This window comes from Mustela nivalis (genome assembly GCF_964662115.1).
Source record: "Mustela nivalis genome assembly, chromosome: 11".
Taxonomy (NCBI): Eukaryota; Metazoa; Chordata; class Mammalia; order Carnivora; family Mustelidae; genus Mustela; species Mustela nivalis.
The window spans coordinates 44,650,244-44,915,188 of NC_139030.1; the positions used below are offsets into that span (position 1 = coordinate 44,650,244).

Consider the following 264,945-nt stretch of genomic DNA (forward strand, 5'->3'; position numbering starts at 1 on the left):
CTCCGGAGCCCATTCTCGTTTGACTGCTTGTATTTCTGGGGTGAGCAACGTCTGGGCCTTGTGGGGGCCCTTTCCTTCTTCCTCTTCTTCTCTCTACTGCTGAGCCGGCTGCCTCGCACCGGTCACCATCACCCAGAGGGATTTCAGGGCAGGCTAGCCCTCTCCCAGCATTTAAATAATTTAACCCCCCTCCAATTATATGGTGTTTCTTTCATTTGGTCTGTCCAAAAGGCAGAAGCTTTAACCCACTGAGACATCCAGGCACCCCTGCCAGACAAATTCTTGCTTAGAATGTAACTGTAGACCATTTGGGGTCCTGGAGTAGATTCGTCTTATGATTCGCTCTATCGGTTTTAGCCAATTATTAACATCAATGAATACTTACCCACTCCTCAATGTTGTTTCTACAAATATAAAGCCTACAGGTTCATCCCATATGACCAGACTTGGAATCCCAGTTGAGGCTCAGGTGGAAACCCTAAAACATACAGAAAACAATTTTCCGGATGTTGAATCAATTGTATATTTTGAAAGAGATTTAAATTATTTTAAGGCAGGGAAATGGATGACAAAACAGGTGGCTGTTTAAATGAAAAAAAAAAAAAATCCAACAGTTTAGTTGGCACTGTGTAATAGACAAGCACATTTTGCAAAATAATTGATTACAATGTTTCCCCCCCACAGGTTATATCAGTGATGCCACCCAGATAGTGTGGAGAGCAAGTATATATGAGGTTCAAAAGTTGGGCATTGCTTTTAAATGTGGGAGAAGATGGCTTAAGGAGGAGAGGTCTTGTTGGCACAAGACTCGGGTGCTTTTAGAGAAAATAGGGTTTTTGCTGAATATTGAGGAAGATAATCCTCATAGAGAGAGGAAGAAAAACCATTATTTATTACATGTCCCCTTAGTGCTTTATTTAATTCTCAGAATGACCCTAAAAGGCAGAATGACCCTAACAGGCAGACATGTATGAACCTCCTGCCCAGCCCCTTCTCTCTCCTCCAAGCTCTGTACTGGGTTTTCTTTAAGGGATTCACCTCAGCCATGATGTTTGGAAGGGTTGATGCACTCAGATTTGGGGTAACCTGTGATTGGCCTGCACTCACCCCTTCTCCCTGGCCACAGCAGTGATTCATGCAAGGGCACCTATGCCAACTCAAGCCAACGAGAGTGAGAGATTCTGGGACTCTTCCCTTGGATGGAGAGGTAGGACTCTGTAATGCCTAGAATCTCTGGAGCCATTTTGCTACCACAGGGGAGATTCTGGGAGATGCCATGAACAGGGGACTCTGCGTTATATAAAGACTAGGAATAGAGAGATTAGGTCTTTGAGGACATTTTTTGCACTGCTGGATCAGTGTTCCCTGAAACTCATCCTGACTCTGAGTTTCTCCATGTCAGGGACAATAAATTTCCTTCGTTTGTTTCAGCCGATTTGAATGAAGTTTTCTGTCAATTACAATCAAAATGTTGCAAACCAAGTGATAGAGCAAGTACCTCTCTTTTGCAGAGGAGAAACTGAAGTCCTAAAAGATTAAATCTACCTCCGGTCACATAGATACTGAGAGGTGAAGCCAACATTGGAAGCCAGATCTCCCCGCCGCCCCGCCTTTTTTTTTTTTTTTTTTTTAAGATTTTAAAAATTTATTTATTTTGGAGAGAGAGAGAAAGAGAGAGAGAGCATGCAAGCAGGGGGAGGTGGATGGGGAGAGAGGGGGGGGGGGAGAGAGAATCCCAAGCAGACTCTGCACTGAGCACAGAGCCTGATGGGGGCTCAATATCATGGCCCTGATATCACGACTTGAGCCGAAATCAAGAGTTGGATGTTTAACCAACTGAGCCACCCAGGTGCCCCTGAAGTCAGATCTTTTGACCAGTGTTTCTCAAGATGCACTGTGGCATTGGAGAAGTCTAGGGAGGTAGCAGATAACAACTTCCCACTCTCACCCCCAGGTTCAGTCAAATGCAGTGCTTTATAAGCTATGTGTTTTATGGGCTGTCTCCACTCAGTATTAAGAGGAAACAAAATGTTCAGAAAACTTTCATCATGCCTGGTTTCTGAGTTGTAGAACATTCTACTGTAGTGCTCGGCCTTTCTTCTCTTTATGGCTAATCTTCTTTATTCCTAACTCTCTAAAAGTTGCCTCATTTTCCCCAGGATATCAGAAGTGTTGGGTGACATTTCCTGTAACTGTTTAAAGGCTAGGCTCTCTCAAAATTCAGATCAGAACTCTTAGTCCTTGGGAACAATTGCAATAATAGGTGGGTAGGGCTTGAAGTAAGAGCCACTGTAATTGTTTTCCTCCCTTCAACCTCTCTACACACAGGTAATCAGATTCACCTTTCAGAAGGTCAGCCCTGACCATGCTACTTCACAAGTATTTTCCCTGGTTTCCTGTCCATACCCGCAACCTCCAAAGTAGAGTGTACCTACCCCCAAGACTTTCATTGTCTTATGGAAATAAAAAGTAGGACTTCTAGGTAGAGTTATTAGTTATTTTTATAAGTGAGGAGAAAATTAAGCTTTATTAGTATTTTATGTACAGATTGACAGAGATTTGCTCACTCACTTTGTATGTTAGAAAATCCTGCATCACATAGATCATGTATGAGTTATCCTGGGGGAACAAAGGGAGTTTTACTCTGGGGTGGGGTTGACAGTACGTTGACTCATCTCTTCCCATTTGGCTCATTGCAACTTACTATAATTTACATGGCCAAGTCAGTTGGATTTATGGGCTATAGTATACGCTTTTTAACTAAATTGAATCTTACCAAATGAAGAAATGCCTTTAAAAGATCCTTTCAGGGCGCCTGGGTGGCTCAGTGGGTTAAGGCTCTGCCTTCGGCTCAGGTCATGATCTCAGGGTCCTTGGGACGGAGCTCTGCATCAGGCTCCCTGCTCAGCGGAAAACTGCTTCTCCCTCTCTCTCTGCCTGCTGCTCTGCCTACTTGTGATCTCTCTTAAAAAAAAAAAAAAATTAAAAAAGTTTCTTTCAAAAGAAATCCTGCATTGAAAATCATACTAATAATACAAGCACAAGTAACTGGAGAAGAAATGGCAGAACCGACATGACTCCTATACTTGGGGCAAGCTCTTTGTCAGTCAGGTTGTGAAGTAAAGTAATTATCTTATAATGAGTTCTGACTAAAAGTTGACTAAAAATTCAGAAATTATCAGGGAGATTTTAAAATGTAGATTTATATTATTAATGATACTTCACCTTAAGTGTATACTGTGCCTTGAGTTATTAGCTTACAATAGACCTTTGTGTATGTGTGTATGTATATTCATATATTTTTACATATTGGTGGGTAGTAAAAAATTTGTTACTGGAAAATAGGGCTTAAAAATTTTGAGACCAGACTTTTGCATAATGAATCCAAATTCCCAGTTACCTCAAGTACTTGTAGAAAACCTGCAGGGTTCAGATAACATAGTAAGTTTTGAGGCAACAGGTTGGCCTTCTACATATGTCCCTGACATGTCTAACCTCTCCTCCCAGAAGTCCTTGCTACAGCCAAATTGTCCTACCCGCAATTCTTCTGTCATAATTTCCCACCTCTCTCCCCTAGATTTTTGTCATGTTCTTTTCTCTTAGCTAAGCCCTACTTCTCCCTTTTTCTATTCTGTTTGCCTCATTTCTGTCTGTACCAGAAAGCATAGCTTCATCCTTCATGAAACCGTCATCTATTTTATCAGCAGTAAATAATTTTCCTCTGCTCTGAACTTCCACAATATTTAATCTGTATCCCTCTTATGGTCTATCCATTGTCCCATCTATAAGGATTATCTCAAAGGACTGCAAATTTTTAAAGATCTGAATACACGTTTGGGTCATCTTTGACTCCTTTGCTAGATTCTAGCATCATGCCTGATATATCATAGGTCCTTAGTAAATATTTGTTGAGTGAATGAAGGAAGGATGGATGAATTCCAACTGGTGCTTTGTCTTAAATGTCTGATATAAGTTCTATATCACAAAAGTATACAAAAGAGCTTTATGAAAAATCCATCACAAGGGTAGACAAGATTTGAGCCAGGATTGTGATTTTAATCATGGAAATACACTTCTCTCTTTTTTAGCTCTGTTATTTAATTAGAGATTGTGTAATTCTCACTCAGAGTTCATAGCTATTTAGCTGATTTATAACTCACAATGTAATCAACTTGAATAAGTCATCTTATTGTGGACACCCACATTAACCAGAAGAACCATGGGAGATTTGATTTGCAGCCAAATCTCCTTATACCCTCTTGAAAACAAAATCTGGCAGAAATCCAACTGCTCAAGTCAAATAGACATTTAGCTTACACTGTGCATTAGATATGCCTGGTGACCTCAGAAAAACACACACAAATGGAAATGCTGGCTTAAAGTACTATAATATGATTATAGTTCAGACAAAAACTTTTACTTGAGGGCTGCCATAATTGCTGTACGTTTAGCTAATGTGCACTTGAAAATGTATTTGCTTTTAAGCCTGTAAATATTTCCAAAGATATACTATACTATACTATTTACCAGGAAATAAGTATTCTCTTAAACATGTATTGAAAACAGACCTTTTATACCCTTTCTTTTTCCTTGGTCACTTCTGACCAGCGGTCATTTTGACATTTCAAGGAAATCCTATCACTAAGTTAAAAAAAACTAGGACCTGTGGCATTTAGAAGATTCAAACCTAGGGCTCATAGTAATACCTATGGTCCCATCACCTATTGGACTAAAATTTCCTCTTCAAGCTGAGCATGAACAAGAAATCCATTACCTTAGGTCAGGAATAGAAGACCTCTATGGACTGCTTTTGAATTCCAGCTTTTCCTCTTTTCATACCAACACACACACACACACATACACACACCAGTCCTTCTACAAACACTTTCATTTTACTTTGGAAGTAATATAATGAGGACTGAACAAACACCGCTCAGTGATTTATAATTCCCCCGAATCTGTGTCTAAAGAGCCAAAAGCCACCTCCCCTTTTAGCATGGTTTTGGTGGGATTATTTTCTGCTACTTCATAAGAAACACTGCAGGGGAACTGAGAAAATTTTCAATTCTTAAGGATTCTTGTGTATTTTTCAAATTTTACTTCCTTTCTAAGATCCACAGTTGTTCCCATGAATTTAATTTAGGCACCCTCTGGTGGTCAGTGGAACACAGCTAACTCTCCTAAACATTACTTTGAATTATTTAAGCTGAAAGGCCAGATTTATCGTTTATGACATAAATTTTTCTTTCTTGAATAGTTTTGTCATCTAAATCTTCACATTCAAAGCCAATACTGCTTCCATCACTTGTATGTATATACCTTTGCCCTATGAAAGTGCTATTTATAAGTCATGAAATGCCATGCAAATATTAGGTAAGATATTAATTCAGAAGGATAAAGATTACTTTATCTTCAGAAAGATAAAAGTGGAGGACTCATCTGGATTTGGGGAAACACTACTAAAACATTATTAAAAACATTAAGGAAAACATTATTAGGAACATTATTAAACATTATTATTATTATTATTATTAACATTATTATTCAACATTATTAAAAACAGACCAAATCCACTCTACATACATTCACACTATGGCAATAAATACTCTGACCGGTAACATAAATATAGGATAGAGAGAATGTCATAGATTGTGATTATTTTAAATAAATAATTTAAACCTTAATCAGTATAACTGAGTAATAAAAAACGTTTCTATCACATTAGCAAAAATATGCTCTGTGAGTTTTTCTTCAACAGCAAACTTCGGCACTATTTTGGGAACAGTGCTAATAGCACTGGTATTCCTAGTGTTTAAAGCTGTGTTGACATGATAAAGTGCTATAATTTCAACTTGTTATGGTGAAGCAGAAACCGCCTCATTAATTTCTGCTTCATTCAAAACTGAGGAACAAATCAATGTTTACCAGTGGGAACAAAGCTAAATGAGTAACAAAAAGAAAACCCCAAACACTTGCAATATGTCATTAGTTTAAAATGTAGAAAAGAATTTTAAAGGGCTGCCTAAATTCTGTTTAGTCCACAACACTTACATTAAAATGAGAAACTGTTACAGTAGATTTGACATGGATTGTTCAGTGCATACTTTTAATTTTAATCCTGTTAAACCTGAGAAAGAGAACATGATAATAATATTAGTAACATACTGCAGATGAAATCACAGTATTGATATATTTTTAAAAAGATATTATTTATTCTTTGAGAGAGAGCATGAGCACAGGCACAAGCAGGGTGGGGGGGGGGGGCAGAGGAAGAGGAAGAAACAGACTCCCCGCTGAGCAGGGAGCCCAAAGTGGGGCTCCATTCCAGGACCTGGATATCATGACCTGAACTGAAGGCAAATGCTTAACCATCTGAGCCACCCAGGCACTCAGCACAGTATCAATATTTTAATAAAATATGACTTCTTTACTTTATGAAAATGTAACCTATGACTCTTATACTTACCAGATATACCAGCACCTTAAATATACTGAACACATAGATAAATGATATATTGAATATTCAAATAAAAATATCTTGTTTTATCCATAATCCAGTTAATTTAAATACTTTAAAATATCACAGAATGACAGCTAAGCCTAAAAAGGACATTAGATATAAATTAGCTCCATCCCGTCCCTTCATTTTATAAATGAGGAAGAACCAGAAAGAGTTAAACATTCATCTAAAAATCTAATGTAAGTAACAGAGCAAACAAATCCTGCCATTCTAGGTTCTTTTTTGTTAAGCACAAAATTAAATGTTTGAATGAAAACATAAGTGTTTTAAAAACCTACTCATTCTTTGCCCTTTTAAATAAACAACTAAGATACTACCGTAATAATCGTCCCCAAGTGGTTAAATGCCCTTCCTTACATTGAATCTGTGGCTGAAAGTCTATTGCTTTATTTCCAGCGGGTGAGAAAAGCAACACTCTCTATTCCTCATTAGATAATACAATATTAGAAAAATGAGCATTATTTTCAAGACATAGCACTTCAATCAAGTAAATAAAGAAAGCGTTTTGTTATTATGAAGTTAGTTCATTTACTTGTGGAAAGCTATATGTTTAAAAAGGGAAACATAGTAACACTGAGTCCTATTGTTTCAAATAGTACGCTAAAAACCTCTCTTAGAAGGGGTGTGTGTGTGTGTGTATGTGTGTGTATGTGGGAGTGCCCAGACTTGTACAGAAAAGAGGAAGGGAAGGAAAGAAATGTCCCCACCTGAGCCTAAACCGGGTCTATCACTAAGATTCAGCTAGGTGCAGCCACAACTAGCAGTACAAAGCTGGTCTGTTAACCAAAGCTTGGTTGTATAATGGGAATGTGAGTCTGCCCACAGGATTGTTAATTTCCCTCACAGGCGCAAGATAAGCCCCCAGGGGGACAGAATTACCAGGAAACTGAGGTATTCTAGCAAAACACTGATGCTCTGGTACCTTAGAGAGTTTCACAAAGAGAAGAGAAAAGCACTTTTTCTCTCAACCCGACTGGATACAGAGTTCTGAATTGAAGAGCATGTGAATAAAGACGCTTTGAGACAAATTCAACGTCCCAAACTGCGAGAAGACCCAAACATGCAAAATGACTGAGGACAAAATACTCCCCATGCCACTCTGCTTCTAATACTAAACAGATTTTTCTTTTTAAATTTAAACCATGTATCCTCTAAATTGGTGGGGGATGGAGAGTTGAGGTGGTGGTCAGGGAGAACACCAGACGCCATAGATTTTCCTGTTAGTTCTGCTGCTAAAAGGTGTACGCATTTGGGAAAATCTTTCGACCGCTGTCTTGAATTTCTTTATCTTTAAGTTAGCGGAGCTTGGTACTCTCCTGTTCAAAATTTCATGCTTCCAGGTGAAAGGTGAAAATTTAAAATTTTAAATGTAAAACTTTCCAAGATTACAAATGATCTCTGGGTCCCTGAATAGGCCATAATCCCCCTGGAATTCTGGGAAGCAATTTTGGTGACTGTATATATGCACTTACGCATTTCCTAGGAAGGGGGACAGTATTTTCATCAGAGACCTAAAGGGAAATTAAGTTCCAAAAAAGGTTGAAAATCACTGGTTGATCACTGGTTGAGGCAGCAAATGTTGTCTTTAGTTTCTGATTTATCTGATTGCTGAACAGATCAGCAGCAATCTACATGGTTATAAAATCTGTACCACAAAGCCTTCTGGAGTATCTCATTTATCTTCATGAGGTGTGTGTTTGTAATTTTTCACGAGCAGAAAGGCCGCTCAAAATCAAGAGTACTTTTCATTAAAGATTGAAAATTGTGGGCATTTCAAGATTTATTTTGATATTAGTAGCTAAAGGAGAATAATTTTAGTACAGTGAAAAATTTCAAGCATACAGCATCTTACACATTTGCTTGTTCATGTTGAATTATTCTACTATTTCTTTTTTCTTGAGTTAACTGACATGAAACAAAAGGCTTGGCTCCTCCTTCCAACTGGCTTTTCTTTTTCTTCTGATGTTAGAGTCTGATGTGAAATGATGATGAATTAACCGTGGCTCTATTTGTAGTAGTAATTTTCGTTTTTGTAACGATTTGATCCTCAAGATATAGTGAGTAGAAGATATTTATATAATATTCTAAAAAGAATTAGTTGAAAATTAGAAGCAGAAAATGACATTAAGGACTCTGAGGAACTGTAAGAGGAAAGATGCACGTAGGAAGACATGAGAACCAAAGAGAAAATCTACATGATTAGATGCTGCAACAGTATCCAATGCCTAAGGGAAAGAAGAAAAAACGGGATTCTTTTTTTTTTTTTTTTTTTTTACAGAGGGAACATGGCAACTAGAGAATATTGAATTTTTGAATACATTAAATGAAAACGACATAAACATCATAACCGAGCTTTTCAAGAACATCTTTTGGCTGATAATCTCGAGGCGTTCTATGGCTTTTCGTTAATTAAGGCAAAGACAGAGGCGAGCAGGGAACATCACAGAAAGAAGGATGTTGCCAGTGATTATCAGATAAATGCAAAAAGCTCAGGGGAGCAATCTTTTGTGGTATAGGAGAAGTGCCAAACAGTGTGAAACGCTGATTTTTCCCGAGACAATATCAAAGAGGTGTAAAGCAAGGGGAAGAAAATTAGATTTAAGCATTGGCCTTGTATCAAATTATTTTAGGTAATCCTAACGACTCCTGATTTCCTCAGATATGACAGTCTGATCCGTACTCCCAGCGGCTCCCAAGTCCAAGTGGAAAGGAAGCCAAGAGTCAGTGTCTCTGCTCGACTCCAGGCTCCCTTTCCGAGTCCCGTAGCTTCAGGTCACCGGCTCCCGACTCTACGTTAACCCCGAGGACCCCGGGCGAGATATTTATCCTCAAACGAACCCGATCCCCAGGTGACCCTGCTTGGGGACTTGGATTCATGGAGCATCCTCCTGTGACTCTTCCTCTTTCGAGTAACAGCTCAGTTTTTCTCCTCTCCGCGCCTCCTCAAATCCCATTCAAGAAAAATCCCAGGGATTTCAGCTAAAACGCACACCAACCCCGCCCCCGCCGGGCTCCCGGAGGCTGTCTCCCGGGCGGCTGGGGCGGCTCCTCCGGGCCCGGGGCAGGAGGGGCGCGCGCCCCCGACCCCCGCGCGCGCCCGTTGCTATGGGAACGCACGGGGCTCCGGCGCCCGAGGCGGGAGGCACGAGGAGGCGCAGGGGCAGTTCCAGTGGGAGACGCTATCGCAAGATGGCGTCTGCGAGGCCGCGGGATGCGGAGTGAGCGCGCCCCGCCGGGGGCCCCGCGAGGCTGCTCCTCTCCCCGCCGCCGCCGCCGCCGCCGCCACTGCGGCGCCGCCTCTCCGCCTGCCATTGCGCCGCGGCCAAGCCTCCCGCCTCGCAGGTACCGCCGCCCGCGCGCGCTCCGCGTAGTGCGCAGATGGCAGCGACAAGTGCCGGCTCGCCTAGGGCTAGCGGGTCTCCCCCGGTGCGGGTGCGCCTGACAATAACGCATAAATAACTTTTTCTTGCAGCGGCCCCCTGCAGCCCCGGCCTGCAGCCTCCCCGCGCGCCCGCGCCGCACCACGCCCCTCCGACTGCCCGCTCCCTCCGAGGTGAGAGCGCTTCGGGCCGATGCGGTGATCTCCGGCCGGCCTGGGAGGAGCGCGTGGACCGGCGGGCGGCGGCGAGCAGCTGGCGAACGCCTTTACAATGGCCCTGACCCTGTTTGGTAAGTACAGCCTTTTGCCCGCGCCCTTGCAGGTGGGCCGCGCCCCGGGGACGGAAGCCCCGGGCGCCAGGGGAAGGGTCGTAGCGCGCGGTATCGGGCGCGGGCCGGAGCGGGGGAGCTGGGGCGTCTGGGACGCCGGGCTCGGTCCCTCGCGCCTCTCCCATTGTTTCCTCTCCAGGCAGGGCCGATGGGCGTGTGCTCCCTGGCCAATTCTGGGCTGGGAGTCTGTGAGGTCCGGGGTGTTTTGTAAACGGAGGATTCTTCAAGATGCCAACTTGTGAGCGAAGTTAGCTGGTTGTTTCCAAATCTATGCTTCTCCAGTCAGTAAATAAAGATCCTGGAAAGTTTATTTATTTTGTACAAGATGTCTGTGCATCCCCACCTCCCCGGAATTGCCAAATGCATGTGTTGAGTCTTGTTGGATTTTGGGGCGGATTTTTTGGAGACGGTATATTTCGTTGGAAACAAGAATAATTGGTGAACTGAATATTTGTTAAAATGGAAAATGTTTGCTCTAACAAATACTAGAGCAGACAGAAGAAAGTTGGTTCCTGGAAGATAAGTGATCTCCGGAGAATAACTTTGAGTATTTTAGGAAAGAAATGTTATTTCTGTGATGTAATTATTGCAACACTATTGTTTCAGTCTTTAAGACTCAAGGTCCCCCCCCCCCCCCCAGTCTGTAATGACAATAGGTTGGGAAGAAGGGCCGAAAAGATACCGTGTTTCCTATTGCCAAAGCGGACTATATAGTACACATGTCCCTCCCTTTAAGAAAACTCAGTTTGTGAAAATTTAGATGTTCAAAGTAGTATGGTATGTACTGGTAGGAAACTGATAGCCAAGAGGACGGTCTTAGTAAGTTACTCACAATGTCAAGTTTCCAGTTATGTTTTAATTGCTTCATTTGATCAAACAAGTTACAGGCATCACATACCACAAATGCTTTTTCATATAAGTTAGAATGAATTAATCTGGAATCAAAGAGTTACATTTATTTAATCATTTTATAAATTAAATTCAGATGCAGGAAGGTTATTTTCCAAGGTCACATGACCCTTTTGTGGCAAAACTGAGCCCAGAACACAATTTGCCAGTCTGCAGTCTGGGGTACGTTTATTTTGCTGGAATACCCATAGTATTAGAAATGACATTTGGTGTTGGTTCTTCATAGGTGCTTTAAAAATGTTTCATCTTTCTCTGAAAGAAATAAAAATCTCACCATTGCTTTGCAGTACCTTATGTTTAATCTGCATCATTTACTAGAGCATTTTTTCTTAAGTGTGGACTTTTTTTTTTTTTGGTACAAAAGTTAAAAATGGTGGAAGACTTAGTTGGTGTTTTCTTTGGAAGAAGCATTTCTTATACTGTAGTACCTAATACATAGCACTAATATTTCCCCAGGAAAATTACCCCTTAAACTGGTTTTTTTTTTTTTTAAAGATTTTATTTATTTATTTGACAGACAGAGATCACAAGTAGGCAGAGAGGCAGGCAGAGAGAGAGAGAGGGAAGCAGGCTCCCTGTGGAGCAGAGAGCCCGATGTGGGGCTCGATCCCAGGACCCTGAGATCATGACCTGAGCCGAAGGCAGCGGCTTAACCCACTGAGCCACCCAGGCGCCCCTTAAACTGGTTTTTTGTAGTGAGTTCATTTTCTGTTCTAAGGAGGCAATCTGCATTTCCAGGTTTGTTTTCAAAGGTAAGGTTCATGAATCAGCCACTTCTCGAATGTTGACATTCTCAGTGAATCAACAGATAAATTGGAGAGAAGCAGAGTAAGGAATAAGGTACTTTTAAAAGGATTCCTAAATTTCTACATCTTCACTGAAGTAGAGATGAGGAAAGGAAGGGCACAGGTTTGACCTCTAGATGAAGATAAAAGCAACCACTCGCACCCCTCAGAATGAACAAAGTGTCTTCAAAATTTTAGGTCAACTTGTGGGAAAATAGAATGTAATTAACAAAATCCAATTTGGTTACAATTTTTAAGAATATTTCCCTGTTATAAAGGAAAGTACATCTGTGTGCAGAGTCTATTTTTCGGTCACGATAGAGCAGTAGCTGTCGTTGAACACCGCCCATCAGTCCTCTTTGTTCAAAATTAATATTCCTTTGCCCCTAGATCCACAGATTCTGCAGTTCTATGCGAAGGGGATTTTAGAGGAATTCCCCTGTGATTCTGTCATCCTCAAGTTTGAGAACCGTTGTATTAAAGATCAATACGAAATTGCTCAAATTTGCCCAGTTCAAAATGGCCTTTGTATGCATTAAGAGCAGTCCCCAACGGTTAGAAGAAATGGATTTTATTTTAGATGTAACAGTTGACCCACCAAACACATGAGGATTAAGGATGCTGATCTCCTATGTAGTCCAAAATCTGTGTTAACTTTTCACTCCCCAAAAACCAAATAACCTGCTGTTGAAGAGAAGACTTACCAATGGTATAAACAGTTGATTACCACGTATTTTTTATGTTATATGTATCACACACTGTATTCTTACAATAAACTAGTGAAAAATGTTAAGTCATAAGGAAGAGAAAATACATTTATAAGTACTGTACTGGTTTTATTGAGAAAGATCCACGTGTAAGTATACCCATGCAGTTCAAATCTGTTTTTTCAAGAGTCAACTAGACTACCTTTAAAAAAAAAAAAAAGATTTATTTATTTATTATTTGAGAGAGAGCACATGTGCACAGCAGGGGAGGGAGCGAGCAAAGGGCAAGAGGGAATCTCAAACAGATTCTCTGCTGAGCATGGAGCCCCACATGCGGCTCCATCTCACAACCCTGACATCATGACCTGAGCGGAAATCAAGAGTCATGCTTAACTGACTAAGCCACCCAGGCGCCCCAACTGTACTACTTTTTAACTAGTTTAATCAGAAGTACCTCATAACCCTTTATAGTTCCTCTTAGTAACCAACTTAGAGCAGAGGAGCAGTGAAGTAATAAAGTTCTGTGAGATGGTAGTGAAGAGAAGATAGGAATATAAGAAACTGGATGAACCTAACTAAACAGTCATCAAAGTCAGAGCTCAATAGAGTTTCTCCCAAAGCCTTCCCAAGGCAACCAGTGCTAGGACCCTACCTTGTGTATCATGGGTGTGTTAGTTGGTAAGGTTAGTGTCTTAAATTTACTTGAACTCCTGTAGTGGAAATACCATAAACTGAGCGAGTGGCTTACACAACAGACATCTATTTCCTGAAATTTTGGAGGCTGGGAATTCTAAGACCAGCAAGCCAGCAGATTCATTTCCTGCTGAAATGACCTCTTTCTGGTTTGCGGACATCCATCTTTTTGCTGTATCCTTTGGTGGTGGAGAGATGGGAAACCTAGGTCTTTGGTCTCCTGTACTACCACTGATCTCATCATACGAACCCCACCCTCACAATGTCATCTAATCTAATTGCCCTACAAAGGCCTCATTTGCAGAGATACCGTCACATTGCGTGTTAGGGCTTCAACAAAGGAATTTATTGGAGAACACAGTTGTGTACATAGCAGCCTGCAATAGAGTCTAGGTTTTTAAAAATTTAATTTAATTTAATTTAGAGAGAGAGTGCAAGTGTGGGTAGTGGAAGGTAAGGGCAGAGAGAGAATCCTAAGCAGGCTTCACGCGCATTGTGGAAGGCAACTCGGGGCTCCATCTCACAACCCTTGCTATCATGATCAGAGCTGCAGTCAAGAAGTGGGTGCTCAACCAAACAAACTACCCAGACACCCCTATGTTCTTTTTTCTTCCATCCAGGCTTTGTTTTTTATCATTGTAAAGAATGTTCTTTTTATGGGACATTGGTGAAAGTGAGCTTCATTTAAAAAAATGAGAGCCTCTGAAATTACTCAGTACAATTTTACATTGATATACTTTTTAACTTTTTGTCACCAAAGTACAGTGTAGCAACTCAAAATATTTGTCAACTTAAGCTGAAGAGTGAAACTCTTATCTCTTACCTTCACCATTATTCACCTTTGCTACTTAAAAAGATACTTTTATTTTTTTTTATTTATTTATTTTTTAAAGATTTTATTTATTTATTTGACAGAGGGAGATCACAAGTAGGCAGAGAGGCAGGCAGAGAGAGAGAGAGGAGGAAGCAGGTTCCCTGCTGAGCAGAGATCCCGACGTGGGACTCGATCCCAGGACCCTGAGATCATGACCCGAGCCAAAGGCAGCGGCTTAACCCACTGAGCCACCCAGGCGCCCCTAAAAAGATACTTTTAATGCAAATTTCTGTTTCTCTGTGACAGAAGAACTAGACCCCAATCCTTCCTGATTTTATAGTCCCATTTGGGAGTTGAAAATGCACAGTTTTGAAGGGTCAGGACTTTGCCAGCATTTTTCTCAACCTTGTAGATGAATATACCTTTCAGTCATCTGCATCAATACGAATAATTTTTAAATCCTCAAATCCTAAAAATTATCCAAATGTAGTTCATACTCTGCTCACTCACCTGTTGTATGTTGATGTATGTTGATCTGTTCAACATACATCTGTAGCTGTGTGCAAGAGACATGGTCCCTGTCTCCTTAGAGCTTACATTCCAGAACTATAGTGTATGTACCTAACTACTTATTTCCAATAAGACTTGTTAGAACTTCCCTGAAAAAGAAGCACATGTTCTCAAATAGCTGCTGGGCTAGAAGGAAAGTCTCGAGTCATCTAATTTAGGACTTTTTAGCTCGTGTACCTAACAGAATGCCTTGAGTGGCCATACCAATAAAACCCTATTTGACAGAGCTGGATGAAAAAGCATCCTGCCAGGTTATCTTTTGGCAGGAATGTCTGTCATTTATAGCTAAATGGGGCTGTGGTTTACAGCTCAGACAAATGCTGAGACTGGGAGCTCAGTTACTATCCAGCTGGACTGGCTGAACCATGAGTAACTCTCTTCTCTTTCGGGGTAGAACTAGCTCTGGCATGGCCCCTCTCCCTTTTCTGCTTTTTTCTTTAATTTACCAGTCACTACCGTCACTGCCATTGATGTGATTTCATAGCTAGGATTCCATGGAAACCTTTTCATTACACCACCACCTGATGCACCTGCCCTTGGGCATCCTTATAGAGATCCTTTGGAGCATTTAAATGGTAATGGTATATTCTTTGTAATACAGTTAGGAAAATTTCTGATTTCCTATTACTGTCTTGACATTAAATTTTTTTTTCTTTCTTTCTTAAAGTTATCTCTGTACCCATGGTGGGGCTCGAACTCACAGACCCGAGATAACAAGTTGCATGCTCTACTGACTGAGCCAGCCAAGTGCCTCTAAAATTTGTTTTTATAAAGACAAATCAGCTGCATTTTCAGTATGACTTCTTTGACCAAAAGCCAATTTTATAGGAAACTCCACTTGAATACGGTCTCTGCTCACATTTTTATTTTTCAGATTTTTCTCATCAAAGAATATGAGAGGGATTTACCTAATAAGCGGCAGGGTGGTCCAGTGGTGAGAACTCAGCTACTTTTCTTAGAATGTTTCATCTTTTCATCTGTCATTAAAATCACCATCCTTATTTAAAAAATACTTGTGCATATTCTCTCACCTGTATCAAAAACTTATTATTTCAACTTTAAAGTTTTTCTTTTAGTGCTATGTAAGACAGATAAAAGAATTATAGTTGCTATGCCTCTAATAGTTACCATCTGTGTACAGTGGAAAAGATATTGGTGATGCAGTCTTTCCAGTGACATCTGTCCCTGCAAGTAACAATCCTACTAGCAATCCTAATCTTTGAAGATAGAGTGATATGCATAATTATAAAAATTTGACACATTTGTCAATAAGAGTTTCAGTTTCTTTATATCTGGATTTGTCTACCTTTAAAAAAAAATCACTCTTCATAAGATTTTTAGGCATTTTTTTCCTTTTTTTAAAAGATTTTAAAAATTGATTCATTTGAGAGAGCAAGAGACACACACACTTACACATAGAGAATGAGTGGGGGTGGGGCAGCGGGAGAGGTAGAGAGGAAGCAGACCTCTGGCTGAGCTGGGGGAGGCCCCCCCCCCCCCCCCCCCCCCCCCCGTCTTGATCCCAGGACGCTCAGGTCAAGACCTGAGCCAAAGTCAGATGCTTAGCTTAAAGGACTGCATGATCCAGGTGGCCCTAGGCATTTTTTCTTTCCTTCTTTCTTTTTTTTTTTTTTTTTAAGATTTTATTTATTTATTCGACAGAGACAGAGATCACAAGTAAGCAGAGAGGCAGGCAGAGAGAGAGGAGGAAGAAGGTTCTCCGCTGAGCAGAGAACCCAAAGCGGGCTCGATCCTAGAACCCTGGGATCATGACCTGAGCCGAAAGCAGAGGCTTTAACCCACTGAACCACCCAGGCGCTCCTAGGCATTTTTTCTTGTTTTCCCCATGAAACTTTAATAACAGATACACTGTCTTTTTATACAGTGTGTATATCTGCTTTATGCACAAAAAGAGTAAGGTTTTTGACCACCATAAGCTAATTTTTGCTCACTTGAAGGCAATATTACCTTCAATGAGAATACATTTTTAGACTAATCTAAAACAATCATAAGAGAAATAGGCAGAAAAATACTGTTTGATCATGCTTTGTGTGCCATCTAATAATAGTTTTGAAGGAATGACAGTAGAAGTTACACATTTTTCATCAGATTGGATTAACCTAAGAGTTAAGTTTACTGTCATTTTGAGCAGCCATAACAGGGTTTTCCTTGCCAGGCTGGGGTTTGCGTAGCTTTTCTCAAAGTCCCTCTAGTAGTAAAAATATCCTTTGATATGGATAATTGATGTTTATATAAAGTATCAGTAATAGCACCTTTAAAAACACTTTATTATTTGTCTGGCATATATAAACTAAATGAAGTCACTGAACTTTCTGTGCAAATCCAACTCAGGACAAGGTGTTGAGCCCAGTCTTACCAGTCATAAGTCATTCTTATAGAGAAAATGATTCCCATAAGCTTTGATTTTTATTTATTAATGTAATCCTACTATCCTTAAAACACAGAATAGGGAGGGGTGTCTGGGTGGCTTAGTTGTTAAGTGACTGACTCTTGATTTCAGCTCAGATCACGATCTCAGGGTCATGGGATCAGCCCTGCATCAGACTCCATGCTGGGTGTGGATTTTGCTTAAGATTCTCTCTTTAAAAAAAAAAAAAGAAAGAAAGAAAGAAAGAAAAATAGGGAGAAACTAAGAACCGGAATGGTGTGACTGTATTCTGCACTGAAAAGTGGTATTGGGGAAAAAAAGTTTCATGAAATAGTTATAAATATACTTTCTTAATTTGTCTCTATATTTCTAAAAAACATAATGAATACTTTGTGAATATATTAAAAACCACCTCCGTGTACATGTTAAAGGCCGAATTTTATGGTTTGTGAATTCTATCTCAATCAAGCTGTTATTAATTTAAAAATTACCTCGAGTGGGGATGACCAAATTGAATAGAAGAAAGATTTACTTAAACTGTAAAAAACAGAAATCACTATTTTTAAAGTAATGGTTTTATATCCAGGAATCTTTTAGAACTTTTTACATTTTTAGAAAGTTTTTGTTTCTTTTTGTTCTCCAAGAAACAAAAACAAAATAAAAAATCAATAACTAGAAAGGTCCTTGCCTGTTTTGAATAGTTTTAAATTTAGAAAAGTAAGCACTTCTTGGAAAGAATGCAGACAGTTGAATTTGTGGGGGAGAAGGGAAGATGAGTCAGGTGCCCCCTCCCCCTCCACCCCCCAGTGTGGCCAGCTGCTTAGTAGCCTGGCAGGGGGCCACCTCATTGTGTTTCCTCTAGCTGTACTGAAGGTTGTCCTTTCCCTTTCCACTCTGACTTTTTAACCTTCGGATTTCATTGGACCATGTCTATTTCCTGGTGTAAAACAAGTTAGAAGAAAAGATGTAGTCCAAGAAAAGTATCTCTGCATGAATAGATTTTCAGACCCAGAGACCTGACTTTTTGGAAACTGTGCTGTTCCTTTTCTTTAAACTGCTAATCTCTCTCTCTCTCTTTTTTTTTAAAGTCCTGTTTATTTATTAGAGAGTATATGCTCCCGCATGTGCACGCTGGTGGGGTGGGGAGGGTTGGAGGGAGAGGGAGAGAGAAACCCAAGCTGACTTGTCACTGAGCACAGAGCCCACTGTTGGGCTTGAACTCATGTCCCTAAGATCAGGGCCTGAGCCCAGTAGGTAAGTGGTATAAATGTGTAAATATCTGCCTGACTGAGGTATTTCCTCTGCAGACCTTCCATAGTAAATGAGTTTAATACTATTATACTATAATTAAAGCATGGATACTTAGCATGTTACCTATGAGGAATAACATGGTAGATATAGATATCTTCACATAGCAAGAGAATGATTTCAATTTACGGACTCAAGATCTTCGAGTAGACAGAGCAAACATTTTGACTGAGGGAACTGCACTGTAAGAGAAGAGAAAGTAGCATGTTTTTGTTTTAGTTTTTGTTTTTTTAAAGATTTATTTATTTGGCAGACAGAGATCACAGGTAGGCAGAGAGACAGGCAGAGAGAGAAGGGAAAGCAGGCTCCCTGCTGAGCAGAGAGCCCGACTCGGGGCTCGATCCTAGGAACCTGAGATCATGACCTGAGCCGAAGGCAGAGGCTTAACCCGCTGAGCCACCCAGGTGCCCTGAGAGTGGCGGTTTTTATGTAGAACTTGAGACATTACTGAGAAAGACCTGAAGGGGGTGGGGGTAGTAAGAAGAACAGTGCGAAAGCCCTGGGTTTTGGGGATTTGGGCGGGAATGGATAGAACCATAGGGTGAGAGAAGGAAGCAGCAACAGGAGGTGTTTCCTACTTTTTCTGAGGATAGCTCTGAGGTTTGGGATGGGTGGTCTTTTGTGATTTGTTTAGTCATCTGTTCAAGAAATTGAGGACCTAAAATGTGCCAGGTATGTCTTAGTTCCTGTCCTCAAGGAACTTATGTTTGCAATGGAGGGAAATAGACAATAAAAAATGTACGGTGTGGGGCGCCTGGGTGGTGCAGTTGGCTAAGCACCCGACTCTTGGTTTCAGCTCAGGTCGTGATCTCAGGGTCATGACCTGGAGCCCCGCATCGACTCATGCTCAGCATGGAGTCTGCTTGAGAGTCTCCCTTTCCCTCTCCCTCTGCCCCTCTTGCACGCCCATGCATGCACACTCTCTTTTCCTCTCTCTCTAAAATAAATAAATCTTTAAAAAAATGTATAGTGTGCCTAGTGGCTAGTGCTATGAAGAAGTATAAAGCAGGGTGAGGAGATGGGGCCCGCGACGTGGCAGCATGGTCAGGGAAGGCTTCAGAGTTGAGGTGGATTTTAAGTAGAGACGTGAAGGACATGAGGGAATGAGTCCTGTGAAGTGGGGGCGTCGCCTCATGGAACAGGCTCTGAGGTGGGGATGTGCTTGACAGTTTTGAGGAACAGAAAGAAGGGCAATGAGCTGGAGCAGAGTAAGCCAGGGGAGAGTGGTGGGAGAGGAGACAGAGGGGTCTGGGGAATGGAGGAGTGTTGGGGTCACAGATTATACCTTATAAACCATGGGAAGGATCAGATTTTACTCTGCAAGATGGGAAGCTTATGGAGTATGTAGTATAGAGGAAAGGGCTTAGATTTTGGTGTGCAAGGGCTATGTTTAATCCTTTCTCTGCCAAGTGTCTGCTATATGTTCCAGTCTCATTTTTCTTATATATAAACATGGGCTATTAATTCCCTTCTTCCATCTGTGCAGAAATAGATGAGATCATGTGTATAAGGTTCCTAATATAGTGGTGAAGATACATAGTAGCTAATATTGTCACTGATATTGTTATTATTGATATTAATAAAGATCCAAGATAGCAATTGTTTTCTTTCTTTTTTTTTTTTTTTAAGATTTTATTGTTGGAGAGAGAGAGCGCACGCTCAAGAGAGAGCATGAGTGGGGTGAAGGGCAGAGGGAGAAGCAGGCTGAGTAGGGAACCTGTTGTGGGGGTCCGTCCTGATCCCCGGGATCGTGACCAGAGCTGAAGGCAGACGGTTAATCAACTGAGCCTCCCAGGTGCCACAGCAGTTGTTTTCACAAGTCTGTTGACCCACATGAGAAAGTGGTTCTGCAATATTACTGCTTATGTATGTAGTTAAATATATGGCACGTGCCATTTTAGTATTTGTCTGAGGATGCTCTGGTAGAGACCTAGTTCAGGGTTATACACTGAATACCAGATAGACTTTGGTATTGGATAGACTTTGGTATTGGTCTATTTGGATAGACCAGAGATAGACTTTGGTCCCTGGGTGGCTCAGTCGGTTAAGTGTCTGCCTTTGGCTCAAGTCATGATCTCAGGGTTGTGGGATCAAGCCCCATGTTGGGCTCCCTGCTCAGTGGGGAGTCTGCTTCTCCCTCTCCTTCTGCCCTTTCCCCTACTTGTGTGCAAGCCCACTTGCATATGTGCTCTTTCTGCTTTCTCTCTCTCTCTCCCTCCCTCTTAAAGAAATAAATAAAATCTTTTTAAAAATACCAGATAGACTTCCAAAAGTGCTGGACAATTTATACCTCCTACTGTACTTTGAAATGTGAAATATACTGACCAGTAAACAATGCTTCTTCTTTGGGTGGTAATCCAGACCACAATCAGATCTAGCGCCTGCCCTCTTAGTGCTTGAAATATATTAAGGGATGGAGCGCCTGGGTGGCTCAGTGGGTGAAGTGGCTGCCTTCAGCTCAGGTCATGATCTCAGGGTCATGGGATAGAGTCCTGCATCGGGCTCCCTGTTCAGCGGGGAGCTTTCTTCTCCCTCACCCTCTGCCTTGTGCTAGCTCTCTTTCTCTCTTGTGCTCTCTCTCTCTCTCAAATAAACAAATAAAATCTTTAAAAAATATATATTAAGGCCTGTAAGCTCAGTGTTTGGTATGTCATAGGTACTCCGTCCCGGTTTACTGAGCAAATAAGTGAATGAAAGAGGAATAAGTATAATTTAATAATGACCTTCATCTGTATACTTATCCTTTGAACAACATTGAATCAGTTTGTTTATTTTTTAAAAAGATTTATTTATTTTTTGGAGGAAGAGGGATAGAGCATCTTGAGCAGAATCCCTGCTGAAGGCTGAGCCTGATGTGGGGCTTGATCCCATGACCCTGAGATCAGGACCTGAGCCCAAGTGAAGAGCTAGACACTTAACCAACTGAGCCACCCAGGTGTCCCACCTTGAATCAGTTGGAATATTTGCTTTCATTTATTTATCTTTTTTTCTTTCTTTATTGTTTTGGATTATTCTTAATATGTTAGAGTCCGTACTTGGGAATTTAAACTTGCCTCTTAGAATTTGGTTAGTCTAACAGTTAGACTAGGAGTTTCTTACTCCTCCAGCCCATCACCATTAAGATTAAGTCCAAATTCCCCAGTTTGCATATAAGGCTTTTAGGATAGGACTCCTGCTTATATGTTTGGCCTCATCTTTTACTGTCTCCTCCTCAGAGGCTGTGCTTCAGCCATACTGAACTACTTGATGTTTCCAGAAGAGACTGCAGTCAGTGTGCCTTTAGCACAGTCACTTCCCAAGCCCTTCCTTGTGCTCACTCACCTCTGCACATCTTGCAAAACTCACTAGAATAGTCTCTTCTAAGTAGTCTTCCTTTGTTTTACACCTTTTCTCATCCACCGTACCCAAAACACCTCTGTTTTAGTGGTGATACTGTGGTTAGTGGATGTCTAATCTTGTCTTCCCTTTTGGATGAAGTTCCCTAACACGAAAGCTATGGATTTCTTGTTTGTATCCTTAACCGCCACGGTGTCTGATGCAGCCCAGCTACTCAATACATGCTCAAATGAATGTTGCATATTACAGTAGTCTGCTTTGTGTCTTAAATTTGGAAGTTAATTTTAATGTCTAAATCCATATGATATGCACCCTCTGCTGTTCGTTTCTTTGGGAGTTAATTTTAAGGTCTAAATCCATGTGATACACACCCTCTTCTGTTTCTTTTTGTTCATTTGCTAATTTTTTTTTTAACAGTGTAAAAGTGCCATTATGTCATCCCTTGGTTCCATACTCTGGTATGGTTTTCCCAAGTGGAAGCTCACAAGGGCTTGAGTAAAATGGAAATCTCTCTGGGAGCAGATTCTTTGAGGTTTAACTATATTATTACTAACCATCGGCAGATGTTTCTGAATTATTTGGCATAATTAGATAACAAATTCCAGTTCATTAAACTATTGTTCCTTTTCATTTCAATAGTACAAAGGAATTGTACATAAATTAGCTTGGTTTGTTCATGTTTTACCCTCATGGTAGGGAACATAATCAAATTGAATAGGAATTCAGTATGAAAATGGCTAACTTAACTTTTTAGAAAGGTCTGAAAATGAAAATGTATAGTCTTTCTCCCATAATAATAAATCTGCATTCTACATAAGCATTCCTATTAATTGTCATAGGTTTATTAGAAGAGTAGATACAAATAATAGTCCAAACATTCATATTTTTAAATGGATAAAAGGAAAATTTTATTTGTCATTTATGAACACCTCTCATTGTTCCAGAAAGAAATGAGGTGGTTTACAAAAAAGCATAATGCAAGAGGATTGAAAACAATAAACATAGGAATTTGTTTTTCTCTGTCTTGTCTCATTAGTTTCCTCCTCTCCCCTGTATCGGCTCCCTTACATTACAGCCGTGCTCTCCTAGTCAGTGTGAGGAAGCCTTTCCTCGACTGTGGGACCCAGCACGAGTGTTAGTGCTCCACCCTTTAGCAGAGTGATATAGAAAGAACATTATGCCCCACAGCCTCTTCCCACACAGCTGCTTCCTCCTTAAGCCCTGTCTGCACCGTCGCTTCTCAGCCGGTGTTTGGTTGTAATAGTTTGGTGTTTGGGAATGGCATTCGACCCTGGTGAAAAGAAAGGTGGGCAACTCTGAAGGCACAGCAATTTCTGACGCTTGTTTAAAGAACAAGGAAGACTCAGGACTGTCGCAATAGGTGTCGAGAGATGGGCCTTACTTCTGAATCTGAGAACAGGGGAGGATTTGTAGCTGAGGAGCGGGTGCCAAGGGTGTCAGGGGATGGAAAACAACTAAGAGGAGACAAGGTAGGGGGAATTCTTGATATACTGACCCAACAGGATTCTCAGGGAGGGCAGGCGGGGGTGATGAGATATCAGGGGTCGGGAGCGAGGAATTTGATCAGATATCAAAGGGACGAGGATTCTCTCTCAACTGAGTTAGCAGATATCTTGCTCAAATGGCTGTGCAGGCCTGGCGCGGCCTGGACACAAGGCTGAGGCTAGTCAAGAAGAGGGCTTGGAGGAGCCTGACTCGGGTTTGGTCAAGGAGAGCCTCCTATCACAGCTGCCACCTCATGTTCAGCTTCTGTCTGGCCCGAAGTGGTTTTGTCAGTGAGCAGCCAGTAATCCGTGGCTTCCCCTCAGTCCTCATCTTTGATCTTTCTGAACTCTTCATGATTTTGACTAACTCTTTCTTCTTGAGAACTTTTTCTGTTGTCCTTCAAGACACTGTGTTCTCCTGCTACTCCTTTTCTTCCCTTTCACTCTTCCTCAGTTTCCTCTGTTTGCTGCCTGAAATGTCTGCTTTGCAAGAACTGGCCTCCCTTTCTCACTAGGGAGTCTTCAGGCTTCAACCGTGCGCTCTGGGTGGGTGATTCCCAAGTCTCCTGGCACCCCGCCTCCAAATCTCTTATGCGCTCCAGACGGCACATTGCTGGTGCCAGCGCCTTAGCTTTCCTTCTTCTGTCCTTCCTCCCTCACCTCCGTACCCAGTCAGCTGCCAGCTTGTGCCCATTCTGCTTTGCTTTGTCTTCCCCGTCTCTTCCCTTGTCTCTGTTTCCAGTGCTTGCTCTGTCCTTCCTTCAGTACTGCAGTTGGGACCAGGAGTGCCTGGTCTTCTGAATTCCTTATCATTTTTTAAAAGATTATTTATTTTTAAAAAAAGATTTTATTTATTTATTTGACAGATCACAAAAGAAGCAGGCAGAGAGAGAGAGGAGGAAGCAGGCTCCCTGCTGAGAGCCCGATTCGGGGCTTGATCCCAGGACCCTGAGATCATGACCTGAGCCGAAGGCAGAGGCTTTAACCCACTGAGCCACCCAGGCGCCCCTGGAATTCCTTATCATTTTATCTTTAGATCTCCTGTGACATCTGCCAGTGTGTTCCTTTCATAGTAGTTATGTATCTTTCTATCTTTCTAGGCTGCTGGTGTCTGTAAGGTAACATCCATTCTTTCTTACTTTGTACTCACAGTGCTTAGCATAGTGCTTCACACGTAGTAGGTGCTCAAGAAATAATTAAGTGAGGGGCACCTGGGTGTCTCAGTGGGTTAAAGCCTCTGTCTTCGGCTCAGGTCATGATTCCAGGGTCCTGGGATCTAGCCCGCATCCAGCTCTCTGCTCAGCAGGGAGCCTGCTTCCTCCTCTCTCTCTGCCTGCCTCTCTGCCTACTTGTGATCTCTGTTTATCATATAAATAAATAAAAACAAAATCTTAAAAAAAAAGAAATAATTAAGTGAATAAAATAGTTCTTAAACCATAGTACTTCTGTAGTTTACTTTTAATTTTTTTAGAAGAGTTTATTTTTAAGTTCTCTCTACACCCACTGTGGGGCTTAAAGCTACTGTCCAGGCAGAGATCAAGAGTCGCCTGTTCTACGGACTGAGCCAGCCAGGCGCCCCGGTCCCTCTGGAGTTTAACAATTCCAGGATAGAAACATAGAGCACTCAATAATTTTTCCTATAACTTTACAACATGCCAATCAAGTTAGCCGTAGTAAACATATCTCAAAATCTCTTATTGTTTTTGTTGTCTAATTATCTTCAGTCTTTAAAGGAAGACATATGTGTATATATCTGCAGTATTGTTGCATGTCAAGGGTAGGACATATCATTTGCTTAGGGATTGGTTGCTTTTGTCAGCCTAACTTTTTTGAAAAGTTTTTGGTGAAATTCTGGTTGGATTTATACTGCTTTACATTCTGTACCAAAAAAAAAAAAATGTCTCTTCATTCTTCTTCCAACTTTCAAAGCAGAGGAGAAGGAACACTAAGCAGGATCTGCAAACACAGGGCTTCTTAATCCAGGTTCGTTGTTCGTCCTTTTAGTGTTGCTGGGTGTCCAGTATCCCTTGGAAACAGACCAGACTAAATGTGAGGGGAATGTTGGGTACCTCTGGTTTGATATCTCTTCTCTGTTCATTTAGATATTTTCAGGCTCTTAGCAAGGAGGTGCTGAAGGGATGCCCTTCTTTGTTCCAGCCTCCCTTAGACCTTGGTGGGTTAGCCAGGTTCATAGGACATCTGCATCTTAGTCCTCTGTTTACAGAATGGCTCATGAAGTGTCTTTAAGTTGCTGGACAGAAGGCACAAAGCAGTGGATTTAAAAAGCTCATGCAAGTGACTGTTTTTTAGAATGTGCTGAAACTCAAAAAGAAAGATGAAGTCAGTGATTTATGGTACATTTCACATATTGCGAATAATATTTTTATTTAATTGTGGAAAAAGAAAAGTGGGCAAAATTGACTTTGCCACTCCCAGAAGTTGTTTTTGGTGATATCGCCTATTTAAGGCTTTGGATGGCATTTGTTAATATACTTAGGTTTGGATGTTGTTAAGGATGCTCATTATATATATTTGCAAAATATACAGTTCAACATAAGAGCCACAAAAACAAGTCACTTCTTTTTTTAGTCCATCACAATATTTAGAAGTTGACCAGACACTGAGTTAATTTCCTTGAATGACAAATTATTCTCAGCTTGTCCATTCACTCTTTTAGTCAAAATTAAAAGGATAAATTATTTCAAAAGACCCAAGAAAAAGGAACAAGAAGGATTAATAATACAGTAATAGAAAGAAGGAATCAGAGATCCCTATACAATAGAGAGACTTGAAGAATACTTTGAAGCCTGTCATCCTGCATTTTTCAGACAGATGGCTCTGCAGTTCTCTGGAAGGGCCCAAGCCTCCTTCCTGTGCCACCCCGGCCCCTGCTGTTCTCGGTCTCTCCAGACAGGGGAGCTCTTGCTCTCTCTCTTTTACGGTCCCTCAATTCCTCCCTCCTTGCCTTCTCTCTCTCCCAGTCTATCTGTCTCTGTCTCTCTCTCTGGACGGAAAGGAGGGAGCAGAGACGGCATACAGTTCTCAGGACTTATTCTTGGGGCGAAACCTCCTTCAGCTCAATTCCACTCTTCTAATCAAAACTTTATTCCTTTCATCTTGTTTTTCAAGTATAATAATTGACGTTAAGAAAACAGGCATTTCAAAATTAGAAAAGTTTTTAGAAATAATTTTGACTTAATTAAAATTTAATGAAAGTCTCAATAGAAAATATCCAATATTTTCAGCTTATAATAGGCTATTTTCTGTTACCAAGGGAAGAAGGAAAATTAAAGTATGTTAAGTATATTAATATGAAAATGTTCCAAGATAGTTTTTTCACTAGTAAAATTACATTTAAAATAAGCATACAGTTTTAATATGTTGCTTACTGTATATTTTCGGCTGCTATTATTAGATGGCAAGGTATAATTTTTTATAAGTTGACATTTATTTTAAAATTTAAACAGAAGGCTTATAGAAATATAATTAAACTGCATTTACGTAACAATTCCTAGATTAAGAGACTAAGAATTTATAATAGGTGAGTTTCATCTAAATTTTTTTAATTGAGAAAATGCAGCCACTTTTAATAATAAATACCATCAAGTAGCACTTTTTAAAAACTTTGATTTTAAGGAAGACTTAGGAATGGTAATATAAATTGATGTGAATGAAGTCTGTTACTTTAAACTCTCATGTTTTATATTTCAAATTTATTTTCTTAGGTTACATCTATCGCAGACTTCCTAATTAAAAAAATCTCAAATTTTTTCCTGATTACCAAAACCTCCCACAAAACTTGTATGAACTGGTATGTTTAACAGTGTATTATCACTTTACATACTTTCTCTTTTCTAAAGAATTCAAACCAGAGAGGAAGTTTAATAAGCTTCAAATTTTATTTTCCAGTGCCTTATTATAAAAAGATTCACAGCTCCTGAGAAAGCCTCTATGGAAATATTATCTAGCTTATTGCCGCAAGGCAACTAAATATATTATGGTGGTTACGTTATAAAAAAAAAATCACTTATAAAACTCGAATAAGAAAAAAAATCATTAGCAACACTAGCAAAATGGTATGCTGTGGTCTAATTTTATTAAAGCAGATGTGGGAGGCTATAAAAATTAAAAATGCTATCAAATCTTAAATCAACCCAGACTTTACCAAAGTAATGTTCTATACTATCTTCCCCAAGTATATAGTCTTTTTCCCCTCCCATAAAGAAAATGTCGAGCCATAACACAGATCTCCCTAGTTCTTCCTACCACTAGTAGGCTTGGGTTTCCCTTTGCAAAGCAGAAAACTCTCTCAAAGCTTTGCATCTCAGAGCTTTGTTTAAAAAAAAAAAAAAAAAGATGAATAGGGGCACCTGGGTGGCTCAGTGGGTTAAGCCTCTGCCTTCAGCTCAGGTCATGATCTCCGGGTTTTGGGATCAAGCCCCACATTGGGCTCTCTGCTTAGTGGGGAGCCTGCTTCCCCCTATCTCTCTGCCTGCCTCTCTGCCTACTTGTGATCTCTTTCTCTGTCAAATAAATAAATAAATAAATAAAGCTATCTAAAAAAAAAAAAGATGAGTAATCTGCAGATCTCCAGGCATTGCTGCCTCATCAACCAACAGCAGAACTGGAATTAAGCACCTTTCACCTAGAAAACTGGGGGAGAGTCCTTAAGCAGATAGCATTGCTCCATAGCATGAGCTTGGATGTCATTATATAACCCCCCCCCCCAAAAAAAAAGAGTACCAGGAAAAATCCTGAAGGAAAAATGAAGGAAGCCAGAAAGAAAAAATGTAAATGTAAGAAAAAATGTAAACCAAGGCCTACAACTCAGATACCTGCAGTGGGCCTAGGTAGCAGACAAGAGGAGATATTGAGGAATTTCCTAATTTTAAATGTTGGTATTTCATTTTGGCCTTAAAAAAAAAACCACTGGGAGACAAAGATAACACATCTTGTGGGCTTGTGGTGAGGCAACTCTACACTCTTTGAAAATGTAGAATATTAATATTTCTTCATCAATAATATATAAAATAATAAAATCATACTATTTCTAAAGTCTAAAGAGAATCATGTAAACATGACTTTGGGGACATTTCCTTTCCTGTTTGTCTTTTTTTTTTTTTTTTTCCATATACTATGAACCTCAACTCCTAACTTGATTTGTAAACTTTTACTTAAAAGGCACATACATGTACATGTGTGCACACACACACACACAGTAGATTTATTAGTTCCACTGAATTTTCCAATTCCTGCTAACTTTTTTGATTTAGCCCTTATTAACAACAAAAGGCCTCTGTTCTATGACTTGGCTACATTACAAAATGAGAAAACTCATTCTAATGTCTCTATTGCCTAGATGCTTTTATAATTCCTTTGGTATATAGATTCCCAAGCTTCATTATTGTATAATATATCTCTGCAGCCTTAACTTCTAAGGATGTTGTAAAGATAAAATGTGATGGTTTGGCTTTTAATACATCAAGTGCTTTAGAAGAAAGCTCTTACCCAAGTCTACAAATATACTTTATTACAGTTAATTGGTATTTGGAGCCCAGTTAATTGGTATTAATACTTTGATTTAAATTAAAGTAACATTTTGAATATAGAGAATATTGTATTGAATAAGTCTAAAAATTTGCTTCTGGAACTGTACTGTTGAATACAGTAAAAATATTTCCTAGGAAGCCCACGAGATGGCGCTTGCCAGCCTGTTTCCTCTGTTTTTCTTTAGCTTAAGGAAATTCGGCAGTAATAATAGGAAGGAACATCTCACTATTTAACTGTTAGAGTTTAGGTTTACAGAAAGCTTGTCCAAAATTGATGAGCTTCAGCTTAACATTTTGAAAGGTGTTCATTTATATTACAGCAGTTAAAAGTCTTTGTTGAAGATTTTAAGGCTATTTCAAAAACACTGGGATCTGTGTAATATGTAGGACTGTCTTCATTCATTCCATTTGGCTCAGCTGGTTACATGTCTACCTTAGGCTTGGATCCTAATCCCAGGGTCCTGGGATCAAGCCCTGCCTCGGGTTCCCAGCTCAGCAGAAGAGCCCGCTTCTCCCTCTTCCCCCCCTCTCTTGTGCTCTCTTTCTCTCAAATAAATAAATAAAGTCTTCAAAAAAAAAAAAAAAAAGGATACATATGGTTAATGAGATGTAGCTTTTATGTGTAGCCCCAAAACATTTAAAATACTGACATTTATAAAGACCTGGCCATTAGTAATTGTTCTAAAATAATTGTTCTGTTGTTTGTTTCAAATCACGAAGGTATACTTGGAATATAGTTTAGAATATCTAATCAAGAATGAGATTTAATCAGTAGAACAGTAATGAAGGGCAACAGGAATCCACCCAATAATAATATGGATTACATAAGTCTTCCTTTTTACCCATGCATATTTAACATTTAATTAACACTATTTTACATGACTACTGTTCACTTTAACATCGTTGTTAGAGAAGGGAATGATAGTGAAATTATGTTGAGGTTGCTAAGGGAAGTCTTATATGTTTTTATTGTTTTCTGAAATCCTGATCATAATTTCAATGAAAAGAGCTATATTCATAAAAGAAAAAGACAGGAAAGTATATCTAGTAAAATTAAGAGCTAATTAGGTTTAGGACGATAGCATTCCATAGGCCTGATTTTTCTCAGTCTCATGGTAAAAGTGAGCAAGCAATGGAGTCCAAGGGGTATTAGGGAGTAAGAACAATAAAAGGAACTTTCTGTTGAAAATGAAGTCATACTTTTTGAAAATTAAATTGAAGCTTAAAACCAAATATTTTAGATGGTTGTGAAAGTAGTCATTTCTTTCACCATTCTTAGGAAGGTTTGGGAAGAAGGAATCTATTATATATGAAGAAAGAATCACTAAAGTTTTCTTTTTTTAAGCAATTACTGTATGTGCTGGCTGCTCAGCTTGCATAATAAATATGTTCCGTGGGTAGGCTGCACACTGAACCCGCTCCTTTGTTAGCTTGCCCTTTTCTGTATCAAGGGTGTAGTGTTCAGTTTCTTATTGCCATCATTTCCATCATGCTGTTTGGCATGGGGTCTGCTTTAAATGGGCTTATAATACACCATCATTGAATTTATGTGAGCATTGAATTTAAGCTCACTTAGTCTCTGAGCAAAGGAACTTCTTGAAACATGGGTCAGAGCAATGTAATAGAGAAGCAGATGAACCCCCCAGCGCACAGTGCTGATTCATTCATCCGCTGGCATCTCTGAATCCTGAGATCTCAAGATTTTATTTTTAAAGTGCTTTGATTTTCCATGGATAAAATGAAAATTGCATTTTCAAATGTGCCCCTTTCCGGTGTTAAGAAAACAAAATTCAGCTGAATAAGTTTGAAGACCTACTTGGTTTTATTCTAAGATTCATGAATCAGTATCCCATCTAGCAAATACAAAGGAGCACCAAAGGGCTGCAGGAGAGGGAAGATTATTAAAGGCAGAAAGGGATAGGAACAGGAAGTCATAAATGGAGGAAAAAAAGAGGATTGTTTTGGGCAAGGTTACCTCTCTGGGAGACATAGGGGCTCTCAGATGGATTACCTCACTTGTGCTGATCAGGAAATTCCGGACTGATAACCCATCAAGATATTCTGTGGGAAGGTTGAAACTGCAGTTATGTTAGGCATTAAGCCTCAGTTTGGTGATGTGGACTTAGCACAAGCAACTCCCTTTTGGGCCTGTTGGGATTTTAAAAAAGTATCAGGTTGTTTTTTTTTTTTCCCCCTAGAATTCTACAAAATTTCTGAAAACGAAAAAAAAAATCCAGTGGAATTCTTTTCTTCTGTCTTTAGAGTCCTAGTACATGTTTGAGAACAGAAGAAATTTAAATAGCTTAAGCTGAAATATGTTCTTTGTGGGTCTTTTCCATCGTTTTCAGAAATTGTAGACATGTATGTAATTGTCAAGGAAAGGATTCGCCTTTTTAGCTGGTCACCTGATTGCCTAGCTTCTTCTGAATGCATGAGTTCTAAAGTTGGATTTAGACTTAGATACATTTTAGTTATTTCTTCTTCCTTCCTTAAACTGTGGAATGCTCAATTTACCTTCCTTAGATTTTTTGGCATATAACAAGCACTATTTGAGATAATTATTGTACCTTCCTCAGACTTGATAATTAGAACTACTGATGTTAAAGGAAGAACAGTGGCATTGTGAGGAGCCGTATTTATTTATTCCTCAAGGAATTTTTTTTTTTCATTTTTAAAGTGTAACATATAGACAGAAAAATGCAAAATACATAGGCATGTTTAAATAAAATACATAAATAAACAAATACGTGAAATACAGAAGTCCTAAGCTTGAACACTTACCACAAAATGAACACACCAATGTCACTAGTGCTCTTGTCAAGAAATGAACATTACTAAGCATCTAGGTAGACACCCCTCCCCACCCTCCAGCTCCTTCCAGTCTGACTTGACTCATCCTGCCTCCCCAGTTTATCACTTCCCTGACATCTAACAGTAGAGACTGGCTTTGCCCACATTTTTTTAAGGGTTCTCCCCCCCCCCATCTCTTTCTGGTGGTGGTGATGAAATGCTTTTTTATATTGAAGTCCTTAGTTGAATATACTTCAACCAAGGAAAATGCTTCTGAATCTTACGGGAGGGGATGTGTATATGTAAGAGAACATTGTATTCTTAAAATACTTGTTTAGTGATAATTTAAGACAGAATTTCCTGGTATAAAACTATTTTAAACTCCTGAGAGATTGCAGTAACAGGTGAAGGTATGAGATGTTGCCTATAGGAAAAGTGACGCACAGCAAGGAACATAATCTTACACTTGTTTTCACGCTTGCCATTAAGGGCAGAGGAGAATACATATGTGAGACTAAAAATGCTGGTGGACATTTCTGTGTCATAAATTGATATAACTATAAGCATGATATTTCTTCTAGCTAAATGTTATCTTAAAAATTAGGGACTTTTGGGGGGTCCCTGGATGGCTCAGTGGGTTAAGCCTCTTCCTTCACTCGGGTCATAATCTCAGGGTCCTGGGATCGAGCCCCACGTCGGGCTTTCTGCTCGGCGGGGAGCCTGCTTTCCCCTTCTCTCTATGCCTGTCTCTCTGCCTATCTATGATCTCTGTCTGTCAAATAAATAAATAAAATATTTAAAAAAAAATTAGGGACTTTTGGAGGGTGCCTGGGTGGCTCAGTGGGTTAAGCCTCTGCCTTCAGTCATGATTTCAGGGTGCTGGGATTGAGCCCTGCATCGGGCTCTCTGCTCAGCAGGGAGCCTGCTTCCCCCTCTCTCTCTGCCTGCCTCTCTGCCTACTTGTGATCTCTCTCTCTGTCAAATAAAAATTAGGGACTTTTTATGTTCTCCTTAATTTATCCATTTTGAATGTTCTTCCATATTAGAAAAGAAATACTTATTATTGCTTTCCTTAGTTAATAGACAAAATGCTGATGCACTGTCCCTTTTGGATAACTGCATTGAATGAAAGAGTGTTCAGATTCATATACATGTGTTCAAATGGGATGAATTTTTTATTTTTATATTGCTTTGTGTATGGGGTGTTCAGGCAGTCCTCGGGAGGGATGCTGACTAGCTTGGGCATTGTTTTTGTCCTTCACTTAGAGTTTCAATGATGCATCATCTGAGAAGCTGAACTGCTTTGTTGTATGGAAAACTGAAAGTCACTTATTCATAGGTTAACATCTTTTGTTCTCTCAAAAATAATTGTTAAGGGAATACTTTTGGTGACAAAGATTATGGCTGTGTGAAAGGTACCACGGCTTCGGGGTGGTGGGTGGCCTTGCTGCTGACAACCGTCCACAGTGGTGTCTGTCCTTTTCAGCCCAATATCTGGATAGATGCCCACAAATTTTTCAATTGATCTCAAAACTCTGGCTATGTCATCAAGCACTTTGCAAAATGACATGTCTACGTAGATGTTATTATTATAAGTAAATGGACAAAGACCAAATTATTAAAATTCTTTTCCAACTTGAAGTTAGAGAGCCAGGTGAGCTTCCTCAGTCAGCTGCTTAAGTAGATAGTGGAGCACATTAAGGATATCATTTGATGAGGGCACCTTTCTCTAATTTGGTTTTCTCCTTTTGCCCCATGTGGATTCAGCTTTAGCCAAAACAAAATTGGCCAGATTCTACATTCAAAGTGATTCTTAAACTGACCTTTATGGAAACTTTGAGTAGTTTTAAAATTGGCAAATTAGTTTGAGGTCGAGCTTCTTACTTTATTGTTCCTTGCTAAAATGCATTTATTTAGTGGTTAGTTGCAAAATATCTTTGTGGTTTTTCCTTCCGAATTGACATGATTGCAAACCACCTGTGATAGTTGCATTGCTGTATTTCTTATCCAGATCTTCCTTGATTTACGATGAGATTATGTTCCCGGTAAACCCATTACAAGTTGAAAATAGCCAAGGTTGACAATTTATTTAGTACACCTCACCTACTTAATCTTAAATGTGTTCAGAACACTTAGATTCCTTTCCAGTGAGGTAGAATCCTCTAACACAAAGCCTATGATAAAGCATTGGGTATCTCCCGAACTTTACTGAATCCTATACGGAAAGTGAGAAACAGAATGGCTGTAAGCACATCGATTCTTTGCCCTTCATGATCGCTGGCTGGCCAGGAAAAGATCCAAATTCAAAACTGAAAGTATGGTTCTGCTGGATGCATATTGCTTTCCCATTATCATAAAGTTGAAAAGTTGTAAGTGGAACTATCTTATGTCAAGGAGTGTCAGTATATAAAAAATATGAAGGTTCAGGTTCATTTGTTCACAATAATGTGTCTATTTAAAAAATCATTTTCTTAGTACATCTTATGCCTTTTAGATGACTGCAAACTCTGGCTGGTTTATTAGATGGGGTTGAGGAAAAGCATAGCTTCCTCATCACCATAAAAACCAGGTGTGTACCTCATCTGAATTTCCTTTGTACTTCCAAATGCACTGGAAGCGTAATTATGCACAGTTTTTTTTTTTTTTTTAATTATGCTCCTATTTGAAAACAGTCCTCAAATCATAATAAGTACTGTACAGTTTCACCAACAGAAACAGAGCTTCAGGTATTTTTCTGTTCCAGGAAGTCAAACTGCCGGAGAAGTGGGACTACACGCCGAGTGTGTAAACCTGACTGTGTGCAGTAGCAGCAGGACATTGCACTGATGTTCCTGAGGGTTTTCGTTCGTTTGTTTCAAGTAAATAAGCAAACAAAACAAACATGGATTTCTAGGGTGAAAGCTTTTTTTTTTTTTTTTTTTTCTAAATCTTGCTGTTGGGTCCTCCTGCTCCCTTGGTGCACTGAATATAGCAGAGGTGGTGTTGGTCAGTGTTACCAGCCTATCTTTTCCTCAGAGCACTAGCTTTCTTGGTTCACTTACACTTGACAGCAAGAATAATATAATAACATAAAAGTGCTGGCGATCCTAGTTATGTTTTTGTACAAGAAACATTTCCATTCTTAGGGCTTGTGTAACCTCCCTTTTCCCCAGAGAAGAGGAAGAATCCTCTGGGAATATAAAAATTCCAAAATTAGGGACACCTGGGTGGCTCAGTGGGTTAAAGCCTCTGCCTTCGGCTCAGGTCATGATCCCAGCGTCCTGGGACCGAGCCCCGAATCGGGCTCTCTGCTCTGAAGGGAGCCTGCTTCCTCCTCTCTCTCTGCCTGCCTCTCTGCCTACTTGTGATCTCTGTCTGTCAAACAAATAAAATCTTTAAAAAAAAATCCAAAATTATAAACCTTGGCATAAAATTACTTTTTAAAAAAGGTACCTTTTTAACCCTGTGTACAGCCTAAATATTGCTTTGTACCCCATGAGGTACAGGTGACCAGAGCCTGCCAGTAGGCACGTTTCCTGGGCTAACTGTAAAGAAAGAAGAATGGAGAGGACTGTGATTTTAGCCTGAGTGACATTAGGTTGGTCTTGCCTTCTTTAAAATAAATACTTAGCCTGTTGACTAGAACACTTCCCATTGCTCATGAGTATTTCATCAAATGAAGTAATTACTCTGTGTATCAAGAACAAGTTCTTGGGACACCTGAGTGCCTCAGTCAGTTAAGCATCTGCCTTTGGCTCAGATGATGGTCCTCAGGGTCCTGAGATCAGGTCCTGTGTTGGTCTCTCTGCTCCGTGGGGAGTCTGCTTCTCCCTCTGCCCCCCCCTTCACTCATTCTCTCTCTCTCTCCAATAAATAAATAAAATCTTAAAAAAAACCCAAGTTTTTATGGTTGATAATGATAATACCTCTCATATTTTTGTTCCCAAAGCTCTTCCTCTTTCATCATAAGCCCACTGAATTCTCTGAAAAATATACTGAGTGTTCATAACATTTAGTAAATGGCAGAGTCTGGGCATGAAACTGGCTCTCCTGGTATCCGTTAGCAACTCTATGGTAACATTTCTCACACTGCATTGTGATTATTTAATATCTTTTTTTCAGCCCTTAACTATAGAATTCTCAAGTATAGAACTGTGTTCTAGTCACCTTCCTTTCTAATTTAGCCCTAGGTCTCATCCTTGCTACGTGTTTGATGGGTAGAGGAATGAGATTTTACCTGATTGAAAGTGATGCAGATTTTCTCCTTTTGAGTCACTAAAGGTTTGGCTATCATTTTGATTTCCAGGGCATTTTGAAACCATTTTATTATATTTTATGAATTTATTTTTATTCCAGTCAGTAGGGAAGGGTAAGAGATAGTATCCTGGGAAAAATTTAAAATTATTGTGCATCATTGACTACATTTCACACAAGCTAGAATTTTATCAGCTGTTGCTGAAATCTGGAATCAATCGTTACTGCATTTTGACAAATGCCCTTGTGAGAAAAAGAATCAGAAGTAATGTTAACTAGAACTGATTAGACATGTAGTTGAAGCCTGGAATTAATATTTACAAAATGGCAGTGTCTCCTGATGTGTTGCTGTGGGTTCTCAATGAAAGTGGGTTCTCAAGTAGATGAAAAAATGTTTTTATTTTCAACTATTGGAGCGAATCACTATCTCTGCAGTAATAGTCTTGCAGAAATGCTTACCCTGGATCCTGGCTGCCCTCGTGGGTGTGGAGGACCTGTGCCGTCGCACGTGGCCCTGCGCTCAGAAGAACTTTGCTTTCAGTTTAATGCCCTGCCGTTGCCATCTTGAAATTCTGAACAAGGGATATTTGAAATTTTGGACAAGGGATTTGGAAATTAGGTAGTTTTGGAAATTAGGTAATTTAGGAAATTAGGAAATTTTGAACAAGGAATTTGGAAATTAGGTAACATGTCCTGCTCTGAGTCTTAGGGAAATAATCATGGAAATACAGACTGTGGACAGTTTACAAGACAAATGGTATAGCTTTTTTACAAATGTTGTGAAAGGTTCTTTAAAACGGTAGAGAGCAAGAAACGTTCTTGCCTAAAGAGCACTGAGAACACATGGCAGCCAAGTGCAATGGGTGAACCTTGATTGGATCTTGTATCAAAAAAACAAAAAAAGGGCTTTTTTTCCCCTGTAAATTTAATGGTATATTTAAATCTTGATGTACCACCAGGGTCCTTTTTATTCAATATTAATTTTTGAGTTTCTTTTTTGAGAAGATCTAATTCTTTGCTAGGGGCTTTCTAAAGAACAAAGGAAATTTTTCCTTAAAAAAAATAGAATAATATCTTACAATTACCATGTAGGGTTTCTTTTTTTTTTTTTAATTTTTTTTTAAGATTTTATTTATTTATTTGACAGACAGATCACAAGTAGGCAGAGAGGCGGGCAGAGAGAGAGAGGAGGAAGCAGGCTCCCCGCTGAGCAGAGAGCCCGATGCGGGACTTGATCCCAGGACCCTGAGATCATGACCTGAGCCTAAGGCAGCGGCCTAACCCACTGAGCCACCCAGGCGCCCCCATGTAGGGTTTCTTTATAAATCTCAGATACATTAAGGGATTTTTATGATCTTATTTTTCCTGCATCTTGAAACATGTTGCCACTTTATCATTTTAGGAATTATTTAATCTTTACTTATCAGTTATTCTCAATAATGCTTAAAAAAAAAAAGACCTAAAATAATAAGAAAACAGAAGAGCACTGTAGTTGTGGAATAAATGCTATTTTGTCATTGTTTTCTTACTTTGCTGTCCAAAGTATTGCATCATCTTCTAGGAAGGTACAAAAGAAGCTTGGAGACATTATCTTTGTAGTTGTGTTTTATTAAAATTTCATTGAATACACCCCAGTGACTTTCTCATTATGTGCCCCCCTACAATAAAGAATGTATAAATCCCCCTAAAAAAACAATTTCATTGAATACACTTCACTGAACACAATTCGAATTTAGAACTTTTTATTTCCTGCCCATAATGGCAAAGGAAAATATTTTGACAGAGGAAGACATTTCACAGTAGATAAATTGAAAGGAAGATGGACAGGTAACAGTACTCTAAACTGTAATGATAATGGTTAAATTTATCATACAGTAGAAATCTGGGTCCAGGGTCAGCAAGGTGGCTTACCATCTGCTTTCATAAGTAAATTTTTATTGGGAAAGCCATGCCCATTTGTTTACATATTGTCTAGGGGTAATTTCCCACTCTACAGGCAGAGTTACATAGTTGAAACAGAGGTGGTTTGGCTTGCAAAGCTGGAAATATTTGGCTCCTTTCCTGGCTCCTTAAAGAAAAAAATTGCCAACAATTAGGTGAATATTTTCAAATTCAAGAATGACGATGAAAAGTATGTGTCTGAGGAAAAAGGAAATAAGATATTCATATCCAGTTAGTCATTCAACAGGAAGAATTTCATTACATCATATTTTGTAGCAAGAATCTGGCCCATCCCATTTTGCTAATAGGACAGTGGACATTATTTTTTCATCTTTCTTGAGGCTTGTTTACCAATATATACCTGATAGAGTTTTTTTTTTTTTTTAAGATTTTATTTATTTATTTGGCAGACAGAGATCACAAGAAAGCAGAAAGGCAGACAGAGAGAGAGAGAGAGATGGGGAAGCAGGCTCCCCACTGAGCAGAAAGTCCGATGTGGAGCTCAATTCCAGGACCCTGGGATCATGACCCAAGGCGAAGGCAGAGGCTTTTAACCCACTGAGCCACACAGGCACCCCCCTGATAGAGTTCGTTAGTGGACAAATGCCTAAGATAGGTGTGTGTGCAGAAGCGATGGGAAGGAAATAGATGATGTAGAGATGACAAATTTATTGGAGTGGTCATTTTAATTAGTTTTTATAAATCTAAAAAGTTTTGCAATTATGGACCAAAGTAGATGACTCTCCTCTTTTTGACAAAATTATAAGCCATCTGAGTTTTTTTTTTTTTTTTTAAAGATTTTATTTATTTATTTGACAGAGAGAGATCACAAGTAGGCAGAGAGGCAGGCAGAGAGAGAGAGGAGGAAGCAGGCTCCCTGCTGAGCAGAGAGCCCGATGCGGGACTCGATCCCAGGACCCTGAGATCACGACCCGAGCCGAAGGCAGCGGCTCAACCCACTGAGCCACCCAGGCGCCCGCCATCTGAGTTTTCAAATGTGTTATGTGTTGAAGATATAAGTGCAAGAAGAAAAACCATAAATAGTTATAAGCTAGAACATTAAGAAGATGTTCTTAGAATATGAAATACTGCATTTTGACAATGCAAGTGTGAGAAAAATAAAGCAATACAATGATAAGCCAAATTCTGTTAGAGATGTACTTGAGACCAGGGCTCTGTATTTATAACATGGATATGTAGGTTCATGAATGACTATTGGTGAGCAGTTAGTTGCATTCAGCAGTGATGTCTGATTAAGATGTGTTCAAAACAGAAAAATATGGAATAAAATTTGGGCTTGCATAATTAAATTTTCATTAAATTTCTAATATGTTGTTTCTCACTATCCTTTTAGTCTTGAGTTGGTAAATTGTTCATAAAATGACTTATGTATACAAAAGTTAAAAAGTGTCATGGACCAGATAAATAGTGATGGTTGTTTTTCCTGGCTTACAGAGGGTCAGTTTCTTGGGTATGATAACACTATTGTGTGTGTATGTGTGTGTGTGTGTGTGTAGGAGAATGTTTTTATTTTCATAATATACATGCTGGACTCTTTATGAGTGAAGTTTTACTACTCTGAAATTGTTTTGGGGATATTTAGAGAGAAGGGGGAAGAAGTAACAAATGGGCAAATAGTTAGCAATTAATGAATTTAGATGAAAGATGCACCAAAGAATGTACTATTCATTCAATTTTTTGTAGGTTTGGATATTTTCTTTTTTTTTTTTTTTTAATTACTGTGGAGATGTATGTCCATTTTTTTTTTAAGATTTTATTTATTTATTTGACAGAGAGAAATCACAAGTAGATGGAGAGGCAGGCAGAGACAGAGAGAGAGAGAGAGAGGGAAGCAGGCCCTCTGCTGAGCAGAGAGCCCGATGCGGGACTCGATCCCAGGACTCTGAGATCATGACCTGAGCCGAAGGCAGAGGCTTAACCCACTGAGCCACCCAGGCGCCCCGGTTTGGATATTTTCAAACTAAAAAAAAATTGAGAAAAAATTCACAGAAATGAAAGTGGGTTCTCAAGTAGATGAAAAAAGAACCATTTCCGCTGCCTCCCCACCCTTTTCTTTTAGAGGAAAGACATATTTATACTAGAAACATATATATTTTCAATTATTAGTTTAGCTTGCTTCTGATTCTATCAACATTTTACTGTTGAGCGGTAAAGGAATAAAACGGTGAGGTTAATAATATGCTTTTGTTTGCCAAGAGGAGTTTTCTGAGAACTTCTTGTGCTTTCAGAAACACTACATTTACCATTAAAATGCAGAAATTATCTTCCTTATCTATGATGCAGGTTTGTTAGAATAGTTAAGGCCTAGTGAGCAGGTTAGCCTGTGTCAATATGTACCTGTTATTTTTACCAATTTTTATGGCCTGTTTACATAGAAAATCAAGAGAATTTTCCTTAAAATTACAGGCACATTTTTTTATACTGAGAGCTCAAATTTTCTGAAATTGTTTCATATATGTGTGTGTATATATATATATATATATATATGTAAAATATGCATGAAAAAATCTAGTTGTACATGTGTATTAATGATATAAATGAAATTATATTACTTTACCTTTATTTTTAAAATTGTGGTTGTTGAGAAAACATTTACTAATAGCATATTTGCATTGACTTTCAAAGGTACACCAAATATTTTAAAATTATGAGAAAAGAGAATTTGATTTGTCATTTGTGAACTGTAAAAATTCACTTATTTTTGTTATGATATAAGAACTTTAAGTGTTATTAGAGATAAATAATTGTCCCTTACAGACTGATAAAGGCACATGAAAATGTTTTTCCCCTGCTGTCATTTCTCTGTGCTTGATGTTGGTTTGAATCAGATAAGTCTTTTCTCATTTTCAGTGACAATGACCTTTTCTTTTCCAATTCGTGGTATTCGGCATCCTTAAGGGCATTCTAACAGTGTGAGTGCAATAAAGCCTGCAGAAAGTATTTCAAACGAAATCCTTGTTCACAACTGCATGACATAAATCATTCAGTCTGCTTTTTGAGTAACAAATAATATTGTTTATTAGAAAGCTGCATCAGGGGTGCCTGGGTGGCTCAGTGGTTAAGCCGCTGCCTTCGGCTCAGGTCATGATCTCAGGGTCCTGGGATCGAGTCCCGCATCGGGCTCTCTGCTCAGCAGGGAGCCTGCTTCCTCCTCTCTCTCTCTGTCTGCCTCTCTGCCTACTTGTGATTTCTCTCTGTCAAATAAATAAATAAAATCTTTAAAAAAAAAAAAAAAAAAAAGAAAGCTGCATCAGGTCTGAGGTTAAACAGAGTAAGACTCTATTTAAATTTATTTATTATTGATTTATTTATTTTTTAAGCAGGGGGAATGGGAGAGGGAGAAGCAGGTTTCCCCACTGAACATGGAGCCTGATGCTCGATCCAGGACCCTGGGATCATGACCTGAACTGAAGGCAGATGCCTAACAACTGAACCATCCAGGCATCCCTAGATATTTTTAAAATGAACTAATTATCTGGCTTTTCATTTTAGTAAAACTATTGGGCTGTAACATTTCATGTGTGAAGTGTGTTGGGCATTGGCACAATATTCTTTCTGAGTCCCGAGGGAGAAGTGAGGAGAAAAAAACAAATGATTTTTTTTTTTTAAGATTTTATTTATTTATTTGACAGGTAGGTAGGTAGAGAGGCTGGCAGAGAGAGAGAGAGAGAGAGAGAGAAGCAGGCTCCCTGCCAAGCTCCCTGCCAATGTGGGACTCGATCCCAGGACCCTGAGATCATGACCTGAGCCGAAGGCAGCGGCTTAACCCACTGAGCCACCCAGGTGCCCCAAACAAATGATTTTTAAAATTAATTATTTTTGTTAATATATAATGTATTGTTTGCCCCAGGGGTACAGGACTGTGAATCGTCAGGCTTACACACTTCACAGCACTCACCATAGCACATACTCTCCCCAATGTCCATAACCCAACCACCCTCTCCATACCCCCTACCCCCAGCAACCCTAGTTTGTTTTGTGAGATTGAGTCTCATGGTTTGTTTCCCTCCCAATCCCAACTTGTTTCATTTTTTCCTTCCTATCCCCCACAGCCCCCCACTCTACCTCTCAAATTCCTCATATCAGGGAGATGATATGATAATTGTCTTTCTCTGATTGACTTATTTCGCTTATTAGCATAATACCCTCTAGTTCCATCCATGTCGTTGCAAATGGCAAGATTTCACTTCTTTTGATGGCTGCATAGTATTCCTGTGTGTGTGTGTGTGTGTTTGTGTGTGTACACCACATCTTTTATCCATTCATCTGTTGATGGACATCTAGGTTCTTTCCATAGTTTGGCTGTTGTGGACACTGCTGCTATAAACATTCGGGTGCAGGTGCCCCTTCGGATCACTACATTTGTATCGTTAGGGTAAATACCCAGTAGTGTGATCGCTGGGTTGTAGGGTAGCTCTATTTTCAACTTTCTGAGAAACTTTTATGTAAGGACAGTTAAAGTATGGTACCTTGAGAGACTTCCAGGTATTCAGTTTATGTTATTGCAGTCCTCACTTCCCATCAGGGCTGGTAGGAATTCCCTGAGTTCTAGCTGTGTTTGTATAAGGGATCCCCTCGACTGCTTTAACTCATATGTTTCTCTGTACAGCTTTAACCTGGTTTTCCACTGTGCCCCATGCTTGATTTTATATACTTGCATATTATCGTCATTATGTACATGTATTTTGGCATATATGTCATATGTCGTCATGTATATAGTTGTCATGTGCACAGGGGGTGAAATCTTATCAGATAAATGTCGGTTGGAACTGAATTAGACAACTTGGACTCCAAGTCAGAGAGTCACTTTGTGTTAAACTCTTTGCTACTTATGTTGCAGAGGATGCTCAGTGGCTTTGGAAATGCTGGTGGCAGAGGGGCAGAAAGGAGCTCTTGTTTGGTGGCTTCCATTACAGCATCTTAAACATTTTGAAGACCAGCTATGAAAATCTTACTCATGAAATCCACATTTCTTTCCCCAGAAATTTCTTTAATGTCAGTTACCTCAGGAATCAGTTACCTCAGGAATCAGGTTTCAAATTTATTGCTAATAATAACAGCTAGTATTCATCTGCCCAGGGTGAGACCTACAATTCGAAAGTACTAGTAGAAGAGGCAGGTTTCCAAGCACCTAGAGCCCACACTTGTAACCAGTACTGCCAAAGCTAGTAGCACAGTGAGGCAGGTTCTCATTTTTCCTTCTGAAACTTAACACCTGCCTGGCAGATAGCATACCAACTCCTCTTCTTCCTGATTACCCAAGGGTGAAAAGCGCAGCCATCCTGGTTCTTTAGAATGTTCCAGATATTTTAGAGGAATATCTTGCAACTTTGTTTCAATTATCAGTTTTCTAGACACTGGTGAATATATTGTCAGCTTCTACTCCTGGTTTCTGCCCTTCCTAAGAAAACTCTGTTTTGGGACCCAGCTTTGAGCAGCCTAAGCTGGCCATTAGAGTCATGGAGCAAGACCACATTGCTCTGTGGAATCTAAAATACTAATAACTGTGTTTCATATACATAATTTCTGTTTTTTATGATCCAGCAAAATGTTGAATCACTACAGTTCTGCATACCATATGTTGAAGCACAGGCTGTGGTAGAAGGAGGCATGATCATTGGACAGCATCCCACTCAACTATGGAAAATACCAGTGAGCATAATCACTGTTTTCCAGTATTCTCTTTCTGACCTTAGACTTTTAGTCTGATGGTCCCATGTACAGGAATTAGTGACTGAGGAACTGAAGGGTTCTAGTGTTAGGATAATCCTAGATGACCCGTGAAGCTGTGGAAGCCCTTTTAATGTTCTTTTTATAGTCACTGAAATAAAATGAAGATAGAAGACTAGAGAGAGAGATTATCAGTTATTATTATACTCTCATATCCTGGGAATGTTTGAGGACCTCCCAAAATGTTGAGAATTTGCTTGCAAGTTCATTTTTTCCCATTGTTGTACATTTTGTGCATGCTAAGAGGTTCTCCTTTTTTATGTCAGGTCTTGCATGTGCAGAGCTGATTCAAAAATTTTCACACCTTCTCTCTGATAGGACTCTATAGCTTAATTCCTCACAGTCTCAACACTGAACATGTTAACGCATAGATGAACATTCTGACCTGACTTTATAACCTTCCTTTCAATGGAGCGAGGAGAACAGGTCCAAGCTTTCACTCTGTTTTCTTTGTTCTAACTCCCACTGTTGGTCTGAATGTTGCATTGCTCAACTGTGACTACTGCTGTACCACCACCCACTTCATCTTCTGTTTTCCTGCCCAATCCTAGATCACTCATTTTTTAATCATCCCTAGCAAAAGTGATTCATGGTTTAAATATTACAAGAAGTATAAATTTCAAGTTTGTAGAAAGTATATCTGCATATCCTAGTAGAAGTTTTACCTTAGGAAAATTCGAAGCTGGAGAAGAATTACTCTTCTTGACCTTATCGGACACCTCCATAAAACAGATATCAGGTGCCCTTTTTGTCCCTAATCCAGTCACGATAATGGCACTTAGAATATCACCCGACTGTAGGCCTAAGAGGAGGCACTTCTTGGAGTTGACAGATTTAACTTTTTTTTTTAAGATTTTATTTTTAATTAATCTCCACACCAAACATTGGTCTTGAACCTACAATTTGGAGATCAAGAGTCCCACGCTCTACCTACCGAGCCAGCTAAGAGCCCCGATTTAACTCTGTTTGATAGATGGAAACCAAAGTTGATAGATGGAAACTCTCTTTGGATGTGGCAACCAAAGAACAACTTTAACATTTCACAGAAGGTTATACTCAAGCTAGAGCTTCAGGGAAACCCGCAGCGTAAAAGGACTTTAATGCTTCGGAAATGAATCTGACCATAAGCGATTTATTACCCTTGGAAGCTGGTCTCAAAGCTAAATAGACATCTCAGCATTTTTATTGTTCATTCCTCAGCTTGTGATAGCTGTTGTGCCCTTGTAGGCTACAATTGAAACATTCCCCTGTGAATGCCTCTGAGAAATTGTCCTGGCTTTTCTTCTGCCCACAGGAATCTCCTTGGATTGTCTCCCTTCAATCCCCAGTGCATTTGGCTTTTTTTTTTTTTTTTTTGGCTCCTGGTCTTGATATTTTTAAGTGCAGTCACCTGGCTTTGCACTGTTGGTTTTGTTTTTAACATAGCAGGAGTTTATTATAGTGACAGTAGTGGCTAGGAGCATACGGTCCAGAGTTAGATAATTCCAGCTCAAGTGCTGGCTCTACCACTTTCGACTTTAAGCAAATGCCCTCATCTCTCTCAGGTACTGGTTTTCTTCCTATAAAACGGTGTTAGTAACAATACTTTATGAAGTTGTTTTTGAGGCATAAGCAAAATAATTGTCAAAACATTTTAACAGGTGCCGAGCACATTGTAAGTGTTCAGTGCAACAAAATTTACATTATCTAGTAGTTACTGTGTAGGCCAGTGGTTCTCAAGCTTTTTTTTTTTTTTTTTTTTAAAGATTCTATTTATTTATTTGACAGAGAGAGATCACAAGTAGGCAGAGAGAAAGAGGAGGAAGCAGGCTCACCACTGAGCAGAGACCCCGATGTGGGACTCGATCCCAGGACCCTGAGATCATGACCCGAGCCAAAGGCAGTGGCTTAACCCACTGAGTCACCCAGGTGCCAGGTTCTCAAGCTGTTTAATATCAGGAACCATTTACCCTCTTATTATTATTGAGAAACCTAAAAAGCATTTGTTTATGTGTGTTATATGTATTGCTCTTTACTGTATTTGAAAATAAAATTGAGAAACAAAAAAAATTATTAGTTGATTTAAAACTGACAATAAACATAAATAACGTATTTTATGAAAATAACATTTTAAAGTACAAGAGTGGCATTCTTTCACATTTTACAAACTCTTTAATGTCTAACTTAAAGGAGGAAAGCTCATATCTGCACTCATTTCTTGTGATGTAGTATTATGATTGGAATATATGGAAAAAATCTAGGCTTATATAAGTGTATAGGGGGAAAAGATGGAGGTATCTTAGTAATCTTTTAAAATAGTTGTGATTATTCTTTGATACTACATTAAAACTTGACAAGTGTTATTTTTCAAGATCAGTTGCAGTGTAGACTCTGAAACCATATCAGTGAACATTTCATGCTATTACATTAAAATCCATTGGTCTGTTTTGTACTTTGATCCACTTTGGCCCATGTACAATTTTGTACTATAAAGCCTTTGTCATTTAAAAAATATTAGCTCATTGAGTTATACAGATCCTACAGATGATAGCACATTTCACTATACAGAGTATTAATAAATTACTGTCTGTAGTATCAATCTTATCAGAAAAGTCTTTAAATATTAACAAACTGTCAAGCTCATGATAGTGGCTACAGTTTTCTCCAAATTCTAATGTTCACTCAAAAGCTTGGATTTATGGCTGGCAATAAATATTGTCAGTTATTGTCCTTGAATTGACAAGGTAACTTTGTTCATTTTCAGGAAAATATCTACCAGCTATCCAAGTCTGAATAGCCACAGTTTGTCAGTCATTCTTCCCAGGGAGACAATGTTTATGAAGATTGCACCTAGTTCAGCTCACAGCTTGAGTGATCGCACCTATTTTTTCCCAAGATAGCATCATACTGTAGATATGCCTTACACACACTTCCTGTTTTATCACTCAGACTATTAAAAAGACACATACTCAAGGGTCAAGATTTAATAAAATTAATGCTTTTTAAACTGCTTCATCAAGGGCATTTTTAAATGAAAGTGCTTTTGATTTTAAGCCATGAGCATGTGTGGTGGTGAAGAATACAGTGACAACTAGTACAGTTTGGTGGCCCTGGGTGCTGAAGCCCAGCAGTTTTACCCACCACAGATTTTGCACTGGTAGTGAGAAAAGCAACTAACTTCTCAGTATAATTACAAAAATAGTTTTGGTCTTGGGCTTCCCCTGAAAGAGTCTGAGTGATCCACAGGGGTCCACAGACCAACCTGAGAATTGCTATTCCAAGCAGTGTGAGAAAGAGAGAAGAATTTTGGCCCTCATGAAGCTTACATTTAACGGGAAGAGACGAACAAAACTGAAAAATAATTTGGTAAAATGTTCGTATTTTAGATAGTGATAGGTATAACAGGAAAAACTATGACAACTCATGAAAACAGAAGAATATGAATTGCCAGGGGATTTTGAACATCTGAGATGCGGTGACAGAGAAGGCCTCATTTAGAAGATGACTTCTGAGTAAAGAACTGACACAGGTGAGGAGCAAGTCAGGAGAGATGCCTGCAGGGAGAACATGTCAGTCCGGGGGAGCAGCCAGCTGGAAGTGTTTCTTGTATGTTTGATACGTGGCAAGGGAACCAGAGACTGGAGAGGAGTGGGTGAGGGGAGAGAAGGAGGGGGGTAAACCTTGCAAGATAAGGACAGGTCCTCTAGGATCTTGGATCTAGGTTCCCTTAGGATTCTTGCTTCTGCATCACAGCGCGCGCATCAGCCGGGGCTTGTGACAGTGCGGTTTCTGATTCACAGAAGGGAATCGGGTCCTGCAGTTCTGCATTTCTAGCAGACGACCAGCTGTTGCCAATATTGTGGTTCTCTTTGAGCAGCAGTCTTGTAGGCTGTTGCAAAGAGTTTGGCTTTTAGTCTGAGTGACACAGGAAGCTGTTGGAGAAAATCTAGCAGATCAGTGTCATGTTCTGACGTGTGCATTCACATGGTTAGCTGTAAATACTAATGACCCCGGTGGATCTGTAATGCTTTACCCTAACCCTCTGGTTACAGACATGCATTAGAATGTACAATCTTTCAGATTTTAGAAAGACAATACATTTCATATATATGTAGTCTATTTTATAACACCCCAGCATTGTCCGAGAGCACACTCTGTAGTCACACATGGATATTTCTGCAATGAAACGAATGAGCAGTCACACTCAATGGAGTAAGTAAGGACTATAAATATTTTTATATCCATTCAGGTGAGGCTTTCTTTGCCATCAAGTGAGTTATAAGGAATTATGAAAATACTTTTAGGTTCAGGTCAGGCCAGTGTGTGTTGCCAAATGAGTTATAAAAACACTCACTTTTCAGAGCATTTGGATTTGAGAATTGAGAAAAGGTGAGTATTTGTTGCTGTTACACTTTCAGTAGTTCTTCATCTGCCCACACTGCAGGAGCTTTTAAGACGAATAAGGCCAGCACATGTTCCTTTTAGGCCTCATTGGATGCAGCTGCCGACCAGAGAAAGCTTTCATAGCTTAGGCCCTGCTCTCATAGGAAGAAAAATAGGTACCTACCAATTTGGAACCCAGGTTCTCATTTCCAAAGAGTTTTTTGCTCTACCATCATGTGTGCAGTGGGAACACATCTAATTAAAACATGCTGAGCATTTTATTATACTGTGGGATGGTTAGCATGTGCTCAGAGTGATCACCCTGCTCATTTGTGGCTAACACAGTCTTACTCCCGTATCTCACTCAGCTTTCTTTCCCACAGCTTTGAGCTGCCTTATTCCCACATTTGGCTCCACATCTTGTAATCTAAAGCAAACTTTTCTCTGTTCTTTGCAATCCACTTTTTTTTTTTTTTAAGTGACTGATTGCTTTCTCCAGAGAAGCCCAGTTTAAAAGAAGTGCGGTTAGGAAGTTACAGTGATAAGATGAGATATGTTTTGATCCTTTCCCATCTCAATTATCTGTGATGTTCAAGTATTAATAATGGAAGCATTCTCTCTCTTTTCCCCATAGGACTTCATTGAAGGGTTAGTGTATCCTCTGTTCTGAGTACCTGTCCTCTTGATGAACTTGAAAACACTGATGTACGGCGAGACTTTGAGAGCTGGCTCTTTTAGTGCTTGCTGGCAGACTAACGTGTTGACGCTCACCATTGGGGAATGCTAACTACTGTATGAATCTGTGTCCAAAAAAAAAATGCACATTTTATTTTCATTTATTTTTTTAAGATTCTATTTATTTGACAGAGCTTGCATAGCACGGGAGCGGCAGGCAGAGGGAGAGGGAGGTAGAAACAGGGAGAGGGAGAAGCAGGTTCTCCCCACTGAGCAGACAGCTCATGTGTGGGTTAGGAGTAATTGTCTCAAAGGATGAATAACGACAAAGGGAAAAATACTGTTTGCAACTTTTCCTGTAAGAAAAGAACAAGGAGGAGGGGCACCTGGGTAGTTCAGTGGGGACTGAACCAGGGTCCTGGGATCAAGCCCCAAATTGGGCTCTCTGCTCAGCAGGGAGCCTGCTTCCTCTTCTCTCTCTCTCTGCCTGCTTCTCTGCCCACTTGTGATCTCTGTCAAATAAATAAATAAAATCTTAAAAAAAAAAAAAAAAAGAACAAGGAGGATATACAGTGGCTTCCTAGACGTTACAGGGGAAGGGGTGCCCACCTCCCCTCACAGTTGATAATCTGAGTGTGACTTTTTAAAAGATTTTATTTATTTATTTGACAGAGAGAGGGAGAGCACAAGCAGGGGGAGGAGCAGAGGGAGAGGGAGAAGAAGACTTCCTGCTGAGCAGGGAGCCGGATGCAGAGCTCGACCCCAGGATCCTGGGATCATGACCTGAACTGAAGGCAGACTCTTAATCGACTGAGCCACCCAGGCATCCCTGAGTGTAACTTTTGATTCCTCCAAAACTTAACTACAAAGCCCTACTAATAATATAGTCGACTAACAAATATTTTGTATATTATATGTATTATATATTCTTACAAGACAGTAAACTAGAGAAAATAAAATGTCATTGAGAAAATCATAAGGAAGAAAAAATACACTTACAATACTCTACTGCATTTATAAAAAAAAAAAAAATCCACATATGCATGGACCTGCGCAGCTCAAGGGTCAACTGTACACAGTTTCTACTGAAGGAAATGAGTGCATCTGAGACAAGAGAGTTATGATTCTTAGATTACTATTTAGGAGGCTCCCCACTAAAAGTAGAGTTTTAGTTGGTTATTTTCCAGAACTTATAAAAAGCAAAAATTATCCCAAGAGTGTTCATGTGATTACCTTTTTAATATCTGTAACTTCAAGTGCCCTGGGTGGTTAAAAGTTATCCCAAGAGTGTTCATGTGATTACCTTTTTAATATCTGTAACTTCAAGTGCCCTGGGTGGTTAAAAGTCTAAGTTGTTGGATTTGGAAAAGTGTTAGTCAGGTATATTCTTTTTGTGTTTGTAGTGAAATGTCTATACCATATGGTAAGATGAATTACAAGGACTTCATGAAGAGTTAACTCATTGCAGTCTGATTTTACAAGTGTGAGCTTTAGAAAAATCAAGTAGAAGGATATCCTTTTTTTGTTGTTTTGTTTTGTTTTGTTTTGTTGTTGTTGAGTTTAGAGTATTCTGTTTTTTGTGGTAAAGGGCTAGGAAATGTGTCATGATATTAGAGGTAGATTTATTTACTTACCTAATAAAATTCAAATGAAAGCCATTTGAGAATGTTTAGATATTATTGGGAGGCTTGGCAGGAGTTAAATCTCCTCTTGAACTTTTCTTGTTAAAAACCTTGTGGTTAAGTAAGCCTATTTGAGGACTTTTCTGTGAATGTGCCAACATACTAGGATAAACAGTATCAGAAATGATCAGAGTCTTTAAAGAAAAAGCCTTAGAGAGCTAGGACTTGCCGTCTAGAAGAAGGAATAGTAGGTTGGAAAATGACAACCCTTATCTTTGAATTGAGTTGAATGACCCAGTTTCTGTGTATAGCTTTTTGTTTCTTAGCGTATAGTGAAAAGTTTGAGTCAGCAGAAAGACTTTGTTTGTGTAGTCTGTTTGCAAGGTCTGCCAAGCTGGTTAGAGGAAACATTGCTTAGGTCTTTAATAAAAGGCCAAACTTGAGTTTTAAAAAGGAGAAGGTTTCCAAGTTTGGTTCACATTTCATTCAGGAGGCTTTGTTGGCCCAAGCTCTGGATCCATGGTGAAGAGATGAACACTGCATTGATGAACTGTTTGTTTTTGGAGATCTTTGGTGAAGCCACATATGAGCACTGTAGTTGTAGTCAGAAATTTTCTTCCATGTATTAGTGGTTCTGGGTTATTATTCTCTGAAGAATTAAAAACAATTATCTTTGGTCTTAAAAATAGTTTATTTCTGTCAGAATTATATCATGACACATCAGTTTTCAACTTGGAACAGTTTTAAATGACTTTTCTTCTAAGAGTGAATTTAACTGACCTGATTTGGCCATGACTTTGCAGAGTGAATTTTAATTATCTTAGCTGAAGTGCTTACTTCCCATGTTTGTAACATTTTCAAGGAAAAAGTTTTAGTCAGGATATGAGATACCTAGAAACCTAGTGAGGCACTTTTTTATTTGTTTCCTCTTTTGTTTAAAATTGCTCGTGTTATTATGAGCCTTTTAATTTTTACTCTGAATTTTTGTACTCCAAGAAATATTTTTCTTTTATTTATTTTTATTTTCCCCCCAAATATATTTCTTTTAGACTAGGAAGTTTCATTGTTTTCTTTTGTTAGTCTCTCAAATATTAACAATAGAATTATTTGTTATTTATTGTGAATTTTATGCCCTTGTTCTTTTAAAAAGATCACTTTATAGTAAAATAGAGTTTTGTGATCACAAGTGTCTCATTATTTATTATGCCAAAACTGGTACAGAAACAGAATAGCAACATGTCATTAATGCCTTTCATTTTCTGATTAAAGCAGGACAGGGAATCTCCTGCCAGTTGGCTGAAACGTGAGTCTTCATTTGAAGGGAAGAAAAGCTCTTTTTCTTGTCAATAAATGTCATTCTTTTTGCAGAAATAAAAATTTTTAATTTTCAAACCAAAGGCAGTCTGAAACAAATGCGCTTTAAAACATTAATCACAGTTTTTAAGGGTTCATGCCTCATTAGTCTAAACCTCATTTCAAATGCAGCATAGTCTTGTTTGAGAAAAAGCTATCATATCATTAAAAAATTGCAAAAACATTTTTGGTTTGAGCCTTGAAACAATAAACATCTTAAATTTTAACATTCTAGTCTGTTTTACAGTGAACTGTTTATTTTTTAAACTAAAAAGCTAAGCAGATTTAAACTTAACCAGAAGAATGTTGTTCTAAACCAAAGAATTCATATAACTGTATAATGATACACAAACTATGTGATAAAAAGAATGAAATTTTTTGTTTTGTTTTGTTTTCTAAAGTCAGTCATTTTCAACAACATCTGTAGGTATGCTGGATGTAAATAGAATCCAAGTGGAGACAGCACAGAGATTTACTCAATTACATGATGATTTGGGTTTAATATAAAAATGAAGAATACTAGGGTGTTCATAAATAAATTTAATCTTGTCAGTCAATAAATGAATACTTTGAGTACCTCCCAAATAGCCCTAATATTGTGAGTTATAATATAGCCTATCAAAGATGCTATCCTAGGTATATTTCACCAAGATATTGAAATCATTGCATAAAGATACAGATGAGCATTTTGAAATTTTTAATAATAAAGAAAAAAAGAGAATGTCCCGAAAATACTAACATTTAGAGGAAAAAAGGCAGCACAGGTGAAAATTACAGGCAAAAGAAAGTTAACACTAGAATTTGCTTTAAATCTGAACCTTTGTGTTTTAAAAAGCGAGAAAAAAGTTGGAATAATTTTTCATAGACATGATAAAATATGTTAAAAGTAAGATCTCCTTGACTCACAATTTTAGCAGCTAACCAAAAGTAAAAGAAAATTTCATTATGAAACTGTTCTCTTTTCCTTAATGAATGTCTGACGTTCCGCAGATTCAATTAGAACAGGGAGAGGAGATAAGTGAAGACCTGCATAGAGATTCTGAGGGGAATTCAAAGACTCATTAGGAGGATGGTGCCCTATGATGTGTAAAGTTGCCACAAAACTTGTCTCTGATTTCCAGGCCTCTCAGACCGGGAATCTGATTTCTCAGGTAGTGTGTTCATTTCAAGAGCCCACTCAAAAAATTAGCCTGTGGAGTTTGTCAAATGGGACTTTTCTCTGAATCAGTTTCCCCGTTTTCTGTTCTTACAGATAGTTAACTTTTGCTTTTTGTTTTTAGTAGATTTCTTTCTTCCTTAGTACAAACGTAACATATTCATTGCATAATTTTTTCAAAACCATATAGACATATAAGACAAGTAAAGTTACCATCCTGGTTCTGGGAAAAAAATAATGTCCAATGGCCTAGGTCATCCACTGTGTATAGTAAGTTAACTTCTCTTCTGTGCTTCTAGAGAGACACCCATCCATGGGAGAAGTGAGAAAATAGTCACTCACAGCATTTTCTGTGCTCTGTGGGTTGGATGAGGAACCTGGATGAGAAAGGCTGATCTAGAGATGACAACTGTTATTTAAATGAGTGTATGCTATTCTAGATCTTTCATATTCTCTCTCTTTGGCCCTCTGCCCCCATATATACACACACACAAACAGCTTTTCTTTCATTTCTAAAAGTGCAATCAAACTGTACATACTAATCAACTTGGTCTTCATTTTCCATACAGTTTACAGGTCTCTTTTTTCCCTTGTTTTCCTGCATTTATTTGTTTCGATTTTGCTTACAGTCACTGAGGAGAACGTCTCCAACAGTCCCTGTCTTTTTACTATCCCACTTGCTTAGACAGTGCACCGTCATCTGCCTTCTCAGACCTTGCCCGCCACCTGTGATTTCTGGGCTCGTTACTCCTCACATCCTCCCAGTCTTTGCCCCATCTGTTTTCTTGGCTGTTTCTTCTACCTTTGGCCTTCCTGCTGCTTGGCTTGTTTTCTCCAACTCATGAGAATTGTTCTGGGCCTGGCTACAGTACCCCACTCTCTGTAGACATCAGAGTATTTAGTGGGAAGTAAGGACCCAGCAGAAGAAAACACATGTCATTACTTATAGATGCTTCCTGGACAACTCAGCCCAGGATCCCTCCAGTGCCCGAGTCTCAAGCTTTCCTCAGTGTGTTTTTTATTTCAACCAGTCTGCATTATTTGTGGTTCCTCAAACACTTCCTGAGCTCTCTTGTTTCTGTGCCTTTACTCGCTGTGTTCCTTTGTTCAGAATGCTGTTCTCCCTCTTACTTCCAGTCTCCTTCCTTCAGCCCCTTGACTTTAAAAATCATCTGTCTTTCAAAGCCCTCATCAGAGGATACCACCTCTGTTTTTTCTTTTTTGGCACTCTGGCTAAAAATGACTCCTTCTTGGGGCACTTGGGTGGCTCAGTCAATTAAACCTCTGCCTTCAGCTCAGGTCATGATCACGGGATCCTGGAATCCAGCCCCACGCAGGGCTCCCTGCTCTGTGGGGAGCCTGTATCTCCCTCTGCCTGCTCCTCTGCCTGCTTGTGCTCGTCCTCTCTCTGTCAAATGAATAGATAAAATCTTAAAAAAAAAAAAAGTAAAAATGGTCCCTTCTTTTCCTTCTATTCCTTCATTAGTTCAGCAAATACTGGGGACCTGTTCTTGCCAATCATTTTGACCAAATGATAGTTTGTAAAACTCCTATTATGTTAAAGAGTATTCTGTACTATTCTTATTATTCTCTTGTCTATTACTTATATTATATTACCTTGTTTGTATAATAATACCCATTTATTTTCCTTACTTCCCTTGAAGGCATAAATTACATCTGGACCCACCTCATAACTGACATTTTTACCCATAGAAATGTTTAGTACATATTTATTGAATGAATGAAACTTTCTGATTATTTTAACGTGAGTATGCCAACATAACTTTCTTTTTTTTTTTTTTTAAGATTTTATTTATTTATTTGACAGAGATCACAAGCAGGCAGAGAGGCAGGCAGAGAGAGAGGAGGAAGCAGGCTCCCTGCTGAGCAGAGAGCCCGATGCGGGACTCGATCCCAGGACCCTGGGATCATGACCTGAGCCGAAGGCAGAGGCTTAACCCACTGAGCCACCCAGGCACCCCCCAACATAACTTTCTTTAAATAAAATTATCTTTTGAGTAGATACACAAGTATTACTGACACAGGCAAGGAAGAAAATCTTTTAATGGATTTTGTAGGTAGGTACCTGATTTAAACACTCATCCATATCATGCTAAGTTTATTTTAAGCAGCTGTCCCTGGGTTTTTAAAGATGGTTTTAAGGTGAGCTGACCTGGGTTCATAGGTTGTCTGGCTGTCATTCTTGGTCGTGCTCTAGTGATGGAAGTCTCTCATGTTTATATACTTGGCATAGATGGTTTTTCTGACAGAATCAAAACAAGGTGAGCGGAGCCCTTAAAACTTTTAGCTGTAGGCAGATCACAGACATCTGGTACTTTTTTGGCCCTTAACTTCCTTTGAACAAGCTGAAAGAACTGTAGACTGCTAAAAGACCACATAATTTCATCCCTTTTCTCTTGTTAACTTTTGTATTTCTCTATTAGATGAAATGTATCTTAGCTCACTATACCCTGTATCCCAGATATGCCAAAGAAATCATGGTTTAAAACAGTTATTCTCAAAGTGTGTTTGGGGAAACTCTGGGGGTCCCCAAGTTTTTTCTGAGTTTCTAAAAGTCAAAACAGAGTAAGAAGACAACACTATTTGCCTTATTTACTCTCATTCTCTCACAAGTATCTAGTTGAATCTTCCAGAAGATACATGGCAAGTGATATCACAATATATTAAATACACAGGCAGGTATGAGAATCTGTCTTCAATGAAAGCAGACATTAAAGATATTTGCAAAATGTAAAACAAGTTTCTTGTTTTGAAAAATAAAGTTATCTTTTATAAAAGTATTAAAATATAATTTTTATATTATTTAACAAATGAACAAATAACATTTTAACAAAGTAACATATAAAAATTTGTTAAAACAAATGAAAATAGGGGCACCTGGGTGGCTCAGTGGGTTAAAGTAGAGATGCTCTTTGGGGAGCCTGCTTCCTCCTCTCTCTCTGCCTGACTCTCTGCCTACTTCTGATCTCCTCTGTCAAATAAATAAATAAAATATTAAAAAAAAAACAAATGAAAATAAATTAAAATGTGTCAATTTTAATTTGTAATATGGTTAATATCAGTAGATATTAAAAGCTCTTTAGAATTTAGATTTTTGAAACCAAAAGTTTGAGAACCGCTAGTTTAAAAGTTGTAAAATATTTAAAAGAGAACAGACCTTTAATGGATTACAAAATGAAGTCCTTTTGATGTAGTCAAGGCATCTTCAAACTGGAATATGTAATAATTGATCATATTGGTTTTTAGTTGTTGGGTGTTTAGGTTGAATACATACAGTTTTTTAGTCTTTTTTTTTTTTTTAAGATTTATTTATTTTTAGAAAGAGAGAGAGAGAGTGAGCATGAGCAGGAGGGGCAAAGGGAGAGAAGAGAGACTCTCTAGCAGACTCTATGCCCAGTGAGAGGCCCAATGCGAGGCTCAATCTTATGACCTTGAGATTACAACTTAAGCCAAAACCAACAGTTTGAGGCTTAATGGACTGTGCCTCCCAGTTTTTTAGTCTTCAAAGTAGTATCACTACTTTTGGGTAGTGCAGTTCATCAAAGGATGACTTTTGCTTTTGGCTCAAGTCATGATCTCAAGATCAAGAGTTCGAGCCCCACATCAGGATCTGCCCTCAGTGCAGAGTCCGCTTGGGATTCTCTGCCTTTCCCTCTGCCCCTCCCTCCACTTGTACCCTATCTCTCTGTAAAAGAAAAAACAAAATCTTTTAAAAAAGAAGTAATATTATAGTGATATTCTTTTATATTGTGATTTTTCTAAATATCCTTAATTGTTTTATAATAAATTCCTAGAAAGAGAACAGAACTGCTGGGTCAGAAGGTACACAGAAGGAACAAGCATGTCTTTTTATATAAAGTTAGGGGCCAAATATACTCCTGTGGAGGTGGTGGTGATGGTGGTGATGGTAGTCCTGGTGGTGGTGGTTGGTGGTGGTGGTGGTTAATCAGTGCCCCAGGTAGTAGGAAGTTCAGTGTCTTCCTCTTTAAGCAGCCTCCTCCTCCTCCAAATTTGAGCCCCAGCAGTCTTACTCAGTCCCGCAGTGGTCCCATCCTTTTCCAAAGGCCAGAAGGAGATGTGCACTATGATAGTACACCATCTGTATTCCTTATCACTTTCTGTCAGTGTTAAAGACCAGCCCCATATTGTTTATTGGTAGTGGCTTGCCTAACTGCTGCTAGGATGCTCTTTCTGGCCAGACGTGGCCCATGTCACAGTAGTGACCCCACTTGGAGGTCCAGGTGGCGGTTCGTTAGTTCATGTTCTTACCCTCAGTGATTCAATGCTGGGAAGGTTGAGGACACTTGTCTCATCATTCCCATGCTGGGTCAGAATAAGCCCATACGCCATTTGGGTGGCTCTTCATCATTAGTTTCAGTTAATCCATTTCCAAGGTCATTTTATTTCAGGAGTGTCCTTGTCTTTTCTTGCCAGTGGATTTGGTGTGAGCTATGAGCTTCTTCTATAACAGAACTCCTTAACTTTGAGTCTGAGGAATCAAAGAGTGGGGTATTGTTTCTTCCCTTCCAGAAGAATGTAGGATCCTGACAAATCAGTTTCCCCAACTCTAGTACCTGATGCTGCTCGCTAAGAGGCTGGGGCATGTTTTTCTAAACCATCCAGCCATGTCCCCTCCATGGGCTCCTTTCCCCTGGGTTCTGAGGATGGTGGTGCTTACCCATTACCTAACTTTGTCAACAAAAAGACCAACATGACCTAAGATTGCCAGCCTTAAAATAAGGAAGATTGTCATAATTTTTAAGTGTTTTCTTTTAGAGAGCATCTTATTTGAGCGCTGCGGCAACAGATAGCTATTAAACACTTCTAAAGGCTTTGGACTTGTGTTGCTAATTGCACTCCAGAGAGGTCGGGCCAGTCTGCACTCCCATCAGCAAAAAATAGATTGCTAGGAAAAGACTTCTAAAACCCAAACTTGACTCTTAAAAGTCACTAATCATTAGAATTGTTTAAATATTACGGGAAACAACAAACTTTCCTCCCACTAGTTCTTGGTTAATTGTTAAATGCTCATTTTATTTGGTCACAAAGTTGTGATCTGTAGCATCTTGAATCGTGTCTTCTGTAATACAGTAGGTATACAGGGAAGAACAAATAAGAAGAAAATGCACAGCTTGAAATAATTGACAATGGCCTGCAGCTAATATGGTAACAACTCTGTGTTTTTAAATTCACTTTTGGTGAGGGCAGGTGAGGGAGCTCATTTACTAAGTCTCCTAAGTGCAGGGAGCTCTATGTATGACTCCTGGTTTGCACCTCACAACAAACCTGTGTTGTTACTGTTCCCATTTTAGACGATGATGTTACTCCATAGATAGTAAGATTCAGAGAGGTAGTAAATTTCCTAAAGTCACACAGCTTGAAGTAAAAGTTGATGCTCCCTAAGAAAGTCCCATTTAGGACTAGATACACAATTCCCCAGGGGCAGAATTTCGAGAATTAGCCTCTTTCTCACCTTCTCCAAAGTCAAAGGAGTCTGCAGAAGGCTCTTACTGCTTCTGTACAGTCTTTGCACAGGGCTTGTAAGGAATTAGAGCCAACTACACAGTTAGAGGCACTGTCCCAAAGGCTTCCCTGAATTCTGACACCAACTGCAAGTTGGAGGGGGTTCCCTCAAACTTCTCTCAGGCTTGATAATTCACTGAAAGGACTCCTAGAACTCAGTGATCACTGATACAGTCAGTCACTGATACATGACTAATACAGTCATGATTTATTACAGAGAAAGTGCAAATTGAAATCAAGGGAAGAAGCACATAAGGTAGGGTCCAGAAGAAGTATAAAACGTGGAGCTTCCCTTGTCCTCTCTGTTTAAAATGGCCCCCACACATAGTGATGTCTGGGGTTGCTAAGCTCGGGAAGGCTGTGATGTATCTTACAGAGAAAGATACAAGTGTTAGATGAGCTTCCCCGAGTCAGGAGTTAAAGTGCTGTTGGCCATGAGTTCAGTATTAATGAATCACAATGTTTATTAAATAAGGTGTCTTTAAACAGAAGCACAAATAAAACAAGGTTATGTATTGATGGGCTGAAGAGAATGTTGTGACTAGAGGCATACAGGAACCTAATCATGTGTATTCCGCTAGGAGCAATCGTTCACTTATGCGATGTTCAAGGTGGCCTCTGTAGAATATAACTAGGACAAATAATGAGAACCAACTGTATTTTGCTGTTACTTCGTTACTCATTTATTCATATAATCTTTTATTTGTTCATTAAAAAACATATTTGAGCACTCCTTCTGAGTGCCAAGCAATTTCTAGAATTGGCTTAGAATTTCCTTTTTTGTGTTCTTATGCCTGTCATTAATAGTCTTGCTGTAGCCCTCTGGCTTGAAATATTTGTGTGGTTTATTAGTGAAGTGTTTAAAGGCTGAGGGGAATGATGAGTTTATTATCATTTTTACTTAACCTACATATGCTAGATCCAACCTTTACGATAAACTTTCCAGGAATTTTCTTGCCTCCTTGGAGACCAGGATCTTTTTGACCTGACTCCTTAATGGGTTTATATCGGGTGCCAGCAGAACTAGGTGACGTAGCTGGCCACAGATTTCCATGTTGCTGTGTCTGCCAATTTAGCTATGTGATCTTGGAGGCAGAGCTTCAGACCAACAGAATTAATACTGAGTTGTGCTTTACTGATGAGACCATACTGGTGCCTCTCTTTTTTCTAATCCCACCCCCCCATCATGTGTTTGTATTCCCATCTCTTTCCACCTCTTTACACTCCTAAGTCCTCATTCAGGCAGAGTGAGGGGAGATGGACTGAAGAGCAGATATTAACCTCATGTCCTTTGTGGGTCCCTGGATGCATTGTCTTCCAATGGAATGTTTCTCATTTCTTGGTTGTGGTTATCCATGATGAATGAAGAAGTACCTTGCTGCTCTTCTCTCCTGATGTTAATAAAACCATTTATACTGGAATTCCCCAAATGTGATGGGGAAGGTACATCCCCAAGGATTAAGTGTTACCTGGTCAGTATTACTGAAAAAGAAAAATTCCAGTGATTTAAGGGATCTTTCAGTGAAATTGTTACGGGGTTATGCCCGAAGATGCAAAGACTTTATTGACTATTAGTGACTGTGAGAAATGAGTTGCAAAAATTAACCTTGGTGTTGTTATGTGATAACCAGTTGGATAAATACAGTAACTTTCTTTGAACATCTTTGTGAAACTGTACTCCAAGAAAGTAAGGACCAAGACTAAAAAACCTGTGAATGCCCTTTAGAGTCTAACACAATGCCTAGGACACATAGACCTCAACAAATATATATTAAATATATGTGTAAATATATACTGATATAGTTTAATTATATTAAATATATGCAATTAAGTATCAATATTCAATAATGTTAATTTTGTGTTTATTCTTCCAGATACAGATGAATATAGACCTCCTGTTTGGAAATCTTACTGTAAGTATACAAATAATTTTAAATTGGGTGGGTTATCGTGCTTTATAAGTGATAGAGAAATAATAAGATCATTAGATAGGAAGATTCATTTCATTTTATACCTGTTATTGAAAAATTAATTTACAGCAGGATTTGAGAATAGCCCAGAAATAATTGTGGGAAAAAAGGAGTGTATCCATAAGGTGTGTCTATGGTTTGCATGTCTGGAATGCATCTCATCCCTCTGAGTTTGCGTGGAATTCCATATTGAACTTGAGGCCACTTGTTTTCAGTGGCTGATAAAAACTAGTGCCAAGAGAAGCTAACTAAGAATTGAAGCAGTATAGTTATTCTCAAATCCTAATTCTTTGTATGAGAAAGTACTGTGTAAGTGATAAGTCAGAGGGCTATCTTGATAGAATGAGTGGCTGAAAAGAGGCAAAAGAAAAGAGGGTTTTTGTGTGTGTTTGTTTTTTATAGGAATTGCTTTCCCAAATACAAAAGGGAGGCATTTGAATTTTGAACTCTATATTGCTCTTTAAAATTTGCATTAGAGTAAAAATCGTTTCCAAAGAGTTTAGGTTCTTAGTCCTTTATTTTCCCTTCCTTTCTCCCTAGAGAATATTATTTCTTCAAGTAAAAGATATTTCAGATTTTTAAAAAGTGGAAAGAGGATTCATATAATCAGAGAAGCTTTAAAAAGAAATCCATGAATGCACTATTGCAGACAGCAGTACTGGAAGGTTTTGTTTATCTATAAAGTTGGATAAGCAACCTAAGAAACCTGTACTTTAAATACCCATTTTTAACATCTTTGTAAATGTTGAGTTATCCTCAATTTGGTATCGGTACATTGCTGGAATTTGCTGACGAAGGAGCAGCGATTCAGATTCTTGGTTTTATGTTCCCAGAACAACAGATAGCTTTATTTTAATAGGTTGCTACTTTGGGCTAATTATAGTAAGTAAAATATGAACAGTCTCTAAAAATATTGCCATAGAGGCTTTTTCCCTCATTCCTGCTGGTGCCTTTTTATTTCTGGGGAGTATAGTTCAAAGAATGTATAAAAATGACTAATGTTCTTTACTTCTTAGAGATTTTATCTCATTCTCTCATTGGCTAGAAGCCTGTTTAAGATTCTTGTCTACATTTTCGGGTTTTCAATTTACCTTTGTTCCCTTTTCTCTGACTTGTACCTTGCACATTTTTGTTTGTGTAAGATCATCTATGAAGCCTCACACAGTTATTAAATCATGGTCGTGATTTTTTTCCCCCCTTGAAGAATATTGAGCAGTAAATGTATGGGTGATTTGTATTTTTTGTATCTCTAAATGTCTTACAGTAGCTACTATGTTTTTTAAAATGGCATTTTTTGTTTTGGTGACAATTCTGCTACTGAATTTTATAGTTTCTTTTAGTAATCTCAGTGCCTGAGCTCCACCCAACGTAATTCTATAAACTTAAAAATATGAACCAGTAGGAAAATAAAACCAGCAAGATGCCTAAGTTGAGGACTCTTTATTTTTTTTTAATAAGATTTTATTTATTTATTTGTCATCAAGAGAGGGAACACAAGCAGGAGGAGTGGGAGAGGGAGGAGCAGGCTTCCACTGATCAGGGAGCCCCATGTGGGGCTCAATCCCAAGACCCCGGGATCATGACCTGAGCCGAAGACAGACGCTTAAGGACTGAGCCACCCAGGTGCCCCAGGACTCTTTTTAAATAAATATAGTTTTATTGCCTTTTTTAAAAAGGATTTTATTTATTTATTTAGAAAGCACAAGCAGCGGGAGAAGCAGAGGGGAAGAATCCTCCAGCAGAGTCCCCATGAGTGCAGAGCCCCATGCAGGGTTGGGTCTCATAGCCCTGAGACTATGAACTGAGTGGAAATCAAATATCAGACCCTTAACTGACTGAACCACCCAGGCGCCCCCATTCTGTTGCTTTTTGATACAAATTGCTTGACTTAAACCAGGGCCTTAGCCTGTAATAAACAAGGTGAGTGTGCCACGTGGCCCAGAGGGGAAGTGGAGCCTGGATGCCTTGTTTGCAGGGAGTGGGTCATAATGAGCTCCCCTTTATCGAGCCCTTGCTCGGATGTTGTCACATTTTCTGATATTTTGGAAGTGGAATTCTCTTTTACCTTTGTTGTTACTGTTAAATCTCTTAATTTTTAAATGTTAAAAACAAATTTAGGGCACCTGGATGGCTCGGTTAAGTGTCTACCTTCGGCTCAGGTCAAGGCCCCAGGGTCCTGGGATTGAGTTCCACATTCAACTCCCTGTTCAGCAGGAAGCTTGCTTCTCCCTCCCTCTTTCTGCCGCTCCCCTTCCTTGTGCTGTCTCTTTCTCTCTCTGACAAATAAATAAAATCTTTAAAAACAAACAAAAAAACCAGGTTTAAGTTTAGAAAACAGCAAACCAAACATGTGAGCCTATTTGACCTCAAGATACCTATTTGTGATTGCCAAACTTAATTAACAATTTTGTTACTGTCTCAGGGTACTGAGAAATTCACCAATGACGATATAAGCATTGACATTTCTAAGGCGATTGAAAAATGTTAAGTACTCTAAATCATATGTCTTCTCATCTTGAATTCAGCAATTAATTTTTGGTGAATCATTTAATGATTGTGCAATTTAAATTTCACCTGAGTTCCAGTTTAAATTACCAAGAATTCTAAATTGAGAAGAGCCTAAATTAGTCAGTCTTTATTATGGTGACCTTTTCAATGGTCTTTCCGATAGGTATTCCTTGAATTCATATGTTACATTCAGTTCTACAATAGCTGAGGTCCCCCTTCTATGTTAGTTGTTAAAAATGGGCCTTAAAGGTAAACCAACCATTGGTCACAAATGAGGAAACATTTGTATAAAAATTACTCCTTTCCATGAAGCTCAGCTATATCCTTTGAAATACTGGTTAAAACAAAGGCTACAATTCTCATGTGAGGATATTATCACTCCTTTTTTTTTAAATTGGCTTATCTTAATGTGTGCTTAGTGAATGGGTAAATCTATAACTGGCGATAACCATATACTTCAGTATTTGTGCTTTGAATCAAAATCGATGTTTTATATTCTCCAGTAACTTTTAAGGTCCTTCTTGACTACCATTCAGTTCTCATAATTTAGTTTCCATAGGTGACGGTACTTTCCCAAGCATTTTCTTGATAAAGAAGAACTGATCTTTTGAGGATTACTAAGAGTGGAAATGTGCATTGACTTTTCACATGGACTAGTTAGCCATATGGAGGAGTGGACCTGAAGAATCCTTCCTTTGTGCAAATCATGTGTTGGCTTCTGTTAGGAGGATAGAGATTTATCTGGGGGTGTCTGGGTGCTGTGTGTGTTTTGTCAGTCTCAGGACTGGACAGACTTGGTCTCTCCTCTTTCTAACATTCTCCGAGAGCTGAAAACTATTCCTTCCATATCATCTCTATCTTTAACAACATATTCACAGGAATATTTTTGAAAAATAGACTTTCACAATAAAATATGGATATCTAAAACTATTTTTAATATATAAAATGTCAGACATTTTTGCAAAGAGGAGTAAAAGACAAAGGAATTCATTTCTATCAGTAGAATTTCATACATTATGAGGGAGTGGGTTTTGTTTGATTGTTTTTTGGTTTTTAAGTAGGAAAGCTATGTTGTCTTGGTACCTTTTAAATTACAGCATTTCCCTGGTTTTGGTGGTGAATTCAAGAAACATCCTAGCAACCAAATATCAATGTAAATAATTCTATGTATTAGTATTGGTCACCTATGTATATTAATAATCTTTATTGAGTGTTTTCTAGGTGTTAGCAACTATTTTACATCTCCCACATATAATAACTTATTTAATTCTTTCAGTAATCTGTGAAGTAGAAACTATTATTATCTCCATTTTACAAATGAGGGAAACCAAGGTAAAATATGTAGGTTTGATGGCAAAGCTCCAGTGTTCAAGCCCCAAGTGATCTGTTTCAAGAGTTAAGATTCTTAACTGCCAGAGTATATATTCCCTTTACAAAGCAATACAGAACAATGAAGTATGTCTGTATATGTGCTTGGTGTATATTTTAGGTATATACATACATATATATGTATACATAGTCTAATTATATATGTGTGTATATATGTATAGTGTAATTAAGTGTATTTCCATATGTCCCTATGATAAATATAAAAATATCAGAAGTGGAGTCTATATAATGATATCCAGTTGAAATTTTTTTTTTAAAGAATTTATTTATTTATTTGACAGAGAGAGAGAGAGAGTAGAGTACAAGTTCAAACAAAAAAACAAACAAAAAAAAACAGGTTTATATTTAGAAAACTGCAAACCAAACATGTGGAGAGAGAGGGAGAAGCAGGTTTCCCATTGATCAGGGAGCCCCATGTGGGGCTTGATCCCAGGACCCTGGGACCATGACCTGAGCGGAAGGCAGATGGTTAACTGACTGAGCCACCCAGGAGTCCCTGTCCAGCTGAAATTTTTTAAAAAAATGATTTTATTTATTTATTTGATAGACACACAGCGAGAGAACAATCAGGGGGAGTGGGAGAGAGAGAAGCAGGCTTCCTGCTGAGCAGGGAGCCAGATGAGGGCAGGATCCCAAGACCCTGGGACCACAACCTGAGCTAAAGGTTGATGCTTAACGACTGAGCCACCCAGGGGTCCCTGTCCAATTGAAATTTAAGTCATTCATTATCTGACAATTGCAGAAGGCTGATTAGTTTGATGTTATGGTGACAAAATGTCTTAAGTATTTAAATACATTATTAACTTACATTCAATTATATATGATTATGTATGTAGAAATAGAAGAAAAAAATACCTCCAAGAGATAAAGTTAGATAAACATAAGCATGCTTTCTCTGATGACTACCATTTTTTGTTCTTTATTTCTTCATTACAAATCAGAAAGCCTGAAGGGAGGGTAGAATATCATAGTATTGGTATCACTCTAAAAATTACCCTCCTCAGTAGTTAACAAAGTTCCTTCAGTACCTGAATTCTATCTTGTGCTGCACTTGCTCAGTGGAAGAAACGGTGGTAACTTTGGCTCAGAAATTTTGTTTTTAGGGGAGATTATCTTTGAAGATAGACGTTTGCAGTATAAATAGGGGAGAAAAGCAGCACATCTGTTACTTCTAACATAAATCCTAATTTTAGCTTCAAGTTTGACATGTAATAATGTGCTTTAAGAATATATAACCATTATTGGCTTATATGAGAGACATGATTTATGCAGTACATCCACCAAGAATTGGAGAAAATAAAAGACCAGATTATGGAGAACACAGCCAAATACCCAGTACTGATTTGTTAAGAGGTAAAAAGACATTTGTATGGATTTTGATTTTGCTATTTATGCTTGCTTTTGGGCTTTCATTAAGTTTAGATTGTTCTGCTTTCTTTGCATTGCTCTTAACAAATTTTAATTTAATAGCAAATAGGACTGTACCACAGTTTTCTTGGGAATGTAAAAAAGCAGCCAATTTGTGATTCCTAATATAGTCAAACTTTCTACAAAAGGGATATTTAGGATTATTTGTATAGCAGAATATTAGAAAAAGCCTGAATGTTTGTCCATAAGAGACTAATTGAATAAATTCAAACACTTAAAAGAATAAGGACGTTTTCTATGAGCTCATATGGAATGATTTACTCTCTCTCTTTACAGTGTATCAGTTGCAACAGGAAGCCCCTCATCCTCGAAGAATTACCTGTACTAACGAGGTGGGTGTGATGAAACTGTTACAACAAAATGTCTCTCCGTGCCTGTTTCCTGAACTCTGACCTTCTTCAGCGGCAGGGTTATTTGTGGGGTTAGCCAATTATGTTTGTTAGTGCGAAGAAATTGTACTTGAATGCATTTTTCATAACATTCAACTGTCACTTTTTAATGGACTATTCAGAACACAGTGTGGAATGGGACATTATAGTTTCAAATGATATTTAGTGTTCTTCTTAGTCAAGTCATATATTCTTCCAGTTTTCATTTTTTATTCTTTTTGAAACCAAGTCTGAAAGCATTATTTTTTTTTAAGGCATTATTGAAGTAACTTTTCCGTTAAGAAAAGATTTAAATTGTGGTTTTAAAAATGCACAGAAGACACAGTTCACCAAAAAAGTTATGACTTAATAAAATATGTGAAATGATATTCAGCTTCATGAACAATAAGAGAAGTGCAAATTAAAATACACGGAGTGACCACTGTCACCTTTTCAAATTGGCAGAAGTTCAAAAGATTTGAATATGCTTAGCTAGTACGTCTGTGAAGAAACAAACACTCTCATATATGGCCAGTACAAATGTGAAGGCCTAGAATATTAGCAGGGTTTTATGACAGCTCACAAGACTGGGCCTGCATTTATCTCCCAGTCCAAGTTCTGGTGGTTTACCCTCATGAATTTCCTGTACAAATAGGAAATTACATATGCCCAGAGTTGTTTATTATAGGATTACTTGTAACAGCACAATATTAGAAAACACCTAAACTCTGTCCATAGGACACTGATCAAATAAACTGGGATATTAGGAAGAATAAGGAAGATTTCTATGAGTTAATCTGGAATGATATCCAGATAGAAAATATACATAGAAAAAAAAAGAAAATTATAGAGAGATATATATAGACATTGGAGATATGATAATTTCCGTTAGACCCACTGCAATAAAGAAAGTCAAAGGAGTTTCTTTGTTTTCTAGTGCATATAAAATTATGTTCACACTACACTGTAGTCTATTAAGCATGTGATAGCATTATGTCTGAAAACACAACGTACGTGCCTTAATTTAAAAATAACTTCATTGCTGCAAATGCTGTCATGGGAGCTTTCAGTGAGGGGTGAATCTCTTTGCTGGTGGATGTCCATGCCTCAGTGCTGATGGCTGTGCCTGATCGGGGAGCTGGTTGTTGAAGGTGCAGGTGGCTGTGGCAATGTCTTAACATAAGACAACGGTGAAATTTGCCACATTGGTGGACTCTTCCTTTCATGAACAGTTTCTTGGCAGCATGCGATGCTGTTCAATAGTGTTTTACCCACAGCAGAACTTCTTTTGAAATCGGGGGTCAGTCCTCTCAAACCGTGCTGCCTCTCTGTCAGCTAGGTTTATGTAACACTCTAAATCCTTTGTCGTCATTTCCACAGTCTTCACAGCCTCTTTATCAGGAGTAGATTCCATTTCAAGAAACCACTTTACTTTGTTCATTTGTAAGAGTCAACTCCTTGTCTGCTCAGGCGGCAGCATGAGATCGCTGCATTGCCATCATATCTTCGGGTTCCACTTCGAGTTCTCTTGCTGTTTCCACCACAGCGGGAGTGCTTCCTCCATTGGAGGCTTGAACCCCCTCAGAATCATCCGTGAGGGTCGGAATCCACTTCTTCCAAACTCCTGTATTTAATGTTGTTATTTTGACCTCTTATGAATCATGACTATTTTTAGTGACATCTAGAATGGTGAAGCCTTTCCTGAAGGTTTTCAGTTGTCCATCAGAGGAATCCCTATCTGTGGCAGCTATAACCTATGAAATGTATTTCTTAAATAATAAGACTTGAAAGTCAGAATTGCTCCTTGATCCATGGGCTGCAGAAGAGATGCTGTGTTAGCTGGCATGAGAACATCATTAGTCTCATGGCACCTCTCCATCAGGCCTCTTGGGTGGCCCAGTGCATTGTCACTGAGCAGTCATTTTTTTTTTTTTTTAAAGATTTTATTTATTTATTTGACAGAGATTACAAGTAAGCAGAGAGGCAGGCAGAGAGAGAGAGAGGAGGAAGCAGGCTCCCTGCAGAGCACAGAGCCCGATGCGGGGCTCGATCCCAAGACCCTGGGATCATGACCTGAACCAAAGGCAGAGGCTTTAACCCACTGAGCCACCCAGGTGCCCCACTGAGCAGTCATATTTTGAAAGGAATCTTTTTTTTTCTGGGCAGTTGGTCTCAACAGTGCACTTAAAATATTCAGTAATTCAAGTTGTAAACCAATGTCCTGTCATCCAGATTTTTTGGTTCCATTTATAGAGCGCAGGCAAGATAGATTGAGCATAATTCTTTTTTTTTTTTTTAAAGATTTTATTTATTTATTTGACAGAGAGAGATCACAGTAGGAAGAGAGGCAGGCAGAGAGAGGGGAAGGGAAGGAAGCAGGCCCCTGCTGAGCAGAGAGCCTGATGCGGGACTCGATCCCAGGACCCTGAGATCATGACCTGAGCTGAAGGCGGTGGCTTAACCCACTAAGCCACCCAGGCGCCCGAGCATAATTCTTTTTAAAAATATTTTATTTATTTATTTGACAGAGAGATCACAAGTAGGCAGAGAGGCAGGCACAGAGAGAGAGAGAGAGAGAGAGAGAGGGAAGCAGGCTCCCCGCCAAGCAGAGAGCCCAATGTGGGGCTCAATCCGAGGAGCCTTGGATCATGACCTGAGCTGAAGGCAGAGGCTTTAACCCACTGAGCCACCCAGGCCCTAGGATTTTTGGAGTGGCCAATGAGTATTGGCTTTAACTTAAATTTACCAGCTGCATTAAAGCTACCAGCTGCATTAGCTCTTAACAAGAATCAGCTTGTATTTTGAAGCTTTGAAACCAAGCATTGACTTCTATCTCCAAAATTCCTAGATGGCATATTCTTTTAATATAAGTCTATTTGATCTACGTTGAAAATCTTTTACTTAGTGTAGCCACCTTCATTAATAATCCTGGCTAGATCCTTCTGGAGAACTGGCTGCAGCTTCCATATCGGCACCTGCGGCTTCCCCTTGCACCTTGATGCTGTGGAGATGGCTTCTTTCTTTAAACCTCACGAACCAGCCTCTGCTTGCTCCCAGCTTGTCTTCTGCAGCCTCCTCACCAATCTCAGCCTCCAGAGACTTGAGAGCTGGGGCCTTGCTCTGGATTAGGTTTTGGCTTAAGGGAATGTTTTAGCTGGTTCGCTCTTTTATCCAGACCACTAAAACTTTCTCCATTATCAGCAATAAGGTTGTTTTGCTTTCTTATCATTCATTTGTTCACTGGAGTAGCACTTTTTTAAAAAACATGATTCTAATTCTTTTTATTGTGGCAAAATAAACATGGCACAAACTTTACTATTATAATCATTTTTAATTTAAATTCAGTTCGTTTTTGATATAATGTTCAGGCATTCGTTAGTTGAGTGTCTCACCCAGCGCCCATGCTAGCATGTGCCCACTTTAATGCCCATCACCCAGTTACCCCATCCCCCAACCCACCTCCCTTTCTACAACCCTCAGTTTGTTTCTTGGAGTCAAGAGTCTCATATGGTTTGTCTCCGTCTCTGATTTCTTCCAATTCAGTCGCCCCACCCACCCCTGTTGTCCTTTTAATTTCTTTCAAGAATTTTTCCTTTGCTTTTACAGCTTGGCTAACTGGTACAAGAGGCCTAGCTTTTGGCCTGTCTCTACGTTTTTTATTTTTTAAAGATTTTATTTATTTATTTATTTATTTGACAGATGGAGATCATAAGTAAGTAGAGAGGCAGGCAGAGGAGAGAGGGGGAAGCAGGCTCCCTGCCGAACAGAGAGCCCGATGCAGGGCTCCATCCCAGGAACCTGAGATCATGACCCGAGCCAAAGGCAGTGGCTTAATCCACTGAGTCACCCAGGTGCCCTGGCCTGTCTCTACTTTTGACATGCCTTCCTCACTAAGCTTAATCATTTCTATGTTTTGATCTAAATAGAGAGATATGTGACTCTTTCCCTTGAACACTTAGAGGCCTCTGTTGGGTTATTAGTTGACCTAATTTCAATATTGTCGTGTCTCAGGGAATAGATCTGGGGAGAATAGGAGGGAGATGGAGGAATGTCTTGTGGATGGAGAAGTCTGAATACAGTATATGTCACTATTAAGTTTGCTGTCTTATAGAGGTGCAGTTCGTGGTGCTCCAAAACAGTTACAGTAGTGACATTGAAGATTACTGATCACAGATCATCACAGTGAAAAGTTTGAATATTGTGAGAATTACCAAGTTGTAACACAGAGACAGAAAGTGAACAAATGCTGTTGGAAAAAATGGCACAAATAGCCTTGTTTGATGCAGGGTTGCCAGAAACCTACAACTTGTTAAAAAAAGCCAAAAACAACACAATATCCGTGAAGCACAGTAAGTGAAGCACAGTAAAATGAGGTATGCCTCTATGTTAATTATGGTTCATTTTCGGTAATAAAGAAGGGAAAAAAATAAGGCTTATTTTTGCAAAAGAGAAACATAGGAAGAATTAAGCCAGAAACCAATGAAATAATTATCTGTAAGGAGTGCTTTGGGGGGCAGTTTGGGGAGGATAAGCTGGAGGATACGTTTTTATTTAGTTGTGACTTTTGAATTATGCCAACTGTTTCACATATGCAAAGAACAAAATTAAGTAAAAAATGATAAAAAAGCAAACCCTAAACTTGAATACAAATAGAAATAAATGACCCTAACAAATTCATAACATACCCCAAAATTAATTTAAGTAGCTTATAAATATTTTGACTGTACAGACTTGGAGGGAAAGTATTCTAAGAATCATAACCTACGAAGAGATCTTTATACTTAGCCATTTGTTGTTATTAGTGGTACTTGTGTAGTAATTCTGAAATTATTTTGTGTGTAATATAGGACAGAATAAATGAGTAACTGTATTGGATTTTGGGGAACCAGTGTTTTGAGGGGATATAAATATGAACTAGAAGGAAATTGAGAAGTGCAGCATGGTTTTGAATTTGAATTGGGGGTATAAATATGACTTCACAGATTTATAAAAATTCATTTTCTGTCTTAGTCCATGGAAAGGCTTTAGAAGCAGTGATGCCCTAGTAAGAATGGAAATACTCAGTGCCCAAAGTTTGATTTCCAAATACTACTTCCTACTGAAAGGAGCCAATTCTCCTTAGAGAAATTCCTGATTCTGGAACATGGGGCAGGCAGTGAGATTCTAGAACATTTTTTTTTTTTTTAAGATTTTATTTGTTTATTTGACAGAGACAGAGAGGTCACAAGTAGGCAGAGAGGCAGGCAGAGAGAGAGGGAGAAGCAGGCTCCCCGCCAAGGAGAGAGCCCGATGTGGGGCTCGATCCCAGGACCCTGGGATCATGACCTGGGCCGAAGGCAGAGGCTTAACCCACTGAGCCACCCAGGCGCCCCTTGAACATTTTAAATCAGAAAGAAACAAGAGCTCAGAAATGGATAGGAGCATGTCAAAAGATCTAGCAGCCCACTTCAATGAAGGGTTCTCACAGGCTAGATTTGGGATAATTTGATATCAAAAAGAAAAATGATAGTAATGAATTATAACACATTGAATGATAAGATAATGTTAATCCATAATGATACTTAACCAAAAAACCCTACCTCAGTGCAAAATAAAAATGGGGGAGAGGGGCAGAATGTAAAGTTGTCCTTTACAGCAGAAAGGTGGCTAAACATGTAGAGTGATAATGCTTTGTGCTGGTAATTGAGTCAGGCAAGGATCATCACTGGGCATTAAAACCACTGAGTTGAAAGATCTTAGATGAGGAGGATATTTACATGGTCTCAAGGTGTCGCCCTACCAATATTTTTATGAATTGGAAAGAGAAAGATATGTTTTCATAGTGAAGACATCTGGCAGTCACACCTTTATCCATGTGATCAAATTTAACCTTACCTCTAATGGGTCAAACTGATGTGTCTCCGGAAGTGATGTAATGAGGCACGCACAGCACCATCTATGCGGTATTTCTGCCAAAATGCTTAACTTCTTTTTATGAAGTATGAATCAGACACATCCAAAATGTGTACATTCTGTAAGACATCAGTCCTGCAAATGTCATTTTCATAAAAGAAATAACAGTGGTGGGACCATTCTCAAATGAAGGAGACTAAATCCTCCCCAAATGCAGCACAGGTACCTTGATAGGGTCCTAGAGATCGACATCTCTCTCTCTCTTTGTCTGTCTCTCTTTCAAGATATGTATTTTGGGTGTAATTAGATAAATTTGAATAAGAACTATATATTAGGTAATATGGAATCATAATAACTTTCTTGGATGATATACTATTTAAAAGAATTGCTTCTTCATTTTTCAAGATATGTTGAAATGGGTGTTGTTATTGGGAAAACTGGCTAAAAAACACTGAATAGCTCTGAGAATACAGAGTCATAAAAAGTATAAATTTATCAAACTAGTCAGGGATTTCATCTGATTGTCTTTTTTAAAGATTTTTTTTTTTTGATAGAGAGAGATTATAAGTAGGCACAGAGGCAGGCAGAGAGAGTGGGAGAAGCAGGCTCCCCGCTGAGCAGAGAGCCTGATGCGGGGCTCGATCTCAGGACCCTGAGATCATGACCTGAGCCGAAGGCAGAGGCTCAAACCACTGAGCCACCCAGGCGCCCCTCATGAGATTGTCTTTTAAATGTCCTATGGCAGTTTAAGAATTTGTAGATGTCCAGTCTGCACATGTGTATGTATGGAATAAGTATATAGTGTGTAATGGTTCCATTTTATTGCTACTGTGCCAGGATCAAGGATGATGAAATAATTTTATATGTAGTGAGAATTTTTTTTAAAATGCTGTTTAAAAAAACGTTTCATTTTGTTTCATACTCTGACCAGACACAACTTTTTAAACTTTTAACAGAAAGTGAGATTTGGACTATAGTTCTGTGAAAAGTCTGGAAGTACTAGTAACACAGTTATCTTTATTGAGAAATATCTATACTTGCCTTTCTCAAAAGAATCTGAGGCCACACAAATGAAGACGTAATAAAAGGAGTAAAAAAAGGAAAGTTAAGGCAGGTAAAAAAGAAACAACAATGACATCATTCGATTGCAGTGCTGATTGAGGATCAGTAACGTTGTGTGAGGAAAAGGAAACCACAGGAATAAAGTACATAACTCTTGAGGACCAGAAAGGCTAATAAGATCCTATTTTTTACAAAAATATTTTATTTATTTATTTGACAGACAGAGATCCTAAGTAAGCAGAGAGGCAGGCAGATAGAGAGGAGGAAGCAGGCTCCCTGCCGAGCAGAGAGCCTGATGCGGGGCTTGATCCCAGGACTCTGGGATCATGACCTGAGCCGAAGGCAGAGGCTTTAACCCACTGAGCCACCCAGGTGCCCCTACGATCCTGTTTTTACCTGAGCTAAATTCTTTTCAAAAAATCATGTGGCTACTTATATGAAGTGCATTTATTGATGTTACATTAACCAACTGTAGTTTCACAGCCCATGCAAAAGTAGACTTAGGGTCCTTTCTCACTGCAGCTGGCATAACATTAAGGAGGAACACATCACTGAAGCTAATTCTTAAAAGGGCTAAACTGTTGGGGCCCAATTCTGTGGGCTTCTGGTGAATCACTGTGATTCAAACATGGGATCCTAGAGATTGGCTGGCCCTTGGAGTCTCTGAAAATAATTTTCTTGGTTTAGTTTTGTGATGTGGTTGATTGAATGGTGCCATCCACTAAAAAATAAGAGTGTCATATGCAATACTATTGGTTAAAGGAAGGCATAGAAGCACTGGGAAACAAAGGGTATACAACTGAGATTTTCTTATTTACATTGTTTTCACTCTGCTTAGTTTTCTTTCATAAGAAATTAGTAATCCTGTTGTAAGGGTAAGTTGGTGGGCACGGAATGCTGCTCTGTAGACAGAAAGGTTTATTGTGACTGGCTTTCCTATCACATTGTAACCACACTCTCGTGTTGTTTAAAATTAATCTATTAGCTACTCAACTCTGACAGCTTAGTAAAGATTAATTATGCATGCAGAGGGATATATATTTATTTATTTTTTATTTTATTTTATTTTTTAATTTTTAATTTTTTATAAACATATGTTTTTATCCCCAGGGGTACAGGTCTGTGAATCACCTTGTTTACACACTTCACAGCACTCACCAAAGCACATACCCTCCCCAATGTCCATAATCCCACCCCCTTCTCCCAAACCCCCTCCCCCCAGCAACCCTCAGTTTGTTTTGTGAGATTAAGAGTCACTTATGGTTTGTCTCCCTCCCAATCCCATCTTGTTTCATTGATTCTTCTCCTACCCACTTAAGCCCCCATGTTGCATCACCACTTCCTCATATCAGGGAGATCATATGATAGTTGTCTTTCTCTGCTTGACTTATTTCGCTAAGCATGATACGCTCTAGTTCCATCCATGTTGTCGCAAATGGCAAGATTTCATTTCTTTTGATGGCTGCATAGTATTCCATTGTGTATATATACCACATCTTCTTGATCCATTCATCTGTTGATGGACATCTAGGTTCTTTCCATAGTTTGGCTATTGTAGACATTGCTGCTATAAACATTCGGGTGCACGTGCCCCTTTGGATCACTACGTTTGTATCTTTAGGGTAAATACCCAATAGTGCAATTGCTGGGTCATAGGGCAGTTCTATTTTCAACATTTTGAGGAACCTCCATGCTGTTTTCCAGAGTGGCTGCACCAGCTTGCATTCCCACCAACAGTGTAGGAGAGTTCCCCTTTCTCCGCATCCTCGCCAGCATCTGTCATTTCCTGACTTGTTGATTTTAGCCATTCTGACTGGTGTGAGGTGATATCTCATTGTGGTTTTGATTTGTATTTCCCTGATGCCGAGTGATATGGAGCACTTTTTCATGTGTCTGTTGGCCATCTGGATGTCTTCTTTGCAGAAATGTCTGTTCATGTCCTCTGCCCATTTCTTGATTGGATTATTTGTTCTTTGGGTGTTGAGTTTGCTAAGTTCTTTATAGATTCTGGACACTAGTCCCTTATCTGATATGTCATTTGCAAATATCTTCTCCCATTCTGTCAGTTGTCTTTTGATTTTGTTAACTGTTTCCTTTGCTGTGCAAAAGCTTTTGATCTTGATGAAATCCCAATAGTTCATTTTTGCCCTTGCTTCCCTTGCCTTTGTCGTTGTTCCTAGGAAGATATTGCTGCGGCTGAGGTCGAAGAGGTTGCTGCCTGTGTTCTCCTCAAGGATTTTGATAGATTCCTTTCTCACATTGAGGTCCTTTATCCATTTTGAGTCTATTTTTGTGTGTGGTGTAAGGAAATGGTCCAATTTCATTTTTCTGCATGTGGCTGTCCAATTTTCCCAGCACCATTTATTGAAGAGGCTGTCTTTTTTCCATTGGACATTCTTTCCTGCTTTGTTGAAGATTAGTTGACTGTAGAGTTGAGGGTCTATTTCTGGGCTCTCTATTCTGTTCCATTGATCTATGTGTCTGTTTTTGTGCCAGTACCATGCTGTCTTGATGATGACAGCTTTGTAATAGAGCTTAAAGTCCGGAATTGTGATGCCACCAACGTTGGCTTTCTTTTTCAACATCCCTTTGGCTATTCGAGGTCTTTTCTGGTTCCATATAAATTTTAGAATTATTTGTTCCATTTCTTTGAAAAAGATGGATGGTACTTTGATAGGAATTGCATTAAATGTGTAGATTGCTTTAGGTAGGATAGACATTTTCACAATATTTATTCTTCCAATCCAGGAGCATGGAACATTTTTCCATTTCTTTGTGTCTTCCTCAATTTCTTTCATGAGTACTTTATAGTTTTCTGAGTATAGATTCTGTGCCTCTTTGGTTAGGTTTATTCCTAGGTATCTTATGGTTTTGGGTGCAATTGTAAATGGGATTGACTCCTTAATTTCTCTTTCTTCTGTCTTGCTGTTGGTGTAGAGAAATGCAACTGATTTCTGTGCATTGATTTTATATCCTGACACTTTACTGAATTCCTGTACAAGTTCTAGCAGTTTTGGAGTGGAGTCTTTTGGGTTTTCCACATATAGTATCATATCATCTGCGAAGAGTGATAATTTGACTTCTTCTTTGCCGATTTGGATGCCTTTAATTTCCTTTTGTTGTCTGATTGCTGAGGCTAGGACCTCTAGTACTATGTTGAATAGCAGTGGTGATAATGGACATCCCTGCTGTGTTCCTGACCTTAGCAGAAAAGTTTTCAGTTTTTCTCCATTGAGAATGATATTTGCGGTGGGTTTTTCATAGATGGCTTTGATGATATTGAGGTATGTGCCCTCTATCCCTACACTTTGAAGAGTTTTGATCAGGAAGGGATCTGTACTTTGTCAAATGCTTTTTCAGCATCTATTGAGAGTATCATATGGTTCTTGTTCTTTCTTTTATTGATGTGTTGTATCAGATTGACTGATTTGCGGATGTTGAACCTACCTTGCAGCCCTGGAATAAATCCCACTTGGTCATGGTGAATAATCCTTTTAATGTACTGTTGAATCCTATTGGCTAGTATTTTGTTGAGTATTTTCGCATCTGTGTTCATCAAGGATATTGGTCTATAGCTCTCTTTTTTGATGGGATCCTTGTCTGGTTTTGGGATCAAGGTGATGCTGGCCTCATAAAATGAGTTTGCAAGTTTTCCTTCCATTTCTATTTTTTGGAACAGTTTCAGGAGAATAGGAATTAGTTCTTCTTTAAATGTTTGGTAGAATTCCCCCGGGAAGCCGTCTGGCCCTGGGCTTTTGTTTGTTTGGAGATTTTTAATGACAGTTTCAATCTCCTTACTGGTTATAGGTCTGTTCAGGCTTTCTATTTCTTCCTGGTTCAGTTGTGGTAGTTTATATGTTTCTAGGAATGCATCCATTTCTTCCAGATTGTCAAATTTATTAGCGTAGAGTTGCTCATAGTATGTTCTTATAATAGTTTGTATTTCTTTGGTGTTAGTTGTGATCTCTCCTCTTTCGTTCATGATTTTATTTATTTGGGTCCTTTCTCTTTTCTTTTTGATAAGTCGGGCCAGGGGTTTATCAATTTTATTAATTCTTTCAAAGAACCAGCTCCTAGTTTCGTTGATTTGTTCTATTGTTTTTTGGTTTCTATTTCATTGATTTCTGCTCTGATCTTTATGATTTCTCTTCTCCTGCTGGGCTTAGGGTTTCTTTCTTGTTCTTTCTCCAGCTCCTTTAGGTGTAGGGTTAGGTTGTGTACCTGAGACCTTTCTTGTTTCTTGAGAAAGGCTTGAACCGCTATATATTTTCCTCTCAGGACTGCCTTTGTTGTGTCCCACCTATTTTGAACCTTTGTATTTTCATTATCATTTGTTTCCATGATTTTTTTCAATTCTTCTTTAATATCCCGGTTGACCCATTCATTCTTTAGAAGGATGCTGTTTAGTCTCCATGTCTTTGGGTTGTTTTCAAACTTCCTTTTGTGGTTGAGTTCTAGCTTTAGAGCATTGTGGTCTGACAATATGCAGGGAATGATTCCAATCTTTTGATACCGGTTGAGTCCTAATTTAGGACCGAGGATGTGATCTATTTTGGAGAATGTTCCATGTGCACTAGAGAAGAATGTGTATTCTGTTGCTTTGGGATGAAATGTTCTGAATATATCTGTGATGTCCATCTGGTCCAGTGTGTCGTTTAAGGCCTTTGTTTCCTTGCTGATCTTTTGCTTGGATGACCTGTCCGTTTCAGTGAGGGGAGTGTTAAAGTCCCCTACTATTATTGTATTATTGTTGATGTGTTTCTTTGATTTTGTTATTAATTGGTTTATGTAGTTGGCTGCTCCCACGTTGGGGGCATAGATATTTAAAATTTTTAGATCTTCTTGTTGGACAGACCCTTTGAGTATGATATAGTGTCCTTCCTCATCTCTTATTATAGTCTTTGGCTTAAAATCTAATTGATCTGATATAAGGATTGCCACTCCTGCTTTCTTCTGATGTCCGTTAGCATGGTAAATTCTTTTCCACCCCCTCACTTTAAATCTGGAGGTGTCTTCAGGCTTAAAATGAGTTTCTTGGAGGCAACATATTGATGGCTTTTGTTTTTTATCCATTCTGATACCCTGTGTCTTTTGACAGGGGCATTTAGCCCATTAACATTCAGGGTAACTATTGAGAGATATGAATTTAGTGTCATTGTATTGCCTGTAAGGTGACTGTTACTGTATATGGTCTCTGTTCCTTTCTGATCTACCACTTGTAGGCTCTCTCTTTGCTTAGAGGACCCCTTTCAATATTTCCTGTAGAGCTGGTTTGGTGTTTGCAAATTCTTTCAGTTTTTGTTTGTCCTGGCAACTTTTAATCTCTCCTTCTATTTTCAATGATAGCCTGGCTGGATATAGTATTCTTGGCTGCATGTTTTTCTCGTTTAGTGCTCTGAAAATATCATGGCAGCTCTTTCTGGCCTGCCAGGTCTCTGTGGATAAGTCAGCTGCCAATCTAATATTTTTACCATTGTATGTTACAGACTTCTTTTCCCGGGCTGCTTTCAGGATTTTCTCTTTGTCACTGAGACTTGTAAATTTTACTATTAGGTGATGGGGTGTGTGCCTATTCTTACTGATTTTGAGGGGCATTCTCTGAACCTCCTGAATTTTGATGCTCGTTCCCTTTTTCATATTGGGGAAATTCTCCCCAATAATTCTCTCCAGTATACCTCTGCTCCCCTCTCTCTTTCTTCTTCTTCTGGAATCCCAATTATTCTAATGTTGTTTCGTCTTATGGTGTCACTTATCTCTCGAATTCTCCCCTCGTGGTCCAGTAGCTGTTTGTCCCTCTTTTGCTCAGCTTCTTTATTCTCTGCCATTTGGTCTTCTATATCACTAATTCTTTCTTCTGCCTCACTTATTCTAGCAGTGGGAGCCTCCATTTTTGATTGCACCTCATTAATAGCTTTTTTGATTTCAACTTGGTTAGATTTTAGTTCTTTTATTTCTCCAGAAAGGGCTTTTATATCTCTTGAGAGGGTTTCTCTAATATCTTCAATGCCTTTTTCGAGCCCGGCTAGAACCTTGAGAATTGTCATTCTGAACTCTAGATCTGATATATTACCAATGTTTGTATTGATTAGGTCCCTAGCCTTCGGTACTGCCTCTTGTTCTTTTTTTTTGTGTTGAATTTTTCCTTCTTGTCATTTTGTCCAGATAAGAGGATATGAAGGAGCAAGTAAAATACTAAAAGGGTGGCAACAACCCCAGGAAAATATGCTTTAACCAAATTAGAAGATATCCCAAATCGTGAGGGGGGAGAAAGGGGATAAAAAGAGGATCAAAAAGGAAGAAAGAAAAAAAAAAGAAAAAAAGAGAAAAAGAAAGAAAAGAATTTAAAAAAGAAAACAAATAAGAAAAATATAAAAAAGAAAAAATATATATATTAGATAAACTGGTTAAAAACGTTAAAAAAGAAAAAGGTAAAAGTTAAAAAAAAATTTTACCAGAAGGTGAAAAAAAAAAACAAAAAATGGAAAAGAAAAAAATTAAATTAACTGCAAGACTAAAAAAAATCACAAGGAGAAAGCCATGAGTTCCGTGCTTTGCTTTCTTCTCCTCTGGAATTCTGCTGCTCTTTTTGGTATTGAAACCGCACTCCTTGGTAGGTGAACTTGGTCTGGGCTGGATTACTTGTTGATCTTCTGGGGGAGGGGCCTGTTGTAGTGATTCTCAAGTGTCTTTGCCCCAGGCGGAATTGCACCGCCCTTACCAGGGGCCAGGGTGAGTAATCCACTCGGGTTTGCTTTCAGGAGCTTTTGTTCCCTGAGCGCTTTCCGTAGAGTTCCGGAGGACGTGAATACAAATGGCGGCCTCCTGGTCTCCAGCCTGGAGGAGCCGAGAGCCCAGGGCCCCACTCCTCAGTGCGCCCTCAGAGAACAGCGCCAGTTACTCCCGTCTGCCTGACCTCTGGCCGCGCTCCGAGCTCACCGAGCCTGCGACCGGTTCAAGGTAACACCGAGCTGTGAGCTTACTTTTGGCTCTGTGTCTGTAGCCTCCCGTTCCAATACCCGGAAGCTCTGCGACACTCAGACACCCCCGATCCTTCTGTGACCCTGCGGGACCTGAGGCCACGCTGACCCCGTGTGGGCTTCGCTCCAGTATAGCCTCTGGAGCGATGTCCCTCAGCGGAACAGACTTTTAAAAGTCCTGATTTTGTGCGCCGTTGCTCAGCCGCTTGCCGGGAGCTGGCCCCTCCCCCTGGGGTCTATCTTCCCCTCGCTTTGGATTCACTTCTCCGCCGGTCCTACCTTTCAGAAAGTGGTTGTTTTTCTGTTTCCAGAATTGCTGTTCTTCTTCTCTTCGATCTGCCGATGGATTTTCAGGTGTTTGCAATCTTTAGATAAGATATCTAGCTGATCTCCAGCTAGCTGAAGTAGTCTCAGCCTGCTACTTCTCCGCCATCTTGACTCCTCCCCGGGATATATATTTAATTAGCAAATTAGTAGTGATAACACCTTGTTTCTGTATTTGACCAATCTCTGTAATACTCAATAATACCTTTCTGTTTTTATCTGATCATAACTGAAGGGCGATTAATGAAGAGAGGGAAATGGCCTCATTTTGAAGAAGTGACATCCCTATTCAATATTGGTCTAATGATCAAGTTTATAAATATAGATATTGAGAGTGTTTATGTCACTAATGCAGCTAATCTGCTTATTTTGAGCAATATTCAGTCTCATGGAATTCCTGTAAAACAAATAACTTAGATATCTATTTTAAGTGAAAGTAAATTTAAATTTTAAAATGAAAGTAAAGCATTAATCAGAATAATTATTGAATAAAGAAAGTTTCAGTCTTCGTCTTGATTAAATGATAAATAGCTGGCTTGGGAGAATTAAAGGTTCTTGGGAGTGATGAGCACTAAAAATAAAACCGTATTGAGTAACCAGTTGCTGTTTAACCTCAAATATTTAACTGAGGAATTGGATTTGGTACATTAAACACTAAGTGGCCACTGTGTTTAAGGGGGAAATGGCAACAGGATTTAATTACCACTGAAACATGGAGAGAAAAAGAAAAGTTAATGCAGTAGATAAACTGATGGCTCTTTTAAACAAAGGTTAGTAGGTTCTGGGGATGCTAATTGTAATTATAAAAATGGTCCAATGACATTGTCTTGAAGGACATTTCTCTACTACAGTTGTAAGAAATGGAGAGCTAACCCTGTTCATGGGGATGTGCACATTTCCACGCCTTTTTCTTCTAACCCCATAACAGTGTATCGCAGATTAGAAATGCAGAGGCTGGGAAATTATGCACACCCAGAGGGAATATATATTTATTTTCCAGCCATGTCTGATGACCTTCTTTCGTGATCTAAGCCCTTAGTTCCAGTGATGAATTCCATGTCCCGCTCTTTCTCAGCTGAATTTCTGTTAGCATTCATGAGAGCAAGATGTGTAGCACCTTATTTTAAAACCTGAATTATTCAACCGTTAAATTGTAAATTATTGAAGACAAAACGCTAAAACAATATATCTAATAGTAAGAAGTAACATAATTTGACAGAAAATACAACAGTAACTAATACCCTTTTTTTTGATTTCAGGAGATCTTACCAATTGCCATTGTGAATGTTAAAATACAGAACATTTTTAAAAAAGATTTTATTTATTTATTTGACAGAGAGAGATACAGAGAGAGAGGGAACACAGGTATGAGGAGTGGGAGAGGGAGAAGCAGACTTCCCACTGAGCAGGGAGCCCAATGCGGGGGTGGGGGGGTGTGCTCCATCCCAGAACCCTGGGCTCATGACCTGACCTGAAGGCAGCCGCTTAACAGCTCAGCTACCCAGTCTCCCCCAAAACATTTTTTTTTTTAATTAAACGCTATTTTAGGAGAAAATTTTGAAATTTAAATATGAAAATAAATCTTTTTAGAAGGAAAGATGTCCAGGTCCACAACTAAGTACTTTACGCATGCCTTAGAGACTAAGCAAATGCATAAAAGCTTGAAAATGATTCTTAGTAATATTGTCACAGTGCAGTTTTATCTTATGGTGGAGTTATTCTGAATTTAGCACATGAAGTAGAAGTCTTACATAATCAGAATTACCTTGGAAATCCCTTTATCACGTATAAAGTAATGGTACATATATTGTGTATACAACTCTGAGTCAATAAGGGAATGCATAAATATATAATTCAATGAAATGTAGTTTATAATAAATATAAAATGTATACTTATGTGATTTTCAATTATGTAAAAAGTGATTTTGTTATTTTATGTCAACCTCCTGATTGAATTCAAATAAATGTGTATATGTGTGTGTGTGTGTGTGTGTGTGTATGCATGTGCATATGTGTGTAGACATATATGGGAGGCAGACACAGGCTTAAATTACATAGATATACAATATATGTATTTAAGTAGAAATATCAAAGAGCTTTCATATCTTTAGTTGATTCATACTAATATGGTATAAATCAAACTAGTTTCATATTTGAGCACCCTTAAACATAGAGCCTTAAAATGGATACACCTTTTTTTTTTTTCTGGCAGCCAGATAGTGGGAATGTAGTTATGATTTTTAAATGCATAAAACCAAATCTCTGCTCTCTGTGAATTGTTTTTGGAGCTAATGTTGCAGGGAGCTGGATAACATTTTTGAGGAAGCTTCTTATTGTTATAACAAACAGTTGTGTTTTTCTACAGTAAATGGGGAAAGTAGACTGAGGCTGGAGAGAATGCACCAAACTCAAGTCCGGTGCTGTTAATGAAATGAGAAATATAGGTGCCCCTGTGATCATTTCTTTACTTACTGTCTCATCCCTGTAGATTCTATTCAGCACCTGGATATGATGACTTGTATATAATAAATACTCTTAAATGTTTATTGAATGAATGGGGGTGCCTGGGTGGCTCAGTGGGTTAAAGCCTCTGCCTTCGGCTCAGGTCATGATCCCAGCGTCCTGGATCAAGCCCCACATCGGGCTCTCTGCTCAGTGGGGAACCTGCTTCTCCCCCACCCCCTCCCACCCCCGCCTGCCTTTCTGCCTACTTGTGATCTCTGTCTTTCGAATAAATAAACTCTTTAAAAAAATATTTATTGAATGAATGAATGAATGAATGAATATTGTTGTGCAACTTAATTGGCAAAATAACACTCTTATAATATGGTTTACCAAAACGTGTATTAGTGTCCGTAGCCCTTAGGCTCCAGTCCTTTCTGTGGCCTGCGTGTATTCGTTGAGGCAGTATACTCTGAGGCTCTTCTACCTGCCAAGTCCTCAGGATTCAAAGCAAATAAAGCAAGTCCCTTCTGCTCGAGGATCTTCCTTTCTAGGTGGAGGAGGGAGCCGCGAATCCAGCATTATAGCAGATGTGGCAGCAGTTAGTTCTCTTGTTACACGTGACAGTTCCCGTGGGCAAGCGCAGGGTACCTGTGGGGGCACTTGTGGGCGCATGGCAGATGCAGCCCCAGGGCTAAGCAGACATCACTAATAAAAACTTCTGTGCCCTAAGTGTGACATGTGGACTTTATCCCGATAGCTATGGTTGGGGGGAGTGTTAATGGGATCAGATTTAGGCATAGAAAGCACATTCTGTCTGCAGCATGGAAGAAGGACTGGAAAGGGAGATGGCAGATGGAGATTTTAGAGACAAGAAGACTGGTTTAGGGGGAATTGCGGTAATACTAGTGAAGAGTGGTGAAGGCATATAAACTGTTCCTGAGACTAACCAGTGGAGGCAGGAAATGGGAAAACGCAAAGCGGAAGAATTCACAGAACTCAAGTGAGTTAGATAGTCATGGGCATGACTGAGAGAGGGAAGTCTAGCAGCTGTGGATGAACCAGTCCGCTTCCCTCTCATGATCTTCTTTAATGTCATACTGGCTTGGCAAAACCACAGCCCTGTTTAAATCTGCTCTTGTGTACTTTGCACGTACTCCCAAGAAACTGAGTATGGCTGGAGAAAATGAAGTGCTGAACAGGGTTCACGTTAAATTTATGAACCTCAAGTTGGTACTTACTGTTCCCCCGTGGGCATACTGTGCTTTCCCTTAAATTTTTACTACCTTACTCCTCACCTCCTTCTCAGCTCATAATTTATATCCTACTTTAATCCTGATTGATGCAATTAGAAGAGACCTTCCCAAAAACTTTCAGTGCCGCATCGCCTCAGCGTTTAGCATTTGGGGCCCCATATTCTGTGTTCTTGCCTGTTACCATTGTTCTTGGCCAGCTCTCCACTACCCCTGTTTTCCTCTTGTCTACTTAAGGACCTAATCCTAGCAGTTCCTCAGGCTCCTTCATCATCAACAGTTTTCTCTTTTTACATCAGGCCACAGACATCCTATTATTTCTCCCATCTTAAAAAATTGTCTTGACCCTACTTTATCCTGCCTTGCCCAATTTCTTCGTTCCCCTTTGTAGAAAACACTTGAAAGTACTGTCAGTGTTTGCTCTTTCCAGCCTTGCTCCTCCTATTTTCTCTTAAACCTGCTTCAACCAGGCTGTTACCCACTACCACTCCATGAGAACTGGGTAGGCAAGGTCACCAGTGACTTCCATCTTGCTCAATCTCATGGTCGGTTTTTCTGCTTAGCTTCTGAGCAGCATGGGGCGCAGAGGATGACTTGCACCATGATACACTTTCCTCACTTCATTTCTAGGACATTGTAGTCTTTTGGTCTTTCTCCTGCCTCCATAGCCCCCTTTGCTGGTTCCTCTTCTCTCTGACCTCCATGTTCAGATGCTCCAGGGCTCAGTCCTTGATCTTCATGTCTTCTCTGCTTATATTTATTCCCTGACAAGGTTGCCAGTTTCAGGTTTTAATACAACTTGTATTTCCAGTCCAGTCCTCTTTGCCCAGATTCCAGACCATGTAATCAATTGCTTACTCTGTGTCCTCCCTTGATGCCATCTCAAATATAACACATTCACAGAAACTGACATTTGTCTTCCTCCCAAAACCTGCTCTTACCAAAAAAAGTTTTCCACATGTCAGTTAATGGCAGTTCCTTCCAGTTGCTAGATCAAAAACCATGCATCATACTTGGGTCTTTTTTTTTTTTTTCTTTTCTTCCTCGCACCATCCCATGATTAATTCATCAGGAAATCATACAGGGTCTATTTTCAGAATATGTGCACAATATGTTAACAATCCTACCACTTCTTACTATTTCCATGGCTACCGTTTGGGTATGAACTGTGGGAACTGCTAGATATCCACCCAAATCCATTCTTCCTTTTTTGAGAAACCTGGTTAGTATAATTTCCCCATTTCATTTATATACTTATGTCCATATGATGGTTTTCTCTTGTGGAATAGAAGTGAACTTGAATGCTGGACCTATTAAAACTTTACATCTAAGTTCCTCCATATTATGCTCCTTCCTGCTTGGATTCAGATAAAAACAGGGGGGACCTCGAAAAGACGGGACAGAGCTAAAAGATGGAAGCGGTCTAGATGTGGGACAATTGTCTTCCGGGATCTGAATACTTATCAGGGATGTTATACAAGCAAGACATAAACTCCTGTTATGTCCAGTTAGTATATATTTAAATCGATTTGTCATAGTAAATTATTCTACCCCAACGTTCAGTAATCTCTCAGCTGTGTAACTGAAATAGTTCTTAACTGATATTTCCCTTGTAGCCTGTTGTCTTCACAGAATGTTCTTTTTAAAATTTAATCAGATCTGGTCACTCTTCTACTCAGAACTGTGCATTGGCTCCCTGTTACCCAGAGTAAAAGCCCAGTCCTTACAAGGACTTCCAAGGCCCTACATAATCTACCCATGACTTTAGTTTTCTGTGCTTATCTCCTCTCCTTCTTTCCCCATATCCTGCTTTGACCATACCATCCTTCTTGTTTTTCATACATTCTAGCTATGCTCCTTTCTCCAAGCCATTGCACCAACTCCTTTTTCCGGAATGTTCTCTCTAATATCCAAATGGCTACTTCTTCATATCCTTCAAGTCTTCTCAAGTCTTCCCTTCTCAATGAGGCCCATCCTGACCACTGTATTTAAAATTATATTTTATCACCCACCCCATCATTTACAATTCTTAATTAATTCTACTTTGTTTTTATAACACTTTTAATTTTGTAACATTCTACAACATATAGTTTACTTATTTTTTATGTTTATTGTGATCTTCCCTTCCTTGAATACAAGCTCCATGAGGGTAGGATCTTGATCTGTTTTGTTCATCAGTATGTCCCAGGTGCCTTGAACAGTGCTTGACACATTAAGTAAGGTGCTTAAATAAAGACTTGTTAATTGAGTGAAAGGGAGGTTTAAAGCATTTGTTTTATGTTTATTTTAGAGGACATATTTTGCTAGGTGGAAGTACAAGAGTTTATTTCAGAAGTGAGAGGAAAGTACCTTAATTGAAATCATAGCTTCACTGCTGATTGCAGCTTTATGCTGACAGACTATAGCTCAGTTTGATTCTATAAAAATAAAGATTATCCTGCTCAGAGATCTCTTAGGTGTTGTGATGATCTGTCACTTAACACTTACTATATACATTCCAGCTAGGAAGTGTTTTTTATGAATGCTGAGTAATAACATTGAATTATTAAAACCAACTATTTATTTTAAGGTCAGCCTATCATTCAAAAGTCTGTTTTCATCTTATTTTACTTTTGAAATGTGCCCCCCCCGCCTTTATGGGTCATCTCTTGCTCTTGTTTAATATTTAGTGTTCAGTAAGCAGTTGTAGGTAGTAAGGTATGCTTTGATGTCAAAATCTATACTTTAATGTAGAAGTATATTTATAAAATTGGAGATCACAACTACAATTCTAAAAAGGACCCCTTCACCAGTTACATAAAGAGATTGGTGATTTCTACATCTTTATTCATACAACTTAAAAGTACTTGAATCTAAAGTGGGAAAATAGTGAATACAAAGAATAGAGAATACAAAGAAAAAATAACTGATATCAAGAAACTGAACTGGTTTTTAGCAAGTCACTAGGTAGTAATAACAGAGCTTTTAAAAAACTCCATAAATATTCTTTTTTTTTTTTTAAGATTATTTATTTATTAGAGAAAGAGAGAGAGCAAAACGCGTGAGAAAAATGAGTTGGGGGAGAAGCAGAGGGAGAGGGAGAGGCAGGCTTCCCGCTGAGCAGGGAGAACCCGATAGGGGACTTGATTCTAGGACCCCAGGATCATGACCTGAGCCGAAGGCAGATGTGTAATGACTGAGCCACCCAGGCATCCCTGTAAATGCATATTCTTCATTGAATTTGTGAAATCTGACAGTAATAGAGAGCTAGCCTATTTGGCATGCTGAAGATTAATGGTTTTCTTGGGTAAGCCTAAAATATAGTGGAAAACAAGTTGCATTCTTAGCACTTGTAACTTTGGTCTAAATATCATCAAGAAGGCTATAGAATTGAGGAGGAAAGCAGAAACCTAGAAGTTTACCTTACTATTAAGGGGGATAAAAAATTAAACAATCTTTTTAAGTTCCATAACATTTCTGATCTCTTTTTTGTCACCTCCTCCCTACAAGTCATTTCCGGCTGTGTAGCTCTTTGATGAGTCCTTACTCTTCCACGATGTCGGCTTTGCTCTGTTTTTGGTTTTTCTGTTGTTGTTTTTTAAGTTTTTTTAAGTTTAAATTTTTTTGATTTGTTGAAGCTTAACTGTTATCCATGTTGATATTTTCTATGGTGTAAAGTTCAGTGAGAAAAAACCCCAGAAATTTAGAAAATGTGGTGTAAAATTTTGTGCTTCCATGGAAAGCTGCATTGTCTTTGTGTAGGAGAGTAGCACCTCCTTCCTGGTTATCCAGTTCCAGTCTTCCATTGTCTTTGAGTGGTTGTAAAACTCCCCCTCCTCTTCTTTCTACCCTCTCACTCTCCTCCTCCCTAACTCTAATACAGGAAACTAAAATAGATCCAAAGCTAGAGGTTAGTACTGAGTAACTTGCTAGTGTTTAATTCAGTATCTACTGCTGTAGGAAGCAAATACCAATGTGCATTTCCCCCCCTTTCCTCGTTCCATGCCTCCAAACTGAGCCACTTTGAAAAACAATGCAAAACAAAATCTTGATACTTGAAAATATTTTTCTTTTGTTTGCTTTTATGTACATGTTCTAGGCTGCTGCCTGGAAAAAAGACTGTCCGGCGTTCTGTTATTTCTTACAATTTCATGTGTATATACCCTAATTTTTATAAGACTCATGTAGACCTCCAGACTAGGTTTTAAAGTACCTGGCTCCGAGTACTGTTTTTAATGGGAACAAGAAAGAGATAATTCGTGTGACTTCTGACCAAGTGAATACCACTGTTGGAAAGAGCAACATTAAACATTTTGGAAATTTCCTGAATGTTCTGCTTCATTGTTCTAGTGGCATTGCCTCTAGAAATATATATTCCTTAAATTTGAATTTAAATTAGAAAAATTTGGTGGTGGGGGGAAACAACTGTTCTTAACTATAGCCATGAGACAGAATAAAAAAAATAAGAATCTGAGAGCTGAATCTATAACATTGTGTGTGAAGAGGGAAAGGAATTAACATTTATAATCCTTTTATTGTTTATCCCTGCTGTTTTCAGATTTCCTTTGCAGAGCAAGAAGCTTATATATTAAACAAGCTGTTTTTGTTTTTGTAGAAAATAAGATACGAAATAAGACTTCTTTAATTGAAAGAGTGTGGTTGGTGAATTTGATTAAGTTGTTTTATGTATGAAGAAAATTATTTAAACGCTATGTTAAAAATAACAATAAAAGAAAAATTTTTCATTAGTTATAAAACTATAGTAAATGTTAACAAATTCCATTGATATTTAAAGTATTATAAAGTGGTATCTACTACTTATTGAATTCCTGTGTTTACTGTGCACTTAATGTAATACTCAGTAATGATTGACTTAGTTCTTTCTCTGCTGGCATGACCTACATTGTAGCAACCAAACTACAGCACCTTTTATTCCTAGTTGGAATATGTATTATTCCCCTCATTTTCCATTTTTCCTACCCATGACATGGTATCATGGAAAAAATGTTAACTATTAAACACAGAAAATTAGAGAAAACTAAAGCATGTAATTCAACATAAGTACTAATTTAAAATCCCTTTTTGCTTAGTCAAATTGACTTTAGCCAGTTTTAGTCTGTTTTGTTTTGAACTTTATTTTTATTTTTTGAAACTTAGAAACAAGCACATAAATGTTTATATAAGCACAAATATATTTTTATTATTCCATGTAACATTTAAATTCCCAGGTGGATGTATTTGTAAGTAAATTAATTGGAATCATTAATAATCATTGTTTATATTACTAACCCTTTTTTATTTGATTATATGTCATAAAGTAATGCTGTCCTAGGAGTTTGAAAATCTATTGCAGATCACTACTTAAGTAATGATATCTGACACATCAGCAAAAATCTAAATGCTATTGTGGGGAAGGGAAACCTTCTTTATCTTCTTAGGTTCAGTGTCTTGGGCCTGCAAATTGAACTGACCAAAGAGAGATTAACAGTAGAAAAGGTCTATTTCATATGCACACAGGGGAGGAGGGGCCCCCAGCAGATAAATGAAAACCTCAAGGAGGCAGTTTCATTCAGTGGCTTACATACCACTTTAACAAAGACTAATAAAGTGTGCTGAAGAGCCCAGACAGAGCAAAAGGGGTTTGGGCCTAAGAAGGGTTAGGGTGAGTTGTGGAAAGGTGATTAGGAACTGTTCAGTAAGTAAGGGGTTTGGTAAAGTGTATTATGCAGGCTCCAGCCATCTCAGTTGATAAGAATTGTCCCTGGAGTCATTGTGTTTTTCTCTCTCTGTTATGGGAGGGGACACCTTTACAAAGGGAAATATATGCCCTCTTTGAGGTGAAAGAGGGAGGCCTCATTGTTCCTTCTGTGTTTGGGATTTCTTAATCTCATTCTGCTCAAAATAATCCTTATGCAGAAGTGGCATATTCTGATCTCCTTCACTATCTAGGTAAAAGAGAAAAAAAAGAGTTAGTTTAAACTTGTTTTATTTCAGGGTGCGTGCCTGGGGGGCTTGGTTGGTTAAGCGTCTGGCTTCGGCTCAAGTCATGATCCCAAAGTCCTCGGATGGAGCCCCAAGTCAGGCTCCCTGCTGCTTCTCTCTCTCTCCCTCCTCCTGCTTGTTTGTGTTCCCTCTCTCACTGTGTCTCTCTCTGTCAAATAAATAAAAGCCTTAAAAAATTTTTTTAAATTGTTTTATTTTATATTCCCATAATAGTAAAGCGGAAAAGAGGCAATTGATTTGTCACTTTGTCAGTTTATCTTGGACTTAATTGATTATTAAAACAGTACTGTATTAAGCATCCAATGTTTACCTAATTTCCTTTAATTCAAAGTTCTTTTGGGTAAAACAAAATAATTATTCAGCAGTGTAAAACCTAATCAGTTGTGTTATGAAGATGACTACTTACGCAATCGGTGGAAGTGTGTTACACATCTAATGCGGGACTTTTGCCTAATCAGTATTGTCCTGGGTTTTAACACTGTTGGACTGCTGCACTATTTAAGGCCACCAGGATTTCAGGCACACCACTTCTTTGTACTGGTTGAGAATTGTCATCATTGAGTAGAGTGTATTTAAGAACTTTCATTTTGCTTCATTCCCATAGGCTTGATAAAGTGCTTTTTACCTTCAGCCACCTGTAAAGATCTTATGATTTGAGGGACCCCATTGAGGGGAATATATCCTAATGTGTTTGAGACTCTAATATTAAATTACACAAAAGTTAATCTCAATTTCTGTTTTTTTTTAAGGTAATATCAGCTATATCACCAGTGCATTAATGCATTCTTTATTTAAAATATTCTATTATAGATAATACTGAAGTCTTTCTTTTGCCTTCCCAGTGGGCCCATTAGTTCAGTTCTCCCCAACCTTCCTGGAAGGAAACCATTTGAATTTGGTGTATATTTTTCCAGATATCGCTCTAGTCTATAAATGTATATTAAAGTATTAGTGTACATGGGCTTTTCCTGATTGGTGTCATACTGTATAATTATTCCATAACTTACGTTTGTATTCAGTGGTTTGTTTTGGTGATTTCTTCATGTTAGTCCCTGTAGCTCTACATCATTCCTCCAAACTGCATTTACTATAATTCAGCTTACTTAGTCCCCTATTGGTATATATTGGTGTAAATATATTTATTTTCATCTAAAAATTTTTATTAATTTAAAATATTTTAAAATCTGTTGTAATTTAATTTTTAATTTTTTAAATTATTGATGTATAATTGATATACATTGTTATATTAGTTCAGATATACAACATATTGATTCAACAAGTCTATAGGTTACTCAGTGTTTACCACCATAGGTGTAGTCACCATCTGTCACTGTACAATGTTATTGCTGCCTTATTGACTATATTCTCTATACTGTATTTTTTATCTCTGTGACTTATTTTAAAACTAGAATTTTGTACCTCTTAATCCCCTTCATCTACTTCACACATCCCCTCCCTCTTCCTCCCTGGCAATTTGTTCTCTGTATCATAATAGTCTGTTCCTTTTGTTTTTTAGATCCCACTTATAAGTGAAATACGGTATTTGTCTTTCTCTATCCAACTTATTTCATGTTGCCTAATATCTCCATGTAGTTGCAAATGTCAAGGTCTCATTCATTTTTATGGCTGAGTAGTAGTCCAGTGTGTGTGTGTGTGTGTGTGTGTGTGTGTGTATGTGCGCGTGCGTGCACCTGCGCACACACACATCTTCTTTATCCTCATTTTATCCTTTATCCTTATCTTCTTTATCCATTCATCAATCAGTGGACATGTGGACTCCCTCCATAATTTGGCTATTATAAATATAACACTATACAATACTATGTTTATAACAATAAACATAGGGTTGCAAATATCTTTTCAAATTAGTGTTTTTCATTTTCTTTGGGTAAATACCTGGTAGGGAATTACTGGATCTTATGGTATTTCTATTTTTATTTTATTTTTTTTTAAAGTAAGCTCTACACCCAACATGGGGCTTGAACTCACAACCCCAACCAAGATCAAGAGTCTTGTGTTTTACTGACTGGGCCAGCCAGGTACCCCTCTGTTTTTAATTTGTTGAGGATCCTCCATACTGTTTCCCACAGTGGCTGCACCACTTTGCATTCCCACCAACAGTGCACAAGGGCTCCTTTTTCTCCACATCTTCGCCAAAACTTGTTGTTTCTTGTGTTTCTTAGTCTAGCCATTCTGACTTGTATACGGTGATAAATCTTATTGTGGTTCTGATTTGCATTTCCCTGAAAATTAGTGATGTCAAGCATCTTTTTGTGTGTCTGTTTGCCATCTGCATGTCTTCTTGAAAAATGTCTATTCAGGTCATTCAGAACACTATTAAAATGTCACCTTCTCGGGCCTTTCCTGACCATCCAGCTTAAATACCTCATTAGCCCATCCTTTAACATTACCCATTGTTATTTTTATTATAGCACTTATTACTACTTTATATTTTCCCATTTTTTTTCCTTGAAACTTCTTGTCTGTTTCTAAGTTTCAAAAGAGTAATGATAGTTTTTGTTTTATTACAGCGATATGTCCCCTTCTACAAAGGATAGTGCATATCACACCGTTGGCATTCAGTAAATGTTTCTTAAATGGATGGTCTAAATACTCTCTTTCAGTCTACCTCAGTACAGATTCCTTAGACTCTTCCCTGCAGGACATTTCTTTAGCCACAGCCAGTACACCTGCAGTGGTATGCATGGAATGCAGGGAGGAGGAGAGGGATGAACTCTGATGAGGGAAGAGCTGATGGGAGAGGAAAAGGGCAAGATTAAAGGGAGGTATGAATGGGATGGGAAATGTGGAGTAACAGGAAGGAAGATGAAGGGTGAGAAAATCATAGTCTGTTCTGACACAGTTGTGGCACTAGGAGATTGATGTTTTACTTTACTTTTTGGATTAAGTGATGTAAATATTTTATCAGATTCATAAAGTCCTAGAAATGAAAGATCAAATTTAATCCAATTCTTTTACATACACAGCCCTTTTTAGATAAGGAATAGATGTGAGAGATGAAGTGACAAGTTCGAATAGCACAATTAACCTGCTGATAGAATTGAGACTCTCCAGACTCTGATTTTATTCTAATTCTTTATCTCAAAATATACCTTAATTTGCCACATATACAAAATGTTGAGTTAGGTTCTGAACATTTGCATTTTCATAAATATCTTTTTTTTCTTCCCAAATAGGTAGAAAACAGACCAAAGTATTATGGAAGAGAGTAAGTATGGATTATGACAAAACATTTTATAGATTGGAATATGTAAGAGAGACAGGTAAATGGATGCATTGCTAAAAATACAAACAAGATAAAAGAGGTATTCAAGTTTGAGTGAATTAAATTATTTTTCTGATTACAAATACAGTTATTCTGGGGCACCTGGGTGGCTCAGTGGGTTAAAGCCTCTGCCTTCAGCTCAGGTCATGATTCCAGGGTCCTGGGATGGAGCCCCGCATCAGGCTTTTGCTCAGCAGGGACCCTGCTTCCCTCCCTCTCTCTCTGCCTGTGTCTCTGCCTGCTTGTGATCTCTGTCTGTGAAATAAATAAATTAAATCTTAAAAAAAAATAGTTATTCTATTGGTGAAAATATGGAAAATAAAGACAAGTATAGAAAAGAAAATAGCATGGAAAAATGTATATGTGGAATGAAGGTGAAAGAAAGATGCAAGTCATATGAATAAATAATCCTAGACATGTATGAGAAAAATGTATTTGTGTGTATATGTATATACTAAGCATATCATACATAAGCATATCTGTATGTACGTAGGTACATACGGCAGGGTAGGGGTGGTTCATTGTATTTTTATACTTTTCTTTATTTTCCAGGTTTTCTGTAAGTAAATTTATGCTATGCAGCAATAGCTAGTATTAACAATCTGAAATATTACCTTTTGAAAATCTATTTTCCTAATAGTTTTATAAAATTGAGATATTATAGTTTTATAGACTGAATTTTTCAACTTAATAATGAACATTTTTTATTTTATGAAGAATGTTGTAAAAATTTTTTAAATGCTTAATTTTTCTGATTATTAAAAGAAAGAAAACCTTTTGGAAAGAAGAATAAAAATCACCTATAATCCCATCATTCCTTGAATAAAATCATTTTTTTCAAGACTTAGGATTATATCAGGTACACAATAACATATATAGCAAGTATTTTAAATTTTTTAAAATTCTCTTCAAGTTTCCAAGACTTTTGTGGCTAGAACATGGACACTTAAGAGTTGGCAGGGAGCCACTGATGTTTCTTATGATTGTACCATAATTTGGTCACTTTGCTGCTTTTGACATTTTTTGCCAAATGTTTTTGCTTCTAAACTGTATTATTAAAATAGGTGCATAAAGCTTTTTAACTGGGATAGAAATTTTGGTTCAAATAGTATGAACAGATTTACAGTGCTTTAAATATCCTTGTCAAGTTCTGTTCCAAAGGTTGTATCCTTGAATGTGATTTTCTTCTAAATTAGTAGAGTTTTTAAAAATAAATAAATATTAAAATTTACCAACTTTACTAACTGATGTCATGTAAACTTAAAACAGTATGCCAGTATGCTAATCTAATGGTACGCGTTACTGCCAGTGGTAGGTTACTGTCTTCTTGCCTCTGGCAGAGTCTGATGGATCTGGTTCCGGACTCATTATTGAGAAATATATGGAGATAAGAAATTCCCAGAGTCCATTTTGAACCTAGATGCTCTGATTGTCATGATTTGGACATACGTACCATGAACTGTTTTAAGACTTACATTGAGAAAGACTGAGCCATCCTCATGAGGAAACACTCCCAAAAACTTGCCACTTGCTCCCTAGTAAAGTCCTTAAATTATTATGTTGCCATTTTGGGGCCTTTTATTTATTTTTTTATTTTATTTTATTTTTTTAAAGATTTTATTTATTTATTCAACAGCGAGAGATCACAAGTAGGCAGAGAGGAAGGCAGAGAGAGAGGAGGAAGCAGGCTCCCCGCTGAGCAGAGAGCCTGACGTGGGGCTCGATCTCATGACCCTGAGATCATGACCTGAGCTGAAGGCAGCGGCTTAACCCACTGAGCCACCCAGGCGCCCCCACTTTGGGGCCTTTTAAATCTATCATTCCGAAATCAAGTGACTGCTGTTTTTTACACCAGTAAAAACCACAGAGTTTTCCTCGAGCTGTCTCTCAGTTCAGTTATCCTTGAATTACTGAAAGAACATAATGTATGTTTAAGTTCTTTGTAAATCACCATACAGATATAAGGTGGTTTTCTCTTTTTAATAGTAATCATCAGTCACCACTGACATTTTTTTTCTTTTTCAGTGTTTCATGTCAAAATGCTGTAGATGAATCTGCTGTCTGTGTAAAGAATGTGTTATGTTTTTTTCTTCTTCATCCCTTTTTCCTGTTAATGAAAAATAGGGTTCTAGCAGGGAGTGAAAGCAAGTTATTACTGTTGTTTGCTTTTGGCTTGAGTATCCAGTGATGCAGATTATGCACATTATTGGGCAATCATGCCAATTAAGGGCAACCCAGGGTCCTGGAAAATCGCCAGCTTAGACTGTGAGCCAGAATTCTGGAGCAGCGCCACTAGTGTGAAGGAAGGAAAGGGAACACATTGCTGTATATTTTTTAGTACGTCCATATGGTCAGACAGCTACATAAGAAGGGAATTGCCCTCTGGAGAGAGGTGGTTGATCTTCCCTTAGATGGATGTGAGTTTTGATTTCACAATTGTTAAATGGATTGGGAAGCTACTTCGATGCGGTTCTTGTTACCACAGAGAAGCTGGCCAGGGGCCAGGCCCAGAGAAACACAGGCAGAGTTAAACCCAACTGCTCCCCTTCGATTATATGGCAGTACTTTGTCTAGAAAACAACAGGAGAGGGTAGAGGGTTTTGTTTTATCTTGCTTTACTGAAAAAGGTGGAAAGCATTCCGTTTCTGAATTGACTTTTTTCTTAGGTTTCACGGCATGATCTCCCGAGAAGAAGCAGACCAGCTCTTGAGTGTGGCTGAGGGGAGTTACCTGATTCGTGAGAGCCAGCGTCAGCCAGGAACCTACACTTTGGCTTTAAGGTTGGTCATGGACCTGTAATTAGAACTGTGCTTCATTTAAAACCCTCTTAATGGAGGGCTTTAAATTTTAAAAGCATCCAGCATGTAATTGAATTGGTTCTTGTTTTCTTGGGACCTAATTACCATTTTAATAGCTTTGAGACCCTTAAAAATTCCTCATGAATGGTAGCACTCAGTAATTAAGAATTGAAAAACTTTTAAAGCATTTTTATTGTAGCTGCTTTCTTCTATTTCATCTTACCGTTCTCTCCCATCTGTCCTGCTGTGTTAGTTCCCATCTATTTCTTGAATAAGGAAAGAAACTAAGAGTAAAGATATTTGTAACTCATAAGATTAAAGCCAATATCATTTCTCTTAGGTTGGCTTTTGATGGAAGCAGCTTTTCCTGGGAGCTCTTGGCTCTTACCTGTCAACTGAACTTTGCCTAGGATTTTGGCTATTCTTAGCTTCTAGTACAGTGCCCAGAAAACAAATATTTCCATTAGCCCTGCAATAATAACAGAGCAGTAGTACAACAGCATGCTTATCCATTGGGCTTCCTTCATGCCAAGCCCTGACCTTATTTAATCTTCTCGGCAACTCGAGGATGGATGTACTCTTACTATCTCTGCTTAATAGAGAGGGAAACTGAGGACCTAGAGGTTGAATAACTTGGCCAAGGTCATACATTTAATAATTCCTGTAGCTGATATTTGAATGCAGATAATCTGGCTTCAGAGCCTATGTTCTTAGTCATTCTCCATTGCTCCCTCTCCAAAGGCTTGAGATAATTATCCATTGTGTTTGTGTATTTATTCATCTTTGGAAAAGACTTAAGTGTGGAAACTTCCTAAGATGGAGGCCAAATGCGTGGCAATTTCTTTTGGTAGCCACAGTGAGAGAACAGAAAGATGATGTTGTTGCTCTAATATGACCAGGTCAAAACCCTTCTCCAGTCGCCTATGCCTAGTTGGGTGAGCAGGGACTGCTCTTAGTCCTATCCACAAGACTTAATCTTCTTGACAAAAAGAATGATATAATCCAGTACTGTTTTTTACTGAATTCTGGAATCAGTTGTGTACTTGGAGAATAAAGCTTGTTGCAGGCATGGAAATTTGCTTTTTATGGCAAATTAAAAAGTGTAAATCCCCCTGTAGTTATTTGATTATATTGTTTTTCAGGTTTAAATTATGGTATATAGGGAAAAAAATCTGGGCTCGGAATTCAGATACTCATTTTACCACCAAATAAACTAAAGACACATTTGGTGTAAATCACAGAATTCCCTCAAGTCAGTTTTTTCCTCTTTTTATGCCAAACATTTTGTAATTTTAGGATTCTACCACACCCCATTTCCGAATAGTCTGGTCTTCTCTGTGTCTGTGGTAAACGAGTGTACATGTGAAGACTTATGGGCCAGAATAATGAAGAAGGAAGTGGGGTGAGGGAGAGACAGATATCTGCACAACACTTTCTTCCTTTCCCCTTTATTACCTTCTGCCCCAAATCCCTCCAAGATCACACAGTAAGTTACAAAACTGACTTTGAGCTCAGTGTCACCTCGTTGAAGGTTCAGGTACTCCATCATACCATAATGCCACTCATCTTCTAGTGTGGCTGTCACTCACTTTTCACTTAGTGACATCAGGGAACACCCTAGGGCCAAGGATTTAGTGTGGAGAGAAGTAGGACCCAGAGCTCCCAAGCTCTTTCTCCTTCCCACCTGCAGGGACTGTTGGGATACATTGACCATATTCCTACACTGTAATTTTATAATTACTTCCCATCCACTTCAGTGCAGGAAATCTGACAATAGAAATTGAAGAATAGATGAACATGGGATTGATTGGAATGTTTTTAATTTATATGTCTGGAGAAAACATGCAGCCTTCCTTTTGTTATTGAAAATGACCATAAAATTGTACAGGGAAAAGAAATAGTAACGAGTAATGGGCTGTAGTGGGAGTAGGGGATTTGGGAATATACACTGTGAGGAATTTATATGCTGAAATATGATCTTCCTTGTTTCGAACTAGGTGTGTGGCAGGGAAGTGTTGAAATAAAAAGAAGTTGTATTGATATATCTGATATTCCCCCATTTCAACTGAAAATTCTCCCAATTCACATCAGTTTGTTTTGTTTTCAACATAATGCCTGACCCATTTAGGGGAGCCAGTTTCACAAATTTTGGCTGTCAATGTTCATTATGCGCTTACTCTGATAACCATAGCCCCTATAGTTAAAAACAAGTCCCTGGAGTCAGCTTGCTCCACTGGCACCTCAGCCTCATGATGTCCAAGACTGAACTCATCAGTTTTCCTCCCAAATATGCTGTAACATCTGTATTCCCTTTATTAGCTGATGACACTATCATTTAGTCGGTCCACACAACTGAAACCAAGACCTCACTCTTCTTTTTCTTCTTAGTTCTATTTTAAGGTGTTTGTAGGCCCCGGTACTGCCACATTTAGAGGCCTTCACCTCGCATTGTATCAGACACTGCATCCCATAGCAAATATTTTTTTCGTGTTAATTTAAAAAAAAGACCACAAGTTGCTTTTGAGCATGGGAGGTCGTCTGTAGTTAACATCTTAGTTTTCTCTTGAGCACCATCTTCTCCCATACCCGACCTCAGCCTGAATTTCAGGCCAGGTTTTTCTGGCTTTGCCTTTGCTCATATTGACTCCTCAGTTCAAGAAAAATGATTGTTGCTTAAAGAAAGATTTTTCTACGATGAAAGTCTATGGAGAGGCATCCGTATGGTTGGAATGTGTAGTTGAAGATAAAATGCTAGCCCAAGCACTAGACTATACCTCAGGAAGCATGAAGTAGTTGAGTGACTTTGGGATTTTCTGTGTATTGATATTGACAACATTTGGATTAGTTGTAGTTTAATGATATATTGTAATTATCAGTTATTAAAAAAAACTAAGAAAATCTAAGGAGTTTGCTTTTGAAAACATTTTTTATGATTTTCATAGTTTAGAATTAATTCTTTAAAAATATCTTATCATTCTCACTAGAAAAAATTAGGTTCAGTGTCATATAGAATGACATATGAAAGGGTAGGACTAGTGCATGTTATATATTGTCATATAAAACATACTTTTTATTAAATGTTAAGAACATACAAAGGAATACTTACAAGAAATATAAAAATTATATTTATATTATAGTTATTTAAAAATTATTAATTAACATGTTACTATAACTCTTATGTGCCCAACCTGCATTTTAAGAAATAGCTATTGCCTTTGGAGTCTCATTTGTACTGTATATACCTACCTCAATCCTTCCTTCTTCCTCCTGTCCCTCACACTGGCTAATCTATCTTGATTATCATTCTCTCACTTTTCTTTACTAGCTTATAACATATGTTTGTATCCCTACATAATGCATTGTTTTGATTTGTTCATTTTTGAGCTTTAAATAAATAGGACATGTAGAATGTATTCTTCAGTTTTTTTTCATTCCACATTATATTCCTGAGATTTTTTCTTTATTTTAGAACATGGCTATAATTGATTTATTTACACTGTGATATTATCCACTAAATAAATATACTATGATTTATTTATCCATCCTATTATTGATGGACATGTGGGTGGTTTTTAGTTTGGTGCTGTTAAAGAGTCCTCCATGTATAATAATCTTGTAAATATCTCCTGGTATATATTATGATTTTTTCTAGAATATTTACTTAGATGTAAAGTTGCTGCTTTTGCTTTATTAGATAATGAGTAATTTTTTCCAAAGTAGTTAGTTGCACAGTTTATTCCACAACACTGTATAAGAATTTCTATTGTTTTCACTTAATACTGTCAGATATTATGGCAGGCTGATGGTGTCTGCTGATTAATTTGAATGTCTCTGATTTCAAGTGAGGTTGAGCATCTTTTTGTGTTTATTTACTATTCACATTTTTTCTTCTGTGAAATTTGCATTCAGATCCCTTACCCTGTCATTTTCTTGTTGATTTATAAAAGTCATTTATTCTGGCTACTCATCATTTGGTTATATATATATTGAATTGTCTCCTTCAAGTTTGTGACTTATTTCTGTTTTCGGTTTCCAAGTTTTTAATTTCAGCTAAAAATATAGAATCCATTTACATTTAATGTAATTGCTGATATATTTGATTTAAATACTATCTTATTTTCTATGTAACTCTTCTGTTTTATGCTTCTCTTTCTTTGTTTACAAGTCAATTTTTTTTTAAAGATTTTATTTATTTATTTGACTGAGAGAGAGACAGTGAGAGCAGGAACATGAACAGGAAAAGTGGGAGAGGGTAAGCAGTCTTCCTGCCAAACCTGGAGCCCGATAGGGGGCTTGATCCTACGACCCTGGGATCGTGACCCAAGCTGAAGACAGATGATTACCGACTGAGCCACTGAGGCACCCCTACAAGTCAATTTTTTATTGCATTTTTTCCTCCCACTTGAGTAATACATTCTTCTACTCTTCTTTTAATGGTTAAACTAGAGGTTAAAACATATGGCCTTGGCTCATTTATATTTAATATAAATGATTGTTTCTATCATTTTCCTAATAATGCTAGAATCTTAGAATACTCTAATTTCCATTTCCCTCCCTCCTACCTTTTATCTTGTTATTTTGAGATGTTTTATTTCCATATACCATAAACCACAATACCTAATTGTTATTGTATAAACAGAAAAGTCAGTATTTGTCTCTATTTACTCCTATATTAACCCCTTCATTGTTCTTCATTTTTTCCTATAATTTTGCATTTTCTTGGAATTATCTTTCCATAGCTTGAAAAAACTCCATTGGTATTTCTCTAACTACAGGTTTATTCAGAATAAATTATTTTCTTACTATTCTAAATTTTTTTGCCTCTTGACTAACTTTCCGACTTTTATCTCTCTGAACTTTAGTTTGGACATTTTCTATTGACCCATCTTTCTGTTCACTAGTCCTGTATTCTACTATTTTTGACCTGCTGTTAAACCAATCCACTGAGTTCCTAGTTTCATATTTTGTGTTACTTAGGTACAGAATTTTCTTCCTCTCTTTCTTTTTTTTCGATTCTAATTCTCTGATGAATTTCTCCATCTTTTCCTGTATTTTCTTGAATAATGACCCATTAAAACAATTGTTCACTATAAATATCTGATAGAGTTACATAAGTACTGCACCATGAATTCTTGGAAGTAGTGAAATAAGGTGAAAAGACCAGTGAAGAGTTAATATTAGTGTTCATATGAAATGATCTTTTAGATATTTGCTATCTATATTCTCATTGCCACTGCTATACCTGATAAGAGTCTAACCAGTTTCTGCATATAGGTCTAATCACAACACATTCAAAACTAGTTTTTTCACTATGTTTATCTGAAATTTTCATAAAATTGATATGAATGCAAAAAAACCTTTACTCTCTGAACAAATGTGTAAATAACATTCTGATCTTCAAGAACTGTATACTTTTTCTGTCTTTAGTGTGCTAATAGGTGGAATTGGAATCATAGCTCAACTCTAGGATTTCACTATTATTTTCCTAAGCCATTCATTTAATGTGGGGCATACTTGCTTGGATTCCATCCAAGAATTTCCTTGGAAATATTAAAACACCTCTTTATATTGATGTTGCACATTTAATATGGTGTCAGTACTAAAGTTATACATTACTTTGATGTATTGTGCTCTTTGATAACACTGGTTCCCTTTGATATAAAGATATCCCTTTTTCTCAGTGGCCTGATTTGCTAAATTTGTTCATTTTTACTGACAAGAAAAATGTAAGTATGCATTTTACCAAAACTAGAAAAGAAAGCTGAAAGAAGAAACTTTTTTTTAAAGATTTATTTATTTATCTGAGAGAGAGAGAGAGAGAGAGCGTGCAAGCACAAGAGCAAGCAGAGGGAGGTGCAGAGGGAGAATCCCAAGGAGACTCCTTGCTAAGTATGGAGCCCAATGCGGGGCTCGATCTCAAAACTCTGAGATCAGGACCTGAGCTGAAACCAAGAGTCAGATGCTTAACTGACTGTACCACCCAGGTATCCCTGAAAGAAGAAACATTTACTGACCTAAACAGGAGAACTTTCAGTAAACATATAAGTTGAAAGAGAAAAAGGTCAGAGAGAATCAAGAATTGAGATTTTAAAACATCTGTCACAAAATAGAATTTCAGTTACCTGCTCTCACTGTACAACTTTGGAAATAGCTGTAGTAGTTTAGAGCCTGACAAACATGAGTTCGAGTTGCCTAATCTTATTATATATATTTAACCTCTTTGAGCTTTAGATTCTTATGTGTAAAGTAGGGATTATAATCCCATTAGTTGCAAAAGAGACCTTTTAAAAGTCTGTAATTAGCGGCAGCCTTTTAAAATTATTTATTTATTTATTTTTAAAAGATTTTATTTATTTGTGAGAGAGAGAGAGCGAGCACAGGCATAGTGGCAGGCAGAGGGAGAAGCAGGCTTCCCGCTGAGCAAGGAACCCAATGTGGGGCTTGATCCCAGGAGTGTGGGATCATGACCCTAGCGGAAGGTAGCCGCCTAACCGACTGAGCCACCCAGGCGTCCCAGCAGCAGCCTTTCTAAAAGAATCAAATTCTCTATCAATTGAGATTCATTCAACTGCAAGTGTTATCTGATATCTAAAACAGGCAAACTCTGTTGGCTCAAACAATAAATTACTTAAGGAAATACCTAATGAGAAATTTGGAAATGCAGTAACATGGATGATCAGTGCCCTAGTGATGTTATCAAGAACTTGTTACCTCATTTCTATTCAGGGCTGCTCACAGCATCAGCTCTGGTCTAAGAGTGGCTTTTCTTGTAGTCAGAAAGTGGCTGCCAAGGGTCATCAGAGGTGTACGCGTCCTTCTTTATGCCTGGCCATAGAGTACAAGGGAACCTCTCCTTTCTCATGCCTCCTTCCCTTCAAGTGGACCAGGCCTCTGCAGCTCTCCGTTTCCCACCCCTGAGCCAGTATCAGTCTGCAAGGAAATGCATGTACTGATTGATTGCTTGTCTAACCAGCCCATGGTTCTGGAGCTTGGGAGATGGGATCAGTTTCTTCTGGAAGATAAGGCTTGAGAGGGAATCTGGATGAACAAACAAAATCTAGTTTTCTTTTCCTATTTTAAAGAAGGAAGCTGGTTGAGTGAGGAGAGAAAATGGATACAAGGCACATAGTATATAAAATAGTGGGTATTCATTAAAGTAGTTTCCTTGTTTGACAGTGAGGATCCATCTGTGGTATAATTATTCAAACCTTTTAGTCCTGATCAATCTCTGATTAAAGTAGTATATCCAATTTTAGCTTTGGTAAATAAGTGAGAGTATTTGGTATTAGCTCCAAAGAAAGTTGTATATGAGGCTAGAGCTTTGTAAATTCTGTTTTGATGTTCTTTTGCCTATAATTTTTTTCAAAACTTGACTTAAAATATTTTCCAAACTGACTTTAAAGTAATTCAATATTTTAAAGATGATTGGAAAACCTAATTATATACCTTAAAATATTTATGCCTTGTGTGTTGTAAATGTGTCCATGGCTTTTGTCAAAGTCAGGAGCTTGGTCTTCACTGTTAAATTGGGAAATTAAAATAATCTCTCAGATAATTGCCTCACCAAAAATTGTAGTGTTTTTTGAGCTTCGGTGTTTTGGCAGTACTATCAACTTGGGTCAAGAAAGAAGACATTTAAGTTGGCTCTTAATGGTAGACTAGAGGTATGCCAGGTAGAAGAATAGAGTGTGTTGAAAAACAAGCATTTGGGGAAGAAACAGCCAAGGAAGGAAGATATAGAACAGAGTGGAACATTCAGTGCATGGCAGGCTGCTGGGGCTTGGGGGTACAGGAAGTGTTGGCAGTCAGAGTGCCAGGAAAACCTGGTATTTCATCCTTAAGAATTTGGACTTTATCTTTAGGAAATGGGAGTCACTGAAAACTTTTAATAGAAGGGGGTGATGATTACATTTGTAATTTGGAAGGATCATTGTGAAAGCAGAAAGAATGAGTGGAAAACTTAGTGGAACCTAAGTTTTTCCAGAATTATTTAGGTAATTAATTTATAGGTGGTTTTCCTTTGGCTAAAAAAAATAACTTTTACAAGGGTTTCAGGTATCTTAATAGATTTTGAAGGGCTCATGATGAGGAGAAATGTTAATTACAGATTTGGCAATTCCAAAGACATTTCTTTTGAGTCTGACTCATTTTAGCTTCTCTAAATTGGGAGAAGAGCAAGATGACATATGTGCAAGAGTCTTGATAATCCCTAAATTCTGTGTCTGGATATTCCAGAGAATGCTTTATACCCACAGTGCTTAGCACTTTCCTGTTAGTTTTGTGCTGACCACTAAGATAGGAATTATTTAGGAAAATTTTATTTTATTTATTTATTTTTTAAAATAAATCACAAGTAGGCAGAGAGAGGGAGAAGCAGGCTCCCTGCTGAGCAGAGAACCCTATGCGGGGCTCAGTCCCAGGACCCTGAGATCATGACCTGAGCTGAAGGCAGAGGCTTAACCCTCTGAGCCACCCAGGTGCCCCTAGGAAAATTTTAGATAATGGAGAACAAATGAGAATTTAAAGATTGAGAAAGCATATTGTTAATATGTTTAGATATATCTATTATATCTATTTTTAAAAATAGACCTTATTGGGGCACCTGGCTGGCTCCATTCAAAGAGCATGCAACTCTTGATCTTGGGGTCATAAGTTCAAGCCCCACATTTGGGGGTAGAGATTATGTAAATAATTTTTTTTTTAATTAAGAAAATATATCTTCTTTTTTTAAAAAATATTTTATTTATTTATTTGACAGACAAAGATTACAAGTAGGCAGAGAGGCAGGCAGAGCGAGAGGAAAGAAAGCAGGCTTCCTGCTGAGCAGAGAGCCCAATGTGGGGTTTGATCCCAGGACCCTGAGATCATGACCTGAGCCAAAGGCAAAGGCTTAACCCACTGAGCCACTCAGGCGCCCCAGAAAATATATCTTTTTATTCAATAAATTTGGAAATATGTATTGGTTCGTGTTAATTTGAAAAATAAAATTCATTATATAGGACAGTATGTATGGTATTATACTACTAAAGTAAGATTATGTATCTATTGGGTATCTATTGGGTATAAGCAAAGAAGTATCTAAAGGAATCTTTATGAGTTGCCTGATTTTTTTGTTTTACAGTGCATGTGTATCATTTTTATAATCACACACAAAAAATTCAGTAGTGTGATTTTCATTTTGGGAAGAATCAAACTAATTTGCAACCTTGCATCAAAGTGGAAGATAATAACTTCTAAAACTCTGAAGATTTAACTCTAAATGGAATGTATCAACTTATTTAAATAATTGGTTAGGAGAAGGATTGGTCAGTGTTGGGGGCGATAGAAAGGGAAGTCAGAGAGGACAGTGTTCTCGAGTTCAGGGTCTGTGGAACAGGATTCTAGGCCAACATCGGCAGCATTATCTGTAGTAGAGAGGTGAATTTGAGGAACCCCATGAGTGACCTCCCATTAAATATAAGTGGTTGGACTTCTTTCCTACAGGAGTTCTCAGAGCCCGTGAGTATTGTTTAAAAACCATACTGCCTTTCCCAAACTCATTTGATTATGAGACCCTCTTCATTCCTCTCTGTGGAGCACTCTTTGAGAGATATTCCATTAAACATTTGATTTGCTCACTTTCTGTATTTTTGGACTCCCATCTCACCAAGCATTCTGCTTAATGGCTTTTCAAGTGAACTGTCTACAGGGAGAGAAAACTTTATCTATAGGTTGAGTATAAGAGCCTTTGATATATTTCTCATTTCCAGTCAACAAATTAGAATTAAATGCTGGAAGCAGAGAAGGGGAAAGAAGGGGGAAAAAAATCTACCAGATTTCTTCGGTTTCCTAAGTTTAGATACCTTCCCCACTTTTTTTCTCCTTTTCACAACCCCCTGTTTTTAAAGACTTTATTTAGTTATTTGTCTGAAAGAGTGAATGTGCATAAGCAGGTGGCGTGCCAGGCAGAGGGAGAAGCAGGTGCCCCACTGAGCAAGGAGCCCGATGCAGGAATTGGTCCCAGGAGCCCAGATCATGACCCAAGACAAAGATGCTTAAGTGACTGAGCCACACAGGCATCCCTTTCACACCCCTTTTTTGTTAAGCCTAAAAGACTTCTTGCTGAAGTATTAGATAGAGAAAAAAAGTTAAGGGCTCATTGACTAACTGATTTGTTTTCTTCCTGTTTCCTGGGGTTTTAATCTTTTTTTCCCCTTGGACTGAAAAAGATTTCCCTCTTGTCCAGAGTGTTCTGTAACTTCAACTGATAGCAACCACTTAATTTCAATATATTACAAAATTCCAACTTTTCCTTCTAACTTTTTTCACAAGCTTGCCTTTTGCATGTTATTTTACCTTACTCTTTAAAAATTTTTTTTAAAGAATTATAATTAACATATGAATTCACCCATTTGAATTGTACAATTCAGTAGGTTTTGATGCAATCACAAAGTTATGCAACATAATCAATTTTAAAACATTTAACCACCCTAAAAAAGAAACTCCAAACTCATCTGTAGTCACTTCTCTCTTATTCCCAACCCTTCCAGCCTCAGGGAACCATTGGCATGTTTTTATCTCTACAAATTCATACCTCAAAGACATTTCATAAAAATGTAATAATATATAATACGTGGGTTTTTTTTTACATCTTTCCTTTAGCATGTTTTCAAGGTTCATCTGTGTTGTCACATGTATTACTATTTAATTCCTTTTTATTAATGTATAGTATTTGAATAATACTTTGATGTATAGATATATACTTCCTTTTGTTTCCCACTCATCAGTTCATGAACATTTGAGTTGTTTCCACTTTGGGGCTATTATGAATAACATTGTTATAAATATGCTAGTATGGTTAATGCTCTGTACAAGTCTTTGTGTAGGCATGTGTTTTCATTTCTCTTGGGTACATATCTAGGAGTGAAATTGCTGGATCATATTGTGGCTCTAGGTTTAACATTTTGAAGAACTGCCAAATTTTTTCCCAAAGTTTTACTATTTTACAGTCCCACCAGTGATGTATGAGGGTTCCAATTTCTCCAGTCCTTGCAACACTTGTTATTATGTCTTTGATTTAAACAGTAGGTGTGGGCGCCTGGGTGGCTACGTGGGTTAAAGCCTCTTTCTTTGGCTCAGGTCATGATCCCAGGGTCCTGGGATTGAGCCCCGCACGGCCCCACACGGGGCTCTCTGCTCGGTGGGGAGCCTGCTTCCTCCTCCTCCTCTCTCTCTCTCTTTCTCTCTGCCTGCCTTTCTGCCTACTTGTGACCTCTGTCTGTCAAATAAATAAATAAAATCTTTTAAAAAAAATAAACAATAGGTGTGATGCCCTAGTAGGGGTAAAGTGGTACCGCACTGTGGTTTTGATGTGCACTCTTGAATGGTACTACATTTGTCGTGTTTTTATGGTCTTATATTCACTCATATACTGTCTGTGTAAGCTTCAGTTCTATCTCAAAAGTATGCATACTTTGCAATGGATTTAAACCAAAATAGAGAAATTACAAAAGCTGATTTCAAGATATTTTTGGTTTTTGTATTCTTAAGGCACAACATCAGGCACATTCCAGAGAGCATTGAGGATGGAGTTGAATTTCAAGTACATTTTAGAGTGTATTGACAGGAACTTTGATGCGAGAGAGGTAACTTACTCTGGTTATCTGCTTTGTAAAGGGAAACTGGAATCTGACTTACGTATCTACTGTAAGGTGCAGTGGAAAGCCTACCAGGTTCTCTTAATTTAAGATCTGTTTCTTGGTAACAGATACTGCCCCAGAATGTGTTGATAACGTGCCTCCTTTCCTGTGAATGATTTAGCATACATAAATATCTTACTAATGGACTTAACAGTTTTATAAATATAGTTTTATAAATAAGAGATAGCATTTACTGAATATTTCCTGAGTCAGGCAGACACTATGGTAAATACTTTATGTGCATTATCTTTGAGTATTTTCCAATACTTTTTCATATTGTGGCACCCATTGAAAATTATGATATTCTATGGTACACTAAAGTAAATGTACTGTATTTACCTTAATGTGGCCCAAAGTGACCAGCCCAAGGACTTCAGCTGCATCATACCTTCCTGGTCTTTAAAATGGCTGGACACTTTTTGTATTTTTTAACCTGCAACCTCTTTTCAGGACATACAGGTTGGAAAATTGAGTGTGATCTATGAAATAAGCCTATGTGGTATATTTTCTGCATTTTATAGTAAGGAATCCAAGGGTTAACTTGCTAAAGAGTAAAAAGCTAAGAAATAGAGAATAAAGGGGCACCCAGGTGGCTCAGTGGGTTAAGCCTCTGCCTTCGGCTCATGTCATGATCTCAGAGTCCTGGGATCGAGCCCCGCGTTGGGCTCTCTGCTTGGCAGGGAGCCTGTTTCCTTCCCCCTCTCTCTCTGCCTGCCTCTGCCTACTTGTGATCTCTCTCCCTCTGTCAAATAAATAAATAAAATCTTAAAAAATAATAGAGGATATAACTAGTTAAAAACAATATCCAAAACAACACTAAATCATGTAGCACTTCTCTAAGTTGACAAGGAATGTGGCAGAAAAGTAAACTCTTAGCTTTTGAATTTTTTAGTAAAGACTTTTAATTTAACACATTATCATTTTTATAAAGCCTACCAATCCTCTCTAAAGACTTTTAGGATAAGACTTACTCTATCTAATCCTTAAGAGTTAACTTTTCACCCCCGCCCCCCCAAAAAGAGAAAAGCAAAATCAAATATGTATAAGTTTAATTATTTAAACTAAAATTTCATGATAAAATCATTTGGTGATCATTTGTACTTACAAAAATAATTTTTGTAGTCAGCTTGAATAAAGAAAAATAATATAAAAATAATCACATTCTGCATTTTTGTAATTTACTACATCTATTACGATTATGAAATCAACATGTGGATGTGGTTGAATTTTTTTTCCAAATAATGTCAAATAACCTTTCTTTTCTACCACATGCTTCTTCTAGTTCCACTTCTTAGAAAAAATGTCATTCGCAATTAGGTGTCTATCTGTTCAGAAATTCGTTGTGCATAAAATGTATGTATTTTTTATGGCATGTTTGCATTTTATTTTGTGGCACATTACATATGCATATATTTTTATATAAAAGAAAAAATATTATTAAGTGATCACTTTAGAGAGCGGCTAACCACAGCATTTAGTCTTTTTTTTTTTTTAAGATTTTATTTATTTATTTATTTGACAGACAGAGATCACAAACAGGCAAAGAGAGAGAAAGGGAAGAAGGCTCCCTGCTGCGCAGAGAGCCCGAACCGGGGCTCAATCCCAGAACCCTGGGATCATGACCTGAGCCTTCAGCAGAGGCTTTAACCCAGTGAGCCACCCAGGTGCCCCGATAATCCTTAGTCTTTATGGAGGCTTGCCCTATTGTTTCTCTGGCTAAATAGTTACATAATAAACAATTAATGCCTGACAAAAGCCATCAATACATTGTTTATTTCATTTTAACTGATGGTTGGTAGTTTAAGAACATTTTGAGCTAGATTCTGTGGATTTAGCTTCAGTTCCTAGGATGGGGGTTGATGATTGGTGACAGAATGGGCAAGAGGACAAAGGGGCTTTTCTGTATTATGTGCAGTTATGATTTAATTTATTGTGTCTTTGAGTTTGGAATGCTGGTAAGATTCTATTAAGGAAGAAATTCCTGTGAGAATATGTTTTTATCTTTACAGTGCTGAAGATTTAGTATGAAGAAACTATTGCTCCTGTATTTAAAAAAATCATAAAATTCATTGAAGTAAAAAATGTAATTTGCTAATAATTGGGGGGAAAAAACCCTACAGGATTTCTTAATTGAATCTCAGAGCATGAGGTTTACTCTTAAAGGTAAACTCAGCCAGAGTTCCTGGATAAAGTTAGAGAATTACAGATAGATACTGGTAGATACTGGTAAAGGGGCTTTCACATTTTTAAAAGATAAAAACCGGTTGAAGGCTTTTTTCATGTATAGGAAGAAGGATCAAAAAGAACCGGGGAAAGATTGTGCTGGTGGTAGGCGTTGACGTGTAATGTACTATGTGTTCTTTTGATCTGATAGCTCATGATAGGTTTAGTTGGTTACCATGGTTTCATTTCATTTCCTGCAAACCTTGTGCTGTTTGGAATAAGTGGAAAATAGTGTTCTGCAGAATAATTTTTCAAAAATGTTTTTCGGCTTCTCTTAGTTAAGATTATGGTGACTTTTTGGGAAGTTTTATGGATATAAGCGTAGGTGATGACTCACATTACAACAATAGAATCTAGAAGGCTTGCAGTATTGGAAAATTGATATTGATAATTTGCAATACCATATTATCAGTGCCATGAACTTGTTAAAAAGACTGGTATAATAATCAAGTTTATGTGAAGTACCTTTGGGTCAAGTATGCTTTAATAAAACAAACTGTAGAAAATAATCGGTATGATACTGTAAGAAGTAGGTAGGGTAGTTTAAGGCATTTCTTACTTGAAAAAAAATAGATGTATTCCTAAAAATGGGCTGCAAATTGAACCAAAATGTAAATGCGAAAAAAGAGATTAGATTTTTCCTAACATGTATACAAACCGAAAGCATTAAAAATGTAGAAAAGCAAATGACCTTGTAGGAAAAAAAGACCTTTTAGTTAGTACCCAGAGATTATCACATTTAAAGGTTGTAGTATATGAAATTCTAGTACTTGCCAAGGTTCCATAAATCAAAATAATCATATAATGGTTATATGGCTTATATAACCATAAAATGGTTTCATATCAGGTACACTATTTTATGGTATATTTTTTCAGTTAACTCTACATCAAGAACATATTCCTTTTCAATAAATGTGTGCTAAGTTTTCTATTTGAATTAATTGTGCACAAGATCAAGTTTCACCACCTCAATTTTTTAAAAAGTCTGATTTTCACTTATTATATTTACTTATTTAGATATGGGTCCATCATAAACTTCTGTATTTTATTAACATGCGTCATAGAAAATAAATGTAAAATGCAGAAAAGTAGGAAAAGAAAAGTATGACCTATAGTCTCCCTGTCCTAAAAATACATAGCATCTTTATCCTTTTTCAGAAGTATTTTTTGTTGTTGCTTTGTTTTTTAAAAATTGTTGTGATATTCTTCTGAGTGCTGGGGGTACTAAGATGAACAACACAGTCATGGTCCCTGGCCTTGTGGAGTTTATCAGGTAGTCAGACGATTCAACTTTAATGCAGTTGTCTCACACTCATTTCATTAAAACCGGAGGTGAGCTCTGTGAAGGGAAAGGGCAGGGTGCCAAGACTATTAAAAGGAGAATCTGATACAAGTCCATGGAATCACAGTAGAAGAAGGCTCTTCTGAGAAAATAGAGTCTGAACTGAAAGTTAGAACTGAAGGCTATGTGCAAGTGAACTGAGATAAATGAGTGGGATGATAGGGAGAGAATATCCTGGGAGAAAGAGTGTCCTACACTGTGGTTCTGTGGCTGGGGGTTGGGGGTAGTGGGAGGCAGAGAGGAAGCTGGAGAGTAAAGGCATAAGTCTGCCAAGTTCACTTCCTGTCGGCCATGTTAAGGAGTTTGCTTTTTATCCTAAGAGCCAGGGGCAAGTGGGCCAAGTTTTAAGTTAGGCCGTCATATCACCCTAGTTTGAATTTTTGTTTTGTTTTGTTTCAGTAGGAAAAATAGTCAAAAGGGGTCACTAGTGCAGGCACATAGGCAAGTTACTTGTTATATTTTCTCTTAGTTAACTGTGCATGTCCATTGTCCTATAAATTCTTTAATGCATTATATATGCAACTGTTTATTTTATTTATTGTGCATACTTTCTCTTTTTTTGTTGGTTTTGACTTAAAAATATTATTTTTTTCATGGTCACATTTTCAGTGAATCTTTTTCTTAATGACTTACTCCATTTTTCTTTAGTCAAGAGAGTACTAACTCTGCAAGAGATTTGTTAAATTTCTTTTAATTGGTTCCCTTCTAAATTTTATGATGTATCTTGTATATTTAACTTTCTTAATCTCCAGCTAATTTATTTTGATATCATATGAAGTAAATATTTCCCAAACTATATTGTATCTATACTTTCTTTGAGATATTAATAGGTATCAGAGAAGTAAAGTAAAATATATTTAGGAACTGGTGTATACCATATCCCAGTCTAGGAGATTTTTTTAAGGCTCTGAGAAGTCAGAGTAAAGCAAAATGAACACACATAAACACATACAAAACAATACTTTGTTCAACTTTCTGTAAGTATTTTCCTAATTTTTCACCACAAATAACACTTACTAACATCTCTCCGAGTATCATAAGATATTATTCTAAGTAAATTTATTTGCCAGTTGTTAACCAGTGGTTCAAATTCTAAGTAGGCCTTTCTATTCCAATTGTGGAGACTTTTTTTGTTGTTGTTGTTAAAGATTGATTGATTGATTGATTTACCTGAGAGAGAAAGACCATGCAAATGGAGGGAGAGGGTGAGAGAGAATCTCTAGCAGACTCCCCACTGTGGGTGGAGCCCACCACAGGGCTCCATCCCACCACCCATGATATCACAATCTGAGCTGAAATCTTGAGTTGGATGCTTAACTGACTAAGCCACCCAGGCACCCCGTGGGGATTATTCTTAATATCATACTGACTATAGTCAGTATATATACCACAGTACTATAGTACTGTGGAGTTTCACAAGTTTCTCAAATTTGAATTTGTCTTGTCCTTAAGTATTAGTCAGAAAGACTTGATTAATCATGTAGATCAAGCACTGGCAGTTTAGGATCGAGTAGTAAATATTAAAGTTTTGGCAGGCCAGTTGAGAGTATTTTGTTATGTAGGTACTTATATAGTTATGTAAAACATAACCATTTAAAAATGTAAAATCCAGTTTTAGCTTATTAGCCATACAAAAACAGGTAGTGGCCTGGATTTGGCCTGTGAGCTATATTGCTGGAACCTGTGTAGACTACTCTCTATGTAACTGCTATTACATTTGGCCAATTTTTGACCTCGTTATGCATTCTAGAGTTGCCACATATGCTGGGTCATGGCCACAAGGAAAAGACATTTGTAGGACGTTAATGTTTTTACTTTCACTTTGCTTTTGTTGTTCAAATATAATTTCTATTATTTTTATTAGTGATTTTAAAACCATTATCACGGATTTGAAAATTCATCCGTACCATGACTCTAATTTGCCTTTCTAATTTGTGTACCATGTCTTTTCTGTCCTGCGGGCCTACCTTTTCAGTTACCAAAATTCTGCTGCTAGGCTTCCTTTAACAGTTTTTTTTTTTTTTAAACATAATTTTTTATTTTTTATAAACATATATTTTTATCCCCAGGGGTACAGGTCTGTGAATCACCAGGTTTACACGCACATTGGATCTTTCTGAATGAAAAACTGTTGAAAGCAAAGCCTTTAACAGTTTTTCATTCAGAAAGATCCAATGTGCGTGGGTGGCTCGACTCTTGATCTCAGGTCAGGTCTTGCCTCAGGGTCATGAATTCAAGTACCATCCCCTCCTCAATAAATAAATAAATAAATAAATAAATAAATAAATAAATAAAACACATTTTGTTATTTTTTTAGAATTCTTAGATAAGACTCACTAGTGGCAGCTGTTGGAATAACGTTGTTCATAGTATTACTTTTAACAAAAAATTGTATTATGCTCAGGAAAACATGATCTCAAATGAGAGAATCCCTAAGTAACAGAAACAAACGTAGACTGTTCTGTGCGGTGGGGAATGAGTGAGACTTGGGATCAGGTTTGAGTGTTAAGAAACTGAGTAAGAGGTGACAGTTCCTTACGCAAAATAGATGGTTCTTTTTCTCCCACATTCAAGAAATCTGGAGGCATTTCAAGGCTGGTGTGGCCCTTTTGAACAAGGTGAGAGAGTCAGACAAGTTCCATCCTGTTGCTTTCCTGTGTGAGGCTTCCCGGTTTATCTCATGGTGGCACCAGACTTCGCATCCACGTTCCAGCTGGTAAGGCAGAAGGGGTGAAGATTCGTGCCATTTTCCCTTAATTCTCATTGGTTGCTCCTGAAAGCAAGGCCATGACCTTCACACCTGAAGGTCAAAGGGCCTGTGGAGGAAGATACTGGAAGAATGGATACTGGAAGACTATCAGTCTCTGATGCAGAAGTATAAGATGAGTTTTTGGTCAGATTTTGACTTAGAGGCAGGTTGTCCCTTTTGAAAAATAGTAAAAGCTGGGTTTTCTTTCCCTCCACACCCACACCGCCCCCCCCAACCCCGCCTGCTTCATTACACCTCTCCTTTTGTTGATAGTCCCGGAAGAGAATATTTTGTGATGGGTTCAGAGGATCCTGTTCTCTCTAGGTTGCCAGAGCTATCTCATCTAGTAAGGATTCAGTTCCACTGCAGTTATGTTTGTGTGTTTGTTTTTCTAATCAAGTTTTGTGGGTTTTTTTCTTTCCAAAATAGAAGTACATAACACTTTTACATAGTCACTGGTTAGGTCAATGAAACATTTCATTGATTTTATGAACTACTGTGGGAGAGGAGAAATATTTTTTATTTTATGGAGCTGAACTTTGGAGTGTTCTAAATTTTTTTTATTCTCCTGCTAGTAGAACTAACATATCTTAGAAATGTCTGTGAGAAATTCATTCATATATATATCATACACATATACACACACACACACTAACAACTCCACAACCCCTCCCAGGCACACACACACAGATTTCTTTCTTTAAAGATAATTTTGTCGGGGCGCCTGGGTGGCTCAGTGGGTTAAAGCCTCTGCCTTCGGCTCAGGTCATGATCTCAGGGTCCTGGGAGCGAGCCCCACATCGGGCTCTCTGCTTGGCAGGGAGCCTGCTTCCTCCTCTCTCTCTCTCTGCCTACTCCTGATCTCTCTGTCAAATAAATAAATAAAATCTTAAAAAAAAAAAAAGATCTTATTTTAAAAAAAGATAATTTTGTTATGATCCTAAGACAAATATCAGTATTCCGTCATTTATCCTACCAAGTTGTTTAAATAGTACACTTCTGCCCTGCCCAAATACAAAAGAACGAATGCGTGTTCTCTCAGATTATAACGTAAAAATTAATAAAAATTCAGTAAGTATACAAAGTGATTATTCCAAGAAAAACTATGTTTCCATTCTCCAAATTTGAGTGGATTTCAAAAATTGGAATATCCATTTTGAGTAAGAAAGATTCTTTGAATAAGCACAAAGTTCCAAATAATTATCCAACTTTGTGTAGTGAGACTTTGCCAGATCACAGATTTCAGAATTTCATAACACACCAATTTTAGAATTCGCCAGAATATATTGATAGAAAATGGGAAAAGAAAATGTCTTTCTTTCCTTCCTTTTTCCCTCTCCTATATTTTCAGATTTACTTATAAACCATTTTATTAAAGTGTATATGATTTGAATATTGATATGATATTTATTGTGTAGATAAAGTATGATTTATACCATTATGTGATATTATTTATGTGGTTGGTGGTCTACATTAAAATTTAACTAATTGAGCCTGACAGCTGACCAACAAATACGAGTTTTGAAAATTTATTAATAAGCAGAATTAGATACAGTGATGTTAAAAGTAGATAAATGTTAAATTCCTGCACCTCCCTAATTAAACTGCCCTCCCTGCCCCAACCAAATGTCACCTTCCAACAGTGTTTAGAAAGAAATGATAAGTTGGTGACAATATATCTTGAAAATAGAAGGAAATCAAGTATGTACTTATGATTGGGAAGAGAGAAAAGAACACAGATGAAAATGTGAAGAAAGTTTGTGGTTTTTTTCTTTTATAAACTTAATCTTTGTTATTTTCAATACAGAGGGAAGTCAGTGAGTTCTGTTGCAGTATCCAATTCTGTCTCAGGAATATAAACCAGGTTCTTTATACTCTCCTGGGGCAGGCAGACATTAATTAATTAATCAGTAATTAACCAATTTAAAAATCATATATAAAGGAGTATGGTTGGGTTTTTTTTTTTTTCATTTTAGATTTGGCTTTAGTGACTTTTTAATTTTTATCTTAATTTTTAATTTTCCAACTTATATGTGTAAAAAATAGTGAAGCCCCAAAATAGTTAAGGACTCTGTAAATGTTATGTAAACTTCACCGATGTGTCTTTAGAGTCTAGTGTAGGTGTTGTTTTTAATTAATTGGTAAAGCCTTTCATTTTCCCCTTGCACCAGAAATGTTTCAATATCGAGATTTCAGTCACATTCATTTCTAGCCTCTGTTGACTGAAAACATAACACGTTCAGCTTTCCACTGTCAATAAAAATAAATAATTTCCATGAGTTGCTCAGAGGGGAAAATGGAAACTTTTCATATATACTTACTAATTATAGTAGAAACTTTCAGATTTCAGAAACCTCCTCTGTCATGGATAGGGATGAGTGTTTTCAAATAGCCACATGTACAATATATAGATTAAGAATAATAACTTCCATTGTCTTGTATGAAGAACTATATTTGGATTTACTCGGGAAAGAACAGTTATTAATTTGTCTCAATGGATTGTCTTTTTGGTACTCCTAATCTATACCCTCATTTTCCTGAATTACATTATTATACACATACAGGTATTTTTTTAACCCTCTTAATTTTCAAGTATAGATTTATTTATTGCTTACTTTGTGCACATTGTTGTACATCAGATCTCTAAACTCTCATATTGCATGACAGAACTTTGTACCTGTTTAACGGTGACTCTCCCTTTCTCCCCATCCCCCCCTTCTGCTGGCAACCACCAATCTCCTTTCTGTCTCTATGAGTTTGATTACTTTAAATACTTCCTGTAAGTAAAATTATGCAGTATTTGCCCTTTTGTATTTGGCTCAGATTATTATTATTTTTTTATCCATTCATCCTTAGATGGACCTTGAGGTTGCTTTCACATTTTGCCTATTGTGAATAATGCTGTAGTGTTCATAGATATGCAAATATCTCTTGGAAGTCTGTTTTCAGTTCTTTTGAATATATACTCCAAAGTGGGATTGCTGGTCAAGTGGCAGTTGTATTTTTAATTTCTCGAGGAACCTCCAGACTGTTTTCCATAGTGGTTGTACCATATACAGTTGCACCAACATCGCACAAGGGTTCCAATTTCTCCATATCGTCATCAACACTTGTCATTTTATTTTACTGATAGTGGCCGTCCTAACAGGTATAAGGTGATACTTCATTGTGGTTTTGATTTGTATCTCACTGATTACTGAAATCGAGCATCTTTTCATATGCTTGTTGGCCATTTGCATATATTCTTTGGAGAACTATTTATTGAAGTCCTTTGTTTAATCAGGTTATTATTTTTGGAATTGCGCTTTATGGGTTCTTTTTATATTCTGGATATTAACCCCTTATTTGATAAGCAGTTTGCAGATATTTTCTCCCCTTCCATTGGTTGCCTTTTCACTCTTTTGTTTCCTTTGCTGTGCAGAAGTTTTTAAGTTTAATGGGGCACCTGGGTGGCTTAGTCATTAAGTGGCTGTCTTTGGGTCAGGTTGTGATCCTAGGGTCCTGAGATCCAGCCCCATATTGGGCTTCTGGCTTATTAGCAGGAAGCCTGCTTCTCCCTCTCCAGCTCCCCCTGCTTATGTTTCCTCTCTCACTATCTCTCTCTTCAGGAGTTTTATAGTTTCAGGTCTTACATTAAGTCTTTAATCCATTTTGTGTATATGGTGGTATAAGATAAATGTCCATCTTCATTCTTTTGCTTGCGGATATCCAGTTTTTCCAGCACCATTTGTTGAAAAGACTATTCTTGCTCCATTGTGATACCCTTGTTGAAGATCATTCAGTATACATGAGGGTTTATTTCTGGGCTCTTCATTCTGTTCCATTTGCCTATATGTCTGTCTTTAGTGTGGTTACTGCTTATTTATTTTGTTGATATTTTCAAAAAACCAACCCTTAGTTTCACTGATTGTTTTTCAGTTGTTTTTGATTATTTTGTTTATCTTTGTTTTAGTCTTCATTTCCTTCCTTTTATTAACTTTGATTTTAGTTTTTTTTTCCCCCCTAGTTCTTGGAGGTATAAAATCAGGTTGTTGATTTGAGATCTTCTTTTTCAGTGTAGGTGTTTATTACTATAAACTTCCCTCTTAATACTTTGTGTTTTTTTTAAATTTATTTCAAAATACTTTTTAATTTTCCTTGTGATTTCTTCTTTGGCCCATTGGTTATTCAAGAGTAAGTCGTTTCATTTCTAAATACCTGTGAATTTTCCAATTTTCCTACTGCTGTTGACTTCTGGTTTCATTCCGTTGTGACTGGAAAAAATACTTGGTATGAGTCCATCTTCTTCAATTTGTCAAGATTTCTTTTGTGCACTAATATGTAATATAACCTGGAGAACAGTCTCTATGTGTTTGAGAAGAACATGTATTCTGCTTCTGTTGAGTGGGTGTTCTGTATATGTCTGTTAGGTCCTTTTGGTATGTAGTGTTGCTCAGGTCCTCCCTTTCCTTATTGCTGTCTGGTTGTTTTATCTACTGAAATCTTTTACTAACATGGTGTTACCATCTGTTTCTTCCTTCAATTCTGTGAATGTTGGCTTCATACATTTGGGTGCAGTGGTATTAGGAACATATATACTTATAATTGTTATATCTTACTGGTGAATTGACTCTTTTATCATTACGTAATGACTTTGTCTCTCTGTCTCTGCTCGGTAGGGTGCCTGCTTCCTCACTGGATCCCAGGACCCTGAGATCATGACCTGAGCCAAAGGCAGAGGCTTAATCCACTGAGCCACCCAGGCACCCCTTGGCCATTTTTGACTTAAAGTCTGTCTGATAGAAGTATGGTCAACTTGTTTTTCAGATTACTATTTGGATAGAAAATCTTTTTCTATCCTTTCATTTTCACCTTATGTAAAGTGTCTTTTAGCACTCATTGTCTTTGATTGGGGAGTTCAATCCATTTATATCTCAAGCAATTAGTAATAGGGAAGGACTTAACTGTTGTGATGTTGTTTTCTCTGTCTTACAACTGTTTTTTCTCTCTTGCTGCCTTTGTTTCATTGATGTTTTTGTGTAGACATGCTTTGATTCCTTTTTCTTTTTTTTTTTTTAAGAATTTATTTACTTATTTGACAGGGGGAGAGAAAGCACAAGTTGGGGAAACAGCAGACAGAGGGAGAGGGAGAAGCAGGCTTCCTGCTGAGCAGGGAGCACGATGATGGGGCTCGATTTCAGGACCCTGTGATCCTGACCTGAGCTGAAGGCAGACGCTTAACCACTGAGCCACGCGGGCACCCTTCCTTTTCCATTGTCTTTTATGTGTTTGGGTTCTTGTGGTGACCATGAGGCTTCCATGAAACATCTTATAGTTATAACATAAAGCTATTTAAACTTAACTTCAGTTGTATACAAAAGCTCTGTTATATCTCATCACCTCCACTGTTAATGATTTCACAAATTACATCTTTACATGTTGCGTATCCATTAACATAGTGTCATAATTATTTTTATGCTTTTGTCTTTTAAGTTCCATATCAGAATTAATAGGTGCTGTACACATAGCTGTTGCGGGGTTACAGCATTCTGTAGCTGTCTCTATAGTCACATCTACCAGGAAGCTCCACGTGTGTACTGCTGTCAGGTGTCCTCCTGCTTCAACTTGAGATCTTCAGCATTTATTATTTATTTATTTATTTATTTATTTTTAAAGATTTTATTTATTTATTTGACAGAGAGAGATCACAAGTAGGCAGAGAGGCAGGCAGAGAGAGAGAGAGGAGGAAGCAGGCTCCCTGCTGAGCAGAGAGCCCGATGCGGGACTCGATCCCAGGACCCTGAGATCATGACCTGAGCCGAAGGCAGCGGCTTAACCCACTGAGCCACCCAGGCGCCCCAGCATTTATTATTTAGAACAGGTCCAGTGACAGTGAACACCCCCAGCTTTTGTGTAGCTGGGAAAGATAAAGCTTTTGTTTATTTCCTTCATTTTTGAGGGACATTTTTACCAGATATAATATTCTTAGTGGCAGTATTTTCTTTTTTTCTTCCAGCGATTTGAATATATCATGCAATTCCCACTGGCCTGTAAGGTTTCTGCTGAGAAAGCCATGGAGAGGATCATGGAAGCTCTCATGTACATGACGAGCTTTTTTTCTTGTGCTGCTTTTAATAGTCTGTCTTTGACTTTTGACACTTGGATTATAATGCGTCTTGGCATGAACCTCTTTTAGGTTCATGTTAGTTAGAGTTAGTTGAATTTCTTCCATTTGAATATCCATTTCCTTTTTCTGATTTGCAGCATTTTCAGTCATTGTTTATTCAGATAAGCTCTTTGTCCTTTTCTCTTTCTCTTCTCCTTCTGACCCATGTAATACATATTGTGGTCCATTTGATGATCTACTGTAAGTCTTTTAGGAGTTTCACTTTTCTTCATTCTTTTTGTCTTTGTTCCTCTGGCTCAATAATTTCAAATGACTTATCTTCAATTTTGCTGACTCTTCTGCTTGATCAAGACTGACGCTGGACCTTTTTTGGAATTGAATAAACTTGACATGTAACATTGTGTAAATTTAAGTTGTATAGTGTATTACTTTGTTAAATTTATATATTACAATAGAATTGCCATGATAGTGATATTTATCACATTACATCAGGACAGTACAGTGCAGTAGATCTCTATGGCTTATTTACTACTCATTACAAATTGTATCATTAAACATGGTCAGGCTTACCCCTTGCTCTTTATCTCCTGGTAACCAGTATTTTACTCTGTTTATTACAGGTTTGAATTTTTTAGATTCTGCGTGTAAGTGATATCATACAGCATTTGTCTTTCTCTGATTTATCTCACTTAGTGCAATGTGCTCAGGGTTTGTCCGTGTTGTCACAAATGGCAGGATATCCTCCTTTCTCATGGCTGAATAATATTCTGTTCTGTATGTGTGCCACATCTTTTTTATCCATGTATCCATTGATGGGCATTGGGTCGTTTCCATATTTGGGCTACTGTGAATAATGCTGTGATCAACATGAAAGAGCATGTATCCCATTAACATCCTGTTTTCATTTCCTTTGGGTATATATCCAGAAGCCAAATTGTTGGTTTGTATAGTAGATCTATTTTTAATCTTTGAGGAACCTCTCTATTGTTTTCTGTAGTGGTTGGACCATTTACATTCTCACAACCAATGTATAAGAGTTCCCTTTTCACCACATTCTCACCAGTACCTGTTGTCTCTTGTCTCCTTGATGGTAGCCAAGTGATACTTCATCGTAGCTTTTTGCATTTCTCTGATGGTTAGTGATATTGAACATCTTTTTCATCTGTCTGTTGGCCATTTTGATGTCTTCTTTGGAAATACGTCTTTTTAGTTCTCTGCTCATTTTTAAGTTGGATTGTTGGGGTGGTTTTTTGTTGTTGTTAAGTTTTATGAGTTCTTTATATATTTTAGATATTAATCCTTCATTCAATAGGTGGTTTGGAAGAATTTTCTCCTGTAGGTTGTCTTTTTATTCTGTTAATTGTTTCTTTTGCTGTACAGAAGCTTTTGAATTTGATGTAGTCCCATTTGTCATTTTTGCTTTTGTGGTTTATGCATTTGGTGTCATGTCTGAAAAGTCATTGCCAAGACTAGTATCAGTGAGCTTCTTCCCTGTGTTTTTTTCCTAGGAGTTTAGGGTATTAGTTCTTATGTTCAAGTGTCTGATCCATTTTGGGTTAAGTTTTATTAGTTGTGTGAGATGGGGTTCCAGTTTCATTGTTCTGCATGTATTTCTCTAGTTTTCCCAGTAACATTTGTTAAAAAGACTGCCCTTTGCTCTACTGGGTATTCTTAGATTCCTTGTTGAATATTAGTTGACCAAACTTTTCTAATTATTCTTTAGCTCCAAAATTTGTTTGGTTGTTTTTAATGGTTGTTTCTGTCTCTCTGTTGATATTCTCATTTTGTTCATGCATCATTTTACTGATTTTATTACATTTAATTGTCTAACTGTGTTCTCTTTTAGATCATTGAGCTCTTTAAGGAAATTATTTATATTCTTTGTCATGTAATTAATAGAACTCTGTTCCTTGGGGTTGGTTTCTGGGAATTTATTTTGTTCCATTGATTGAAACATATTTCACTTGTTCTTTATGTGGTTTGTTTTTGGTTTTTTCTCCTGAGTTTTTTGCATTTGTTAATGCACCCACTTCTTCCAGGCTTTATGGACTGCTTCATACACAGGACGACTTCACCAGTCAGCACAAGTATAGATTTTGAAGGCCTCTGACACCTTTGGAGGGGGAGGGTGTGTGACTCTCAAGGCTGTATACATGATTTTTCAGTTAAAGAGGTTTTCAGTTTTGTTTTCAGGACCTTGTAGTCTTTTGTACCATCTGGATTCTGTCTGTGGCACTGCAGGTTCTTGGGAGCCATAGGAGCAGGCTGCCCTGTTCTCCTTGTTCCCACTAGCCTCCAGGCTTCTGAAGCATCCTGGCTCCCCAGAAGCTTCCCAGATCAGGCAAGATAGATACCATTCCCTTGGAAAACTTGCTGAAAAGCCAGAACATTGGACATATGCCCCTTCTCCCTTCTGAGAGAGAAGCAACAAGTTGGGCACCTTCTCCCAATTGCTGCAGGCTGTGCCAGCCCATCTGTGGCCCTGCGGGCTCTCCGATGCTGTGGCAAGCTGCTCCTGTTCTCCCTTGCTTTCGGAACCTTCCGGGCATCCAGACCGTGCCAGTCACCTTAGCACTTGAATCACATGAGATAATAACCAGTCCCTTGAGCAGCCCTCCAAACCACCAGAATGTTCCACTCTTTTCCCTCCACACTCACCCTTAGGGGAACAGCCACAAGCCAGGCTGAAACTGTTGTCTTGGGGAAGGGGCAGTCATAGATAATATGAAATGGCCCTTCTCACCCGTTCCAGTGAGGCTTTCCCGGACTTTGCACTTGCTGGTGGTACTGCAGGTTCTTAAATGGGTTCTGGAGTTTTTATAACAGAATTTTTGTCTGTATGTTATTAATTCAGTGGTTTTGTGGAAGAAGGGGGGGCTGGGACTTCCTTTTCATCCATCTTGCTCTTATCTGTCTTTTCTATACATTACCCTGATTAAGTATCTACTGAATGTTCCTTCTGCTTTCTCATTCCATCCCTACCCCCTTGAATCGTCCTATCCTCCCTGAGGCTAGTAACAGATCGCCTGTGAATATCTCATGATGTTCTTAGGCTAAAATAGCTGCCCTATGGCTCTTGTCATTGTTCTGAGTGAGTGTTTCTCCATCCTTCTGCTCCTCATCTGCTCATTTCAGGCAGTTGTGTTAGCTTTTGGCCCTGCTCCTATTCTCAATTGTGGTCATTTTCCAGGCTACAGATTGACTCATCCTGCTAGGTCTTTCAAAATTTTTCTTTACTTCTCTTTCTTTTATTTTTTAAAAGATTTTATTTATATATTTATTTGACACACACACACACACACACACACAGAGAGAGAGAGAGAGAGAGAGAGAGAGAGTCAGAGAGCACAGGCAGGGGGAATAGCAGAGAGAGGGGAAGCAGGATCCCCACTGAGCAGGGAACTCAATGCGGGTCTGGATCTCAGGACCCTGGGATCATGACCTGAACTGAAGGCAGACACTTAATGGACTGAGCCACCCAGGTGTCCCTCAGAATTTTTCTTAAGGGTTCCATTAGATGTTTGCTGCCAGGTTTTTAGGATCACTTGGAAATCTATTCATGACTCAGGTCTTTTTATTTTTAGGGATGGTACCTAATGTGCAAGACGATATTTGAGTTTCTACTGAATACATTTATGCCTGGTACTGTTGATCACATGGTTATTCATTTATTTTGGGAAAAGCTCTTCACATGTTCCCAGAGTATAGCTAAAAACAAGTTACCACCTACAGTTATAATCTATTTACATGTCTGTCTTCTTTACAAATGAATTGACATCCTCCAGGGCAGGAACTAAGTCTTCTTGGTTTCCTTGAACCTCCTGCACTGCTTGGTGTATACTGGCTTATTTTTCTACTATTATTATTTTAAATTTTTATTAAGATTATATTTGACAGATCATAAGCAGGGGGAGCGGCAGGCAGAGGCAGAGGGAAAGGGAAAAAAGCAGGCCTCTTGCCAAGCAGAGAGCCCAATGTGGGGCTCCATCCCAGGACCCTGGGACCATGACCTGAGCCAAAGGCAGACAGTCAACCAACTGAGCCACTCAGGTACCCCAATATACTGGCTTATTTAATAAAATTGCATTGCAGAATTATCAGATTGCCTGCCTGTGATACAGTTCTTTATATAAGTAGGAACTAAAGAACCATTTTTCATTCTCTTTACTGCTCTTATCTAAGGACCTCTTAACTGGATACATATTTGTGATTCTTTTGCCATGTCCCTCTAAAAGAAAAATAACCCAATTATTGGGCTTCTGATGATCTTTTTGACCCTATGATTTTAAATCAGCATATATGATCTGTGGTTCAGAACGTGCCTTTACAGTCAGACTGTTCTAGATATATTCAGACTCTGGTTCCAGCATTTTCTGTAAAACTTCGGGCAAATTACTTACCTTCCTTAAGTCTCAGTTTCCTTATCAATAAAATGAGGGTGTAATAATACCTCATACTATTGGAAGGATTATTTGGGAGAAGGCATGCATAATGCCTAGCACAGAACATTCAAAAATGTTAAACAGTATTGTAAAAATAAACATACATAGGGGTGCTTGGGTGGTACAGTCGGTTAAACGTGCAACTCTTGGTTTCTGCTCAGGTTGTGATCTCAGGGTCATGATACTGAGTCCCGAGTAGGGCTCCACATGGAGGCTGCTTAAGACTCTTTCTCCCTCTGCCCCTGCCCCTATTTGTGTGTGTACGTGTGCACACTTTCTCTTTCAAATAAATAAAAAAACTTTTTAAAAAATGTACATATAGTGCATTACATTTTAAGCCTTTTGCTTATTAGTCAGTAAAAGTCAATGATTTGCAACCAGGGCCATGTTGCTAATTCTTTGTTTCCAACTGCCAGGTTGATTATATTTGATGTTTATATCTTAGTTAGATGTAATTGGCTATTTAAGAACAACCCTAGAAACAAGAAAGCAATTATAGATTTCTTTATTGCTCTTCTGCAGCCTGAAGTCCTGGTCTAGTTGCAGTTAAAATCCAATGAGAACAGTATCCATTAGTTTAAAAGTGATGGTTTAGAAAAGCTGAGACATCCAAACACAAAAAGAATATATGCTGTATGATTCCATTTACATAAAACAGTAGAAAACTATAGTTCAAGAAAGGAGGTAAGTGGTTGAATAGGACAAGGAAAAAAAGGATAGGCCACAAAAGGACATCAGGATACATTGGAGATGTTGGAAATGTTCTGAATCTGTGTAGAATCTGCACATTGAAATGTGCGCTTCAAATGGATGTGGTTTCTTGTATATAAACTATATATGAATAAATTGATTTTTTAGAGTGAGGTGTTTTTATGATCCATTTTATTTAGTAATTTCTGATTCTTAATCACCACTAGATAATAAACTTTAAGGTTTATATTTAGTCAAATTTAGGCTTACCTCTGCTGCGGTAACATCCTACTTGTCTGGAAGTCAAATTGTTGGCCACCTCATGTCTCTAACACACAGCAGAAGGCTGGAAATCAGGGGAAATGTTCTTGAGTGGCTACATAGCTGCCACGGAGCCCATGTGTTGAGTGCAAAGGAATGGTCAGTAATTCCCATTAGAGTCTGTTTAATGTAATTTTATATAAAATATTCATAAATCCTATCTTTCCCCCACGCTTACAGCCAATACAAAGTAATAAATTAGAAGGTGAACACAGGTGGTAATGTGCAAAGAAGATTTAAAAATATAAAACTGGATTTAAGAACTTCAAGTTCAGGGACACCTGGGTGGCTCAGTTGGTTAAGCAGCTGCCTTCGGCTCAGGTCATGATCCCAGCGTCCTGGGATCGAATCCCACATCGGGCTCCTTGCTCCGCAGGGAGCCTGCTTCTCCGTCTGACTCTGCCTTCCACTCTGTCTGCCTGTGCTCGCTCTCGCTTGCTCTCTCTGACAAATAAATAAAATCTTTAAAAAAAAAAAAAAAGAACTTCAAGTTCAATTACTGGGGGCAATGTAGATTCAGGGAAAGGCTGACTCAATACACTACAATAGGCTGTGGGATATTTCTGTATTCAGACCCTAGAATTTTAGTCGTGTATTCGTGACAATGAACTTTAATAGTTAAGAAAATATTAAAGTATTATTAATTATTAATAACTTTAATACTTTAAATATTACGTTACAGTCCCTCTGTGATACTTAGAATTGTATAGTTTATACAGAAACAAATAAAACATTTTGTTGTTTAAGAGAAATAGTAGGAATCTGTAAAACCTATATATGAGGGGTGCCTGGGTGGCTCAGTGGGTTAAGCCTCTGCCTTTAGCTCAGGTTATGATCTCAGGGTCCTGGGATCGCGCCCCACATCGGGTTCTCTGCTCAGCTGTGAGCCTGCTTCCCCCTCTCTGCCTGCTTCTCTGCCTACTTGTGATCTCTGTCTGTCAAATAAATAAATAAATAAATAAAATCTTAAAAAAAAAAAACAAACCTATATATGAACATGTGGGTGTGTGTGTTTATGTGCTTATGTGTACATATACAAGCACGCCCACACATATAGAGCTCCATGCTCTTGTAAACTTCTATCATAGTGTGACTTTTTATCCTGAACTAGTAGACTCTTGGAAACAAGATTTTAGTAAGCTGTTAGTGGGACTAATTACCAGCTCTTGAAGAAGCCAAATCTGTTGTTAATTATACTAATATACTGATCATTTCTGGACCTATTCTTGTTTTAAAAAGATTAAAATGTGTCTATAATACTTTTCTGTAAGTAAGCACATCCACTTATTTATTGGCTAGAGATACTTTGGTTTCTCTGATAGTAAAATGAAAACAAGGTAGGAGAAATCATTATAATTGGTTCACTGCATGAGAAGTTATTTTTTTATTTATTTACTCTCAGTTATCAATATAAAAAACATTAGAGCTCTACCTTACAAGCACTTTATTGCAATAATTATCACAAAATTAGTAATCTGCTTATATTTGGGCATCTATGTTACATGTATTTTTTAAGCAGTTATTTTTTATTTTGGGGATTTTTGTTGTTGTTGTTGTTACATTCAGCTGGCCAACTTAAGGGGAAGTATTAATGGAACCTTTACTAATTCTGTTCAGCAGCCACTTAGGGTCTACTATGTGGCCAGCACTACGCCAATCTCCTTTGCTATCAAAGTAAAACTAGTAACTGATTCTCAAGGACCTAGGACTTGCTAAAGCATGGACTTTTTCTTATAGGCAGTAATGAACCATTACAATTTTCAAAAGGAAAAATAGTGTGATAAGATCTTTCTCGGAATGAACGCTCATGGCTGTAGGCAGAATGGGCAGAGTCTGCATGGATTCAGAAAGATCAATCAATACAAGTTTAAGTGTAGAGGGAGATTGAAGAATCCCAGATAATTATGAAAGTTTCGTCAAGGTTGACTGTGTGGGTGGCTGTTCCTTTAAGGGATGTTTGAGAAGGAATGGTTTTCTGAGGAGATGACAGGATGGATTAGTTTGGTTGGGGACTTGCTGATCTGGCAGTGCTCAGAAATACTGGGGAGCACAGTACACTTGGACTCATGTTGGGCTAGGAGGCTTTCCAGAAAGAGACTAAAAAGCAACTGGTACTAATGCAGAAAAAGAACCATTTTATTTTAAACAGCGGGTTGAATTTTATTTATTTATTTTTTAGTTTTGTATTGTTTGGAGCTTTGGGGTTGTTTTTGTTGCAGCCTCTCTATTTTACTGTTTAGGGATTTGAATGTCTTCATTGCTGCACTAAAAATGTGAGGAGATTGAATTAGACTAGTGTTTCCCAGACTTCCGGCCTCATAGGAATTACCCCAGGATCTTGTTACCAATACAGATTCTGAATCTGATGATCGGGTGGAGGCTGGGGGCCTGGATTTCCAACAAGCAGTAACAAAGATTATCACAAAGGAGGAAAGGTCTCTTTCTTCTTCAGAGTCTCATCTTTCAGACTTAACACTTTTGTAAAATAAGAGAAGACAGAATTATTGTACTTCACTCATTCCACATACAGTTTTACTTCAAAATTGGTAGATGAGCCAGTAGCTATTAGGTAAAGTTCACCAAAACACATTATTAATAGCTCTGACAGGCATTATAGTTCAGAAAATTGAGCCATCCTGTCTTCTTCCATATAGGTTTGATTGGGCCATATGCATTTTATTATCTTAACATATTCTCATTTTTAAAATCTTTTATTATAATTTAGTTAGCTGTTAAATTGAACAGTACACTGAAATATTAGGTGTGTTTTTGTGGTGACACAAAATACCTTTTTTGGAATGACATTGACATATACTTGCTCAAATAAATGAGCTTTCCTAACCTTACTGAATCACTGGTCAGATTAAACAGTTTTAATGACTGTGTTACAAGTACAGTATAGTGGTGAGTTTTTTTTTGTTCATGTTTTTCACTATGATATCCATTAACTTATCCTTGACATTCCGTATAACCATTGTTGTTTAAGAGATCGTGATAGAAATGAGGAAGGCTCTGAGTTAGGGGTTGGCAAGAAGGAGTAAGTATGGGAAGAAGGCATGAATAGGAGAGATTTTATAAATTCCAAGATACAAGGTACTCTTATTAAAATTGTTAACAAAAGAGATTTTACCAGTGAATAAGCTGTTCCCTGAGTTTAAGACACCTTTAAGGCTTGATCATTTTGGGCTCTATGAAGATTCTTTAGTGAAATGGAACAGGTCATCAAGACTGGTTCCACTCACCAGGCTTTCACTCGAATTGGGTTTAATCACAACAGTTCTGTGAATTGTATCCTAAAGATACACTCACCAGCACATGATCAAGAAAGAGTCATGGCATTTTGTGGAAGTGAAGTTCTAATAACTATAGTTCTTTTGTAAAGAATGGTCACTTATTAGCTTAAGTAAGATTCTAGGCATTTCCTAAAGGCATCAGTATTCTAAAATGTTAAATTGCTGCTGCTAAGTGCATTATTGCTTTTATTAAAAAAAAAATGGGGCACAAAAAAACCCTGAAATCATCATTCATTGGCTTCTAAAGACTTGGGGAGCTATAACTTTATAACAAGAATGTGTCTCTGTTGTCTTTAATTTAAACAACAGCTTGTTTGGGTAGAATATCCTCAGTGTATTTTTTTTCTTACCCTCAACACTTGATGGTAATCCGCTGTCTCTTGGCATTTATTGTGAGTGTCGATAAGTCTGAGAACAATCTTGCGTTCCACCCCTTATATGAAAGTGACAGTTTCCTGCCTGGTTATCTGAAAAATTCTTTGTTTATTCTTCAAATTTAGTAATTTAAACCAGGATTTGTTTTAATGTTGATAGTTTTTTTATAAGCTCATCCATGAAACAGTGTGTTCTCTCAGTCTTGAGACTCAGTTCCTTTTTCCCTTGCTGGAGCATTGCCCAAATTCTATTTCTGAATAATTTTTCTGTTCCATGTGTTGGCATCTCAAGTTGAGGCACAGTTTTTATGTTGGATTGTCTTAATCTTCTATGTTTACCATGTACATTGCAATTGATTTCCCCTTTTATTTTTCCTTAGCCATTCATTTGATTATTTGAGCCCTTATCTCCACACCCTTGATTTGCCTTTCAGTTCTGTTGATCCTATTTCCTGTCATTTCTAGTTATTTATTAGATTTGTAGTAATTATATTGGTACTCAATTTTTTTTTCTTAGCTCTGTAATCTCACCTCATTCTTTTAAAAACTCATCATTAAATTTGGTTATTAAATTTATATTCTTTTTTTTAAACCGACTTTTTAAAGATTTTATTTATTTATTTATGTGACAGAGATCATAAGTAGGCAGAGAGGCAGGCAGAGAGAGAGAGGAAGGGAAGCAGGCTCCCCGCTGAGCAGAGAGCCCCATGCAGGGCTCGATCCCAGGACCCTGAGATCATAACCTGAGCCGAAGGCAGAGGCTTTAACCCACTGAGCCACCCAGGTCCTCTTAAATTTATATTCTTAAGGGACTCCTGGGTGGCTCAGTTGATTGAGTGTCCAACTCTTGGTTTCGGCTTAGGTCGTGATCTCCGGGTCGTGAGATGAGGGCCCAATCTGGGCACCACACTCAGCACAATGAATTTGAGAGTCTCTCCCTCTGTCCTTTCCCGCACTCATGCACACACTTTCTATCTCTCTAAGATAAAATTTTAAAAATCTTTAAATTTATATCCTTAAGTTCTGTAGTGTAAAGCACTTAGAGGGAATCTGTTTCTGATGGCTTTTTCTTCTAGATTAAATCTTTGTCATTTAGATGCTAGATTTTCTGAAACAAATTTATTATACAATAAAACATATGGGAAAGTGTGTAAAATTCAAATACAATTTAAAAATTGATGACACATAAATATGTGTTAATCCATAATCCCTGCCACATCAAGATACATTCATGGTGGTCCAGAAAGTCCCTGTGTTTGTCTTGCTTGTCATTATCCCCCACTTCTACACAAGAGTTAATGACTGCAGTAACTTTATAGTTATGTCTTTCGTGCTTTCCTTTATGGTCTTACCACCCGTGTATACATATTTTTGTATAATACATTTGAGTTTTGCCTGACGGTGGACTTTATATAATCAGACCATATTGTGTGTGTTCTGTGACTTGTTCTTTTTTCCCCACCATTATATTTGTAAAATTCATCCATGTTCTTGCATGTATCTGTTTGTTTTCCTTCCTATATAGTATTTCATTATTAATCAAGGTTCCCCAAAGAGACAGAGTGAACAGGATGTGTGTGTCTATACACATACAGAGAGAAGGATATTTATCAGAAGCCATTGTGTTACGTGGTTATGGGGACTGGCAAGTCTGAATCTGCACTGTGGGCTGGTAGGCCTGAGACATGGGAGGATCGGTGTTGCAGGTAAATGCAAAGGCAGTCTGCTGGAGAATCCCCTCTTGCTCAGCGAGGCCAACGTGTTGTTCTATTCAGGCCTTGAACTGACTGGATGAGCCCACCTAATTATGGAGATCATTCTCTTTCTGCAAAGTACATTGACTTAAAAGTTAATCTCATCTGGGGCACCTGGGTGGCTCAGTGGGTTAAAGCCTCTGCCTTCGGCTCAGGTCATGATCCTAGGGTCCTGGGATCGAGCCCCGCGTCGGGCTCTCTGCTCAGCAAGGAGCCTGCTTCCTTCTCTCTCTCTGCCTGCCTCTCTGCCTACTTGTGATCTCTGTCTTGTCAAATAAATAAAGAAAATCTTAAAAAAAAAAAAGTTAATCTCATCTGAAAATACCGATCAAGCTGGCATATAAAGTTAACCATCACAGTATGTGTACTACATTTCTTTCTGTTTTACTGGGGATATGTAGGTTTTAGGCTTAGGCGTTTAAGAACATTACTGTTAGGGTGTGAGTGTGCATGTGTATGTGCCTCCTAATCCATATAATCATATTGTCTAGGACATTATCTAGGAATAGGATTGCTGTGTCATAGGGAATGCATATATTCAACTGTACTAGATAATATAAAACCCTTTCGTTAAGCAGTATGCCAGGTGCTGGTTATATTAGGTGCTCTGTATCCTTGCTGGTACATGATATGATCAGACTTATTGGGTTTTACCATTCTGAAGATTTAATTTGCATTTGCCAGACTCACTAAATGCCTTCTCACATTTGCCTTCTGGGTGTGAGCCCGTTGTAATCATCCACCGTATAGACTTGTGTCCTTCAACTTAGATGACTTAAATTACCTTTTTGGACTTCCCCTTCTATTTCCTCTGTCTCTGTTTTTAGAGCTCTTATTATTTAGATATTAGACTTCTTGGATTGATCATCTGTCTCATTTCTTTTCTCTATTTTCCATCTTATTGCTCTTCTTGAAAATTTTCTCGACTTCATTTTTCATTTCTTCCTTTGGAGTCCTCATCCGTGCCATCTTCATTTTTTCTATGCATTCTATATTTATTCCTCTTTCATAGTATCCTAGTGTTTCTCCTTCAATTTTCTCTCATTCTGTTTGTCTATCTTTGTTCTTCCTGAGACAGTCTTTCCTCAGATGTCAGGTGGTCCTTGGCTAACTGTTCACATTTAAGTTTACTTGGCACTAAAAAGCTGACTGGTAGTTCTGAGAGCTTGAAAGAAAGCAGCCAAGCAGAGGGTGATGTTTCTATTCTTAAGTCTTTTCAGTTGGGCGGATCAGATTTCCCAGAGCAGAATCTTCCAGTCTCTGCTCGTGAAAAGTGCAAGCCTTTTGAGACGCCGGCAACAAAGAAAGCCTGGGGATTCAGTCTTCAACATGTAAAACTTGCACTTAATTTTCAGGATAGCACCTCTCCCTTCAATTCTTGTCTGGTGTCCCTCAGTTCACAACATTCTTGTTTTACTCTATCCAGAAAACAAGACTTAAGTCTTCCACCAGTTTGGGGGAAGGGATGTCACTGGAGACAGGATTGGAGACGGTGGGGGGAATAGCTCACTGCTTCTTAAGCAGACCTTCAACTCATTCTCATCTATCAGTTCCACCTTCCAGAGCTTGACTGGTACTGCCTTTAGAGGATTAGATAGGCACATTGGCTTGCCTTGTTCACTGAAGACGATTTACTGTGCCAAGGGAATATATTCATGAGGTCATGTATTTTAATACTTTTCTCCCATTCCACCATCCAAAACTATAGGACCAGATAGACAACTGTAGTCTCCTGACAAAGGTTTCCAATGGCAAAAATATTTTTAAATTGTATGTGGCTATGTTCTCTCTTTCTGAGCCTTTCAGTTTTTAGTATTTAACTCGGTGCCTCATCATGTTCTTGTCTCTCTTTTAACTTTCCTTTCAAGTGTGTATTTACGATTAAATTTATGAGATTCTTGCATTTTATCATTAGATTAGCTTCTCTGACTTTGGTAAACAATACACAGATATGTATTTATGACAAATAAAATTGTTCTTACATGTTGGTTTCTGGAAATAGTTCTAACATTTTATTGTTAACATAGACAAGTGTGTTGTGTATGTTTCTTTGTTAAGAGAAAACATCTGTTAGCGTGGAGCTTTCCTTTGAAGAGATATTTTCAAATACTTTGACCTCAAATCAGAACTAATTCTTGGTTTTAGAAGAAGTAAAGTAAAATCCCAAAGGCTATTCCTTATACATATTTTCATCACTTTGTACCTCTAGACTGAATTTTTTTAGTACAATTTACTTCTAAAAAAAATACAAAGGATGCTATTAAGGGTTTTGTTCACTGTTTAAAGCTAGATGTTGGAATTATATATTTTGAAATTCATTTGAATACAACTGGGCATAGCATTAAACAGCTTTTTAAAACATGAAAACCCAAACCTGAAATCACTGGAGAAAAAGACATTTCTAGAAAGTGGTAATTATCTGCTACAACGGTAGCAGTTCAAAGCAGATTATCCCAGTCTCTCTTTTCTCTTTGTTAACTACAGTACCACTTTGAAAAAAATGAATTTTGTTGAACTCTGACTGGGTCTAAGAGTTGGTCATATACAGCTTCAAACATGTTCACCAAAGAGGGAACAGCTATAAAAAAGCAAGGGCAGATGCAAGTAATAAATATAAGAAAACAGGAAAAGGAAGATTTTCCTGTAAAAATGGAGGAAAATGGTTTAGTTTTAGCAGTTTTTTACAAATCACTGTCCAATAATGTGGAATTCAGCCCATGTCACCAGAACCGTTTCACGTGTCCTGCCTTCAGTATGGCTGCGTTGACTGACCTTTCGCCTTTGAATTCAGAGACCTGACTCACAGGCCACTGTGCAAAGACTCATTGCTTCTCCCTTCCTCCCCTCTTTGCTTTCACTGTAGTTCCACTCTGTTCAACCAGGTGGTATAAGCTTATTCAGGGACATAGAAGAAATTCACAGAGCGCTTGTCCTTGCCTTGTGTTGACTGTGAAATCAGGCAGCGCAGAGATAGTCCTAGACAAGTGATTTGTATTTGCAGTCAGTTATTCAGCCCCCTCCAATGCATAGTCATTCTCTCTTCTCTTTTACGTCATTGTTTGATATGTGTTCCATCATTCCCTGCAGAGACCTAACAGGGAAGGAGAAAGAGAACTACCCACCATTCATTGAACCTGGGTGTACTTAGTTTTCACTTAAATATGCTTATGTAATCCTCACAGCCATGTATTGGAGAAAGGTGATGCTATTCCTGGTCTCTAGAGGCAGTATCTGAAGAATGAGTTGCTCAAATCACTCGGCTAAAATGTGGCAGTCCCAGGATTTAAACTTATTTTGTGTGATCCCCAAACCTAAGGTTTTCTACTAAAAACACAGGGCCCCACATTTGCCTTTCCCGGGTCAAACCTTATTTCAATATGCAAAGGTGCTTTTGTACTTGGACGTAAGCAGTAGCTCTGAGACCTTCTAAGCAGTGAGCACCTTCGTTTTCATGGTGTGAGAGACTTTGGATTCCCTTGTTTCATGAATCACTCCACAGAGATATAACTCTTCCATGTAAGGCTATACACATTTTTAATGATCATTTTTTAGAAATCAAACTAAAGATGAACTCTTTAAAATTCAGCATTTTGGGGCACCTGCCTGGCTCAATTGGTAGATCATGTGACTCTTGGTCTTGGGGTCATGAGTTTGAGGGTAGAGTTTACTTTTAAAAAAATAATAAAATAGACTCTTAAATAAATTTCAGTGTTTCATCTTGTGTTTGTATTGACTTGTTTTTATGTATATCTCTTTCCTATTAAGGTAATCAAGGGAGCAGGAACTTTATTATGAACCACCTAATACTTACCAGAGTTCTTGGGTGTGTTGTTAAATGTTGCATAAATGACAATCTGTAAGTGATAAATTTTTACAAGGATGGATTCTTTCTTTGCCCTTAGATTTGTCATCTCTCCTTTTATGGCTCTTTTTCTGTCGAAGAAACACATCCATTCCCCATCCTCCTCAAAGATTGTCTATCATGCCTTTCAAATCACAGGAGAGAAGAGGACTCTGTCGGTCTATGCTGTGATGCTGTCTTTATGTAACTTCCAAAGTGAAAGGAGATCCAGGGTAGACAAAGAAAGCGTGCGCTTCCGGTAGTAAAAATAATGCAGTTTTCTTAAAAAGTCAATCACAATTCCAAAATGGAAATTCATTTTCTTGCCCTTTGAGGTCAAGTTTTAAATCAACTTTTTATGAGTTATCTTCATTATCTGATCACCTCCCTTAAGACTTGAAGTTTGATTGGACTGGAAGCCCAGAGTTGAAGTGCAGGCTCAGAAGGAATTGCGGATTTTGCGTAGGGTCTCTTGAAGTTGCTATGATAAGAGAAAAGGACAAACCGACTTAGTCTTTTTTGCCCACTACCTAAAGGTAACCAGGAAATCCTCTCCTTGGCTGGATTAGGAGTAGGCCCATTGTGAAGCCTCCTAAACTTCTCTGCTCTTATCCGTCTAACCATCCCAACTCAAGTGAGGCCAAGCCTGCCATCTTTCCTTCTGCCTGACAGTCCCATCCTGCTCAGATTTTAGAAGAAATTCGATTGACAAATGCCTGCCACCACTGCTTGGGTAGTCTTTAGCTTGTCATATGTAGTGTAAAATCATAAACCCCTGAAGGAGTAAAATGGCCTCATGTTTCATTGAAGTGACCCTGAATACAATTGAAATATGAAAGGACTTCATTTTAAACAGTATTATGAGTGATTATTGTTGTAAGAATCATAAAGTGGCTTTCTGTATTCATTTTGCAAAACCAGATAGTATGTAGCAAAAAAAAAAAAATTATAAAAAGCAGCGTATTAAACTGAAAAAAACTTTCACATTTAATTTTGGTGTAGAAGTCTTACCTTCTAATTTTTTAGACTTATAGTGAAAGTTTACTCAGGAAAAATATGTCTGTAACATTACAGTAAAATGGAGAATGGGAAATTGGAATTATATGGATATTCACTTGAGTATAAATCAAAATATAATTGCTTTTAAAGAACCAAAACATGGATAAACTTTATTTTAGTAGAAGGACCATCATGGATAGAATGTTGGGTTGTAGATTAAATAATTGTTAAAATTCAATTTGAGCTACAGAAACAAAGACACCTCAGACCATTATAAAAATGTTTCCTTTTTTAAGGATACATTAAAAGTAGATTCTTAAATTGCTAAGTCCTGTCCTTCTAGAATATAACCAATACTAGAATAATATTGTTACATAGGTTTACAGTCCTAATTAAGCACTTTATTTTAGTATAAACAGGGTATTATTTTAGTATTTTAGTTCACCTCTGTTCTGTTTTTGTTGTTGTTCTGTGTGTGTGTGTGTGGTTTTTTTTTAAAAGATTTTATTTATTTACTTGACAGAGAGAGATTGCAAGTAGTCAGAGAGGCAGGCAGAGAGAGAGGGGGAAGCAGGCTCCCTGCCAAGCAGAGAGCCCGATGTGGGGCTCAATCCCAGGCCCCTGAGATCATGACCCAAGCTGAAGGCAGAGGCTCAACTCACTGAGCCACCCAGGCGTTCCTTCTGTGTGTTTTAAACAATGAAATTAAATATACTCTTTCTCATTTGTTCAGTTTTTAATTATGCTCACTTGGGACTGCCTTTGGCGAGACCATAATACTGGCTCTTGGTGCCTTGTGGCATCAGCTTTCATAAAGTCAAGAAACAAAATGCTGAAATTATCATAAAACTAAACCATTATTCTCCACAGTTTTTAAAGTATGTCACCAAAACATGACCCAAAACTGAACAGAATTTCTAGAGTCCAACAGTTTGTGACTTCTGTGCCCTATATATACCTCAAATATTTCTTGCTTAGACTCAAAAAAGAGACACAGAAAAATGACTATGTAATAGGGAAGAGCAAGTGATTGACCCGTGGCTAGAAATCACAAAAGTATGTGGCTAGAAATCACAAAAATATGTTTCTTTCTTTTTAATTAACATATAATGTATTATTTGCTTCAGGGATACAGGTCTGTGAATCATCAGTTACAGAATTGCCCTCCTGCCTTACTGTATGGCTCAGGGTCTGGAATCCATTCTACTTTAAATGGTTACTGGCATCATAGCTAGCTGAGCCCTGAGTGGAGCTTTCGCATTGAAAGAAACAAACGCTGGGATCTATAGTATGTTGAATATTTTTATTGATCAACTTGAGAACATGTTAATATAGAAATTTCATCTGTGATGGAACTGACCAATTGAATAAAGAAGTGTTCTAATAGGATATGAGCTTTATTTTTCCTACAGGACAATGAAGTGGTTTAAAAAGATAAACAGGAACATTTTTTTTCCTTCTAGAGGAGACGTGCTTCTGACTAGTTATTCCTAGTTGTTGCAAATTCATTCTTTGTGTGCAAGTGTTTTGTTTTCTATATTCCAGACGATTCATAGAGATATAGCCGCAGTTTATTTAACAAAGGAGACACACACAAACAAAGCAATAGTGGGGTTTTTTGTTCTTTTTTTTTTTTTTTTTCCGAAAGAATTCACTTGCTTACTTTTCTTAAAAACATCTTTCCCATTTCATTGAGGCAGATTTGGAAGTCAAACCAGAAACTTCAGGCTGTACTACGATGGAAAGCACTTCGTTGGGGAGAAGCGCTTTGAGTCCATCCACGATCTGGTGACTGATGGATTGATTACTCTCTATATTGAAACCAAGGCAGCAGAATACATTGCCAAGATGACGATAAACCCAATTTATGAGCACATAGGATACACAACCTTAAACAGAGAGCCAGCATACCAAAAACATATGCCAGTCCTGAAAGAGACACATGATGAGAGAGATTCTACAGGCCAGGATGGGGTGTCAGAGAAAAGGGTAAGCTACCATGAAACCACACTTGATCTTCTTCCGTTCGGGGTCTGTATGAACAAGCCATGATCGCCAGAAGAGGCTGGCTCCCCAGAGCTTTGAAAAAGATGTGCATTTTTCCTACTGTCTGGTTTTGGTGGTGTTGAGCTTTGCATATATCTAATTCTTGTTCAGTTATATCAGGTCTATGTTTGTGTTCCATATTACTTCTTATTTCATCAGCTTCACAGCTTCAAAACTATGTTGAAAAAAAAATGTCCCCTGATAAGAAAAAAAAAAAGTTCAGGGCTTTGAGTCAGAAGCATAACTGTGATCCAGAAAAGACAGCTGTATGACACGAGAAGTTGAGAAAGTCGCATAATTATCAAAACTACTTTTTCGTTCCCTTTATACATAGTTCTGTTCTTTAGCAAAATGATACATATCCATACTTTAAAATACCTAGGATTAAATTCAGTCTATCAATAACTATTACACTGTTTTGAGAATCAGTCAGTCCTGAGTAACAGGAGCGTTTATCTCCTTCTGGACTCTTAAGAAGTAATTGAATCAGAAAGATTTATTTTAATTTTAAAAGACAATTTAAGTTTTTCATTTGGCATATCTTATAATATATTTAAAGTTAACAGTAAGTTTCAGTTCCTTGGCATTAATATTATTTTACTTTGAAAATTGTTCCTAGCTGCTTCCTTGTCCCTCAAAAAAAGAGTGAGAGAATTTCCCGATGTTTTATGTTGTGTGGGATGTAGGTGGGAGAATTTTATGTATTCTAATTGGAATTGCATTAATCCATTCTTATATTTTCGAGACTCTCTAGTTGCCATGTTAAAGAAATGCAGTGTTACATGGTGATTTGAGCTTGGATTGCCAAATAGATTTGTATGCAAATTCTGCCATTTTACCCATTGCGTGAATTACTTCATGTTACTTAATTTTTCTATGCTTTGATGTTCTTCTTTGCAAAATTGTAGTAATAATCAAGTTGTTGTGAGAATTGATTGAAGGAGATAATATGTGTGAAATAATCAAACAGTGGTTGGCACATAGTAAGCACTCCCAATTTGGTGGTGATGTTATTTTAACAGCCATATTACCTCAAGGTGGTATCCTAAAATACTTCCAGTTGTCTTAAAGTACTTAGGTAGAGTATGGGAATCTGAAATGTTCCTCGTCTAGCCTCAGTTTTAGTTTTTGGCCAGTCTAACTCAAAGTGACACTTTGTGGCTACAGAGAAACCAACATTTGAAATTAGAGATTGTAGAAAATGGTTTTCATATATTCACATTTGTTAGGAACCCAGATCTTTTTGGGAAGTAACCAGCATTTAGAATCCTAAAAGCTGTGCTGTATCTGATATTGTTCTTTTCACTCTCTAATTCCCATTTTCTCACTTTTGGTTATTTTCCATTCATGGCCTTTTCCAGTAATGGTTGTATTTAAATATCTCTAACACTGAAAATATATTTTACGCAGCTGTGATAGAATGTTCTAAGTCAACATTTGTGAAATATTTTTACAGTGTGTGCATGTGGGTTTTTTAGAGTTGATCAGCCTAATGATAACCTTTGCTAATGCGTTCTGGATATACTTTTCAACATTAAGAGACTTCAGCTATTCCCCGTGGGGCTAGTCATTTAACCTCTTAAGGTCTTGGTTGTCCCTCCTACAACGAGCAAATAGCATTCACAAAGGAAAGACACTAAGGCAGCTAATGCCTGGAGGACCCTTTCAGCTCTAGGATCCATGAGCCCCCGTGTGTTCTGGCAACAACTCATGTTACGCTGCCTGGACTGTCTTGTGCTGATGACCAGTGATAGCCACGTAGAGTGAAAGAGCTGGGCCTGGAAACTAGTTCTCGCCAGCAGTACATAATTATGCATCACTTTAAAAATTATTCTTTGTTTTAAACTGCATGCATCTTAAGTCTAGTTGGCTTGAAATCTACTCACTCAAAAATAGATTTATTTTATTTATAGGTGTCATCCAACAGGACAGGGATGATGACCTGTTCAAGAGCTTGACACATTGATTCCCTGTCACAGTTGATGACATTTGTAAGTAAAGACAATCATGTTTAATTGATTTAAAATATCTCTTGCCACAAGTATGGTTTAGTAAATATTTTATTGGGTCCTGAATAGCTAAAGCCCTCTTGTCCATGAGGGGTTTGCCTTTTCCTCAGAGGCAAAAGCGTTGATGTTGCAGGCGTTAGTATACTGCCGTGGAAAGGGGCCCAATGTTGGAATTAAGAGCTAGGTTCCAGTTCTCCTACGGGAATTGATTTCATGGGTCACTTTGGACAAACTGCTTCACTTCTCTGAGACTGTATTTCCCCACCTTTAATAAGAGGGCTTTGGACTAGATAGTCTCAAGATGTGGCTCTTGTTATAGTCTGTGATGCTTCAGGGAGTGTAGGTGTTGTACAAGAGAGAGAACATGGTACTAGAAATAGCACTAGAAATGGGTCCTAAAATGGGAGCTCTCTTTTCAGCTTATCCACCAATTAATCGTATCTTTTTGGTGCAATCCCCTAGCCTTTCTGGACTTCAGATTCTTCACAGATAAGGGGTTTTCTATAAGCCAGTATAATTTTACAAGAGTTTCATTATAAATATTTGCTGCAAAAAGGGCTCTATGCTCAAATAGGTTTGATTAAAAAACCAAGTCTGTTTTTTTTTTAAACTTACCTATTTCTTTTCTTTGGGCTTCCGAGTTTTGCTAATAACCTATTATTAATAACCTGTATTATGACCCTCCAAGAGTGTTCCCAATCTCACCTGGATCACCCCACCACTATTCGCAAAATTATTTAGGAAAATCATGTTTCATGAAATCCACTTGGGGAAATTCTAGACCAGATAATCTCTTAAGGCCTTTCATTGTTTTAAAACTGAAGGATAAGAGTTCTATGTATATATATATTTTTCCAGTCCTTAAGGTGTAAGTTGAGCATCTGTGCTTTGTGGAAGGTTGTCAGGATGGTTTTATGGACATAAAGTTGTTGCCGCAAGAAGTGAATCCTGAGCTGTCCCTCAGAAATTTCATGGCCTGTTGTGAGGGGGAATATTATTTTTTCAAGTGACACCTATGTCATTTTTTCATTAGCTGTTTAAGTTGCTTCTCCTGCTTGAAATATCAATAAGAAACTTAAATTCTTTTTCAAAAAAACATTGAGAGAAATTTAATCATGAAGTTGTAGCATGTTGAAAAGCCAAACTTCTTCTCTTCTAAAATGGCTTAACTTTAGCATCCAGACTGGCCATAAGCCCAGCTTTTATTAGTGGCTTTTTAAAAATTTATCTTGGAACTATTTTTGAATAGTTTCTTTCTCCAAGTAGTAAATATAGTATGTTCACTTCAACAGATACCAAACGAACGGCTGAATACAACAATTTTTATGCTGATTTTTACTTATTATTAATGTAATTTTAAAATTCTCCAAAGCCATGCTATAAAAAATGCCTCATAACTGTTAATAATATAAACTGTCAAATATATAATTTGCATTTCAGAAACTGTACTGAGTCAGAATTCTGAATCTTGCCAGAACCTCTTTACTTGGATTTAATCTTCTAAGCCCCGAAATTTTCTCAGGTGTTAGAATGACCGGCGATGGCAAGGGTATGCCGAATCCATTTATTGGTTTTATGGAACTGCACCAGGCCAAATAACCTCTGTGTGTGCGTGCGTGCGTGTGCATGCACGTGCTTGTGTAGTTTTTTTTCTTCCCCTGGAAGTTTGGGATGGGTGCGATGCTTGCCATACTGTCATATTAATTTATTCTTAAGGAATTTCTTTCACGTTTAAATTCTACTTTTTGAAGACTTTTTTGGGGATCACCACATTGTGTATGTATTGAAAAGCCTTGTGAAATTTGAAGTTGCAGTGCAATCAGGGCCCTGCCAAAGAACCGCCGTAATTATTAGAATTCTTTGGGTACCTCCATAAAGTGATGGGATTGTATGTCCCTGGGAATGCTGAATGGGTCACAGTTGTTCTGATCTACTAATTGTCTTATTCTCCCACAAAGCAACTCTTCTAAGTTGCTTCAGATATACTTAGATATACAGTAAGCAATTTGGGTCCGTATAATCTCAATGTAGAAATCAGCAGGGAAGCCATACTTAAATTTAATCATTACAAAAACAGCAATGAAGCATGAAGCAGTCTCTAGAAAACTGTTTGGTTTCTTGATTTTGTGCTTTCCCACTTTTTAAGACCTGTCCTTTTCCTCCCCCTTCCTCAGTCCTCCCGAACCTCTGCTCCTCCTGTTCATCTCCTTCCAAGCGCTGCCTTTATCCACATCTATCCCTCTCTCCCCTAGTCAAATTTACACACTCACATTTCCCCTGTGGCTCATTCAAGGTTGGCACTGGTCATTCCAGGGATGAACAGGCCCTTGGAGAGCTGCCACATGTGCCCAGGGTCACCTATTTGTATGAAAAAGCCAATTTAGCAATTTATGAGGAAGATGGCAGTTGCCCTGCAGAACTTCTAATTATGAGTTTGACCTCGGTAAATATCCTTCTAAAGAATAAAGTAGAGTTATGGGGCGCCCGGGTGGTGCAGTGGGTTGAGCGTCAGGTTGTGAACGCAGGGCCATGGGATTGAGCTCTTGGTTTTGGCTCAGGTTGTGAACACAGGGCCATGGGATTGAGCTCAGCACAGAATCTGCTTGGATTTCTCTCTCCCTCTTCTCCAAACCCCTGCATGCTCTCTCTCTTGCTTAAATAAAGAAATCTTAAAAAAAAAAAAAAAAAAAGTAGAGTTTAAAAAAATCCTACATAGTCAGTATATTAGTATATATTAGTCTGTGTCATCTTGAGCAGGCCCTAGATCTCCCTGGGTCCCAATTCATCTCAGTCTCTAAAATGAGGACAGTGGATTCCATTACATTGGTGGTTATGAGTATTCATGAAATTTTATAAAGTGGTCTTCTTTGTATGTGATATGTTACTGTCCTTTGTGATCAGAGCGATCATCAACCAGATGCCCATTCATGGGTCTGAGTACTGCTCCCCCAGCCCATGCTGGGAACAGCATTTTCAGATTTCTCTTCAAGGTGCGTGTTCTCATTGCTTGAAATGTGCCCTCCAGGTTCGCAGGATGACAGCTGGTGGCTCCTAATTCCTTCATCCAAGAGTGGCGCTTCTCTTTTACTAATGCTGTGACACCTCTAATTGTGTCTAATCAGGAGGCATGTGTCTTTGCCCAATAATGTCCTAAGGAATTTTAAGGCTAAATTGTTATTTTTCTGTGGTTATTTGTACTTCAATATTGACCAGTATTTTAACTACTTTTCCCTGAATGTAAGACAAGTAAAGGTTCCAGATTCTTTGCCTGCCAGTGAACTTTTATTGAATGTGCATCCCATGGGAGCCCATTAGCATCTCTCAGATTTCCCTTGACTTCTAACAGTTCCCTTAACTCCAGCTAGGCAAGCCCTCTCCTTCCTTTGCCTCAACATCTTCACACTTCATTTTCTAAATTGTCTTCCATGAGCTGTCTGTATCATTAAACTCTTTTTGTTACTCAGGAGTTCTCTTGGAACATAAGCAAGTAAAAAGCATTTCAGGGCACCTGGGTGGCTCAGTCAGTTAAATGTCTGCCTTCTGCTCTGGTCAGGATCCATAAGGCTCCCGGCTCAGCAGGGAGTTTGCTTCCCTTTCTCCGTCTGCCCTGCTTGTATTCTCTCTCTCTCAAATAAATAAATAAAACCTTTTTATATAAATTATATATATAAATTATATTTATATAAATAAATAAATAAACATTGCAGAAATATTCCCATTTTTTCTTCCATCTCCATGAACTAACATCTATCAAAATTAATTGCATTTAACTCACCATTTATTGCATACCTCCTGTTTGTAAGAAAACAGGCTAGGCTCTGGAAGGGATAAAAGATGGACAAGATATAAGCCTTGCCTCAGAGAACTTCCATGTTAATGTTTTTATTGTTTCTGCTTTGTTTAGGGATTTTGCTAGTAGGAGGCAACCTGTCTATATAGTCTGTATGGTGTCACAGGTTAGTACATACTAAGTTGGATTCACTCGGATTTGAGTTTGCTTCTCTAATAGCCCAGCAGATGACAGAAAACACTTTTGTTGACAAGCATACTAATTTTTCAGAATTGTGGATCAGAAATCAACATGACATTCTGTCATTCCACCCCAGTTTCAAGGCTTAAGTCCCCTAGTATTGGTTCACCTCTGATTTGGCACCTTGGATTTTATATACATAGCTGTTGACTAACCAGATGAACAAACAAATTAGTACATTTTATGAATTCAGCCAAATCCAAAGCTCTAATATAATGTCCTGAGACTGAGAAAGGAAAGTAGTGTAATTCAAGTTGATTTCCTACTCTACATTTTTTCCTTTAAGACCTCAGAATCCTTAGAATGTTCCTAATTCCACAAAGCATCTGAGGTACAGAAAAGTTGTCTTTGTGACATGAAATGGTTTGTGAAAGGTGGTGGCTAGATGCACCTCTTCAGGGATATTTGCAAAGAAATCAAGGATAGAGTGGCATCTCCCCAAACTCATAGTTATCAGTTATGTGTTGGGGACAATCTGGACCCCACCAGAAAATCTCACAATGATTAAAGAAGAATCAAAGGGGGCCCAGGAAATTTTTTGCACAAATCTCATCTGCTCTTCCATCCTATCACCCACAAAAAGGGTTAGTAACTGAAAGCCATTAGAGAAAACCAGATGGAAAGATGAAAATGGAAGATAAACATCAATTCCTCAGCTCCAAAAACCAGGCCAACAGAAGACCAAATTGTAATTTACCAAGCCAGCTGCAGTTTGGGAAGATTTGTGTATATGAGCCAATTAAACAAACAAAATCTTCAATTACTGGCTTGAGGGTTGGAAAAGGAAGCTATAAGAAATTCTTTCACAATTGCTTTTTCAGAGTCTTGAGCATTTTGGTGGGGAAATAATCATTGGTGGCCCATCCATTTAACTTCGTGAAACAAATCGGCTCTCGTGGCTTTAGGGAGTAATAGCATTCTGTGGTCCAAAACAAGTTGAAACGATCAAGCAATAATCTGGCTTTTCCATGTTGTCCACAGACCAGTTTGGTGGGCAATTCTAAAATTAAACTGTCCGGTTTCAACAAATCTTTATATTAGACCTCATGCTAAATGATTTGGATTTGTAATGTTCATTAAGCTTTTGACTTTTATATATAAAATTTTATATATTCTTATATATTTTAAAAATATATATCATGTATTTAGATGTTATTTTCCTTTATATTTGGGGTCATTCCTCTTTCTCTGACGTTTGGACTGCTCAGAGACTGGCAAATCAGAGTCATGCCCTGAGCCTTAACTTACTCAAGTTATGAGAATTTAATTGTTTTCATACGGCCTTGTAAGTTAGCTCTTAACTCTTCTTGGGTCTCCTCTGAGTAACTACACGTGGTTAGAAATGCTCAAACCTGCAAAAATAGATTCATTCAATAAGAAATTCTAGACATGATAATTTCTCAACTTATCATGCCCTTATTTAGGTCTCCTTTTAAGGGTGCTGCTATATTAGTTCATTGTTTTGTTCTGTAACTCAAATGAATCAGCTTTGTTATCCTCTCTTTCCCTAGCTTCTATAAAACCATTCAGTGAAAATTCACTAAATGCTGTAGGCTTGCTGATGACCTAAATTTTACAACTTAAATATTATCTTTGATAATTAATTTTTTTTTCTATTTTAGGAAGCTTTTTCTTTTTTTATTTTTATTTGTTTTTTTTTAATCTTTTTTTTTTTTAAGATTTTATTTATTGATTTGACAGAGAAAGATCACAGATAGGCAGAGAGGCAGCCAGAGAGAGGGGGGGAAGCAGGCTCCCAGCTGAGCAAAGAGCCCAATGCGGGCTCTATCCCAGGACCCTGAGATCATGACCTGAGCCGAAGGCAGCGGCTTAACCCACTGAACCACCCAGGCGCCCCATTTTTAAAAAAAATTTTAATTCTAGTATAGTTAACATATAGTGTTATATTAATTTTGGGTGTACAGTATAGTGATTTAACAATTCTATACATTACTCAGTGCTCATCAAGATAAGTCTACCCTTGGGACACCTGGGTGACTCAGTTAAGCATCTGACTCTTGATTTCTGCTCATGTCTTGATCCAGGGTCTTGAGATCATGCCCTGAGTTGGACTTCGTGCTGAGCATAGAGCCTGTTTAAGAGTTTCTCTCTCCTTCTTCCTCTGCTTCTCCCCACTCACATGCTCACTAGCTCGCTCTCTCTCTCTCTCTCTCTCTCTCTCTCGCAAGAAAAGGTAAGTGTACCTTTAATCCCTCCCTTTACCTTTTTCACTACCTACCCCCACCTCTCCTCTGGTAAACATCTGTTGTCTATAGTTAAGAGATAGTTTCTCAATTGTTTTTTGGTTTGTCTTTTTTTCTTTATTCATTTGTTTCTTAAATTCCACATGAGTGAAGTCATAAGGTATTTATCTTTCCCTGAATGACTTATTTCACTTCGGATTTTGTCCTTCAGATCTCTCCATGTTGCAAATGGCAAGATTTTATTATTTTTCATAGCCGTTATGCTATTACATATAAGAGACAGTGAGAAGCAGAGACAGAAGGGGCCCAAACAGCAGGGAGGGAGAGAAACACACACAGAGACGCAGAGCCGGGTGGTGGGGGGGGACGACAGCGAGAGCCAGCGAGACACGGGGGGAGAGGGGACAGAGCTGGAGAGACATATGTATGTATGTATGTATGTATAATGTTTTGTTATATATGTATGTATGTATGTATAACACATTTTATTCATCCATCAGTGAATATTTGGGCTGCTTCCATGATTTGGCTGTTGTAAATAATGCTGCAGTGAAGATAGAGGTGCATATCTTTTCAAATTGTTTGGGTAAATACCCAGTAGTGCAGTTACCAGATCATACAGTAATTCTGTTATTAATTTTCTGAGGAACCACTGTTTTCCACAGTGGCTGCACCATTTTGCATTCCTACCAAGAGTGCATGAGGGTTATCTTTGATAATTTCTAAGACACTTCACAATAAGTTTGTACTTATTTCCCAGCAGTTTTTGATAGTTACCTTTAGTGTAAAATTTCTTTTAAAAGCAAAGCTTCTATACAAACTGCAGATTATGTAGCAGCATCTTAAGACATTTGCACCTTTCTTTCTTTCACCCACTCAACAGAAGGAGAGCCTGTTGTGGGTATAGTTCGCTTAATAGCTTTAGAATGATCTTGGGCTGCTGTCCAAGTTTATAGGAAAAAAAGAAAAGAAAAATGTAGTTCTCCTAGCCCTTGAGAAAGTTCTGTTTTTCCTTGTGATGGGGAAACTGCAAATTAGGAAGCCCTATCTTTTTATAGGCTCATTTTCCAAGAATGTTTCATAAGTCAACTTTATGGAGGTATAATTCTTATACAGTAAAATGCACAGTTACATGTATAGTTTGATAAGCTTTGACAAATATACACACCTGTGTAACCACTGCAATTAAATATAGCACATTTCATTACTCCATAAAATTCCCTAGTGTCTCTTTGCAGAAAATCGCACCCAGTCCCAGGACAGCCACGGATTAGATTTCTATCCTGACAAGATAGTTTTTTTGAGTGTTTCTGTGACAGGTGGCATTCTATTTAATGTTTTAGTGTTCCACATTTACAGTATTTTTTCCCCTTCATTTTGTCTCTTTCTTATAAATACATCTTCTTATTTAAATACCTACCTTTCTTAATTTTAGGTATAAAATTTCTCAAGTCATATTATTTTAGGGAAATATAGGCAACACGAGAATTATCGAGGTGTAGTACTGATTGTAGGGCACTTTCACTTGTTGACAGTTTCAATCCTGTCATGGGCTTTTCACCTTTTTTTTTTTTTTTTTAAGATTTTATTTATTTATTTGACAGAGATCACAAGTAGGCAGGGAGGCAGGCAGAGAGAGAGGAGGAAGCAGGCTCCCCGCTGAGCAGAGATCCTGATATGGGGCTTGATCCCAGGACCCTGGTATCATGACCTGAGCTGAAGGCAGAGGCTTTAACCCACTGAGCTACCCAGGCTTTTCACTTTTTAACCAATAATAAGGACAGCAATAAATGTGGGTCTACTATGAAGGAGGATTCTTAGGGAAGAAGATCTGCTCTGCCCAATCTTGTCCCTGAGCCAGAAGCACTCAGCCAGCCCTCATTTAATCGCTGGCTGTCTCTTGGCCATTCCTCTCTGGAGTAGGTCCCATGGCAGATGTTAGTCACAGTCACAGTTGGCGGGTGTCAACTCTCTGGATGTGAACTGTACCATGCAGAACCAAGTATCACAGTGAGAAAAACTACCATTTCTTCTTTCCTCCTTTCCGTCTACCCAGAAGGAAAAGGCTTTGTTTGTAGAGTGATATGATTTCAGAATTCCCTGTGGAATACCACTAAAACATTTTTTTTCCCCAATTTTATTGAGACCACTCAAACATTTGGGTATCTCTCCCTATGATCCTTAAAAGCTTGCAGGTACAACCCACTTGGGAATCCTGTAGAGTAGAGTTCTCTGCCCAGTCCCAGATGAAGACTGATACTCTCTTGTATAACAAGCTCCCATGTGTGGACTGTGGGTTATATAAATTCCTGGAGAAATGGTTTTAAGTTGTCTCCTGTCTTCCTCAGGCCAGACTATTGGTATATGAGTGAATGAGGGGAATGCTACTAGATGTGGAGCCTTGGCTTCACTCTCATTTCTTAAAAATAGTTTTAACCATTAGCATATGAAATTTAGTAATCTTTTTCAAGGCAGTTTAATTAGAGTAGGCTCTCCAGTGATCTCAAGCAGTCGCTAAGCCAAACAGTTCTCAGGAGCTCAAAAACTTCTTTCTTGTGACCCTCTTGGAATTCCACATGGTTTTTGGCTACCCTGTAGGGGTCTAGTGTTCTTTTTAATTTTTCTTTAATTTTATTAACATATAATGTATTATTTGCCCCAGGGGTACAGGTCTGTGAATCATCAGTCTTAACACACTTCACAGCACTCACCATAGCACATACCCTCCCCAGTGTCCATCACCCAGCCACCCTATCCTTCCCCTTTTACCCCCAGCAACCCTCAGTTTATTTCTTGAGATTAAGAGTCTCTTATGGTTTGTCTTCCTCCCCGTCCCATCTTGTTTCATTTTTTTCCCCTTCCTTCCCACCACGAACCACCCCCGCCCTGCCTCTCAAATTCCTCTTATCAGAGAGATAATTGTCTTTCTCTGATTGACTTATTTTGCCCAGCATAATACCCTCTAGTTCCATCCACGTTGTTGCAAATGGGAAGATTTCAGTTTTTTGATGGCTGCATAGTATTTCTTTGTATCTATATACCACATCTTCTTTATTCATTCATCTGTTGATAGACATCTAGGTTCTTTCCATAGTTTGGCTATTTTGGACATTGCTGCTATAAACATTTGGGTGCACCTGCCCTTTCTGATCATTACATTTGTATCTTTAGGATAAGTACCCAGTAGTGTATTGATTGCTGGGTTGCAGGGTAGCTCTATTTTAAACTTTTTGAGGAACCTCCCTCCTGTTTTCCAGAGTGGCTGCACCAGCTTGCATTCCCACCAACAGTGTAGGGATGTCTAGTGCTTCTTAAGCCTGGGAGGACTGGGTATAATGGTGGAGAGAGGAGAGTACCAGAGTGTGAAAACGTAGAAAATTGTAGAAATGTTTTATTTACAGTGACTCTTTCACTGCGTTATGTCTATGTGAACAAGTCTAATCATGTTACCTGAAACTACTCTTTTTTTTTTCTTTTTAAAGATTTTATTATTTGAGAGAGCAAATTGAGCTTTCTCATGAAGTGGGAGGGGGGCACAGAGTGAGAGGGAGAAGCAGTTTCCCAGTGAGCAGGGAGCCTGATACAGGGCTTGATCCCAGGACCCTGGGATCACAACCTAAGCTGAAGGCAGATGCTTAACCAACTCAGCTACCCAGGTGCCCCCTAAAACCATTCTTAAATTTAAGAAAGGAATTGTGATGATATATCTAGTGAATTAGCTCAGGAGAGTTTTTTTCCCCCTAGTCTTAAAAGAAATACATGTTCTACATGTTCTTTATAAAACACTTGAAAAATAGGAACTAAAAAAAAAAGATTACCCATAGCTTCACTATCCATAACTGTATTAACATTTTAATGGACTTCCTTCTAGTTCTCCTATGCACAGGTTATTTTAAATTTTTATGTTTTCATTACAAGTAATTCCTGTTCGTTTCCTACAAAAATAATAAAACATTGAAAAAATATCCCTATTGAGGGATAACATAACCAATTATATTCTGCTGTTTATCCTTCTAGAACTTGTGTCTGTGTCTGTGTGAGAGAGAGTGAAATAGAGAAAGGAAAGAGAAAATATGTTTCTTCTGTATGAACTGCCTGGTAATTTACTTTATTGTTAGGAAAAATCTTTCCATGTGAATAAATGTATTTCTGCTCATTTGTTTTAGATAGCTACATAACATTCCATTGTGTTTATATACAACAGTTATTTAGCCAATCCCTTAATATATTTTTTCATTCATTCATTTTATAAGTATTGAGTAACTGATTTGGGCTACTGTGACTAGAATAAGACAACCATGGATCTTCTCATGAAGCTAATTTTCTGTCTTGTACACCAACAATATTAAAAAGAAACTTAAAGGGCGCCTTGGTGGCTCAGTTGGTTGGGCGACTGCCTTCGGCCCAGGTCATGATCCTGGAGTCCTGGGATCAAGTCATGCATCAGGTTCCCTGCCCAGCCTGGAGTTTGCTTCTCCCTCTGACCTTCACCCCACTTGTGCTCTCTCTCTGCCTCTCTCAAATAAATAAATAAAATCTTTTTAAAAAATTAACTTCATGATTTTAAATGATGGTGAGATGAGGGTACAGATAGAAAAACTCTTTTTGCCTAGAAATTTTGTTCTTAAGTGACTGATAACCATTGCTTTTATAATAAGTCTTCTTTAAGTAATTTTTTTCAAAAACATTAAGTAAAAATGTTTCCTTTGCTTATTCAGATTAGCATAATTTAGATTATACTAGTCATTTTAGTAGACTTTCTAAATTTAGAATTTTGTTTATTCTTGATAAGTGGCTTTACCCTTTCAAATAAAAAAATTTTCCAGAATATTTAAGGCTCTAAAAATCAGTATTTCTTTAGAAATAATGAGAATTAACCAAAAATTTAAATTTATAAGTTGTTTAATTTGGGGGACAACTTAAAAGCATATAGTTTTTTCTTGGCATAATCTCTATCTTTAAAATGTATAAGACTTTCATGTGAGAGAACCCTATTTCTGCATTTGTTGAATATAGAGAGTTGCACGTTAACTTCACATGTGATCACAGCCACGCTTGTCTACTCCTAAGCGTTACCTAGTTATAAATTGATGAAGCATTTTGAGGGGAAAGGATTTCCATAATTTATATCTGCAGCATGCACTGGCGATGGTGGGGAGGGTGGTCTTAGGTAAAACTATTATTTAAGCCAGAACTATTTTGATATCTTGTGTACATAACATTCTAATTACCACTTACTTCAGTTTGGATAGTGAAATCTCTTTGTCCCTTATAGATAAAGACCCTAAATGCCTTAAAATTCACTCTAATAAGTGAATGTGACAAATGCTTTTATTTGGAAGCAGCATTTTTTCCATATCTATTTTTTTAGTTCATAGCAATATTGGAGTCTAAACAAATGTTTTTATTTTTAACTTTTGGTTTCTTACAAAAATAATCTAAACTTTGAAGGTAAAAATTTTTTTAAACAGAACCTAAATAGTAATAGATCTTTAACATTTGATCTGGTGTTAAGACTCAGAAGATTTTCTGTAGCCATGTATGCCAGTGTTTGATCATAGCTTTGGAGCAGTCCACAGCTTATGGTTCAAATATTCTCTTTATGCTATTTCTTTCTTTAATTCCTATTTTCTGAGATTTGTTTTCCGGAAAGATCTACCTTTTCTTCTCAAAAACAAGTATGTCAAAAGGAGCTTTGATTATCATGTTATCTCTTATTTATCCAGCCATTCTAGCACACACCCAAAACATTTTTTTTTTTTTTAAATTGGGCATCCCCCTGGGATAGAATGTCTGCTTGTCTTATGACTTTAATGATGTCACCTTAAGCACAGGCCTGAGTTGAAGAACTCAACTTCATAGATGATATTCAGGTCCCTTTTAGCTGTCATGATTCACAACGTGTAAGTTCTCTTTGTTAACCCTCAAGAGATTTTTCAGACTTAAGATTCTATACTTCTGAGAACTTACTATTCTAAGAGGAAGGCACTGAAAACATGCCAGTTTAAGTACAGGCCTGGCTCTGATGCTAACTAGGATTGTTAAGTCTTTGAGCCAGTGACATATTTCCTGTGGCCTCAGAAAATTGAAGGTCTCTTCTAGCTTCCCAATTAACATGTCTGAGTGTTGTAAAAAATAATATTAGAAATAACTAACATTTATTGAGCTTCAATGCGTCAGAAAGTGTGCTGAGTACTTCACCAGACTATCTGCTTTAATCTTTTCAGCAATCCTTTTGAGGGTAGGTATTATGGTAACATGGCTATGTTTGGGGATGATAGGTTTCTGGAGAGTTATCAAGGGATTCTAGGGGTGTGTGTGTGTGTGTGTGTGTGTGGTGTGTGAGTGTGTATGTAAGATTTTATTTATTTGACAGAGAATGAGAGAGTTTGGGGGGGAGGGTCAGAGGGAGAAGCAGACTCCCTGCTGAGCAGGGAGCCCAATGTGGGATTTGATCCTGGGATTGCAAGATCATGACCTGAGCTGAAGGCAGTTGCTTAACCAACTGAGCCACTCAGGAGGCCCTCTAGGGGTGTGTTTTAATAGTGCATACTTTATTTTTAACAATGAAATTACAAAGGACAACCAGACCCCTTCCACCAAATGCCCCTTGGTATCATCATAAAGATGAAACTAAACAGATCACAGTTTTTTGAGTAATTGGATTATTCAAAAAGGAAGAAGTTAAGACACTTGGAGGCCACCCAAAGGTAGCTGAAGTTTCAGATGGCTTGTCACACTAGAACTGCAATGCTTAGGTTCAGCTTTTTTTTTTTTTTTTAATAAACTTATCAAATGCTAAAAGAATAAAAAGCTTCCCATTTATAGTACAAGAAAACTTAGAACTATTGAGTTTTTTGCATAAAAAACAAAACGTGTTGTTCCCTATGTTGTAGCTTTAGTTCTCTAAGTCAAACGCTACTCTCCTTTCTTTATCTCCACCACAAAAATGTAAAATCCAGATATTCTTGTTCCTTTCATAGGAACAACAACAAAAATAAGTAAGAAAGATATTATACTTACATGATAGTGTAAATTATACATAAATGTGCAAAATTATCAATAATTCAACATGTAAAACAATATACTTAATAGAATGGAATCTGTAAATTTCTTTAAAGTTTTTATGATTGAACCAAATTAAATGATTAACATAGCTTATTTGTGTACTAATGAAATATACTTGCAACTAAGATTTATAATAAGCATGTTGCATTTATTATATTTAAGAAAAGTCAGCATACATTTTTGTTTTTGGCAGTTGACTTGAATTCACTTTGACATCTTCAGGTTTTCATCATTTCAGTCTTCAAACTGCTTATTAGCATTTCCTTGTCAAAGTTGACGCTTACTTAGCTCTTTGAAACTGACAACAGACCTCTGAGTTGACAGTCACCTCCTAAATAAATAAGATTGTGAAGGCCGCTGAAGTGTTTTTCAAATCAATACCCTAGAGACTATACATAAAACTATGGAGAGTTTATTATAATTTAGAAGCAAACATAAAAGGAAAATGAAACAAACAAAAACCTTCTTGTCTTTTTAACACAGTTTGACAACGGTATCATTTTCTGTGGTGTCTCAGAAGCAGGGAAACCAGTAACAATAAATAAGGATTAGCATTCACAACTATGAAAAGAAAAAAATTAAGGATATTATTACTAATAATGACATTTTTTAGAAATAAAGTAATGAAGTAAAAAAATTAATATAAAATAAACTTGGGAAGTTCTAAAATATGCAGTCATAAACAATTTTTGGCCAGAGTCAAATCAGATCAAAGTACTCAGAAATGAAACTTTATATACAATAGAGATGGCTGCAGAAATTTTGATTCAGTAGATTCAATACAGGGCCCAGACACCCATTAATATATGTGTCTTTCTTTTTCTTTTTCTTTCCTTTTTTTTTTTTAGATTTTATTTATTTATTTGAGAAAGAGAAAGAGTTGTGTGAGCAGGAGGCGGGGCTGGGGGAAAGACAGAGTGGGAGGGAGAGGGACAAGCAGACTCCCCACTGAGCATGAAACCCAATTCAGGGCTCAATCCCACAACCCTGAGATCATTACCTGAATTGAAATGAAGAGTCGGATGCTTAACTGACAGTCACCAGGTGCCCCAATATACGCATCTTTCTATATATGAGGGAGAGCAAAAAGGAGATTGAGACTGAGTGTATAGAGTGTGTGTGAGATCCTGTTGCACAGTAAGGATTATAAGTAATGAATTAGTTTAGTGCTTCTCAAGCATTTTGGACTGAGGAGCTCTTTACACTTTGAAAATTGTTGAAAACCTTAACAATTTGGGTCATACCTACTGACATTTACTATATTGGAAATTAAAACAGATTTTTTTAAACATCTGGTAATTCATTTAAAAAACAATAAGCCCATTGCATGTTAATGTAATAGCATTATTATTAAGATAATCATATTTTATTAAATTTACTTAGAAGAGTGGTATTTTTTACATTTCTCTTAATCTCTTTGATGTCTTAATACTGAGGAAACTATTTGGATTCTCACATGCTTCTGCATTCAAGCTGTCGTGATATGTTATTTTTTTAAAAAAGATTTGCTTATTTATTTTGAGAGAGAGAGCAAGAGGTCATGGGCAGTGGCAGAGAGAGAGAGAGAGAAACTTTAAGGAGTTTATCTGCAGAGTGCGGAGCCCAGTGCGGGACTCGATGCCAGGGCCCTGAGATCACTAGCTGAGCCAAAACCAAGAATCAAATGCCTAACCCACTGCAGCACCCAGGCGCACCATGTGGTGATATGTTATTTTAGTTCAAACAGTATGAGGAGAATCTGACCTCATTTAAATAATGTGCATTCGGGAAAATAAGGAGTATCTGAATAGCCTTTTCAGGTATTTGTGGATATTTGTCTTTGGTATCTCACCAAAACTACATAAATGGTAATGTGTTTTCTTATTGAAGTGTAGTTAACATACAATAATATTCATTTCAAGCACAATATAGTAATACATTTATATACATTACAAAATGATCACCATGAAAAGTCTAGTCACCATCTTTCACTATACAAAATTATTGCAATATTATTGACTGTATTCCCAGTGTTGTACTTTGACTTACAGATTTAGAAATTGGAAGTTTGTACCTCTGAATTCCTCTCACCTATTTCGTCCATCTCTCCACCCTGTTACCCTCTGACAACCACCAGTACTTTGTATTTATGAATCTATTTCTGTTTCATTTGTTCACTTACTTTTTTTTCTTTAGATTCCAAATATAAGTGAAATCATATGGTATTTGTCTTTATCTGACTTATTTCACTTAGCATAATACTTTCCACATCCATCCATGTTGCTACAGATAGCAAGATTTCATTCTTTTTTATGGCTGAGTGATATTCCAGTGTGTGTATATATTTATGTGCCTGTGTGTGTGTGTGTGTGCGCGCGCGCATGCACAACTGAATAAGTGGTGTATATATATGCCACACTCATAAATGTGTGTCTGTGTATCTATATACCTGGATAAGTGGCAGTTTCTTAAAGGTTAACTTGCAGTGGTGTTAGCTAAAACCTTCACTTAAGTAAGCATTTCTTCTTCTGGTACACTAAAATCCATGGATCTGCAGTGAACTCTGAATGGATCTTCCAGCTATGCATGATTCTGTAGTATCGTGCATTGGTCATTTGGAAAATACCGGTTCACTGAGTTCTGCAGATCTAAACATGGACACATTTCTTTATACAATATCAAAAAATTGCATTTGTTAATATCACCATTGATCTCATCAGAAAACTTATTTAAGTGGTGGGAAGCAGCTTGTATGTTCAAGGTGACAGATATAAAATTTCCAAAATTCTTTCTTTTTCCACTTCAAATTTTGAATTTTATCTAGAGTCCTTTGTTTTCCTTGATGTGGCTGGCTCACTTTGTTCAATTCTGAGAAAATGCCAAGTCAAAATAACAAATATTTATGTTAATTATTCTTCCAAGTTAAAAATGTTATTCCATGGAAAAAGCAATGACCTCAGCTTGCAACTCAAACAATACTTTTCCTCAAGAAAACCATCATTACCAGGAACCCACATACCTTTTACATCATTTTGAATGACACTATCTTTTGAAGAGTTTTTTAAAATGTGGAGGTATAAAACTCTAAACTTAATGTAATCTACAGCAGAAACAACAGAGGAGACAGGAGGAAAAAAGTCTAAATATGTGACCCACAATCAGTAATTTAACATGCTCTTTATTGTTTGTTAAAAGCAGTACCATTGATAGAAAATAATGCATTAAATGCTATACTTAGGATTTCAAAGACTGGGTTCTTTAAAAAATGGAAGCAAGGAAATATTATTCAACTGATGACATGGTTTGGTATTTCTAACAGTGAAAAAAATGTAACAAAAGCATCCAAAGGGAAAAAAAAATCTACAGCTGATCCTGCAGGAGGAGATATTTTAGGCAAGTTATTTTTTTAAACATCATACTTCTTATTTTAATGTCTTCCTTATTAAGACATACATTTGAAAATAGTTTCATCTTGCAGTTTTATAACAAGTTGTGGGTTTGAATTCTTGGGAAGAAAATAATCGAACTTTAAACAAAACTTGCTAATGGTACATACTGTGCAAATTCCCTTTTCTTTCTAACATCATTACAGAGGGGTTTTATTCATCCATAGATTTCCATTGCACTTTGCCCTGTTCCTCCAGTAATAGTTGTTTGGTCCTCCATATTCATTTAAACACAATGCTTCAACCATCATTAGGATTGAAAACTGCAGGTCGTGAATCCTGAGCTTCCTTTATGTTTCAGGTAGCACCTGTTCTCTTAACACAACAAATGTTTTTTAATTCAGTCTCATTCTTTAGTCAGCTGTGTTGCTAAGATACCTATGTTGTCACAAATTTCCTAACATGTTTTCAGTTCATATTTGCATACATTTTGGCTGTCAAATAAGGAAACAGTATTTTAATTGCCCTTCTTCTTTGCACCCCTGGCCAACTGTTACTTTTTTAAAACCCATGATAAAAGATATTTTAAGGCATGATCATTATAAGAAAATAGCCATTTTCCTTATATCAAATATACACTGACAGTATCTCAAGGGCAGGAGTTTAGAGTCATCCAGACAAGCATTCATTTATGAGTCCGAAGAACTCAGTGAGTCTTACAACTGTGCCATGAACTTTGCTGACTCCATCTTTCATCATTGATTTTTTTATTTTCATTCTTTCAACATTTAGCCCCTGCTTCAGTCCAAGCACTGTTAGGTGATAAGCCTGATGCCAACGATGATAATGGTACCAGCCATGGCCAGTGCAAAAACATCCTCACTGACACCTAGTCTGAGAGAGCTCTCTGCATGCTAGGTTCTAAAAATGCATGCTTTACATACATTCCCTACATTCCACATACATTATTTCATCTCATCCTCCCAACAACGCTATGAGGTAGGTACTGTTATCATTTCAGTTTTACCCATGAAGAAACTGGAACTTCCCCTCAAGGTCCCATAACTATAGTAAGTGGAGCAGAGAACTTTTATGGTTAGTCTTTACTCAGGAGCCAAGCTTTTAACTATATAACTGTAGATAACACTGAACTGCAGTTTTAGGTGCACCTAGGTGGTTCACGTAGTTGAGTGTGAGACTCTTAATATTGGCTCAGGTCATGATCTCAGAGTCATGAGATCAAGCTCTGTGTTTGGCTCACGCTCATGTGGAGTCGGCTTGTCCCATTACCTCCCCCTCTGCCCTCTACTCCATTTGCTACTCTCTCTGTATATCTAAAATGAATAAAATCTTAAAAAAACTTTTTAAATAAACTCTTTATGGATGGAATTATTAGGAAGATTGGGGAGGAACATTTATTATTTTTTTTAAAGATTTTATTTATTAGAGAGAGAGCACAAGCAGGGTTGGAAAGGCAAAGGGAGAAGTGAACTCCCCGCTGAGCTGTGAACCCCATGCGGGGCCCGACCCCAGAACCCTGAGATCATGACCTGAGCCAGGGTTAGTCACTTAACCGACTGAGCTACCTAGGTGCCCCAAGGAGGACTGTTCATAAACAGCAGCTCCCTGCTTGCATTATTTCTGATCAAAGGACTGTATGAGGTGGTCACCAAACTGTCCTGTGGTTTCAGTGTTAGAGGCTGGTGAAGGCACTCCCAGACTTGGAGAAGAAAGAAATCTGGGATGTAGAGATGTGTAGAAGTCCCCTGAGAGAGTCTCAGAAGGATTGGTAGAAGAGGAAGCAGCTTAGAAGGAGGACATGGTATAGATTTCATAAATAAATTCAACTTTTGTTAGATAATGTGGTCATCAGGATTAAAACATGATGGAATAGGGCGCCTGGGTGGCTCAGTGGGTTAAGCTGCTGCCTTCGGCTCAGGTCATGATCTCAGGGTCCTGGGATCGAGTCCCGCATCGGGCTCTCTGCTCGGCAGGGAGCCTGCTTCCTTCTCTCTCTCTCTGCCTGCCTCTCAGTGTACTTGTGATTTCTCTCTGCCAAATAAATAAATAAAATCTTAAAAAAAAAAAAAAAAAAAAAAAAGAACGTGTCTTTAAAAAAAAAAAAAAAAAACATGATGGAATAAATCCATTATCCATCCAGTACTTATCCCAGTTATAATCGACTCATTAAGTATGTATTTATTTGTTTAATACCAGGTCCTTGCAAAAATAGCTAGGGCTCTATTTCCTGGTATTCATCAGTTTCATTAATGCCTAGAACATAGATATTCAAAAAAATATTTTTTGAATGCAAGCTATTTAGAACTTTGTATTGTACTTATATAATTTGGCCGTTTCCATATTTTCTTTTGTTTATTTATTTTTAGATTTTATTTATTTATTTGACAGACAGAGATCACAAGTAGGCAGAGCAGCAGGCAGAAAGAGGGGGGAAGCAGACTCCCTGCTGAGCAGAGAGCCTGATTCGGGGCTTGATCCCAGGACCCTGAGATCATGACCTGAGCCGAAGGCAGAGGCTTAACCCTCTGAGCCACCCAGGCACCCCTATATTTTCTTTTAATGAGTTAGTGGGCCCTATGAAGTATTTATACTTTCTTAGACCACTTGTCCCAAATTCTTAATTTTTTAGACTATATTCTTTTAAAGATAAAATGTACCTAATTGTGTAATCACTGCTTTGGCCAGTTTGGAATCTTTCTTATCAATATAAGACCTAGTTAATTGTTTACCCAAGAGCTTGAAATGGCTTTCCACCTTGTAAATTATGTATGTCTTTTTGGTGAATTTTAATGGAAAGCTTAATTATCTCTTTCTAAAGACAACTTAGTTAGTTGCTCAGGAGACTAGTCTCTCAATCCATTGGTTTGGAGGGTAGTTTTGTTGATTTGTTTTTATCTAAGGAACACAAAAAGCCAGTGCAAAAACAAATATAAAAACAAACAAAAAAAGCAAGCTGCTCCATAACTCTTCTTGAAGCCCCAATAGACATTTGTCAAATGGTCTGCGTCTGCATATATCTAATTAAAAGCAACATAAAACTTTACTCACCACAATCTAAATAATAAAAAAGGCTTTTAATTGCTGGAAATTAATCACCAAGGCTGACCATACTTCTCTATAAACCACTTGTCAGGCTTAGAACTGAATTGGGTATGGTCATTTTCAGGTGTAAATACTTATCCTTGCTCTTGGTTCTGGGTCTTTGTAAACCTGGGACTTCCTAAGGTGAGAGGCATTCTCATGCGTGTTAAGTGATCATATCTCCGGTGTCAGGGAAGCAGAGCGGATTAGAGAGAGAATAGAGTGTGAAGTCAGGAGGGCTGGGTTTCCATCATGGCTCTTTTGCTTACTGATTATCTGCAAATACCTTAGCATCATAGAATTTTCCTTCTGAAGAACAGGACTGGATACAATGCACTGGTTTATGTGACAAAGCACTTTGTAGAACCTGAAGCTCTGTGTAAGTGTTACTGAGCGGGGATAGCCTGAAAACCAGACTTGGAATTTTTTTTTTTTTTTAATCAAAATACGCAGAAGAATACAGTGATGACAGTTCTTGTAAAGTAAGACTAGATCAGGATCATGAAGCCAGTTACCTCACAGATTACTTTGTGCTATGTGACATGGCCCTAGAACCAGGGATCTGCCTGGACCTCCCTCAGTCACCCAGGCCTGCTGTCCTGAAACTAGCTTGTGTGCTTCCTGCTAAAATACAACACATCTTCCTAAACCATCACTTTTTGCCCAGTAGTAATTGATTGAAAACATTTTTATATGGGTATGCTATTGAGGGACCTTAGAGAGCTACCCCTGTGTCCTTGCATGTGCCTTTTCACCGTTGGTTGCTTTTGGGAACATCTTGGTGGGAAAGGTAGTAGAGCTCTAGCCCAAGCTAGCCAGAGAGCCTTAAATAACATTTGACCTTCTCAACCTAAGATCTTTGCTTGCTCCTTAAATTATCCTCCATTAACCTGTCCTTTGTGGAGGTGGAAAGCAGCAGGGTAGATTCCTCTCAGTACAAGCAAATGTCACTGAAAGATGGAGGTTAAATTCTCCTTTAATCTTTTCTTCTTCTTCCTCGCAGAAAGTTGATTACAGTCTTTCTGTCTTATTGACTAATGTACTAGTCACTTCTGGGCCTGGTCCCCATGCCTCAAATTACTCTTCAAATGTCCAGCTGAATACATATACATATACATATACATATACATATGCATATACATATACGTGTGTGTATGAATATATATAGATGGATAAGGACACATAAAACATGGGGCACTTGGGTGGCCCATTCGGTTAATCATCTGTCTTTGGCTCAGGTCGTGATCCCAGGCTCCTGGGATGGAGTCCCACATGGGGCTCCCTGCTCAGTGGGGAGCCTGCTTCCCCCTCTGCCCCTTGCCCCCACCCATGTGCATGTTCTCTCTCTTTCTCTCAAGTAAAGAAAATCTTTGAAAAAAAAAATACGTAAGGGGCGTGTGTGTGTGTGTGTATAGAAGAATCTATCTTTTGTAAGTTACAGGTGGTGAAAGTTCTCTCTTAATTTCATTAGGATCCTTTGAACTAGTAAGAATTTCAGAAAATGAAATACTATAGACATGAAATAAAAGGTTGATTTTAGCAAGTGCCCAGAAAGAGACTGTTTTTACTTTTTTTTTTTTTAAAGATTTATTTGTTTATTTATTTGACAGACCGATCACAAGTAGGCAGAGAGGCAGGCAGAGAGGAGGAAGCAGGCTCTCCGCTGAGCAGAGAGCCCGATGGGGGCTCGATCCCAGGACCCTGGGATCATGACCTGAGCTGAAAGCAGAGGCTTTAACCCACTGAGCCACCCAGGCACCCCTATTTTTACTTTTTTTTTAAACATCATTATCTTGACGTAAAACGTGCCATATGGCAGTGTCATTACAAGAAAACATGTTAACGTCTAGCACTGAGGTGAACAATGAACACATCTATGAATTCTGCTCATGCTTACAATTCTTCTCAGGGTAATTGTTAGGCAAGTTAAATTTTTTGCCTTCAGGCCACTCTCGCCATGTTCAGATAATAAAAACAGGTTTTCAGAATAGGTATGTTTGAATGGTATGTGTTCACAAATATACCTCATACCATGTATCAGAGTTTATCTTTATTGAGGCTTTGAAATACTAAAATAAATTATAATTAGAATATTTTAATTGGACTATACATAAAGGAAATAAGCTTTTTGTACCTTAAGTTTAAGTAAGTTGGTATACGTCCTTTTTAAAATAACCAAAACACAAGGACTTCATCCCAGCCTAGTCCATGGAAGTCACTGGAGGAAGGAGAAAACTAAATTTTTATTGTGATACACTGTTGATTGTGAAATGTTTACTGGACCGCAGTAGTTTGAAATAACCTCACGTGGTAGTTTAAAATCGGAAAATATTCCTCATTATATAGGTCTGAGTTGGCATTTTAGTTGTAATTTCCAAATATGTAACTAAAAGCTTTCTGTAAATGTGAAATGTCTGCGATTCAAGAGTTTTAAAGAGTTTTAAAGAGTTTCTTTAAGTCTTGCAGATAATATACCAAAAATATGGGTAAACCAAAAATCAAGAAATCAATGATAACCTTTCCTACATTAGGAAATATTCATTGAGATAGAAAAACAGAATTTCCCATGGAGGCCAATTTGAGCTTTTCATAAAGAACAACCAGAAAAGAATGTTGTTATGATCAGCAGCATCCAACCAATCGTTGCCAGTGGCTGAATATTGGAGGGTGTTAGACTAGAATGTGTAGTGGGTAATTTTATGTGTATTACATGTATATATTACTTTGTCATCACATAACTCAGGATAAGAAAACATCTTCCATTTATTTTATTTTTCCAAAGCACCTATTATATGAATTGTTATCAATATATCAGGGGTAAAATCTAGTGTCCTTTAAGAACTTATAAGTGAAAACTTGGGACTGTGGTTTAGGAACTCTCTTTAAAATAGCCATTTATGATATTTGAACAGAAATATGCAAAACCATCATAAAGAGACTCCTGGAAAAAGACTCAGAGAGGTGGAATTTGCTTGGTCCATCAAAGCAGTGGTCAAAAATGAGGGAGCCCCACTAACTGGGCGTTCTTGTATATGAGCAGGGCCATCCTGGCTGAATAAGGCTTACCTCCGCGTTCAGTACCAGCTCATCTAACCCACTTGACTTGCTCTGATTCCTTTCTCATCAGCATCCTAATCATTTTTTGTTTCCAGTATAGGTATGTTAGCAGAGGAAAGAATGTTGGTCACCAGTTTATGATAATTGTATCTCATACCTTTATAAACTAGATGTGTCATTCTGCTTTTACCATATCAGTTTTATGAGCTTGGTATTATAATGTCACTCTCTCTTGAGAAATAAATATGATCACCTTGAGTTTCTGAGCCTACAAGACTGGGTCCCAGAAAAAAATCCTGTAGTAAATTAGTCAGAGCTGCCTTGTGGGGAATTGGAGATGGCCAAGCTGGTCTTTCCCAGTAGACCCACCCAAGTCTTCATACCCCTGTGTGCTGAATGAGTAGGAACCTTCCTTTCTCCTTTGATTTTCTATTACCAACACAGAGAACGCCACAGAGTTCATTTAGTGGAGGAGTTGGAAAAGTTCAGTGAGTTGGCTTCTCTCAGTCAGAGCCAGGCTTGGAAACCGGGCTTTGCGCCATTCCACCCCCTCTCCGGGCCTGGTGCTCTTCGTGCAGAGTGCAAAACACTCCCGCCAAACTGTTGCTTGGAAAATTTGATCGTTTCTGTTGTTTCTTGAAAGAATAAGGAACACAGGGCTGTACTTTTTTGTTTGCATTATGTTTTCATATGTCCTGTGTTTAAAATTATTGCATACGAGTCTGTCAGGGAACATGTGAGAGTATACAGAATTTGGTGGTGTCCGTGTTCGTGTAATTTAAATTTATTATACACTGAACTGAGTGCACTGATGTGCTTTATTATCTGTTTAGATGGATATTATGTTAATGCTAGAGGAGCTATGTAATGAAGACGAAGTTAGGAATTACAATGTGACTGATGCCAGTAGCATAAAAATTTAGAGCCCTAGCAGAATGTAAGGGTTTCCCATGCAACATAAAAAGTTATTTATCCTAACATAACTAAAGGAATTTATTTGTCAAGTTCTGTATAGATGTTTTTACTGTTTGACTTAAAATGTATTTGAAAATTTTTATTAAGTGATGAATATGGTAGATACTCCAAATTCTAATGAAAGCAATACTAAAATAGCTAGGGATCTAAAGGGTACCAGAATTTAAATGACCTAGAAATTTATTCAAATGATAGCCTTTCAGAATTGCATGTTAACAAAAGATAATTTGAGAAGCAGGACAGTTCTAGAGGAAAGACACAGAATTTGAAGTCACATGGGCCTGGGTTCAAATTCTATTCCTCCCATATACCGAATAACCTCGGGCAATGTACTTAACCTTCTTAAGCTTCTGCCTCACCATTTACAAAGTCAGAATTGTAACGTCTAGCTTACTGATTGTTTTAACAACTAACCTACATCATCTCTTTGAAGCATTTCTTAGTATGGTAACATGCAGTTATTAGTTAATGTAATGTGACATATTGTCACTAAGTACCTTGCAGTATATTCCATTCTTGGCTCTAATGGAGAGAAAAATTAGGTTTTAAATTATAATTCAGGAGAAAAGGTATGAATAATCTGTGTATCTAGGGTGAGCTTTGCTTGGATCCACAAATCTTCATGATACAACTTGATATTGGGGGTTAGGAAAGCTGTTTTTAATTGAATTAGTTACTCACGGTATTACATTAGTTTTAGGTATACAGCATAGGGATTGTACAATTGACAATTCTGTATGTTATGCTATGCTCACCACAAGTGTAACTACCATCTGTCACTATACTACGGTGACATATATACGCTATACTACAGTGACATATACTATGGTAATATACTGACTGTATTCCCTATGCTGTACATCTCATCCCTGTGACTTAGTCATTCCATAATTAGATGCCTGTGTCTACCATTTCTCCTTACCCATTTTGCCTATCTCTTCCCTTTTGGGCAACCAACAGTTTGCTCTCTATGTAAGGTCTAATTCTGCTTTTGTTTGTTTTGTTTTGTTTTTTTAGATTCCACATCTAAGCGAAATCATGTTATTTGTCTTTCTTTGTCTGACTCAGTTACCTAACATAATACCCTCTATGTTGTTGCAGATAGCAAGACCTCATTCTTTATTTTATTGCTGAGTAATACTTCAGTGTGGTGTGTGTGTGTGTGTGTGTGTATCCCACATCTTTTTCCATCTGTGGATGGATGCTTCCACATATTGGCTACTGTAAACAATGGTACAGTAAACATAGGGGTACATGTATCTTTTCTTTTTTTTTTATTAATTTTTTATTTTTTATAAACATATATTTTTATCCCCAGGGGTACAGGTCTGTGAATCACCAGGTTTACACACTTCACAGCACTCACCAAAGCACATACCCTCCCCAATGTCCATAATCCCACCCCCTTCTCCCAAACCCCCTCCCCCCAGCAACCCTCAGTTTGTTTTGTGAGATTAAGAGTCACTTATGGTTTGTCTCCCTCCCAATCCCATCTTGTTTCATTTATTCTTCTCCTACCCAGTTAAGCCCCCATGTCGCATCACCACTTCCTCATATCAGGGAGATCATATGATAGTTGTCTTTCTCTGCTTGACTTATTTCGCTAAGCATGATACGCTCTAGTTCCATCCATGTTGTCGCAAATGGCAAGATTTCATTTCTTTTGATGGCTGCATAGTATTCCATTGTGTATATATACCACATCTTCTTGATCCATTCATCTGTTGATGGACATCTAGGTTCTTTCCATAGTTTGGCTATTGTGGACATTGCTGCTATAAACATTCGGGTGCACGTGCCCCTTTGGATCACTACGTTTGTATCTTTAGGGTAAATACCCAATAGTGCAATTGCTGGGTCATAGGGCAGTTCTATTTTCAACATGTATCTTTTCTAATTAGTGTTTTCAACTTTGGGGGATAAATACCCAGTAGTGGAATTTCTGGATCATATGGTATTTCAATTTTTTGAGTAATCTTCATACTGTTTTTCATAGTTGCACCAAAAATTTACATTACCACCAACAGAGAGCATGAGGGTTCCTTTTCTTCATTATCCTTACCAACATTTGATGTTTCTTGTCTTTTTGACTCTAGTTATTGTGACATGTGTATCATGATATCTCATTGTGGTTTTGATTTGCATTTCCCTGATGATGAGTAATGTTGAACATCTTCTCATGTCTTTTGGCCATCTGTCTTCTTCAGAAAAATATCTGTTTATGTCCTCTGCCCACTTTTAATAAGATTATTTGGCTTTTTGGTGTTGAGTTCTGTCAATTCTTTATATATTTTGGATACTAACCCTTTATTTTATATGTCTGTTGCAAATTTCTTCTCCCATTCAGTAGGTTGCCTTTTTATTTTTTTTGATGGTTTCCTTTATTTTGGTGTAATCCCAATAGTTTATTTTTGTTTTTGTTTCCCTTGCCTGAGGAGACACATCTAGAAAAATGTTGCTGAGGCCTTTATGTCTTAGAGAGATATTGTCAAATGCCAAAGAGATATTGCCTATGTTTTCTTTTAGTTTTGTGGTTTCAGATCTCACATTTAGAGTATACTTTACTCCATTTTGAGTTCATCTTTATATACGGTGTGAGAAAAGAGTCCATTCTTTTACGTGTAGCTGTCCAGTTTTCCCCCACATCATTTATTGATGAGACTGTCTTTTCCCCATTGTATATTCTTGTCTCCTGTATCATAGATTAATGGGCAATCTGAGCATGTGTTTATTTCTGGGCTGTCTGTTCTGTTCCATTGATTTGTGTCTGTTTTGTGCCAGTCCTGTACTCTTGATTACTACAGATATTTAGTATATATTTTGAATTCTGGAGCTGTAATAACTCCAGCATTGTTCTTTCTCAAGAATGCTTTGGCTTTTGATGTCTTTTGTGGTTCCATACAAATTTTAGGATTATTTGTTCTAGTTCTGTGAAAAATGCTCTTCGTATTTTGATAGGAATTGTATTGAATCTGTAGATTGCTTTGGGAAGTATGGATATTTTAACAATATTAATTCTCCAATTCATGAGCGTGGAATATTGTTCCATTTGTTTGTGTCATCCTCCATTTCTTTCATCAGTGTTTTTTAGTTTTTAGAGTATAGGTTTTTCACCTCCTTAGTTAAGTTTATTCCTAGTTATCTTATTCTTTTTGGTACAATTATAAATAGGATTGTTTTTCTAATTTCTCTTTCTACTACCTCATTATTAGTATATGGAAACACAACCTTTTTCTATATATTAATTTTGTTTCCTGTGACTTTACTGAATTCATTTGTTACTTCTAATAGCTTTTTGGTGATTCTTTAGGTTTTTCTATGTATACTATCATGTAATCTGCAAACAGTGACAGTTCAATGTCTTCTTTATCAGTTTGGATACCTTTTGTTTCTTTTCCTTGTCTGATTGCTATGGCTAGGAGTTCCACTACAGTGTTGAATGAAAGGGGTGAGAGTGGATATTCTTGTCTTTTTCCTAATCTTAGGGAAACTCAATTTTTCACTTCTAAGTGTTAGCTGTGTGTTTTTTATATCCTTTATTATATTGAGGTTTGTTCCCTCTAGACCTATTTTGTAGAGGGTTTATAATCATGAATGGATATTATACTTTGTCACTTTTTCTGCATCTTTTGAGATTATCATGATTTTTTCTTAAATATTTTATTTATTTGATAGACAGAGCACTGGGAAGCAGAGCAACAGAGGGAAAGATAAAAGCAGGCTTCCCGCTAAGCCAGGAGTCCAAGGCAGGGCTGGATCTCAGGACCCTGAGCTCATGACCTGGGCCAAAGGCTTAGCTGACTGATCCACCCAGGCAGCCCAAGAGGATCGTGATTTTTATCTTTCATTTTGTTGATGTGGTGTTTCATCCTGGTTGATTTGCAAATATTTAATCATCCTTGCATCCCCAGAATAAATTCCAGTTGGTTGTGGTGACCAATCCTTTTAGTGTATTGTATAGTATGGTTTGCTAATATTTTGTTGAGGACTTTTGCCTTTATGTTCAAGGATATTTTGTATCAGGGATATTGGCTTAAAGTTTTCTTTTTTCATGGTGCTTTTGTCTGGTTTTGGTACCAGAGTAATGCTGGACTCAACAATGTATTTGGAAATTTTATCTTCTAATTTATGGAGCAGCTTATGGAGAAGAGGTGTTAATTATTGTTTAAATGTTTGGTAGAATTTACCTGTGAATCCATCTGGTCTTGGACTTTAATTTGTTGGGAGTTTTTTGATGACCCGTTCTCTTTCATTATTAGTAATTAGTCTATTCAGATTTGCTATTTCTTTTTTTTTTTATATTTTTTATTTGCTTATTTTGAGAAAGAGAGAGACAGAGTGAGAGAGAGCATGAGAGAGAAGGTCAGAGGGAGAAGCAGACTCCCCATGGAGCCGGGAGCCCGATGTGGGACCTGATCCCAGGGCTCTGGGACCGTGACCTGAGCCGAAGACAGTTGCCCAACCAACTGAGCCACCCAGGCACCCCAGATTTGCTATTTCTTCATGCTTCAGTTTTGTTTGTATGTTTCTAGAAATGTATCCATTTCTTCTAGGTTGCCATATAATTTTTTTGACATACAATTTTTTTATAGTATTCTCCTAGAATTCTTTTTATTTCTTGAATGTTGGTTGTTTCTTCTTTTTCCTTTTCTGATTTTACTGATGTGAGTCTTCTCCCTTTTATTCTTGATGAGTCTGCCTAAAGGTTTATGAATTTTGTTTATCTTTTCAAAGACCCAGCTCTTGATTTCATTGACCTTTTCTGTTGTGTTTTAGGTTCTATTTCATTTATTTCTGCTTTGATCTTCATTATTTCCTTTCTTCTACTAACTGTAGTCTTTGTTCTTTCTTTTTCTACTTCCTTTAGGTGTAAATCTAGATTGTTTATTGGAGGTTTTTCTTTTTTTTTGAGGTAGGCCTGTATCAGTATGAATTTTCCTCTTAGAACTGCTTTCATTGTATCCCAAAGGTTTTGGACCATTGTGTTTTTATTTTCATTTGTCTCCATGTATTTTTTTTTATTTCTTTATTGACCCATTGGTCTTTTAGTAACATGTTCTTTAGCCTCTACATGTTTGTGGTTTTTCTCTAGTTTTGTTTTTTGCTTGTAATTGATTTCTAGTTTCATAGGTTTATAATCAGAAAAGATGCATGATATGATTTCAGTATTCTTAAGTTTATTGAGACTTGTTTTTTGCCTAATATGTCATCTGTCTTGGAGAATGTTCCATGTGCACCTGAAAAGAATGTGTATTCTACTGTTTTTGGGTGGAAGGTTCTGTGTCTATCTGTTAAGTCCATCTGGTCTCATGTGTTATTCAGGGCACTGTTTCCTTATTGATTTTATGCCTGGATGATCTATCCATTGATGTAATTGGGGTACTAAACTCCCTTACTATTATTGTATTACTGTCAGCTTCTCCCTTTATGTCTTTTCATATTTGCTGTATGTGTTTAGGTGCTCCAATGCTGAGTGCATAAATGTTTACAATTGTTATATCTTCTTGTTGGATTGATCCTTTTATCATTATGTAATGCCCTTGTCTCTTGTTACAGTCTCTAAAGTCTCTTTTGTCTAGATTTTGCTACTGCAGCTTTTTTTCCACTTTCATTTGCATGAAATATCTTTTTCCTTCCATTCACTTTCAGTTTCTATGTGTGTTTGGGTCTGAAGTGAGTATCTTCTAGCCAGCCTATACATAGATCTTGTTTCTTTATCCATATCGACTTCACCACCCTCACCACCCTATATCTTTCAATTGGAGCATTTAGACAATTTACATTCAAAGTAATTATTAATAGCGAAATACTTGCTGCCATTTTATTCATTGCTTTCTGGATGTTTTTGTACTTCTCTGTTCTTCTCTTGCTCTCTTTCTTTTTGGTTGATGCTTGACTGTTATTCTTACCTTTCATTCTCTTTATTTTTTATGTAGATACTGTGGGTTTGGGGTTCATACATAACATCCTCAGTATATATGAATCTATACCAAGTTGATAGTCACTTAAGTTTAAAGTAAACACATTCTTTAAAAACTACTTTATTTCCTCTGCCATATCTTATGTATATGTTGTCCTATTTTACATCTTTTCATTTATAATTTTTTTCTATTTATCACCTTTTCTTTTCCACTTAAAGCAGTTCCTTTAACACATCTTATAAGGCCAGTTTAGTGGTGATGAACTCCTTTAACTTTTGTTTTTCTGGGAAACTCTCCCTCTTCTTCCATTGTGAATGATAACCTTGGTGGGTAGGGTATTCTTGGCTGTAAGTTTTTTTCTTTAAGTTCTTTGAATATATCATGCCACTCTCTTCTAGCCTTCAGAGTTTCTGCTGAAAAATCAGCTGATAGCTTTATGGGGTTCCCTTGTGTGTAACTATTTGTTTGTCTTTTACTGCTTTTAAAATTCTCTTTACCATTAATCTTAAACATTTTTTTAATTTTTTTAAGATTTTATTTATTTATTTGACAGACAGAGATCACAAGTAGGCAGAGAGGCAGGCAGAGAGAGGGGGTAAGCAGGCTCCCTGCTGAGCAGAGAGCCCGACACAGGGCTCAATCCCAGGACCCTAAGATCATGACCTGAGCCGAAGGCAGAGGCTTAACCCACTGAGCCACTCAGGTACCCCAATCTTAAACATTTAAATGATTGTTTGTCATGGTGTGGACGTCCTTGGATTCATCTTGTTTGGAATTCTGTTTGCTTCCTGAACCTGGGGTTTCCTTCCCCAGGTTAGAGAAGTTTTCAGTAATCATTTGTTCAGATAAGTTTTCTGCCCCTTTCTCTCTCTCTTCTTCTTCTGGGACCTCTATAATGCAAATGTTTGTTGACTTGATGTTGTCTAAGAGATCCCTTAACCTCCTTTTTATAATTTCTTTTTTTCCTTTTTACTGTTCAGCTTGGTTGCTTTCCACTAACCCAGATTTCAGATTACTGCTCTGTTCTTCTCCCTCTATTAATCTACTAGTGATTTCATCTAGTGTAGTTTTCATTTTAGCTATTGTAGTCTTCAACTCTGATTCTTTTTAATATTTTGTCTCTTTTTGAAGTTCTCACTGAGTTCTTCAACGCTTTCCTCCAGTCCATGAGCATCTTTATGATTGTTACTTAAACTTTTTATCAGGCATATTGCTTATGTCTGTTTCATTTAATTCTTTTTCTGATATTTTGTCTTGTTCTTTCATTTGGACCATATTTCTCTGTATTCTCATTTTGCTTCACTTTCTGTGTTTGTTTCAATGAATCAGAACAGCTACTTCTAAGCTTGCAGGAATAGTCTTGTATATGGTCATTCCCTGTGTAGACTGCATGTGTCTCGTGATTGGCTGGCATGTACTGGGGGTCCTTGGGCTGTCCTTATGGGATGGCTGGAACTGAAGAGGACACGGGGTGGGCCATCCCATAGTTGTCAATGCCAAGGGCTCCCTGGTAGGACAGCTGAAGCTGAAATGGTTATAAGCCAGGGGGACCTGGGGCTCTCTGTGCAAAGGGCACCCTGGCAGAGCTGAAGTGCATATAGATGGGGAGAGAGGAGGGTCCTGGGGCTCTATGTGCAGAGGGGGCTCTGGCAGGACAGCTGAAATGGATGCAGTCGTGGGTGTCCTGGGATGCTTGGCACAGGAGGTGCCCTGGTGAGCAGCTGGAGCTAAAGGAGGTGGGAGCCAGGAGGTCCCAGAGCACTCTGCACTGGGGTTGCTCCGGCAGTCATCTGGAGCTGAAGTGGTGTGGGACTGGTGTGCTCCAGGGTGCTTTATGCTTGTGTCATCTCAGTAAGACAGCTGGAGCTGGAGCAAACACTGACTGGGGTGGCCTGGTGTATCCTGTGCCAGAGCCACCTAGGTGGCACAGCTTGGGTTGGTGTGGGCAGCTCGGGGCCTGCTGAGATGGCAGGCCAGCTGTGCTCCTGTCTGTGCTGTCAGGTGGAGGGGCACATAGACCATGGCCCTCACCAGTTCCATCAACTCAGAGAATTCCAACAGCTCCCCTGCCATTTGTCAGAGTTCTAGGGCTGGATCTTTCATATTGTAGTTGCTTTTTAATTTTTTAATTTTTTTATGAGTTTCAGGAGTAGAATGTAGTGATGTCATCAGCTGTGTGAGACACCTGGTGCTCATGAGATCATTGCCCGCCTTAATACCTGTCACCCAGTTACGCCATCCCCTCACCCAGTTCCCCTCTTGTTTTTTTAACCGTGGCCTGCTCACAGCCCCTCAGTATTATTCCTTCCCACTGCAGTTTGCAGTTTCAGGGGTGGCAGTTTCCTTTGTTATTGTCTGTCAGGTGGTTCTCTATGCTGTCTGGCTTTTGTTGTGCAGAAGCTGTGAAGTCAACCCTCCGTCCTTCAGGAGGGCTTCCTCTATAAATAGGTGTAGATGTGCTTTGTCCACAGACAAGGGGAGTTCAAGGTCTTCCTGTGTTACCATCCTGGACCCCCAAAATCAAAGCTGTGTTCTTAATATCTGAATATTAATATTTTATAGAAATTGCAGGATTTTGCTAAACCTGAACCAGGTTTACCTAGTAGTTAATCCCGTTACTCCTCATCTCTCCAAGCTCTGGGCTATGCCAGCTGGAACATTCCTTTATGGTGCTTTTCTGATGAAATGTTGACTTTACTTAGTTAACTGGAACATTGTGTTCATGAGTCTGTGGTATCATCATGATATTCAAAGGAGGTGGCTCTCTGTGTGAGGTCCTTTCAGTTTCCTAGAGAATACTCTTACTGTTAACGAGTTCTGACATTCATAGTTAGATTTATTCCTTTGGCATAAGTCTTCGGTCTTACATTAAAAACCAGATATTTGTGGAAAAGGAAGTATAATCAGTCATTTGTACCTTAGCATGAATAAATTGATAAGACCCTTCCCTGTAAGCAGGTTTTGAGGTGGGAAGGTGGACAGAACAAGGATTATTCAGAGTTTGAACCTGGGGGTTCAGATTGCCAGGACAGGATAAGGTAAGGATTGCAGAACAGTGATGCCTGTGTTGTGTCCTTAAAGCACCTGATTACAGCCTGACCTGAAGCTTATATTGCTTAGGCCAGTGAGTGGTTTGGGGCCTTCTATGTGTCCCACAGTCCCACTATATTAACCCTGATCTTGGAAATAGAAGTCCTCAGATACCAGGGAAGGAGGGAAACTTCTACTTATTGATTATTATCTGTGCCAAGAATAATACAAAATGTTTCCCATATATTATCTCATCTAATTCTATAATCTAAGTACTTTTAATCAATTATACACATAAGGAAACAAAGACTGAAAGAAATGAGTAACTTGATCAGGACATGACACAGCTAGTAGAAGACAGGGTTAAGATCAGCACTTTTGTCCGGCCCACAACCTGGTCCTGTCGTACTACACTTGGTGAAAATGAGAAACTAGTTTTGCATAAATTCAGTATTATTACTGGACAAACAGGATAGAGAGATCAGTGGTGGACATTTCTTTATTTGAAAAACAGCAAATTGTTCCCTTCCAGGGTCTCCTGTTTCCCCCTTCTGTTTCTTTTTTTTTCCCTTCTTTTAAGAATTTATGTATTTATTTGACAGACAGATACCACAAGTAGGCAGAGAGGCAGGCACAGAGAGACAGAGAGGAGGAAGCAAGCTCCCTGCAGAGCAGAGAGCCCGATGTGGGGCTCCATCCCAGGACCCTGAGATCATGACCTGAGCCGAAGGCCACCCAGGCGCCCCTCCCACTTCTGTTTCTTATTCCTCACACAACTGCCTCCCACTATACACACACCATTTTTGTAGTTCCTTTTTTGTAGTCCCCTTCTCTATATTACAGATGGTACAGACAGAGGTAGAAACTGAGAGGGTTGTAGATTCTGCCTGTTCTTCATTTCTTTTTCCAGGCTCGTCACCCTCATTTAGGTGAATATACAAAAGTGCCATCATTATCAAGGATGGCCAGAGTTAGGTCTCAGGCAGGCCAAAGAGTTAGTCAAAATGAAACACTAAATACTGCTGGTAATACCACCATTTAGTGAGTGCTTACTACTAGGCAGTCTCTTCCCTTTGATACATCATCTCTTTTAAACTGCCCTGTTTAAGTGTGTAAATGAGGTAAACAGTGCACCAAGCAAATCTCCCAAGGTCAGGATTCAAACCTAAGTGTCTCTGATTGCAAATCCCATCTTTTTTTATTGTAATAATTTATTATATAATATATAGGTAAATAATAAATTATTACAATAAAAAAGATGGGATTATATATATAATATATAAAATATATATTTATAAATATATGTATAATATATAATACATATATTTATATATAAAATATATATTTATAAATATATGTATAATATATTTATAAATATATATATAAATTATTATAGTATATCGCCCCCAATATAAATAGGTACCTTCATTTGGTCTTGTTTTCTTACCCAGGTATTTTATGGACCATTATTTGTGTAAGCTCCTGTGTTAAATTCAGGGTTTATACTAAGATGTGTAAAACTCAGTCTATATGAACAGCTACACAGGAACTGTGATATCAGGTGGAATGTGGTACATCTCATAATTAATGAACAGGGAAGGGAGCGGAGGTTCCCGGATGGGTAGTCACACCTAATTGGTGCAGATCCTCAAAGGTCCCACTGGGGGAGGGCGTGCTGAAACGGAGCCTTGCAGGCTGCACTGCCTGTTGCACACACGGGTGCTGAACTTGAGGTCTAGGATTGTTAGTTACTACTGCTTTTCTCACCGTCCATTGTTATTCATTGCTTCCTCTGTTTTACCATCTATTGCTGCTTTTTGAAATTGAAAGGGAAAAATAACTAGAGAAACCACCTTGAAGAGAATCAGAGAGGAAAACAACTACCCTCAGACTTCAAAATTCCCTCTCATTTTCCAATGTCGATGTTTAAGCATGATGTTTAAAAAGCCAACTCTTACATACCACCAACTAGCTGTGGAGTGCAGGAAGTTAACTTTTGTAGGCCTCTCTTCTTTCATCTGTGAAGTGAGGAGAACATACGCCTCACAGGCATCTTTCTGCAGATTTAATGGAATTCTGTAAGTAAAGTGCTTAGCTAGGTGCCTGGAACATGGATACGTAATAATAAATGATAGCCATCACTAGTAGATTCTATAGCTATCTAAATATGGCCAGATAAATACAAGGATGAGCGGTATATATCTGTCTAGAACATCAGAACATTGGTGTTAGTTCTGAACTTTTTAGAATTAGCAGTTCTTAGGACTTGAGAGCTGTTGTAGCAAAATTAATGCAGAAGTTGCATTATTGCAAGTTATTAAAGACATCATGTGACCAAAATCCCCTAGTTCTTTGAGAGTAGCTAAGAACTTCTTCCTTCGCCATTGTTTTATGTCTCCTGTTGCTCTGGGTAACTGCCTCAATTAGGTACCAAAATTATTTGGGAAGAAAAGTGACTGTGCAGAGTCTACAGCAGACTTGCCTCTCAAAGACAAAATGTACACTGTTGCCCAGCCGTGAATTTTCTCTACCATCAGTCTTTCTATGCATTGGTTGAATTTTAGTTACTACAGCTGAAGAACTGGGGATGGTTTATAACAAAGGACCTTGATCAGAAATAATTGCAGGGGGGCAGGGGGTGCTGCTTTGAGTTACATGGGTGATTGTTTTCTTTGACATAGTAATGTAAACATTGAGCATTAAACATTGTAGAGAGAAAAAAAATTACTGTTAAATTTGCCTTTGGAGTCTGTTTTTCTAGTGTCTACTGAGAATTGGATAAACTTCACCTTTGGTTGTACATGACTAAAGGGCTGTTTGGCGTTTGTATTTTTAGTCATCACATGACAAACTTGGTCTAAACTAAAAAGTAATTTAGGTTAGGCAAGGAAAAAGTTCTTTCCCTTGTATTTTCTCTTAGAACAGGAACTTTTTTTTTGGTCTTATTTAATGACAAAATGGTATAAATTTGTGGGAATGAAATACCTATAGATATAAATATTAACTTCTGCCTTTTATTAGAAAATTTTTGAAAAATTATTTTTTTCTTAAGTTTATTTTTTTTAAGTAATTAAGATTTAAGAGATTAAAGTAATCTCTACACCCAGCATGGGGCTCAAATTCACAATCCTAAGAATAAGAGTCCCATGTTCTTCCAGGTGAACCAACCAGATGCCCTCAGAAATTTTTTTAAAGAGTAAGACATTTTAAAAGAACAGACTATATACTCAAGTAAATAAAAAAAATGGGGGGATGTTTAGAAAATCAGTCATCAGTATTTCTAATATCTAGTGTGGTTTCAGAACAACTTCATGTCCTAATTAAATTAGAATCTGCACATACCTCCTATAGATTGGGCACATTGGACACATACCCCTATAGATAATGAAATCTGAGATAAATTGTGCTCAACAAATGGACTGAATTCACTTAAAAATACTTTTTGATTCTTTAAGTACAAGGTAACAATTAGAACCATAATGGGTTAAACTTAATTATCATAACATGAGGAAGCAAAGGGGAGATGTTTAGGGAACCAATATGGGAAAACTTCAGCTTCTTATAGTAGTTTAGCAAAAAGTATGGGTATTGCTCTTAAATGGAGCTGGATTTGTCTCTTACCCAGCACCCTTCCCCCCTTTTTATATCAGCAAACAAATATCCAAGGGTTCTACAAGCACAGTTACACTACATCTCTGACTTGTGTGCATGAGAAATTATTCTCAGATGGCCTCAAGCTCTTTGAATTAAGAATGTTGAGACTAATAATAAAAATAAAGACTGGATCCATTTACTTGTAGTTTCGCAACAAAATCCTTATAGGGAGACAAAACTGACCACTGCAGGGTAATAGCTGTGCTATATGCACACGGCTCATTCTGCATGAAAATCGTGTGCTACCAGTTCAAAGCCTTTTTTTTTTTTTCCATCAAAATACTTACCAGCTTTTGCTCATCTTAAATAAAATTGGGTTTTTGTGAGTTAACCTCAGTCCATAATGCACAAAGGAGGATAGAGATTAGCCTTTCATAATTTACCAGGCAGTGATGGGAAATTCTTTTGAAACCTGGTGCTGCCTGTTAACGTTCCTTTGCTTTTATTAGGTAAAAGAAATATTCCATTTTGTAATAATGCATGACTCATTCATCCCTCATTGTCTTCCCACTGATTTTTTTTTTTTCCTTGAGCCAGCAAGAAAATCTTACAGGAGAGGAGGGAGGAAAAGAGACAGAGTTGAGGAATACAATACTTAAATACTGTTGCTTGATCCTCATTGGTTATCTCCTTTCTTACGGTGACCAGTGTAATCCAGCCTTCCCTGTCAAATCCCTTCCTTCCCCACCCTCCCTGCTAGGGGCTCCACAGGGTGCCTGCTGCTAGAAGCTGACTGCAGGCAGTATGTAGGCATCTTTCATCCAGAATGGACAGTAACATATTGAATAGAGAAGGAAGCTTTTAGAAATGTATCATATGTCAAAATTGCATGGTTTTTAAAGAGGGATGGAGAGATGCTGAATGTTTTGTATATTAGCATCGATTCTTTATGTCTATTCAGACTCTTAAGTTTTCAGAAGCTTAAATATAGAGCCCTTTAAAAAAAAAAAAAAAGAAGAAGAAAGAAGAATTTTTCTGGTTAGTCGACCTCTTTCTAAGAAGTGCTTCATCATTCTCCTCCACCTCTCCGCGATGTTTCTCTGCAGCTCTCTGTAGATTAGGGTTCTGTGCTGGCTGGCAGAATGCTCATTTGTTAGCTGAACAGAGTTCACCGGCAGACAGAGCTATATAGGTTTTATTTCTTTTCTGAATTCCAAAATGCCATCCAAAGAGTCTTGGTCGGGTAGGAAAACTAACAGAGCTGCAGTTCACAAATCAAAACCAGAGGGCCGTCAGCAAGATTTATTGATAGCAGCCTTGGGAATGAAACTGGGTTCTCAAAAGTCGTCTGTGACAATCTGGCAACCTCTGAAACTCTTTGCTTATTCGCAGTTGACATCACTTGTTAGAAGAGCAACTCTGAAAGAAAACGAGCAAATTCCAAAATATGAAAAGGTTCACAATTTCAAGGTAAGAATATTTGTTTTTAACCTTTTCTTACAAGAGAGAAAATGTCCATTGCTTGCAGTACACAGAGTTAAAGGAATTTCTTTTGCTGTCTTTTTTAAAACTACGATGACTGGACTAAAATGTTCTTGCTATTTAAGGAATGAAGATGTTTTAAGCATGGTTTTATTTAAGGGATAGCTGACTAAAGCTAATAGAACCCAACTCCATTTTCTCTAATGCTGATTTAGTATTCTGTTTAATCAATGTACACTCGATGGTAAAAGTCTGGACTGGCATTTGAAAGGTCTCATTTAATAATGATTCTGGCATTATTTTATTTGTGATGCAAATATGTCTAACTACCTTTGTCGGATATTTCATGAGAAGATTAGATCTTATCTCTGTCCCTTTCTGGTGAAAAGCTTTGGATGTAAGAGGCGTGTGTTGTTGCATCTGGATTGAGCAGATGGTCTGCATTTCCCCCAGTTTCTGTCTTTTCTCCTCTGTTAATGAATTGACCATGATGAAAGGAGGGTGGCTACCCCAGGACTGTTCCTGCAGATTCAAGCAGCCTCTCTTTACTTTTTTGAGTATTGCTTTCTGTGTGTGTGTGTGTTTAATTAGTGTGTCACTGTGTTTTACCAACTCTACTTTAGTAATCATCTTTCGTCAAGATGATGTGTGTATTGGTTCAAGTTGCCTGCATACCTAGCAGGATATAAGGCCTTGGAGTTGGGTCCTCAGCAGCCTAACTGGGGAAACATGCAGTGGGAAGCTGTACAGACGAACACCCAGTTAGCTCGGCAGGTGGATGCACCGGTACGTCCACCGTCCCTTCCCAGGAGTTACCTGGTCAAGTTTTCTGTCTTTAGTTTAGTAATGTTGGAGGGCATATGGTTTCAAAGGAGGATAGGCTGGATCCCTGATCTTCTGTTTATTCAGCAGATTTATTCATTCAGGATGTACTTCTCACTTCCCATTTGCAATTTGTCCTGATTGTTAACACTAGCATTTATTTTACTCAAATGCTAATCACCACACCCCTAATACTACTTTTTTAGCAAGGAACAGATTTTTATTATCTCCATATCATTTGGGTATAAAGGATAAATTTTAAACTGTTTGGACTGTATGAAGATTGCTAATATTTCAAGGTAAAACAAATACCATTTTATTCTCCCTCTTTAAATATATTGTTCAGGACTTTACCTTTCAGCTGGTATCTTTGATTTTAAGTGAAATTGAGACCATTCAGTATGTGCATCCAGACTCAACCACCTCTTTCATTTTTGAACCTGAACAGTATATGCAAGTTACTAGGCCTCAGTCTCCTCTTGCATAACAAATTGGTCATACAGGATTTTTATCAAGAGAATGACCCCAAGTATAAAGTTACATGCATGCTCAGTCGAAAAAAGCCACTGAAGTTTCCAAGCAAGAAACTATGCATACTGTTTAGAAATGGCTGGGATTTAAAATTATATCTCTAAGGATGCCCCCTCTGCTGTGTTCAGCAGGAATAGACTGACCTATTAAGGATGCCATTTTAGGGGCGCCTGGGTGGCTCAGTCATTGGGTGTCTGCCTTTAGCTCCAGTCGTGATCCCTGGGTCCTGGGATCGAGCCCTGCATCGGGCTCCTGCTCAGCGGGGAGCCTGCTTCTCCCTCTCCCACTCCCGCCTGCCTGTGTTCCCTCTCTCTCTGTCAAATAAATAAAATCTTTAAAAAAAAAAAAAAAGGATGCCATTTTAGTGCCAAGTCAAGTTTGATCAAAAGCAAATAGTAAGTCTGTTCAGGGATTTGCATAAACAAGCACATCCTCCCCCCCCTTTTTTTGGTGGTGGTGTTGTATTTTCCAATAATTGTTCTATTTTAATTTAACACATGGCTTTAATGAGCAAATTTTGAACAGACAGAAAAGTGCTGACTCTGGGACCAATTGTGACCCTTTGCTTGGTACCCAAACTGCTATAAAGATGCTTGTGTTTTTTAAAAAAAACAAAAAACGGAGAAAAAACACGTTAAAAAGAAGTCTGCTTCCTTCACTGGAGCTAAAAAAATTGAAATCAAGTGGGCTGTACTTTTTAAAAAGTATTTATGCTCCGGGAAGAGCTCATATTAGACAGTGAAGTTCTATTACATATTTTTTATAGTTGCTAATAAGGTCAGAAGTCTCAGAATTTGACTCCTTCTGTTGAAATTATTCTTTGTTATTTAAGAAATGTTTCTGTGGGGTGGCATTATAAAAAAGAGAAAGGTGGGGGGGTAGTCATAGTCGACTTTAGAGAACATGCCCCCCGCCAAAGAATTCAGACTCTGTGGCAGGAGCACTTCTCTCCCACACAGATGTTCACTTAGAAGGTCACGCTTGTGATATGTAAGTGTGTACAGTTCAGCGATTTATGGTGGGAAGAACTCTGAGCATTTATATGACGATAATCATTCATATGGCCTTGCCCTTGACTATTTCTCTGTTGGTAAAAGTGGATTTTGCTATCCACAGGCCCAAAAGCCTCATTTCAATGTGGTTTTCTTTTTTGCTTCTTGAACTGCCTTGTTATGTAACATTGCTCTGTGGCATTGAACAGCTGCCAAATCTCATTTCAGAAGGTAAAGCCAAGAATACCTTATACCTTTGGTGCAAGTACTCACCAAGCTGAGATCCAAAAAAAAAAAAAAAAAAAAAAAAAAAATCAACCAGGCCTAACTGCAGACAGGTGTTTTGTTTTTTGATTTTTTTTTAATAGTTTTTTTTTTAATAGAAAGCAGGAAGTCTTCCCAATTACTGTTATGTAACATGGCCTTTTAAATTTTTTCTGATGTTATTTATAAGAATTTGATTTAAAAAAATCTCTCTCAACAATTGTTTCTTGTAGGGAGATCATCGTTTAAAAAACAAATGTACCACATCCTTTAAAACTGATTATAATTTGTCAACATAACTTAGAGCGAAAATAATTTTAACTCTTTCCTGGATCAAGCTCTCTCTTTTTTTTTTTTTTTTAAGATTTTTATTTATTTATTTGACAGAGAGAGATCACAAGTAGACAGAGAGGCAGGCAGAGAGAGAGGGGGAGGGAAGCAGGCTTCCTGCCAAGCAGAGAGCCCGACGTGGGACTCGATCCCAGGACCCTGAGATAATGACCTGAGCCGAAGGCAGCGGCTTAATCCACTGAGACACCCAGGCACCCCTCAAGCTCTCATTTTAAGAACTGTTCCTGTCCTAACACAACAGAGAGAGAGAGAGAGAGAGAGAGAGAGTACAGGGTTAATTTCTTCAGCAAACTTAAAAACTGAACCAAAACACCTCTGACATTAAGACACAGGCACTCCAGCAGCAATGACTATATCCTTATATCCTACATTTGAGGTTTTCTGGTTGGAATCATAACTGAGACCCAGCCCTGGCCCTCAGGAGCTTGCTTAGCATTTATATGACCTTGGGCAGACTGCTTGATCTTTCAGCCACTGGTTCTGCATCAGAACTGAGCTCCTGGTAGGTATAAGGTACTTGGTAATGGCTATTTTCCTTATAACAAATTACCCCTAGATGGTTTTTTTCCTGAATCCATACCAAGGCTATTTCATGCCCAGGTACAGAGGTCGTGATGCAATTGAGAGCCCAGGCATGATTGTGTGGTGAAAGGAAGCCCTTGCTTCTTTCTTAGCTCCCAGGCAGAGTTAGAGGTTATGCAAGAGCCGTTGCATTTTCATGCACCACAGAGTACAGTGAAATCCTCGCGTGTCTCTTACTCCTTCCAGATTTAACTATTTGGTGTTTCATTCAGTATAATTTAGATAGCTCTATAAAATAAAATCAAGATTCCATATAGTGAAAACAACCATAGAAACCTGGCTACTTACACAAATTAAGTCATTTAAAGAAAAGAACATTAAGAATTACAGTGAAATAATATTTTAAAATCTGTCTTTAGTCTTTTTTTTTAAGGTAGTCTTGAAGTGGCCACTGGTTCATGCTCAAGTCTCAGATACTTGCATTCTGCATAGAAATGAAAGATGTGACATTATATTAACAGCCTTTATGTTGCCAATATAATATGCAAGCAATGAATCCTGAAATGTGAATTGATATTGTAATTAAATAAGACTATAACATGAACCTTGTAATATTTACTAAAATTACTGAGTCAGGACCTACTGGGTTTAAAGTGATAGTGGTGGACCTGCCAATCCTGGCCGAGCAGGTGTGCTGCTGTCTGATAAATGGGAGGGTAGAAATGGCCAGCTCTCCTATTGAGAGTGGTCTTTCCTTTCCTCCGAAGGACACAGACAGATCCAACACCTGTGGTCCTTATTTGATTCCCATTTGAGAATAAACACAAAATGAACCAGCAAATAAAAACAGAGTTAGGATGAAACTACATGATCCATAAGTGACCTTACAGCTCTATAATTCTCTTGGGACAGCTGGCTGGCTCAGTTGCTGGAGCGTGCAACACTTGATCTCGGAGTTGTGAGTTCGAGCCCTATAGTGGGTATAGAAACTGCTTAAAAATTAAAGTTCTCTTGAGTATATTGAGAAGTATTAGATTTGTTAAGATATGTATCATTTTCATTTTCATTCATCATTTTAAAACTTTATTAAGGCCCATATGAGGACAAGATATTAGTGTTTATTTTTACACTTGATCTTAGCCAAAAGGCTGAGAAGCAACTGTTTATTTTTTAAAAAGAATTAAAATAACCTATATATGAAGGAATACTTTTTAAAAACATGTTATATTAACAGTGAACTATCCTGTTCACCGACTAGGGTACCTGTGTACTCTCCCCACCAACCATTACACTGCTACCATCCCCCACTTCTTTACTCATCTCCACTCTTCCTTCCCCTGTCCCTATATTTAGTAAAACACAAATGTTCAAGAAACATCTGCTGAATGACTAAATGCGCATACAATGTGACAGGAGGGAACTTTCTTTGTGGTGGTGGCAGTGATTGTTGTATTTGGAAATCACCTCTCCTGCAGCAGGAAATTTCAACATAAAAATAGGTTCTACCAATGATTTTTAAGGCACATAATGTTACAATTTTAATCGAATTTACGTGAGTTTTTTAAGTGCAGTCAAACAATACCTTCTTCTTGTCTTACATTTTACTGGAGAATCTGTGTTCATGTTTTAAGTGCTCAGAAATTTCACTACTGTTTTGAATTAGTAACATTATAAAAGAAGTTAAATGCAATATGACTAATGGAAAAGGCAACCTGGAATGTCTCATTATTAGACATCATTGCTCTTCCTATGGGTAAGAACATGGAGTGTCTGACAGCTGTTTTAAAGGAATAAATGTTTTCCTTCAAATGGAAGATTAAGTTATATATAATACTGTATTATACATTCTCTATATATCTATAGAGAGAGAAATATTTATATGTGTCTCTGTATATAGACACACAGACAAAATTCCCAATTCTTAATGTGGGTCACTTACAAGAGAAGATAAAAATAACAAAGCTCAGCACAGATCAGCAGTTTTTCTCTCCTTAGGGCAGTCATGGAGGGAAAGTGGGAGATTGGACAAGATCATCTATAAGATCCCTGTAGGCACTGTTGCTGTTACTGTTCAGTATAGTGCTTATCAGATGCTACAGAAGTCAAAAATAATGAACACATGCTACTCTGCTCTTTATCTCTGTCCCTAATGGTGGTGAGGAGGACCACAAGACTCACCATGCATTTCCGTCCAGGCCTCTGCACTGCCCCTCAGCATCATGACCTTCTCAGCCTCAGCCCTGTCTGTCCTTTTTAGGGTTTGGAGCATTGGCTGAGGAGCTGGTTATGATGCCTCAAGTACAGAGAAGGTTACTGCTTGCCATTCATAATCCAAAAAGAAACACTTCTCAAGCTTAGCACATAGTTGCTTTTACTTCTTTGTATCCATTTTATGGGGCTAGAGAATTTTAAATGTTATACTTAACCCAAGAGAAACCCACGTTTTATGGATTGGAAGAATATTGCTAAAATGTGCATACTACCCAAAGTGATCTTCAGAGCTAATGCAACTCCGGGCGTAATCCCAATGGCATTCTTTACAGAACTAGAAAAAGCAATCCTAAAATTCACGTGAAACCACAAAAGACCAAAAGCAATCTTGAGCAAGAAGAACAAAGCTGGAGGCATCAGTACTTTCTGATTTCAAAACGTATAACAAAGCTACAGTAATCAAAACAGGATAGCACTGGCATAAAAATAGACCTATAAACTAATGAAACAAACGGAAAGCCCAGAAATAAATCCATGTGTCAGCTGATCTTCAACAAGGACACCAAGTACACTAAATAAGGACAGGCTGGTTTCTTCATTAAATGATGCTGGGAAAATTGGCTATATGCAAAAAAAAAGAAGAAGAAGAAGAAGAAATTTATCCCTTATTTCACATCATATACAACAATCAACCCAATAAGACTTGAGACTATAAAAGTACTAGTAGAAAACAAAGGCAAAAACATTGGTGTTGGCTGTGATTTTTTCAGATAGGACCCTAAAAACACATGCAACCAAACCAAAAATAGACAAGTGGAATTGCATCAAAGTAAAAGCTTCTGCACAGCAAAGAAAATAATTGATGGAATGAAAATGCAACGTATGGGATGGAAGAAAATATTTTAAAACCATATATCTGATAAGAGGTTAGTATCCCAAAATATGTAAGGAACTCATACAGCCCAATAGCAGAAGCAGCCTGATTTAAAAACAGACACAAGACCTGAGAATAGCCATTTCTCAAAAGATAAACAAACAGCCAATAGGTCTGTGGAAAGATGCTCAACATCACGAATCAGCAGGGAAATGGAAATCAAAGCCACAATGAGATATTACCTCATACCTGTTAGAATGGCTGTTAGAAACAAGACCAAAGATGGCCAGTGCTGGTGACGATGTGGAGAAAGAGGAACCCCTGTACGTTGTTGCTGTGAATGTAAGTTGATGTAGCCATTATGAAAAATAGTATGGAAGTTCCTCAAAAATTTTTTAGAAACAGCCTTATGATCCAGCGGTAGGTTACCTTTCCACTCTGCTGATTGTTTCCTTTGCTATGCAAAAGATTTATCATTAAATGTAGTCCCAATTGTCTATTTTTGCTTATGCTGTTTTAAAATTTAGAGGGATTAGGAAGTTTGTCTTTCTCACTAGGAGACTATCAACAGAACTTATTAAGTGTACTATTTGTTTTGTTTAATTAAAAAGCAAATAAAAAGAACGTCAGGCCAGCCTTGAAATTAAAATACATGGTTGTCACTTTTTTTTAAGAGAGAGAGTGAGACATCGAGAATGCACATGAGTGGGGGGAGGGGGAAAGGGGGAGAAAGAAAGAGAGAATTCCAAGCAGGCTCTGCTGTCGGAGCCCCAACACGGGGCTCTTTCCCTCTCATGAGCCTGAAATCATGACCTGAGCTGAAATCAAGAGTCAGACACCCAGCTGACTGAACCCCCCAGGCGCCCCTAGGGTTGTCACTTTTAAATGTCTGGGCTCTCTTACCAGAACCAATTCTGATTCTTATTCCCAACCAATATCTTAATGTGAGACCCTCTGACAAATAACTACATCTAACACTGTATTGATTATTTCTGGCATTTATAACCATTCTATTGATATATTTTAAAAAGTTTGGTATCACTCACACCTGTCCGAATGGCTAGAATCAATAAGACAAAAAAACAAGATTTGGGAAGGACATGGAGAAAAAGTAACCCCCATGCACTATTGGTGGGAATGTAAATTGGTGCGACTACTTTGGAAAACACTATGGAGTTTTCTCAAAAGATTAACAACGAAACCATCATGCAATACAAATATTTCCACTTCTAGATACTTATGCAAAGAAAATGAAAACGCTAATTCAGAAAGACCTATTCATCCCTATGTTGTTGCAGCATTATTTATCATAGTGAAGATATTGGAAGCAACCTAAATATCTATCAAAAGATAAATGGCAAAAGAAGGTGTGGGGTAGGATATGTGTGTGTGTAAAATAGAATATTAGCATAAAAAATGAAATCTTGCTATTGGCAACAACATGGGTGAACCTACAGGGTGTTATGCTAAGTCAGAGAAAACACATACTATAGGATTTCATTATATGTGGAATTTAAAATCAAAGCAGCTCTTTTCCCTGGCACCTCAGAGGCAGCAGGCTGCTTTAGGATGAAGCTGAACATTTCTTTCCCAGTTACTGGCTGCCAGAAACTCATTGAAGTAGATGATGAACGCAAACTCCATACCTTTTATGAGAAGCATATGGCCACAGAAATTGACGCGGGCACTCTGAGTGAACAGTAGAAGGATCACACCATCCTAATCAGAGGTGGCGATGACAAACAAGGAGTCCCCATGAAGCAGGGTGTCTTGATCCATGGCCATGTCCACCTGCTGCTGAGGAAGGGCCATTCCTGCTACAAACGGAGGTGGACTGGAGAAAAGGATATTCTGTTTGCCGTTGCATTATGAATGCCAATCTCAGTGTTCTCAACTCAGTCATTGTTTTAAAAAAAAAAAAAAATGGAGAAGGCTATTCCTGAACTCACCGATTCTACTTTGCCATGTCGCCAGAGGTGCAGAAGAGCCTAAAGAAGGTGATGCCCGCCAGTATGTTGTGAGAAAGCCCATAAACAAAAAAGCTAAGAAACCTAGAGCCAGAGCACCCACAATCCCATGTCTTGTTACTCCATCTGTTCTGCCACACAAATGTTGGCATATTGCTCCGAGGAAACAGTGTACTAAGAAAGATAAGGAAGAGGCTGCAGAACATTCTCAGGTTTTGGCCAAGAGAATGAAGGAGGCCAAAGAATAACTCCAAGAACAGATTGCCAAGAGACAGAGGCTGTCCTGTCTGAGGCTGTCCTGTCTGAGGCCAGTCAACAGTGAGATCTTCTGGAGTTAACAAATAAGATCAGACATCAAAAAATAAATAAAAATCATATTAAAAGAAATGAACAAATGGAACTGAAACAAACGCACAAATACAGAGAACAAGCTGATGATTGCTGTAGGGATGAACAAAATAAGCAAAGGCAGTTAAGAGGTACAGTCTTCCAGTTGTAAATACATAAGACGTGGGGATGAACTGTGCAACACAGGAAATCTCGCCAGTAGTCTTGCCACAGTAGTGTATAGGGGCAGATAGCAACTAGACAATGTGGCGATCCTGCTGTAATATGCACAAATAGCGAATCACTGTGTTTTTACCTCAAACTGATACAACATTGCGTGTCGGTTACTCTTCAGTTTAAAAATAATTGGCATCTCCAAAGTTTATTTCAAAGGAGAGAAGCAGCCTGGCATGTGACTCTCATTGCAGTAACAAGATAAGGATCTAAACCCATAGGAAGAACATACAATTAAGAAGTCCCCTGTACCACAGTTCTTTTCTCTTAATACTCTGTGTGTCCACATAATCATCTACCCTTCAAGGATGAGTTTTTTGCACGTTTGGGACACAGCGGCCTGGTAAAAGCAAGTTTTGTAGTCCCTTGTTACCCTCTCTCCCTTCTCACCTTCCAGATCTAACTAAGGATTGAGTCTTAATTGTATTCTGCTTACTTTGTAATCCAGTAGGATACCTATGTAATAATTTAGATTTCTAATTTTTAAACATTGTTTAATTCACAAATTATACTGTCCTACTTCATCTTCTTTGTGACCTACTATGTCAACATTCCTCAGAGGAAAGTCTTCCTTAGGAGGGAAGTTTACCATGGCTTTAATCAGGTAGTGAAAGCATATGACTGAAGAATATGTACATGTCGTGACACCTTACCCTGTTACTGTCTATGCTGCCAAGTTCCCTGTAGCACCACATACTTACTGTCATCATTAGGCAGCTTTCGTTATTCTTATGTAATAATACATAACACAAAAATATAATTGCCTTCATCAAAGAGCCCACAGGACAGAGAGAAGCAATACATGCATAAGTGGAATATAGGTCTAGGAAAGATTTTTTAAGTGAAGAAAAAACACAAAAAAATTGATTTTTCTTTTTTAAATATTTTATCAACTACTGCTGGTATCTAAGAAACCGCTACAAATTATTTTTTTAATAAACACCATACCAATAGTGTTTTTGTTTTTTTCAGGTTTCTTAACCCCTCTTCTTAAATTATCTTAACATTCATCTGGTTACAAAATAGGAAAGCTAGAAAGGAAAGGGGAAATAGCCCAGTGATGTTACGTTTCTAAGGATCATCAACTGCTCGTTTAAAAAATATTTGTATTTTCTTTGGGGAACAAAAATAGAGCTGGGTGCATTTTTTTAAGTATTATGCAGACATAAAAATTTAAAATATATTCATTTGTAGGCCATGGACGTCTGAGGATGCTTGTCATATTAGGAGATAGCCTTCAGTCTGTTGTGTTAGAAATGACAAGGTTTTGGCTAGTTGTGTGAGTGGATTTGTTCAAATCAGGCCTAAAATGTTATGTTCACTCTTTTTTCTAGAACTCCCTTTGTTTGGAGCTCTAGCCTTATATGTGCCACAGCCAGCTCACTGCTCTTGGCTCTGCCTGATGCGCGTGCACAGTGCACTTGTTCATAATGAGAAGGGCCGTCTCTAGGAAGCAGGCGGTTCTGTTTTGACCATTGCTAGTATAGTGCATTACTCCACAGTTGAATGACATTGCTTCGGTGTCTTTTTAAAAAACTATTTGGAACCCATGATTGATACTTAACATTTGATGGAACAGTTGAAGGCTTTCCATTGCAATGTTAGAAAGCCCAACTCTTGCTTGCTAAGGCAAAATGGGAGCTTATGGGCTCACATAGGAAAAGTCTGCTGGTGGTTGGTATCCTTTGCCTAAGGGACTTAAAATGGCACCAGAACCCTGTCTTCTAGCTCTTTCTTCATTTGTAGCCTTCCTCTGTTGTCAAGATGGCCTGCATCTAAATCTTCTCTGATTCTAGTCAGCTCAAAATGAGACTGAACAAAAAAGTCTGGGCCTGGCAGGCATTTGCCCAATTATCTTATGTGCCCATCTCTGAACCAGTAACTCAGCCCCTAGGCAGGAGAATTGAATGTACTGATTGGCTTGGATCAAGGTCATATACTCTCTCTTGGAGCTGGGGATGGATTGAGAACTGGTGCCCAAAGAGAAGACATTTATTCTGTGTAGCTAAAAAAATAAATGCCCACCACATTAAATGACAAAATGATGTCACTAAATCTAAGATGCTAGTATACAACCTACTGAACACAATAGTGTCAATGTGACACTTTGCTGGGAGAGACATGTTCATAGAGCGTGATGATATAAGAATCCTGAAGAAGCTGAGCCTCTAGAAGGGACACTGAGAATCACCGATGAAGTTAATTTTGCATGTGTAGAAACCGAAGCCCAGAAATTCCAGGTTCAAGCTCACATGAAAGATCAGTTTAGAAATAAGAATATAATCTGAACCCCTACTTCCAGCCATGGCAGAACAACTATATTTACCTTCCCATCTTAAAACAACCAACAGACCGGGAAAAAACATATAAAACCACACTCAGGTATTGAACAGGTAGTATAGTACTATGATACCTGAACAAAGGAATGCAATAACAGGAGTCTTTTTTTTTTTTTTTAATTTATTTAACAGAGATCACAAGTAGGCAGAGAGGCAGGCAGAGAGAGGGGGGGGGGAAGCAGGCTCCTTGCTCAGCAGAGAGCCTGATGTGGGGCTCGATCACAGGACCCTGGGACCATGACCCAAGCCGAAGGCAGAGGCTTAACCCACTGAGGCGCCCCAATAACAGGAGTCTTCAGATTGATTTCATTTCCTGCTTAGGGGCAGTTTTGTGGCCACAATACATGGAGAATCTAAAGAGAACCCAGTGGTCTAGGTGAGTTAAAGATACAGAGATTGGAGTTTGAGGAGGCAAAGCAGCTAAAATTTGTAGAGCAGTGTCCCTGGGGCAGGGGGTAGAGTTCTGTCGATCTGCATTGGGGTCTTCTTGATTCTTAGAGTAAGTACCTATCTATATATGCACGAAAGGGGCCTCTTAAAACACACATACACACACCACCACCACCACCCGCCCCGCGGTGGAAAGCATTAGGCTGAAAAATTACTGAAATTCACTCAGGGTTGAAAATAGTTTTGCCCTCCAGTAGGTGTTGAAAAATGTGATAATATATGAGGCATTGTTTTAAAAGTCCTCACAGGGGATTATCTCAGGAGCATGACTAAATTAGCAATAGACTGAAGGTTGCAGTTAGGAAAAAAATTGAAGCCATCTGAAAGAATCCAAGTCAAGGGTGCCTGCATGGCTCAGTGGGTTAAGCCTCTGCCTTGGGCTCAGGTCATGGTCTCAGGGTCCTGGGATCGAGCCCCGAATCAGGCTCTCTGCTCAGCAGGGAGCCTGCTTTCCCTTTTCTCTCTGCCTGCTGCTCTACCTACTTGTGATCTTTCTCTCTCTCTAATAAATAAATAAAATCTTAAAAAAAAAATCCAAGTTGAATCTCTAGAGATTGAAAATATATCTAAAATGGGGGCACCTTTCTGTCTCAGTCAGTGGAGCATGCGACTCTTGATCTCAGGGTTGTGAGCCCCATGGTGGGTATAGAGATTAAAAATAAAATCTTAAAAAGTAATGAAAAGTACATTGGATAATATTAATGGCATATTAGGCATCAAAGAAGAAAAGATTTGTGAACCAGAAGACACAACTATAGAAAACATCTGAAATGAAGGACAGAGAGATTTTAAAAAATAAGTAAAAATTAACATAGCATCAGCGATCAATGGGGGACAGTATCAAGCAATCTAATTTAAAAGTGTAATTGGAGTCAGAAGGAGCAATGGTGAGGGGCCAGGGAACAGTACAATTATTTGAAGATCTAATCAAAAAAATTTTAATTTTGATGAAAACCCATAGATCTAATAAGTACAATGAACTATAAATAGGGGGAAAAATATGAAGAAAACAACACCTTGGTATATCATAATGAAACTGCTAAAAACTAGTACTGAAGAGAAAAATCATAAGAGCAGCCAGAGAGGAGAAAACCAGGTTATGGGAAAGAAAAATTATATTCCTTAAGTGGTACTTTACCTCAGCCTAGAAGGAAGTTGTTCCTCTCCCTTGTGACATCAGAATGTGCAGAGGACATATTTAAGATCTAGAAATTAAACATGCATTCAGCTTCTCTGCAATTTTATTTTCATATTCCAGCTTCAGAAAGTGTTTATAATTTTATGACTTTTATAGGATCTTAAATGTGCATACTCATAGTCATAAATTACAAAGTACATTTTTTAAAAGAGAATTGATTTTTACACTACCGTTTTCTTCATTAGTATCTATAAAGTTTCAGGGCACATGGGTGGCTCAGTCAGTCATAGTGGCTGCCTTTGGCTCAGGTCATGATCCCAAGGTCCTGGGATGGAGCCCTGCATCATCAGGCTCTCTGCTCAGCAGGGAGCCTGCTTCTCCCACTCCCTCTGCCTACAGCTCCCCCTGCTTGTGCACACACTCTCTGTCAAATAAGTAAATAAAATCTTTTTTAAAAACTCTATAAAGCTTATTCCAGTGTTAGGAAAATATGTCAAAGGAAGAAACCAATTATTTTTCTTTGTCACTGATACACTTACATATTTTAGAAAGTTTTTTAAAAGGCAGAGGGGGAGAAGGGGAAGAAAATACATTTTACATAGAGATGAAAAATACTGACGACAGAGTTCTCATCAGAAACTATGGAAGACAACAGAGTGACATCTTCAAAGTACTCAATGACAACTAAAAAAAAGCCTTTGAAAAATGAAGACATAAAATATTTTTCTTAAACAAAGAAAACCGGGGTAAATGCATCCCCGGGAGACCTATACTACAAGAATGTTAAAGGAGGTTCTTCAGACAAAAGGAAAATACCAGATGGAAATTTAGATCTGTACAAAAGAATAAAGAATGCCAGAAATGGCAAATGTATGGATAAGTGTAAAAGATGGTTTTTTTCTTTCATTTTAGTGATATTAAAGATAACTGACTAAAGCAAAAAGTGATATTACATAGTTTATACAAGTATATGACAGCAATAGTATAATGTACAGGGTGAAGGAAGCACAGTGTCGTAAGAGTCTTACACTATACATGAAGTGGTACAAAATAGTTATAAGCTAATAGAGACAAAAGGAACTCATGAAGAATATGCAATTTATTCAAAAGTATGGAAGAAGAGAGAAAAAGGAACAAGAGAGCAAACAAAGTTATATAGAAAACAAAGCCAACGTGGCAGATTTTAAACCCAATCATATTGATAGTTACTTTAAAGGGAAATGGTCCAAATACTCCACTAAAAGGCAAAAGTTGTCAAATTGGATAAAGAAAAAGCAAGATCTAACATGCTATCCATAGAAACCCACTTTGTTTATTTTTTTAAGATTTTATTTATTTATTTGACAGAGATCACAAGTAGGCAGAGAGGCAGGCAGATAGAGAGGAGGAAGCGGGCTCTCCTCTGAGCAGAGAGCCTGATGTGGGGCTCGATCCCAGGACCCTTGGACCATGACTGGAGCCGAAGGCGTTTAACCCACTGAGCCACCCAGGTGCCCCAGAAACCCACCTAAAATATAAAGACCCAGAGAAGTCAAAAGAAAAAGCTACCATGGAGACAATAATTCAGAGAAAAATAGAGTGATTTTCAGAACAAGGAATATTCGTGAGAGGAGAGAAGGTAAAATTCATCAAGAAAACATAATTTAAAATTTATATTCACCAAATAACAGAGGTTCAAAATACATAAAGCAACAACTAATAAGTGAAAGAGACAGATCTACAATTGTAAATGGAGACTTCCACAGTTGTTTCTCAGTGACCGAGCAGACAACTAGAACACTAATAATGAGATGGAAGATTTGAACTATAGTGTCAAGCAGTTTGGCCTAATCGATATTTATAGAAGTATTCTACTCAGCAACAGAAGGTGTATACTGTTCAAAATAACACATACCTGAAAAATTTTCCACATGTTTAGAAATTAAACAACTTACTGCTAAATAACTCACGGTTAAAGAAGAAGTCACAAGAGACATTAGAAGATACTTTGAACTGAATTTTAAAAATATGACATATCAATATTTGTTTAATACAGCTATGGTGAAATCTTTACCACTAAATGCTTATTTTAGGAAAGAAAGAAAGTCTTAAATCAGTGAGTTAAGCTTCCTCCTAAAACTTGAAAAAGACATAATTAAACCAGGTCATGGAAGGACATATTAAAGGTAAGAGCAGCAATCAGTGAAGTAGAGGAAAGTAGAGAAAACCTGAATCTCTTCCACTTGAGCTTTAAAGAGGGTTTTAACTACATAGTTTAATAATTTCTCATGCATTGTAGTCTAACCTTTTTCCTGGCATATTACAGAAATACTTTCATTCTTAATGTATGTTAACAGTAAACTTCGGATGACATTATTACAACTAAACCAAAGAAATCGAAACCTGTTTATGTGGAAATATATACTAGCACAACATTGGCTTCAGGGAATTGTGGATCGTAAGATAATGTGGGTTGGTCTGGGGGCTCTTTGTCTTATAGTATTCAGTTTCCTTGTCTGTAATGTGTGTGTAGAGATTATGGATTGTACTGTGGTTTTTATTGCACAACCAAGGATGAGTCATTCACTTTCCTATCATAGCTTCATAATACAACTTTAGGAGACCGACATTTTGAAGTATTGACTATGTTGATTTTTTTTTTTTTACTGCTGATACTTAAATGCAAACTTACTAATCCAAGTAATAAAACTAAACTTTCAAAATGAAGTGTTTTAGATTATGTATTTGACAGTGTTAAACTTTAACCATGATTCAGTTTAGAGGTAAAGTTCTCATTAAAGCTTCTGTGGCTGAGGTGGGAGTGGGGGGAAATTTGCTTCTGAAGCATAAAAAAGTCTAAACATTAAAATCATGGGTTTTCTAATACTTTAAACAATCATATTTTGAAACAGTATTTTTAAATTTTTGGTTGTTTTTATTTTTTCCTATTTTTATGTTATTTATTACCCAGTCTATACCTTGTAACTTAATAAAAGTAAGTAAATAAATGGAATCCCTGGAAAACTTGGACAAACTTTGAAACTACTGCCTGATTCCTAGGTTTCAGAATGATGGCTTTGTATCAGGAGCCATTCTGGCAGCTGAGAACAGAATACAGACACAAGAAACTGTGTGAGGCGCCTGGGTCGCTCAGTGGATTGGGCCCCTGCCTTCGGCTCAGGTCATGATCTCAGGGTCTTGGGATGGAGCCCCACATAGGGCTCTCTGCTCAGAGGGGAGCCTGCTCCACCCCCCAACCCCCTGCTGCCTGGCTCTCTGCCTTCTTGTTATCTGTCAAATGAATAAAAATCTTTTAAAAAAAGAAAAGAAACTCTGTGTGTATTCGAGCGTGAAGATGGTTGTGTGTGATTCTAAGTAAGCTCACTTGGTCTCCACCACAGTTAAACTCAGCTGTAGTTTTAGAGATATTTCTCCCTCACTGAGACAGTGTTCATTTGGGAGGTGGGGTAGGGAGAGGAGAATCATGAAGCAAGCCATAAAGAAACGTAAACTCTCTGAAGAAGGCCCGCATCAAATCGAGGGAAATAGACTGTATGAGTGGAACTGGTAAGAAGCCCTTATTTGTCTGGACATGTTCACTTAAGGTGTCATTTTAGATCCCAATCCATAAAAACCATTTTTATAATCTTTTGTATGTGGAAGGACTGCCTTATTATATTGCCCTAATCATTGCCCTGCTAATTAAGACCAGTATTACAGGGTGACAGTTACTATCCCAGTATTTTCCTACTGTTATTTTTCATATTCAGGGGGACATCATTTATTAATGGTCTGGCCACTGTATGCCTTGTAGATTTTTATGGCATCTCCCTCAATTTTGGACAGTTTTCTAATTCTTGAAACCTTAGGTCACTCGTTTTCTGTCATTTGTCATCCTCTCCAGAATGGTACTTCTGACTCTGTTAACTATTGTGAGGTTGAGTGTCTGCCTCAGAGAGCCCCTGCAAGCTTTCCCCTGCACAGTCATCCTCTGTAGCAGCGAGCTGGAGAAGCTTTCGCACCTGGGCCCCCTCACCGTGGTCCCATGCCTCCATGCAGTGCCCCATTCAGCCTGCTGGGGGCACTGCACCGGGCCAATGGGTATGCCCTTCCAGTTCCAGGCACCGTTTCCGTAAGTGTTTGGTGCACTCCTTCCACCTTCCCTGCTGTGGGCGCTGCGTTACACAGCCATTCCGTCAGGACAAGGAGAGAGGAGGCGCAGCTAGCATGAGATCAGTGCTGGGGGCTTAACCGTGCTCAAACCTCACTGTTTGTTAGAGATCTTTCTTCAAGAATTTTGAAGCCACTAGTCATTTTGACTAGATTTAACTAATAATAAGACAAGAAGGTATTGCCTTGATACTAAAGACACTCCTCTATTTTGAGTACCTGTTTCCTACTGCTTTTTGCAAGGAATCCCCACACAGTTTTATATATTTCTTGCTAATGATCATAGCCAACATTATACATTCTCTGCTCATGACTTAATAGTATAAATCAAAATACTTTAACTGAGGTGGCAAAATCTGAGGACCAAAATTCTAAATTTCAAGTATTTTGGATCAAAGTTAAGCCATCTTGGTGAGACTAAAATTGATTACATAAAAGAGTATGTTCTGGTTGCCCAAAAGATAAAAATGGGGGGGAAAGAATGAAAAAGACTTTCTTGCCCAGTTGCGTATCTACCTACATTGCTTTCCGTTTTGATTTCAATCATCTGTTCTCTCCCTCCATCACCCAGTACCAAGCTGCAGAGATGACTCACCAGAGCCTCCCAAATGTCAGTCCTCTTACCCCAAAGCAAAATTTCATTTCCCCAAGATTGTGTGTGTGTGTGTGTGTGTGTGTGTGTGTGTGTGTGTAAGTAGGCCCCTTGCCGGGTATGAAGCCCAACATGGGGCTTGAACTCACAACCCTGAGATCAAGACCTGAGCTGAGATCAAGAGCCAAATGCTTAACCGACCGAGCCAACCAGGCGTCCCTCCCCGAATATTTTTCTCGCCTCCGACATAGTTTCCGTTTGCAGCAGGCTTTGCAGGCCAGTGCCTTGGCTATTGGCATTCATGCTTTTACCAGAGGGAGTGTTACGGCTTGGGAGGGATAATAAAGATAGGCTGAAATTTTTTCTCGTCCCGTTGCATAGATTTCTTGTCCTCTCCTTTTATTACTGACATTCAAACTGAAGATAGGAATGTCAGAAACCTGAAGAAAAGGTGTTCTGGTTTTCTTCCAGAAGCCGGGGTTTGGGGCAGGGTCACAGCAGGCCCAGTGGAGAAGAGCTTCAGTTTCCCTGGGTCAGTGCTTGGGAAACAGCTGACCCACAGGCTGTGCCATGGGGGCCCCTCAGTGGCCCACTCACTTCCCTCCGTGTGTTCTCAGACTGGTTCTAACCAGCGTCTTCTCTGGGATAGACGTTTGGGATCCGATAATTAACTCAGTCTTTCGTCCCTGGTTCTCAGTGATGTCAGTGATGTTAACATGAAGGGAGTTGTTCACAGCTAAAAAGCAGTCTCAAATGTCATGGTAATAAAGTTGTCTTCTTTCTAGTTATAGAAAAGGACCTTCAAACTAGTTGCAATGCCCTTTGTTCAGGAAGGTATAATTCATGCTGTGTACTTTGTCACTTCCATTTGTCAAGACGTACCAGAGGTTTGTAGGTGGCCTAGAAAAAAACCTGTGGCCAATTTACAAGGTTGCTTTTCTCAGGACCATCCTTGTCCTCCCTGATAATGTTATACACTGAAGCTGAATGCGCTCTTGGATTATCTCACCAAAACACCCTCCCCAAAGGGATTTTATTTATTTTTTTATTTTTTTGTAAATTGATAAGTGACTTGTTCAAATAACTCTAAGGAAGAAAATAGTGCTGGTCAGTTTCCCATGTTATAAAGCCAACGTACGTCATTAAGGTCACAGAGTAAACAGCCGAAACAGATTGTAAGAAACACTAATTAACGATCAGCAGAAGTCATAGAATAAAATAAGACACCACTTAACACCTTATGCATCTTAAGACCATGGTCCCTACTGTCCATCAGCCTTGACTACAAGAAACACAGACAAGAAACCAGAAGTTTGTGTTTTTCTTGTAAAAGGCCTTCAACAGGAATATAGATGACCTCGGTTCTTGATTTACATCCAGTGTTAGCAAAGTTCTCTGAGATGACCTCATCTGCATCTAAGAATCAGTGAACGGGAAAAGGGACAAGGGGGTAAGGAAGAAGGAGAAAGAGCTGACATGACAGCCCTGGAGCAGAAGAAGAAAAAGGAAAACTAAAACACAAACTTTTGAAAACATAAAAAACCTGGAACCATTTAGAATCAAAATCCTATGGAAAAGGTCACTAATGATTGTCCGCTAGCTGTTTCTGTTGTAAAGACGTCAATAATTCTGAACTCCGAGCGCTGACCAGCAGCTGATCCCTAAGAAGGCATCTCCTGTGTTCCAGTGCATTCTAGACAAAAGTTGCCTTCTGGTACAATGCGAGGCTTCGGGCCGAGTCCCTGGACCCCTTGAGAACCACTCCATGCCTCCTTTCTCCCACATTCTACCCCAGTTCTTTCTTAGTGTCCTCCTAAGCAGAAAAAAATCCCCAAGGCACAACTTTTGACCTTTTAATTATTATATTTTGAATGCCCATTATATTCTGATTTAGTCATTTTTAGGACAGGTAATCAGAAAACAACCATCTCTGTTAAACAGAAGGAGATGCATGTGTGCGGGCCCTAGGGCCTCGTGTGCCGGAACAGCACTCCGTTTCCATCGTGCTGGAAGGAGCAGTCTTCCAGCTGTCCTGCTCAAAGTTGTATGATTTGGGCAATTGAGTTTTAAAGATACCTTTCTCTGAATTGGCAAAATATGTGATATAAACATCACCGGTTATATAAAACTGCATTTAAAATAAAACATTTAGATAAGGCACTTTAACAAAGTATTTGTTACTTTTTCTTTAATGTGCTTGACATTTATTGTATGATGTCAGTGTCATCCAGGAAAGAAACTTCCTTTCAAGTCCAGCAGCCCTTCTCCGAATTTCTGGCCACTTCCAGTCCGCATCCCCCATTTCAGCCAACTGAACTTCCATCTAATGCAGAGACTCTGGACAGGGAACTCCCTTAACCTTCCAGACTCCAGGCCCCGTGACTGCGGCACAGCCATCCTCTCCCCCCTCCTTCCTTTTTCCCAACTCCGGGAATGGGGGAAGAATTCTCTTATTCAAAGCTAATCCCTCTGTCCTGGATCCTTTCTCCACTTGCCACCTTCAGGAACTCTACTGCAGGAGTTTCTCCTCTTTCCCAGTAGTTTTCTTCAGTCTACCATTGCTCACCCTCCTCCCTTCCAAACCTGTTCCCCTTCCGCTCCCCCTGTTGATGCCCTCTTCCCCTCTCCTGTGCCTCTGATTCTGTTGGTTACCAAGGCCTGCTCATTCTGCCTCCTACATAACTCCTTTACCCCTTCCTCCGCCACCGCTGCCTGAGTTCAGCCCACACCATCTGTTACCTGGACTCCTGCCAGACATAGCCTCCTACCTAATTTGTCTTCTGCCAGCCTTTCCTGCCTGTATCACTCACCTGGAAAATCCTCAGTGACCCTGCTTTGTTCACTGGGCAAAGTTAATCTGTAGGCATGGAAAAGAGACACGCTGTCTCTCTTGATTCATGCCATGTGGTCATCCCCACCTCTGCCCATGCTGAACGTCCTTATGATTCTCTAAACCACCCATTGTTTGGCTCAAGCCATATACCTTTGATTTCCTTAGAACAGTCAAGGAATTTTCCTAATGCACCCCCTCCAACACACATACCCCAGTCGTGCCCTACAGGTCACTCAGTTGACCCACCTCTTGGGGTGCATCTTAAGCCTGCAGAGTGCCCATCCCCACCCCCTCCAAGCCTTCTGTGTACTCTGTGGGGACTTTCTCTTGAGCATTTTCACACTGTATTTAATGGGAGAAACCTACGGTGAATTCCTTGAGCCAGGATCCTTTTTATCTTTGTGTGTCATTACTTTCAAAATGTTCATGAATGAATAAAAAGGACTACTGAATGAAGTCTCTGTTTTGATGACATCTAGGGGAATGAAAAAGACAAAAAGGCTACAATGTTCCATTTTTACAGACAGAGTCCACTGTCATAAGCCATAGTGGTCACAAAACAAAATTTAAGAAATATGCATTCTAGAGATAAGGATTCAAAAGGGAATCCGGTTAAATCCCATTAAACAAGTAGACATTTAGTAAGCTTCCAGTGCTTCAGTCTCCTTTCTAGAACCGTTTCCTGGAGAGCTGTACAACTTTGTATAACGCCCCCTTCCGAGGGATGTTAACAAAGAGAAAACAGCAGCAGCCCCACACGGCTCAGGATGCCTTTATAAAACACCATCCAAGGGGCGCCTGGGTGGCTCAGTGGGTTAAGCCGCTGCTTTCAGCTCAGGTCATGATCTCAGGGTCCTGGGATCGAGTCCCACATCGGGCTCTCTGCTCGGCAGGGAGCCTGCTTCCCTCTCTCTCTCTCTCTGCCTGCCTCTCCATCTACTTGTGATTTCTCTCTGTCAAATAAATAAATAAAATCTTTAAAAAAAAAAAAAAACACCATCCAAGAGGGAAACGTATACATTACAATTTCCTAGAGATTATTTTCTGATTGCATGGGATCCTTCAGTCAGAGCGCCAGACTGCTCGGACCATTCAAACCCTTCCTTTGTCATATTTTGTCATACTTGTCATATGAAGAGACGTCCCAAGAATTCCCAGACGCAGCACTCACTACTGCTGTTTTGAAGGTGGGGAAGGGATTTGGTTCTGTCATAACCTCCCAGTACTCAGTGCTGTTTGCCACGAGCCCAGTTTTAAGGTATTTCACATCATCTACTCTGTTTTTGCTCTCCCAGATGTGACTTTAAGATCCTTTATCATGAGATAACTGGCAGGTACAAGACAGACTTACCTCCTCTGTGCTTCTAGTCTATTTCTGTTGACCTCACCAAGTCAAGTGATACTGGAGTGTCCAACATCTTGCAACATCTAAGCCAGTGGGTATCCCAGAAACTCTCCCTGAAACTAACGCCATGCTTCTATAGCTATTTCATGATTATGTAACTTTTTGAAATACAAGTCAGTGCTGTCTCACTCATTCTGCTCAAAGAAAAGCAAAGCTTCCTACTTTATCCAGTTTTATTCATTCCGGGGAACACAGACCAACAAAAAAGACATCACAGACTATCTGAATGTTGATCTTGGGCTCTGCTTTAGAAACTCTAGGAAATGCTTTCCATTACAGGCACTGAGCATCAGTAACAATCCGGAAGCAACTGTGTCTGCATTCCTGATGCTTTTCCATAAAAGACACAGAAGAGATTATGGCCTTCTTTTCCAAAATCAACACATTTTGTACTCAAGCTCACTTGGCAGTGACCAGAGTCACAAGCACATACCTACTTGGAAGGAACCAACCAGGTTATCCATGACAGCCTTACCCAGCCAGTGTTAGTATTCTGTCATACCTTTTCTCATTGATCTGAATATGTGCTTTTTTTTTTTTTTTCCATTTTAACATCTTTGGAATTGGGATTTCTCTTATAATCAGTGGTTTGTCATAATTTACCTGGTTTGGTTTTTCTAAATGGAATATATGCCCTGTGTTCAATGTAAGTCTTGTGTTCAATACCATCTTAAGTTTGAAAGAATAAGTTATATTACAAATCATCTACCTGTTTGATACATACAAAGAACAGTAGCAAAAATGACCATCTTAGCAGTGGATTTCATTATTTGTATTATCTGTTCTGACAGATACTTATGTTGGAATACAAATCGTCACATTTTATGATTTTCACTATCTTTATATGACTGTTTTCTGCAGGAGAACATCATACATATAAGAAATTTTCTCAGGTAAATGTACTTTGATACACAGATCAGTGACTTCCTGGTTTCCTCTCCTTTTTTTTTTTTTTTTCCTGGGTGGATTTTCAGCTAATATCTGCTCGGAATTTTTTTTCCTCAGAAATCTCAAAGTGTAAGGAGAATATTCCAATTTTTTTTCTTTTATTTTTTAATATTGGGGTTTGAATTCCTTGCCTCTCTTTTCTACCAATACTTTTTCATCTGAGTTAAGCTAGAATGGCTTCTCTCTCCTATACAAAAAATTTAGGTATCTTAGCATTTGAATCCTTTCTTTGGAGATTCCTTTCTTAGGGATAAAGGAATCAAATGCATTTAAATGTTTTTGAGGCTGAAATGATTCATGCATAATTACTACACTCAAGTAGGGTTTCTGATTAATTCTCCCTTCATAAAAATGAATATATTTTAGAAACTCCCTTCTGCAGTTTCTAAAATATATTCATTCCCTTAACTAATGTAAGTATCAAATGGTTTTGAACAGAAATTGGCCATTTTTGCTGCTTCAGTTGTGACCAGTCACTAAGTATCACCTTCACCATCTGTGGTCACAGAAGGTAGGTCATCTGACAAAATCCTGACAGGACCCAGACATACCCTGCATCGTTCCTTTGCTTTGTGTAACTCAGAGATGAGGCTTAGGGCTGGAGGGAACCAGCTGGAGAACCACTGTAGAAATTGTTTTGCAAAGTGAATCACAGAATAATGATTTGATGTATCACCATTTCTAAAACAAAGAGCAAATTGAGCTCTGAAAGAAATTTTAACTGCTTGTCGGTTCCACTCAGCTAAAGTTTCCCTAAATGCAGCCACATCACACCTCTTCGTTACTATGGTTTGTATTTCCGCACTTTAACAGAAAACCATCTCTTCGTCCGTGTGTTTTCCCCTCTGGCCACTCTGTCACTCACTGCTCTTTTTCAGGTCCATACGTTCAGAGGGCCACACTGGTGTGAATACTGTGCCAACTTCATGTGGGGTCTCATTGCTCAGGGAGTAAAATGTGCAGGTAAGAGCCCTTCCCTTTTTGCTTTATTGAGTTATGAAGTTAGAAGGAATAAGTTATAAGGATATTTGCTATTATGCACATACAGTGGGCTGGATTCAGGTTTGCTCTTAACACACAGGCAGTAGTCTAGATTTGCAGAAACTCAGTTTATCCGCCCTTAACCTTCTGTACCTAGGGGGCAGCAGACTAGGGATCCAGTATTAGTCCATTAAAAAGAGAGAAGTTGGCCTGTTCAGAAAGTCTGATAAAAGGAGATAAAAGTAAGGCAGTTATATTTAACTCTTGCCTTTGATGTTACAGTAACTAAATTTATAAAAATGATTTTTTTAAGCAGTGTACAGGGACCTATGATTGTTGCCTTGGAAACTGAATTTTAAAGATAACTTGTTAAGCTGGATTGTCCTTACTATATTTTTTTGCAAAATCAAACTGAAGTTTAAAAATCTGTGAATTTATCTTCAAAGATGGTTACCAAATTCTGAAAAACCACTTAGTCAGTAATATTTTGTTTGTGACATTTTGAAATCTTGAATATGCCGAATCCTTTCTATAAAATATGACCACAGTAGTTTTAGATATACATTTTGAAGAAACTTTGAAGTTTTACTCATAAAGAAATAAGCAACTCTGGGATACATTGAAATGCCTTATGAAAATAAGTTATTCACATCATGTGAAATTCCCTTGTATAAAACAACTATACCAAGAATTGACCATTTATTCAAACTACTCTAAATTCTGACATAGGCTTAGAAATAATGGTTTAAATTATAGAGTTTGGTCATAGACATTTCTTTCTGCTATTTAAATTGTTAAAGTAAAAAATACATTCTTACATCTCTTTTAGCATGAAGCTTAGCACTTAAAACTGTATGCTAAAAGTATTTCAAAATGGTAACTGTAATAATTCTATCAAGTTTATCACTAAAAAAACCCATCTTTCTTTAGTGGCATGATCTTGTAAAAATTTTAATTCCAGTAGAAGTAGCATACACATGCTATATTAGTTTCAGGTGTACAATACAGTGATTTAGCAGTTTTGTACCTTCCAATGTGCTCATCGCAGTAAGTGTACTAGGAGCCTCCTACTCTGCCATCTTCCCCGGAAGTCTCCTACAGCATGATTTTTTTTCTTAAGATTTTATTGACTTTTGGGAGGGGAGGGCAGGTAGAGGGAGAGAGAATCTCAAGTAGACTCTTCACCCACCAAGTGCAGAGCCTGATGCAGGGCTCCATCTTAGGACCCTGTGGCCATGACCTGAGCTGAAATCAAGAGTCAGACACTCAACTGTCTGCACCACCAACAACCCCCCCCAACTCTGTGGCATGATTTTTAGTGGAATATTTTTATTGCCCATTATGTGCAGAAATCTCTGGGGTCTGATTTTTCTTACTTCTAAACTGCATTTTTTTTTTAATAGCAAGGTAAAATACGCAATGCACATTAATGTTCCAAGCCCTTCTTTCCGTTATTATTCCCGTAGCGTCAGTAAGGCATGGTAAGGTTCCAGGCATACATCATTAGACAAATCCATTCAAGGACCTCCCTGTCACACACAAGGATAAAAATTCCCCTCGTGTTGACTTTGAACCACACAGAGGTATCTCATAGAGAGCTTCGGCTCAGATCCAGTCTGACTCGTCCATCATCCTAGAGGGATGACAACCCCAGTTGCAAGTCTCTGCCCAGAGAATAAATGAGGATAATCTTGTCAGCCTTCGACTGGTGGTTACCAGTCAGGATGAGATTAGGCAGGCTGTGGGTAAGCCTTTGAACTGGAGGGGAACACATTGGAACCTCCAGTGATGTTAAGACCATCTACAGTGTGGGAGTGCTTGTTCCTGGGCACAAATCACCTGCTTAAGGAATGTTGGTCTCAGTCAGCATTAGGGATTAGATATAAATTTAGAAACTTTGACACAGCCAGACCAGCCAAGAACTTGCAACAGTTTCTTGAACGCTTTGTGACTATCGCTGATTTAAAAGCTTCTCGTTTATGGGAGTAATGATGTATACCACTTAAGTTTTGAAATATGAAGCCCATCTACATAAGAATTCTGAGTTTGCTATGTTAGCAGGGAATAGGTTCTTGTATGCATAACCCTTGATAATATGCTACGATCCCAAATCATGTTTGAAAGAAATGCTTTGGAACTTTTATGATAGTAATAATAGGAAGGAAAAGGAAAGACAAAGTGATTTGCCCCCTCCTATAGCTACCCGCTTTAATAGTCTCCACTATTGTGTAGGAATTGAAAGAAAAGCCTTGAGGAGAATTTTCATTTTTATGCCTTGTCCGTGAAAGCATTCTGTTCTCTGTGATTTGAACCATATTAATGTATAAGAACAAGTAACTCCTTTTTTTAAATGTGAAGGTTGGCATTTGAATTCGTTCTGTTTTCTATGACAACGAATTCTTAGCTCTGAAGTGGCTGATCCTGACCTTTGAGTCATCCACTTTAAAACAGAATGCAAAGAATTAAGAATATAAAGAGAGAGAATTATGAAAGGTTAAACAATGCCTCCCTAAAGAAGTCCACTCTCTAATCCCTGGAACCTGTGAGTATGTTACCTTTAATGGCAAAAGGGACTGATTTAAGCTAAGGTCTTGAAATGGGGAGATGACCTTCCATTGTTGGGGTGGGCCCAGAATAATCACAGTCACGGGATCCCTACAAAAAAGAGGCAGAGTCTGAAAAAAAGGGACAGAAGCAGACCTCAGAAAAGGGAGAAGATGCTAGGCCGTTGGTTTTGCAGAGGGAGGAAGTGGGCCAGGAGCTAAGGAATGTGGGCAGCCTCTAGAAGCTGGAAAAGGAAGCCTAGAAACACTGCCTCTCCGGAGCCTCCCGAAGAAGCACAGGCCTGCAACACCTTGATATCCACCTAGGGAAACTTGTGGCCTTGGGGCATCTGACCCCCAGAAGTAGGACATGAACTCTAATGATGTAAGCCACTGAGTTCGTGGTAATTTGTTACAGCAGCAATGGGAAACTAATACACTAGCCACTGAACATTTAAGACATTACTTCCGAAGGAAGAGGGCAGGCTAACTGCCTATCTGAAAAGAGATGTATTTATCTGCTTTTGATCCTAAGACAGCTTGCTTTGTTCTGGTGTCTTTTTTTTTTTAATCCACCAAGGCAGAAGAGAGCGTGTCAGGAATTTTTCAGGGAGCATTGGCCAAAAGCATCAGTTTTGTATCTCCCCACCCCCTCTGTTTTTTTTTGTTAAACATCATGTGAATTGTCGAGTGGTGTTCCAGGCACCAGGCTGGCAGAGTTACCGCCAGAATCGGACTGAATCCAGTTAGTGAGAGGCAAGCTGTCCCTTCCGACCCACATGCTCTAGGCTGGCTAAGAGGCAGGCTGCGGCTGAAGAGGGCAGTGGAGGGACAGGCAGTGTAGACACGGCCTTTCCTATGCCTGCTCTTGAGATCCCAGAGCAGGCACCAAACATCCTCTTTGTCTACCAACATCTCCCTCCCTCTAGCTTGCTTGAAAGACTACAAGGACGGGGCAAGGGAGCATGGAACTGCAGCTTGGGAGCGGAGACTGAAATATTTATGAGCACTGTAAAAAAAAAAAAAAACTACCTGTAGGTAGTTTGTAACAGTAGAGTTCAAAGGATCCTCGTTTCAGACAAAAAAGAGTTTCCCCAAACCATGTTTCCTTTCTGTTGTTATATAATCACTGAGCTTGCCAAACACCCCTCCCATCAAAAAGACCATGATTCCACCAGCATTGCTGAGTTGTTTTCACTTCAGCCTTGCCATAATAATCTGAGAATTAAGCCAGATAATAATTGTAAATCACACATCAACTTAGTATTGGTTATTTATTCAAGCGACTCTGTTTTTCCAGTGTGTCATTCACATTGCTGTCATCACACACAGACACACACACACACACACACACACACACGCCACAACAGAGAATGGGAGTTCTTTCCTAGTAATAAAATGTATTCATTGCTTAAAGTACACAAGGACTTTGCTTTTAGGTTGAAGAAAAGAAGTGGAAGTAATTTATCTTAATTACTGCTTTGATTGACTGGACCTAAAAAGTTATGTTTGTCCTTTTATTTTTTTTAAAAATCGTATCCATTTATTTGAGAGAGAGAGCATGCACATGCATGGTGGTGGGTGGAGAGGGAAAGAGAGTCTCAAGCAGACTGGGTGCTGAGCACAGAGCTCTACAGAGGGCTCTCTCTCACTACCCTGAGATCATGATCTGAACCAAAACCAAGAGCCACACGCTTAACCAACTGAGCCACCCAGGTGCCCCTATGTTTGTCCTTATAAATTACCAGTGAAAAGTTGATTAGACTTGTTTAGAAGTTTCATGTAGCCGTATTTTCACAAATATGCAAAAAATAAATTATTTATAATTTTGCTTATGAAAGTAATGACTTCTGATACATATGAGAATTGGGCTATTCCCATTTTCCCTCGATGGATATTCAGGGAGGGAGATATCTAAGAGACACATTTTAGAATAAAAATTTGATTCGCAATTATTTAAAATATGAACACACCTGGCTAGAACATGTGACTCTTGATCTCAGAGTTGTGAGTCCAAGCCCACATGGGGTATAGAGAGTACTTTACAAAAATTTTTTTAAAAAATGAATAAAATATGAACACTCAAAGAATGAACAATTATCTTTCCTTTCAAAACATGCATTAACATTACCTTTTAATCCTAACAATATAATGTGAATATAAGCTATTTTTTTCAAAAGATAGATTTTTGTGCTTTCTAGATATGAAACATCCATTTTTTAGAGAAATCAAACCCCAGGAATTCTGAAATCTGAGAATAGCTTAAAGTTAGTGTCTAAGTAATAGAAACATTAATAAAGGACAGAATAAAATGTGAGTTGAGTTTTTTCATTTTTCCTTTCATATGGTTTAACTTGAAGGATTAGGAGGGGGAAATGTTTCATTGTAGCATAAAAATAACCTACTAACCAAGAAATGCAACAAATGAAATTATCTTTTACAGACTTTTGTTGTTGTTTACAGTGTAGAGCTTCCTTGGGAAAAATGGAATGGTAGAGGAGTTATATGACTTTAATAAATAAGGATGAAAACCAAATAAAGTCTTAATGGCAAACTGAAATATGATGTATGGCTAGTTCCTGCAGGAGCGATTTTCAGAGCGAGCTCAGAGCTGGTATATTGCACCGTGAACTTAAGGGTATAAAGATGCTTTATTTTCATGACTTTGCCCTATCCTTTGTTCATCTGAAGGACTTCATAGCTAATCCTGCCAAAAATTTGGCTTTTGAAATTTATTTCTAAACTCGAGTAGAAGATGTTGTCGCATAGGTTTTTTTTAAATTTTTTTTTTAAGATTTTATTTATTTATTTGACAGACTGAGATCACAAGTAGGCAGAAAAGGAGGGCGGGGAGGGAGCAGGCTCCCTGCTGAGCAGAGATCCCAGTGATGCAGGGCTCAATCCCTGGACCCTGGCATCATGATCTGAGCCGAAGGCAGAGGCTTTAACCCACTGAGCCACCTGGGCGCCACCCATAGTTTATTCTCATTCAAATGGAAGAAATAGATCAGGTTAGAAAACATTTTCCTCTTCCTTAATTCCTAAATCTGAGCTCAGTCATCACTCTACCCTCTTGTCACTGAGTCACAAATAATCTAGGAGTCTAATGTTTAAAGTGATAGCTGACTCCAGTTATTGAATGGAAAAATGTTAGCATTAACAACAGATGAGAAGTGTTAATCACCTGTTTTGATTATGTGTCAAAATTTTACTGGATTGCTTTGTAGTGGTTTTCCATATGGAATTTATACCTGGGTAAAGAATAGGACAAAACAAGAAAATAATGGGTAGCTTTTATCACTGATTTTTAAAAGTCCTTGCCAGAGGCACCTGGGTGGCTCAGTTAATGAAGCGTCTGCCTTTGGCTTGGGTCGTGATCCCCAGGGTCCTGGGACCGAGCCCCGTGTGTTGGGCTCCCTGCTCAGTGGGGAGCCTGCTTCTCCCTCTCCCTCTGTCTCTGCCTCCTTCTCTCACTACTGCTTGTGCTCTGTGTCTCAACGGAATAAAATCTTAAAAAAAAAAATTCCTTGCCAATGATTTCACTCATATGTGTAATTTAGGAAATAAATGAGCAAAGGGGAAAAAGAGAGAGAGAGAGAGAAACCAAGAAAACAGATTGTTAACAATAAAGAATAAACCGATGGTCACCAGAGGGGAAGTGGGTGGAGGGATGGGTGAAGTAGGTGATGGGGATTAGGGAGGACACTTGTGATGAGCCCAGGGTCATGTATGGAAATGCTGAATCACTATATTGTACACCTGGAACTCATATGATACTGTGTCTTAACTGGAATTAAAATAAAAACTTAAAAGTACACTGATAAAAAAGTCCTTGCCAAATCATTTATATATATGTATATACACTCACATATACATACATACATACATATATGTAAAACAGTAAAATATAACAATGTCTCTTTTAAACTCAAGTATATACAACAAACAATGGGTACAATAAACATTACCGAGTAAGAGGTTGAAACTAGCCAATACATCTTCGGGGCTGGAAACCAACTCTTGGGTGTATGATACGCGGCTAGTGAAGGGCAGCAGGCGTCGCTCGGTGGGAAGAGCACAGGCTGGGAATCCAGAGGCCAAGGCTCCAGCTCAGTTCTGCCACTTTCCGGCTGGAACAAGTTATTTGGACTCTTGGAGCTTTATTGCCTCTATAGGTAAAGGCAATGGGATAGGCTGTTACCAAAAGCCCTTTCCAACTGGATCTGTTGCTTCTTTGTACACACTTCAAGTATGAGGCACATCAACATTAATATGAAATTATGAAGCTTTGCTGACTTTTATACATTTAAATACTATGGACGAGTTCTTCCGGTTCTGGACGAGATAAATACATAGGTTTCATTTTATTCCTCACAATATTAATAACAAAAGACCCTGTACAAAACCTATACATCAGCTATGAGAAGACTCTGAAAGTGGAGAAAAGCGGGCAGGCCAACCCCAGGAACCCCGCAGCAAGTTGCCTGGTGGTTGGGGTTGGCTTTTTTCCTCCCTCCCGTGTATCCCCAGCCTGGGCATGGGAGAGGCCCACAACCCAGCAGTGCCAATAAGCACAGACCAAAGATGATCCAAAGAAAAGCCTTCTCTTCCTAGCCAAAGCCCTGGGAAAGGGTAGCCGGCCGAACCCTTTCCGCCCTTCCTGCCGTCCTCCAGGCGAGCATCGCGAACAAGGCATAGTGCGGCAGCCGCCCTCAGTAGTCTATGGGCAGAACCCGGTTTCGCCCTGCCCTGCAGTCCCCAGGGTGCACCTCGCCCCTGGGAGTGAGTGGAGCCCTGTATTTCATCACTGCCTGGCAGGAAGGAAGCGGTAGCCCCTCCTGGCTGAGCCTGTGGGTGACACCTGGACTTCTGTCCTGCCACGAAGTAGGAGCAGCACCCTCTCAGCCCAAGTCTGTGGGTGAAGCCCTGTCTTCACCCTGACCTGCAGTGATGAGGCAGCTGAAACAGGACATTACCCTGTCTTCCACATGTACCCTGTGGTTCCACATGGCACAGCATTCCTTCTCAACCAGGCTTCTGGGCAAACCCTGGCTTCCATCCCCACCCTACTAACTAGGATGTGGCCGGCTCCCTCCCCAGAATGTGGGATACAGTCCTGCTATTTGGGTACTGCACAAGTAGGGTGGGCAAAATAGCACTGCGGTAATGTTACAAAGGCTTTGCAAACTAGGTAGGTATTTGAACCTTGGCCTACAAAAGCAAGCCAGGACACGCATTCTGAATCTCAACAGGTTAACTCTGCGAAGAGAAATGTTCAGTAGGAACCAGAGTCTTCTTGTAACACTCAAACACATCCAGCCTTCAATTCAAAATTAAACTTCATACTGAGAAGCAGGAAAATCTCAACTTAGATGAGAAAAGAATCAACAGATGCCAGTACCGAAACGACCTAGGCACTAGAATGATCAGACCAGGAAAACAGCCACCACGATAATGCTCCAGCAAGCAATTAGAAACACTCTGGAGACAAATGAAATATAAGAAATAGAAAATGAAGACGAAAAATAAATGGAGGGGCGTCTAGGTGGCCCAGTGGGTTAAAGCCTCTGCCTTCAGCTCAGGTCATGATCTCAGGCTCTCTCAGGCTCAGGCTCTCAGCTCAGCAGGGAACCTGCTTTTTCCCTTCCTCTCTCTCTGCCTGATTCTCTGCCTACTTATGACCTCTGTCTGTCAAATAAATAAATAAATTCTTTTTAAAAAATTTTTTAAATAAATAAATAATAAATGGAAATTTTATAACTGAAAATTGCATTAACAATAAACTCACCGGATAGATGGGCTCAATAGCAGAATGGAGGGGACAGAGGACCGAACTGGTGAACCTGAATACAGATCAATAGAACTTCTCCAACTCAAACAAGAGAAAGAAAATAGACTTTGAAAAGTGACCTCAGCCTCAGAGACCTGTAGCAGAATAGTAAAAGATTTCTCATTTGCGTTTTTGGAGTCCCAGAAGAGGAGAGAGGCTGAAAAAATATTTGAAAAATGAGTGGCTCAAAACTCCTCAGATTTGGTAAAAGCCAAGAAAAATGAAGTACTTATTTGGAGACGCTTTTTTGTAAATGAAATGTATTAGAACAGTAAAGAGGAAGAAGCAGCTATAACCCGAGGCATCCACGTCCTGTCTCATTCACATGGGACGAACAGAGCTGTCCCAGAATCCCACTTAGCTTCCCACCGTAAGCTGACTGGGACAATGCCATGTAACGGACCCTGGGCTGCCGCGTAGAAAAGGCCTCTCAAAAGATTCTTCTCAATAATGACAACAACATAGTCCTGGTAAACACCTCTAACCTACTATGGCTAAGAAATTGCATATATTAATATTAAAGTCTCACAGGAACTTATAATGGATAAATAATAAATACTTTTATGATTCCTATTTTACATAACTGAGGTGCAGGAAAGGCACTCAGAATTGGACAGCTAATAGATGAGAGAGCTAATTCTAACTCAGAGAAGTTATAGAAAACATTAAAATATTCAGGGGAAACAAGGTCTTTTAAGTGGACATTTGCCATTGATTTGCCTTAGGATTGAATCAGAAATCTTAGCAGTAACTAAGAGAGATATAAAGAGGAACTGGGGGTCTGGGTGATGTAATCACTTGGACATTGTCTAAGTATTACAGAATGTTGTCAAGCCATGTCCTCTGGTAATACAGATCCAGCTCCGTGCTCTGGAGGCCCATTTCTGTCTTCAAAGAAGCAGCTGCTATTCTTTAGTGAGGATAACATTGGGCATTGTTGGTATTGGCTGTGCCTTCTCCAGTGCTGTTCTCTTCCACACATATGCAAAGACCCAGTGTCCCTCTGCACCTAGCTTGTCTTTGCACATGGGAGGTGCTCACTACAGTGGAATTCCTCCCTTTGAGTCACACAGGCCTTACGTATGCATTGCAAGTTGGCAGTGTCTACATATTTAACGAAAGAATGATTCCGTTTATAAATTTTGGCAAATGTCCCTCATCTCTGTTTATTGTTGCCACCCTATAGAACTAGACTGCAGCTTTACCAAGTCATTATTAGAATGATAAGCACCAACATTTGCTGAAAGAGCAAGAAAACTAAAGCTTGCCCAGGGACCACAGGCAGTGGCCGTGGCCTTGTAGGATTTTCAGATTGTTTCATTAAGACCTGGATATCTCTGAATCAGATTTACAAGGGGTCAACATCAAGTCCTTATGAAAAACATCAAATGGGTTAGGTTTTTAGAAACATAAAGATGACATTTATTTTAGTTAAATTATTCAGTAATGGTTCTTTTAGAAGAACAAAATATTTGAATTCTTCTCTGTCCCTTCTAAAACTCCATTGCTCTCTTATTGAAAATGAAGTATCTCCTGACATTAACTAGAAGATGTTTGAGTTCTGGCATCTTAGAAGTTACAACTCAGTAAAATTACAAAGCAAAGGACAAGCTTCAGGAGAGGCACGATGGTTATAGTTGTTAAAATCGTGGACCCTAGAAATATCTGTAGGCTTAAATCTCAGTTCCATTGCAAACTCAGGGCATGACTTTGGGTAAATCACTAACATGTGCTCGGTTTCGTCAGGTTTATAAAATGAGAAGAAAAATAGTACGTATTTTATAAAGTTTTGTGAGCTTAAAGGAAATAATGTAAAGCATTTGGACTAGTGCTTGGCATCAGTAAGCCAGTGCTAATAGTAAATAATACTATGGCTCTTTTTAGCCGCTAAATTTATTGTTTTCTATATCTATATATCAAGGCTTACAAAGAGATATGAATATGAATGGCATGATTTTAAGAAGATCCTGGGATACTTTTACTTTCGGAGATCTAATTCCTCTTCATATCAAATATATTAAAGTATAATCTTATTTCTCACATCAAATATAATGTTTATGTCACTTTGAAGAAATGGACAATTTTAAGTTGCCTCTTTGGCATAATATTATATTTTGTAGACATTTAAACACTAATTTTGTTTCATCTGGGTTGAATTTCTCCTGAGATCACACAGCAAGTAAGAAATGAAGCACGAGCTAGAATTATCATCTGCTGACTTAAAACCAAAATTTTCCAAGAGAAAAGATGGGAAGAATGTTTTTACACTCTGCAGAAACTGCTGGAAGCTAGTCCCCTTTTAAGCCTCACTGAAGCTGGACGGACTGTCTTTTGCTAAAATAAACACTCCAGAATGCTCAAAACTCTGCTCAAAACATTGATGAATTTTTCCTTTCTGTATTTTTCTTTTAGATTGTGGTTTGAATGTTCATAAGCAGTGTTCCAAGATGGTCCCAAATGACTGTAAGCCAGACTTGAAACATGTCAAGAAGGTGTACAGTTGTGACCTTACAACACTCGTGAAAGCCCATATCACCAAGCGACCAATGGTGGTGGACATGTGCATCAGGGAAATTGAATCTAGAGGTGAGGCATTTCCGGTGTGGTTCAGCAGTTGTAATGCACCATGAATGCAAGTTCTCATGCCCTTCTGGGTGCCTCATTGCATAATCCAGTTGTCTTCTTTTATAAGTTTAGGGGGGAATGATTTCAGATGTCCAATGATCTGAAAGCCTGAAATGAGTTAATGTAGCATCTAATGAACTAGCTTGATTTTAAGGTGCATTGAACTAGTTACAGGAAATAAACTTAAATATTTTTATGGATGATGATGCTTCTAGTCTATAAAAGTTGACATGTAGATAGCAATTTGTTTTTCACTTTTTACATTTTTCTAGGTCCAAGAAGCAAAGGTGTAAATGCTCTATTAAAACTAACCTAAGCCAAAAAGAACGCTGCATCCCAATTCTTATTTCCCATTTGGGAAACACTGGTATGGGCCTATTAACATGGTTATCTTAATCTTCGGTTATGTAAAGAATTATGGTATAATTGGGGTGATGAATTATTTCCCTTAAGACTCAACATATTTGATTTAATTAGACTCAGTGGTGAGCCAAATTACAAATACTCAGGTAACAGTAGGTCAGTGTTTAAAAACTATGAGTGCAGTGGTTTTATTTTAGGAGAAAATGTGAAGAGGTTTCTAAACAAGTGTATTTAATCATTCTTTCATGCACATTACTTCCCCAGCCTGAAGTATGGGAAGAAATTAAAATTTGGAGAAAAGGCATAATTCCAAAGAAACTAATTAGCTCCCTTGCTTTATTTTTACAGGTCTTAATTCTGAAGGACTATATCGAGTATCAGGATTTAGTGACTTAATTGAAGATGTCAAGATGGCTTTTGACAGAGGTATGTTCTTCAGCACGTTCATTAACTTAGGACAACAATGCCCTCTGCCAAGAAGGCACAGTTTTTGTTATTCTTTATATTAATTATTTATATTTATATTATTGTCTAAGTCGTTGATTATTATTCCAAATTAAAAGTTTAAAATTCTACTTTTTATTAGTATATTAAAGTGTTACACTTCAAGGTGAGGAAGAAACTGTATAAAATGTAACTATATTACCAGTACCTGAGCACCCAAGGCTGGTCCCTGTTCATAAAAATATACACAGAACAGTTAAATTTACCAGAAATCATGGAGAAGATAGGGCAGGGTGGTTGGGAGAATCTAAGTCATTGCAGATCTCAGATTTCCCAGGCTGGAGTTGGCTCATCAAACCGCCTGTCGTCCATGTATCCCATCACCATATTTGACTGGGTGGAGACTCAGTCTAATGACTTAGATGCCCCTACTACAGAATCGTTACTGATTTTATTTGAATTTATGCCATAAAGGAAAATATTAATAACTTTGGAATATAACGTAGTTTGTTGTGGTTGGAGGAATGCTGGAGATCAGAAGAGGCTTTTCCAGAGAAGAACAGAGGTTAACCACATAATATGTAAAGACGCTGGCAAGAGAAGAGTCTGTGCAAAAGCCCTGAGGCTGCCCTTGTCAAGGCCCTGAAAAGTGCTGTGGCTTAGAGAGAAGAAGTGAGAGGAGAGTGGATGAAGGTGCAATGACTGCAGTATCTCACTGTAGAAAGAATTAGCTGAATGGTAGAAGGGTTCTCAGATCCATGTCTAAATTCGATTTGATTTAACTTGTCATAAAACTGAGCTATAAGGTTGGTAATTTTATTTTCCAAACCAAAAATTGGATGTGTAACCCATAATGAGACAGGATATTTGATATGTGGATTCTCATAGAAAAATAACTAATAGAAGGCAGAAGCAGGAACTATGTGGCAGGAGAGAATACCAGTTTTCTTTCACTTTCCCTGAATAAAAATGTCAATAGAGGTGATACTTACCTTTGCAGTTTTTCTGCCTACCATTTGTGCCCTCCCATCTCCTTTTCCATATCTTTGGGCCTCTCGCACCTGCCCCCTTGCCCAGGGTTCCCCAGGGAAGCATTCTACATTGCTTTCTCCTCCCAGAAAGTGGTCTATCCCAATTTGGACCACCACAACCCAAGTGTGAATGACACATACCAGTGATCTAATTCACACTTCAATGTGAATGTATGACATGCCATGGCCTTTTGCATTTAAAAGAGGTTTCTTTAAAGAAAAAGTAGTAGTAGTTTTAGGTTTACCGTTCTAGGTTGACAGTAGCTTTAGCTTACACAATTTCACAAAGATTTCCCATCTAACCTCTCCTCTCATGCTCCCCCCAACCCAGTTTCCCATTGTTAACACCTTGCATTAGTATAGTACATTTGTTACAATTGATGAACCAACATGGGTACGTTCTTAATAACCAAAGTGAGTAGCTCACATCGAAATTCACTCTATGTTACAGAGTTCTGTGGGTTTGGCAAATGCATAATGTCATATATCCACATTAAGTGGCACATAGAACTTTCACTACCATGAAAATCATCTGTACTTTACCTGTTCTTCCTTCCCCTTCTACCCCTGCACCCTTGACAACCACAGTTCTTTCTACTGACTCCACAGTTAAGCCTTTCCCAGAATGTATATAGCCGGAATCATGGAGTATGTAGCCTTTTTCAACTGATTTCCTTTACTTAGCGGTATGCATTTAAAGTTCTCCCATTGCTTTTCATGGCTTGATAGCTCTTTTCTTGCTGTTGCTCAATAACATTCTTTGTCTAGATATATCAGTTTATTCGCCTATTGAAGGACATCTCAATTGCTTCCAGTTTTTTGGCAATTATGAATGAGAGTGGCTATAAATATTTGTGAGCACAGTTTTGTGTAGACATAAGTAGTTTTCAGCTCTTCTGGGTAAATACCCTGGAATGTGATTGCTGGATTATATGGTGAGAGTATGTTTAGGAAACCACCTACCCCCAAGTGGCTGTACCTTTTGTGTTCCCACCAGCAGCAATGTACAGTTCTGTGGCTCCTGGTCCTCCCAGCATTCATTGTCAGCGTTCTGGATTTTAGCCATTCTAGTATGAGGGTAGGGAACAGGCTGCTTTTTTTTTTTTTTAAGATTTTATTTATTTATTTGACAGAGAGAGATCACAAGTAGGCAGAGAGGCAGGCAGAGAGAGAGAGGAGGAAGCAGGCTCCCTGCTGAGCAAAGAGCCTGATGCGGGGCTCGATCCCAGGACCCTGGGATCATGACCTGAGCCGAAGGCAGAGACTTTAACCCACTGAGCTACCCGGGCGCCCCAACAGGCTGCTTTTTAATCAGCCGAAATCATTTGCAAGCCAAATGGAATAAAAGAAACCTAGGATAAGGTCAGCTCAGAGTAGGCACTAATTGAATGTTTTGTAGATGAAAATTCAGGTATTTTAACCAGTGACAAAATGCAGGGGAGTAAAAGAAGGCCAGCTTCCCTCGAGAGTCTTAAGGCCCAGCTCCTCTGAATTACTCCTCTATTGTATAACTTCTTTTCTTGTTATTTCAACATTCTAAAGTTTTGTTTCATTTTACTCTCGTGCTTCTTGCTATCTGCCTACCCCCAAGGTGTAGACAGCATCCCAACGTGTCATGGTCATGTATCAGAGCCTGGGGTGAGTCAGAAGTGGCCTTTTGTAAGTTAGGAGTGACTTTCTTGTTATTTTTCACATTCTCTAGGTTTATTTAAAAAAGAAAGAGAAAGCAATCCCACTCATTCCCCTAGGAATTCTCAAGTACTCCTGGAATTTACAAATATTGCTGTTGACCTCTGTCCTCTTGTACTCCCCCCTCTTTAAGCCTGGAAAAATAAGTAACTTCAGAATAGAAAATTTAAAAAAAATGATTTCGCTTTCCACAGAAAATTGATCATTTATATACATCGGCACACAGAATTTGATACTAAAAACTGACGCACTGCCAATCTCTAAAGACTGTACCCAAAAACATGTTATGAAAACAGTGCTCTGCATTCAGACACTTACTCTTATTTTTTTAACCTCCTTCCCAGATGGGGAGAAGGCAGATATTTCTGTGAACATGTATGAAGACATCAACATCATCACTGGCGCGCTAAAACTTTACTTCAGGGATCTCCCAATCCCACTCATCACGTACGACGCCTACCCGAAGTTTATCGAGTCCGCCAGTAAGTATGAAGCCACGCATTCCGAATGACCCCCCCAGACTGCCTCCTCCTGGTAATCATTTCTCTGGTTTTTCCTGAGTTTCTTGAATGCGTACTAAGTATTTCCCCCTCGCCTTTCTCCACGGCTAATATACTCACAAGAATTTTGATCTCCTCTCTAACATCGGTTATTTATGACTTCTGCCGTCAGAAGCTTCTTTGTCATGGGCTAACCCTCATTTTCCAAAGTAAGGCTTAACCCAGTCTTCCTTAGGTAAGGACCAACACTTCCACAAAGTAAAAATGAATAACTAGAAAAATAAAATTGAAAAACAGGACCAAACTATTTTGTTACTAGATTCAGCTAGGCATAAAAGTTGCTCGATCAGATCCCATAAAAGTTTCTAAATTCTTACTTTCAATGTCTGTCCTTATCCTGTGACAAACCATTAACAGACAGTTTGTGAACTGGCACTGGTCCGTAGATCATACTTTAAGGAACACGGTTTTAGATCAAGAAGTGTTTCTTTTTTTTTTTTTTAAGTTCTAGTTGAAATGCAAATGAGAAAAAGCAAAGCCTCATATGCCAAATTATATTTATGGTGCAAAACTCATACCTGTAATTCACAGTACATTTTTTTAAAGAAGGGAATTTTTAACAGATTTTAAGTGTTGGCATTGCCATTTTATAGAAAAGATAAGCTATTTCTGTCATTTTCTTTTCTCTCTTAAAAACCATATGTTGTCTTGATCTTTAAATAATAACATCACTTTCTTAGTAACACTGATTTGCTTTTTGACTTGGAAATTTCTTGAAGTACAGACTTGCTTTGTTCTCATTTTTAGTTTCCCCTTCAGTGCTTTTGTTGAGAATTTCTGTGGTTAGCTCCCTGGAGCCCTGATTTCTTGCGGGTCAGCCCAGCTCTCATGTAGAGAACATCCAGAAGAATTAGACTGATTTGTACAAATGTCCATGTTAGGAACCTGAAAGCCTCTAGGTCACTTCCATGGGAGTTTAACTCCTCTTATTTTGGGATGGATTTGGTGCTGATCATGAAAATTGTCTGCAGGAGCTTCTGGGTTCTTGTTTTGTGGCCCAGACGTTTCCACCCCAGAGAAGCCTTATGGCCATGAACATGGGCAGCACTTGACACTTCCATCACGAAGGGCTGCTCAGTCCACAGTCTGCCCTGATCCCCAGGACAACACTGAGGGCCCAAGGGGGCAGTGTTCCTGTCCCCAGTGTCACTTTGAGGTAAAACTGAATGTTGGCTTCTGCGCCAAAGCCAAAGGCTCCCCATTAGCAGGGGACAGAGCGTTCTTCAGACCCAGGTTCTGAACTCGACACAACCACATCATTGATGCAGAAGAAAAATCCAAGCCTTCCTTAATGGGGTTCAAGGTCTTTGCCTCTCACACTCCCACACTGTTCCACCTTCATCCCGCAACGCCTACCTCAGCTGCCTCGGTTAACCTTCCAAACGATCTGTCAGCGTTCAGGGTTTGTATCTGGAACAGGCCTTCCGTCTCCTGTCAGTGAACCCCCCCTTGTACCTCAGAGAGCTGTTCAGAGCCTATCACAGGATAAAAACGTCCTAACTCAAGGCAGATTCCTTCTCATAAGTTCAGCTATTTTGAGGTGTGATTTCCCTGACACCAAAACCATGGCTTAATACTTAAATACGATATCAGTGTTTATTTTATGTGTTTGAAATTAATCTATTGTCTATGGAATATGGTGTCCTTGTCTGCGTCTCTTCTAGCAGTGGCATCGCTTTCATCTTTGGACACATAGATGCAGCCTTTCTCTTATCTTTACAGGCACAGAAGGGAGACAAGAGAAGCTAAGATTTGTACAGCATATACTAGGTACAGAAATCATGTTAGGCACTTTATAGCCACAATTTCATTTTAGTTGTTTTTTCTTTTTTTTTTTTCATTTTAGTTTAGTTTTAGTTTAGTTTAGTAACCTCTACACCCAACATGGGGCTCAAACTCATGACCCTGAGATCAAGAGTTGCATGTCCTTCCAACCGAGGCAGACAGGCGCTCCACCAAGGATAGCATTTTAGGAAGGGGATATTATAGGGTGTGAGTAAATTGTCCAAGGTCCTTTTGGTGGAGAAGAGGCCCTGGCATTCTGACTCACATGTGTCTAATGTCTGAGCCCCTCTCTCTCCACGCAGCCCACTGCCTGGCTCCCTGGAGCAGCAGAAGACTTACCCACAGGAGGAAGACCGAAAGGCAGAAAGTCCTCCCAAAGATGGTCAGGGCTGGCCCACCCTTCCTGATGCAGGGACAAGATCTTGAACCTTTTTCTCACTCAGCCCCTAGGAAACGGGGGGGGGGGGGGGGGGATTCTTCTTGAAGGCTCGGGTTTCTCTGGCATTTATTAGCATTTCTTGCCAACAGAAACTCCAAGTTCACATTAAAGCTTTCTCCTGCCAAAGCCATCTGAGCTCTGCTGCCTCCCGCAGACATGCACCGCTTGGGAGCTTCGGGGGAGTGGCTACAGGAAATGAAGAGGGACACACAGGTGGTGGGGGCCAGGGCGTCTCATCAAAGGGCTTAAAGGTCTTCGTAATCCCTTGGCAAGTGCCATGGAACCACCTGGAAGTCTCAGACTACCTTTTTCCTCACTGCCTCCCCTTCCCCTCCAGGGAAGAAATCGCTGCCCTCCCACCCCACCACCAGGTGCAGAGGCCTGGAAGGCAGGTGCCTCTTGAAGGCATGCTCTGTAAGCCCGCACTCGGGCGCTTCTGACCACAAGGACAACGGTGCTGCTGGGACTGAATGTGGAAATCTTTCTCTGGCCAAGGACTCTAAGAGCTGTGCTCCCAGATGATTTTAGAAAATGTGATTCAGTGTGTAATCCTGAGTGAGTCAAATAAAGTCAGAAATAAAACCCGGGGTTCTTCGTCCCAAACAACTTAGAATGTCCTGAAGCCTGGGATGAGAACTTGCAAGTTTTTCCCTCAACTCTGCCACTGAGTCACTCCTTAACCTTAAGTCTTTTTTCTTCTTCTATTTGAATTTCTATTTCTCTCTTTGAGTTGGCAGCACATACCTTAAAAAGAACTTTTAACTAGATGTTGATATAGGTTCAGGTGCTTATTTCCTGCCCCCACCATGTTCACATTTCCACATCCTTCCAGACCTCCCTCAGATGCCATCTCTTTCTCTCCTCTGTTCCGCTCAGCCCCCGAGCCATCTTTCTCCTCCGTCTCCCTGTCATACTTCACGTGGACCTCTGTTATGGCCTCCTTCCTTCACGCTGAAAAGTTGCCTTCATATCTTGCCTTCCTTGTTAGACTGCCCCCTTTACAAGCGGAAGTTCTCTTGCTCATGTTTATTGTCCCACAGCCCCTGCAGGAGTCCCTCACTTACATAATAGGTGCTTAATAAATACTTGTTGAATGCGTAAGCATAATTTTATATTGAGAACCACAGATTCTTAGAGTTCTTAGATCTTCTAAAGGGTCATGTTAACAAGACTTCCTTCTATGACACATTCTTTTTTAAATACCCGGTAATAGCAGGATCGCCGCTTCTCTCAGCAGACAGCTGCCAGTGGACAGACTTAACCGTCAGAAGGCCCTATTGTGCACAGCAGAGAGCCACCTGCCTTCAACTCCCTCCCATTGGCAATGGTCCTAACATCCCCCTCTTCTGCATACAAGCCTTTCACATACTTGAAACAACTGATGGTGGTTGTTCATCTCTAAATACATTCCATTTTATCTTTGCTTAAATTATGCCATGGTCTTCTTAGGACAAAAGATTTCTGTTCTCTAAAAAGAATATGGTTACTAGTCCTTTAAGTAGAAAAAAAAATAGAGAAAAATTAATTCCAGGGAAGAGTCTGTCAATTTGATGTCAGAATATTCAAATGTAGTTTATCATATGCCCCCAAATTGCTCTCTCCAGTCTGGCCTCACCCCGAGCTCCAGATTCACCAGCGTCCGCGAGATCATTTGGAGGTCTGATAGACATCGTGAGTAGAACCCTGGTCTTTCCCACGAAACCTCTTCCACCCATAACCTTTATGGAGGCTCCATCCTCCCAGTCACCTATGGCCAAAACTTAGCTCATTCTTGATTCTTCTCATACATCCCTTATCAGGAAATCCCATGGACTCTACCTTTAAAATATACCCAGAATCCAGCAACTTCTCATCACCGTCACTGCCACCATCTGGTCTAAGCTAGAGTCATTCCTCACCTGGTCTTTTTTTTTTTTTTAAGATTTATGTATTTGAGAGAGAGCAAAAGAGCATATACTAGCCTGGAGGGAGGGGCAGAGGGAGAGGGAGAGAATGTTAAGCAGACTTCCCGCTAAGCACAGAACCCATTGCGGGGCTCAATTCCACGACCCTGAGATTATGACCTGAACTGAAACCAAGAGTCAGATGCTTAACCAACTGCACTGTCCAGGCGCCCTCCTCACCTGGATTTTTGTAATAGTTACTAGAATAGTCTGTTTCTACTTTGGCCTTTCCATAGTCTGTCTCCCACATGGGAGACAGAGGAGAGATACTGTGAGCAACATCTGTCACATCATGTCCTTGTTCAGCACCTTCCCTTTTCTCTCTAGAATAGCCTACAGTCCCTGGAATAGCCTACAGCACCTGACACAACAGTGTCCTGTTTTCTTTTTGACCTCTTTCCATCCCCCTCTTGCTCACTCCAGCACAGCCACCTCTAGCTTCTCACGTGTCCTCAGATGTCACAGGCCTCTCGCCCTTCAGCATCCTGACACAGCTGCTCCTTTGCCTGGAAGCCCTTCCCCCTCGCACTTGCAGTGGTTCTTACCCTGCTGTTCTTTCCCGAAGCACTGGCCTCATTCTAATATAGTACAGACTGGAAGTCCATGTTCACTGTGGATTGTCAGTCACCCTCTGAGAGAGAGAAGCAGCTCTCTGTGAGCAGGGAATTTTACTTGCTAGCCCACCAACACCATCCCTAATTTCACACCATCTCAAGATTCTCTCTGCAAAGATTAAATATGAAAATTAGAAGGAAACTATGTTACTCTTTTTTTCAATTTCCAAAACAATATAGTTTCAAATTAATTAGCCCCATGGCAAAAATTATAAGACAAAGTAATAGTTTTCTATAGTAAATGGAGTTTTCTTAATTCTAGAAATTAAATGATTAAATTTCAGTATCTGAAATGGTACTGCTGTTATGAACTGACATTCTTTAAAGACCCGAAGTTTCAAAGACCATGTATCAGTTATCATGGCAAATAATACATCCTGTATCACTGAGAAACGAACCAGGAACCCTGAGTAAGCTTTGGGCAGAAATCCTAATGGCTGAAGTTTCTTTTTTCTTTACGGAGATACAGAGATAGTGAGAGAGAGCATGAGCAAGAAGGAGAGGGAGAAGCAGGCTCCCTGCTGGGCAGAGAGCCCGATTCTGGGCTCCATCCCAATACCTGAGCCGAAGGCAGACGCTTAACCAACTTAGTCACCCGGCCCCTCCTAAAGTTTCTTTGAATTAAAAAGCTTCGCTTTTCCTATTCTGACATTTATCAGCTCTGCACTGCCAATGCTAGGAAAGCTCACATTCATTTTTATGTCAGCTTTACCCTGACTGATGCATGGCCATGGAGTCGGTTTGTCTTAGACGTTAGAAAATCAGGGTTCTTAGTCTTGTGTCTTGAATGATACATTGTGATCAGCTATGGCCTTCTAGTATTTCAAGGCTGCTCTCCTGATTCAGACTCAGCACTTTGAGGTCCCCTTGCACCTGCTCTGCGCCCCGACATTCAAAGGCCCCCTATCTTCGTGACATCTGAGGAGAAGCAGGAATGTGCTAGGGTGCTCTGAGAGCACAGCATTCCACAGACGTCTGCTGCTTCTGATTATGGGAATAACTGATGAACTAAATGCAATCTGTGACCTCAAAGGAACATGCTGGGGTTTTGGCCAACACAAAACGAAAATGTCCAAATGAAGATGGTTCCCTTTGAAGTTTCTACCTTCGGAAGAGCCACATTTATTTCAGGGACCCTGCTGTCACTCCCAATGTTTAGAATTGCCTTCACTGGCTCATTATAGTCTCCGGTTGTCCTACGTAGTAGAATATTTTTGTGCTCTGAGGATAGATTTGACTTTTTTATATAACAAAAAGTAAATTAAAACCAAGGAAGTAGGGGCGCCTGAGTGGCTCAGTGGGTTAAGCCTCTGCCTTCGGCTCAAGTCTTGATCCCAGGATCCTGGGATCGAGCCCCACATCGGGGGAGCTTCCTCCTCTCTCTCTGCCTGCCTCTCTGCCTACTTGTGATCTCTGTCAAATAAATAATAAATAAAATCTTTTTTAAAAAATTAAAAAAAAAAACAACAACTAAGGAAGTAAATACTGGGTGATTCCTCTCTTGGTTTACAAAGAAAATAGCATGAATATCAATGAAGCCTCTGGCAGGGGTTACCATGGCAGAACTGGGATGTTCAGAAGACCTGGAAGGAATTAACCTCCCTTCAGTATGTCTGTAATGTTGTAAGATGATCTCATTTGAATGTCTCAGTTTTTACTCTGTGCATACATGTGTCTGAACTCTTTGGGGTGACAGCCGATCTACCCAGTGTCCAAGGTCCCCAGTGACCAGCCTCAGGCGCTCAAGTGAAGCAAGTGGGGGCTGTCCCCCAAAGTCTAAGTAAATGGTATCGCTGCGCCAAAACCAAGTCTCACAGAAACTGGAGACTTGGACCTTAAAATACTTTCCACAGCTTGGGGGTGGGGGGTGGCAAGGATCTGCAAAAAAGCATTTTGGACCAGTCCTAGGTGTTCACTGCAAGAACAGAATTCAGTGAAGCATTTATACAAGGTGTTAAAGTTCTTCTCCTTGGTGTTTGACTTGCTGTTTTAGAAATTATGGATCCGGACGAGCAGTTAGAAGCGCTGCACGAGGCCCTGAGGCTGCTGCCCCCCGCCCACTGCGAGACCCTGCGGTACCTCATGGCGCATCTCAAGAGGCAAGTCACAGGCCGGAGGTTGTTCCTTGTGCTGCAGCCCAGTGTTAATAATGAGATGAGACCAAAGATCTAAGAAAGGACAGATCACTGAGGGAGTAACTACAGACACACACAAGCGGAGGAGGAAGGCTAAACAGTGCACACCAGTGCCGGGCACAGGCTGGATGTGGCCACGCTGGCCGTTCGGGTCTGTGGGTGCAGATATGTGAGAGCGCCCGGTGTCCGGTTCTGGTGGGAAGAGGAAAGGTGGTAGCTGTCCCGGCAGGAGCATTAGCATAAGAAAGAGCAAAGCAACTCTCCAGAAGTCTCGCTTTCCTTACTTCTTGCTCCCAAACAGGCACTTCACCCTGGGTGACAGGATTATTGCCGTAATGTCTCCGACACTGAAAACTGCTATAAAAAATGGAGTAAAATAAGAGGTAGAGAGAGGAATAGAAAATAAAATACTCTGGCTACTTCTGGTTTAATGTCTTAAGTAGCTTGATGGTGGTGTAACTTCATTTCCGTAATGTCTCCGACACTGAAAACTGCTATAAAAAATGGAGTAAAATAAGAGGTAGAGAGAGGAATAGAAAATAAAATACTCTGGCTACTTCTGGTTTAATGTCTTAAGTAGCTTGATGGTGGTGTAACTTCATTTCCGTGCTCGGTCACTCTCACTCTCTACTAGTTGAAGCAAATGGTTTTAAATTATGGGATCGAGTTTTAGTGGTTTTAGGATTTCAAAATATAAAGCCAATTAGAAACAAAAAAGACAGAACTTGACATCTATTTTGTATGCCTCTCGGCAAGAGCTACCCAAAAATGAATATTTAACTGGTGGCGCATTTAACATTTACACAGTTTCCCTCCTTAAAAGCAGTAGGAGCTAAAACTTGTGTTTAATATGCTTACAAATTCACTTGCAAATTCAAGTTTGCTTCATATATGTATGCAATTAAGTCCTTAGCACTAACGCAAAGGAATGGGTCTCCGGCCCTAGTCCGGGCCTTTGCTAGCTAGCAGGAGAGCGAACACGGACACTCAGCCTCCCTCAGTCTCCCTGAACGCAGCCCACTCTCTGCCTCCGCCACCCCCTTCCCCGGATACTCTGTAAATATCCTGGGAACCGGGCAGCCAAGGGAAGGAGGGCTGATGGACTAATAGAGACGACCCAGCGCCCCCGTCCACTACAGGCAAACACCCCGCACATTCCAACAGTGAGCTTGGCCAGGAGCTTCAGTGATACTGGAAGTTTAATTTATTGATATGATTTACTTTGAGGTGAAGAGGGGGACATACAAGGAGCGTAGCCAAAGAGCTGGTAAGTGGGCCGGAGCCTTGACCATGAGCCTGGTTTTTGTTGTAGCGCTCGAGCACTCTGCAGAATGCCCGGGCTTACACGAAGCCGCACCCCTGTGCTTCTGTTTTCCAGAGTGACCCTCCACGAGAAGGAGAACCTTATGAACGCCGAGAACCTTGGCATTGTGTTCGGCCCGACCCTGATGAGATCTCCAGAGCTGGACGCCATGGCCGCCCTGAATGATATCAGATACCAGAGACTGGTGGTGGAGCTGCTTATCAAAAATGAAGACATTTTATTTTAAATGTTAGTTCGCAGGGGAAAAAAATGTTTTACAGATGAAGGAATGTTTTATAGTAATTTAATTGGCTCTTATAGCTGCATCATTTCTTGGTTAGAAGTTCGGGCAGATAGCCAGGTTAAAATGAAGGAACTTTCCATTGTTTCCATAGCACTGCTCCGCTGTCCTTGTAAAACAGTGAACACGCACTCCAGTTCTAGTGCCCCTGGGTGTTTATCATGTTAAGAGAAACTCAAGCTATTGCATGATTAGCCCTCTCTCTGGCAAGGGAACCCCACACAAAGGAGACAACAAGCCTGCACCGCCTCTCCGTCCCAGGTAGTCTGTGGTTGTAATTCAGCATGTTTCGCAGAGTCGATCTGTCGTGACTTCGCTTTTGGGTTCTATGTCATTGGTTTCTGACGCTTCTGTAAACGCTCACATGAATGGATGAACCAGCCCCCCTCAGCTGCTGCGTTGCCATAGACTAGAACATACGCCAACTTTTCTCAGACGCTTCATTTCTGGTTTCTCTTAGTTCTTCGCTAACATAGTCTTTTCTTTCCAGCAAAAGCAAACTGTGTTTTCAGATTTGTTACTTTAATAAATTATCCACCAATAAAAAACTATAATGCGGAACATTTTCTGTTATGTTATTATTGGGTTCCCGTTGCAATTTTGTGGTTTTGTCTGGCATGCATTTATTAATTTAGTAAATTTGACTTTTAGAAATCAAAAATATTGATAGCTTACTTTTTCCCCCATGATTGAAAATATTTGGGAAAATGCATTTGGCTATTTATTTAATACTAAGTAAAGTTTTGTGTTGAGTTCCTAAAGTAATTTAAAGCTGATTAAAATATCCATTCGTTGGATTTTTCTTCTGGCACACTTTGGCAGAAAGCTAGACTTATTTTCTCAACTTCGGGTGAGGGGTGAGGGGGCCCGGCAGTTGTTCCTTCTTGAGCCTTCAGAAGAAAAACTAAAAACAGTGACTTCTTCAACATTTGATTTGTCAGAAATGCTGGCATTCACCTGCGGTGGGGCTGCTCAGGCTGCTGGAGAGGAGTTGGTGCGCATACTTCCAGATCCGAGGACTCCAGCGGTGGGCCTGATGCTGTCACTAACTACCCGTGTGCCTTTGCATAAGAGCCCTCCAGGGTCTGTCAAATGAGCATCCTTCTAGAACTCAAGTTGTATCCTGCTTTAAAAAGTAGAATAATAATAATGACACAATGTACATTTTTGTGTTTTCACCACTTCAGTCCTTGATACCATGAAGACCATCTCAAAGATAATGGTAACTGACAGAAATGAGGATTTTTCCCTATTTTTGCCCCTAGGCTTTGGTAGGAGGTTGATAGTAGAACTACTAATATATGTGTTGAGAAAAGTACGGTTGTTCAAGAGTTAGTCCCTCACCGTGGCCTTCTCAACCATGGTCTCCCATGGAAAATGTCATGGCACTAAACATGGGAAGCATGGATTAAGAGGGTACAGAGATTTCTTTTGTATAACAAAGAAACTTCTTTAAAATGGAGGCCACTAAAAGACACTATACACGTAAATCTGTGCTCTTGACTCATGAAATACATTTGTCAGAGAAATCTATCTGATCACATAAGTCTGTCCCGGATCAGGTAAGGCTACATTGTGTCATGGCTAATGTTCATTTTGTACAAAGTCCTTTTAAAGGAGAAATCCAATTACAGAGAAAGATGCTTTATTAGAGTATAATCACCCTGTTCTTTTCCTAAAAGGAATATATCTATATATTTTTATATATATCTATGGCTGACTCTCTAGGCACTTTTTCTTTTCTAAGGGAAAACGCATTTATTATTGTTCTGATTTACTGAAACTTGAAATATTCCATAAAATTACCCAGGAAAATCCAGGTAGCAGAAATATTTAACAGTGTGCCTTCCTTCAAGAGGTTCCAAACATGTTTTAAAAGGCCACAGAATGATACACACACACACACACTATGCCACTTAAAGCACTTCTGTCTTCCATAGGTGCAGACATAAGCTCTGTGGTCTCAGGGTAACACTGCAGCCTTCCCCTGGCAGGACCACATAGACATTCCGCGTTAAGTGTGAATACAACCATGGAGGCTCCAAGTCATCTGATGAATGAGTCCCATTTCAATGTCAGACCAAAGGCAGCATAGGAGACCCGCACCTGGAGGGAACAGCTTCCGTATGTGCGCAGGGGAATTGGGGAGGCACTTGCTAAAATTAGAGATCTACCTGAAGCAGAAGCAATTCCTGATCATAGTAAACACTCAGTAGATGTTCAGATAAACCTCCAAGTCTTCAGACCAGATTCTTGTTTACCAGCTCGGTGAACAAGCACCGTTGGTATGTTTTTAAAGACCCGGATGTGTAGCTCATCTCCTCAGGACAAGCAGATTCAAATTACAGCTGCATCATCTGGGAGCATTCTGGGACCGTGGGGGTGACACTCCTTGAAATGAAGAAACAATCCCCTGTTGGCTCAGGAGGCTCTTAATAACTACCAGAAGGTTTTACACGTAGCCTTCTGTGACTAATGGGAGATTTCTGAAATCATGACCTTTTACGATGAGGCAAAAATGTCTGTTGATCTCCACTGCAGGAGTGAAGGAGGGACCCATAGAGCCCCCCATCATCATCCGCTCATTTGGCAAGCACCGTGTGTACTCTGCCCCAGATATCAGTCCATTTCTTCTCAATTTTCCATAAATAGTTTTAAAGAAATTATCAAGAAAGCAATCTCCTTTCTCTGTATTTTCTGTTAGTTTTTAATGCCCGTTCATCACACCAGCTGGCCAAAGGAAGTCGTTCTTCACTGAACTGATATTTAAAATGTTTGTAAGTGGAAGAACGGATGTTTATCACAATCTTTCTGGTTACTTGATGAGCTCAAATGGAGTGCCTCTGAATAAATTAGGTTCAGGGTTCCAACACTATTCATTTTCAACCAAATATTTTAGTGTTTATAGCCCCAGAGCTGATTAGCTATTATTAGTAATTCCATTTAAAAAAGCAAAAAGAGTTTTTGGGTTGTGTTTGGTTTTGTTTTTAAATGCACATTGGAAAAGCAGGACACCCAAAATTCTTCTCTCAATTATATGTTTTACTCATCAGGAGGGTCACTTCTTATAGAACTCTCTGAGGGTCTTTATAACCAGATTGGCCTGTAACAACTGTGTGGTACTCCCATTTGTCCATTAGTGTTAAGTGAACGGCACGTCCTTGTCTGAGCTGAAGCAATAGTGGGCTTCACATATACCTCATCATCACACCGCACACTCCCACCGAACATCTGGGCCGTTTTGACCCTTGTCTGGCTCGCAGCGTGGTGGAATGTAGGAGAAGGCTAAGAAGAAGAGAATGTTGCCAGGGATCTGTCAGTCTCTCTAAGTCTTAGAGATGGAGTTTTTACTTGCACTCTCTGTCCAAATGCAGCCCAGTCAGGCGTTCCCCTGCTGGGGGACTCCCCATTCCACTCCCACTTCCTGCCTGCTCCCTGTGGGCCCGGCACTGTGCTAGCCCTGGGAACAGGGTCACTTCCAGTTCTCAAGGAGCTTAATGGGTCATCATGGCCTAGTCAAACTTGGATTTTGTCCTTTCTCACTGAGCGTCTTTTTTCCTATGAGCCTCAGCACTAGACATCAGGAGAAAGCTAAAACAAGATAGCATGGATGTATCTGTCTTTCTTTGGGGAAAGGCACACTCTTACAGTTCCATCAATACTCTCAAGTTGACTGTAAACATTCATTTGACCAATAAGAAAAGAAAATACGAAAATGACTTCACACATACTCAGTAAGAGCTTATTTGGAGACATCCAGAGCATAAGGTTTCAGCTGCCTGTCCCTGTGGGCAAGTTTTTTCTGGAATGGGATGACAGAGCACGAAGGAGCCCCATCATGTCCTCGGCCATGGGTCCACTCGCCCCTGACCTCCCTGCATCACTTGAGTCTCGGCATTGCTGTTAGCAGTCCTTTGCATTTATTTTGGCCAATTCTGTGCCTAGTTGATGGTCCTTCTGGAAAAAGAGATGGTCTCAACTAGACAGCTCAGAGTCACCATTCATCTAAAACAGATAGTCTTCCACATTTACTGAATAGTAGGGAAGGGAAATCTAAAGATGTTCTTTTTACTTGGTTCTGTCCAGCCAAGGAATTCGGTCATAACACATACACCAAATCCCACTTCAGACCAACTAACAATGTTACAAATAAAAGGTTATATTAATACTTTTATCATAGTTCCAAACATTTGTTTCTCAACGCATTCTCCTACCTTACTTATTAAAGGCAGCAGGGCCTCTCGGCAAATGCTTAAAATTTTTTTAAAGTAAAATTATTTCACTAGTCCAGCATCTCACACAAGGATCTCACATCAGTTGATATTTCACATAGGGGAACCAAAAATCAAGGAAAAGTTAAGCTAAAAATTATGATTCCTTTATCACCAAATAGCAGAAGGAAAGCCCTGATTGATGAGTTGTGTTCTAAAGAGATATATTAATACTTTCAGTTATAATATGTTTCACGATGACAACATTTCCCTTTTTGTTTATCTCACCCAACTGCACAAAACATCACAAGCAATATAAACCCCGTGTTGCTGACCTAGTTTGTGGCGCTCTCCGGAACACTTGGAAGTGTTAAGGTTTTACTGTTACTCGCATACAGACACAATTATGACTGGGGCAGGTAACATCAGCAGGCAAAGCCACAAATCCTAGGAGTGGTTTTTCTAGTTCTGAAACGACTACTTAGCTGCCCATGTCACTATGGTAACACAAAAAAGCAGAGGAGGTGATGTTCAAAGATTAAAACAATTCACTGAAGGAAACTGGCAAAAAGGACCTTCTAGAGGTAAAATGTTATAAACCTGGAATGTTCCAAAAACATAAAAATCTCTTGGTTTTTATTAGGTCAGTCTTAGACCATAATTTTCCTTTGATATTGTCTGTGAGTGCAACTTGGGCAGGAGCCAAGGCTTGTCAGAGCAAAAAAAAAAAAAAAAAAAAAAAAAAAAAAAAAATCAAGGCGTGGGCTGATCATTTGGATGCCTCTTCCTATGAGTGGACATTTTCCTAAGACAGTTTTTATTTTTGCTAAAGAAAATTCATAATATTGAGCAATAATTTATTGTTTCTTTTTAAAAGTTGTATCCAAACTATGTGAGAAAGGAGATGATTCAAGCATACAAAGGTTAAGTTCAAGTACATCTGCTCTCCATCCCCAGATCCTAGGAACACAGCAACATCAAAATGTTGGAGGAAGGGAGAGTAAATATGTAGAGCTTTGGAGTGCATCCAAATTAAGTCGTTACCATCTTTAAACAGGCTATTATAAATGTAAGTTGTTCTATGGAAGCTCAGGGTAACCACAAAGCAAAAACCTATAGTAGACATACAAAAGAGAAAGATTAAGGAGTGTAAGCAGACTACCAAGAGAGTCCTCAAATCAAAAAGGGAGAGAGCAAAGGAAAGGAACAGAGTGGAATTAAAAAGCAGTCAGAAGCCAATTAACAAAATGGCAATAAATACATACCTATCAACAATTACTTTAAATGTAAATGGACTACACGTTCCAATCAAAAGACAGAGTGGCTGAACAGATTTAAAAAAAAAAAAAAAAGAAAGAAAACCAGAGCCATCTCTGTGTGGCCTACAAGAGACTCCCCTAAGATGTAAGGACACACACAGACGAAATGAAGGGAAGGAAAAAAGATATTCTACGCAGATGGAGAGACAGAGAAGGCGGAGCAGCTATATTTACATCAAACAGAACAGACTCAAGCAGACTGTGATATGAGACAAAGAAGGGCACCGCATAATGATAAAGGGGTTAATCCAACAGGAGGATATAACATCCGTAAATATTTATGCACACAGCATAGGAACACCTAACCGTATAAAGCAAATATTAACAAAGCTAAAGGGAGAAACAGCGACACAGGAATCCTCGGGGACTTTAATACCCCACTTTCACCAATGGGTACACCATCCAAACCAAAACTCAGGACGGAAACCTCAGCCTTACACGATACAGAACCAGAAGGACGTCACAGATGCATGGAACACCCCCCCCCCCCAAGACAGCAGCCCATACCTTCTTCTCAAGTACGGTGGAACCTTCTCCAGGAAGGACGTATGTCAGGCCACAAAACAACTCCTAATAAACTTAATAAGACTGAAATCATATCAAGCCTCTTTTCTCACCAGGATGACATAAAACTAGAAATCAACTACAGGAAAACTAGAAAATTCACAAATATGCAGGGATTAAATCACACGCTACTGTACAACCAGGGGATCAACGAAGAAATTTTAAAAAATAAAAATAAAAAAATACCTCAGGACAAATGAAAACAGAGATACAGCTGACCAAAATCTACTTCAAAATCCCTTCAGGGTCTCACCCTCCTCGTTTATGACCTAAGCCTGACTGTGTCCTCAATTCTTCCTTTGCCTACTCAAATATTATTCTACATTGCATAGCTTAACCTGAATTAGATGTCAAGGCAGAAAAAGGAGATGGGCTCTAACATGAACTGTGTTGAATCACTTCAAGGATTTCAGTTGCTGGCCTGCCCCTGATGAGACTAGCCTTTGCACAAAATGTAAGAAATGGAGATTGTTCTGAGAACTTCGACACAATCTGCCTCAGCCTAACCCAGCCAGAAGGTCTGAGAGTTGTGACCACTGTGTCAACACGACTCAGCTGTTTGTTCCAGGAGACCTCTGCCCAAGGAAGCGGAGACTGCTTGCTCCAGAAGTTTCTGCAGATCAATTAACCTGAGATAAAGGGCTGTTCATCTGGGCAAACAGCCAGCCTATCAAACAGCAGCTTACCCATCAAGACCCCCTACCAGATCCTTGCTGTGTTCACCAGCCTTGTACTACCATATGTATCCCACCTTGAAAGACACGTGGTAACCACTGAATCCAGAGCCTACAAATCCAACAACCCCCAAACCCTCCTCTGCGAGCCTGCTACCATCGATCTGCTCTGCTACCACCTTGAGTTACAATGAACTTGGTTTTGCATTAGTCACAGGCAGGCAGATAACATCAGGAATCTGAACAGAGATTTCAGTGCTCTACGGTAGTTAAGTAAATTTGGGAAGTCCTATAGACCAGTTCCACCTTCATGATGATTGCAATCAGATGAGGATAACGTTTCCGAAAATTTTGCATGAAAAAAATAAAATTTTAGGATATAAAGCAAACAAGCAACTTGTGCATAGGAAGCCTTGGATTTTCTGCAAACTTACTAACTCCTCTAAGAACATTTCCCCCCTTAACATCAGCTTTTAAAACATTGATTTGGGCATGAATGATTTAAGAGAAATTAAGGAGTACTAAGTATATGAAGTATAACCGTGAAGCTAATGGTGAGTGACAGGCACTGTACAACCAGGGGATTGGCGAAGTGTCTTCCCCCACATCAGGGCTTCTGTGCTGGACCGGCTGCACTGGGGAGGGGAGTTTCCACATCATGAATCATTTCTGCATGATCAGTGACGAAAACTTTATTAGAATCCACTGGTCTGTGTGGAGGGCATCTACTCCCTTTGTCAGAGTGGGAGGAGTCAGGACACCCTCCTGCCGGGATTCCCAAAGCCACTGGAGCAGGTGCACACAGCCTAGCATGAGCCTCAGTGAGTGCTTGCCAGAGAACAGTTCCTGTTCCTGGTGACGTCACTGAAGGAACCCAGGAAATCCCCAGCTGGTCCCTTCACAGCCCTCTCAGAGGTGGGAGGATACATCAGTTGGGGAGCCTGACTTCCTGGAAAACCCTGCTTTTTTCCCAGATCTGGGAGAAGAAACTAATAAATTATCAGAGAATTCCAGGAGCCAAGGCATTGACTGTGAAGCAGGTGGCCAAGCAAAGAGGGCGATTGGCCTCACAAAATTCAAATTACCAGTGGACATTTTGCCAGCATGCTCCTTGATATGTCCTCATTAAAAATTAATCACCATTAATATTAATTATAGTGATTAAGAGGAAACATCTGAAGACAGACTTGAATCCTTAGAGCTCTAGCTGGGCAGAGCAAGATAACACAGAGCTGTTAAGGGGAAGAAGCTTCATCTTACTTAAAAAAAAAAAAAGTGCAGACAAGCCAAGCCTTACCTAACAACACTTGGGCTAGGGTCTGGGCTCCCAGGACACTGCTCCTCCTGCCCCCCCATCCTTGCCCCATGTGATCTCCCCTATACCACAGCTCGCTTCTCAGATTACATAGCTGTCTCTCTGCAGAGGGAAGTCAGAGGTTTTCATCCCACAATGCCCATCCCACTCCAAGTCTACTGAGTTGAATTTGGATTATGCCAAAGTTTTTTTTTTCTTGCCTACACCCCCATGAACCACTGTTCTTTCTTCTTTTTCCAACTTTATGATAGTGGGAGACAAAGTGTTTGGTAGAAGGTCATTCTGAGGGGGAGCTAAGGATTTCTCACAAGGAATGAATGCCCAAGGCCCCTGCACTGCTGGACAGTGGGGCTTTGAGAAGCCTCGGGGTGGCCTGGCAGAGACCTGGCCTAGGCCAGCTTTAGCCCAAGATGCAGGGAAACTCAGTCAGGAAGCACGTCTTCCCACCCCCACACTGTAGAGCAGCTCAAAGGCAAGGAAAAGTGGTGAAGGGCAGAAAACCCATGCGGTCTGCGAACAACAAAGCTAGCTGCTTGCTTTCATGTGTGTTTTCCTTGTGCCAAATGCCTGGCCCCCAATCCAATATGATCCAAAGGACAAACACACTGAATTGGCTCTTGGAGCGGGCACAGCTTTCTACGGGGTTGTGTGGGGGGGAAGTCCTCAGGCCTGGAATCTAAAAGCAGAACCTGTTGATTATAAACCATATTGCAGGAGAGAAGAGAATGTGGTCAGCCAGGGGCTGGGGGCCCGGAGATGTCAGAACTGTGGGCTTTCTTTTCTACCCAACCCTCCTGTCCTCCTGTAAGGCTTCCCTTGTGTGTGCAGCAGGGGAGGGCGCCTGCAGGCGAGAGAGACCTCCAGCCGGTCCCCGAGGGAGGGAATCATGGGTTCATCGCAGGTCAGCTGTCCCCAAACCGCTCTCTGAAATGGCACTCAGAAAATGCACCGAAGGAAGTCCTTGTTCTGAGAGATCACAAGCGAAGATGATAGAAACTCTGTGTTTGAGGGAATAAAGCGTTAAGGGTCTAGTTGTCACCTGAGTTTCTACTGAGAGCAGGACCTGAGGGTCTTGTGATTAACCAGGGGTGGATTTTCTGGTCAGCAGCACAGACAGGTTCTGAATTCCATCCACTCCCCCCAGGGCTCTGAACCCTGGAGTTGGCCACGGGCTCACAATGCCCCAGAGTCCCCCGCTGCCCCAGGTTAGATGGGTCTCTGGGAAGGCCCCTCACAGATGCGAACAGAGTCCCCAGCCAGCAGTCCGGGGCCGTGGGAGGACTGCAGGGCGTGAGATCGTCTGGGGCCCACGTTGCTTCCCCCAGGGGTTGAGGAGCTCAGGCAGACGAATGAGGGGGGAGGTAACCTGGCAGAGATGCATGGTCACGGTGAAATCTGGTTGCCATGGGGATAGAAGGTTTTCTGTTCAAGCTGAGTAAGAGCAAATTTTCCATTGTGTATATGTAAACATACTGCGGCATCTTTCGCTTTTAAAATTCCTTTTCTTTTTCAAATCGCATCCAGGGTGGGCTCCCACATCCCAAGAAGCATTAGGGAAAGTAATTTTCCAGGGGACAGCTCCTTGGGTGGAATTCGGGGTTCAGCTTTTGTTTAGGCATGAAGGTGGGAAGGAAGGCACGGGGCTCCTTTTCAGGAAGCAGCAAGGTCCGCCTGGGTTCCTAAGGGTTCCCGGGGGCGTTTCCAAGGTTGCATGCGGGAGAGTGGGAGCAGCTCTAGAGATAGGCCAGGGACAGCACTTTCCTCTGCTGCGGTCTTCAGTGAGGAACTTTCATGTTGTTTTCCACCTTCCCTGCTGTTCAGTAAAAGACTCCACAGCCCTGGCTCTCTCCTCTAGTACAACATGCAGGAACAATCTCGTGAGCCGGTCTTAGCCGGGTTAGACCCCTGAAACAAAGTGCCGTCACTGGGTGGCTGACACAACAAACATTACTTCCTCACCCTTCTGGAGGCTGGGGGGTCCAGGATCGAGGTGACAACGGACCTGGCATCTGGTCAGCACCTGCTTCCAGGTGTACAGATGATGGTCTTCTTGGATCCTCACACGGAAGAGAGAGGAAGTTCGTTCTCTGGTCTCACCCGAATAGAGCACTAATGCCATTCAGAAAGGCTCTGTTCTCATGACCTAATTCACTTCCACAGGTCCTACCTCATAATGCCATTACAGTGGGGCTAGGATTTCAACATAGGAATTTGGGGGGACACATTCCATCCATAATAGCCCCTGTGAACTTTTTTCTGGCAGATGGTAAAATACACACAAAATGTATCATTTTCATCATCTTAAATATATAATTCTGTGACATTAAGTACACTCACAAGGTTGTGCAACCTTCACCACTATTTCCACAACTTTTTTGTCATGCCAAACAAAAACCGCCCACGCACCAAACAATGGCTCCCTGTCACCCTATCTCCCCGAGTCCCAGGCAACCACCATTCCAGTTTCTGTCTCTAGGAATTGGCCAACGGGAGGTACTTCAGTAAGTGGACTCTTGCAAGAGTTGTCATTTCACGACTGCCTTGTCTTGTTTAGTAGAATGTCCTCAAGGGTTATGCGCGCTGAAGCCTATACCAACACTCCGGTCCTTTTGAAGGCTGGATAATATTGCTTTTATGTACATACAACATTTTATTTATCCATTCATCTGCTGACAGACACTTGGCTTGTTTTCACCTTGGACTATTGTGAATAATGCTCCTGCAAACACAGGTGTACAGATATCTGCTTGGGTCCCTAGTTTGGGTTTTGTAGGTATCTACCCAGAAGTGGACTTGCGGGAGCCCATGGCAATCCTGTGTTCAAGTTTTTGGAGGAGTGTTGTGCTATTTTCCACAGTGAGCCTTCGTGGACTTAGGATCAGTGGCCTTCCTGGGGCAGCTGAGGATTGTTTTCCAAGGGAGCTTGGCCATGGGCATCACAGTCTTTGCTAATTCTCTCACACTCACTCATCTATGTTTCTCCAAGGCTTTCTGCAAGTCTTCCTTAGTTCAATTCTCTTCTGTTGACTCTTTAGACTTTAATGTGTCTGGGGTGGCAGAATAATGATCTACTGATTGGCTGACAGATTAACAACAAGGTGGGGTGGGGGAAAACCTCATCTTCCTGGTCTTCCAAACCGTCCTGAGCCACCCGGTCAAACCCACAGTACTTGGCTTCCACTGGAGACCTGGGTGGCCCTCGTCAGCCTCCTTGATACACCGTGATTTCCCACCACCTTCACAACATCCTTTCCTTTATCTGGACACCCTCCTTGGCTCTCCACGTCCCTTCACAGACCACCTCCTCCTAAGGACCTCCCCAGCACTACGAGTCTATAGCTTGCTCTAGTGTTTTCCACCATTATTTCCAATGACTTGTCCTCTCAGGGACAGCACAGGTCCCCTCCTGACCCTCACCAGGATCTGGTTCCAGACTAAGCTCCTAGTAGATCTTGGTAAATGAGGGCCTATTGATTTCTGACCCTGGTCAGAGACTTGGCCAAAGAGGCTACTTTGGGTCGCTGAAATAAAGGAAGCTTATGGGTAACAGAAGAGGCCATTTCTAGATGTGGAGGCTGGAAGAGCCCTTTGCTACATTTTGCTTTTTATCTTTTTAACACTTTTGTTGTGAAACAGAACATGCTCAGAGAAGCATATGAAATTTAAGTGAATGGTTTAATCAATAATTATAAAGCAAACATCCTTGCCACCTACCCCTGAGAGGGAGAACACTCAATGGCACCTCAAGGACCCCTTCCACTCTGGAACCCAGGCCAGTTCTGACTCTTCTCCTTCCCCCCAACCCGGGGGCAAACCTATCCTGAATTTATTAATAGCTTTTTTCTTGATTTTTTTTTCATATGTTTACCACTTTCCTACACGGCCCTAAAAAGCAGGATTTAGTTTGAACTGTGCACGAGTGAAATAATGCTGTACACCTTCTTTTAGGATTTGCCTCACTTGACTGTGTTACTTACACCCATGTCCTTACACCAAGCGAGAGTTGGCCCATCTGTACAGACTCTAGCGTCCCAGTGTGCTGCACAGCTCAGCTTATTTAAGGCATATGTGCTATAAATGCTGAGGGACAGTCTGTGATTTCCAGTTCGGGGCTATTAGGATGAAGATACTTATGCTCGTTCTTCTACGTCTCTGAAAGCCTAGCACGTGTATAGGAGCCGGATTGCTAGGTCACTGTGTCCATAGATCTTGACCTCTTACGAGCTGACGAATGACCTGTTTTCCTAGGTGGCTGTATCATCCACATTTTTCCCCCAAGTGACAAAGTGTTTCTGCATCCCAGCTCTGCAACATTCAGCAAATGCTCTGCAAATTCACAGGCAAGGAGGACCTCCTAGACCTCTTCTACTAGAGTTAAAACTGTTCAACAGACATCTTTGAATGTACCAACCTTCAACCTCCAAGGAAGCCCTTGGAGATGTTTCCACAGGAGCCCCTACTCCAGTTCGGGGGTGTTAGGAGAAGGAGAGACATAGTGCATGAGTAAGAATCCCAGGGGTGGGGGAAGCCCCCAGGTGCTTGTTGTACCCCCGGAGCCGTGAACCACAGAGCCCTAGTCAGCTACAGACCCAGCCAGCTGGTGATAAAACATACATTAAAGGCCCTGTGAGTTTCGACAGGGCCCAGGTGTCATCTGCAAGCTCCCTCTTTGCTCCCCACCGAGCTGTGCACCTGCCCTGACCAGGGCTGCCACCAGTGGGCTCCATGCGACCAGGGGAGCCAGGGCGGAAGGTCAAGATCTCACTTGGCCTTACCAGCTGGGAGAGCTCACTTGAGCTCTGCGGCTGGGTCTCACCCCGGGTGTAAAGCAGAGAGACTGCACTATTTTTAAAAAGCACCTCATTATTACCAGTTTCAAGCAATGGAGGTAAGTACAAAGAAGAAAACAAACAAAGGCTTTTGAAAATCTCACCAACCAGAAATAAGTATCACCAAAAAAGTCAGCATCATTCTATGGACGGAAGGATAGGTGGAGGGGTGGGTGGAGGGGTGGACAGGTAGGTACGCACAGGTTTTTTAATTTAATTTTAATTTAATTTAATTTTAGGGAAAAATAATCCTACGGTACATGTTATTTGAAAATCGAAATTTGTTCTCTTTATGAACGCATATTTTTTTCTTTTAAAGATTTATTTATTTGACAGACAGAGATCACAAGTAGGCAGAGAGGCAGGCAGAGAGAGAGATGGGGGGAAGCAGGCTTCCTGCGGAGCAGAGAGCCCGATGCGGGGCTCGATCCCAGGACCCTGAGATCATGACCCAAGCCGAAGGCAGCAGCCCAAACCACTGAGCCACCCAGGCGCCCCATGAACGCATATTTTTGTTGCCTTCTTCCTCTAACAGCAAGAGTAGATAGTCTCAATGCAGAGACCTAGAAATCACAGAACATAAAGAAAAAAAATCATCTGCTTCCCATCACCAGGTCACTATGAACATATCTGCAGATGCGTCTGTACCTATAATGTGATACTCGTTTGTGTGTAACGTCTTCATCAAAAGAGGATAGCAAAAAAAGAAAACAAAAATACCAAAATAAGGCCTCTTGAGAGGGATCCTCCTGTCCATTCAGTACTCAGAGAATAACCAAATCTCACACTTCCCAAGAAGGAGCCGAAAGGACTAAGGGACCAGCCTCATTTGTCAAATAGTAGGTGGCGGATTTTGTTTCTCCCCTTAGCCACAAAGCAGAAGTACACGTGGGAAGCAAAACCAAGCCCAACCTGACCTTCACCATGATAAGCAGTATGGCTCAAACCACAGAAAGACCAAGGGCAGAAATTTCTGAGCAGTAACTGACCCTGTAACTAGAGTTTTACCATCGGGGCAAGAAGCCGCATTAAGGCTCTCACAGCCCAGACCCTGCAGCTCAAAGTGACCGTCTCCGAAGCAAGCCCAGGGACTGTTTTCCCAGGCCAGGGGTGATAGCCCCTTGTATGGTTCCTAAAACGCACAGGACAAAACACAAGTTGAGACAGAGCATCTCGTCTCCATAGCTACAAGGCCTTGAACCAAATGTAAAAGCAAACCACTGGTAATGGAAACAATTGCTATGGTTCTGCCTAACTGCCCCTGGAGCCAACACGCAGCCCAGGAGGCATCTGCTGCTGAGGTCCAGGCTCTTGGGAGAGGTGTTAACAGGAGAGCTGGATCCAGCTTCTTCCCTGTGCTACAGAGAGGTGGGGTCAGGAGGCCCGCTTCTGATTCTCCCAGTGGCCAGTCCCTCACTCCCCACTCATTCTAACCCTCCTTGTCACCCAGGAGCCCTTTGCAACCCCTGCACATGGAGCAGGAGCAGGAGCAGGTGCACCCCTGCACGCCCTCTGTACACCCCCTCTCTAGTATCTGTCTCTCGGGCTCCCATCCTTAGAACTGCCCCACAGCCCAGCCCTGGGTGATCTGATGACCAGCCCTGTTCACACGTACTGTTCTCAGGCAACACAACTGCATTTCAACCGGGCCCTTCTGAAAGCAAGGCTGTCCCCCCAAAATGCAGCCCCCACGAGGGGCTGCATGTCTTAAGCCAGGTTTGTGGGGCGCTGCGTGGGTGCACCGCCTATAAGGACCCTTGGATCATACCATGTGGGGGGCTACCTAGCCCCCCCACACCTGAGACCACCCTGATTTCCAAGGCGTTGGGGACAAGGATAAAAGAGAGGGGGCTCCACACTGCGGGGGTGCAGAGTCAGCTCCCTCTGTTTCGCCCAGCACAGCACCAGCTGGCGAGCACCCCAGATCCTTCTCTATCCCCCATGCCACCTCCTCCTCTCACCTAAAATGGGAGGAGAGAGGGGGAGGAAATGCTGCCTCTTCCTCCTGTGCTGAATTTATCCTAACTGCAGACCGGCTGCAGAGCTAGGGAGAAGATAAACAGAGAAGTCTAGTTATAATCTTTCCAAATCTCCCAGCGTCCTCCAGCCCACTCCGTTTGCTTCCTACCTTGCTGGAGGAGGAAATCTGCTTCCAGGGCTCCATCCTGTCTCTGAGACCATCTCCTGGGCTGGGGAGGTTCTCCTGCTCCTCGTGGGAGCTCCAGACCCCAGCTGAAGCTGTTTCATGTGCTGGGCCTGAGAATCTTGGCAGGTGCTTAGCATTTTCTAACCAGTTCTCACCTTGGCCTTGGCCACCTAGTTAGCTGCTAGTTCACCCTGACCCCCTCCAAGCTTTCTGCAGAGCAATGGGACGTATGGTATTGCCTCACAGCTCCTATGAGGGGGTTGTTGAAATAAATGTCAACAGTCTGGATATCCACCAAGTAGAATGTCAGGTTTGGAACAAAGCCAAGGGTGTATATAGGACAGGAGCGGAACCTCTGAGGATAGGGACATTGTCTCCTTTCATCTTCATTAGAGCCCGTGGAGAATTAAAAAAAAAAAAAAAAAAAAAAGCAGTCAGTAATTTCCCTTCTGGAAATTGGAAGAATCTGCATCGAACTCAGGTGTGTGGCTGTGTATTACCCCCAGGCTTGAGTGAGGAGCCAGAGCTGTGAGGGGGCAGGACTGCGGAGCACTGTGGTGGGTAGGAGGTGGGAGGGAGTCCTGGGCCTGCACAAGCTCAAAGGCAGCTGTTCCAGGCCCTGTGACCAGGTCCAGCCCTAGCGGTCCCTGGAGGGGTTGTGATGCCTCCCTGTCCCCGTGGAGGTGCCCAGTCCCCACAGGACTGGGCTTATGGTGTCGCCTATGGGCCTGGCTGGGCAGACCCTCATGCCTCTACCTTCTTTGGCTCACTCTGCAGACCTTCTAGAATCCTGAGCCACCCCATCGCCATGCAACACACCTGCTTCTGCTTAAATCAGCCAGTTGGTTTCTGCCGTTTATAGGTGGAACTTGGGCTGATTCCCCAGGCCTCTGGGGCTCTGATTCCAGAAACTTCCAACCTGCTTCTTTCCAAATGCTCTCTGCCAGCCCCAGGTTGGAGTAGACCCCTCCTACTAGACTAACCGAGCACAGCACATGGCAAAGGGGAAGGAGAAAAGCCTCCACATGGAGCAGAATGTAATTGACACTCCCACATGCGGAAACCTTGAGCAGACAGAAGCCAGGCTGTGATTGTTAGTCCCCGAAGGCTGTGCCTTCCATGAACATGAGGGCTCTGTATGAGTGCAGCCCCCTGGGGTGCCCAGGATCCCAGCTTCCTGGCAACATCCCGACGTGTCATCATTCCAGGGGTCTGATTAGCTGTAGAACGTGCGAGTTCCTTGTTCCCAGGATTCATCTGAGTTAACTCTGCTGCTAATTGGGTTTGTATCTGGCAGTGGTGACATCGAAAAAAGGTTTTGTAGTCAATTATGTTCTCCTGGAACGCACGGGCAGGGGTTGTCCTGTCAGCACTGAGGTGGTCTCTACCTTAATGAGCTGGCCCAGACAAAGGCACCAGAGGACATTATTGTCCCTGAGCACCTGTCTTCAGTGGCTGCTGTTGAACAAGAAGTGGAAGGTCTATCTGGGCACCGCGTGAGCCGGCTTTACTGTACTTTCCAGTTGCCTCTTTCCCGTGGAACACAGCTGAATGAGATCAGGTGCGTTCCAGCCACTTTAAAAAAAATCGTCCCTGAGGAAATGGAACGCGCACATGCTCTTCCTACTGCCAAACGATGGAGGGTTTGGCTTAACTGCACCAAAGCCAGGAAACGGACACTTACGGCCCCCACTAGCCCCAGAACACAGCCACGTGGCACACACCTGGAGGAAGAGAAATGGAATTCTTCCTGCAAGTTCTTTTTTTGGTCCAGAACAAATCATTCTTCCAATGTTCTAACATCCTGAGCGTGGGTGGAAGCGGTGCTTACTTATGTCTTGTGGGAAAGATGGTGTGTTTATAGAAGAATCCTCTAGCCGACTGGGGTGATTGCGCGAAGGGCCACTGGTCACTCAGAGATCACAGTGAGGCCTTGCCTTTTTTTTTTTCCCCTCCTTTTGCTTTGGGTCTTAGTGGGTCAATCTCTCACTTTTTTTTTTGAAGACTGGGGGTTTCCAGTCCTCTGCCTGGAAGAGCTGGAGGCACTTTCCTGTTCACAGAGAAATGGAAAAGCAGGGAAAGTTCCACTTAATGGCTCAGAAACAGGCCACCAGGGCCTGGACGTGGCCGAGGAGGAAGTGGGGTCTCTCTGAGACAGGCCCCTCTGGGCAGGAGGGGGTCCCTGGGGCAGCGGCCTTCTGAGGAGATGGCTTCAGTTGTAGGCGGTGGCGAGAGTGGGCAAGGCAGGGTCAGCCGCTGGTGAGGAGGGGCTCCAGGAGGCCCAGCAGCACCCCTGGCCTGAGGTCGGCCTCCAAGAGCCCATGACGGGACTGTAAATGCCACACGGTGCGGCCAAGCCGCTCCTCTGTGGGAACTGGAACTGCACGTTTCCTGCCTTTCATCTTGCCTGTCGGAGAAGAATCTGTCAGAAGCGGCAAACCACAGCCCTGTCACTGGGGCAAGGGGCAAGGCTGTGGCTCCGGGGCGGCGGGCGGGGGTGCGGGGGGCCTGGGAGTGGGCTGGGCCGCCGAGCAGCCGGCCAGCGACAGTGGAGAAGTGCCTGGGCGGCATGGCGGACCGGGCACCATCTGCCCAGGCCAGGCCAAGCGAGTCCTTCTGCTGGCCGGGGACGGAGCTGATGCTCAGACAAGGTGCGCGGCCTGGGTGGGGACATATGCTGCCGTTGTCAGAGCCAGACGGCCAGTTCTGGGTTCTTTCTGGGTGACGCTGGGAGAGCTGCGCTTCGGAATTTTATCATTAGCTGGGGGGAGCGTTGGGCCCTCCCTTGACCTCCTGCCCGAGTGGATTTTTGGAGAAGAGCCTGGCTTTCGGAAGGGCCGATCCAGAGAGCACAAAGGCACGCCGTGAACATGCCACGTGTAATTTTGGGGTGAGGAAACTGAGCTTTAAAACTCGAACATGAGAATCTGTGCCTGCAAGCAAGTTGTGCTCGCCTTCTTCTCCCCGGGGGTGGCCCAGAGAGCAAGAGGGCACGCCCGCGTCCCGCTCTCCTCCAGGGGAAGAGTTACTTTATTTGAAGTGGGAGAAAATGCAGGACACGATAGACGTGGGATGTCACAGGTCTTTGGAGAGCCAGCACGGCCTGCTCTCTGCGTGTTCTCCTCAGTCCACGTTTGCTTGGTCCCTCCAGCTCCCTGCCCTCACCACATCTCCAGCCCCCACACCACACCCATACGCACCACCCCGACCCCTAGGCAGCCAGCTTTTTCTTTCAGCCTCTCCTCCTTAAAGGCATGGGTTATTTCCCCTGATACCAAGTCCCCTATTAGTGATTCATGCCACACTCCCAGGAAACTCCCTGATGTGTCCCTTAGAATTAACCCAACTGGATTCCCTTGGTCTCACTCTCTTAGCTTACTTCCCCTGAATCTTTCTTTGCCCTCCCTAAGCCATCTGGGAGGTGGCAGACGGTCTCTCTTCATGTCAGGGATGAATTTCCATCTGCAAGGTATCAGGGCTCATGCATACGGTACGAGAGAAGGCTCTGGTTTAGGGCAAAAGGGACACGTAAGTCCTGTGTGACTGGGAAGCGGGGGTGTTGGCCTCAGAGCCAGGACCCCGCAAACATGCTCTCAAGGTGACAGTTCTAACAAACGCACAGGAGCCTCCTAACCAACACACTAATTAGCTGCCAGAATAGAAACAGATCCAGAACAAGCCTCCAAACTTGCCAGTTATTCTCTAGGGAACACACGCCAAGACTTGGTCTCCGAGAAATTTTCTTTTTAAGAGGCAGAGCTTGAGGGACTATCTGGGAAGGGTCAGATCCTTCAAAACTTAACTCAGAATTCATTGAATTAGACCTAGAACTGGCCTGGCTGGAACCAGGCTGTCACAGTCAGATCTCAAATTAGGGACCCCTTATGGTACATTTCTTCCCACTCAGATTTCAGCTTTCAGATGTATCCTGAAAGCTCTCGGGGCAGGAGTAAAGAAAAGGCCAGATAATGGGACGGCTGTTGTTTGTCGAGGACAAGGAGGGGCCTCCTCCCTATCATCCACAGACCCCTCCAGAGTTAGGGCGTCATGCTCAGAAAGGCTCCTCCAAGTCTGCAGGGGCCAGGAGGAGCATGGAGCCGAGGGCTCGGGGGGCAGCGGTACAAGCATGACGTCGAAGCTGGGAGGCCCCCGGACCCCACCTCATGCCCTCTGAGCTCAGGATCCCCAGCGTCTTTCTTGAAATGAAAAACAGGCAACATAAATAATTTTAAATGCTTCTGAAAACAATTTTGCAAAAAAAAACAGAAAAAAGCAGTCTGTACAAAATTGGCACATTGTACGAGCCCATTAAGAAACAAAAAACTGGTTTTATTCCTCGGACATTTCGCACGGATTAGGAAGGGGGGATAAAGGCATTGCATCCCGTTCAGTTAGGAGGCCAGGTGTCTGGAACTGTATGGAATGTCCACATGCCCTCTGAAGAGCACTATCTCCTATTCTGAGGGAGGACGTCACACGTGGGCTGGCTCCTTCACCCGGTAGTGACGTTTCTCAGAGCGGGGCTTCTCCAACCTGTCTCCTGGTGACACTCCAATGGCAGAGGAGGGTGAACGCATCCCCAGGGGGCCGAGGAACTGCTCAAAGACAGGGTGACAGCACCTATCACCGCTGAGCTCTTGCAGCTCAAGACACCTACGTGAATTTTGCATTTGTATTTATTTTCACAGAAAAATCTTGCTTTAAATTCTTCATTGGTTGGACCCAGTCCGCAGTCCTGGGAGAGGGCCACATGAAGACAGGCACTCAAAGCCTGGACTAGTCCAACGGCGGGAGCTCGCTCATGGCTAGGACAGGACCTGAGCAAGGCTGCGTTGCCCACAGTAGGCAGGCCGGGGAGGAGCAGGAGGTGCTAAAGCCTGGTCTTCATTCAAGGTAAAGCCTCAGGCACTGAGAGGTGGGAGGTGCCATGGCCAGGCCAGGTCTTTTTACCTCAGAGAGCTCCTGCCCAGTGCAGTCTTTGCTGAGGGAGGAGGAAACTTCCTTAATGGCTCCGCCCACATTCAGCTGGTGCAGGATTTTCAGGATCTCACCTAACAGGATAGGTCCCGTTCCCTCGAATTAGAGGTTTTCTTTTCCTTCTTCCGATAGTCCTTAGAGTTTCTGCCTCACCTGGTGGCTTGGTGGGGTCACATCCCATCACCCTCCCAGGACCAATGTCAACCTGTTTTTTCCTCAGCATCACCGGCTGGCTTCTGGCTGGAATTCTGACAGCTAAACAGACACACTTCTTGGTTTACAAGTTGTTATTCTATCACTGTAAGTATTAGTCAACATTTGGGTTTTAGTCATAACATAACTAATGCATAATATTTTTGCTTCACAGCAAATTAAATAAAGAATTGGCAGCACATTAAATAAATGGTTAAATTAATTTTTTTTTCCTCCAAGTCTTCAAGTAAAATTGAAGTTCCAGGCAGATGCACATATCTATCTGGGAGCTCCAGCTACCCGCCCTGAAGTCCCTCTAATGTGCCCAGAATTGTGACAAATGAGGCAGAACCACTAACACCTTAGGTCAGCACATAGAACAAACACATAGATGTCGGCAACTTAAACAGTACCGATTGTGGCCACGCAACAGGCTAATGTCCTTAAAGTTAGTATGACAGATAAAACAGTGCTTGAATAGAATTCAGTCTTGGCTAGCCAATCTTTAAAAGTCTAGCTAGCTAGCAATGAGGCTGACCAATGCTTTAATTTGTCCCAAGGCCTCTATAACAAAAAGATAAGGTAAGACTCCTGAAACGTTCAAGAGCATCCCAACTGTCTGTCAATGAACTACAGAATACTAAATAATTCCGTCTGTGGTGCAGGAACACACAAGGCCATGCTGCTCATGTCTAATTAGCTAAATGGTCCCAAAACCAAATTAAGAAGTACTTAAGAAGATAATGAAAATGAGTCTGGAAACGAGATAACCATCGGTCACTACACGTGGAGATTTAACTTCCCATATCATAAGCCTGCTTTCACTAAAGAAACCTGCTCGTTAATGTCTTTATCGGTTTTTGAACTAGACCAGAGGATGTTTTGGATTCGTGTCATAGGCAGAAGCCTCGTGGTGTATTTCACTGGTGTATCAGAAATTCTCTTTGATTTTTGCCAGATTTTTACCCTGCAGGACTCAGAAGGTTTTACTCACTTTGGAAAAGACAAAGGGCTGACCCCAAGATTACTAGCTCTTTGATAGTGGGCCGCTTTTTAGACAAAGGGATGTCTGAGGCTTTGTTAGAATCGTGCCCCAATGATTAGGGGACAATTGAGGAAAGAGGGAGGACCTGATTGAAAAATTCCAGCACTATTTTTTTTTAATATTTTATTTATTTATTTGACAGACAGAGATCACAAGTAGGTAGAGAGGCAGGCAGAGAGACAGGAGGAAGCAGGCTTCCCACCGGAGCCCGATGCGGGGCTGGATCCCAGGACTCTGGGACCATGACCTGAGCCAAAGGCAGTGGCTCAACTCACTGAGCCACCCAGGCACCCCTCCAACGCTATTTTTGAATTCCTTATATTGTCTGCCTTACGATATTCTGAGAGGCATCACAAACTTCTCTTTGGCAAATTTTATTTTATTTTATTAAAAGAGGTATTTATTTGACAGAGAGAGAGAGAGCGCGAGCACAAGCAGGGGGAGGAGCAGAGGGAGGAGAGAGAAAGAGAGAATCTCAAGCAGATTCCCTGCTGAGTATGAAGCCTGACACAGGACTCCATTTCAAGACCCTGAGATCACAACTGGAACCAAAACCAAGATTCAGTATATGTGCTGCCAAAGCGAGCACCAAAACCAAGATTCAGACACTTAATTCACTGTGCCACCCAGGCGCCCCTTCTTTGACAATTTTTAAGGTGAAAGGATTATTGCTCCCATTTTTCACTATGTGATAAATACAGTCAAAACCCAGCAAAACAGAAGGTTTCGAAGGCTACATACAGTTACTGACCTGATCACATTTCTTGCACCAGTGCATTCATTCCACTGAAAAAAACAGAAAATTTCCATAGTGAAAAATGCATGCAAATGCAAGGTGAAAAATAATGTGTAGGTAACCTATTTTACCAAAAGGATCGTGGCTTTGAGGAAAATAATCAAAAAATGAAATTTAAAAATGTAAAGCCATGTCTCTGCTGAGATAGACATTATACAATACTGTAATATTAGTGCAAGTTTTTTCTGAAGTGAATTCTTTATTAGTTTATTTTTTATAATTCCTGTCACTGTGTCAATAGCAGAACATTCTTGGTCCCAATTAAAACTAATTAAAAGTTATTTAGGGAACACAAGTGAATAACAATGTTTAACAGTTAGCACCTCTCAGAATAGAAACTCAAGCAGCTGACAAAATGGAAGCTGAAAAACATTCATGGTTTTGACTCTCCCAGATCACAGCAAAAACTGGTTTGCTTACATAACCGGTGTAAACCCAGGATCCTACATGGTCTAGTCTTGGCACTTGTTCAGACCTGCAGAAAAATATAATTGAAAACAATTCAAATTTTTCTGTCTCTTGAGAAAATGCCAAAGGTAGGAGTGTGTTTTAAATACCCAGCAAACTCCTTAAAGATACTGTTTGCCCCTGTCTCTTGATGCCTGGTTCTCTGATGGGCTCTCTCGATTCTGTTTCCCCTTATGCTCCAGAGACCCAGCCTGAGCCTTCTCTCCCACTCCCTATTTTCTCTGCCTCTGTTCATCTGTCCTTCAGCCTGGCCTCCCAGGCTTCTTCAGTTTTCCTTCCAATTGTAGTTATCCAGTAGCTGTGTGACAAAATTCAAAACACGCCCCTCATTCCAGGCAGGGGCAGGGGTACACGTTAGAATCTGTATCCCTCCCGTTGTTTTTGTGTCTCAGAACGAGAAGCCGGCTGCAGAAGAATTTTGCCACAGAAGCAGTCAAGTGGCTAGACCCCGGAACTTCAGGGGTCAAGGCCCTGCTTCAGTTCCCGCAAGCTTTGCTTTGTCTCACAGCCATCGCTCACACTTGGCCGTGACTCTGCGGTGTCAGAATGACCCAAGATGACGTGTGCTGCGAGAGGATTCTCAGATGTTTATTTCTTCTTATACTCTATATGTTTATAAAATCTTTCACTTAAGCATTCCTTTTGTTTTCTTAAGCTTTTCTTTTATTTATTTTTAAAGATTTTATTTATCCATTTGACAGAGAGACCATAAGCAAGACAAGCTGTAGGCAGAGGAAGAGGGAGAAGCAGGCTTTGCACTGAGCAAGGAGTCCGATGTGGGGCTCCATCTGAGGACCCTGGAATCATGACCTGAGCCGAAGGCAGCTGCTTAACTGACTGAGCCTCCCACCTTCTCCCCTCCTTCCCTTCGCTTGTGGCCACCTCCGAGGGGCTTCTTGGAGCATACTTTGGACTAAAAGTGTGCAGACGGAGCAACGTGACTAGAATCAGAAACAGCAGACTCTTGTTCTGGAAAGCTCCACTACTTATAAACTAAGTGGTCTTGGCCACCATGACAAGACACCCACTAGGTTGCTGTGCCAGGGAACTGGTACACACTGGGTTCTCCACAAATGGAATTTCCTTCCTATCATTAATCTCAAGGGAACCAAGGAGAGAGTAAAGGTGAATGAGGGCAAATTCATCCCTTCCACTGGAAAAAAGCAGCAGCAAGACGGGGTAGACCCATGGTGAATGGACCATGGTCAGATTACGTAAATGCCTCTGAGGACCTACCACAGACTGGTAGACTACCAGTGGTAGGTCCTCAGAGGCATTTACATAATCTGATGATCCAGCACGATTGGATGAAAGTATCAGCTGGGGGTGCCTGGGTGGCTCAGTCGGTTTGGTGTCTGCCTTTGGCTCAAGTCATGATTCTGGGGTACTGGGATTGAGCCCTGTGTTGGGGGCTCCCTGCTCATTGGGGAGCCTCCTTCTCCCACTCCCTCTGCCTGCTGCTCTCCCTGCTTGTGTGCTCTGCCTGTCAAATAAATAAATCTTTAAAAAAAAAAAAAAAAAAAAAACCCAGCCTGTGCACCTGGCACTGAACTGGGCTGGGGAAAAAAAAAAAAAAAAAGAATTAACATAAACTGATAATTTCAGACAGACTAAGACAATGACAGAAGCAGGTCTCTTGATGCGAACAGATAAAATCTGGGAGCCTGAAGAAGTCTGGATTTTCAAATGCAGCTTTTTGGCTCTTGAGCTGTCCAGCACAGAGTTCCTTGAAAATGCAAATCCTGTAACATGGAAATGCAGAGTTGGACTCTCTCAGGGGCTGAGAACTGACCCCTCTTTCTTGACACTCCTGAGGGGAGACCACTGGTCTAGGGTCCCTGAGAATGTACCCGAGCAGCCTGCCTCCAGGGAAGGAGCCCGCCAGGCTGGCCTGCAGGGCATTTCCGGTTGATGGTCCCCACAGAGCCCAGAGACAGCAGGCAGGACGCCAGCCCAGGCAGTGGTCCCAGCCAGAGGGCCTCGGTTGCTCGGCGGCCACTTAAATAGCCTACTGTTGCCACCTGCTGGCCACTGCAAGAACTGCTCAGCATTGGAAAAGGGAGGATTTGTTTGGCGGGTAGGTGGCCAGGCTTCTGAATAGACATGCAGACTCAGTGTTTTCTCCAAAGATGACCTGGGGAGGATCTATTACCATTCCACTCATTAAGCCACACAAGAAGGTGGACTTTTATAAAAGTGATAGCCTCATCCGTGCATGATTTAGTCGATGACAAACACATTTATTGCTATAAACTGGGTACCCTGCAAGGTACTCGGGGTGACTGGAAGTCACACCTCACTCTAACCCCACATGACATTATCCAGGGCGATCTTCTACCCTAATCACTGAATTAGGCTTTACATTTCGTCATTCACTCATGAGCCCCTACCAACTGAATGACTACAATAATGGCAGGTTCCGGTCAAGAAACGGAGCATGCAGCGGTGAGTAGAAACAGGTACTGACTCCCCGCTCGTTGGTCCGCTGTCTAGAGGAGACACAGACACTAATCAGATCATCACACAAATAAATGTAACAGTGTGCAATAGGTATAATACAAAGTAACCGCAATAAAGGGTTAGTCTAAATGACTTCGATCCATTCTGGAATGGAAATTTGGGCTATTTGATATGCTTTAAAATTATCTAAAATGTTTCATTTGGGATGCCTGGGTGGCTCATTTGGGTAAGCATCTGCCTTCAATTCAGGTCATGATCACAGGGTCCTGGAATCGAGTTCTGCATTAGGGTCCTTGTTCAGCGGGGAGTCTGCTTCTCCCTCTCCCCCTGCCTGCTGTTCCCCCTGCTTGTGCTCTCTCTTTTTCTCCCCTCTCTCTCTCTCTGGCAAACAAAGAAATAAAATCTTAAAAATTATATTAAATCAAATACATTTTTCATTCTTTGACCCAGCACTTTCACTTTCAGAGATTATCCCAAAGCAACAATCAGAAAATTGGACTTAATTCATAAGGATGTTCCCTGTATGATTGCTTACAAAAGTGAAAAAGTCAAAATAAAAAAGGCAACCATTCAAAGAGCCAATGAGAAAGGGTTGGTTAAACAAATTATGGTACCCTCAAAAACCAGAATATTCTGGAGCCATTAAAAATAACAATGTAGGGGCGCCTGGGTGGCTCAGTGGGTTAAGCCGCTGCCTTCGGCTCAGGTCATGATCTCAGGGTCCTGGGATCGAGTCCCACATCGGGCTCTCTGCTCAGCAGGGAGCCTGCTTCCTTCTCTCTCTCTGCCTGCCTCTCAGTGTACCTGTGATTTCTCTCTGTCAAATAAATAAATAAAATCTTTAAAAAAAAAATAACAATGTAGAGGGTCTCCTGGGTGGCTCAGTTGGCTAAAAATCTGCCTTTGGCTCAGGTCATGATCCCAGGGGCCTGGGATTGAATTGGGTTCTCTGCTCAGCATGAGCCTGCTTCTCCCTCTCCCTGTCACCCTCCCTACTTATGCATGTTCTCTCTGTGTCAAATAAATAAAATCTTAAAAAAAAAAAAAAGTAGAGCCACACTATTTGACTAAGAACATGTTTATTATATACATTGTAAGTTATGGAAAGGTATGTATGGCAAACCCCCATTTGGAAAACATTTTTGTGGGTGTTTTCTTCGAGCTCCCTACTACATAATCAATTTATTTGATTGTCACTGTTGTAGCATTATGATCATCATGCAAATATGCTGTTATTTTCCCCACCCCTACCCCACAAAAAGGGCATACAACACAAAACCTTCTGTTGGCTCTATTTCTTCACCACCTCATTTGTTACCCCTTTTGTAAGGTCACTCCACCTGCTCCCCTCATAAACCTACTCCAGTCAGGTTTTGTATGTGTCAAGGTCACCAGAGGCCTCCATGTTGCTAAACCCAGAGGTATTTCTGTCCTCCTGCCATGGGCTCCCCCAACAGCATTTAACACAGCAGCCCCTCCCACCTCCTTGTGTGAGTTCTTCCTCTGGCTTCCAGGACCCCACCCTCCAGGATCTCCTGCCTCATTGGTTCTGCTTTCTCAGGCTTTCCTGCCTTCCTCCTCTTCTTCCCAGCTTTTTTTTGTTTTTTTTTTAAAGATTTTATTTATCTGAGAGACACAGAGAGAGCATGACTGGAGGGGAGGGGTCGAGGGAGAGGAAGAAGCAGACTCCGGATTGAGCAGGGAGCCCAATGCAGGGCTGAGATCATGACCCAGAACCCTGAGATCATGACCTGAGCCAAAGGCAGATGCTTAACTGACTGAGCCACCTAGGCGCCCCTCTTCCTGTTTTTAATGTTAGTTCTCTTCTCTTCCCTGCCTATACTTACTGCTTTGACAGTATCCAGTCATGGCTTTAAGCACCATCTGCCCTCGCCTAGACCTCTCCCCTAATCTCCTGACTCATAAATCTGACTGCCTACTCAGGTTTCTCATAGACATTCCAAACTCAGTGTGTCCCTAATGGAACTTATGACCCTCGCTCCCCATTTAACCTGCTCCAGCCACAGCCTTCCTTAATCCACTTGTTCGCGCCTAAATCCTTCCCAGTGCTCAAGCCAGAACCCTGCAAATCATCTGCAATCATCATCCTCTCTTTCTTTCGTATCCAGATCCAATCCTTTGGGAAATCCTTTTAGCCCTGGGTCAAAATATATTTCCCAAATCCAATGACTTCCCATCACCCTCCCTGCAGCCACTATGGTCCCATCTGCCCCCACCACCCCCTGGATTACGGTAGTAGCACCTCCCTTGTCTCCCCTACAGCCTCTCGCCACCACAGCAGCTAGAGTGATCCTTTAATGATGTACGTCAGATCACGTCACTCTTGGTCAAAACCCCGCAGAGGTTCCCAGTCTTGCACGAGTAGAAATCTACAAGACACACTGTGTTCTCTCTTTCCCGGCTGCTCTCCGACATCATCTCCTAGGCATCTTCTTGTCTCTCTTCTCTGGCCTGGCTGGCCTCCTTGCAATGTCAGGAGTACACTGGTCCACTTCCCTTAGGGACTTCTGTTGCTGTTCACTCTTGATGGCGTGTTCAACCCAGAGATATCTGCACCTCCTTCAAGTCTGCTCAAATGCCTCACCTTGTGCTTCCATGCTGTTCCCCTCTCTAGCCATCCTGATTCCCCTCACCCTGCTCTACCTTTCTTTTTTCCATTGCATTTTCACGGTAAGATATGAAACAATTTATGTTTAAATTTTATATATATGTACACATATTATATATGTAATTGTTTATTGTTTATTTTCTCTAACTTAGAATGCATTTTTCTTGAGGAACAGAAATCTTCATCTGTTTAATGATGTATCTCAAATGCCTAGAACTGTGCTTGGTTTAGAGTAATGTCCAAGAAAAAAAAATTTAACTTAAAAAAAATTTTTTTAATGTATTTATTTGAAAAAGAGAGCACAAGTTTTCAGAGTAGAAGTGAAAGACAGAGGGAGAGGGAGAAGCGAACTCCCTGCTGAGCAGGCAGCCCAACACGGGGCTTGATCTTAGGCCCCCAGGATCATGACCTGACCCAAAGGCAGAAGCTTAACTGATTGAGCCACCCAGGCACCCCAGCTTTTTTTTTTTTTTTTTAAGTAATCCCGACACCTGAAGTGGGGCTTGAACTCACAACCCTGAGATCAAGAGTTGCATACTCCACTGACTAGTCAGCCAGGTGCCCAGAAAACATATTTATAATAAATGAATTTCACAAAGTATATGTATATCAAAATCATCACATTGTATATTTAAAATATCTTATAATTTTATTTGTTAATTATAACTCAATAAAGCTGAAAAAAAGATTAATATTCTCCTGAAAGTAGCATTTCCTTAGTAGTGGTTAATCCATGAAAGCCTATAAATTAAATAAACTCTTGACTTTAAGTAACATAAAGTAAGGATCTGGGATAATGAAAAATAAGTAGATAAATGAATGCAGGTAAAGGGTCTGAACAGATAAAAAACTAACCCACTAACCATGAAAATTTCTGGTTGGAAGGATAATGGATAAACATTGTTCTTGTTCATTGGTTTTTAATTTTTCTACAATAAATTTGAATTACTTAAATATACATTTTGGGAAAAAATAGGTTTACTACTGAGGATAACAAGTTTTAATTAATTATTTTTTAGTCTATAGTTTCCACTGTTCGTCTATAGAAGAGAACTGGTAAGATGGTAGAAATGTGGGAAAGGCACCCATTTACATTATTGTGAAGACATTACGAAGCTCCTGCCCAGATAGCGGGAGAAGTTCTGTCTTGATTTGAGTTCCCCCAGAAGCAGAGCCTGTAAGGGGTCTATCTGGGAGGTACAGGGTGAACAAAGTGAGACAGAGAAGAGAAGGAAGCCAATAAAGGGAGGGCTGTCCAGCCATTTCCACCACGGGCAGTGGAGAGTCCATCACAGATGAACTCTGAGTCAAGCACAGAGTGTGCTTCAGTTGCCCCATCTGATGGGTGAGGAAACTGGGGTATCTGTCCACCTACCACGGTGGAGGGCTGTTTCCGGAGCCATTCATGCTCTTACATTTCTAGCTTGTCCCATGTATTCCTGTAGCCAGAAAAACAATCCCTGGGGCAGCTGTTGGCAGTAAGCAGAGCTTTCAGAGTAGAAGTGAAAGACAAGAGGATATGGGGCAGGCGAGCGAGGGCCCTGAGAGGGTCTGCAATGGTTCCTTGATTAGACCCTGACTTTGCTCTGGGGAGGAGCTCCCTTCTCTGTTGTTCCCTGTGGTTCCTCGCTGGGCCCCTGCAGGTCTTACTTGTGCATTCACGTCCATGACCACATCTCAAGTGGGCAGCCGGGATAGTGCCCTCTCTGGGAGCCTGTGCAGCTGTTGTAGCATGTTTAGGCATCCAAGGACTGTTTAAATGTCTGAACAACCCACTAGTTTTTGTAGTCTGGGTTCAAGAACTCTTTGACAATACAATTCCTCCCAACACTTAGTGAACTTCTGAAATATTTGTTTTCAGTGATTTCCATGTGCCACTATGCACACATAAGGTCCTTCATTAGACCTAACTCTCAAGCCAGATTTACTTCTTTGCATTCTAACCCCCATGCCTCTCTCCTTCAACTTAATGGCAACCATCTTGAAGCTACCTGGGAAAAACAAAAAACAAAAAACCATCTTGAGTGTGAAGAAAGCATCCTTAAACTGCAATCGTAAAACTACCTGCTTAAAAAGAAGTTTTAATGGGCTTTTGTTGCTCAAAGGCTTTTTTCTATGTTATCCACTTATATTTTGGGAATCAGAGCAGAAGCCTCCAAATTTCTAGACTCATTGTATTCCCTTTCATGTTTCCTCTTAAAGCAGCTGATTCTTGCCTGAGCTTGACTCTTACGCGACACACTAAGCAAAGCAAATAAGAACCAATGTGCACGATTTTGGGGTTTTCCAACTTCTTTTAGAACCATGGCTTAGTAGACATTTTGCTCACCAAGTAACTGAGGACAGCAGTTTTATTAAATAATTTGCTGTTACATAACATGGGGTTTCTTCTTGTCAGCCTCTAATACCAATTTTCTTGCCTTCCTCTACAGTGCTATATATTTTAGGGTTTATTCTTAGCCCCAGGACCCCAAGAAAAGGAGTAAATTTTGTACTAATATAAATAACACTAGCTACTCTATTAAACAAACAAACAAAACAAGAATTTCAATGGCTTAACCCGATGAAAGTTTTGTTTTCACTCACGAAATAGAGCTGCATGGTGACAGGTCAGTGGGTACCCTCCTCCACAAAGTCAGTCAAGGATCCAGGATGTTGTAAGCAAAGTCACCTCCAACATGTGGTTTCCAACAGGGTCATGTCCATTCCAGCTAGTCAGAAGACTAAAGAGCATGAGGCTTAAAGATGGCAGAGCTGGAGGAGTCTGAGCTCATCTCATCCCATGTATACAACTAGATAACACTCACATCAGTGTAAATAAACCAGAAAATGACTGGTAAACAGACTCTCCACAGCTAAACGTAGAGAAAAATCCACATCGAAGAGGACAGGAAGGGCAAAGATGTGTTGTGGGTCAAAAGGGCCCTTGCAATTGGCCACAAAAGGGAGAGATGCTGCTGGCATGGAGAGAGGAGAGAAACAGACCCTCACCCCGGGGACCCCAGCACCCCAGGCACGGCATGTGGAAGATGAATCCCCATAACATTCGCCTTTGAAGGCCCAAGGGACCTGGCTTCATGAGTTTTTTTAATAATCAGTGGGACTTAACACCTGGAACTTTAAAAATCATTGAGCTTGGGGTGCCTGGGTGGCTCAGTGGGTTAAAGCCTTTGCCTTCGGCTCAGGTCATGATCTTAGGGTCCTGGGATTGAGCCCCACATTGGGCTCTCTGCTCAGCAGGGAGCCTGCACCCCCCAACCCCCGCCTGCCTCTCTGTCTACTTGTGATCTCTGTCAAATAAACAAACAAAATCTTAAAAAAAAAAAAAAATCAGTGAGCTTGGCTCTGACAGAGCCAGGAAAGTGATAGGAAACTGAGTGCCCACCCTTAAAGAGGCAGCAAAACAAACAGTCCTGTGGAAACACAGCAGTTAGAAAATGCCTGGGGTATATAGGAGGGAGATTTGTTTACTAATCTCACAGCATGTGCTAGAGAGGCAGGGAAGTTTGGGAGATACACAGACACCTGCGGGAACCCACAGAATGCCAACACTTTCCACCTAGCTTGCTAATAGTTCACCCTGCACCTATGCTCTCCTGCAGACTTGTCCCCTCCACCTCAGACTGGGCAATTTTCCCAGGCAGATGCAGTTCTCCTCCCATCAGGCACCAAGTAGACCTGGCATTGCACGTCCTGCCCCCAAGTTCTCCTGCAGACCTGCATCCTCCAATATGCCTTTGGTCAAAGCCTATCTGAAGCAGTGTAACAAGGCGTGCAGTGTGCAAGCAGCCCTTGCAGGGGCCAGAACCACTCCATACTGACTCCTGCCCTAGGCAGAGGGGAACATAACCACACACACCAGTCAGACTGTAGCCCCAAGAGTGGGCTGGGAACCAACAGTTGATCTGTTTGCAGACCTGGCCCACCCACAAAAGCATCTCAGAGGACAACACAGGGAGGGTTCCTTGCATTTTGGGGCTACTGCATCTCTGGCAAACATCTGGTCTGACTTGACTAAAGCCCAAAATGGCCCCAGACTGGTCCACTAAAAACACAGGGACCAAAACCTATCCACAACAGTCAGAGAGTCATCACAGACTACTGGACTGAAGGCAAATACAACTCAGCCACATGGTAAGATGCACACAACACACATGGGAGAAACCCCTGAAGTGCCAGGTTCACTAGACATTGTACTTCAGGGCACCACAGGACCTCTTTTTCATAAGGCCACTATTTTTAAGAGCAGGAGACACAGCTGACTTTCCAAACACAGAAACAGACACAGAACGTTAGACAAAATGAGGAAACAGAAGAACATGTCCCAAATGAAAGAATAGGACAAAATCACAGCAAGAGAGCTAAATCAAATGGAGACAAGTAATATTCCTGATAATTTCTTTTTAAGATTTTATTTTTAAGTAATCTCTACACCCAACATGGGGCTTGAACTTACAACTCTGAGATCAAGAGTTGCATGCTTTTCCAACTGATCCAGGCTGGTGCCCCAGATAGATAATTTAAATTAATGATCATAATGATACTTACTGGACTTGAAAAAAGAATGGAAGACCTCAGTGAGACCTTCAACAAAGAGACAGAAAACATAAAAAAGAACCAATCAGAGATGAATAACTCAATAACTGAAATTAAAAATACACTAGAAAGAATAGCAGACTAGAGGAAGCAGAAGACCAGATCAATGACCTGGAGAACAGAGTAATAGAAAGCAACCAAGCTGAACAGGAGAGAGAAAAATGAATAATATTAATAAAAATAGACTGAGTACTCAGTGATGTCATCAAGAATAATAACATTCACATTACAGGGATCCCAGAAGAGAAGAAAAGAGGGCAGAAAATTTATTTGAAGAAATAACAGTTGAAAACTTCTCAAATCTGGGGAAGAAAAAAGAAATTTAGAGACAGGAGACAACAAAATCAACCCAAGGAGATCCACACCAAAACTTTAGAGAAAAGTTAAAATGGCAGAAAGTAATAATAAAGAGAGAATTTTAAAAGCAGCAAGAGAGGGGCACCTGGGTGGCTCAGTTGCTAAACGGCTGCTTTTGGCTCAAGTCATGATCTCATCATCTTGGGATTGAGCCCCATGTCAGGATCCCTGCTCAGCAGAGAGCCTACTTCTCCCTCTCCCTCTGGCTGCCACTCTGCCTACTTGTGCTCTCTCTCTGTCTCTCTGTCAAATAAATAAATAAGGGCGCCTGGCTGGCTCAGTGGGTTAAAGCCTCTGCCTTCGGCTCAGTTCGTGGTCTCAGGGTCCTGGGATCAAGCCCCGTATTGGGCTCTCTGCTCATCAGGGCGCCTGCTTCCTCCTCTCTCTCTCTCTGCCTGCCTCTCTGCCTACTTGTGATCTGTGTCTGTCAAATAAATGAATAAAATCTTTTAAAAAATTCTTAAAAAATAAATAAAATATATATTAAAGAAAACGGTCAAATAAGGGAAAACTCAATAATCTTATCAGCTGATTTTTCAGTAGAAATATTGCAGGCCAGAAGAGAGTAGCAGGACAAACAAACAAACAAAACACCAAAAAACCCTGCAGCCAAGAATCCTCTATCCAGCAAAGCTATCATTCAGGGTAGAGGTAGAGATGAAGAGTTTCCCAGGTAAACAAAAGTTAAAGGAATTCACAAGCACTAAATCAGCCTTACAAGAAATGTTAAAGAAGACTCTGTGAGTAGGTAGAAAGGAAAGACCATAAGCAGGAGTAGGAAAAATAGGAAGCACAAAAGTATATCTACAAAATTAAGTATATCTATAAAAATCAGTCAAGGGAATCACAAAATAAAAGAATAAAAAGTATGACACCTAAAAATGGTGGGGAGAAAAATAAAAAGTTAGTGCTTTTAGAATGGGTTCAAACTTAAACGACTGCTATAGGCACAAGATGTTACAAATAAACCTGATGGTAGCCTAAGCAAAAACCAGTAATAGATACACAAAAAATAGAAAGGAAACCAAGTATATCACTAATGAAAGCCAACAAACTACAAGAGAAGAGAACAAGAGAAGAAAGGAGCAGAAAAGACCTATAAAAACAACCATAAAACAAGTAACACAATGGCAATAAGTACATACCTATCAATCATTACTTTAAATGTAAATGTAAACTGCTCCAGTCAAAAGACATACAAATGGATAAAAAAAACAGATGCATCTATATGGTGCCCACAAGAGACTCATTTCAAACCTAAAGATACATGCAGATTGCAAGTGAAGAAATTGGCTAAATGGGTGAAGGGTATTAAGGAGGGCACTTTTTGGGTTGAGCCCTGGGTGTTGTATCTAAGTGATGAATCACTAAGTTCTACTCCTGAAACCAGTATTACACTAATTGTCAACTAACTAGAATTTAAGTAAAAATTTGGAAGAATGAATGAATGAATGAATAAAAAGAAAGAAAATAAGTGAAGGAATGGAAAAAGCATTTATCATGCAAATGGAAGTGAAAAGGAAGCCAGGATAGGAATACTTAGATTGGACAAAATAGAGTTTAAAACAAAGACTGTAACAAGAGACAAAGAACACTACATAGTCATAGTCATAGTCATAAAATAAAATTGTTATACCCAATAAGAAGGTATAGCAATCGTAAATATTTATGCACCAAACATGGGAACACCCAAATACATAAAGCAGCTAAAAACAAACATACAGGAAGTAATTGATAGTAACGGAATAACAGTGCAGGACTTTACCGCTCCACTTAAACCAATCATCCAAACAGAAAATCAATTAAAAAAACAGTAGCTTTGGACCAGGAGGACTTAACAGATATATTCAGAATATTCCATCATAATACAGTGGGACATACATTCTTTTCAAGTGTACATGGAATATTCTCCAGAATAGATCATATCTTAGGTGACAAAACCAATACAAACAAGTTCAAAAAGGCTGAAGTCATACCGTGCATCTTTTCTGACCACAACATTATGAAACTAGAAATCAACCACAAGAAAAAATCTGCAAAGAACACAAATACACGGAGGTTAAATAACATGCTACCAAACAATGGGTCATCCAAGAAATAAGAGAGGAAATTGAAAAATATGTGGAGACAAATAAAAATGAAAGCAAAACAGTCCAAAATCTTTGGGATATAATAAAAGCTGTTCTAAGAGGGAAGTTTGCAGCAATGCAAACCTACCTCAAGAAGCAAGAAAAATTTCAAATAAATAACTGAAAATTATACCTAAAGAAGACAGAGAGAGAAGAACAAACAAAACCCCAAACCAGTAGAAGGAATGAAATTAGATTAGAGTAGAAATAAATGATATAGAAACTAAAAAGAGAGAGAAGATTGATGAAACTAGGAGCTGGTTCTTTAAAAAGATCAACAAAATTGATAAACCTGTAAACAGACTCATCAGGAAGGAAGAAAGGAAGCAAGCAGGGAAGGAAGCAAGTCAGCCAGCCCACCCAAGTAAACAACATCAGAAATGAGAGAAGAGAAAAAACAACTGATACCACAGAGATACAAAAGGATTATAAGAAAATGTTATGAAAAATTATATATCAACAAATTGGCCAGCCTAGAAGAAATGGATAAATTCCTAGAAACATAAAACCTCCCAAAACTGATTCGGGAATAAACAGAAAATTTGGACAGAGAGATTACTATCAATGAAATTGAATCAGTAATCAAAAAACTCCCAAGAAACAAAAGTCCAGGACCAGATAGCTTCACTGGTGAATTCTACCAAACATGTATTTATTTATTTATTTAGGTGGAGTGGTTTGGGGAAGAGGGAGAGGGAGACAGAGAATCTTAAGCAGGCTCACCCCAGTACAGAGCCTGAGGCAAGGCTTGATCTCACAACTCTGAGATCATGACCTGAGCCAAAATCAAGAGTTGGAGGTTTAACCAACTGAGGCATTCAGGAGCCCCTCTACCAAAATTTAAAGAATTTTATTATTTTTTTTTACAAGATTTTATTTTTTTGATAGAGAAATCACAAGTAGGCAGAGAGTTGAGCAGAAAGGGCAGGGCGGGGGGGGGGGGGTCTCCTGCTGAAAAGAGAGTCTGATATGGGGCTCAATCCCAGGGCCCCAAGATCATGACCTGAGCTGAAGGCGGAGGATTAACCCACTGAGCCACCCAGGCACTCCAAGAATTTTATTCTTTAAAGAAAATTAGAGAATTCTGTTCTTCTGAAACTATTTGAAAAAAAATAGAAAAGAAAGGAAAGCTTCCAAAATCATTCCATGAGGCCCTGACATCAAAACCAGATAGACACTACAGAAAAAGAGAAATATAGGCCAATAACTCTGATGAACATAGAAGCAAAAATCCTTGCAAAATATTAGCAAATTGCATCAAACAATACATTAAAAAAGTCATTCATCACCATCATATACTGGGATTTGTTCTCAGTATACAAGGGTGGTTCAATATTTGCAAATCAGTCAATGTGATACATCACACTGTGATATATCACATCAGTAAGAGAAAGGAGAGGGGCACCTGATGGTTCAGTTGATAGAACATGTGACTCTTCATCTCGGGATTGTAAGTTCAAACCCTGTACTGGGTACAGAGATCACTTAAAAATAAAATCTAAACAAACAAACAGAAAGACAAAAGAAAGGATTAAAACAATATGACCATTTCAACAGATGCAGAAAAAGCATTTGACAAAGTACAATATCCATTCTTGATAAAAATCCTTAACAAAGTAGATTTAGAAGGAACATATCTCAACATAATAAAGGCCATTTATGAAAAATCCACAACTAACATCATACTTAATGGGGGAAAACTAATAGCTTTTCCCCTGAGATCAGGAATAAGACAAGAATAAACACTCAGCATTTATTTATTTTTTTTTTTTAAAGTAGGCTCCATCCCCAGCCTGGAGCCCAGCATGGGACTTGAACTCACGACCCTGAGATCAAGGTGAGCTGAGGTCAAGCTATCGAGCTGACATTGAGAATCAGATGCTTAACCGCGTGAGCCACCCAGGTGCCCCTGCTCTCACCACTTTTATTCAGCATTGTACCGGAAGTCCTAGCCACAGCAATCAGACAAAAAAAGAAATAAAAGACATCCAAATTGGTAAGGAAGAGGTAATATTTTCACTATTTCCAGATGACATGCTATTATGTATAGAAAACCCTGAAGACTTCACCAAAAAACTACTAGAACTAATAGAGGAATTCAGTAAGGTCACAGGATACAAAATCAATGTACAGAAATCCATTGCATTTCCATACACTAATAATGAAGTAGCAGAAAGATAAATTAAGAAAACAATCCCATTTTTAATTGCATCAAAATAATAAAATATCTAGGAATTAATCAAGGAGCCAAAAGAGCTATACTCTGAAATCCATAAAACACTGATGAAAGAAAGTGAAGACAACACAAACAAATGGAAAGATATTCCATGCTTATGGATTGGAAGAACACATATTGTTAAAATGTCCATACAACCCAAAGCAATCTACAAATTAAATGCAATCCCTATCAAAATACTAACAGCACTGTTCACAGAACAGATAACACTAAAATTTGTAGGAACCACAAAAGATCCTGAATACCCAAGGCGATCTTTAAAAAGAAGAACAAAACTGGAGGTATCACAATCCCAGGTACCAAGATATAATACAGAGCTATAGTAATCAAAACACTATTGTACTGGCACAAAAAGAGACACATAGAGCAATAGAACAGAATAGAGAGCACAGAAAGACAACCATGATTATGTGGTCAATTAATCTTTGACAAAGGAGGAGAATATGCAATGGGAAAAAGTCAGTCTCTTCAACTGGTGTTAGGAAAACTGGACAGCTACTTGCAAAAGAATGAAACTGGACCACTTTCTCACACCATACACAAAATAAACTGAAAATGAATTAAAGGCCTAAATGTGAGGCCTGAAACCATAAAAATCCTAGAAGAGAGGATTTTGACATTGGCCATAGCCATATTTTTCTGGCTATGTCTCCCAAGGCAAGGGAAACAAAAGCAAAAATAAACTATTGGGATTACATCAAAATAAAAAATTTCTGCACAGTAAGGAAACAATCAACAAAACTAAAAGACATCCCACCAAGTGGGGGAAGATATTTGCAGATGACATGTGCAATAAAAAGTTAGCATTCAGAATATATAAAGAACTTATACAACTCAAAAAAACAAGTAATCCAGCCAAAAAAATGGGCAGAAGAAATGAACAGACATTTCTCCAAAGAAGATATGTAGATGGCCATCAGATACATGAAAAGATGCTCAACATCCTTGGTCATCAGGAAAATGCAAATGAAAACCACAATGAGGGGGTGCCTGGGTGGCTCAGTCAGTTAAGCATCTGCCTTCGGCTCAGGTCATGATCCCAGGGTCCCAGGATTGAGCCCTGCATAGGGCTCCTTGCTCAGAGGGGTGGGGGGGAGCCGCTTCTCTCTCTGCCTGCAGCTCCCCTTGCTTGTGTGTGCACGCCTCTCTCTCTCTGGCAAATAAATTAAATATAAAGATGAAATGAAATAAAATAAATTAAAAAACAAAAAACAGAACCACAATGAGATATCATCTCACACTGGTCAGAATGTTTAAACAACAGCAACAACACAGGAAACAAGTGTTGGTGAGGATGCAGAGAAAGGGGAACCCTCTGATACTGCTGGTGGGAATGCAAGCTGGTGCTGTCACTGTGGAAAACGGTATGGAGGTTCCTCAAAAAGTTGAAAATAGAGCTACCCCATGATCTAATAATACCACTCCTGGGTATTTACCCAAAGGATGCAAAAACACTAATTCAAAAACATACATGCGCCCCTATGATTCTTGCAGCATTATTTACAATAGCCAAATGATGGAAGCAGCCCAAATGTCAACTGACTGATGAATGGATAAAAAAGAAGTGGCATATACACGCACGGAATATTAGTCACAAAAAAGAAGGACGTTTTGCCATTTACAATAACATGGATGAATCTAGAGGGTATAACGCTAAGTGAAATAAGTCAGTCAATAAAAAGAAATAACATACAATTTCACTTATGTGTGGAATTAAGAAACAAAACAAATGAACAAAGGGGAGCAAGCAGAGACAGATCCCCCAAACCGGCTCTTAACTGTAGAGAACAGATGGTCACCTGAGGGAAGATGAGTGGGGGGATGGGTGAAAAAGGTGAAGAGTACGCTTACCACGAGCACTGAGTAGAGAGTTGTTGAATGACTATATTGTACACCTGAAACTAATTAACACTCTGTTAATGACCCTAGATACTTTCTTTTTTTAAAAAAAAAGATTTTATTTATTTTTTGAGAGAGAGAGAACATAAGCAGGGGGGAGCAGGGGCAGAGGCAGAGGGAAAAGCAGACTCCTCCCCACTGAGCAGAGAGCCCGATGGCGGTCTCCATCCCAGGACCCTGAGATCATGACCTGAGTCAAAGACAGATGCTTCACCAACTGAGCCACCCAGATGCCCGATACTGGATACTTTAAAGTTTAAAAAAAAAAAAATAAGACTAGGAGGGCATGGACATGTTCTGCTGAGAGGTTTGTGAGGCTCAAAATTTCTCCTCACATTTTATTTTCTAGAATTCAGTCACATGGCTCCATCGAGATTCTCCTAAGCCGTCAGAGTGCTTTCCGTCTCCTGGAAAGGAGAGAACCAGTTTTTTAGTGGTTAGTGAGCTGATCTCCCACAACTTAAACAGAAAAAAATGTAAATCATGTCCATGTGCAGTTCTCTCCTGTACCTTCCAAAACTTTTCTCTAATGACCTACTTGGACCCACTAGAATGGGCAGAGTGGTCAGGATGCTGTCCTTGGACTTGACATGAGGGACTTTCCTCACCTGATTCAATTTGGGGAAAAGGAAGGAACAGGCAGGGTCTCTTTAAACAACTGCTTCCTTTCCGTTTTGGTACAAATACTCTTCAGCTGAGCAATTACTAACTTCTGGCTTTTAGGGTGGTGGTTGTTTATTAACAAAGAAATTATAAAGTTGAACCATTCTTCCCTGAGCGAGAGTAGGCAGAGAATGGATGAAGAGAGGAGGAGCTGGAACAAGTGCTCACGCAGTGGGACACTTTGTCGCTCATTATGCTTCACTTGAATGACCGTCCTTGGGAGGCAGGCAGTTAGCTCCTGCTAATGGCGCACCATGGGACGGGTATTGCCTAGCACAAGAGACAGAGGCAGGAATGGCCGCTCCAGGGGC

At 39.5% G+C, this 264,945-nt stretch overlaps 1 protein-coding gene, 1 long non-coding RNA gene and 1 pseudogene across 10 annotated transcripts; 2 read left to right on the plus strand and 1 right to left on the minus strand.

Moving 5' to 3' along the window:
- Positions 1 to 9,647: 9,647 nt before the first annotated feature.
- CHN1 (chimerin 1) lies at positions 9,648 to 225,690 on the plus strand. Of its 8 annotated transcripts, XM_082689545.1 has the most exons (14): positions 9,648 to 9,862; positions 9,993 to 10,189; positions 60,095 to 60,133; positions 65,792 to 65,847; positions 93,013 to 93,044; positions 95,768 to 95,881; positions 137,412 to 137,700; positions 177,505 to 177,582; positions 201,422 to 201,506; positions 212,310 to 212,483; positions 213,234 to 213,311; positions 216,394 to 216,531; positions 223,384 to 223,489; positions 224,904 to 225,690. In XM_082689545.1, exons 2-14 carry the CDS (start codon positions 10,171 to 10,173, stop codon positions 225,073 to 225,075), a joined length of 1,380 nt encoding a protein of 459 aa, XP_082545671.1. In that variant the 5' UTR covers positions 9,648 to 9,862; positions 9,993 to 10,170; the 3' UTR covers positions 225,076 to 225,690. The 8 variants fall into 8 exon arrangements, with proteins under 8 accessions (XP_082545671.1, XP_082545673.1, XP_082545672.1 ...); XM_082689547.1 differs by lacking the exon at positions 93,013 to 93,044; XM_082689546.1 differs by lacking the exon at positions 9,648 to 9,862 and having other exon boundaries at positions 9,940 to 10,189.
- LOC309843797 lies at positions 177,292 to 240,291 on the minus strand. The gene is made up of 3 exons (XR_014300341.1): positions 240,170 to 240,291; positions 208,036 to 208,236; positions 177,292 to 177,531 (listed from the first exon to the last, which is right to left on the minus strand). It is a non-coding gene; the product is annotated as an uncharacterized lncRNA (long non-coding RNA).
- Positions 183,990 to 186,578, plus strand: LOC309843793 (small ribosomal subunit protein eS6 pseudogene; annotated as a pseudogene). The gene has a single exon. The product of its transcript is annotated as a small ribosomal subunit protein eS6 pseudogene (transcript).
- Positions 240,292 to 264,945: the final 24,654 nt, after the last annotated feature.

Excerpts from the sequence above, each read along its gene's own strand:
- CHN1 (XM_082689545.1), top strand. Across the intron at positions 95,882-137,411 it reads ACCTACACTTTGGCTTTAAG|ATTTGGAAGTCAAACCAGAA; the intron begins GTTGGTCATGGA and ends TCATTGAGGCAG. Across the intron at positions 223,490-224,903 it reads CTCATGGCGCATCTCAAGAG|AGTGACCCTCCACGAGAAGG; the intron begins GCAAGTCACAGG and ends TCTGTTTTCCAG.